The 288,358-nt window shown below is 37.7% G+C and overlaps 1 protein-coding gene and 2 pseudogenes across 2 annotated transcripts; 2 read left to right on the top strand and 1 right to left on the bottom strand.

Moving 5' to 3' along the window:
• The first annotated feature begins 46,591 nt into the window (after positions 1-46,591).
• On the top strand, positions 46,592-283,037 carry ZDHHC15 (zinc finger DHHC-type palmitoyltransferase 15). 2 transcript variants are annotated; one of them, XM_043570663.1, is made up of 12 exons: positions 46,592-46,975; positions 99,322-99,348; positions 159,277-159,371; positions 194,925-195,045; positions 198,278-198,347; positions 200,467-200,499; positions 201,254-201,374; positions 206,167-206,299; positions 208,118-208,244; positions 210,324-210,427; positions 265,978-266,052; positions 278,878-283,037. In XM_043570663.1, the coding sequence occupies exons 1-11, from the start codon at positions 46,840-46,842 to the stop codon at positions 266,022-266,024; spliced, it is 1,014 nt and encodes a 337-aa protein (XP_043426598.1). In that variant the 5' UTR covers positions 46,592-46,839; the 3' UTR covers positions 266,025-266,052; positions 278,878-283,037. The 2 variants fall into 2 exon arrangements, with proteins under 2 accessions (XP_043426598.1, XP_043426599.1); XM_043570664.1 differs by lacking the exon at positions 278,878-283,037 and adding an exon at positions 276,779-276,990.
• On the bottom strand, positions 86,379-86,703 carry LOC122477559 (annotated as a pseudogene).
• LOC122477558 lies at positions 114,875-116,200 on the top strand (annotated as a pseudogene).
• Positions 283,038-288,358: the final 5,321 nt, after the last annotated feature.

The following is a 288,358-nucleotide window of genomic DNA, read 5'->3' as shown; positions in this document are numbered from 1 at the left end:
AATAGAAAAATAAACTGAAACAAAAAAGACAGAATGTTATAGAGAAAAAAATAACGAAATTGAAAACAGAAAAATAGAAAAATCAACAAAACCAGAAGTCATCTCTTTGAAAAGACCGATAAAACTGATAAGCTTCTAGAAAGAATGATGGGAAAAAAAGATAAAAGAAAAAAATCACTAATATCTCAAAAGGAAGAGAGTATGTAACTACAGACCCAACAGTCATTAAAAAGATAATCAAGGAATATTTCAAATAACTTCATGGAAATAAGTTAAAAAACTTAAATGAAGGGTACTTATTCCTTGAAAATCACAAACTACCATAACTCATACAGTTTGAAAGAGATAATTTGAAAATCCCTACAACTCTTAAACAAATTGAATTTTTTAAACAATGTTGTTTTTAAGTTTTTATTAGGTTCCAGTTAGTTAACATACAGTGTAGTATTAGTTTCAGGTGTACAATAAACAGAAAAAAAAAATCTCCAGGCCCACGTGGCTTAACTAGCAAATTCCACCAAATATCTTCAAAATAATTAAGGCTAATTCTACATAATTACTTCTAAAGAATAGTAAAAGAAAAGGAGAGAACAGTTCCCAATTCATTTTATGAGGCCAGAATTCCAAAGCCAGACAGTAAAATAAGTGGAAATTATAGAACAATATATAGAACAATTTATTTTCCCTCAGAAACATAAAGGTAAAAGCTTTCAGCAAAATATTCACAATTTGTATACGGCAACATGTTATAAGAATAATATGCCGTGACTAAGATTTATCCCAGAATTGTAAGACTGGTTCAATATCTGAAAATCAATGCAATCCACCATATATAATCTCTAATACATAGAAAACATATGGTTATATCAGTAAATTCAGAATAACCATATGACAGAATACAACCCATATTTATGATAAAAACTAAAAATCTAATCACAAAAAGTATCTTTCTCAACTTTTAATAAAGGTCATTTACAAAAATCTACAGATATTATCATAAGGGTAAAAGATATAATGCTTTCCCCCCTAAAATTAAGAACAAGGCAAGGATATGTACTCTCAATACATACATTGAACTACATCTTAGCCAATGTAACAATGAAAGGAAAATAAATAAAAGACATGCCTAAGGAAAGAAAAAAATAAAATAGTTTCTATTTTCAGGTGACATAATTATCCATTTATAAAATCCCAAAGACTCTATATATATCTCCTAGAACTAATAAGTGAGCTTAGCAAGATTGCCAGATAAGTCAACAAACAAAAATGAATCATATTTTAATATACTTTCAATGTATAAATGGAAACTGACATTAAAAATTTGAAAGCACTTATGATTGCTCCAATAAAAATGAAATACTTAGGTATAAATCTAACAAACAGTGTGCAAGGTATTTGTGTTGAAAAGTATAAAAAGTTGATGAAGGAGATCAAAAGATACCTTAAAAATGGAGAGACATACTACATTCAGGATTAAAATCCTCAACATCACAAATATGTGAATTCTCTAGAAACTGATCTGTAGTTTCAATGCAATACCAATCAAAGTGGATTTTTTTTGTAGACATAGACTGATACTACAAAAAAAGTTATTTGAAATGGAAAAGGAACAAAAATATCTAAAACTGAAAACAAACAATAAATTTGTAAAAACCACACTACCTGATTTTAATATTAACTATAAAGCAACAGTAATAAAGATGATGCTATTTTGGTGAAGGAATATACATATACCTCAGTGATACAACACACAAGAGTACAGAAATGGACCCACACAAATATGGCAATCTTCTAAAATAGTGAGCCTTCTAAAATTCCTGGCTAAGGTCCTTGCTTGGTCTGGATAGATAGAAAGATAGATAGATAGATGGTAGACAGATAGATAGAGATTCTATTAGGTCTTCTGGACTGGACTCATGAACTTTACTCACAATCAGCATAGCTGAGATGACTCACCCTAGTGCTCTGTTGATCCATAATAGATGCTGTTTTTAATTATAGTTTCATGGCAAAGGAATAGATGAATATTGATTTGTGAAGTTTCCTCCAGGGACAAGGTGGGGGGGGTTGATTTCTTTTAAGATGCTCCCTTAGCTCCTTCCCCTATGTGAACTCCTCTTCCAATATGCTCAGTTTAGAATACCCTCCCTGGGACTTTTTCTTGCTGCAGATGAAGCAGATTTTCCGTTAAGTGAGTCTACAGGACAATTTCTTGCATGCATTCTTTGGGAACAAACACATGGAATTCCTCAGGTGTAACTTCTAGTTCATTCCCTTTGGATTCATTTTCCCTTTCTGTCCATACTGCTGTGCAGGGGTTCAAGGAAAAGATGTATTTCTGAACATTATGAAAGTTATGACATTTAAGGCTCATAACAAAACTATGAGGTGTGTAGTAACATTACCTCCAATTTATAGACAAGGATTTTATGTAGTAACATTATCTCCAATTTATAGACAAGGATTTTAAGGTATAAGGCGGGTAGGTATCAAACCAAAGTCACCCACATTGGAATAATTGAGAGAGAATTCCATCCCAGGCTGTCCACCTCCAAAAACAACTACATTATACGGTGAAATTGAGAAATAATGTGTTTGATGTGGACTCAGTGGGATTGGAGATGACTAGTTCTGTGCATGACAGTCAATTGATAATCAGGAATTTTATGAGCAGGTTGTTAAGCTATTAGTAGCTTGAAATTAATCATATGTCTTCTGGACTGGACTCATAAAAATAAGTTTACATAACATAAAAATACATAAAAATAAGCAAACGCTACATGTAAAAACTTTTATTTCCCTGGAGTGCCAGTTTACTAATTCACCACTGCCTGGATGTGATCTTCAGGAAAGACAAGGACTAGGTAGTCCCATGGAAACTTCGGGAGGCTTACATTTGTAGTCCCATTTCATAGGCTCTGCTTCTGTTGCTTTGGGGGAGATTCAATCCAAGTCTGTTTTGGGAAGGGAAAGCTGACAGATATTCATAAACTAAAACACAATATCCAGCAAAGGAACTCAATGCCTCACATCTTTTGCACACTTGTCAGATATTTTCCTTCCACACATGTTATTAATCCCAACAATGTAGCGATTTCATTGTTACTTTAAAAGGACTATAGTATTTGGGGCGCTTGGGTGGCTCAATCAGTTAAGTGACTGACTTGGTTTTGGCTCACATCATGGTCTCATGTTTCATGGGTTCCAGCCCGGCATCAGGATCTGTGCTGTTAGCGCTCTCTCCCTCTGTCTCTGCCCCTTCCCCCCTCATGCTCTCTCTTTCTGTCAAAATACATAAACATAAAAAATAAAATGTCTACAGTACTTAAAATATTTTAAAATATATAGATAGATTTATATCTGAAATAAAGATGCTTAAAAATTTCTTACATATTTACTAATTGTGGTGCTCTTTTAACTTCCTGCAGATATAGACTTCCCATCTGGTAATATTTCCCTTTATCCTAAAGAATTTCTTTGAGCATTTAGTATAGTCAGACTTGCTGTAGAAAAAAATATCTCTCAATGTTTACATCTGAAAATATTTTTACCTTGCCTATTTTTGAAGTTTTTTTTTTCACATGAAATTCTAAGTCAACAAAATTCTGTTATCAGCAATTTGAATATATATTTCCATTATATACCATGTTCCATGGATTCTGATGCAAAATCAATGTAAACTTATCATTGTTTCCCTATATATAAGGTATCTTTTTTCCTCTGGCTGCTATTTAGAAATTATTTTTCAGGACTTTGACTATAATATATCTCTGTGTTGTTTTCAAAATATCTTAGTGAAATACCTTTTTCATTAGATCCTTTAACATATTTATTAAAATAGTATTTTCAAATTGGTATTATAATTCCATAATCTGGGCCACATTTTGTCTAGGTATATTGACTGTTTACTCTTTTGACCATAAGCCACAATTGTTTGATTCTTCATATATCCAGTATTTTTAAAAGATACATTGGATATGTATGTAAAATACAAGTAGAGAAAGAAATAAAAATATACTTTCACAAAAAAGACATGGCTCCTTCTGTCAAGCCATAGTATGAGGGGCTGGGTCAATCAAATCTGTATTTTAGCTGAACCTGTACCTTTGAAAGCAAGATATGGATATGGAATATTTAAGAAACATTATTAAGCAACTTGACCTAACTGACATTTATAGAGCACTCCCCTACACAATGTAGATTATGCTTATTTTCAAGTGCATATGGATCATTCACCAATATTGACAATATGCTGAGCATAGAATACACTTAATATATATTTAAAAGGATTTTAGGCATACAGTGCTTGTTTTCAGATAATAATAAAATAAAATTAAAATAGCAATAAGGGAAGCCTGGGTGGCTCAGTTGGATAACAGTTTGACTTCAACTCAGATCAGGATTTCATGGTTCATGGGTTCAAGCCCCATGTCAGCTCTGTGCTGAGAGCTCAGAGTCTGGAGCCTGCTTCAGATTCTGTGTCTCCCACTCTCTGCTCCTCCCCCACTTGCACTCTGTCTCTCTCTGTCTCTCAAAAATGAATAAACACTAAAAAAATTATAAATCAATAGCAATGAGATATCTATAAAATTCCCCCAAATTTAGAAACTTAGTAACACACATTGAAATAATATAGGGTCAAGGAAGAAATGCCAAGGGAAATAAGAAAATATTTCAAACTGAACAATAATGAAAACACCACATATCAAAATTTGATGCAACTGTAATAGCTTGTAGAGGAAAACATTATAGCTATCATGCCTATACTGGAAAAGGAGAAATGTTTAAAATTAATGAACTAGACTACCTCCATAAAGAAGGTGGAAAAAAGAACAAGGTAGTAGAATAAAAACTTAAGAGTAGAAATCACTTAAATTGAGAATAAACATCACAAAAAAATCAACAAACTCAGAGAGGTAGAGAAAGTTGTCCTGATCAAGCTGTTTCTTACCTATCACAGCAGCCAACATGAGGGTCTGAAATTTGATCATTTTTAGTTATTTCATCCCAGATGACTTCATACTGGCCCATCAGCCCATCAGCCAGCTTCTGAAACTTCAACACATTTTCAGAGGATAGCTAAGCCACACCAAATTGTCTAATAAAGTAAGACTCAAAAATTTTTCTAGAGTTGGGCTCTAGCTGCATTACTAGAGGAAGGAAAATGTGAAACATGTAACATAAAATGAGTTAGGGAGGATTATGTTATGAATGTAATGGGACTACAAATGAAATGGGACTTCTGCATTACAGGAGGAAGTAGTTCCTACACAGAAACATTAGAGTAACATGCATTGAATTTTTCTCCACGTTTTCTCTTTCTGAATTCTTTCTATTGATGGCTCCAACATCCACGCAGGTACCTTCCTTTGTGGAGGATTAAACTCCACCTCCTCAAAATCCAAACATCAGTCAAGTTCTATAAAACTCCCATCAAGTAAGTAACCCTTTATTTGGCAGAGCACTGTATGATTTTACTGATTTAATCATACTATCCCCTTGTCACTTCCTGATGAACAATGTCCCTATGCTTTCTGCATAAAAAACCCAACCTCCCATAAAATAATTCCAAGCATTCAGGCCACCAACCACAGCTTCGTGCCAAACACTGATCTATCCAAACTACCAACATTCAGGCTACTTATTTTTTAGTTCTCTCTGGAGAACACATGACCATCACCCCATCTTAAACACTATCTTTCACCTCCATTTGCTTGATATTCCTTCTTCATCTTTTATACTTCTCTTTAGATTTAATTTCCTCCAGAAAGCCTTCTTTGAACCCATAAATCCATCAGAAAAGTTGTCCTTGTTATGTGCTCCCACTATACTTTGTTCCACTAAAACAATATGTGAATTTAGGTAGGCTATCTAACTTCTCAATGTCTCATTTTTTGGTAGAGTCCATGGGAATTTCGATAGAGATACTAACATCATCTGTTACATGTTTCACATTTTCCTTTCTAATATTTATGCATTTTACCCCTTTTATTGCTCATTATATTGGTAGGACCTAGGATACAGAAGAGAATAGAGAGAATATTTCTGCCTAATCCTAATTTTAGGGGAAGTGTTCCAATTTTCTCCCTGTTAGGTTTACTATTGGCTGTATGTTTTTTATAAATGAACTTTATTGGGTTGAGAAAATTTCCTTATATTTCTTATATGGGGTTGAGAGTTTTTGTTATGAATGAATATTGAATAATGTCAAATATTTAATATTTATCATTTGAAATAATCATATGGTTTTCCCTTTAAGTTTCTTAATATGGTGAATTATATTGTTTATCTAATGTTAAACTAACCTTGGAATTCTGACATAAATCCCACCTAGTCATGAGGTAATTTCTTTTTTATATATTTCTGGATAGGACTTGCTAATATTTGTTAATGATTTTGGCATCTATATTCATGGGGTGTATTGATAAGCACTTTATATTGGTCATATTTTTAGTATTAGGCTAGTGTTGATCTCATAAAATGAGTTAGGGTGGATTATTCTTGGAAAAAATCATGTAGAATTTTATTTCTTCCTTAAATGTTTGATAGAAATCAGCAGCAAAGGCATCTGGGCTTGTTTTCTTCCTGGGAAACTTACTATTCATTAATTCCTTTCTCTTTAGATATAGGGATTTTTAGATTATTTATTGAGTAAGCCTTGATAGTATGTGCCTTTCAAATAATTTTTCTATTTTGTCTAAGTTGTATAATATATTTAGTATAAAGTTGTTAATAATAATCCCTTACTATCTTTCTCATATCACTATACTATATGGTGATGTCCCATTTTTCATTCCCATTATTGGTAACTTGTGTCTTCATCTTTGTTTTTCTTTATCAGTCTGTTTAGATGTTTATCAATTTTAGTGACCATTAAAATAACCTCTGTTTAGCGTTAAAATGTTTCTTTCAATGTCCCAGTTTTTAACCTGTGAATTAGGGATGACAACGGTAGTACATCATAGGTTTGTGATGAATATAAAATGAGAAAATCCATATAAAGTACTTAGAACAGTTCCTGGAACCATATGTAGCACTTAGTAAATATTATTTAATACTATTAGAACGTGAAGGTTATGGGGTACCTGGGTGGCTCAGTTGGTTGAGTTTCCAACTCTTGATTTAGCTCACTGTTCATGAGATCAAGCCCAACATTGGGCTCTGTGTTGACAGGGTGGAGCCTGCTTGGGATTCTTTCTCTTTCCCTCTCTCTTCCCCTCCCCTTCTCATGTGCTCTCTTTCTCTCTCTCAAAATAAATAAATAAACTTTTTTAAAAAATGAATGTGTAGGTTACTATGTGTTAAAATGTTTTTTGATTCCCTCTCGCCACAAGTTAATGTCCTTGAAATGAGAAAACTGTCTTTCTTATACTTAATGACAGTTTCTAACACAAAGCTTTGTAGAACTAATGAATGAAACAAACCCAAAAATGAGTACTTAATACAGACCTCTTTTGTAGGCCACCCAAAATTCACACACTCTATGAACCAGTCCTCCCAAATCACTGGATATCTGATGACAGCCCCTGCCCTTGTTCTCTACTCCAGCTTTCCCCCTCATGTTGTCTGCAACATATGGGATGATCCCCCCCCAACTTCCCCTGGGTTTTATTGTCTCACTGTCCCTGCAGGCACAACATATCCTTCTTGTTCATAATATACAGAACCCAGAGCACATACAATCCAGACGTCTATAAGACTGACAGAGCAATGGGTGATGGGTGCAGGTGGTGATCCAATAAACAACTGAGTCTAGAATGAAAAAGCAAGCCTCAAGAAAAAAAACAAAAACAAAACTTTACCTAATTTACACTCCTTAGGGACCTTGCCACAGAAGTTCTAACCTGCACAAAAGGAATTATGCTGTAGGCACAGACCAGGAAGTTTATAGACAATAGATACTTTTAAAGAAGTTTTGAAAAGGGAAAGGGATGAGAGAAGTCATCAGAAAAAAACAAAAACAGAGAATAGTGACGTCTTAACTCTTTCATAAATGTTTAAAGTTGGAGGAGCTAAGATGGCAGTATAGTAGAAGAACCCTAGTCTTGTCTTGTCCCTCAAACACAACTAGATAATGATCAAATCATTCTGAATACACCAGAAATCAACCTGAAGGCAGGCAGAACAAACTGCACAACTAAGGGTAGAAAAGGAGCCATATCAAAGAAGTATGAAGTGAAGAGAATGGTTTGGGGGAAGAAACAGATCACAGTTGCTGTGGAGGGAGGGAGCAGTAGTCATGGAAAAGGACACAGAGAGAGGAGCACACAGGGGAACACACAAGGAGAACACTTCCCCAAAGCCACTGGCTGGGAAAACAAGGGCCTGATTTTCCTGAGTTCTTACAACCAGTGGGACTTAAAGTCTGAAATTTTAAAGGTTGGCAGGCTTGGCTGGGATAGAGCCCTGAGGGCACTGCCGGCTCCTGGAGAGAAGGCAGGCAAACATTCCAGGGGCAGACAGCATGGAAACAGTGATGTGAAGAACATCAGGGGCACTCTGGGGATATTGTTCCCTCTTCTGGAGAGCATCCTTGAGGCGTAGCATTCCCAGAGACACCTCTCCAAGGACAAAGGAACTGGCTGGCGCCATTTCCCTCCCCAACCCCTAAGCATAGAATCAGAACCACTTGTAGAAAGCAGTTCAGCCTGGACACTGGCTGCCTAACTTGCTTACACCAAGTCCCACAACCATGCTGTCTGGGGTAACTGCACTTCTCAGTCAAACCTGCCAGCATTGGGAGACACTCCTCCAGAAGACCAGCCCAGGCCCCTGCCCACACCATATATCCCTAAAGCCTGGAGTTTTAAAAGTCACCAGGCATGGCTGGGGGAGAACCCAGAGGGCACTGCACCGCTCCAGGGAAGAAGGCAGACAAACAACCCAGACTCAGTGTGGAAATGGCAATCTGAAAAATGCCTGAGACACACAGTGGAGAGTTATTTGCTGTTCTCAGAGTGCCTTCCTGAGAGCAGTGGGCACAGAGTCCCCTCTCTGGGGACAAAGGGAGGTGGCTGCTGCCATTTCCCTCCCTTGCTTCTCAGCATAAACACAGAACCACCTGCAGTAAACAGCACACTGCCAACACTGGCTGCCTAATGAGCTTACAAGTCCCACACACCTGCACTCTTGCAGTACTGCCTTTCTTGGTTAAGTTTGCCTCAGTCTCAGTGCAGTGGGCCACTTCCCTAGAAGGCCAGCAGAAACACCTGCCCAAACCACATTACCTGACTCGAGAGCTCTTCAGGCCTTCAGTTCTAGTGAAAGTAGTATCAGATCTCATTTAACAAGCAGACCAGAGCACACCTAGTTAAAACAACACGTTCTGGACAAGGACCAAACATTGCCCAATGCAAGAAAGGAGAGCCTCTGTAGATGACGCCTGAAGGACACAGCAACCAAAGTACAACATCTGAGTGCAAACAACACAAACCAGAGACACTCCCTGAAGCACCAGGTCCTGGGTATCCTCTAACCTTTTCCTCATAAGGCTATTACTCTCAGGACAGGAAAGATAACAGGCTTTTCTAACACAGAGAAGAAGACAGAGACTTAGACAAAATGCAGAAAGGGAGCAATTCATCCCAAAAGAAACAACAAGATAAGTTCATGGTCAGAGATGTAAGTGAGACAGATATAAGTTACATGCCTGATGAAGAGTTTAAAGCAATAAGGATACTCGCTGGGCTTGAGAAAAGAATGGAAGACTTTAGGGAGGCCCTTATCACAGAGCTAAAAGAGTTAAAAAGAAACAGTGAGACTGCATTTCTACACACTAATAATGAAGCAGCAGAAAGAGAAATCAAGGAATCAATCCCATTTACAATTGCACCCAAAACCATAACACCTAGAAATAAACCTAACAAAAGAGGTAAAAGATCTGTACTCTGAAAGTTATGAAACACTAATGAAAAAAATTAAGGATGACACAAAGAAATGGAAAAACATTCCATGCTCAGGGACTGGAAGAATAAATATTGTTAAAATGTCTATATTACCTAAAGCAATCTACACATTCAATGCAATCCCTATCAAAATACCACCAGCATTTTTCACAGAGCTAGAACAAACAATCCTAAAATTTCTATGGAACCACAAGACCAAGAATAGCCAAAGAAACCTTGAAAAAGAAAAGCAAAGCTGCAGGTATCACAGTTCTGGACTTCAAGTTATATTACAAAGCTGTAGTGACCAAAGATGTGGAAATGTTGGGGTTTGGAGCAATTGGTCAAGAAAGAATTCTTGAGATGCCTTCAGTGCAAAAAGGTGGTTTCATTAAAGTATGAGGACAGGATCTATGAGCAGAAAGAGCTGCACTGGGGTTGTGAGGGGTGACTGATTATATACTTTCAAGTTGGTAGGGGAATAGGGACAGCAGAAGCCTCTAAGGAATTTTGGAAACAAGGTTTCTAGGACCCTGAGGGCGTTAGCTATTGTTAGGAAAAGGTGATTTATTACTGTTTAGTAAACCCTCAGTCATGAGACCCTTCAGATATGTATCCTTTGGCCATATGCTTGGAGGATGATTGCTAACATATATCTTGGGGACTAGAAATAAAGGAAGTTTCCAAAGGAATTTCTGTACATTTAAAGTATACTCACAAATCCTGGGGGGTCAGGATAATGTTAAGCTAAGATTGCCTTTTGCCCTTAGCAAAGTGTTAACATTCCGTCAGCTGAAGTCGCAGAGGAAGGTCACTCTGCCTGTTTCAAAGACTTGTCAATGAGCTAAAAGTTATATGGAAATTTAATTTTTTCTTTTGCCTTTGTTTTCCACATCAATCAAGACACTATGGTACTGGCATAAAAACAACACATAGATAAATGAAACAGAATAGAAAACCCAGAAATGTACACACAACTATATGGTCAATTAATCTTTGATAAAGCAGGAAAGAATATCCAGTGGGAAATAGACAGTCTCTTCAAAAAATGGTGCTGTGAAAACTGGACAGCAACATGCAAAAGAATGAAACTGGACCACTTTCTTACACCATACACAAAATAAATTCAAAGTCAATGAAAGACCTAAATGTGAGATGGAAACCATTAAAATCTTAGAGGAGAAGACAGGCAGTATCCTCTTGGACTTTAGCTGTACCAACTTTTTACAAAATCTGCATCCTGAGGCATTGGAAACAAAAGAAAAAATAAACTATTGGGACTTCATCAAAATAAAAATCTTCTGCACAGCAAAGGAAACAATGAATAAAACTAAAAGACAACCTACAAAATGGGAGAATATATTTGCCAATGACACATTTGATAAAGGGTTAGTATTCCAAATCTATTAAGAACTTAGAAAACTCAACAACCAAAAACCAAATAATCCAGTTACAAAATGGGCAGAAGACATGAATAGACATTTTTCCAAAGAACACAGAAGGCTAACAGACACATGAAAAGAAGCTCAATATCACTCATCATCAGGGAAATATAAATCAAAACTACAGTGATATATCACCTCACACCAGCCAGAATGGCTAAAATTAACAACACAAGAAACATCAAGTGTTGGTGAGGATGTGGAGAAAAGAGAACCCTCGTGCACTGTTGGTGGGTGGGAATGCAAACTGGTGCAGCCACTCTGGAAAACAACATGGAGGTTCCTCAAAAGAGTTAAAAATAGAACCACTTTATTTTGCAGCAATTATACTAGTAGACATTTACTCAAAGGATACAAAAATATTAATTTGAAGGGATACATTCACCCCAATGTTTACAATAGCATTATCAACCATAGCCAAATTATGGAAAGAGCCTAAATGTCTATTGATTAATGAATAAAGAAGAGGTAGTGTGTGTGTGTGTGTGTGTATAGTGTGTGTATGTATACATACACACATACAAACATACATACAATGGAATATTACTCAGCCATAAAAAAGAATGAAATCTTGCCATTTGCAAGGACGTGGATGGAGCTAGAGAGTATTACGCTAAGCAAAATCAGTCAGAAAGACAAATACCATATGATTTCATTCATATGTGGAATTTAAGAAATGAAACAAAGAAACATGGTGCAGGGGTGGGGGGAGAGGAAAATCCAGAAACAGACTCTTAAGTATAGAGAACAAACTGATGGTTACCAGAAGGGAGATGATGGGGGTGTGGCTTAAATAGGTTATGGGGATTGTGGAGAGCACTTGTGATGAGCCCTGCGTGTTGCATATAAATGTTGAATCAGTAAGTTGTACACCTGAAACTAATATTAGACTGTATGTTAATTAACTGGAATTTAAATAAAAACTTAAAATAATTGTTTAAAAGTGAGGAAAGATAGCTAGGGAGTATCTTTAGGTCACATACTCTATAGTGGTGAGACCAGGAGCGAATTCCCGGTCATGTTCCAGAAATTTTTATTTTCTTAGAACTTTTAACACAAGGAAATATGTCCTTGGAGACTATGCATCTGTTTATATGTGAGTCAGGGAAAGGTTATACAAAGAAAGAGCCTATCTTTAAAATCATAAAGTCAACCAGTAATGGAAACTGACATAAGAGGCAAATTAGGCAGTAACCTTAGGGTCTAACAACCTCTCATCCAATCTCCACTCAAATTTGTGTGGAGATTTAAAGGGAGATAGAGTATACAGTTGATAATTGCTGTTTTGTGGCATGGCCTGTTACATATAAATCATGCTACATATAAATACATATACATCCTGGCTTTACAGGATGTATAAATACATATACAACCAGATTTAACTTGAACATCCTCCCACCTCCAAAAAATATCTCAGCACCCAGGCAGCCAGAGGACATCTGACTTTGGGCTCAGAAAAAAAGATAGCTATCTTTGCCCTCAGGAGTCAGTTTGTGCCTGCCTGTGACTGAGCACTCCACCTGTCACTGAATTCATAAAGCGTCTGCTCTCCATCTTTTGCACTCTAGCTTACACATTATCATGGCACAGCATGAATATTCAGACACAATGGACAGTGTCATCTAGCAAATGGAGCACCTGACTGAAAATGTATAAAGTTTATGAGTTAGGTCTCAAGTTCTACCAAGGAAAGGAAGATTATAGTAAAATGCAGTGTTGTTTCTCCCACACCCATCCTCCCCCATTCCTCTTTCTATTAATAGCACCACCATCCTTTAGCATTGATCATTAAATCACTCTATTACCATCTTATAATCCAATACGCAAGTTATATGGATGATAACTCTATAATGTCTTACATATATTCCATCTTATATTTCCACACCATTATGTCTTATTTGGAATGTTCAAAAGCACCCCACATAGGGGTGCCTGGATAGCTGAGTCAGTTAAGCAGCCAACTCTTGATTTTGGCTCAGGTGATGATCTTGCGGTTCATAGGTTCGAGCCCCACATCAGGCTCTGTACTGACAGCTCAGAGCCTGAATCCTGCTTTGGATTCTGTGTGTGTGTCTCTCTCTGTCCCTCTCCCACTAGTGTTCTCTGTCTCTCTCTCTCAAAATAAATAAATAAACATTTAAAATAAGAGTCTTAATTCCAGGCTTCCTTTCACTTTCCCAGAGATGTTCCCTTGGTCTATTACCATCTCTCAATGACTGCTTTCCAGCCTCCACCCCATACACTACCGTCTCAGTGATTTTTCCAATCACAAATCCACACCACATAGCACTATACCACAAAAATACTACAAACTTTTAGTCATTTTCCATTGACTAAAGAATATACTCAAATATTTTCTGCATATATTGCCTTTTCCCAGCAGACTGGCACTATCTTACCTGATCGATCCCCACATATTCTTTACCCATTCTACCATTTGATTAATGGTTTTTCTCAGGCCCTGTACCTGGAAAGAACTTTTTCCCGCATGAGTTCTTCAGTCCATGCTGAAATCCTTTCTCCTGGATGAGAAATTCACAGGTATCATGAAGTTAGAATTTACATCATTCTCAGGCTCATCTTTCTAAAACACTGGTTTTACTCTTCTTTCATTCCCAGGCCCCAAAACCTGTGCTTCCTCTAGTTTACCTACAAGCTAAGCCTGGAATCCCCTGGGATAAGCATATAAGTATCACCAAGTTCTAACTGCCATCTACTTTTCAAAATCTGATCCCTTCCCCCAAAACCTCATGATCTATCCATTCTAGACTATTTTCTGTGTTCCTAAAATAAGCCCTACATGTTTTCAGATTGGTCCATTCAACCTGGTATATTTGCCCGTCATAATTGTCATTCAACACTATGCTCACACCTTATTACTAACATGAGTCTTCCCTAGGCTAAAATGTGTATCACTTTTCCTTTCTGTCACTAAAGGCTATTTCTTTCTTAGGGTTCTTGTCACTAGCACTCTTTTATGACAGTCAGCTATATGCATATAGATTTCAATATACCAAATAACAGAGATTGCATCATTTTTTCAACTGGGTATCCTACAGATACATACAAATGTTGTAATGCACAAATTAGGGACTCAAGACATGTCTACCTTTATTTCTCAGAGAGAAAACTGGAGATCAGAAATGTTAAGGGGTTTGCTTTAGTACGTACAGCTGTGTAATGGTAGAAATAGGATCTGAATCCAGAACACCAGACTTCCAGTCCAGCACTATGTTCTGTATGTGGATTCTTCTTTAATACCAGAGATTGAGGATCCAGTAATATGAGTAAAAAGACATGAGAAAGGAGAAAACAACCTTTCTGCTAATCTATTTTCCTGGAACCTTGGTCTCACATGCAAATGGAGTGGGGGGTCTAAAAGAAGCCACACCCCTCCTATTGCCCCTAACAGAAAGTTCAGGGCCTTTCCTTTGATCTGTTACTATAGCCTTTGTGGACTAGTTTCCAAGCCTCAAATTTCTCCTCCATGTATCCAACCTTTTTCTTGTTTTCTCAATGATTTTCCACATAATAAGTTAAATCATTCAGTTCTGTACCACAAACATGATTTTTAAAAATTTAGAAACTTCTCACTTACTAAAGAATATACCAAACACCTCTTTGACAAATGTTTATAATTTTTCAGAAAACAGAACATCACGACTCACTTTCTAGCACCCCAAACACTCTAACATTTATGCACATCTGGAAAACGGCTCTTTTTAAACCAGACTTTTCACTAGAAAGAAGTTACCCCAGTCTTTCAGTACAACCTCAAATGCTACACATTTCACACTACTAATCATTAAATCATTTATATCCTGCTAACTTGGTTCTCCACTATATGTTTCAAAACCTTAGAAATTATTCCCGGGTCTTATATGCCATCACACTCTCTTTAGAAAAACATAAAAAAATCAGTATATTTTGTTTAACTTCACAGAATTTCTGTTTTTCTGAATTTTGCATGGGCAATGTCATATTGCTAAGAGCACTATCTCTTACCTCCCCTTGCCTGGGAAATGACTACTCATGTTTTAGGTTTCAGATTAGATGACACCTCCTTCTAGAAGTCTATATGGAAACACAAGTCACATCAGGTGTCTCTCTTATGAGTTTTCAGTAAACTTAGTGCAAATACTCTTCCTTTGCTCTTGATATCCCAGATATCCCTGTGTTGTATATTCCAATTTCCTACAGTTCCCACTAGTGGATAAGTTCCCTGAATGCAAGGTTTCTAATCAGCATTTTCTTGTATGTATCTCAGTGCCTAATACAGTGCCTAGATGGTAGGTTCTTGTAGAATAAGTGAATTATTAGACTAATAAATATGTAAGTGATACAGATATCTTTGTAGACAATATATCTGTATATACTCTTCTTTCCAATATCTTCCAATCATTGGCAGATTCACCCAGAGCAGATCCTTTCTATACTCATGATCATGCACACTGCCTGCACACATCTGCACACTGTCCACACAATACATTAGGTTATCTTCCCCAAGTTTTCCCAGAGTACACTGTCTGAGACTTCTCTGTCAACAGTCATGATATCTCCTTATTATTCATATTTCATATAATCTGGAACACATAGCACTCAAGGTCCTGGACACCTGACAGAAGAATAGTTGTAGGGGTGATGGCATGTGGTGATACAGAAAACAATTGTGACCATTAAGACTAAAACAAACTGAGGGCTGATGGACGGAGGTGGGTGGGAAATGGGCTAGATGGGTGATGGGTATTAAGGAGGGCACTTGTGATGAGCACTGGGTGTTGTATGTAAGTGATGAATCACTGAATTCTACCCCTGAAACCAATATTGCACTGTATGTTAACTAAAGTTGCAATTTAAAAAAGAGGAAAAAAAAGATTTGAACACTAATAAAGCAGCAAGCCTCAACAGAACTTCTAGATAATGTATTATTTTTTGAGATCTTATCATATGAATTCTAGCCCACTTCTTTTTCCCTAAAAATACCAATTTTTATCTTTTAGAAATTGGTCAAATTTAAATATATGTTTCACATTATATGTTTCAGTCTATCTAGATTATTTCTCATAATAGTTTTTGAAAACTATCACCATAATAGGGTTTATATCAAAGAGGGACTTATATAGTGAACCACAGCCATCAAGCACCATAAACATAAGACATCTCAGTCACCAGTGCTTATTCACATACCTTGTCTGTGTTGTCCTATCTGATCACCTCACTCTCCACCTTCAAGAAAACTGTCATTTTCAAAACCAATCCCCAGACTATCAGGTCTATAAAACTTTAGTATTCTTCCTGCCTCATCCATTGCTCCCCACCCCCACCATACACACACACATTTCATTATAAATTAGTACATGCATTAGGAAACCTTAAGAAATTTAAAAACTGTCATTCTAATATCAAGTAGCTCTTTAAAAGCATTAGTAAGCATAAAGTCACACAGAGGGTTTATTATTTAATGCAGATTTTATGCCCACTCTCAAAGCTTTGAATTTCATATTTCTACATGAGGAATTGGCATTTTTAAATTTTATCTTTGACATTTTAATTATTAAGTGTCATGGTGTGGGCCTCCTTGAATTCATCTTATTTGGAATTCTGTTTTCTGAACCTGGATGTTCATTTCCTTCCACAGGTTAGGGAAGTTTTTAGCTATTATTTCTTCAAATTAGTTTTCTGCCCCTTTCTCTCTGTCTTCTGGGACCCCTACAATGTGAATGTTTGTTTGCACGATGCTGTCCAAGACATCCCTTAATCTATCCTCACTTTTAAAAATTCTTTTATCTTTTTGTTGTTCAGCTTGGGTGCTTTCCATTACCCTGACTTTCAGATTGCTAATCCATTCTTTGGAACCAACTAATCTACTGTTGATTCCCTGTAGTGTATTTTTGATTTCAGTTATTGTATTCTTCAACTCCAATTGATTCTCTTTTTATATTTTCTATCTCTTTTTTGAAGTTCTCACTGAATTCATTCACTCTTCTCTCCAGCCTGGTGAGTATCATTGAGACCATTACTTACAACTCTTTATCAGGTAGATTACTTATCTCCATTTTATTTAGTTATTTTAAAGGTTTTGTCTTGTTATTTTGTTTGAAACATATTCCTCTATCTCTTCATTGTGTTTGACTTTATGTTTGTTTCTGTGAATTAAGCAGAACAGCCACTCCTCCTAATCTTGAAGGAAAGATCTTGTGTATGGTCATCCTTTGTGTAGACTTTGTGTACCTGGTGACTGGCTAGCTGGCTGGAGCTGTGGCTGGCATTGGCTGGGGCTTCCAGGGTACTCTGTGATGGGGCCACAGTGATAGGATGGCTGCAGCTGAAGTGGGTGTCAGCCAGGGTAGTACTGGGGTCTCCACATGAGGTCTTCCTGGCAGTATAGCTGAAGTTGAAGTGGGTATGGGCTGGGGCAATCCTAGGGCTCTCTGTATTGACGATGCCCAGGAAGGACAGCTAAAGCTGAAGTAGGTACCATCTGGGGTGTCCTGGAGCAATCCATGTAGGGAGCACCCATGTGGGGAGCTGGATCCAAGGTGGGTATGGGTCTCAGGATGCTCTGCACAGGGGTTGCTCTGGTAGGACAGCTGGAGCCAAAGAATGAATGGTCTAGGGTGCCTCAGGTGCTCTGCTCCAGGGGTTTCTGGCAAGTCATACGGAAATGAAATGGGGTAGGCCTTGAGTGTTTCAGGGTGCTTTGCACCCGTGTCACTTTGCTCAAATTTCATCACCATCTTGAAGCAATCATAGTTTACTGAGTTTGAAATTCTTATTTCTTTCCACCCCATCATCCCTATTCTATCACTGAAGTTAATACTTTCATTATAGCACATGTCATTCACTGGCTCTATATATTAAGATAATCTGCACACGTGTGGGTTCTACTTTTTAACAGATATCTCCTGAAGGGTAGCAACAGTGCCTTTTTTACCCATGCACCCCATCCAGTACCAAGGATACTGCCTTGTACAAAATAAGGACTCAAAACATGTTCAGGGACAAGTAGTTAGAAATGAGAAAATAAGATCTGAGACTCCAGTAATCCTAAATTGCACATGTTTACATTATACTAGAGTTTGGGGTTAAAAGTAGTGTAGGGCAAGAGGAAGCAAAGGGGAGAAAACAATCTTTCTTTCACCTGTGTCCAAAAATCCTCAGCCTCTTTTGCAAATCTGGTTATGGAGCTGTCTACAGGCTGTTTGCTTGAGCAGATCCAAACTACGCCTGGTTTAATCAGTCCCACATAAATAAAGGCGCCATGATGATTCCTCCATCTTTAAATTCTGAATGAAAAAGAAGAGAATGAACAAAAAGGCACTGTGTTTGTTTCACTGATCACATACACCCTCACAATTCAGTCCCCTTATCTAGCTAACCTGAAGATTTACCTTAGGTTAAGAACAAGATTTCTTCTATTCCAAGGAATAGAGTTAAAATATGTACGTGGGAAATGCAGTCCTATGATAACTATTCAATGATGGAGGACTGTGGTCATCTCCTATTGGTGGTAATGTGGGGGTGGGAGAAGGCTTAAAAGCCACTCTGAAGACTGGGAAGTCTAGCAGTATCTTGATGTCTAGCATCTTGAATGATGGTGGGGAAAAGTCAGTGCAAAATGGTCCCTTAGCATCTTTCTGGGATTTCAAGAGGAACATACCGGTGCCTACTTCTCTCCATGCTCCTTTTATATAATACAAATTACCCAAGACATTATAAGGTACACTGACTTCTGTTAGTGAAGGTTTTCCATTTGATGGAAGGATGGCAAAGAACAAAGAGGATAAACCGGGAAGAGGCAAATCAAGAATAAAGAAAGATTGCCTTAATAACTTCTGACCCAGTCTATTCAAAATTTTAAGTTCAAGACAGACTCAACACATTTGTGTGCTAATAGGCAAGTCCATGTGAGTGAGCTTCTCAAGCATGGGGAAAAAAAGCCACTTCTCATTGACTCTATCACTCCACCTGTTTTGTGTTAGAGACAGACCCGGGGCACCTGGGTGGCTCAGTCAGTTAGGCGTATGACTTCATCTCAGGTCATGATCTCACGGTTTGTGAGGTCGAGTCCCACATCAGGCTCTGTGCTGACAGCAGCCTGGAGCTTGCTTCAGATTCCGTGTCTCCCTCTCTCTCTGCCCTCCCCTGCTAATGCTCTGTATCTCTCAAAAATAATAAATAAACATTAAAAAATAAAAAAAAAGAGACAGACCACATGTAAAGGGATAGGGTGGTTAAAACACACCATCTTAAATAAAAGTACATAGATTCTCTAGGCTTTCCTGTATTACCTATCAGGGTATGAAAAGTCCTAGGCAAAATTTCTAGAAATACTACTCTGAAGTAAGAAGAGAATTCATCTCTCAAATAGAAATTTGTAGTTACAGAAAGGGTTTTTCCTTTCTTTCCTCCACCATCTTTATTGTGCACATACCTTATTCCATCCATTATAAAATGTAAATCTACCCCCACATTTTAACATCTATTAAATTAGGATGAATTTTGGGGTGCCTGGGTGGCTCAGTCGGTTAGGCATCTGACTTCATCTCAGGTCATGATTTCATGGTTGCAGAGTTCAAGCCCGCATCAGGCTCTTCGCTGTCAGCACAGAGCCCCGCTTCAGATTCTTGGTCCCCCTCTCTCTCTGCCCCTCCCTCCCCTCAAAAACAAATAAAAATTAAAAAAAATTAGGATGATTCTTTTTTTTTAACATTTATTTATTATTGAAAGACAGACCACAGAGCGTGAGCAGGGGAGGGGTAGAGAGAGAGGGAGACACAGAATTGAAGTAGGCTCCAGGCTCTGAGCTGTCAGCACAGAGCCTGATGCGGGACTTGAACTCGCAAACTGCGAGATCATGACCTGAGCCGAAGTCGATCGCTTGACCAACTGAGCCACCCAGGTGCCCCAAATTAGGATGATTCTTATGTTCAATGGCAAGACCTAGTTTAATTGGCAGAGTCTTTAATTTCCTGTTACTCCATGAGATAATGATGTAATTGATAGCATCTTAGACCGGGTGATAAATGTTACATTTAGCAAGTAACTCCTATCGATTCTAAAGACTATATATTAGATATTTCATCTCTAAATACTGACCTACCTATCCTTTTGGTTCCTACCAGCATTATCTGGATCACATTTTGTCCTCTCTCATCTGCAGTCTTGAAATAACTTTTTGTCTGATTCCTAGCTCTAACTTTATCTTCAATAATACCTACCCAAACCTCTATCTATAGAAAGGGTTTCCTTGTCTCCTAGCATTTCTCTATACAGAAACATTATTACCATACACTGCTCTAAGAACTTTATGTTAACTCAATCATAATAAATTACCATTTATTCCCCATTTTAAAGATGATAAAACTAAGGCTCTGAGGGGTTAAGTAGCATTCCCAAGATGTTATAGCTGCTATGTGGTAGAGCTTGGATTAAAACCCAGGGAGTCTGTCTTCAAACCTTGTTTCTCTAATGACCCAAGACTCAAACTCAAAAATCTAAAACTGAAATCATATTCCCCTACATTCAAATCATGCTCAGTTCTCACCTTGTCCTAGAGGCCTCTCCAGATGTCACAGATTAGAATTAACTCCTCTCTCCCCTCATCCCTTAGTGAACAATCTGTACTCATCATAGACTCCATTCTCACCCTCCTCTCTCACCCTCCTTCCCTCTCTCTCCCTTCTCCTTTATGGTAAACCCTGAAGGATCTCTGTATCTTCCCACAGTAACACTGGGAGCTGAAAACAAATGTGTCCATGGATTTGAAGGCATCTTAAATGGATTTTGGGTGTCTTAGAAATCATCTGATTCTACTTCTTAATAAAGATGAAAAATTTGGAGATAAGACATATTAAGCAATGTTCTCCAAGCCATTCTGATACTTAATTATAAAGACACAACTCCTGGTCTAGAAGGATCTTTTCATAACTCTTGTTGTAGAATTATTTCTAATATATACATCATTCCAGAGTACACTAGTAATTGTGTTACAAGACTGACATGACAGACAGGACTTCAGTTTAGGAAAGAAGGAGAAAAGAGAAGGAAATAGTGAAAACAGAAAAAAAGGAAGTGGGAAAGGCAATCTCACTTGCTATTCACCTGTACCTTAGAATTCGTGACCTCTTTAGGAAATTTTCAGGCAGGGCCAGAAGTTAACAAGTAACAAGGCCGTAAAATCTGTGCTTGAGCACAGATATGCAACCTACAACAAACATAATGACACTATTACAACTAGTCATTTACTCTAATTGCAACATTCCAAAATAATTTGTGAATGAGAGTAAAACAAAGGTCATAGCAGACCTGCCCCATTATACTCTTTTCATTTACAGTTTCAGTTTGGTCGCCTGATACACAGGCCTTTGTTGCCTGCCATTCCTGGCTCCTTGACGCTAGTTGCAAAAGATAGTCCAGTCTCCCCCAACAACCTATGATGGAGGATTGATACACTCAGTGTGTGATCATAGAGGGGAGTAAAACCTTATAGTTGAGAATTATGGTCATCTTCTGGAGACTAAGACATACAGCCTTTTATATGATAGGGGTGGTGCTTTGCATAGCCAGAGTTGGATCCTGACTTGGCATATTTGTTCTGCTTTTACATCTTTGCAGAGCTTTAGCAGGAAGGAAGCAACCCTCTGAGAGATGGCAAGTTGGGGCAGTGTGTGAATTCAGTAGTTCTTGCCCATGACTACCCATAACAAGTGATCCTCAAAATTTCTTAAGGTGTTATTCTTAGTCCATGGTCTTGTAGATATGGTAGAACTTGAGAACGTTTCTTAAGAGTAGATAATAGTATTTTTATATTTCAGATTTACATGAATTATTCTCACAGGGAAAAAGAAGACACCAGGTCCACCATCCTTCACAGCTTCTCTCAATAAGCAGACTTTAATAATGTATTTCTGGTGAAAGTACAACTGGTAACCTTTATCAATTTTTATAAAAAAGGAAAAGCTGAACAATGTGATCTTTGCAACTGGTCTATACCATTTTACCATTTTTATCCCTGGTCAAGTAAGCTTCAGAAATTTCTATCAGAGTGTAATGCTGCCATGTAGACACTAGAGCCAATGTTGCCTAATACATATAGGCTTGGAAAACTAGCTCCAAAGAAATTTTCTAGAATTCTTTCTGCAGCAAAGAAACAGTGGTCATTTCAAATATAAATTAAGGAAATAGGAGGATATTTTTCTATGTTTTTGTACTATCTTCCTCTGTCATCTTTTTTGCTCAGAATGAAGACTTTCCCACCCTAACAGACACATGTACACACAGACACAAACACACATACTCACACACACATACACACACACACAAACTTCAACTAAATTCTGGAGAACCTATCTCTACTAGAACTTCTAAAATCTGATCCTTTTTATCTATTTGCACTAAGCCCTCCCTAGTTCTTTTTCACCTTGTTTTGATAACTTCCTCTTTGGTTCCTGTATCTAGTTTCTCCTCTCAATGCTCCCAAATGTATTTATTTAAAATACAGATTCAGTCTCTTAGTATTTAGCTACACAAAAATTTCCAATCACTCAGGATGCTCCATCTTATATACTGAGGGTTGACAAATGTTTTTTATAAAGGGCTAGAGAGCATATATTTTAGGCTCTGCAAGCCATGTGATCTCTATTGCAACTACTCAACTTTGTTGTTGTAGTATAAAAGCAGCCATAGACAAAACAAACGAATGGGCATGGCTGTGTTCCAATAAAATTTTACTTACAAAAGCAGATAATAGCTGGATTTTATGTGCTGGCTATAGTTTTCTTGACCCTCTATTAACATGTACAGCCTCCCCCTTCAGCAAAATTTGCTCCCTCCTCCTGGCTCCCTGATAACTGCCTGTGGTTATTAAGATAAAACTTCCCTACTCTACATGCTTGTGAAAATGACTCAGAAGGCAGGCCTACTCAATTTATCCCAGTAGTCCCTCAGCCCCACCTACTTTCTGACTCTGAAATATATAAACACAGAGTTGCCTATCAGGATAAGCTAGGAGAAAGACTCACCAAAAGAGTCATCCAAAATACCTAATAGAGGCAGGGAAATTAAGACTATAAAGAAGAGATTTTCTACCAAGTGACTGTGAGGGGACTGATTATAGGACAGGAATATTTTATGATAGGCAAAGAGAATAAAAATGACAATAATAATAGGTAACACAGAAAGCAGAAATGATTGGAAAGAAGTTGTTAAAACAGAAAAAGTTACCAATGTGGTTTTCTCTTTCTATTCACCTGCTTTTGAGGATCTCAGGCATAGTATAACATTCAAGAGTCTGGGCCTTAAAATCAAGGTGCCTAGGTTTTGAATAGGCTCAATCACTTACTTTCTGTTTGAATTGTAGGCATAACTGTGTCATAATTTTTGCATCTTGAAACAGGGAATTATAATAGTACAATCTCTGAGAGTTTTTGACATGATTAAACAAACAGTGTATACAAAGCACTTAAAATGGGACCTAGCACATGGTAAGCAGTCAGTAAAAGTTAACATTATTATGGGAATCTGGCGACAGAGCCAGCATTCACATAACTGTCAGATAGTAATGAGTCTGCAGACTTTGGAATGGCTAGTTCTGCCTCCAGTGACTGTGTTCCAGAAGTTCTGTTCTGACACAAGATAGAGTTTTGTCTACCAAATAGATCTAAAGGTCTGCTGCTCTAAAATTTTATGGAATTAAACTTTTAGCCACAACACAGGAAAAAAGGGTTCTTTCAAACAACTTAGTAACAAAAAATTTTATTCTGTCAGTCAAATCAGTGGCTAATTCCTACCAATTTTATCATAATGTCTAACAAATCTAGACCCAACCCAAATTTTTTTTTGTTCTTACTCTCCTTGTCTCACGTTTATCTATCAGCTAGAATATCTCCTGCTTTCTGTTTTACTCTCTTCAATCTATCCTCTGCTATTTTCAGGGTGATATTTGTACAAATCAGATTCCAATATATATTTTTTTATTGCCAAAATTAAAAATTTTCATTCCTCTTCACTACTTGATGAATAAATCCCAAATTACCCAGTTGGACATTCATGATCCTTTACATTTTGGCTCCCTTCCACTATATTTTAAGTTAATGGGATTCATAAGTCATTAACTGCATGGTTAGTATTTTTATATTGAATTTACTTTAAATTTATTTTTAAAATTAAAGCAAAAATTATTTTTTTTGTACAGGTATATGAATTTTAACACAGGTATATATTCATACAACTACTGCATAATCAGAATGGACAGTTACATCACCCCAAAAAATCTCCTCATGCTAATATTTTCTATTCACACACTCTTCTACCACCATTCTTTATCCCTGGGAACCACTGATCTATTTATTGACACTAATTTTGTCTTTTCAAGAATAACACATAAAAAGAATCATACTCTAGGTGACGTTTTGAGACTGGATTTTTTTTTAACTTAGCATAATGTCTTTGAAAATCATCCAACTTCTGTATATTAATAATTTATTCCTTAGCAGCACTCTGAACAATATCCAAATTATGGAAAGAGCCTAAATGTCCATCAACTGATGAATGGATAAAGAAATTGTGGTTTATATACACAATGGAATACTACGTGGCAATGAGAAAGAATGAAATATGGCCCTTTGAAGCAATGTGGATAGAACTGGAGAGTGTTATGCTAAGTGAAATAAGTCATACAGAAAAAGACAGATACCATATGTTTTCACTCTTATGTGGATCCTGAGAAACTTAACAGAAGTCCATGGGGGAGGGGGAGAAAAAAAAAGAGGTTAGAGAGGGAGAGAGCCAAAGCATAAGAGACTCTTAAAAACTGAGAATAAACTGAAGGTTGATGGGGGGGTGGGAGGGAGGGGAGGGTGGGTGATGGGTATTGAGGTGGGCACCTTTTGGGATGAGCACTGGGTGTTGTATGGAAACCAATTTGACAATAAATTTCATATTAAAAAAATAATTTATTCCTGTTTATTGCTGAGTAGCATTCTGTGGTATGAATATACCACAGTTCAGGGCACCTGGGTGGCTCAGTCAGTTAAGTGTCCGACTTCAGTTCAGGTCATGATCTCATGGTTCATGATTTTCAGCCCCATGCCAGGCTCTGCACTGATAGTGTAGAACATGCATGAGATTCTTTCTCCCTCTCTCTCTGCCCCTCCCCCACTTGTACTTTCTCTCAAAATAAATAAATAAACTTAAAAAAGGAAAAAAAAATGAATATACTACAGTTTGCTTAACCAGTCACCTACTGAAGGGCAACTACATTCTTTTTAGATATTATGAATAAAGCCACATGAACATTGATGTACAATTTTTTGTGTGTGGAGAGGACTTTACATTTCTCTGAGATAAATCCTCAATAATGCAACTGCTGTGTCATGTGGTGATTGTGTGATTAATTTTTTTTTAATTTTTGTTCAACGTTTATTTATTTTTGGGACAGAGAGAGACAGAGCATGAACGGGGGAGGGGCAGAGAGAGAGGGAGACACAGAATCGGAAACAGGCTCCAGGCTCTGAGCCATCAGCCCAGAGCCCCACGCGGGGCTCAAACTCACGGACCACGAGATCGTGACCTGGCTGAAGTCGGACGCTTAACCGACTGCGCCACCCAGGCGCCCCTGTGATTAATTTTTTAACACACTTCCAACTTGTCAAGGAGAAGGAAACTGAAAGGAGTCAAGGGCCAGTTCCCCCACCCAAAAATATGAGGCAAGCTCACTCCACAGGAGGAATAGTAAAGATGCTGTATGAGGTGCTGGCACTGGTATAGATAAGACTGTAACAAAAGAAAAAATTATTGCCTTTTTTCTCAAGTTCATCTATAGTATAAGAAACAGAATGGTGGCCCTTCTTCATGGCCCTGCCACATAAGCTGACTGCCATGGCAAGAGATCTTACTACCCCAGAAAGTGATTTCATTTTGACTTATTAGTATTGGTGGGTGTGGCCAGAAAGATTGCAAAAGAGAGATATTAAGTTCTTCACCTTGCAGGACTATACTGTAGAAAAATACAGTATTGGAAGTAAATACTTCCAAGTCCCCGCGAATAATCTATCAAGCCACTCTACCTGCCTCCATTCTTCCAGGACTGGTGGACCTTCAGAGGAACACAACTGTGAATAATTGTCCTAGATAGTAGGTTTTAAGGGACTATGCTAAATGTAAATCATTGTGTGGTGAGTACTTGAGCCACTTCCAATTATAATTGTTAGAAGAATGGGGTTTAAGAACAAGGCAGCAGTAGAGTATAAATGGTTAAGAGTGTGGGTGATGACACAATGGCTCATATACCTAATATACATATAACTCTTAAGAATTGAGGAAAAAATAATAGAAAAAGAGATCTGACATGTGGTTATCAGAGGTGGAAGGTAGGGAGAGGGGGAATTGGAGGAAGGTAATCAAAAGGTACAAATTTCCAGTTATAAGATAAATAAGTACTAGGAATATACTATACAACATGATGACTATAGTTAACACTACTGAATGATATATAGAAAAGTTGTTTAAATTAGAGTAAATCCAAAGAGTTCTCATTACAAGGAGAAAATTGTTTTTCTTTTTTTCTTTCTTTTCTTTATATTGTAACTGTATGAGATTGTGGATGTCAGCTGAAACTATTGCAATCATTTCACAATATATGTAAATCAAACCTTCATGCTGTATGTCTTAAACTTATACAGTGAGGCATGTCAATTATTTCTCAATAAAACTGGAAAAAAATAAGTGAACAATACCAGCCTCCCAAAAAGACCAAAACCCAAGAGAAAAATGGGGAAAGTATGTGAATAGACAATTCACATAAAAGATCTAAAAATGGCCCTTAAACATATGAAAAGTTTTCAAATTCACTCAAAATTAAAGAAATACAAAGTAAAAATACACAGACACCATTTCTCACATATCAGACTGGCAAGAATATGAGAATGAATTCTGTTGGTGAGACTGAGGGAATAGGCACTGACGGTCAGAAGGCAAACTGCTACAACTCTTCTGGTGGTAAATCTGACAAGTCTAAAAATCTACATATATCCTTATTTTTTAATTTGTTTTATTGATATGTAATTCATATTCTATATAACTCACCTATTTAAAATGTACAATTCAATGTTTTTTTTAGTAAATTCACAACATTGTATAACCATACCACAATCAATTTTAGAACATTTTCATCATCCCAAAAAGAACCCCCATACACATTAGCAGTCACTCCTCATTTCCCCTCCTACCACTCCCCACCCCTAGCCCTAGGCAATCACTAATATCTCCTTCTTGTCTGTAAATAGCAAAGAGGCATATATGAGGATATAAGATTGAACATTCACAGAAATCATGGGGAGAATGCTGAAGTTGCCCAGGTTGTGAAATTGAGGATTCAAGATATATTTACCTAAATTCCCAAGGAAAAGTAAACTCACAGTGATAACTGTATTAAAAGTGAACAACACCATTGATTTAGACCTAGTATAGCACTATCACTACTAAGTCAAACTTACTTTCAAAATCCTGAAGAAGGAGTTTTTGAATAATGTTGAGCCAAGGTATTCACATGATTCCAAGGAAAATTTCATAAGTTCTACACTGAGATGCCCTCTAGTTAATCAAGGAATCAAGCAGTTCCTGGGGTTTCTGGATATTATTGGCTTAATCAGATCCATCCATTTGCCCTGGCAAACTCATCTTACTCTAATTCTCAAAAAAGGCTAGTTGTGGATAAAGGCAGCTACCCAATGTGAGGAAAAAAAACACATGGATACACTACCTTGAAGGATCCCCAAATTTCATGGAGGTCTAATCTACCCATCACAATTTAGAGCAGTAAATACCAGAAAAACTGTCTATGTCAATTGGGGAAGGTAGACTTTATTTTACAGACACTTTTCCTTTTCCTATGACCCTTGAGTCAAAACAGCCCACAAACACCAGAGAGGTGGCAGAGGAATGCTGTCCTGGAAGATTATATGGCCTGTGAATATCCTGATATCAATGTCAGTTGTAGCACAGCAGATGGGTACTGTGCAAAAAAGAGTTAATATAGCAGACCTGAGACTGCTACTCTTAGAAAAAGCCTGCTTATAAGTTTGATCCTTGGCTAGCATCTGGTAACTTAGGTTTTGGAGTATTTCCAGTCAACAATTAGGTGATTAGGGTGGCTCACTGTGCCTAGACTACTTGTGCAAGCAATGTAGTTTAATTCTAAACACCTGCTTTCCTTCTGGGAATCTGGAGTTTTGGTATGTGCTAAAAAGAGAATACTTATGTGATTAGTCCCCAGTAAAAATCTTGGGCACTTAGTCTCTAATGGGTATTTATAGTAGATACTATTTAACATACTTTGCAGGTTTTTTTTTTTTTATGGGAGAAGAGTGCACTATGTGTGACTCCTCATAGGAAGAAAAGAGCATAAGGAAGCCCACACAGGGATTTATCCAGATTCCACCTGTGTTTTTTTCCTTTATGGTCTAGCTGTGTATCCTTAATGTATTATTATAATAAATCTTAACTACAAATAAAACCATATATTGAGTCCTGTGAGCCTTTCTATCAAACTGCCAAACCTGGGGATAGTTTTGAGGATCTCTGACATATGATGCTTATTCACCTAGCCACTCACAGATAACCCCAATCAATGGTCAAAGAGTGTTCTAAGTCTTGAGGGAAGTGGCCTCTCCTTCAGGTGTGTGGTTCTTCTACAGTACACTAAAGGGCCACCGCAACCCATTTGAAACTCTGAATATGTATAGTAAGTGAAAAATTAATTCATGCAACAAATATTTATTAAGTACTAACTATATGCCAGGCACTGTGGTCTCAGACTAAGGACAAGCCTTGAAAGCCCCAAATCATTACTATATCCTATCTTGACCATGAAATTCTTCATGCAGTGTGATTTTATTGGACTTCAACATGGAGCTTTCTCCTTCCTAAGGTTTTAATACTATATTGGATGTAACAGACATTATCATTATGATGGTATGTTTTATCTACTTTCCTGGACTCTCACAACTACTACAATCTAATGAAGATCAGAACAGATATAAATTAATAGAAACTGAATAAACAATAGAAAAGATCAGCAAAAAATAACAAAAATAAGAATTGAATTTTTTTATTTTTTTTTATTTTTTATTTTTTTATGAAATTTATTGACAAATTGGTTTCCATACAACACCCAGTGCTCATCCCAAAAGGTGCCCTCCTCAATACCCATCACCCACCCTCTCCTCCCTCCCACCCCCCATCAACCCTCAGTTTGTTCTCAGTTTTTAACAGTCTCTTATGCTTTGGCTCTCTCCCATTCTAACCTCTTTTTTTTTCCTTCCCTTCCCCCATGGGTTCCTGTTAAGTTTCTCAGGATCCACATAAGAGTGAAACCATATGGTATCTGTCTTTCTCTGTATGGCTTATTTCACTTAGCATCACACTCTCCAGTTCCATCCACGTTGCTACAAAGGCCATATTTCATTTTTTCTCATTGCCACGTAGTACTCCATTGTGTATATAAACCACAATTTCTTTATCCATTCATCAGTTGATGGACATTTAGGCTCTTTCCATAATTTGGCTATTGTTGAGAGTGCTGCTATGAACATTGGGGTACAAGTGGCCCTATGCATCAGTACTCCTGTATCCCTTGGATAAATTCCTAGCAGTGCTATTGCTGGGTCATAGGGTAGGTCTATTTTTAATTTTCTGAGGAACCTCCACACTGCTTTCCAGAGCGGCTGCACCAATTTGCATTCCCACCAACAGTGCAAGAGGGTTCCCGTTTCTCCACATCCTCGCCAGCATCTATAGTCTCCTGATTTGTTCCTTTTGGCCACTCTGACTGGCGTGAGGTGATACCTGAGTGTGGTTTTGATTTGTATTTCCCTGATAAGGAGCGACGCTGAACATCTTTTCATGTGCCTGTTGGCCATCCGGATGTCTTCTTTAGAGAAGTGTCTATTCATGTTTTCTGCCCATTTCTTCACTGGGTTATTTGTTTTTCGGGTGTGGAGTTTGGTGAGCTCTTTATAGATTTTGGAGACTAGCCCTTTGTCCGATATGTCATTTGCGAATATCTTTTCCCATTCCGTTGGTTGCCTTTTAGTTTTGTTGGTTGTGTCCTTTGCTGTGCAGAAGCTTTTTATCTTCATAAGGTCCCAGTAATTCACTTTTGCTTTTAATTCCCTTGCCTTTGGGGATGTGTCGAGTAAGAGATTGCTACGGCTGAGGTCAGAGAGGTCTTTTCCTGCTTTCTCCTCTAAGGTTTTGAGGGTTTCCTGTCTCACATTTAGGTCCTTTATCCATTTTGAGTTTATTTTTGTGAATGGTGGGAGAAAGTGGTCTAGTTTCAACCTTCTGCATGTTGCTGTCCAGTTCTCCCAGCACCATTTGTTAAAGAGGCTGTCTTTTTTCCATTGGATGTTCTTTCCTGCTTTGTCAAAGATGAGTTGGCCATACGTTTGTGGGTCTAGTTCTGGGGTTTCTATTCTATTCCATTGGTCTATGTGTCTGTTTTTGTGCCAATACCATGCTGTCTTGATGATGACAGCTTTGTAGTAGAGGCTAAAGTCTGGGATGGTGATGCCTCCTGCTTTGGTCTTCTTCTTCAAAATTCCTTTGGCTATTCGGGGCCTTTTGTGGTTCCATATGAATTTTAGGATTGCTTGTTCTAGTTTCGAGAAGAATGCTGGTGCAATTTTGATTGGGATTGCATTGAATGTGTAGATAGCTTTGGGTAGTATTGACATTTTGACAATATTTATTTTTCCAATCCATGAGCAGGGAATGTCTTTCCATTTCTTTAAATCTTCTTCAATTTCCTTCATAAGCTTTCTATAGTTTTCAGCATACAGATCCTTTACATCTTTGGTTAGATTTATTCCTAGGTATTTTATGCTTCTTGGTGCAATTGTGAATGGGATCAGTTTCTTTATTTGTCTTTCTGTTGCTTCATTGTTAGTGTATAAGAATGCAACTGATTTCTGTACATTGATTTTGTATCCTGCAACTTTGCTGAATTCCTGTATCAGTTCTAGCAGACTTTTGGTGGAGTCTATCGGATTTTCCATGTATAATATCATGTCATCTGCAAAAAGCAAAAGCTTGACTTCATCTTTGCCAATTTTGATGCCTTTGATTTCCTTTTGTTGTCTGATTGCTGATGCTAGAACTTCCAGCACTATGTTAAACAGTAGCGGTGAGAGTGGGCATCCTTGTCGTGTTCCTGATCTCAGGGAAAAAGCTCTCAGTTTTTCCCCGTTGAGGATGATGTTAGCTGTGGGCTTTTCATAAATGGCTTTTATGATCTTTAAGTATGTTTCTTCTATCCCGACTTTCTCAAGGGTTTTTATTAAGAAAGGGTGCTGGATTTTGTCGAAGGCCTTTTCTGCATCGATTGACAGGATCATATGATTCTTCTCTTTTTTTTTGTTAATGTGATGTATCACGTTGATTGATTTGCGAATGTTGAACCAGCCCTGCATCCCAGGAATGAATCCCACTTGATCATGGTGAATAATTCTTTTTATATGCCGTTGAATTCGATTTGCTAGTATCTTATTGAGAATTTTTGCATCCATATTCATCAGGGATATTGGCCTGTAGTTCTCTTTTTTTACTGGGTCTCTGTCTGGTTTAGGAATCAAAGGAATACTGGCTTCATAGAATGAGTCTGGGAGTTTTCCTTCCCTTTCTATTTCTTGGAATAGCTTGAGAAGGATAGGTATTATCTCTGCTTTAAACGTCTGGTAGAACTCCCCTGGGAAGCCATCTGGTCCTGGACTCTTATTTGTTGGGAGATTTTTGATAACCGATTCAATTTCTTCGCTGGTTATGGGTCTGTTCAAGCTTTCTATTTCCTCCTGATTGAGTTTTGGAAGAGTGTGGGTGTTCAGGAATTTGTCCATTTCTTCCAGGTTGTCCAATTTGTTGGCATATAATTTTTCATAGTATTCCCTGATAATTGTTCGTATCTCTGAGGGATTGGTTGTAATAATTCCATTTTCATTCATGATTTTATCTATTTGGGTCATCTCCCTTTTCTTTTTGAGAAGCCTGGCTAGAGGTTTGTAATTTTGTTTATTTTTTCAAAAAACCAACTCTTGGTTTCGTTGATCTGCTCTACAGTTTTTTTAGACTCTATATTGTTTATTTCTGCTCTGATCTTTATTATTTCTCTTCTTCTGCTGGGTTTAGGCTGCCTTTGCTGTTCTGCTTCTAGTTCCTTTAGGTGTGCTGTTAGATTTTGTATTTGGGATTTTTCTTGTTTCTTGAGATAGGCCTGGATGGCAATGTATTTTCCTCTCAGGACTGCCTTTGCTGCGTCCCAAAGCGTTTGGATTGTTGTATTTCCATTTTCGTTTGTTTCCATATATTTTTTAATTTCTTCTCTAATTGACTGGTTGACCCACTCATTCGTTAATAGGGTGTTCTTTAACCTCCATGCTTTTGGAGGTTTTCCAGACTTTTTTCTGTGGTTGATTTCAAGCTTCATAGCATTGTGGTCTGAAGGAATTGAATTTTTGAAAAGATAAGCAAAACTGACAAATTTGTAGCTACACTAAGAAGAGAGACTTAAATAAAATTGTAAATGAATGATACATTGCAACTGATACCAAGAAATAAGAAGGATCATAAGAGATTACTATGAACAGTTACATGCCAACAAATTGGACCTAGTAGAAATGGACAGATTCCTAGAAAATACAACCTACCAAGACTGAATCACAGAGAAATAGAAAATTTGAGTAAACCAGTAATGAGTAAGGATTTTGAATCAGTAATCAAAAATCTGTCAACAAAGAAAAGTCCAGAGCCAGGTAGCTCCACTGGTAGATTCTATCATACATTTAAAAAGAACAAATGCTAATTGCTTTCAAACTCTTCTCCAAAAATTGAACAGGAGGGAATGCTTCCAACTCATTTTATAAGGCCAGCATTACCCTGAAACCAAGGCCAAAAGAGGACACTAAAAGAAAAGAAAACTACAGGCCAATATTCTTGATGAACATGGATGCAAAAGTCCTTAGCAAAATACTAGCAAACCAAATTCAACAGCATTTAAAAAGCATCATATACTATAACCAAATGAGATTATTGGGATGCAAGGGATGTTTAATGTGTGCAAATAAAAAAAGTGATACACCACATTAACAGAATAAAAAATAAAAACCATATGACCATCTCAATAGACATTTGACAAAATTCAACATGTTTTAATGATAAAAACTTTCAATAAATAAGGTATAGCAAAAATTTCTTAGACATAATAAAGGCCACATGACAAGCCCACACCTAACATCATATTCAATGGTGAAAATCTGAAAGCTTCTCCTTTAAGAAACACAACAATGATGCTCACTTTCACCACTTCTCTGAAAAATAGTAAAGTCCTAACTAGAGCAACTAGGCAAGAAAAGGAAATAAAGACATCCAAAGGAAGAAGTAAAATAGCCATTGTTGGCAGATTACATAGTCTTATGTAGAGAAAATTCTAAAGACTCCACCAAAAACAAAGAACAACGAAATGAATTTAGTAAAGTTGCAGGATACAAATTCAACATACAAAAATCAGTTGCATCTCTCTATGCTAATAATTAACTATCTGAAAGGGAAGTTAAGAAAACAATCTGATTTACAATAGCATCAAAAAGAAAAGATACGTAGAAATAAATTAAACAGAGGAAATGAAAGATCTATATACTAAAAACTGTAGGATATTGTTGAAAGAAATTGGAGGAGACACAAATAATGGTAGGATATCCAGTGGTCATGAGTTGGGAGACTTACTATTGTTAAAATGTGCATAGTATGAACATTTTGGTATAGTATAGATTAAATGCAATCTCTATCAAAATGCAAGTGGCAATTTTCATTAAAATAGAAAAAATTAAAAAAAATCATATGAAACCATAAGAGACTCTAGATAGCCAAAGGTATCTTGAACAAGAAGAACATACTGGAGGCATCACACTTCCTGGTTTCAAATTCTATCAAAAAGCTCTGTAATCAAAACAGTATGGTACTGGCATAAAAATAGATACATAGTCCAGTGTAACAGAATAGAGAGTCCAGAAATAAACCCACACATATATAGTCTACAAATATTTGACAAGGGTGCTAAGAATGCACAATGGGAAAAAGATAGTCTCTTTAATAAATGGCACTGGGAAATCTGGATATCCACATGCAAAAGACTAAATGTGGGCCCTTATCTTACATCTTACACAAAAATCAACTCAAGATGGATTAAAGACATAAATGTACAATCTTAAACTGTTAAACTCCCAGAAGAAAATATAAGGAAAATGGTCCTAGACATTGGTCTTGTAATGAATTTCTGGATATAACACCAAAAGCAAATGCAACAAAGGCAAAAATAAACATGTGGAATCATATCAAACTAAAAAGCTCTTGCAAGCAAAGAAAACAACAAAATGAAGCAGCAACCCACAGAATGGGAGTAAAAATACTCACAAATAATACTTCTGATAAGGGATTAGGGTCCAAAATATGTAAGGAATTTATATAATTAATTCTTTTTTTTTAAATTTTTTTTAACCTTTATTTATTTTTGAGACCGAGAGAGACAGAGCATGAACAGAGCATGAACGGGGGAGGGTCAGAGAGAGAGGGAGACACAGAATCTGAAGAAGGCTCCAGGCTCTGAGCGGTCAGCACAGAGCCCAATGCGGGGCTCGAACTCACGGACCGCGAGATCGTGACCTGAGCCGAAGTGGGCCGCTTCACCGACTGAGCCACCCAGGCGCCCCTATATAATTAATTCAATAGCAAAAAAAAAAAATTAAGAAATGGACAAAGGACCTAAATAGTAATTTTTCCAAGGAAGACATACAAAAGGCCAACAGGTATAAGAAAATGTGCTCAACATCAAGGAAATCAATCATCAAGGAAATTTAAATTAAAACCACATTGGGCTATCACCTCACATATGTTACATTAGCTAATATAAAAAAGAAAAGATAACAAGTGTTTCATTTATCTATCCCCACCAGCAACCACCAGTTTATTCTCTATATTTATGAGACTATTACTCTTTTTGTTACTGTTTGTTCTTTTGGTTTTAGATTCCACGTGTAACTGAAATCATATGGTATTTGTCTTTCTGGCATTCCAATATTGTAATAATAACTTTATATGGTGACACATGGTAACTGCACTTATGATGATGAACATTTCATAATGAATGTAATTATCAAATCACTATGTTGCACACCTGAACTAATAAAATATTATATACCAACCATAGTTCAATTACAAATAATGTTTTTTTCATTTAAAAAAGATAAATGCTGGCAAGAGGGTAGAGAAAAGGGAATGCTTGTGCACTGTTGGTGGGGATGTAAATAGGTAGAGCCATTACAGAAAACAGTATGAAGATTCCTCAAAAAATTAACAGTATAACTACCATGTGATCCATAAATCACACTTTTTTATCATTATTATTTTATTATTTTTCTTTATTATTTTTATTATTTTTATTATTTTTTATTATTTTTATTATTTTATTATTTATTATTATTATTTATTATTTTATTAATATTATCATTATTATTTTATTATTTATTGTCAAATTGGTTTCCATACAACACCCAGTACTCATCCCAACAGGTGCCCTCACCAATCACCCATCAACCATCACCCACTTTCCCCTCACCTACCACCCAACAACCCTCAGTTTATTCTCAGTTTTTTTTTAATATATGAAATTTATTGTCAAATTGGTTTCCATACAACACCCAGTGCTCATCCCAAAAGGTGCCCTCCTCAATACCCATCACCCACCCTCCCCTCCCTCCCACCCCCCATCAACCCTCAGTTTGTTCTCAGTTTTTAACAGTCTCTTATGCTTTGGCTCTCTCCCACTCTAACCTCTTTTTTTTTTTCTTCCCCTCCCCCATGGGTTTCTGTTAAGTTTCTCGGGATCCACATAAGAGTGAAACCATATGGTACTGTCTTTCTCTGTATGGCTTATTTCACTTAGCATCACACTCTCCAGTTCCATCCACGTTGCTTCAAAAGGCCATATTTCATTCTTTCACATTGCCACGTAGTATTCCATTGTGTATATAAACCACAAGTTCTTTATCCACTCATCAGTTGATGGACATTTAGGCTCTTTCCATAATTTGGCTATTGTTGAAAGTGCTGCTATAAACATTGGGGTACAAGTGCCCCTATGCATCAGCTCTCCTGTATCCCTTGGGTAAATACCTAGCAGTGCTGTTGCTGGGTCATAGGGTAGATTTATTTTTAATTTTCTGAGGAACCTCCACACTGTTTTCCAGAGTGGCTGCACCAGTTTGCATTCCCACCGACAGTGCAAGAGGGTTCCCATTTCTCCACATCCTCTCCAGCATCTATAGTCTCTTGATTTGTTCATTTTAGCCACTCTGACTGGTGTGAGGTGGTATCTGAGTGTGGTTTTGATTTGTATTTCCCTCATAAGAAGTGACGTTGAGCATCTTTTCATGTGTTGGTTGGCCATCTGGATGCCTTCTTTAGAGAAGTGTCTATTCATGTTTTCTGTCCATTTCCACACTGGATTATTTGTTTTTCAGGTGTGGAGTTTGGTGAGCTCTTTATAGATTTTGGATACTAGCCCTTTGTCCGGTATGTCATTTGCAAATATCTTTTCCCATTCCGTCGGTTGCCTTTTATTTTTGTTGATTGTTTCCTTTGCAGTGCAGAAGCTTTTTATCTTCATGAGGTCCCAATGTTGATTTTTGCTTTTAATTCTCTTGCCTTTGGAGATGTGTCAAGTAAGAAATTTCTGTGGCTGAGGTCAGAGAGGTTTTTTCCTGATTTCTCCTCTAGGGTTTTGATGGTTTCCTGTCTCACATTCAGGTCCTTTATCTATTTTGAGTTTATTTTTGTGAATGGTGCAAGAAAGTGGTCTAGTTTCAACCTTCTGGATGTTGCTGTCCAGTTCTCCCAGCACCATTTGTGAAAGAGACTGTCTTTTTTTCCATTGTATATTCTTTCCTGCTTTGCCAAAGATTAGTTGGCCATACGTTTGTGGGTCCAGTTCTGGAGTCTCTATTCTATTCCATTGGTCTATGTGTCTGTTTTTGTAGAAATCACACTTTTTATATACATCCAAAGGAAAGGAAACTTGTGCCTCAAAGAGATATCCAGGGATGCCTGGGTGGCTCAGTCAGTTGAGCATCCGACTCTTGATCTTGACATAGGTCATTATCCCAGGTTGTGGGATTAAGTCCCATCTAGGGCTCCGTACTCTCTCCTCTGCCCCTCTCCCATTCTCATGCTCTCTCTCTCTAAAGTAAAAAAAGAGAGATATCTAAACTCGTATGTTCATTGCCACATTACTGACAGTCTTCAACATATGGAAACTACCTGTTATCCATCGATGATTGAATGAATGAATACAAAAATATAATGGAATATTTTTCAACCATGAAAACAAAGAAATCCTGCCATTTGCAACAACATGGCTGTATCTTTAGGACATTAGCAAAGTGAAACAAGCCAGGTACATTAAACAAATACTCTATAATCTCACTTATATGTAGAATAAAAAAGGTGAATTCATAGAAGTAGAGAGTAGAAAGGTGGTTGCCATGGGCTGGGGTTGTGAGGAAGGAATAAGGAGATGCTGGTGAAAGGGTACAAACAATGTTATAAGATGAATAACTTATGGGGATCTACTGTACAACATGACTATAGTTAACAATACTGTATTATATACTTCAAATTTGCTAAAAGTGTAGATCTTAAGTGTTATCACCATAAACACAAACACACAAAATGGTAAATACAATGAGATATCACCTCACACCTGTAAGACTGGCAATCAAGAAGACAAGAGATAAGTTATGGACAGGATGTCAAGAAAAAGGAACATTTAGGGGCGCCTGGGTGGCGCAGTCGGTTAAGCGTCCGACTTCAGCCAGGTCACGATCTCGCGGTCCGTGAGTTCGAGCCCCGCGTCAGGCTCTGGGCTGATGGCTCAGAGCCTGGAGCCTGTTTCCGATTCTGTGTCTCCCTCTCTCTCTGCCCCTCCCCTGTTCATGCTCTGTCTCTCTCTGTCCCAAAAATAAATAAACGTTGAAAAAAAAATTTAAAAAAAAAAAAAAAAAAAAAAAAAGAAAAAGGAACATTTATGTACTGTTGGTAGGATTTTAAACTGGATCAGCCACTAACAACAGTATGGAGGTCCTTCAAAAAATTAAAAAATAGAACTACCATGCACTCCAGCAATCCCACTTTTGGGTATATAACCAAAGGAAATGAAAATAGTTTACCAAAGAGACATATGCACTCTTATGTTTGTTGCAGCATTATTCATAATACCCAAGATATGAAAACAACCTAAGTGCCTGTCAATAAATGAAGAGATAAAGACTGGATTATCCTATGAGAAAAAGAAGTCCTGCCATTTGTAAAAACATGGATGGACCTTGAGGACATTATGTTATATGAGATTAATCAGACAAAAAGAAAAATACTATATCTCATATGTGGAATTCAAAAAACTAAAATTGGGGTGCCTGGGTGGCTCAGTCAGTTAAGCGTCTGACTTCGGGTCAGGTTATGATCTCATGGTTCATGGGTTCTGTGCTGACAGCTCAGAGCTGGAGCCTGTTTTGGTTTCTGTGTCTCCCTCTCTCTCTGTCCCTCCCCCACTAGCACTCTGTCTCTCTGTCTCTCTCTCAAAAATAAACATTAAAAAAACTAAAATTATAAAAGTAAAATGCAGCTAGAAGATAAATAGGTCCTGGAAACCAAACACAGAAGACAGTGATTATAGATGACAAAACTGTATTATAAATATTAAACTTGCTAAGATAATAGATATTAATCAATCCCACCACTAGAAGAAATTATAATTATGTGATAGGATAGAGGTGTTAGCAATGGCAATCATATTGCAATTGGAATGTATCAAATCAATGTTATACACCTTCAGAGTACAGGAAGATGTCAATGGAGTAGGAGGACCCTAGGCTCACCTTGTACCACAAAAACAACTAGATAACTATCAAATCATCCTAAATATCCCAGAAATTATCTTAAAGACTGACAGAACAAACATCACAACTAAAGGGAGAAAAGAGGCCATATCAAAGAAGGTCATTCAGCAAGTGCAGAGACATGCTTTACGGGATGAATAGATCTGGGTGCTGTGGAGGGAAGTGAGCCATGGTCACAGAGAAGGGCAAGAGAGAGAGGAGCACACAGGAGAATGAACAAGGAGAACATTTCCCCAAGGTCATTGGCCTGGAAATTAAGAGAGGCTAAATTTCATGCATTCTACAACCAGCAGGGCTTATAGCCTGGAGTTTTAAAGGTCAGGAGGCTTGGCTGTGACAGAGCCCTGAGAGCACTAGTCTGCTCCTGGAGAGAATGGAAGAAAACACCTGGGGGTAGATGGCAAAGAAATAGCAATTTGAAAAACACCTGGTACACACTGGGGGGAGATTATTTGCTCCTCTTCGAGTGCTTCACAGGGAGGCAGCATTCATGGAGATGGCTCTCTTGGAAGAAAAGAATGGCTGGTGACATTTCTCTCTCTCTCCACTCAGCATAAACACATATCCACATGCAGGAAGCAACCCAGCATCAACACTGACTGCCTAACTTGCTTACACCAAGCCCCACCCTGCTGCGTTCTAGCTGGACTGCCCTTCTCAGCCAGCTTGTCTTAGTCCCAGTGCAACAGGACCCTCCCCCAGAAGATAGTACAAAACCCTACCCACACCTCATCTCTCAACCAGATAGTTCTGCAGAGCCTCAGTTCTTGTGGAAGTGGTGTTGGGTCTCATTTCATGAGCAGACCAGAGCACATCTAGTTAAAACTTGCCACTGTCAGGTCAGGGACCAAACACTGCACACAGAAAGCAAGGAGACCCTCTCCAGACCATTGGCCTGAAGGATAGAGCAGAGAAAACACAATAGCAGAATGAAAGGAGCACACACCAGAGACCCTCCCTAAAGCATAGGCCCTGGACACTATATGACCTCTTCTTCATAGGGCCATTACTTTCAGGAGCAGGAGACATAACTATTTCTATGCTGTCTACTCCCAGGTGTTTGCCTCCATTCTCTCCGGGAGCAGAGTAGTGCTCTCAGCGTTTATCTAACACTGGCAGATACTTAGACAAAATGCCAAGACAGAGGAATTTATTCCAAATGAAAAAACAAGGGGAACCTGGGTGGCTCAGGTGGTTCAGCATCCACCTTTGGCTCAGGTCATTATCTCACAGTTCATGACTATGGGCCTTGCATCGGGCTCTGTGCTGACAGCTCACAGCCTCGAGCCTGCTTTGGATTCTGTGTCTCCCTCTCTCTCTGACCCTCCTCCACTCATTCTCTCTCTCTCTCTCTCTCTCTCTCTCTCTCTCTCAAAAACAAATAAACATTAAAAAATTTTAAAGACAAATGAAAGAATAAGATAAGGCCATGGCAGAGATATAAGTGTAACAGATATAAGTAACATGCCTGAAGGGGAATTTAAAGCAACAATCATAAGGATATTCCCTGGGCTTCAGACAACAATATAAGGCATTAGTGAGACCATCACCATGGGGATAAAAGAAGGAAGAATGCTGCCTTCCCTGCAAGAAATATTAAAGGGGACTCTTTTGGGTGGAAAGACCAAAAGTGACAAAGGCAAGAAAAGATCAGAGAAAATATCCAGAAACAATGACAAAACAAATAATAAAGTGTCAATAAAACATATCTATCAATAATTACTTAGAATGTAAATGGATTCTATAAACACTCCAATTAAAAGACATAGGGTATCAGAGTGGATAAAAAACAAGACTCATCTATATGCTGCCTACAAAAGACTCATTGTAGACCTAGAGACACCTGCAGGTTGACAAGAAGGAGATGGGGAAACATTTATCACACAAATGGATACCAAAAGAAAGCTGGAAGCAATACTTACATAAGACAAACTAGATTTTAAAACAGACTGTAAAAAGAGAAAAAGAGAGGCACTATACACTCATAAAGGGGAGATTCTAAAATTAAGATATAACAATTGTAAATATTTATACAACCAACATGGGAGCCCCCAAATTTATAAAACAATAACAAACATAAAGGAACTCATTGAGTATATAGTAATAAAAAAGAATTATAAAGTAATAATAAAGGAATTTAACACCCCACTTACATCAATGGACAGATAATCTAAAAAGAAAATAAACAAGAAAAAATGGTTTGAATGACACCCTGGATCAAATGGTCTTAACATATATATTCAGGACATTCTAGACTAAAACAGGAGAATGCACATTCTTTCCAAGTACACATGGAACATTCTCCAAAATAGATCACATATTACCTCACAAATCAGGTTTCAACAAATACAAAAAGAATGAAGTCTTATCATGCACCTTATGTGACTACAGCACTATGAAACTGGAAGTCAACCACAAGAAAAAAATTGGCAATACTACAAATACATGGAGGTTAACCAACATGCCACTAAACAATGAATGGGACAACCAGGAAATAAAGAAGAAACAAAAAAAAATACCTGGAAAAATATGAAAATGAAAACACAATGGCCCAAATCTTTGGGATGGAGCAAAAGCAGTCCCTAGAGGGAAGTATATAGCAATATAGGCTTAATTCAGGAAGCAAGAAAAATCTCAAATAAACAACCAAAACAAAGCTTAAAGCCAGCAGAAGGAAGTAAGTAATAAAGATTACAGCAGAAATAAATGATATAAAAAGTCAACAACAACATAACAGATCAATGAATCCAGGAGCTGAATCTTTGAAAAATTAATAAAATTGATAAACCTCCAGCCAAAATGCAAAGAGAAGGGATCCAAATAAACAAAATCACAAATGAGAGAGGAGAAAGAACAATCAACATCACAGAAATACAAACAATTATAAGAGAGAATATTATGAAAAACTACATGCCAACAATTTGGACAACATGGAAAAAATGGACAAATTCCTAGAAACATATAAACTACCAAAACTAAAACAGGAAGAAATAGAAAACTTGAACGGATTGATAACCAGCAAAGAAATTGAATCAGTAATCACAAACTCCCTACAAACAAAAGGCCAAGACCGGATTGTTTCACAGGCAAATTCTACCAAATGTTCAAAGAAGAGTTAATACTTATTCTTCTCAAACTATTCCAAAAAAAATAGAAAAGTAAGGAAAAATTCCAAATTCATTGTATGAGGCCAGCATTACCCTCACTCCAAAACCAGATGGAGACACTACTAAAAAGATAACTACAGGCCAATATACCTGATGAACATGGATGCAAAAACTCTCAATAAAATACTATCAAAGCCAACCCAACAACACATTTAAAAAATCATTCACTACTATCCAGTGGGATTTATTCCTAGGATGAAAGAGTGGTTCAATATTTTCAAATCAACATGATACACCACATTAATAAAAGAAAGGAGAAGAAACATGATTATTTCCATAGATGTATTAAAGGATTTGACAAAGTACAATATCCATTCATGAGGAAAACCCTCAACAAAGTAGGTTAAGAGGGAACACACCTCAACATACTAAAGGCCATTTATGAAAAACCCACAGCTCACATCATACTTAATGGGGAACAACTGAGAGCTTTTCCTTCACAGTCAGGAAGAAGACAGGGATGTCCACTCCTACCACTGTTATATGACAGAGTACTGGAAATCCTAAGCACAGCAATCAGAAAACAAAAAGAAACAAAAGGCATCCAAATAAGCAAGGAAGCAAATTGTCACTCTATGCAGACGACGTGATACTCTATATAGAAAACCTGAAAGATTACATCAACAACTGTTAGAACTCATACATGAATTCAGTAAAGTAGCAGGATACAAAATCAACATACAGAAATCTGCTACATTTCTATATACCAATAATGAAGCAGCAGAAAGAGAAATTACAGAATTGATCCCATTTACAATTGTACAAAAACAATCAGATACCTAGGAATACATCTAACAAAAGAGGTGAAAGACCTACATCCTGAAAACTAGAAAACAGTGATGAAGGAAGTTGAAGATGACACAAAGAAATGGAAAAACATCCCATGCTCATGGATTAGAAGAACAAAAATTGTTAAAATATGTATACTACTCAAAACAATCTACACACTTAATGCAATCCTATCAAAATACCACCAGCATTTTTCACAGAGCTAGAACAAACAATCCAAACAGTGGATAGTCCAAACAAAGGAATCCAATAGTGAAAGCAATTTTGAAAAAGAAAAACAAAACTGGAGGTATTACAATTCCAAATTTCAAGTTATATTATAATACTAATCAAAATGGTATTCTACTGGCACAAAAATAGATACATAGATCAATAGAACAGAATAACAAACCCAGAAATGAACCTACAACATTATGGTCAGCTAATCTTCAACAAAGCAGGAAAGAATATCCAATGGTAAAAAGACAGTCTCTTCAAAGGGTGTTGGAAAACTGGACAGCAACATGCGAAAGAATGAAATTGGACTACTTTCTTATACCATACACAAAAATAAATTAAAAATGGATTAAAGACCTAAATGTGAGACAGGAAACTATAAAAATCCTAGAGGAGAACACAGGCAGTAACTTCTTTGACATTGGCTGTATCAACTTCTTTCTAGATATATCTCCTAAGGCAAGGGAAACAAAAGCAAAAATAAACTATTGGGACTTCATCAAAATAAAAAGCTTCTGTATAGCAAAGAAAACTTCAACCACAAGGACTCAAAACTAAAAGGCAACCTATAGAATGGGGGAATATATTTGTAATGACATATCTGATAAAGGATAAGTATCCAAAATATGTAAAGAACTTATATAACGCCCCCAAAAATGAAAAATCCAATTAAAAATTGGGCAGAATACATGAATAGACATTTTTCCAAAAAAAAAAGACATACAGATGACCAACAGACACATGAAAGATGCTCAACATCACTGATCATCAGGGAAATGCAAATAAAAACTACATGGGATATCACTTCACACTTGTCAGAATCGCTAAAATCAACAACACAAGAAACAGGTGTTGGTGAGTCTATGGAGAAAGGGGAACTCTCTTGCCTTCCTGGTGTGAATGCCAACTGGTACAGCCATTCTGGAAAACAGTATGGAGGTTCCTCAAAAAGTTAAAAATAGAAATACTCTAAGATACAGCAACTGTACTACTAGGTATTTACTCAAAGGGTATAAAAATACAGATTTGAAGGGACACATGCACCCTCATGTTTATAAAAGCATTATCAACAATAACCAAATTATGGAAAGATCCCAAGTGTCCATTGATAGATGAGTAAAGAAGTGGCATATATATACTATGGAATATTACTCAGACATAAAAAGAACGAAATCTTGCCACTTGCAATGATATGAATGGAACTAGAGGGTGTTATGCAAAGGAAAATAAGTCCATCAGAAAATGACAAATACCCTACAATTTCACTCATATGTGGAATTTAACAAACAAACAAGCAAAGAAAAAAGGGAGAGTGAGGCAAACCAAGAAACAGACTTAACTATAGAGAACAAACTGACGGTTACCCATTGGACAAGGAAATTGATTAAATAGGTGATGGGGACTAAGGAGTGCACTTGTGATGAGCACCAGGTGTTACATGGAAGTGTTGAATCACTATATTCTATACTTAAAACTAATATCACATTGTATGTTAACTAACTGGATTTTAAACAAAAACTTTAAAAATGTACACCTTAAATTTACACAATGTTGTATGTAAAATATATCTCAATAAAAATATTTGTCAAAAATGGTAACTATGTGAGATAATAGAAGTGTTAATTAGCTTGATTGCCATAATCATTTCATAATGTATATACCTATCAAATGATCACATTATATACCTTAAATATATACAATTTTTATCTGCCAATGATATCTCAGTAATGCTGGAAAAAAATTAAGTATCTTTGTCTGAAACTTAGGACTCAAATAATTAATTGGGCTACTAAAATAAATGTTGCAAGTGAAATAAGTCTGTGTTTCATTGCATCATTAATTAGTAATATCAACCATGAAGTTAACTTAATCTAAAAAGAACAAAAGCTGTTAACGCTTCAGGAATTGCTGCATACATAACTATGAATAAAGAACAAAGCACAACTCTGTTGAAATCCTTGTTTCCAATACAGAATTTGAATAAAACGTGAGTCATAGCAAAATCACAAGTTTCTCCATGTCATAGACATTTAGGAATCATTAAACAGTGAGTTTCAAAACCATAAATGTCAGTATCTTACTATACTTCCATTATTGTACTTGTGTCATTGAACACCTATTCCCCTGACGAGAACATGAGCTTCATGGGGACAGGCTTCCTGTTTCAGTGTTCTTTTTATACCAAAGTTGACCTAACACAAAGCAATCATTCCAAAAACATTTGTTGAATTAAATTACCTCCTAATTGGTCCGCTTCCAGGCCACTCTCCTCTCCCAAATCCTGCTAGTTCTTTTAGAAAAATCTCTGATAATGTCATTCCATTGTCTCAAAACCTTTAATGACTATTCATAGTAATCTGTTTTACAGGATTACGTCCACACACCCTGATGGGGCATATAAAGACCTTCACACTGTTCCCTCAGCCTATATTCCCAGTCTCAGTCCCTGCCTCTCCTCTTCACACCATATTAGTTGTTCCTTGAACACTTTTGGATTTTTATTACTCTATGCCTTTGCCGACTCTGTTTCCTCTGTCTGAAAGATCCGTCCCCTCTCCTCTGCCTAGCAAACATTTATTAAAGCTCAGTTTAAACATTAATACCTTTGTATCTTTCCCTGACCCCTCACAGAATTAACGTCTCCTTCTTTGTTTTTCTGTACCAATATGTTTATTTATTCCGAAAATGGACGAAGGGGTAAGGGAAGAAGAGAAGGAAGGAGGGAGCGTTCTGTGAACGGACTTACCTAAGCAGTGATTGCAGCACTACGCGTTAAGCACATTGTTGAAGCAGCAGTGGGAGGATGGGGTTGGATAACCTTTAAGTCTTAAGATGCTGTGGCTGGTATCTTTCGCACCGCGTGTATGTGTTGACGGGGGAAACAAAGAGAGACAGAAAAACATAAAGATCAGAAAGGAGATGAGGGGAGGACGCAGTGCAGTAAGAGCACATGGGCAGACCCAAATTTCTTCCGCTTTATTGTTTTGCAGAGGTCTAGGTCTGCATCTAGAGCTGTATATAGCTAGGGGGTGGAAAAAGAGGAAAGGGGAGGGACTGCATTTCCTCAGAACTTGCCTAGCCTCGAATGCTCGACTGCCAGGCGGATCACCTTCCGCTCCAGGGTTGTCAGTTCCTCCTTGCCATGACTCATGCCTATTGTGCCAGGCAGGGAGCACTCTGCCCTGCAGCCTTACAGGTGGTATCGACCGGCTCGGGGAGACAGTTCCCGCCAGGCTACGCAGTGGAGCGCCGCACAGCGCGCCTTCCTTCCTCCTAGCTGCCAGCCCAGCAGTTCCAACCCAGCGCCAGCAGGCCTGCTTGGTCGATCTTCGATCCAAAGATGAGGCGCGGCTGGAAGATGGCTCTGTCCTGGGGGCTGCAGTGCTGCCGCCGAGTACTTTCCTGGGTGCCTGTGCTTGTTATCGTCCTCGTTGTGCTTTGGTCCTACTATGCCTATGTCTTTGAACTCTGCCTGGGTAAGTGGAGCTGGGCACCTAAGGTGGGGAAATTATACTTCAGCTTGTCTGTCGTACCCTTCACACTGGTGTCCCCTTCCCCTGTGTTCTTATCCCTCACACTGCGGGATTTTTTTGTTTGTTTGTTTAGGGGAGCGTGCTGTTTGTTTTTAGCTCTCTGGAGACCTCCTCGTCTTCAACCTCTAGCTTCCCACAATATTTCTTGCACCTTCCCACGAGGGTCCTACCATGTCGCCATCGCTTCTTACCTGGGGTTTCTTACGTTATTCCCTAGCCTTACTCACAAGAATGTACTGGCTCTTTCCACTAGAGCCCCCTTTTCTCATACAGGACAACTGCTTGTGCCTGGTGTTCTCATTCCGGGGGGCTCCTACCCTACAGAATTGAGGAAACAACACACCCCATCTCGGTAAACTGCTTACACTATGAATCCTACCAATATATAAAACTAGGAGCCCCACATTTTCACATTCCTTTCTACTAGGAATCCCAAAATATTTCCTGTACTCTCTTATAAGCTCTCTTTTTTCCAACACTGGAATTCATCCTTTTTCTGTGATCCTCTCACACTGGCTGAAGCACCTCACATCTTCTCCCACTTAGGGCCCCACCATATGCCTTGTTTTATTCCACTGGGTGTCCCGTTTTCACACAGTGAAATGGGCCCTTTATTCTCTTTCCCTATGGGCTTTACCGTTTTATCATCTTCTCCAATAGAATGGGAGTCCTAAAATATATCTTGCCCTGTCCCCTCATTTAGAGACCCTGATTTTATCACACTGGGGTTCCCCTTATTCTTCTGCTTTCCTCCTTTGAGGAGCATTCACTACTTTCCATTAGGGTTCCCATATTATTTTCTGACCCTTCATACTAGGCACCCTGCTTTTGTCACAATATGGTCATGCCTTGTCCACTCTCTTCTCACAGTAGTGTCCTTTTTACGCTCCCACAAGGTTTTCCACAAACCCCTTCAAAGGGCCACTACTTTCCTTTTGTTTTAAAGTTTATTTATTTATTCTGATAGAGATAGGGAGTGGGGGAGGGGTTGAGAGAGAGGGAGAGAGAGAATCCCAAGCAGGCTCTGCACTGTCAATGCAGAGCCCCACGTGGGGCTCCAACTCACAAACTGTGGGATCATGACCTGAGCTGAAATCCGGAGTTCAAGGCTTAACCAACTGAGCCACTCAGGCACCCCCCAAGGGCTGCTACTTTTCTAATGATAATCCTGCCTTGTTATATTTTTTGAAACCTACTCCCCACCTGCTGCAGTCCTCTTTCATTGATAGCCCTACATTTTGTCATCCTTTTTCTCTAGGGTTTTATTATTATTATTATTATTATTATTATTATTATTATTTTATCTTACTTCCGTGTAGGGTTCCTTGTCCCCTGTCTTCTCAACCTAGGAAAACACTATCCTTTCCCACTGGGATTTGTAATATTTCCTTCTCAGTCCAATGAGAGCCTCATTTCTTGTCCCGTCTCATTAGACCACCCCTTTTGTAAATCTAGAGAGTCCTTTTGTACCGTATCCTGTCACATTAGGGAGCATTTCATTCCCTTTTTAGCTATCAAATGGTCCCCACAGCATATTTTATGCTTTCAAGCTCAGAATTACATATTTCCAGACACAAACCCCAACATCCTAACCTGTATGTTCCCAAATTGTATTACCCAAGTCACCTATCCTTATCCCTAATGATTTTATAGTGTTCTTATCAATTCACAATGGAGTTTTCATATTATATTCTGTCTCCTCACAACAGAGCTTCTGTTTTTCTTACAGTGAGATCTCCCCTTGCCTCTGTCCTCTCACATTGAAGAATTTCCTTCTCTTCTCAAAGGAGATTCACTAATAGTTATTGTCACTTCAGTATGAGAAATCCCACTTCTAGAACCTTTAAACTTATGTCCTGCAATCCCTAATCATTCAGTGTGAGGATCCAGCATACTTCTAATCCCTTCACACTAGGACTCTTATTTGTCCCATTGATCATCCACTCACTGCCAAGTCCTTTCAAGATTCCTTTATTTATACCAGATTCTTAAAGATGGGGTGCTGATTTGTTCAACCCCAGGACCTGACCCTACTTACAACTTCCTTCCTTACATACCTGACAAAGCAATAGTGTACTCCAGGTAGATGGGGATTAAGTAGGGAGCCAAGAGATAACTCTGTTTCCCAATATAGAACTTTCTTCTAATTAACTGTGCATGAGAGTTTGAATTTTTCACTTCTTCTTCTTAGATTTATTATGGAAAATGTAGAGAGATGTTAAGAATAAATTCAATTAGTTGCCTTTATAAATGCAAGTTTAGGCTGTTTTTCATTTTATCTCAACCTTTCTCTCAACAATAAACCTCAGCTTGATGAAGTAGTATTAAGTGGGCTGTGCAATGATTGGGAAGTTTTTCTATTCTCAGACTATTTGCCATTTTGCTTTCTTGAATGATTGACTGAAGGGTTAAAAGTTCAACTCCAGAGGCACCTGGGTAGCTCAGTCACTTGAGCCTCCAACGCTTGATTTTGGCTCAGGTCATGATCTCACAGTTCATGTGATTGAGTCCTATGTTGGGCTCTGTGCTGACAGTGTGGAGCCTGCCTGGGATTCTCTCTCTCTCTGCCCCTCCCCTGCTCACAGGATCATGTTCTGTCTCTCTCAAAATAAATATATAAACTTAAAAAAAGTGCAGCTCTGTTATTATACTATGGACTTTGCTCCTAAGATCAATGCCTAGTTGTTGTAAATAAATATTGTTAAATATATTTTGGAATTTTGCAGTACTGACTTACATGAGCTTTGCCAAGCAATCATTTTAAAAATTAATAATGATAATGGCTAACATTTACATAGTGCTTAATCTGTTTTAGGCAATATTCTAAGTACTGTAGATATATTAACTGTCTATATTAAATCAGTTAATCCTCACAATAACCATACAAAGGAGGTACCCTTATTGTCCCCATTTTACAGATGTGCAAACTGAGGCAAAGACCAAGTTACAATTAGTGAAAATAATCAAAGGTAACTTAGAGCTTATTTACTTTGTTTAATTTAGCATATTTGCAGAGCACTTGTTATATGCACTGTTTTAAAAGACACACATACACACAAATTAATCCTCATAAAAACCTTATAAGGTACATACTCATTATGCCCATTTTAAAGACAAGAAAACTGAGGAACAGACATATTAAGAAAGTTGTCTAAGATCATAGAGCTAGGAAATGACCACACTTGGATGGCAACCCAGGCAGTATGGTTCTACAGTCCATGCTTCAACCACCACGATGTCTTAACTCTCTGCCTTCTCTCAACTAATACAGAGGTCAAAACATGTGACTAATAGGCCAAATGCACCCTGCAGATGTATTTTATTTGGCCTGCACAGTGTTTTCTTAACATTTTGTATCAGTTACCATTATTTAAAAACCAGGAGAGTAAGGTAGCCTTGACTTCCAATTCTGGCTCCACCTTCATTCTATCATCTTCATTTTACAATCTCCTGAAAACTTTGTTTCAGAGAGGGTAAATCAAATCTTCCTAAAGTCAAATGTTTAGTAAATAATGAATTGGATGCCAAAGATGCCTGAAACCAAAGAAAACAACCTAATTACCAGATTTGAATTTCAATATGACTCAAAAAGTAATATTAAGGACCTAACTTCTTTCTAGAAATAGAACCTGATGTCTTTATTGTAATTTCAGGTTAGAACTGAAGCCAAAAGTGGTATTTTGTCTTGTAATTTTGTCTAACAAGCTTGAATTCTGCCACTTACTAACTAGGAGACCTGAGGCAGGTTACCTAATCTTTCTCAACCACAGTTGCCTCACATGGCACCTTGCTTATAGGGTTGTTTATTCATACCACAGATACTTGCTTAGCACCTACTATATGCCATTTATAGCATTGTTGTTGTGAGATTTAAATAATATGATGTATCCAGACAACAAGCTTTGGGGTACCTGGGTGGCTCAGTCAGTTAAGTGTCTGACTTCAGCTCAGGTCATGATCTCATGGTCTGTGAGTTTGAGCCCTGTGTTGGACTCTGTGCTGACAGCTTGGAGCCTAGAGCCTGCTTCAGATTCTGTGTCTCCATCTCTCTCTGCCTGACCCCCCCCCCTTGTGCTCTGTCTCTCTATCACAAATAAATAAAATGTAAAAAAAAAAAATTAAATGATATGATGTATCCTGTATGTCTTCATTGAAAAAATGTTCATTTATATCTTCTGCCCATTTTTAACTGGATTATTTGTTTTTTGGGTGTTGAGTTTTATAAGGTCCTTATATATTTTGGATACTAACCCTTTATCAGATATGTCATTTGCAAATATCCCATTCCAAAGGTTGCATTTTAGTTTTGTTGATTCTTTCCTTTGCTGTGCAGAAGCTTTTTATCTTGATGAAGAATAAACTATTGGGACTTCAATAGTTTATTTGTGCTTTTGTTTCCGTTGCCTCAGGAGATATATCTAGTAAGAAGTTGCTATGGCCAATGTCAAAGAGGTTGCCGCCTGTGTCCTCCTCTAGGATTTTGATGGTTTCCTGTCTCACATGTAGGATTTGATCCATTTTGAATTCATTTTGTGTATGCCATAAGAAAATGGTCCAGTTTTATTCTTCTGCATATTGCTGTCCAGTTTTCCCAGCACCCTTTGTTGAGGAGACCGTCTTTTTTTCCATTGGATATTCTTTCCCGCTTTGTCAAAGATGAGTTGGCCATATAGTTGTGGGTCCATGGGTTTTCTATTCTGTTCCATTGATCTATGTGTCTATTTTTATGCCAGTACCATATTGTCTTGATCACTACAGCTTTGTAATATAACTTGAAGTCTGGAATTGTGATGCCTTCTGTTTTGCTTTTCTTTTTCAAGATTGCTTTGGCTATTGGGGTCTTTTGTGGTTCCATACAAATTTCAGGATTGTTTGTTCTAGCTCTGTGAAAAATGCTAGCAGGCACATGAAAAGACGTTCAATGTTACTCATCATTAGGGAGATACAAAGCAAAACTACAATAAGATATCACCTCACACCTGTCAGTATGGCTAAAATTAAGCAACACAGGAAACCACAGGTTTTGGCAAGGATGCTGAGAAAGAGGAACCCTCTTACCCTGTTGGTGGGAATGCCAACTGGTGCAGCCAGTTGGAAAATAGTATGGAAATTCCTCAAAAAGTTAAAAATAGAACTAGCCTACGATCTAGTAATTGCACTACTAGGTATTTACCCAAAGGATACACAAATGCACCCTGATGTTTATAGCAGCATTATCAACAATAGCCAAACTATGGAAAGAGTCCAAATATCTATCGACTAATGAGTGGATAAAGAAGAAGTGGTATATATATGTTCAATGGAATATAATTCAACCATCAAAAAGAATGAAATCTTGCCATGTGCAGACATGGGTGGAGCTAGAGAGTATTATGCTAAGTTAAATATGTCAGAAAAAGACACATACTATATGATTTCATTCATATATGGAATTTAAGAAACAAAACAAATGAACATGGGGGAAAAGAGAGAGAGGCAAACCAAGAAACAGACTTTTAACTGTGGAGAATAAACTGAGGAGTGGTGGGTAGGGGAATGGGTTAAATGGGTGATGAGTGCTAAGGAGGGCACTAGTGTTGGGCACTGGGTATTGTATGTAAGTGGTGGATAACTATATTTTATATACATATTACATTGTATGTTAACTAACTGGACTTTAAATAAAAACTTGAAAAAAATAATATGCACATAAAGCATGTATTCCAGTTGATAGCACATTATAAGGGCTCATTAAATAGTAATCTGTTATTACTATTATGAATGAGGATATAAGGGATTCTGCTTGGCTCAGGAAAATAAGCTTAGACTTTTAGACAGTGAGAAAAGTAACAGGATCCATTTTGTAGGTAAAATTCATATAACATAAAATTAACCATCTTAAAGTGTACATTTAGTACATTCACAATGTTGCACAACCATCACTAATATCTAGTTCCAAAACATTTTCATCACCACAAAAGGATACTTCACAGGCATTAAACAGTCACTCCCCCTTCTCTCCTCCCCCTAGTCCCTACCAACCACTAATCTGTGTTCTGTCTTTATGGATTTACCTATTCTGAATGTTTCACATATATGGAATCATACAATATGTGGCCTTTTGTGTCTCGTTTCTTGCAGTTACCCGAATGTTTTTGAGACTCAACCACGTTGTAGTATGTAACAGTACCTCATTACTTTTACTGGTTGAATAATAATGCAATTGTGTATATATGCCATAGTTTATCCATTCATCTGTTGATGGACATTTGGGTTATTTCTACCTTTTGTCCATTCTAAATAGTGCTGCTATAAACATTTGTGTACAAGATTTATTTGAATACTTGTTTTCCATTCTGTTGAGTAAATACCAGAGAGAAGGGTGGAAATTGCTGGGATGTGTGTTAAATCTATATTTAATTTTTGAGGAAGCCTCCAAATTATTTTCCACAATTTTGCATTCTTACAAGTAATAAAGGAGGATTCTGATTTCTCCTCATCCTTACCTCATTCTCTCTTTTTATATATAACCATAATTGTGGGTATAAAGTGGTATCTCATGATATTGATTTGCATTTCTCTGATAATCAGTGATGATGAGAATATTTTCCTATGCTTGTTGGACATCTGTGTATCTTTTTAAAATAAATGGCTATTTAAGTTCTTTGCCCATTTTTAAATTAGGTTTTCTTTTGTTACTGAATTGTAAGATTTCTTTGTAAATTCAAAATACTCTGTCCTTTTCAGATTAATGATCTGCACATATTTTCTCTCATTCCATGAGTTCTCTTCTCATTTTCTTTTTTTAAAATTTTTATTTAATTATATTTTTAATTTATATCCAAGTTAGTTAGCATATAGTGCAGCAATGAGTTCAGGAGTAGATTCCTTAATGCCCCTTACCCATTTAGCCCATAACCCCTCCCACAACCCCTCCAGTAAACCTCTGTTTGTTCTCCATATTTAAGAGTCTCATAGGGTTTGTCCGCTACCCTGTTTTTATATAATTTTTGCTTCCCTTCCCTTATGTTCACCTGTTTTGTATCTTAAAGTCCTCATATGAGTTAAGTCATATGACATTTGTCTTTCTCTGACTGACTAATTTCGCTTAGCATAATACCCTCTAGTTCAACCCACATACTAGCGAATGGCAAGATTTCATTCTTTTTGATTGCCGAGTAATACTCCATTGTATATGTATACCACATTTCTTTATCCATTCATCAGTTTATGGACATTTGGGCTCTTTCCATACTTTGGCTATTGTCAGTATCACTGCTATAAACATTGGGGTGCATGTGCCCCTTTGAAACAGCACACTTGGATAAATACCTAGGAGTACAATTATGGGGTCATAGGGTAGTTCTATTCTTAACTTTTTGAGGAACCTCCATGCTGTTTTCCAGAGGGGCTGCACCAGTATGTATTCCCACCAGCAATGTAAAAGCGATCCTCTTTCTCTGCATCCTTGCCAACATCTATTGTTGCCTGAATTGTTAATGTTAGCCAATTGACAGGTGTGAGGTGGTATCTCATTGTGGTTTTGATATGTATTTTCCTGATGATGAGTGATGTTGAGCATTTTTTCATGTGTCTGTTCGCCATCTGGATATCTTCTTTGGAGAAGTGTCTATTCATGTCTTTTGCCCATTTCTTCACTGGATTCTTTGTTTCTTGGGTGTTGAGTTTGATAAGTTCTTTATACATTTTGAATACTAACCCTTCATTTGATATGTCATTTCCAAATATCTTCTCTCATTCCATTGGTTGCCTTTCAGTTTTGCTGATTGCTTCCTTCACTGTGCAGAAGATTTTTATGTTAACGAGGTCCCAGTCATTCATTTTTGCTTTTGTTTCCCTTGCCCCTGGAGATGTGTTGAGTAAGAAGTTGTGGCAACCGAGGTCAAAGAGGTTTTTTCCTGCTTTCTCCTCGAGAGTTTGATGGTTTCCCATCTTACATTTAGGTCGTTCATCCATTTTGAGTTTATTTTTGTGTAAAGTGGCCAGGTTCATTTTTCATTTTCGCTGTCCAGATTTCGCAGCACCACTTACTGAAGAGACTGTCTTTATTCCATTGAATAGTCTTTCCTGCTTTGTCAAAGATTAGTTGGCCATATGTTTGTGGGTCCATTTCTGGGTTCTGTATTGTATTGCATTGATCCGAATGTCTGTTCTTGTGCCAGTACCATACTGTCTGGATGATTACAGCTTTGTAGTATAGCTTGAAGTCTGGAACTGTGATGCTTCCTGCTTTGATTTTCTTTTTCAAGATTGCTTTGGCTATTCGGGGTCTTTTCTGGTTCCATACAAATTTTAGGATTGTTTGTTCTAGCTCTGTGAAGAATGCTGGTATTACTTTGATAGAGATTGCATTGAATATGTAGATTGCTTTGGGTAGTATCGAATTTTAACAATATTTGCTCTTCCTATCCAGGAGCATGGAATCTTTTTCCATTTTTTGGTGTCTTCAATTTCTTTCATAAGCTTTCTATAGTTGTCAGTGTATAGATTTTTCACCTCTTTGGTTAGATTTATTCCTAGGTATTTTACGGTTTTTTGTGCAACTGTAAATGGGATCCATTCCTTGATTTCTTTTTCTGTTGCTTCATTGTTGGTGTATAGGAATGAAACCGATTTCTGTGCACTGATTTTATATCCTGTCACTTTGCTGGATTCATAAATCAGTTATAGCAGATTTTTGGTGGAATCTTTTGGGTGTTCCATATAGAGTATCATGTCATCTGCGAAGAGTGAAAGTTTGACCTCCTCCTGGCCAATTTGGATGCCTTTTATTTCCTTGTGTTGTCTGATTGCTGAGGCTAAGACTTCCAATATTATGTTGAATAACAGTGACAAAAGTGGACACCCCTGTCTTGTTCCTGACCTTAGGGGGAAAGCTCTCAGTTTTTCCCCATTGAGGAGGATATTAGCATTGGGTCATTCATATATGGCTTTTATGATCTCGAGATATGATCCTTCTATCCCTACTTACTTAAGGGTATTTATCAAGAAAGGGTGCTGTATTTTGTCAAATGCTTTCTCTGCATCTGTTGAGAGGATTGTGTGGTTCCTGTCCTTTCTTTTATTGATGTGGTAATCACATTGATAGTTTTGTAGATACTGAACCAGCCCTGCATCCAGGTATAAGTCCCACTTAGTTTTGGTGAATATATTTTTTTTTAATGTATTGGATCCTGTTGGCTAATATCTTGTTGACGATTTTTGCATCCATGTTCATCAGGGAAATTGGTCTATAGTTCTCCTTTTTAGTGGGGTCTTTGCCTGGTTTTGGAATCAAGGTAATGCTGGCTTCATAGAAAGAGTTTGGAAGTTTTCCTTCCATTTCTATTTTTTGGAACAGCTTCAAGATAATAGGTGTTAACTCTTCCTTAAATGTTTGGTAGAATTCCCCAGGAAAGCCATCTGGCCCTGGACTCTTGTGTTTTGGGAGATTTTTGATTACTAATTCGATTTCTTTACTGGATATGGGTCTGTTCAAATTTTGTATTTCTTCCTGTTTCAGTTTTTGTAGTGTATATGTTTCTTGGAATTTGTCCATTTCCTCCAGATTGTCAATTTTATTGGCATATAATTGCTCATAATATTCTCTTATTAATGTGTTTTTTTTTCTGCTGTGTTGGTTTTGATCTCTCCTCTTTTATTCTTGATTTTATTTATTTGGGTCATTTCCTTTTTCTTATTGATCAAACTGGCTAGTGGTTTATCCATTTTGTTAATTCTTTCAAAGATCCGGCTTCTGTTTTTTTTTATCTGTTCTATTGGGTTTTTTTGTTTGTTTGTTTGTTTGATTGTTTTGGTTTGGTTTGGTTTGGATAGCATTGATTTCTGCTCTAATCTTTATTATTTCTGTCTTCCGCTGATTTTGGGTTTTATTTGCTGTTCTATTTCCAGCTCTTTAAGGTTTAAGGTTAGGTTGTGTATCTGAGACCTTTCTTCCTTCTTTAGCAAGGCCAGGATTGTTATATACTTTCCTCTTATGACCGTGTTTGCTGCCTCCCAGAGGTTTTGGGTTGGTGTGTCATCATTTTCATTGGTTTCCATGTACTTTTTAATTTCTTCTTTAACTTCTTGGTTAGCCCATTCATTCCTTATATCCTGTTAGTAGGATGTTCTTTAGTCTCCAAGTATTTGTGACCTTTCCAAATTTTTTCTTGTGGTTGATTTCAAGTTTCATACCATTCTGTTCTGAAAATATTCACAGTATGATCTCAAACTTTTTGTACTTGTTGAGGGCTTATTTGTGTCCCAGTATGTAATCTATTCTGGAGAATGTTCCATGTGTGCTGGAGAATAATTTATATTCCACTGCTTTAGGCTGAAATATTCTGAACATATCTGTTAAGTCCATCTGGTCCAGTGTGTCATTCAAAGCCATTGTTTCCTTGTTGATTTTCTGTTTGGATGATCTGTACATTGCTGTAAGTCCCCTACTATTATGGTATTATTATCAATTAGTTTCTTTGTGATTGATTTATATATTCCGGTGCTTTCACTTTTGGAGCCTAAATGTTTACAATTGTTAGGTCTTCTTGGTGGATAGACCCCTTAATTATGATATAATGCCCTTCTTCATCTCTTGTTACAGTCTTTATTTTAAAGTCTAGATTGTCTGATATAAGTATGGTTACTCCGGTTTTCTTTTGGCGACCATTAGCATGATAGATGGTTCTCCATCCCCTTATTTTCAATCTGAAGGTGTCTTTAGGTCTAAAGTGGGTCTCTTGTAAGCAGCATATACATGGATTTTGTTTTCTTATCCATTCTGTTACCCTATGTCTTTTGATTGGAGCATTTAGTCCATGACGTTTAGAGTGAGTACTGAATGATATGAATTTATTGCTGCTATGTTTCTTGTAGAGTTGGAGTTTCTGGTGGTGTTCTCTGGTCCTTTCTAGTCTTTGTTGCTTTTGATCTCTTTTTTTCCCTTGCCTTCCCCCACCTCCCCGAGAGTCCCCCTTAAAATTTCTTGCAAGGCTGGTGTAGTAGTCATGAAATCCTTTAATTCTTCTTTGTCTGGGAAACTTTTAATCTCTCCTTCTATTTTGAATGACAGCCTTGGTGGACAAATTTTTCTGATTCAGCACATTGAGTATATCCTGCCATTCCTTTCTGGTATGCCAAGTTTCTGTCAATAGGTCTGCTGTGAACCTGATCTGTCTCCCCTTATAGGTTAAAGACTTTTTTCCCTTGCTGCTTTCATGATTCTTTCCTTGCCTGAGTATTTTGTGAATTTTACTATGATATGCCTTGTTGATGGTCGGTTTTTGTTGAATCTACTGGGAGTCCTCTGTGCCTCCTGGATTTGGATGTCTGTGTCTTTCCGTAGATTAGGAATGTTTTCTGCTATGATTTTCTCACATAACTCTTCTACCCCTATTTCTCTCTATCTTCTGGGACCCCTATGATTTGGATGTTATTACTTTCTCATGAATCACTGAGTTCTCTAATTATTACATCATTCACTTTTGCCTTAGTCTCCCTCATTTTTTCTCCTTCATTATTCTTCCCTAAATTTCTCCTCTATATTGCTGTTTTGCTGCTCTGCCTCACCCATCCTTGCCATTGTGGCATCCATTCGAGATTGCAGCTCAGTTAAAACACTTTTTATTTTATCCTGACTAGCTTTTACGTTTATCTCCGCAGAGATGGATTCTAATCTATTTTCGACCCCAGCTAGTATTTTTATTATCGCGATTCTAAATTCTGTAGCGCACACCGCCTCGCCGCCCTTCCTACCCTCTTCCCTGGGCCTCTCGTCTGCGCTTGGCTCCGGAGACTCCGTTCTGCTAGTCTTCTGGAGGTTTTCTGGGTTATTTAGGCAGGTGTAGGTGGAATCTAAGTGATCAGCAGGACGCGCGGTGAGCCCAGCGTCCTCCTACGCCGCCATCTTCCCAGGATCTTTCGTGATTCGAAATTCTGGTTCAGACATTTTGCTTGTATATGTGTTGATTCAGTCCCTGGTTCTCATTTCTTCCTGCTCTTTCTTTTGTGGTGAATTCTTTCGTTTTGTCATTTTGAAGGAAAAACAGGAATTAATAAGGTAAAAAAATTAAAATAAACTAAAAACAACACACAGACACACACACAGACACACACACACGCACAAAACTCAAATAAGTGGTGCTACATCCTAAGTGTGTTTTGGTCTCATTATTGAAAGGAGCTTGATAGATTAGTGGAAAAGTGGGGGAGGGGAAGGAAAACAAGAAAAAACAAGGAAACATTTGAAAATTTGAGAAAATGAATACAATGAAATAGAATAAAATGAAATGATGGAAGTTAAATAGAATGTGAGATATACAAAAAAGTAAAAAATATAGCAGAAGAAATAGGGGCGCCTGGGTGGCGCAGTCGGTTAAGCGTCCGACTTCAGCCAGGTCACGATCTCACGATCCGTGAGTTCGAGCCCCGCGTCAGGCTCTGGGCTGATGGCTTGGAGCCTGGAGCCTGTTTCCGATTCTGTGTCTCCCTCTCTCTCTGCCCCTCCCCCGTTCATGCTCTGTCTCTCTCTGTCCCAAAAATAAATAAACGTTGAAAAAAAATAAAAAAAAATATAGCAGAAGAAATAAAAATATTTGAATAATAAATTGAAAGTAAAAATAATTTTTTCTTTCTGTATTAAAGAGAAAGAAAAGAAACAAAAAACAAAACAAAAATTGAATGGATGGACCAGCAAACAGACTGAAATACGCTTGAAATTACATCGTTTCCCCTAGAAGTCAAACTATGAAGCACTTTACAATCCATAAAGTAAGCAGGCAGAGATATTTGTGGTGTTCCTGAAGAGCAAGATTGGCCCAGTTGGGCAGGGCTTAGTGCAACTGCTCCATTCTCCACTAGATGGCTCTGCGTAGCTTACTGGGGTGGATAGTTGTGGCACTTGTAGGTGTGTGTGCACATGCACGGGAAGGTGAAAATGGCATCACCCAGCTACCCAGTCTCTAGTGTCAGACTTCTGTGCTCTCCCCAACAAGCAGTCTTGCACCCGTCCCTTTCTGGCTTCCATTCACTCCTCGCTTTTACACTGTGATCAAGCTGTTCAGGTTGCCAGGCAGCGCCTCCCTCCTGAGTTTTATCTCATATGCGGCTGTGTTTTCAAACCCCTCACTTCTGAGGGACTGCAGCTTTGACCCACTCAGATCCTCTGGGGGAGAGTCTCACCGAGCAATGGCCAGGTGCTGGCCACACCTAGGAACATTTGCGGGATGTGCTGCTGCCAATGCCCAGAGACTGCGGCTGGGTACCAGCCTGCCCCAGAAAAAATTCACACGATTGTATAGCAGCAACATTTCAGGGATTATGGAAAATCACAACACACATCTGGCACTAGATTTCACCCTTAATGACATTGTTCCAGCACTGGCAAATGTGGTTGTTCTCTGGGGTCTGCTGGAACCTGGTGGCCACACAGCCTCTAACAAATGTCCTTCTAGCGGTGGAACCGCTTCTCTCTGTGTGACCTGAGGACATCCCAGACCCCACTCTGCTCCTGGGGATTCGCCCTTCCCAACAGAACATTGCCAAGTATTGAGCTGTGGAGTTTCAGACTCTGTGCTATGCCTGCTTATAGAGTATTAATGGATGTTTATAGAGTATTAATGGAAGTTAAACCCTCTCCTTTCTCCCTTTTTAGTTCAGTCCCTTAGGCTATTTCCACTTTTCCACATTCTCTCCAGCTGCTTTTGGGGGGGGGGTGCTTTCCCCATACTCTCCACCCGGCTCTGTCCTCTCTCCACAAGCAAAAACAGCTCCCTGCCCTCCATGGCTTCTCTCTCCCCCAGTTCACCTCTCCAGACCACATACCTGATGAGTTCTGTGGTTCAGGTTTTGCAGATTGTTGTGTTAATCCTCTAATCAGTTTTCTAGGTGTGCAGGATGGTTTACTGTTGATCTGGCTGTATTTCATGGATGCAAGACACAAAAAAGACTTCCATGCTGTTTTGCCTTCTGGCTTCTCCCCTCATTTTCTTGATAGTATCATTTGATGCACAAAGTTTTTAAGTTTGATAAAGTTCAATTTATTCATATTTTATTTTGTTGCCTGTGCTTTTGATGTCATTTTTAAGAATCCATTGTTAAATTCAAGGTCATAAATATTTACCCCTGTGTTTTCTTCTATAACTTTGTACCTTTATCTCTTACAGTTAGGTCTTTTATTTATTTTGAGTTAATTTTTTGTATATGGTGTGAGTTAGGAGTCCAACTTCATTCTTTAACATGTGGTTGTGCAGTGATCCCAGCACCATTAGAAGTGACTACTCTTTTCCCCATTGAATACTCTTGACATTATTGTAAATTAAACTGACCAGAGATGCATGCATTTATTTCTGGACTCTTAATTATGTTCCATTTTACCATTCATCTGTCCTCTGCGAGTACCACACTGTGTTGATTATTGTACCTTTGTCATAAACTTTGAAATCAAGAAGTGTTAGTTTTTCAACTTTATTATTTTCTTTTTAAAAACTGTTTTGGCTAGAATCTTTTGCAATTCTTCATGAATTTTAGGATCATCTTTTCCAATTCTACAAAATGGTCATTCGAGTTTTGATAAGGATTTCACTGAGTTTGTATATTGTTGTTTAGAGAATTACCATCTTAACAATATCAAGTTTTCTAACCCATGAACATGGAATGTCTTTTCATTTATTTAGTTTTTAATTACTTTCAGCAGTGTTTTGGAGTTTTAAGTGTGTAAGTCTTGAGCCACTTTGGTTAAATATATTCTAAGTATTTCAAAAATTGTGGTGCTATTATAAATGGAATTTTTTTTAAATTTCCTTTGCTGATTGTGCACTGCTAGTGGATAGAAACAAAATTGATATGAGGTGTTGATCTTGTATGCTGTAATTTTGCTGAGTTTATTTATTAGCTCTAAGAGACTTTTTGTGGATTCTTTAGAATTATTTATACAGTGAGACACATCATCTGCAAATAAAGACAATTTTATTCCTTCTTTCCAATTTGGATGCTTTTTTTTTCTTTTTCTTGCCTAATTGCACTGCCTAGAACTTTCAGTACAACATTGAATAGAAATGGTAAAACAGCCATCATGTCTTTGTTTCTTATCTGAAGTAAAAGGTTTTTAGCTTTTTGTCATTCAGAATACTGGTAGCTGTGAGTTTTCCATAAATCTCTTTATCACACTGAGGAACTTCCCTTCAATTCCTAGTTTCTTTTTTTTTTTAATTTTAATTCAAGTACAGTTAACATACAGTGTTGGGGCGCCTGGGTGGCTCAGTTGGTTAAGTGTCTGACTTCAGCTCAGGTCATGATCTCATGGTTCATCAATTCCAGCCACATCTCGGGCTCTTTGCTGACAGTCTGGAGCCTTTGGATTCTGTCTCCCTCTCTCTGCCCCTCCTCCACTTGTACTCTGTCTCTCTCTCTCAAAAATAAACATTATTTTTTTTAAATACAGTGTTATATTAGTTTCAGGTGTACAGTATAGTGATTCAACAATTCTAAACTTTACTCAGTGCTCATCATGATGAGTGTACTCTTTAATCCTCATCACCTATTATTTCACCTGTCCCATCACCAACCTCCCCTCTGGTAACCATCAGTTTGTTCTGTATAGTTAAGTGTTTGGGGCACCTGGGTGGCTCAGTTGGCTAAGTGTCTCACTTTGGCTCAGGTCATTTATCATGGTTTGTGAGTTTGAGTTCCACGTTGGGCTCTGTGCAGACACCTTGGAGCCTGGAGCCTGCTTCGGATTCTGTGTCTCCCTCTCTCTACCCCTCCCCAGCTCATGCTCTGTCTCTCTCAAAAATAAATAAACATTAAAATTTTTTTTCAAAAAGTGTGTTTCTTGGTTTGTCTCTCTCTCTCTCTTTTCCTTTGCTTATTTGCTTTGTTTTTAAATTCTACATATGAGTGAAATGATATGGTATTTGTCTATCTATGACTTATTTTGCTTTGCATTATACTCTCTACCTCCATCCATTTTGTGGCAGATGGCAAGATTTAATTCTTATTTATGGCTGAAAAATATTCTATTATATATGTTTGTGTGTATACATATATATGTAATCTCACATCACATCTTCTTTATCCGTTCGTCTATCAATTAACACTTGGGCTGCTTCCATAATTTGGCTATTATAAGTAATGCTGCAGTAAACATAGGAGTGAAAGTCTCCCTTTGAATTAGTTTTTTTTTCATTTTGGGGATAAATAACAAGCAGTGCTATTACTGGATCATAGGATAGATCTGTTATCACTTTTTGAAGAACCTCCATACTGGATAAAGACCTAAATGTGAGACCTGAAACCATAAAAATCATAGAAGAGAACAGTCAGTAATTTCTCTGACATCAGCCATAGCAAAAATTGTTTAGATCTGTTTCCTGAGGCAAGGGAAATAAAAGCAAAAATTAACGATTGGGACTTCATCAAAATAAAACCTTCTGCATAGTGAAGAAAACAATCAACAAAACTGAAAGGCAACCTACTGAATGGGAGAAGGTATTTGCAAATGACATATCCGATAAAGGGGTTTCTATCCAAAATATATACAGAACTGATACAACTCAACAGCTAAAAGCAAATAATTCAAATAAAAATGGGCAGAAGACATGAACAGACATTTCTCCAAACAAGACATCTAGATGGCAAACAGACACCTGAAAAGATGAACAACATCATTCATCATCAGGGAAATACAAATCAAAACCACAATGTGATATTACCTTACACCTGTCAGAATGGCTAAAACAAAAAACACAAGAAACAACAAGTGTTGAACAGGATGTGGAGAAAAAGGAAACATCATGCACTATTCCTAGTTTCTTGAGCATTTAAAAAAATTTTTTTATGTTTTTTACTTTTGAGAGAAAGAGAGAAAAAGTATTAGCAGGGGAAGGGCAGAGAGAGAGGGAGACACAGAATCCGAAGCAGGCTCCAGGCTCTGACCTGTCAGGCCAGGCTCTGACCTGTCAGCACAGAGCCCGATGTGGGGCTCAAACTCACAAACCTTGAGATCATGACCTGAGCTGAAGTTGGACGCTTAACCAACTGAGCCACCCGGGCACCTCAAGCATTTTTTATTCATGAAAGTTTGTGGTATATTGTCAAATGATTTTCCAGCATCAATTAAGATTATTGTATATTTTTTACTTTGTTATATTAATGTAGTATATTATATGATTGATTTAAATATTATGAAGCAGGCTTACATTTCTTGGATACATGTCACTTGATCATGATGTATAATCCTCTAATATGCTGCTGAATTTGGTTGGCTAGTAATTGTTTCAGTAGTCTTACATCTATAATCATGAGTTATTTGTATGTCATTTTCTTTTCTTGTGATGTCTTTATCACCACAAGTATGAGGATAATGCTCTTGTCATAGAATAAGTAAGGCAATGTTCTCTCCTCTTCAATTTTATGTAGGAGTTTGAAAAGGATTGGTGTTTATTCTTCTTTAAATATGTGGTATAAATGGAATAGAATAGAGAACCCAGAAATGGACCCACAAATATATTGCCAACTAATCTTTCACAAAGCAGGAAAGAATATCCAATGGAAAAAGATAGTCTCTTCAGCAAATAGTGTTGGGAAAACTGGGCAGAGACATGAAGAAGAATGAAACTGGACCACTTTCTTACACCGTACGCACAAAAAAATTTCAAAATGGATGAAAGACCTAAAGAAAAGAGAGGAAGCCATCAAAATCCTATGGGAGAACACAAGCAGCAACCTCTTTGACCCCAGCTGCAAATTCTTACTTGACATGTTTCCGAAGGCAAGCAAAATAAAAGCAAAAATGAACTTAATGGAACCTCATCAAGAAAAAAAGCTTTTGCACAGCAAAGGAAACAATCAACAAAAGTAAAAGGCAACTAATGGAATGGGAGAAGATATTTGCAAGTGACACATCAGATAAAGGGTTACTATCCAAAATCTATAAAGAACTTACCAAATTCAACATCTGAAAAACATATAATCCAGTGAAGAAATGAGCAGAAGACAGGAATTCACACTTTTCCAAAGAAGACATCCAGATGGCAAACAGACAAATGAAAAGATGCTCAACATCACTCATCATCAGGGAAATACAAATCAAAACCACATCGAGATACCACCTCACACTGGTCAGAGTGCCTAAAATTAACAACTCAGGAAACTCTAGATGTTGACAAGGATGTGGAGAAAAGGGGAATGCTCTTGCACTGTTGGTGGGAATGCAAACTGGTGCAGCCACTCTGGAAAGCAGTGTGGAGGTTCATCAAAAAGTTAAAAATAGGATTACCCTACAACCCAGCAATAGCACTACTAGGAAATTATCCAAAGTGCTGATTAGTAGGGGCACATGTACTCCAATGTTTATAGCAGTGCTATCAACAATAGCCACATTAATTGAAAGAGCCCAACTGATGTGGTATATATATACATCAACCGATGAATGGATAAAGAAGTTGTGGTATATATATATATATATATATATATATATATATATATACACACACATACATGCACACACACACATACACACAAGGGAATACTACTTGGTGATAAAAAAGAATGCAATCTTGTCATTTCCAACAACGTGGATGGAACTGGAAGGTATTATGCTAATTGAAATAACTCAGAGAAAGATATCGTATGATTTTACTCATATGTGGAATTTGAGAAACTTAACAGAAGACCAGGGGAAGGGAAGAAAACATAAGCTACATACAGAGAGGGAGGCAAATCATAGGAGACTCTTAAATACAGAGAACAAATTTAGGGTTGATGGGGGTAGGGAAAATGGGTGATGGGCACTGAGGAGGGCACTTGTTGGGATGAGCAGTGGGTGTTGTATGTAAGTAATGAATCATGGGAATCTACTTCTGAAACTGAGACTACTGTGTAAGCTAACTGGACAAAAACTAAAATAGATAGATAGATAAATAGATAGATAATGTGCAATTCACCAGTGAAGCTATATGATCTCGGAATTTCTTTGTTGGAAGGTTTTTGATTACTAATTCAATCTTTTTACTTGTTAAAAGTCTGCTTAGATTTTCTTTTACTTCCTGAGTCAATTTTGGTGGTTTCTGTGTTCTTAAATTTTTCCATTTCATCTAGGTTATCCAATTTGTTGGCATGTAATTTTCCTACTATTCTGTTATAATCCATTCTATTAGGCAAATTCTTTCTTACTATCATCACATTCATCTCTGATATTAGTAACTTTAGTCATCTCTCTTCTTGTTCTGGCTAAAGGTTTGTCAATTTTGTCGATTTTTTTTAAAGGACCCAGCTTTCACTTTCATTGGTTCTATTGTTTTTGTGTTCTCTATTTTGTGTTTCTCAAGTCTATTCTTTTTTATATATACGTAATTTATTGTCAAATTGGTTTCCATACAACACCCAGTGGTCATCCCAACAGGTGCCGCCCTCAATGCCCATCACCCACTCTTCCCTCTCCCCCACTCCCCATCAATCCTCAGTTTGTTCTCAGTTTTCAAGTGTCTCTTATGGTTTGCCTCCTTCCCTCTCTGTAATTTCTTTTTCCTCCTTCCCCTCCCCCATGGTCTTCTGTTGAGTGTCTCAGGATCCACATAAGAGTGAAAACATATGGTATCTGTCTTTCTCTGTCTGACTTATTTCACATAGCATAACACTCTCCATTTCCATCCAGGTTGCTACAAATGGCCAGATTTCTTTTTCATTGCCAAGTACTAGTCCATTGTATTATAAACCACAATTTCTATATCCATTCATCAGTTGATGGACATTCAGGCTCCTTCCATAATTTGGCTATTGTTAAAAGTGCTGCTATTTGGGGCACCTGGGTGGCGCAGTCGGTTAAGCGTCCGACTTCAGCTCAGGTCATGATCTCGCAGTCCGTGAGTTCGAGCCCCGCGTCAGGCTCTGGGCTGATGGCTCAGAGCCTGGAGCCTGTTTCCGATTCTGTGTTTCCCTCTCTCTCTGGCCCTCCCCCGTTCATGCTCTGTCTCTCTCTGTCCCAAAAATAAATAAACGTTGAAAAAAAAAGTGCTGCTATAAACATTGGGGCACAAGTGCCCCTATGCATCAGCACTCCTATATCCTTTGGGGAGATTACTAGCTGTGCTATTGTTGGGTCATAGGGTAGTTCTATTTTTAATTTTTTGAGGAACCTCCACACTGTTTTCCAGAGCAGCTGCACCAATTTGCATTCCCACCAACAGTACAAGAGGGTTCCTGTTTCTCCACATCCTCTCCAGCATCTATAGTCTCCTGATTTGTTCATTTCAGCCAGTCTATCTGGCATGAGGTGATATGTCAGTGTGGTTTTGATTTGTATTTCCCTGATAAGGAGTGATGTTGAGCATCTTTTCATGTGCCTATTGGCCATCTGGATGCCTTTTTACAGAAGTGTCTATTCATGTCTTCTGCCCATTTCTTCACTGGATTATGTGTTTTTTGGGTGTGGAGTTTGGTGAGTTCTTTATAAGTTTTGGATACTAGCCCTTTGTCCGATATGTCATTTGCAAATATCTTTTCCCATTCCGTTGGTTGTCTTTTAGTTTCGTTGACTGTTTCCTTTGCAATGCAGAAGCTTTTTATCTTCATGAGGTCCCAGTAGTTCATTTTTGCCTTTAATTTCCTTGCATTTGGGGATGTGTCAAGTAAGAAATTGCTGGGGCTGAGGCCAGAGAATTTTTTTCCTGCTTTCTCCTCTAGGATTTTGATGGTTTCTTGTCTCACATTCTGGTCCTTTATCCATTTTGAGGTTATTTTTGTGAATGGTGTCAGAAAGTGGTCTAGTTTCATTGTTCTGCATGTTGCTGTCCAGTTCTCCCAGCAACATTTGTTAAAGAGACCTTCTTGGGGCGCCTGGGTGGCGCAGTCGGTTAAGCGTCCGACTTCAGCCAGGTCACGATCTCACAGTCCGTGAGTTCGAGCCCCGCGTCAGGCTCTGGGCTGATGGCTCGGAGCCTGGAGCCTGTTTCCAATTCTGTGTCTCCCTCTCTCTCTGCCCCTCCCCCGTTCATGCTCTGTCTCTCTCTGTCCCCAAAATAAATAAAAAATGTTGAAAAAAAAATTTTTTTTAAAAAGAGACCTTCTTTATTCCATGGATTTCTTTCATGCTTTGTCAATGATTAGTTGCCCGTACTTTTGTGGGTCCAATTCTGGAGTCTCTATTCTATTCCATTGGTCTGTGTGTCTGTTTTTGTGCCAATACCATGCTGTCTTGATGATTTCAGCTTTGTAGTAGAGGCTAAGGTCTGGGATTGTGATGCCTCCCACTTTAGTCTTCTTCAATATTACTTTGCCTATTCGGGGTCTTTTGTGGTTCCATATGAATTTTAGGATTGCTTGTTCTAACTTCGAGAAGAATGCTGGTGCAATTTTGATTGGGATTGCATTGAATGTGTAGATAGCTTTGGGTAATACTGATATTTTAACAATATGTATTCTTCCAATCCATGAGCACGGAATGTTTTTTTATTTCTTGGTATCTTCTTCAATTTCCTTCATAAGCTTTCTATAGTTTTCAGCATACAGATCCTTTACATCTTTCCTTAGGCTTATTCCTAGGTGTTTTATGGTTCTTGGTGCAATTGTGAATGGGATGAGTTTCTTTATTTGTCTTTCAGTTGCTTCATTATTGGTGTATAAAAATGCACCTGATTTCTGTACATTAATTTTCTATCCGATGACTTTTGCTGAATTCATGTATCAGTTCTAGCAGACTTTTGGTTGAGTCTATTGGATTTTCTATGTATAATATCATGTCATCTGCAAAAAGTGAAAGCTTATCTTCATCTTTGCCAATTTTGATGCCTTTGATTTCCTTTTGTTGTCTGATTGCTGATGCTAGCACTTCCAAAACTATGTTAAAGAACAGCGGTGAGAATGGGCATCCCTGTCGTGTTCCCTGATCTCAGGGAGAAAGCTCTCAGTTTTTCCCCCATTGAGGATGATATTAGCTGTGGGCTTTTCAGAAATGGCTTTGATGATGTTTGAGTATGTTCCTTCTATCCCGACTTTCTCTAGGGTTTTTATTAAGAAAGGATGCTGAATTTTGTCAAATGCTTTTTCTGCTTCCATTGGCAGGATCTTAGGGTTCTTTTCTTTTATTAAGGTAATGTATCAGATTGATTTGTGAATGTTGAACCATCACTGCAACCCAGGAATGAATCCCACTGGATCATGGTGAATAATTCTTTTTATATGCTGTTCAATTCGATTTGCTAGTATCTTCTTGAGAATTTTTGCATCCATATTCATCAGGGATATTGGCCTGTAGTTCTCTTTATTTGCTGGGTCTCTGTCTGATTTGGGAATCAAAGGAATGCTGGCTTCATACAATGAGCCTGGAAGTTTTCCTTCCCTTTCTGTTTGTTGGAACAGTTTGAGAATGTTTTAAATGTCTGCTTTAAATGTCTGCTAGAATTCCCCAGGGAAGCCATCTGGCCCTGGACTTCTAATTGTTGGGAGATTTTTGATAACTGATTCAATTTTCTCTGGTTATGGGTGTGTTCAAGTTTTCTATTTCTTCCTGTTTGAGTTTTGGAAATGGGTGGGTGCTTAGGAAATTTTTCCATTTCTTCCAGGTTGTCAATTTTTTTGGCATATTATTTTCCATAGTATTCCCTGATAATTGCTTGTATCTCTGAGGGATTGGTTGTAACGATTCCATTTGCCTTCATGATTTTGTGTATTTGGGTCCTCTCCATTTTCTTTTTGAGAAGCCTGGATAGAGGTTTATCAATTTTGTTTATTTTTTCAAAAACCAACTCTTGGTTTGATTGATCTGCTCTACTGGTTTTTTTACATTCTATATTGTTTATTTCTGTTCTGATCTTTATTATTTCTCTTCTTCTGCTGAGTTTGGGGTATCTTTATGTTCTGCTTCTATTTCTTTTAGGTGTGGTGTTAGATTTTGTATTTGGGATTTTTCTCATTTCTTGAGATAGGCCTGGATTGCGATGTATTTTCCTCTCAGGACTGCCTTTGCTGCACCCCAAAGTGTTTGGATTGTTGTATTTTTATCTTCATTTGTTTCCATATTTTTTAAAATTTTTTCTCTAATTGCCGGGTTGACCCATCCATTCTTTAGTAGGGTGTTCTTTAACCTCCATGCTTTTGGAGGTTTTCCAGACTTTTTCCTGTGGTTGATTTCAAGTTTCATAGCATTGTGGTCTGAAAGTGTGCATGGTATGATCTCAATTCTTTTCTACTTATGAAGGGCTGTTTTGTGACCCAGTATATGATCTATCTTGGAGAATGTTCCATGTGTACTCCAGAAGAAAGTATATTCTGTTGCTTTGGGATACAGAGTTCTAAATATATCAGTCAAGTCCATGTGATCCAATGTATCATTCAGGGCCCTTGTTTCTTTATTGATCTTGTGTCTAGATGATCTATCCATTGTTGTAAGTGGAGTATTAAAGTCCCCTGCAATTACCACAGTCATATCAATAAGTTTGCTTGTGTTTGTGATTATTTTATATATTTGGGGGCTCCCGTATTCGGCACATAAACATTTATAATTGTTAGCTATTCCAAATGGATAGACCCTCTAATTATTATATAATGCCCTTCTTTGTCTCTTGTTCCAGCCTTTAACTTAATGTCTAGTTTGTCTGATATAAGTATGTGTACTCCAGCTTTCTTTTGACTTCCAGTAGCATGATAGATAGTTCTCCATCTCCTCACTTTCAGTGTGAAGGTATCCTTCAGGTCTATAATGATTCTGTTGTAGACAGCAAATAGATGTTTTTTTTTTTTATCAATTCTGATACCCTATGTCTTCATGTTGGATCATTCAGTGTTATTATATAAAGATATGGGTTTAGAGTCATTGTGGTATCTGTAGATTTCATGCTTGTAGTGGTGTCCCTGGTACCTGTGGTCCTTGCTACATATCACTCACAGAGTCCCCCTTAGGATCTCTTTAGGGCTTGTTTAGTGGTCATAAGTTCCTTCAGTTTTTGTTTGCTTGGGAAAACCTTTATCCTTCCTATTCTGAATGACAGACTTGCTGGGTAAATGATTCTTGTCTGCAGATTTTTTCTGTTCATCACATTGAAGATTTCCTGTCATTCCTTTCTGGCCTGCCAAGTTTCAGTAGATAGGTCTGCTACTACCCTTATGTGTCTACCTTTGTATGTTAAGGGCCATTTATCCCTAGCTGCTTTCAGAATTCTCTCTTTATCCTTGTATTTTGCCAGTTTCACTATGATATGTCATGCAGAAGATTGATTCAAGTTACGTCTGAAGGCAGTTCTCCGTGCCTTTTGAATTTCAGTGTCTGTTTCCTTCCCCAGATCAGGGAAGTTCTCAGCTATTATTTGTTCAAGTACACCTTCAGCCCCTTTCTCTCTCTCTTCCTTTTCTGGAATTCCTATGATATGGATATTATTCCGTTTGATTGCATCACTTTAGCTCTCTAGTTCTTCCCTTGAACTCCTGGATTTTTTTATCTCTCTTTTTCTCAGCTTCCTCTCTTTCCATAATTTTATCTTCTATTTCACCTATTCTCCCCTCTGCCTCTTCAATCCACATTGTGGCCCCATCATTTTATTTCACACCTCATTTATAGCATTTTTAAATTTCTCATGACTATTTCTTAGACCCTTGATCTCAGTAGCAATAGATTCTCTGTTGTCCTCTATACTTTTTTCAAGCCCAGCAATTAATTTTGTGGCTATTATTCTAAATTCTTGTTCCATTATATTGCTTAAATCGGTTTTGATAAATTCGTTAGCTATTGCTTCTTACTGGTATTTCTTTTGAGGAGAATTCCTCCGTTTTATCCTTTTTCTAGTTTTCTGTCCCTTATGCATTTTAAAAGCTTGTTGTGTGCTCTGCACCTGCAAGCACTGCTGTATTAAAAGAGGGTCATACACTGTCCAGGGCCAGGCCCTTCAGGAGGTTTTTTTTTTTATATTGTTACTTGCTGTCTGTTGTTATGACTTTGTTTATTTTATTACCCTACTCGTAGTGGTACTTTGGACCCTCCACCAGGTGTGCTTTGATTTGTTCCTTGGAGTAACCCTGTAAAGGAAAACAGATAGACAAACAGGAGACAAAAACATGCAAACACACAAACAAAAACAAAAAACTAAAGACTGAAAACAAAAAAAAAACCCCAAAACACTGACTACATGTAAAGAAGAGGGTGGAGGTAGTGCTGATGGAAAAACACATATAAAGAGAGAAATGACAGGAAGGGGGGGGGGAGAGAAAGTAAACATTGATTAGGCAGACAGACTAAAATACTTAATCCAGAGAGAGAGAAAGGAAAATAAAAAGGAGGCGGGGAAAATGAAATGAAGATAAAGTTACCCAGACAGAGAAACTATATGGCTTGATTATCCCAGAGAGAGAAAGGTGTGGATTAAGGCAATGGATTAAATATGCCCGTTTAGACAGTCCAATAACCAGAGCAACCAGCCTAGGGGAGGGAAGAGATAAGGAGTAGATATGGGTCAGGGGGAGAATATATCTCTAGATCCAGAATTGACCTAGAGTTAACTCAGGCAATGCTGCATCACTTGTCAGTAGTAGCTGTCCCCAGGGTCTGTGCCACTCTGTGGATACGCAGTTACCCAGTGCAAAGGGGCATGTTTTGGTGTAATCTGGACCCACCTCCACTATGGGCTCTGGGAGTGATCCCTGAGGCCCCTCCTTGGTGTGGGTGGGAGGGAATGGTGATTCCCCAGTCTCTACTCCACAAAGCCAGAACCAGTGGACTCAGTTTGAGTCGTCCTCATTGTTCCATGGGCACAGACGGGGAAGTCCTTCTCTCTTCGCCCACTCCCCTGACCCTGCACTTGGGTAGGATTCAAAGTCCTGCTCCATGTGCTCTGGCACTGGGGAAGTGCCTCTCAGTGCGGCAATATGTGGTCCTGGCTGGCTTTGTCTGTGCCGCTGCACTTCAAGGAGGACATCTTTCTCCTACTGTGGACTGAGAGCCACAGCCATTGCTGCCATGAGCCCCGGGGTGACAGACACTGACAGGCTTTGTCTTTTTTCACAGCACTCCAAGTACATGGCCACCTTTTCCTCCCACAGACTGTACCCTTGGCACAGTCACTACACCTGGGGATGGTGGTTGCAGGCAGTTTCTGTACTATCACGCAGCCCTCCAGGGAGGGAACCACTTTTCCAACTGTGGACTGAGCCCCTGACCTACCACTCTACTTAGGACCCTGGCTCCCTTCCTCTCCAGGTGCGTGAAGAGGGAGCCGGCTCCAGTCTGAAGAAAGCCCACACAGTTAGAGATCGGATCCCTCTCAGTCTCAGTCCCAGGTCTTTCTCCTGTCCACATATGGTCCTACAAATCCCTAGTCACTCTTTCTCTTCCCTTCATCTCTCGGCAGAAGGGGGGTCCTCCCCTCCATGCCCACGTGGCCTTTTTTTATCTCCCCCAGTTCGCCATCACCCACCTTTTTTTTTTCAGGTTTCCCATTTTCTTCCCAGTAGATTCAGTCTCTTTTCCTCCAAGGCTCTGGTGTTGAAAGTCCTTTGGCTTCTATACTTCGTTGATAGACGTGGGAAGTATGGATTCCCCCTACTTCCCCCACCATGTTGGCCCCTCCCCAAGTCTATTCCTTATTATATCTTTCCTTCTGCTATCTTTTAATTTAGTTTGTTCTTCTGTTTTAGTTCCTTAATGTGTAAAGTAAGTTCATTGATTTGAGATTATTTCCTTTAATAACGTAAGCATTTAAAGCCATCAATTTCCCTGAGTACTGCTTTCACTGTATCCTATAGGATTTGGTATGTGTGTTTATGTATTCATTCATCTCAAAGCATATTCTATTTTTGCTTGTAATTTATTCTTTGATCGATTGATTAAAAATGTATCTTTTTAGCAAACATAAACTTAAAAAAATTTTTGATGTTTTTATTTTATTTTTGAAAGAGAGAAAGAGTGCAAGCAGGGGAGGGGCAGAGAAAAAGGGAGGCACAGAATCTGAAGCAGGGTTCAGGCTCCAAGATTTCAGCCTGAGTCCTCCACGGGGCTCAAACTCACTAACTGCGAGATCATGATCTGAGCCAAAGACCAATGCTTAACCTATTGAGCCACCCAGGTGCCCTGTAAACATAAACTTATTGAATCATAATCTTGTACACCTGAAATTAATGCAACATTGTGGGTCAATTATACTAAAAAAATTTTAAGAGTACCTGAAGTAAAATAACAAAATATTAAGACCTTCATAAAGATTAGTTATAAATTCAGAAAAGGAGTGTATTGTTTAATATCCCCATATTTTAAATTTTATAGTTTTTTATTGTTATTCATTTCTTGTTTAATTCCATTGTGTCAGAAAAGATACTTTGTATGATTTCAATCTTTTAAATTTATTGGGATTTGTTTTGTGCTCTAACATATGGTTTATACTGGATAATGTTCCATGTACATTTGAGAAGAATGTGTATTCTGTTGTTGGGTTCTACATATATCTGTTAGACTAATTGGTTTATAATGTTGTTCAAGTCCTCTGTTTTCTTATTGATCTTCTGTCTAGTTTCTCTGTTGGTTATTGAAGTCTCAAGCTAATATTTTTTTATATGAAATTTATTGACAAATTGGTTTCCATACAGCACCCAGTGCTCATCCCAAAAGGTGCCCTCCTAATACCCACCACCCACCCTCCCCTCTCTCCCACCCCCCATCAACCCTCAGTTTGTTCTCAGTTTTTAACAGTCTCTTATGCTTTGGCTCTCTTCCACTCTAACCTCTTTTTTTTTTTTCCTTCCCCTCCCCCATGGGTTCCTGTTAAGTTTCTCAGGATCCACATAAGAGTGAAACCATATGGTATCTGTCTTTCTCTGTATGGCTTATTTCACTTAGCATCCATCACACTCTCCAGTTCCATCCACGTTGCTACAAAAGGCCATATTACATTTTTTCTCATTGCCACGTAGTATTCCATTGTGTATATAAACCACAATTTCTTTATCCATTCATCAGTTGATGGACATTTAGGCTCTTTCCATAATTTGGCTATTGTTGAGAGTGCTGCTATGAACATTGGGGTACAAGTGGCCCTATGCATCAGTACTCCTGTATCCCTTGGATAAATTCCTAGCAGTGCTATTGCTGGGTCATAGGGTAGGTCTATTTTTAATTTTCTGAGGAACCTCCACACTGCTTTCCAGAGCGGCTGCACCAATTTGCATTCCCACCAACAGTGCAAGAGGGTTCCTGTTTCTCCTCATCCTCTCCAGCATCTATAGTCTCCTGATTTGTTCCTTTTGGCCACTCTGACTGGCGTGAGGTGATACCTGAGTGTGGTTTTGATTTGTATTTCCCTGGTAAGGAGCGACGCTGAACATCTTTTCATGTGCCTGTTGGCCATCTGGATGTCTTCTTTAGAGAAGTGTCTATTCATGTTTTCTGCCCATTTCTTCACTGGGCTATTTGTTTTTCGGGTGTGGAGTTTGGTGAGCTCTTTATAGATTTTAGATACTAGCCCTTTGTCTGATATGTCATTTGCGAATATCTTTTCCCATTCCGTTGGTTGCCTTTTAGTTTTGTTGGTTGTTTCCTTTGCTGTGCAGAAGCTTTTTATCTTCATAATGTCCCAGTAATTCACTTTTGACAAGCTAATGTTTTAATACTGTCTACTTTTCAATTCTGTTAATGTTAGCTTCTTATATTTGGAGGCTGTGTTTGTGTGTGTGTGTGTGTGTGTGTGTGTATAAATATTTATTTCTTGAGAGAGAGGAGGAGAAAGGGAGAGTAGGAAAGAGAGAGAGAGAAAGACAGAAAGAGAGAGAGGGAGAGGGAGAGGGAGAGGGAGAGGGGGAGAGAGAGAGAGAGAGAGAGAGAGAGAGAGAGAGAGAGAGATACAAAGCAGGCTCCTTGCTGTCAGCATGAGCCTGATGTGGGGCTCAAACTCACAAACTGTGAGATCATGACCTGAGCTGAAACCACAAGCCGGATGTTTAACTGACTGAACCACCCAGACACCCTAGTTGTGTATATGTTTATAATTGCTACACCATCTGGATGGATTATTCCTTTTATCAATATATAATATCATTCATTGCTTTTTATCAATATATTATTGATTATTCCTTTTATCAATATATAATATCATTTATTGTATTATTTTTTTAAGTCTTTACTCAAATTCCAGTTAGTTAATATATACTCTAAGGTTAGTTTCAGGTGTACAGTATGGTGAATCAACACTTCCATACAACACTTGATACTCATTACAACAAGTGCACTCCTTAATCCCAATCACCTATATGACCCATCCCCCACCCCCACTTCTCTCTGGTAACCATCAGTTTCTCCTCTATAGTTAAGAGCCTGGGGGTGCCTGGGTAGCTCAGTCAGTTGAGCACCTGACTCTTGATTTCAGCTCAGGTCATGATCCCAGAGTCGTGGAATCAAGCCCCCCATGTTGGGCTCCATGCTGAGTGTGGAGCCTGCTTAAGGTACTCTCTCCACCTTCTCCTCTGCCCAACTCTCTGTCTCTCTCTAAAATGAAGAAAAAGTCTATTTCTTGGTTTTCCCTGGCCTTTTTCTCCTTTGGTCGTATGGTTTTGTCTTTCTCTGACTTATTTCACTTAGCATAATACTCTAGCTCCTTCCACATTATTGATAATTGCATGATTTTATTCTATTTTATGGCTGAGTAATATTCCATTGTACATATGCAACACATCTTTTTTTTTCCACTCATGAGTTGCTGGACACTTGGGCTCTTTCTATAATTTAGCTATTGTAGATAAGGCTGCTATAAAGATTGGGGTGCATATATCACCTTGAATTAGTATTTTTGTATTATTTGGGTCAACACCTAGTAGTGCAATTGCTGGATCTTGGGGTAACTCTATTTTTAACTATTTGAGGAACCTCCATTCTGTTTTCTACTCTGGCTGCAGCAGTTTGCAATCCCATAAACAGTGCAAGAGGTTTCCCCTTACTCCATATCCTGGCCAACACCTGTTATTTCTTGTGTTGTTTATTTTAGCCATCCTGATAGGTGTGAGGTGATATCTCATTATGTTTTTTGTAATGTTTATTTATTTTTGAGAGACAGAGTGTGAGTTGGCGTGGGGAGCAGGGGGAGAGACAGGGAGACACAGAATCCGAAGGAGATTCCAGGCTCTAAACTGTTAGAACAGAGCCTGATGCGAGGCTCAAACCCACGAACCATGAGATCATGACCTGAGACAGATTTGGACACTTCACTGATGGAGATACCCAGGTGCCCCTCTCATTGTGGTTTTGACTTGCATTTTCCTGATGATCAGTGATGTTGAACATTTTTTATGTGTCTATTGACCATCTGGATGTCTTCTTTGGAAAGTGTCTATTCATGTTTTCTTCCCATTTTCTAATTGGATTATTCATTTTTTGTTTACTTTTATGAGTTCTTTATAGATTTTGGATACTAACCCTTTACAAGATATGTCATTTGTAAATGTCTTCTCCCATTCTAGCCTTTTAGTTTTATTGATTGTTTTCTTCTCCGTGCAGAAACTTTTTTATCTTGATGAAGCCCCAATAGTTTGTGCTTTTGTTTCCCTTACCTTGTGAAACATATCTAGAAAGAAGTTGCTATTTCCAATGTCAAAGAGGTTATTACCTGTGTTTTCTGCTAGCATTTTTATGGTTTCAGGTCTTACATTTAGATCTTTGATATATTTTGAATTTATTTTGGTATACAGTATGAGAAAGTAGTCCAGTTGAATTATTTTGCATGTTGCTGTCCAGTTTTTACACACCCTCCCTTTGTTGAAGACACTTTTACCCATTTGATGTCCATTGCTGTTTGGTCAAAGGCTACCCGACCATCTAGATGTGGGTTCATTTCTGAGTTTTTTATTCTATGTGTCTGTTTTTGTGCCAGTACCATACGGTATTGATCACTACACGTTTGTAATATAACTTAATGTCCAGAATTGTGATCCTCCCACGTTGCTTTCCTTTTTCAAGGTTACTTTGGCTATTCAGTGTCTTTTCTGGTTCCATACAAATTTTAGGTTTGCTTGTTCTAGTCCTGTGAAAAATGCTGATGGTTTTTTTGATAGGGATTGCATTGAATATGTATATTGCTTTGGGTTATATGGACATTTTAATATTTTTTCTTCCAATCTATGAGAATGGAATGTTTTTCCATTTCTTTGTGTCTTCTTCAATTTCTTTCATCAATGTTTTACAGTTCTCCGAGTATAGCTCTTTCACTTCTTTGGTTATGGTTATTCTTAGGTATCTTATTGGTTTTGGTGAAATTGTAAATGGGATTGATTCCAGAATTTCCCTTTCTGCTGATTCATTATTGATGTATAGTAATGCAAGATTTTTGTATATTGATTTTATATCCATTGATTGATTTGCTAATATTGAACTACACTTGTAGCCCAGGAATAAATCTCAATTTAATTTACTGTTGGATTCTATTTACTAGTTTGTTTTGTTTTGTTTCTTGAGAGAGAGAGAGAGAGCACAAGAGGGGAGAGGGACAGAAAGGCAGAGAGAGAGAGAGAGAGAGAGAAACAGACACAGAGAGAGAGAGACAGAGAGAGAAAATCTTAAGCAGGCTCCACACTCAGTGTGGAACCCAACATGGGGCTCAGTCCCATGAACCTGGGATCATGACCTGTGCCAAAATCAAGAGTTATACATTCAACTGACTAAGCCACTCAGGCACCCCTATTTGCTAGTGTTTTGTTGAGAAGTTTTGCATCCATGTTCATGTTGGATATTGGTATAAAGTTCACTTTTCTGTAGGAATCTTTATCTGGTTTTGGTATCAGGGTAATGCTGACCTCATGGGATGTATTTGGAAGTATTACTTACTTTCTATTTTTGAAATAGTTTGAGAAATATAGGTACTAACTCTTCTTTGCCCGTGAAGCCATCTAGTCTTAGCATTTGTTTTTGTAAGGAGTTTTCTGATTACTGATTCAATTTATTTCTTGGTTATCAGTCTGTTCAAGTTTTCTATTTCTTCCTGTTCCAGTTTGGTAGTTTATATGTTTCTAGGAGTATATCTATTTCTTCCGAGTTGTCCTAATTTGTTGGCATATGGTTTTTCATAATATTCTCTTATAATTATTTGCATTACTGTGGTGTTGTTTCTTTCTCCTCTCTTATTGTGATTTTATTTATTTGGGTCTTTTCTTCTTTTTGATAAGTCTGACTAGATGGTTAAGAGTTTTATAATTTTTTTTCAAAGAACCAGCTTCTAGTTTCATTGGTTTGCTATTTGTTTTTTTAGATTTCATATCACTTATTTCTGCTCTAATCTTTATTATTTCCCTTCTTCTCCTGGATTTGGGCTTCATTTGTTGTTCTCCTTTATTAGCATGGTTAGGTTGTTGATTTGAGATTTTTCTTGCTTCTTGAGGTAGGCCTGTATTGCTAGCTACTACCCTCTTAGGACCACTTTTATCTATGCCAGAGGTTTTGGTCATTCTGTTTTCATTTTCATTTGTTTTCATGAATTTTTAAATTTGTCTTTGATTTTCTGGTTGACCCATTCATTGTTTAGTAGCCTGTTGTTTGGGGCGCCTGGGTGGCTCAGTCGGTTAAGCGTTGGACTTTGGCTCAGGTCATGATCTCGTGGTCCGTGGGTTCAAGCCCCGCGTCGGGCTCTGTGCTGACAGCTCAGAGCCTGGAGCCTGGTTCAGATTCTGTGTCTCCCTCTTTCTCTGACCCTCCCCTGTTCATGCTCTCTCTCTCTCTGTCTCAAAAATAAATAAATATTAAAAAAAAATAGTAGCCTGTTGTTTTATCTCCATGTATTTGTGGTCTTTCCATATATATTGCATGGTTGACTTCTAGTTTCATAGCATTGTGGTCAGGAAAGGTGCATAATAGAGGGGTGAGGAAGATGGCAGCGTAGGAGGGCGCTGGGCTCACCTTGTCCTGCTGATCACTTAGATTCCACCCACACCTACCTAAATAACCCAGAAAACCATGAGAAACTAGCAGAACGGACTCTCTGGATCCAAGAATAGACAAAAGGCCCACGGAAGAAGGTAGAATGGGTGGAGAGGCTCTGTGAGCTACACGGACTGGTGGGAGGGAGTCAGGACGGTGGAGGGGCATCCTGCCAGCAAGGGAGAACCCCTGAAGTCTGGCTTGCAAAAACAGAGGGGCCAGATTCTGTGAGTTCTGACAGCCAGCGGAACTTAACATATGGAATGTTATAAGTCAACAGCTCTGCTTGGAGAGTGAGAGGGTGAGAGGACACCAGGAGGGAAAGTTGTTGAGCCCTGGAAGACAGACCTCAGCTCGGCGGGGAAAAAAGATGTTGGCAAGTGCCATCTCCCTCTCCCATCCCCCAGCCGTAATCCCAAAGGGAACCAGTTCCTATCACCAAACTTGCTTGCACTGCGCAAACACCCAATGCTGTGCTTCTGTGGATCCATCCCTCTGACGGGTATGCCTCCCTCTCGGTGCTGCAGGGCCCCTCCCACAGGGGACCACTGATGGCAAAGCAAGCTAAGCCTGCCCCTCCTGCCCCTGTGCACTTTGCAGATCCACCACGGCTAATACACCACATCCCATCAAAGCAGCACCACAAGCCTGGCAGTGTGCAAGTAGCCCAGACGGGCCACACCACTCCACAGTGAGTCCTGCCCCTGGAAGAGGGGAAGATAAGATACACACCAGTCTGACTGTGGCCCCAGTGGTGGGCTGGGGACAGACATAGAGTATGACTGCAGCCCCGCCCACCAACACGTTACTCCAGACAGCACAGGGGAAGTGCCCTGCAGTTTGGCGCCACTCCAGGGACTACCCAAAATGACGAAATGGAAGAACCCTCCTCAAAAGAAACTCCAGGAAGTAGTAACAGTTAACGAATTAATCAAAAACGATTTAAGCAATATACTGGAACAAGAATTTAGAATAATAGTCATAAAATTAATCGCTGGGCTTGAAAAAAGTACAGAGGACAGCAGAGAATCTATTGCTACAGAGATCAAGGGACTAAGAAATAGTCATGAGGAACTAAAAAATGCTATAAATGAGGTGCAAAATAAAATGGAGGCAACCACAGCTTGGATTGAAGAGGCAGAGGAGAGAATAGGTGAATTAGAAGATAAAATTATGGAAAAAGAGGAAGCTGAGAAAAAGAGAGAGAAAAATCCAGGAGAATTAGGGGAGAATTAGAGAACTAAGAGATGCAATCAAATGGAATAATATCCGTATACTAGGAATTCAGGAAGAGGAAGAGAGAGAAAGGCGCTGGAGGTGTACTTGAACAAATCATAGCTGAGAACTTCCCTGATCTGGGGAAGGAAAAAGGCATTGAAATCCAAGAGGCACAGAGAACTCCCTTCAGAAGTAACTTGATTGATCATCTACACGACATATCATAGTGAAACTGGCAAAATACAAGGATAAAGAGAAAGTTGTGAAAGAAGCTTGGGATAAACATGCTCTAACTTTTAAAGGGAGACCCATAAAACTAGTGGCAGACCTATCTACTGAAACTTGGCAGGCCAGAAAGGAATGGCAGGAAATCTTCAATGTGATGAACAGAAAAAAATATGCAGCCGAGAATCCTTTATCCAGCAAGTCTGTCATTCATAATAGAAGAAGAGATAAAGGTCTTCCCAAACAAACAAAAACTGAAGGAATTCATCACCACTAAACCAGCCCTACAAGAGATCCTAAGGGGGACTCTGTAAGTGAAACGTTGCAAGGACCACAAAGTACCAGAGACATCACTACAAGCATGAAACCTACAGACATCACAATGACTCTAAACCCATATCTTTCAATAATAACACTGAATGTAAATGGACTAAATACTCCAACTGAAACACATAGGGTATCAGAATGGAAAAAAACAAAACAAGGCCCATCTATTTGCTGTCTACAAGAGACTCATTTTAGACCTGAGGACACCTTCAGATTGAAAGTGAGGGGATGGAGAACTATCTATCATGCTACTGGAAGTCAAAAGAAAGCTAGAGTAGCCATACTTATATCAGACAAACTAGATTTAAAAGGCTGTAATGAGATGAAGAAGCGCATTATATAATATTTACAAGGTCTATCCATTAGGAAGAGCTAACAATTATAAATGTCTATGTGCCAAATACGGGAGCCCCCAAATATATAAAACAATCACAAACACAAGCAAACTTATTGATAAGAATGTGGTAATTGCAGGGGACTTTAATACTCCACTTACAACAATGGATAGATCATCTAGACACAGGATCAATAAAGAAACAAGGGCCCTGAATGATACATTGGATCAGATGGACTTGACTGATATACTTAGAACTCTGCATCCCACAGCCACAGAATATACCTTTCTTCTGAGTGCACATGGAACATTCTCCAAGATAGATCACATACTGGGTCACAAAACAGCCCTTCATAAGTATACAAGAATTGAGATCATACCATGCACACTTTCAGACCACAATGCTATGAAACTTGAAATCAACCACAGGAAAAAGTCTGGAAAACCTCCAAAAGCATGGAGGTTAAAGAATACCCTACTAAAGAATGAATGTGTCAACCAGATAATTAGAGAAGAAATTAAAAAATATATGGAAAAAATTAAGATGAAAATACAACAATCCAAACGCTTTGGGATGCAGCAAAGGCAGTCCTGAGAGGAAAATACATTGCAATCCAGGCCTATCTCAAGAAACAAAAATTCCAAATACAAAATCTAACAGCACACCTAAAGGAAATAGAAGAACACCAAAGACACCCCAAACTCAGTCAAAGAAGAGAAATAATAAAGATCAGAGCAGAAATAAACAATATAGAATCTAAAAAAACTGTAGAGCAGATCAATGGCACCATGAATTGGTTTTCTGGAAAAATAAGCAAAATTGATAAACCTCTAGCCAGGCTTCTCAAAAAGAAAAGGGAGATGACCCAAATAGATAAAATCATGAAGGAAAAATGTAACTATTACAACCAATCCCTCAGAAATACAAGCAATTATCAGGGAATACTATGAAAAATTATGTGCCAACAAAATGGGCAAACTAGAAGAAATGGACAAATTCCTAAGCACCCACACACTTCCAAAACTCAAACAGGAAGAAATAGAAAACTTGAACACACCCATAACCAGAAAAAATTGAATCAGTTATCAAATATCTCAAAACAAATGAGTCCAGGACCAGATGGCTTCCCTGGGGAAATCTACCAGACATTTAAAGCAGAGATAATACCTATCCTTCTCAAGCTGTTCCAAAAAATAGAAAGGGAAGGAAAACTTCCAGACTCATTGTATGAAGGCAGCATTACTTTGATTCCCAAACCAGACAGAGACCCAGCAAAAAACAAAAACAAAAACAAAACAAAACAAAACAAAACAAAAAAAACTACAGGCCAATATCCCTGATGAATATGGATGCAGAAATTCCCAACAAGAAAGTAGCAAATCGAATTCAACAGCATATAAAAAGAATTATTCACCATGATCAAGTGGGATTCATTCCTGGGCTGCAGGGCTGGTTCAACATTCGCAAATCAATCAATGTGATACATCACATTAATAAAAGGAAAGATAAGAACCATAAGATCCTGCCAATGGAGGCAGAAAAAGCATTTGACAAAATTCAGCATCCTTTCTTAATAAAAACCCTCGAGAAAGTCGGGATAGAAGGAACATACTTAAACATCATAAAAGCCATTTATGAAAAGCCCACAGCTAACATCATCCTCAATGGGAAAAACTGAGAGTTTTCTCCCTGAGATCAGGAACACGACAGGGATGTCCACTCTCACTGCTGTTTAACATAGTGTTGGAAGTGCTAGCATCAGCAATCAGACAACAAAAGGAAATCAAAGGCATCAAAATTGGCAAAGATGAAGTCAAGCTTTCACTTTTTGCAGATGACATGATATTCTACATGGAAAACCCAATAGACTCCACCAAAAGTCTGCTAGAACTGATACATGAATTCAGCAAAGTCGCAGGATACAAAATCAATGTACAGAAATCAGTTGCATTCTTATACACTAATAATGAAGCAACAGAAAGACAAATAAAGAAACTGATCCCATTCACAATTGCACCAAGAAGCATAAAATACCTAGGAATAAACCTAAGCCAAGATTTAAAAAATCTGTATGCTGAAAACTATAGAAAACTTATGAAGGAAATTGAAGAAGATATAAAGAAATGGAAAAACATTGCGTGCCCATGGATTGGAAAAATACATATTGTTAAAATGTCAATACTACCCAAAGCTATCTACACATTCAATGCAATCCCAATCAAAATTGCACCAGCATTCTTCTCGAAGCTAGAACAAGCAATCCTAAAATTTGTATGGAACCACAAAAGACCCCAAATAGGCAAAGTAATATTGAAGAAGACTAAAGTGGGAGGCATCATAATCCCAGACTTTAGCCTCTACTACAAAGCTGTCATCATCAAGACAGCATGGTATTGGCACAAAAACAGACACATAGACCATTGTAATAGAATAGAAATCCAGCATTAGACCCACAAAAAAAAGTATGGCCAACTAATCTTTGACAAAGCAGGAAAGAATATCCAATGGAAAAAAGACAGTCTCTTTAACAAATGGTGCTGGGAGAACTGGACAGCAACATCCTGAAGGATGAAACCAGACCACTTTCTGACACCATTCACAAAAATAAACTCAAAATGGATAAAGGACCTGAATGTGAGACAGGAAACCATCAAAACCCTAGAGGAGAAAGCAGGAAAAAACCTCTCTGACCTCAGCCACAGCAATTTCTTACTTGGCACATCTCCAAAGGGAAGGGAATTAAAATGAACTATTGGGACCTCATGAAGATAAAAAGCTTCTGCACAGCAAAGGAAACAATCAACAAAACTAAAAGGCAACCAACGGAATGGGAAAAGATATTTGCAAATGACATATCAGACAAAGGGCTAGTATCCAAAATCTATAAAGAGCTCACCAAACTCCACACCTGAAAAACAAATAATCCTGTGTGGAAATGGACAGAAAACATGAATAGATACTTTTCTAAAGAAGACATCCAGATGGCCAACCAACACATGAAAAGATGCTCAACGTCACTTCTCATGAGGGAAATACAAATCAAAACCACACTCAGATACCACCTCACGCCAGTCAGAGTGGCTCAAATGAACAAATCAGGAGACTATAGATGCTGGAGAGGATGTAGAGAAACTGGAACCCTCTTGCACTGTTGGTGGGAATGCAAACTAGTGCAGCCACTCTGGAAAACAGTGTGGAGGTTCCTCAAAGAATTAAAAATAGATCTACCCCATGACTCAGCAATAGCACTACTAGGAATTTACCCAAGGTATACAGGAGTGGTGATGCATAGGGGCACTTGTGCCCCAATGTTTATAGCTGCACTTTCAACAATAGCCAAATTATAGAAGAAGCCTAAATGTCCATCAAGTGATGAATGGATAAAGAAATTGTGGTTTATATACACAATGGAGTACTACGTGGCAATGAGAAAGAATGAAATATGGCCCTTTGTAGCAACGTGGATGGAACTGGAGAGTGTGATGCTAAGTGAAATAAGCCATACAGAGAAAGACAGATACCATATATTTTCACTCTTATGTGGATCCTGAGAAACTTAACAGAAACCCATGGGGGAGGGGAAGGAAAAAAAAAAAGAGGTTAGAGTGGGAGAGAGCCAAAGCATAAGAGACTGGTAACAACTGAGAACAAACTGAGGTTGATGAAGGGGTGGGAGGGAGGGAAGGGTAGGTGATGGGCATTGAAGAGGGCATCTTTTGGGATGAGCACTGGGTGTTGTATGGAAACCAATTTGACAATAAATTTCATATATTAAATAAAATTAAAAAAAGAAATTGTGGTTTATGGACACAATGGAATAGTACATGGCAATGAGAAAGAATGAAACATGGCCCTTTGTAGCAACGTGGAAGGGACTGGAGAGTGTTATGCTAAGTGAAATAAGCCATACAGAGAAAGACAGATACCATATATTTTCACTCTTATGTGGATCCTGAGAAACTTAACAGAAGACCATGGGGGAGGGGAAGGAAAAAAAAGGTTAGAGAGGGAGGGAACCAAAACATGAGTCTCTTAAAAACTGAGAACAGACTGAGGGTTGATGGAGGGTGGGAGGGAGGGGAGTGTGGGTGAGGGGTATTGAGGATGGCACTTGTTGGGATGAACACTGGGTGTTGTATGGAAACCAATTTGAGAATAAATGTCATATTAAAAAAAGGTGTTTTATATAATTTCAATCTTTGTATTTGTTGAGGTCTTATTTGTGACCTCATGTAATCTACGTTGGAGAATATCCCATGTAACCTTTAAAAAATGTGTATTCTGCTGTTTTAAAATGGAATGTTGTTAATATTTCTTTTAAGTCCATCTGGTCCAGTGTGTCATTCAAAGCCATTGTTGCACTGTTTATTTTATGTAGGCGGGGAGGAGGCTTCTACTTGCCTGTGATGATCGTTCCCCAGGACCATGAAGACTGAGTCCCCAAGCGGGAACATCTTGGAGATGTAGTGGTCTTTGTTGACTGGATTGGATTTCTTGCCCTTGCCTCTCTTGGGGACCTCATTCTACATTTCCTTCACATTCCATGTTGCAGTGCCTGTCATTGGGCTTCACATGGCCCAGGAGCTTCTTGTTGTACCAATTGATGAGTCCTTGGGTGTTAATTTACTGCATGTGCACTGAATGTTAAATTCTTCCTCCTCCCACTTCTGCAGTTCCTCTAGGGTCATGTGACTCTTGAGTTTTTTGAGGAGGCTCATGTTGGAAGAGGCTGCACTCCCAAATCAGTGCCTTCTCCTCCGTGTTGGTTCTGCCCTCACCTTCATTATCTCTTGTTTCAGTCTTGGTTTAAAATCTAGTTTTTCTGATGTAAGTATTGCTACTTCAGCTTTCTTTTGATGTCCATTTGCATGATAAATGTTTCTCCATCCCCTCATTTTCAATCTGCAGGTGATTTTAAGTCTAAAATTAGTGTCTTGTAAGCAACATATAGATAGGTCTTGTTTTTTATCCACTCTGACAGCATGTCTTTTGATTAGAGCATTCAAAGCAATTATTGATATGTATTTATTACTATTTCATTACTTGTTTTGTCATTGTTTCTGGAGATTTTCTCTGATCCTTACATGTCTGTGTCACTTTTGGTCTCTCCTTTGCCCTCAAATAGTCCCCTTTAATATCTCTTGCAGGGATGGTTTAGTGGTCATGATGTCCTTTAGTTTTTGTTTGTCTGGGAAACTCTATCATCTCTTTCTATTCTGGTTGGTAGTCTTGCTGGAAAGAGTATGCTTGGCTGAAGATTTTTCCCATTTGGCAGTTTGAATATATCGTGCCACTCCCTTTTGGCTTGCAAGGTTTTGTTGAAAAATCTCCAGGTATCTTTATGGGTCTTCTTTTTGAAGTTGAGGACACTTTTAATTGCTACTTTTAAGATGTTTTCTTTATCACTGTATTTTGCAAATTTAATTACAATATGTCTCGATGTTGGCCTACTTTTGTTGATTTTAATGGGAATTCTCTGTGCCTCCTTGATCTGGATATGTTTCCTTCCTAAGATTAGGAAAGTTTTCAACTATTATTTCCCCAAATAAATTTTCTGCCCACTTTTCTCTTTCTTATTCTGGGACTCCTATAATAAGAATTTTATTACATTTGATGGAGTCACTGAGTTTCCTAAATCTATTCTCATGTCGCATAACTATTTTTCTCTTTTGTTCAGCTTCATTATTTTCCATTACTTGGTCTTCTTGTCAATAACTTGTTCTTCTGCTTCTTCCAGGCTGCTGTTCATTACATCGAGCTTGTTTCCAATCTTGTTTATTACATTCTTCATTTCTGATTGATTCTTTTTTAACTCTTATCTCCACGGTAAGAGTCTCACTGATGTCTTCTATTGTTGTCTGAAGCCCTGTAAGTATCCTTATGATTGTTGCTTTAAATTCTCCATCAGGCATGTTACTTATATCTGTTTCACTTACATCTCTGGCCATGACCTTGTCTTGTTCTTTCATTTGGGATAAATTCCTTTGTGTTGGCATTTTGTCTAAATCCCTGCCTTCTTCTCTGTGTTACAAAAACTAGTTATATCTCCTGCTCCTGAAAGTAATGGCTTTATGAAGAAGAGGTAATATAGTTTCCAGGGCCTCGTGCTTCAGGGAGTATCTGTGGTGTGTGCTGTTTGCACTCTGCTGTTATGCTTTCTCTGCTCTATCCTTCAGGACAGTGGTCTGAAGAGGTTTTCCTTGCTTTCTGTGTGCAGTGTTTGGTCCCTGACCTGAATATGAGAAATTTTAACGAGATGCGCTCTGATATGCTTCTGAAATGAGACCTGACACCACTTCTGTGAGGAATGTGGTCCTGCATACCTCTATGGTTGGGAGATTTGGGTTTTGTGGTGTGATTTGGGTTTTGTGCTGTCTTATGGGGGAGGCACCTGTCACACTGGGACTGACGGAAGCTTTACTAAGATGGGCAGTCCAGGCAGAGTGCAGGGAGCAGAGGCTTTGATGTAAGCAAGTTAGGCAGCCAGTGTTGGTGCTGTGCTGCTTCCCATTGGTGTCTCTGTGTTTTGCTGAAGAATGGGGTAGGGAAATGGTGCTGGTCAACTCTTTTATCCCCAGAGAGATGTATCCATGAATGCTACCTCTCAAGGATGCCCTCAAAGAAGAGCGAATAACCTTCCCCTGTGTGTCCCAGTCATTCTTGACATCTCTGTTTCCACGCTATCTGCCTTTTCTCCAAGAGTGGCACGGTATCCTCTTCATTCTATTACAGCTAAGCCTGCTGACCTATAAAACACCAGGCTTTGGGGCACCTGGCTTGGTCAGTTGGTTAAGTGTCTGACTTTGGCTCAGGTCATGATCTCCTGGTTCATGAGTCCCCACTTTGGGATCTATGCTGACAGCTCAGAGCCCGGACCCTGCTTCAGATTCTGTGTGTCCCTCTCTTTCTGTCCCTGCTTGCACTCTATCTCTCTCGCTCAAAGTAAATAAATAAACATTTTTAAATTAAAAAAAAATAAATAAAACTCCAGACTTTAATCCCTTCAGGTTACAAGAACTCACAAAATTCAGCCCCTCTTTTTCCAAGGCAATGGCTTTTATGGAAATCTCCTTGTGCATTCCGCTAGGTTCTCCTCACTTTCTCTCTCTCTCTGTTGCTGTCTCTCTCTTCTGTGAAGCCAGAGTTCCCTCCCCGCTGCAGCATCTGGAGTCCATTTCTCCTCTGCATCACTTATTCATACTCCCTATGTTCTTCAACATGGCCTCTTCTATCCCTTTAGTTGTGTAGTTCTTTCAGTCTTAAGGTCAATTTCTGGGGTATTTAGGATTATTTTATAGTTACCTCGTTTTGTTCATGAGATGAGACAAGCCTAAGGTCCTCCTACTCCACTGAAATCTTCCTCTGTCCTCCAGCTTTTGTACCCATTTTAAATTTAAAATCTATTTTTCTGATATTAGTATAGCTAACCTAGCTCTTTTTTGGTTGTTATTTACATTGATATCTCTGAAAAATTCTTCCCAATTGGCTGTACCATTTTGCATTCCCACCAGCAATGAATGAGATTTCCTGTTTTTCCACATCCTTCTTTGCATTTGGTATTGTCAGTATTTTACTTTTCTCATTCTAATATATGTGTAGTGATGGCTTATTGTTTTACTTCATTCTTATTTTTGTTTATTTTTTATTCTTATTTTTAATTGATTTTTTCCTGCTGTACCCATTTTAATTTCCTGTAATTTCATTTTCTGTATTTTTTAAATTTTTTAATACTGCTTACCCTCAATATTACAATTGACATGTTAACTTTATAGTAATTAAGTTCAAATAATTAATTTTAATCAATGCCAACTATGTATAATACTGTATAAAAGTCTACTCCTTTTCAACTCCATTCCCCTCTTTATGTTGGTAACTTTCCCAAATTACATCTACATAAAGTGTATGACTCTTAACATAGATTTCTCATTATTATCTTATGGATTTATCTTTTAAATCCTATACTATATAAAAGAAGTATAAACCAAAAATTCAATACTAATGACTTTTTTTTGCAAGTTCAGATGGAGAGTTTATAAAAGTTGATTTTACACACAAGTCAGTGACGTATACAGAGTAATTTATTTACTTACCATTTAATTTATTTACTTACCATTTAATTAAGCTATAAATCATTTTTTTAATTTTTTAAAATATTTTTTCCAATATATGAAATTTGTTGTCAAATTGGTTTCCATACAACACCCACTGCTCATCGCAAAAGGTGCCCTCCTCAATACCCATCACCCACCATCCCCTCCCTCCCACCCCCCATCAACACTCAGTTTTTTCTCAGTTTTTAAGAGTCTCTTATGCTTTGGCTCTCTCCCACTCTAACCTCTTCTTTTTTCCTTCCCCTCCCCCATGGGTTTCTGTTAAGTTTCTCAGGATCCACATAAGAGTGAAAACATATGGTATCTGTCTTTCTCTGTATGGCTTATTTCACTTAGCATAACACTCGTCAGTTCCATCCACGTTGCTACAAAGGGCCATATTTCGTTCTTTCTCATTGCCATGTAGTACTCCATTGTGTATATAAACCACAATTTCTTTATCCATTCATCACTTGATGGACATTTAGGCTCTTTCCATAATTTGGCTATTGTTGAGAGTGCTGCTATAAACCTTGGGGTACAAGTGCCCCTATGCATCAGTACTCCTGTATCCCTTGGGTAAATTCCTAGCAGTGCTATTGCTGGGTCATAGGGTAGGTCTATTTTAATTTTTTGAGGAACCTCCACACTGTTTTCCAGAGTGGCTGCACCAATTTGCACTCCCACCAACAGTGCAAGAGTGTCCCAGTTTCTCCACATCCTCTCCAGCATCTATAGTCTCCTGATTTGTTCATTTTGGCCACTCTGACTGGCGTGAGGTGATATCTGAGTGTGGTTTTGATTTGTATTTCCCTGATGAGGAGCGACGTTGAGCATCTTTTCATGTGCCTGTTGGCCATCCGGATGTCTTCTTTAGAGAAGTGTCTATTCATGTTTTCTGCCCATTTCCACACAGGATTATTTGTTTTTCAGGTGTGGAGTTTGGTGAGCTCTTTATAGATTTTGGATACTACCCCTTTGTCCGATATGGCATTTGCAACTATCTTTTGCCATTCCGTTGGTTGTCTTTTAGTTTTGTTGATTGTTTCCTTTGCTGTGCAGAAGATTTTTATCTTCATAAGGTCCCAGTAGTTCATTTTTGCTTTTAATTCCCTTGCCTTTGGGGATGTGTCAAGTAAGAAAATGCTGCGGCTGAGAGGTCTTTTCCTGCTTTCTCCTCTAGGGTTTTGATGGTTTCCTGTCTCACATCCAGGTCCTTTATCCATTTTGAGTTTGTTTTTTCTCAATGGTGTGAGAAAGTTGTCTAGTTTCAATCCTCTGCATGTTGCTGTCCAGTTCTCCCAGCACTATTTGGTAAAGAGACTGTCTTTTTCCATTGGATATTCTTTCCTGCTTTGTCAACGATTAGTTGGCCATACGTTTGTGGGTCTAGTTATGGGGTTTCTATTCTATTCCATTGGTCCATGTGTCTGTTTTTGTGCCAATACCATGCTGTCTGGATGATGACAGTTTTGTAGTAAAGGCTAAAGTCTAGGATTGTGATGCCTCGTGCTTTGGTCTTCTTCAAAATTACTTTGGTTATTCGGGGCCTTTTGTGGTTCCATGTGAATTTTAGGATTGCTTTTTCTAGCTTCAAGAAGAATGCTGGTGCAATTTTGATTGGGATTGCATTGAATGTTTAGATAGCTTTGGGTAGTATTGACATTTGACAATATTTATTCTTCCCATCCATGAGCATGGAATGTTTTTCCATTTCTTTATATCTTCTTCAATTTCCTTCATAAGCTTTATATAGTTTTCAGCATACAGACCTTTTACATCTTTGGTTAGATTTATTCCTAGGTATTTCATGCTTCTTGGTACAATTGTGAATGGGACCAGTTTCTTTATTTGTCTTTCTGTTGCTTCATTGTTAGTGTATAAGAATGCAACTGATTTCTGTGCATTGATTTTGTATCCTGCAACTTTGCTGAATTCCTGTATCAGTTCTAGCAGACTTTTGGTGGAGTCTATCGGATTTTTCATGTATAATATCATGTCATCTGCAAAAAGTGAAAGCTTGACTTCATCTTTGCCAATTTGGATGCGTTTGGTTTCCTTTTGTTGTGTGATTGCTGATGCTAGCACTTCCAACCTATGTTAAACAACAGCGGTGAGAGTGGACATCCCTGTCGTGTTCCTGATCTCAGGGGGAAAGCTCTTAGTTTTTCCCCATTGAGGATGATGTTAGCTGTGGGCTTTTCATAAATGGCTTTTATGATCGTTAAGTATGTTCCTTCTTCACTGACTTTCTCGAGGGTTTTTATTAAGAAAGTTTGCTGGATTTTGTCAAAGGCCTTTTCTGCATCGATTGACAGGATCATATGGTTCTTTTCTTTTCTGTTATTAATGTGATGTATCACGTTGATTGATTTGCGAATGTTGAACCAGCCCTGCATCCCAGGAATGAATCCCACTTGAGCATGGTGAATAATTCTTTTTATATGCCGTTGAATTCGATTTGCTAGTATCTTATTGAGAATTTCTGCATCCATATTCATCAGGGATATTGGCCTGTAGTTCTCTTTTTTTACTGAGTCTCTGTCTGGTTTAGGAATCAAAGGAATACTGGCTTCATAGAATGAGTCTGGAAGTTTTCCTTCCCTTTCTATTTCTTGGAATAGCTTGAGAAGGATAGGTATTATCTCTGCTTTAAACGTCTGGTAGAACTCCCCTGGGAAGCCATCTGGTCCTGGACTCTTGTTTGTTGGGAGATTTTTGATGACTGATTCAATTTCTTAGCTGGTTATGGGTCTGTTCAAGCTTTCTATTTCCTCCTGATTGAGTTTTGGAAGCGTGTGGGTGTTTAGGAATTTGTCCATTTCTTCCAGGTTGTCAAGTTTGTTGGCATATACTTTTTTTTTTAATTTTTTTTTCAACGTTTATTTATTTTTGGGACAGAGAGAGAGCATGAACGGGGGAGGGGCAGAGAGAGAGGGAGACACAGAATCGGAAACAGGCTCCAGGCTCTGAGCCATCAGCCCAGAGCCTGACGCGGGGCTCGAACTCACGGACCACGAGATCGTGACCTGGCTGAAGTCGGATGCTTAACCCACTACGCCACCCAGGCGCCCCTGGCATATAATTTTTCATAGTATTCCTTGATAATTGCTTTTATCTCTGAGGGATTGGTTGTAATAATTCCATTTTCATTCATGATTTTATCTATTTGGGTCATCTCCCTTTTCTTTTTGAGATGCCTGGCTAGAGGTTTATCAATTTTGTTTATTTTTTCAAAAAACCAACTCTTGGTTTCGTTGATCTGGTCTACATTTTTTTTAGATCCTATATTGTTTATTTCTGCTCTGATCTTTATTATTTCTCTTCTTCTGCTGGGTTTAGGCTGCCTTTGCTGTTCTGCTTCTAGTTCCTTTAGGTGTGCTGTTAGATTTTGTATTGGGGATTTTTCTTGTTTCTTGAGATAGGCCTGGATGGCAATGTATTTTCCTCTCAGGACTGCCTTCGCTGCGTCCCAAAGCGTTTGGATTGTTGTATTTTCTTTTTCGTTTGTTTCCATATATTTTTTAATTTCTTCTCTAATTGCCTGGTTGACCCACTCATTCGTTAGTAGGGTCTTCTTTAACCTCCATGCTTTTGGAGGTTTTCCAGACTTTTTCTGTGGTTGATTTCAAGCTTCATAGCATTGTGGTCTGAAAGTATGCATGGTATGATTTCAATTCTTGTATACTTACGCAGGGCTGTTTTGTGACCCAGAATGTGATCTATCTTGGAGAATGTTCCATATGCACTTGAGAAGAAAGTATATTCTGTTGCTTTGGGATGCAGAGTTCTAAATGTGTGTGTCAAGGCCAGCTGATCCAATGTATCACTCAGGGCCCTTGTTTCTTTTTTGACCGTGTGTCTAGATGATCTATCCATTTCTGTAAGTGGAGTGTTAAAGTCCCCTGAAATTACCACATTCTTATCAATAAGGTTGCTTATGTTTGTGAGTAATTGTTTTATATATTTGGGGACTCCCATATTCGGCGCATAGACATTCATAATTGTTAGCTCTTCCTGATGGATAGACCCTGTGATTATTATATAATGCCCGTCTTCATCTCTTTTTAAAGCCTTTAATTTAAAGTCTAGTTTGTCTGATATAAGGGTGGCTAGTCCAGCTTTCTTTTAACTTCCAGTGGCATGATAAATAGTTCTCCATCCCCTCACTCTCATTCTGAAGGTGTCCTCAGGTCTAAAATGAGCCTCTTGTAGACAGTAAATAAATGGGTCTTGTTTTTTTATCCATTCTGATACCCTATGTCTTTTGGTTGGCACATTTAATCCATTTACATTCAGTGTTATTATAGAAAGATACGGGTTTAGACTCATTGTGATGTCTGTATGTTTTATGCTTGTAGCGATGTCTCTGGTACTTTGTCTCACAGGATCCCCCTTAGGATCTCTTGTAGGACTGGTTTGGTGGTGACAAATTCCTTCAGTTTTTGTTTGGGAAGACCTTTATCTCTCCTTCTATTCTAAATGACAGACTTGCTGGGTAAAGGATTCTCAGCTGCATATTTTTCCTGTTCATCACATTGAAGATATCCTGCCATTCCTTTCTGCCTGCCAAGTTTCAGAAGAGACATCAGTCACAAGTCTTATAGGTCTCCCTTTATATGTTAGAGCACGTTTATCTCTAGCTGCTTTCAGAATTTTCTCTTTATCCTTGTATTTTGCCAGTTTGACTATGATATGTTGTGCAGAAAATTGATTCAAGTTACGTCTGAAGGGAGTTTTCTGTGCCTCTTGGATATCAATGCCTTTTTCCTTCCCCAGATCAGGGAAGTTCTCAGCTATTATTTCTTCAAGTACACCTTCAGCACCTTTCCCTCTCTCTTCCTCCTCTGGAATACCAATTATGCGTAGATTATTTCTCTTTAGTGCATCACTTAGTTCTCTAATTTTCCCCTCATACTCCTGGATTTTTTTTATCTTTTTCTCAGCTTCTTCTTTTTCCATAACTTTATCTTCTAGTTCACCTATTCTCTCCTCTGCCTCTTCAATCCGAGCCGTGGTCGTTTCCATTTTATTTTGCACCTCATTTATCACGTTTTTTAGGTCCTCCGGACTGTTCCTTAGTCACTTGATCTCTGTAGCAAGAGATTCTCTGCTGTCCTCTATACTGTTTTCAAGCCCAGCGATTAATTTTATGACTATTATTCTAAATTCACTTTATGTTATATTGTTTAAATCCTTTTTGATCAGTTCGTTAGCTGTTGTTATTTCCTGGAGATTCTTTTGAGGGGAATTCTTCTGTTTGGTCATTTTGGATAGTTCCTGGAGTGGTTGGAACTGCAGGGCGCTTCCCCTGAGCTCTCTTGGATAACTCGCGTTGGTGGGTGGGGCTGCAGTCAGACCTTTTGTCTGCTCCCCGCCCACCGCTGGGGCCACAGACAGACTGGTGTGTGCCTTCTCTTCCCCTCTCCTAGGGGCAGGATTCACTGTGGGGTGGCATGGTCCGTCTGGGCTACTTGCTCACTGCCAGGCTTATGGTGCTGGGGATCTGGCGTATTAGCTGGGGTGGATAGGCAAGGTGCATGGGGGCAGGCTCAGCTCGCTTCTCCTTCAGTGATCCGCTTCAGGAGGGGCCCTTCGGGAGGGAGTCAGACCCGCCGTCAGAGGTGGGATCCACAGAAGCACAGCGTTGGGTGTTTACAAGGTGCCAGCAATTTCCCTGGTAGGAACTGATTCCCTTTGGGATTTTGGCTGGAGGATGAGCAAGGGAGATGTCGCTGGTGAGCCCCTTTGTTTCCCGCCAAACTGAGCTCTGTCATCCCAGGGCTCAGCAACTCTCCCTCCCATTGTCCTCCAGCCTTCCCACTCTCCGAACAGAGCTGTTAACTTATAGCCTTCCAGATGTTAAGTCCCTCTCGCTGTCAGAACACACTCCGTCTGGCCCCTCTGCTTTTGCAAGCCAGACTCGGGGTCTCTGCTTGGCCGGCGGGCCGCCCCTCTGCCCCGGCTCCCTCCCGCCAGTCTGTGTCATGCGCACTGCCTTGCTGCCCTTCCTACCCTCTTCCATGGGCCTTTTGTCTGCGCTTGGCTCTGGAGACTCTGTTCTGCTAGTCTTTTGGTGGTTTTCTGGGTTATTTAGCCTGGTGTAGGTGGAATCTAAGTGATCATCAGGACGTGGTGAGCCCAGCGTCCTCCTACACCGCCATCTTCCCCCTACTAATGACTTTTATATTTACCTATGTAGTCACCTTTACCAATATTCTTGATTTCTTTCAATGGCTTGAATTATAGTTAGTGTCTTTTAGTTACTTCCTGGGGAGTACGCTGTCATTTCTTGGAGGATAGTTCTACCAGTGGTGAACTCCCTCATTTTTTGTTTATCTATGAATATTATTTTATCCTTCATTTTTTGAAGGATAGTGTTACTAGTTATATAATTCTTAATTGACAGATCTTTCCCTTTCAACACTTTGTTTATTTATTTTTTATGTTTATTCATTTTTGAAAGACAGAGAGAGACAGAGCCCAAGCAGGTGTGGGGTGGAGAGAGAGGGGCACACAGAATCTGAAACAGGCTCCAGGTTCTGAGCTGTCAGCATAGAGCCCAACACGGGGCTTGAACTCACGAGCCACGAGACCATGACCTGAGCCAAAGTCGTATGCTCAACTGACTGAACCACCCAAGCGCCCCTCCTTTGGACACTTTAAATATGGCATCTCACTGCCTTCTGGCCTCCATGGTTTCCAAAGAGAAATAAAATGTATTTATTTATTTATTTATTTATTTATTTATCTTATTATTTTTTGTATGTGAAATTGCTTATGTTTTCCTGTTTTCAAAATGTTTGTCTTTGGTTTTGTCAGTTTGATTATGTGTCTGGTTGTGGATATCCTTTAATTTCTCCAATGTGGAGTTTGTTGAGATTCTTACATGTTTAGATTTATGTCTTTTACCAAATTTGAGGAGTTTTCCAGTCATTATTTCTTCAAATATTCTTTTGCTCCCCCTTTCTCTAAAACTCCCATTATGAAGATAGTAAATTTGATGGTGTCCTACAAGTCTTAGAGACTTTGTTCATTTTTCTTTCATTTCTTTTTCATTTTGCTCTTCAGATTGGATAATTTAAATCAACCTGTCGTCATGTTCACTGATTCTTTCTCCTGCTGCTTAAATCTGATGTTGGGTCCCTCTAGTAAAATTTTAATTTTATGATTGTTGTTTTCATCTCCAGTATCTTATTTGGTTCCTTTCTTTAATTTTTATCTCTTCGTTTATACAGATACTCTATTTTTATTCTTCTGATCTCTTTTAGTTCTTTATACATGGTTTTTCTCTTTGAGCATATTTAAGATAGTGAATTTATTTATTTATTTATTTATTTTTTAACATTTATTTATTTTTGAGACAGAGAGAGACAGAGCATGAATGGGGGAGGGGCAGAGAGAGAGAGGGAGACACAGAATCGGAAGCAGGCTCCAGGCTCTGAGCCATCAGCCCAGAGCCTGATGCAGGGCTCGAACTCACGGACCGCGAGATCGCGACCTGAGCCAAAGTCGGACGCTCAACCGACTGAGCCACCCAGGCGCCCCTAAGATAGTGAATTTAAAGTCTTTGTCTAGCAAGTCAATGCCTAGCCTTCCTGGACAGTTTCTATTAATTCCTTTTCCCTATTAATAAGCTATACTATTTTGTTTTTTTGCATGCCCTATAAATTTTGTTGTTGAAAATATACATTTAGAATATCATAAAATAGAAATCTAGAAATTAGATTCTCTATCTCCCTAGGGTTTGTTTTTGCTGCCTGTTGTTAGTTCGTTTTGTTTGCTTCTGTAGTGATTTTTTTATATAAAAGAATGTAATCTTTTTTACATGTGATCTTTGAAGTCTCTGTTTCCTAAATTTGTTGTCAGTTGGTTATATAAATTTTTCATGAGTGCCCTGGATTCAAAAATGGAAAAGAAGAAAAAATATACTCTTATCAATCTTTCTTACCCAGGATTTTTTAACTGGAAAGGAAGGAAAAAGAGTAACCATCTGTAGGCAGGTGTATTACGAAAATAGCACATTATCTGGTCAGATTTTTTAGCACAAAGTAGAACAGTTTTAACGTTCATTCAAATGATTATTGAAAGGATAGAAATTTAAGACTCAACAAAAATAGATGTAGAAATGAAGAGAAAGAGAAGTATGACTGATGAATGACCTGAGGAAATAGCCCTACAATACAAGTCTCATTCTCTGTTTGGATTTTTCCCCCATTTTTCTGACCATAAGTGTTTATCATTGTATATGAAAACCATCTTAATTCAATACCTTCTCAAGATTGAAAACCATGCTTTATAGTTTCACTTTGCCTTGACATCTAGTATAATTGCACACAGATATTGGTGGTGACTAAAAAGCGGTAGGCCTCACATTCTTCAAATGACATTCTGGCAAAAATTATGTATATATTACATAAAACAGCAAATAGTGACTGGGGGAAGTAGGCACAAAAGCCTTGAAGCCTGGAATCTAGTCCCAGCTCTACCATTAACTTGCTCTGATACCTGGGCAAATCATTGATACTACTCTAGTCCATTTTTCCCAGTGTAAAATGAAACCAATAAACCAGAGAATTGCTAAAGTTTCTTTCTGTTCTGATATTCTATGAAATCATAGTTCAAATATAATAAGAAGAAGTAATTTTGTTATGTACTTCCCTTGTGCTAGATACTATGCTAAACAGAAGTTACATTCATTAACTCATTTAAATCTTGAGTAACCTTGTGAGGTAGGTAATGTTAGGGAAGTTAGGGAACGTGCCTGAAGTCACAAAATAGTGCAACTGGGTATTTAACCCAGGCAGTCTGATTTCATAGCTGGCATGTAACCTCCACACTAAATTAACTCTAAATACACAAGGGATGCTTGGTATTTAAAGATGTTCTCCAGTGAATAGTCTGAGAAAATGAATAATCAATCATCTTCTAATTGATTGGCTTTTTAGCTCTTACTACCATGTTATAGCTCAAGAGTTTCCATTTGGTGGGACGTAAAAAATTTATATTACATCTGTATTTGTTGAATGAGTAGAAATTCCTACTTACTCAGGTTTAAGATGAAGAAAGATAGTAAAGGATGGGATTTGATCATCCTTATCGTCCCTCATCTTAGCAGGTTGATTGTTTCCTAATGTATTAATTCCATTGAATAAACTGCTCAAAAATAGTGGTATGGACAAATGGATTAGAAAAATTATATTTTTAGATATCACTAATTTTGACCTTTCCCTTTCTTTTTTACAGTGACTGTTTTGAGCCCAGCAGAAAAAGGTAAGATAGCATTTTAAATTGCATTGGTCAGAATTGTATCTCTCTAAGAGTGAATTACATAAAAGCCTAGAAATTGGGAAACTTTCCCAGGAATACTGAATTGAGTGGAAAGTTTGGGATGGCAGTTTTCAGGAAGCATACACAGAGCATACCCAGAGATATAGCAGAACATATTTTTAGTGGCCCCTATGGCTGTAGGACAGAAATTGGAAGTTATCAGGATTTATGATAGAGAGGACCTAGGCTCTTTCTTGCTTCATCACGGTTGTCCTAGGTACTTTGCCTTCCTGTGCAATTCATTCCTCCTTCAAGGTATGGAGTAAGGGCACCACAGGATAGGTTCTTCACCATCGGAGGTCCAATATATTTACTATATTCTTCTCCACTCTTCACCCCCATCCAGTCTGATCTACAATTTATACTACCACAGTAAAGAGATTGAGGAATTTTCCATTAAAAAATGTATAAGCTAAGTATGAGCCTTAACAAACATTTAGCTTTACATTATTTTCTCAGGCTTTACCATAAGTATTTAGCCACTTTATATAGGCACTTGTAATTCTCACTTCATGGGATTAGCTGTTATAATTCATTAATTACATAATATTTGTATTATACTTTTTAAAAATAAAGTTTACTTATTTATTTTTAGAGAAAGAGAGAGAGAGTTTGAGTGGAGGAGGGGGGCAGAGGGGGAGAGAGAGAGAGTCCTATTCATGTTCCACACTCAGCACAGAACTTGACATGGGGCCTGATCTCACAAACTGTGAGATCATGACCTAAGTCAAAATCAAGAGTTGGAGGCTTAACCAACTGAGCCACCCAGGCACCCCTATATTACACTTTTTATTCATTTTTAATGATTTTTTTACCTTAATTCAAGTATATTAACATAGTGTTATATTACTTTCAGATGTACAATATAATGATTCACAATTCTGTGCATTATTCAGTGCTCATCATGATAAGTTTACTGTTTAATCCCCATCACCTATTTCACTCACCTCCGAACTAACTACCCTCTGGTAACCACCAGTTTGTTTTGTATAGTTAAGAGCCTGTTCCTTGGTTTGTCTCTCTTCATCTTTTTTTTTCCTATGCTCATTTGTTTTGTTTTTAAATTCCACATATGAGTGAAATCATATGGTATTTATCTTTCTCTGATCAACTTATTTCACATAGCATTATACATTCTACCTCTATTCCTTTGTTGCAAATGGCAAGATTTCATTTTTTTTCTCTGGCTGAGTGCTATTCAATTGTATATATATACCACATCTTCTTTATCCATTCATCTGTCACAAACACTATGGCTGCTTTCAGTTTTGGCTATTGTAAATAATGCTGCAAGAAAAATATGAATGCATGTATCCCTCTCAATTAGTGTTTTTGTGTTTTTTGGGTAAGTACCCAGTAGTGTGATTACTGCATCATAGAGTAGTTCTGTTTTTAAATTTTTTAGGAAATTCCACAGTATTTTCTGCAACGGCTGAACCAGTTTACATTCCCACCAACAGTGTAAGAGTTCCCTTTTCTCCACACCCTCACCAACACTTGTTGTTTCTTGTGTTTTTGGTGTTAGCCATTCTGATAGGTGTGAGTTTTGATTTGCATTTCCTTGATGATAAGTGATGATGAGCATCTTCCCATGTGTCTTTGACCATTGTATGTCTTCATTAGAGAAATGTCTGTTTATGACTTCTGCCCATTTTTTAATTGGATTATTTGTTTTAAGCGTGTTGAGTTGTATAAGTTCTTTATGTATTTTGGATACTAACCCATTATGGGGTATGCCATTTGCAAATATCTTCTCCTATTCTGTAGATTGCCTTTTAGCTTTGTTGATTGTTTCCTTCACTATGCAGAAACATTTTATTTTGGTGTAGTCCCAATACTTTATTTTTGCTTTTATTTCCTTTATATTAGGAGACATATCTAGAAAGATGTTGCTATGGCTGATGTCAAGGATATTGCTGCCTGTGCTCTCTTCTAGGATTTTTATGCTATTAGGTCTCACATCTATGTCTTTAATCCATTTTGAGTTTATTTTTGTTTATGGTGTAAGAAAGTGGTCCAGTTTCATTCTGTTTCACATAGCTAACCAATTTTCCTAACACCATTTGTTGAAGAGATGGTCTTTTTCCCATAAGATATTGTTTCCTGCTTTGTCGAAGATTAATTGACCATATAATTGTGGGTTTAACTCCTGGGTTTTCTATTAGGTTCCATTGATGTATGTGTCTATTTTTGTGCCAGTACCATACTGTTCTAATCACTATAGCTTTGTAGTATAATCTCAAGTCTGGAATTGTGATACCTCCAGTTTTGTTTTTCTTTTTCAAAATTGCTTTTGCTATTTGGGTTCTTTTGTGACTCCATAGAAATTTTAGGATTCTTTTTTCTAGCTCTGTGAAAATTGCTGTTGGTATTTTGAAAGGGATTCCATTAAATGTGGAGTTTGCTTGGGATAGTATAGAAATTTTAACAGTATTTGTTTTTCCAATCCCTGAACATGTAATGTCTTGCCATTTCTTTATGTCCTCTTCAATTTCTTTCATCAGTGTTTTCTAATTTTCAGAGTGTAGTTTATTTTCACCTCTTTGGTTACATTTATTCCTAAGTATCTTCTTAGTTGGGGGCAATCTTAATTGGCATTGTCTTCTTAATTTCTGTTTCTGCTGCTTCATTATTGCTCCGTAGAAATGTAAAAGGTTTCTGTACACTGATTTTGCATTCTGTAACTTTACTGAATTCAGTTTTTGGTGGTGTTTGGGGGGTTTCTATATAGAGTATCATGCCATCTACAAATAGGGAAAGTTTTACTTCTTCCTTGCCAGTTTAGATGTCTTTTAATTTTTTGTTGTTGTTGTCTAATTGCTGTGGCTAGTACATCCAGTACTATGTTGAATACAAGTGGTGAGAGTGCATACCCTTGTCTTGTTCATGACCTTAAGGGAAAACCTCTGTTTTTATCCATTGAGGATGGTATGAGCTTTGGGTTTGTCATATATGACCTATGTGATGTTGAGATATGTTCCATCTAAACCCACTTTGAGTGTGTTTATCATGAATGGATGTGGTACTTCATCAAATTCTTTTTCTGCATCTATTGAAATGATCATATGGTCTTATCCTTTATCTTATTGATGTGATATGTCACATTTATTGATTTGTGAATATTCAATCATCTTGCATCCCAGGAATAAATCCCACTTGATCATAGAGAATGATATTTTTTAATGTATTGATGAGTTGAGTTTGCTAATATTAATATTTTGTTGAGAATTTTTGCACCTGTATCCATCAGGGATATTGGCCTGTTCTCTTTTTAGTGGTGTCTTTATCTGGTTTTGGTATCAGGATAATTCTGGCCTCATAGAATTCATCAAATGAATTTTGAAGTTTTCCTTCCTTTTCTACTTTTTGGAATAGTTTAAGAATAGGTATTAATTCTTCTTTTATTTTTTAAAAAGTTTTTATTTAAATTCCAGTTAGTTAATGTATCATGTAACACTAGTTTCGGGTTTACAATGTAGTGATTCAGCACTTTTATACCACACATGATGCTCATCACAACTGCACTCCTTAATCCTTATCACTTATGTAACCCATCCCCACCCAACTCCCTTCTGTAAACCATCAGTTTGCTGTCTATAGTTAAGTCTGTTTCTTTTTTTGCCTCTCTCTCTCTTTTTTAGTTTTACTCATTTGTTTTATTTCTTAAATTCCACATATGAGTGAAATCCTATGGTATTTGTCTTTCTCTAATTTCACATAATACTCTTTAGCTCCATTCATGTCATTGCAGATGGCAATATTTCATTCTTTTTCATGGATGAGTAATATTACATTGTATGTATATACCACGTTTTCTTTATCCATTCATCAGATAGTGGATACTTGGGCTGTTTCCATAATTTGGCTATTGTAAATAATGCTGCTACAAATATTGGGGTGCATGTATCCCTTTGAATTAGTATTTTTGTATTTGTTTCATCCTGTCTTATTGACTGAGGAGACCAATGCACTAAAAGGCTGAGTTTTGCTCAAGGTCACACAGGTAGTAAATAATAACGCCAGGATTTTAACCCTGGTAGTTTGGCACCAGCATCCTTACTCTTTTTTTTTAAGTTTTTATTTAAATTTCACCTAGTTCACATAGAGTGTAGTATTAGTTTCAGATGTACAATATAGTGATTCAACACTTCCATACCATACCAGTGATCATCACAGCAAGTGCACTCCTTAATTCCCATCACGTGTGTAACCTGTACTATAGAGTCTGTTTCTTGCTTTGCCTCTCCCTCTCTGTTTTTCTTTTTACCTATGCTTGTTTGTTTTGTTTCTTAAGTTCCACATGAGTGAAATCATAAGGTGTTTGTCTTTTTCTGACTGACTTATTTTGTTTAGCATAATACACTCTAGCTCCATCCACATTGTTACAAATGGCAAGATTTCATTCTTTTCGATGGCTGATAATGTTCTAGTGTGTGTGTGTGTGTGTGTGTGTGTGTGTGTGTGTGTACACAGCACACCACATCTTCTGTATCCATTCGTCAGTCGATGGATATTTGGGCTCTTTCCATAGCTTGCCTATTGTTGATAATGCTGCTATAAACACTAGGGTGCATGTGTCCCTTTGAAGCAGTATTTTTATATCCTTTGGGTAAATACCTAGTAGTGCAATTGCTGGATCATAGGGTACTTCTACTTTTAACTTTTTGAGGATCCTCCATACTGTTTTCCAGAGTGAATTCCACATCTTTTTTAACCATTCACCAGCCACTGGGCACTTTGACTGTTTCAATAATGTGGCTATTGTTGATAATGCTGCTATAAATATCAGGGTGCATGTAAGCCTTTGAATTAGTACTTTTGTATTCTTTGATTAAATATCTAGTAGTGCAACTGCTGGTTTGTAGAGTAGTTCCAATTTTAACCTTTTGAGGAAACTCCATTCTGTTTTCTAGAGTGGCTGTACCAGTTTGCATTTTCACCAACAGGGCAAGAGGGTTCCCCTTACTCTACATCCTGGCTAACACCTGTTATTTGTTGTGTTGTTGATTTCAGCCATTCTGACATATGTGAGGTGATATCTCATATTAGTTTTGATTTGCATTACCCTGATAGTCAGTTGTGTAGAGCATCTTTCCATATGTCTATTGGCCCTCTAGATGTCTTCCTTGAAAAAATATGTATTCATGTCTTCTTCCCATTTTCTAATTGGATTATTCATTTTTGGGGTGTTGAGTTTTATAAGTTCTTTATAGATTTTGGATACTAACCCCTTGTCATGTATGCCATTTGCAACTATATTTTCCCATTCCATAGGTTGCCTGTTAGTTTTGCTGATTGTCTCCATTTTGCAGAAGATTTTTATTTTGTTGTAGTCCCAATAGTTTACTTTTGCTTTGGTTTCCCTTGCCTCAGAACACATATCTAGAATGAAATTGCTATGGCCAATGTCAAACAGGTTACAGCCTGTGTTCTCCTCTAGGCTTCATATGGTTTCAGATCTCACATTTAGGTCTTTAATCCATTTTGAATTATTTTTGTGTTTGGTATAAGAAAGTGTTCCAATTTCATTCTTTTGTATATTGCTGTCTAATTTCCCCAACACCCCTTGTTAAAGAGACTGTCTTTTTCACATTGGATATCCTTTCCTGATTTGTTGAAGATTAATTGGCCATTCATTTCTGGGTTGTCTATTTTGTTGCATTGATGTATGTGTTTATTTTTGTGCCAGTACCATACTGTTTTAATCACTGCAGCTTTGTAACATAAGACCAGACTTCTGATGCCTCCAGCTTTGCTTTTCCTTTTCAAGTTTGCTTTAGCTATTTGTTGTCTTTTTTGATTCCATACAAATTTCAAGATTATTTGTTCTAGGTCTGTGAAAAAAATGCTGGTGGGTTTTGATAGGCATTGCATTAAATGTGTAGATTACTTTGGATAGTATAGATATTTTAACAATGTTTGTTTTTCCAATTCATCCTCATAGAATATCTTTCCATATCTTTGTATCCTCTTCAATTTCTTTCATCTGTGTTTTGTAGTTTTCTGAGTATAGGTCTTTTATCTCTTTGATTAGGTTTATTCCTAGTTATCTTCTTATTTTGGATGAAATTGTAGTTGGGATTGTTATCTTAATTTCTCTTTCTGTTGCTTCCTTATTGGTGTATAGAAATGTAATGGATTTCTCAATGTTGATTTTATATTCTGTGATTACTGAACTCGTGTATCAGGTCTAGCAGTTTTGGGTGGAGTCTTTTGGGTTTTCTACATAGAGTATCATATCATTTACAAATAGTGAAAGTTTTACTTCTTTCTTATCAATTTGGTTGCCTTTTATTTCATTTTGTTTTCTAATTGTTATGGCTAAGCCTTCCAGTACTGTTAAATAACAGTGTGAGAGTGGACATCCCTGCCTTTTTCCTGACTGTAGAGAAAAATCTCTTAGTTTTTCCTCATTGTGCATGATACAAGCTGTAGGTTTTTCTTATATCGCCTTTATGATGTTGAAGGATATTTTTTCTAAACCCACTTTGTTGAAAGTTTTTATCATGAATGGATGTTGTACTTTATCAACTGCATTACCTTGATACCAAAATCAGCTAAGGACTCCACTAAAAAGGAGTACTAGAGGCCAATATTCCTGTTGAACATGAATGCATAATTCTTCAGTGAAATACTAGCAAACCGAATCCAACAATATATTTTTTAAAATGATTCACCACAATCAAGTGGGATTTATTCCTGTGTTGCAAGTGTGGTTCACCATTCGCAAATCAATCGATATGATATACTACATTAATAAAAAGAATGAGAATCATATGATCATTTCAATAGAAGCAGAAAAATCATTTGACAAAGTACAACATCCATTCATATTATCACTCATTTAAGAGAGGTGTTGGCTATAGAGGCAACAGAGCAGAGTGGTGGGAAGACAATAGAACATAGTAGCTAAAAGTCTGGGTTCTGGAACTATCCTCTCTAAATTCCAATCCTAGGACCAGCACTTCCTACTAAATTTTACAACCTTCTGTTGCCCACTTTATTTTCATGTGGAATAAAATACTACCTATTTCATAGAGTTATTGTGAGAATTTAATGAGATAATGCATGCAAAAGCACTTAGAACAGTGGTAAAAAAAAAAAAGCCATACTTTTCTCAGCAGATATTTGCTACTATTGTTATAGCCTAAGAGCAAGTCTTGAGTTGCCTCTTATTCTCATGTATGGTTCTTTAAGTCAGAGATCATTCATATATATATATATATATATATATATATATATATAATGAACATTTTCTTTTTTCAAATTTTTATTTAAATTCTAGTTAGTTAACATATAGTGTAATATTGGTTTTAGGAGTAGAATTTAGTGTTTCATCAGTTACATATAACATTCAGTGCTCAACACAACAAGTGCCCTCCTTAATACCCATCACCCATTTAGCCCATCCCCTTCCCACCTCCCCTCCATCAAACCTCAACCCTTGTTCTCTATAGTTAAGAGTCTTGTATGGTTTTATTTTTTCTCTTTCCCCCCCCTTCCTCTACATTCATCTGTTTTGTTTCTTAAATTCCACACACAAGTGAAATCTATGGTATTTGTCTTTATCTGACTGATGTTATTTTGCTTTGCATTATAACCTCTAGCTGCATCTATGTTGTTGCTGCAAATGGTAAGATTTCATTCTTTTTTTGTGGCGCTATATATATATATATATATATATATATATATCACCTCTTTATCCATTCATCAGTCGATGGATATTTGGGCTGTTTCTATAATTTAGCTATTGTAGATAATGCTGCTATAAACATCTGGGTACATGTCTCCCTTTGAGCTAATATTTTGGTATCCTCTGTGTAAATACCTAGTAGTACATTTGCTGGATCATAGGGTAGTTCTATTTTTAACTTTTTTGAGGAACCTCTATACTGTTTTCCAGAGTGGCTGTACCAGTTTGCATTCCACCAACAGTTTAAGAGGGATCCCCTTTATCTGCTTCTTCACCAACATCTGTTGATTCCTGTGTTGTTAATTTTAGCCAGTAAAGATAGTTTTCCATAATATGCTTTGAAGACATGTTGGAAGAGGGATTAATTTATGCTCTGTCATAATAATAATAATAATTCAAACTATCATTTATCATTCACTTACCATGTTAAGTATTATATATACATTAAGTCCTTTAGTACTTGCAGCAATACAGTGATGTAGACACTCTTAAATCCATTTTATTGTGTAATAAACTAAAATTTAGAAAATTTAAATTATCCCAGGTCATCCAGCTAGTAATTGAGAGTATTCAAACCCATCACTATCTGAATTCAAAGTTCAGACTCTTGCATTTGTCTTTTAGTTTTCCATCTACAACTTCCTTATTTGCTTAGTTGAGCTCCTTAATGAGAAACATGATGCTCAATTGCTCTTTTATTTAGTGTCCAAAGTACCATATCTTCATTTTTTGTGTGTTATCAGTGAACTCAACCACACCAGTGTAGGGTGTCATTTGAGTGTAAGCTCAACTCAGCCCAGAGCCTTCCTAGTATCATTAATCCAGTTACCAGTATTTGAGCTCTTTAGATTATGTCACCACAATGTATGATTCTTTTTCGTTTATACCTTTTTGACCAATCCTCCCTCACACTTCCCCTCTGGTAACCGTCAACTTGTTTTCTATAGTTGAGTCTGTTCCTTGGTTTGTCTCTATTTCTTCTTTTCAGATATTTGTTCCTGCTTTGTTGAAGATTAATTGACCATATAATGTGGGTTTATTTCTGGGCTTTCTATTCTATTCATCTATGTGTCTATTTTTGTGCCAGTACCATACTGTTTTGATTGCTACAGCTTTGTAATATAACTTGAAGTATGGAATTGTGATACCTCCAGTTTTGTTTTCCTTTTTCAAGATTACTTTGTCTATTTGGGGTCTTCTGTTGTCACAGTGTATGATTTTTGTTTATTTCAGGTTTTTATTTAAATTCCAGTTAACATACAGTGTAATATGTATGTGCAATATAGTGATTCACCACTTACAAAACAACAAGCATCCTTCTTAATATCTATCACCCATTTAACCCATATCCTTGCCCTCCTCCCCTCCAGCAACCCTGTTTTTTCTCTATAGTTAATAAACTATTTTATGGTTTGCCTCTCTCTTTTTTCCCCATGCTCATCTGTTTTGTTTCCTTTTAAAAAAATCTTTAATGTTTATTTATTTTTGAGAGATAGAGACAGAGTGTGAGAGGGGGATAGGCAGAGAGAGGGAGACACAGAATCTGAAGCAGGTTCCAGGCTTTAAGCTATCAGCACAGAGCCTGACCCAGGGCTCAAATTCATGAACTACAAGATCATGTCCTGAGCCAAAGTCGGATGCCTAACCAACTGAGCCACCCAGGTGCCCTCATCTGTTTTGTTTCTTAAGTTCCACATATGAGTGAAATAATAAGGTATTTGTATTTCTATGATTTTTTTCACTTAACATAATATGCTCTAGCTCCATCCACATAGTTGCAAATGGCAAGATACCATTCTTTTTGATGGCTAAATTTAGATTTGACTGTAGCCAGAAGAAAGTTAGACTTGGAAAGAACTTCTAAACTCTAGGTCAGGTTACAAGGAGACACCATGAAATTTATTTTTCAGAAAGTATTAGACACTCAAGTATCTGGCATGAATCAGTGAGCCTTGCCTAGACTCTGGCCAAGAGGCCTAATGAATATCTATGGTCCCTTCTAACCCTGTGAATCTGTTTCAATTTATACTGCACTATTAAAGTAGAATACAATACAGCATATGACTACCAGTAGGAACATTATTTGGCATTGGCAAAGAAAATATTACTGGCAAATAAATGAACACCTCAAATCACATAGCCTTTTGTTCAGCCTCCACATCTTAAGAAAACCATATTCAAACATACAGCAAAACTGTTTCCATTTCTTGTCTAGTTAATGGTTCCTTTACTGGATTGAAGAGCTCCCTCCAAAATTTATGACCATCCAAAACCAATAAATGTGATTTTATTTAAAAATATGATCCTTGCAGATTTAATCTAAATCAAGATGAGACCATACAGCATTAGGATTGGCCCTACGACTGGTGTCCTTATAAGAAAAGGAATATTTATATACAAAGATACAGAGAGGATAGCCATGTCAAGACAAAGGCAGAAATTGGAGGTATGTTGTCACAATCCAGAGAACACCAACTATTGCGAAGAATCACCAGAAGTTAGGATGAGGCAAGGAATGATTCTCCCCTGGAATCTTCAGAGGGAATATGACCTTGTTCTAGTCTCCAGAACTATGAGAGAATAAATTTATTTAAGCCACCCAGTTTGTGATAATTTTTCATGACATAGCCAGGGAATTAATACAGTTTCTGATAAATTCCAATCTCCAATTCAATAAGAGCATTGTAACAGTAGCAAATAAGCACAGACTTTGGTGTTAGATGTACCCAGGATCAAATCTTGACTTTGCCATTCAATATATAATATATGACCTTTGGGAACTTAACCTCACTAAGTTTCACTTTCTTCATCTGTAAAATTGTTCTAAAAGTAACTGTCTTCTTCTTTTTTGAGAGAGAGAGAGAGAGAGAGAATCCAAGGAGGGGCAAAGAGAGGGAGAGAGAGAGAGAGAGAGAGAGAGAGAGAAGCAGGGATCACCCAAAACAGGGCTAGTGTTCACCCAAAGCAGGACTCGAGATCACCTAAAGTGGGGCTGATGCTCACCCAAAGCGGGGCTAGAGGTCTCCCAAAGTGGGGCTTGTGCTCACCCCATGTGGGACTCAAACTCACAAACTGTGAGCTCATGACCTGAGCCAAAGTCAGGTGCTTAATGACTGAGCCACCCAGGCTCCCAAAAGTAATTGTCTTACATGGTGTGTAGAGCACTAAAATCAGATGATGTATATAAGTCTCTTGGCATAGTGCCTGATATAATTACAAAATAAATAGTAGTAGATACTATTATTGTTATTGTTATTAACATTGGGAAGGACCTAAAAGATCTTTCTTCTAAGAAGCATAATATATTTTAGGACGATAATTCCTACCTTTATAAATATATTGTAAGAAGCCCTGCACTCATATTTTGTAAGTAGAACAACTGAGATCAAAAGAAGTAACGTATGTTGACCTAATCAGATTGTTTCTAGTGTACAGAAAGAACTAAAGCCCAGATCAATGACAGTCCAGAATATTATTTACTATAAAATCCTTGATTATGCAGGACTAATTATTTTTTAAGACATGAGTCCATATCTTTTTCAATAGATCATACTAGAAACAAGGCCCATAATAATAATTTTGCTTTAATAAGACTGTGTGTCATAGATGATCTTTTCAGCATCATAGTATCTGTATTTTGAAAATCTTGATGTGAGGATCTGAGATGTGCTCGATGTTAGAAATTTAGTAGGATTCAAGGATAGGTGAGGATAGGGAATGAATTTAGGAATGAGATCAGGCACAATCTGTCAGAAAATCCACATATAATCAAGAGTAACATATTTACTATAGTTGCTTATCTTGGAAAATATCCATTAATTGTTTTAAGCAAAAATTTCACTCATCCTTTGAGAATTCATTTGCATAGTAGCTTGCATACTAAATTCTCTGGTTTTCCCTTTTAAAGTTAAAGATACTTGTAGTTATTTACTTTTTTAGACATAGATGTAATTCCTAAATACTTGAACTTCTGTGGGCTGAATTTTGTCCTCCTGACATTTATATGTTGAAATCCCAACCCCCACTATCTCAGACTGTGAATGTATTTAGAGATAGGTTTTTTAAAGAGGTAATTAACTTCAAATGAAGTCAGTAGGGTGAGCCCTAATTATTATGACTGGTGTCCTTATAAAAAGAGGATATTAGGACACAGACACACAATTCTAAAGACCATGTGAGGACACAAGAAGATGGCCATCTACAAAGCAAGAAAAAACGTCTCAGAAGAAACCAACCCTGTCAATCCTTTAATGTTGGACTTCTAGCCTCCAAAATTGTGAGAAAGTAAATTTCTGTTGTTTAAGCCATTCAGTCTGTAGACTTTGTTATCATGGCCCTAACAAGTTAATATAAGAAATTATTTAGGTTTCCATTTGAAAGCCCAGAGCATGGAAGTATGTGCTTTGTGTCTACTTCTTAATTATATGAATTTTGATTTATTGGTCATATATTAGACACCAGGAAAGTAAGAGGGCACTGAGAAGGAAATGCTTGGGCCACAGTATGATCTTTTATCCTTACTTTCATACTGCATAGGAAATCCTCAATTAGGTTTTGGGCAGTTATTTTAGTGCTCTTAACAATAGCCTATTTTATACTCATTGTTGTAAAATTACTATATAATGTGGGTTTTGGGACCAAATGAAGCTCTCTTTAGAGGCTAACCCCCTTCTAAAAGAATGTTATGTTAATTTCAGTATAATTATAACTTTAGTTATTATATTAAGAATGATTAATAATATAACTAGCATTAATAATTTTGTTACAAAAATGCTTACTGAATATTTAAACAATACAAAAATATATAAAATAAAAAATTTAAGTCCTCCTCATACTGCCTCCTACCTATCACTACTTATCCATAACTACCATATTTACTTTGATTTGTATCATTGATCTTTTTCTCTGTTTTTACATACAAACATATGAGTACAGATGTGTATATTTGTATAGACTTGTATTTTTTTAACTGGATTATACTGTGCATATTATTCTATGACCTACTTTTCTCAATAATATAAATTCCTTTCCATGTTAACATATAACAATGTATTTCATTTTTTAATCTCAGGATATGAAATAGTATACATATACTATGATTTATTTAATGTTTCCCCAGTGATAAAGTTAAAAAATAAAATTTTATTGTTTTTCTTGATTATGAGTAATAGAACCTCACAAAATGTAAACAATATAGAAATGTATAAAGTAGAAAGTATGAGTTCTTTGTAATTATTGTAGAGGTTAAGGTAAAGGCAAGATTCAGTGGTGTATCATCTCAAATCTAAAGACACATACAGAGGTGCCTGGGTATCTGAGTTGGTTAAGCTTCTGACTCTTGGTTTCAGCTCAGGGCACGATCTCATGGTTCATGAGTTCAAGCACTGCATTGGACTCTATGCTGACAGTGAGGAGCCTCCTTGGTATCCTCTTCCTCTCTCTGCCCATCCCCTGCTTGCTCTCTCTCTCCCTCTCTCTCTCTCTCTCTCTTTTAAATAAACTTACAAAAGGAAAGACACAAACAAACTTAAGTGAGGAAATAGAAAAACATTTACCATTCAATTGGAAGTGAAAAACAACCAGGATAGCAATACTTGCATCATGCAAAATAGACTTTAAAACAAAGACTATAACAAAATACAAAGAAGAGTATTACATAATGATAAAGGCGACAGTCCAGTAAGAGGATATAACAATTATAAATATTTACACATTCAACATTGGAGCACCTAAATACATAAAGAAAATATTAACATACATAAGGAGAGAAATTGATGGCAATATAATCGTAGGAGACTTTAACACCACACTTACATCGATAGATTGATCATTCAAGCAGAAAATCAATACAGAAACGAGTTCTTGAATAACACATTAGATCAGATGGATATAACAGATATATACAGAACATTCCGTCCAAAAACAACAGAATATACATTATTTCAAGTGCACATGGAACATTTTCCAGCATAGATCACATGTTAGGCCAAAAAACAGGTCTCAATAAATTTAAGAAAATTGAAATCACACCATACACCTTTTCCAACCACCATAGTATATAACTAGAAATCAATCACAGGGAAAAAACTCGAAAACACCCACAAATACATGAAGGCTAACCAAAATGGCACTAAGCAACCAATGGATTTATGAAGAAATCAAAGAAAATGACACAAAAATATGGAAACAGATAAAAATGAAAACACAATAGTCCAAAATCTTTGGGACACAGTGAAAACAATTATAAAGAGTAAAATGTATAGTAATACAGGCCTATCTCATGAAACAAGAAAAAGCTGAAATAAACAACCTAACCATATACCTAAAGGAAGTAGTAAAAGGAGAACACGCAAAGCCCAAAGCTAGTAAAATGAAGGAAATAAAGATTAGAGCAGAAATAAATGAAATAGAGAAAAAAAAACAATAGAAAAGATTAACAAAATCAAGAGCTGGTTCTTTGAAAAGATAAACCAAATTAGTAAACCCTTATCCAGACTCACCAGTTGTTACAAAGGATTACAAGAGAATACTATGAAAGATTATATGCCAACAAATTGGACAATCTAGAAGAAATGAATAAAATCCTAAAAACATACAATCTTCCAAAACTAAATTATAAAGAAACAAAATCTCAGCAGATCAATTACTAGTAAAAAAAAATTGAATTGGTAATCAAAAAACTACCCAAAATTAAAAGTACAGGATCAGATGGATTCACAGGTAAATTCTACCAAACATTTAAAGAAGAATTAATATCTATTCTCCTCAAACTTTTCCAAAAAATAGAAGAGGAAGAAAAGTTTGTAAATACATTCTATGAGATCAGCATTACCCTGATACCAAAAGCAGACAGATACCACAAACAGAGAAAACTGTAGGCTAATATGCTTGATAAACAGAGATGTAAAAATCCTCAACAAAGTATTATCAAACTGTATTCAACAATACATTAACAGATCATTCACTACAATCAAGTGGGATTTATTCTGGGGATGTAAGAATGGTACAATATTTGCAAATCAATCAATGTGATATACTACATCAACAAAACAAAGGATATAAATCATATGATCTCAATAGATGCAGAAAAAGCATTTGACAAAAATCAAACATCTGTTCATGATAAAAAGTCTCAACAAAGTGAATCTAGAGGGAACATACCTCAACACTGTAAAGGCTATGTATGAAATACCCACAGCTATCATACTCAATGGTGAAAAATTGAGTGCTTTTTCTCTAAAAGCAGGAACAAGACAAAGATGTCCAGTCTTGCAACTTTTATTCAACACAGTACTGGAAGTCCTAGCCACAGCAATCTGGCAAGAAAAAGAAATAAGAAGCATCCATATTGGTAAGGGAGAAGTTAAATGGTCACTATTTACAGCTGACATAATACAATATATAGAAAACCCAAAAAAACTCCACCAAAAACTACCAGAAATAATAAATGAACTCAGTGAAGTTGCAGGACAAAAAGTTAATACCAAGAAATCGATAGCATGTTTATTCACTAATAACAAAGTAGCAGAGAAATAAAGAAAATAATTCCATTTACAATTGCACACACACACACACACACACACACACACACAAATAACAAGAAAAAAATTTAACCAAGGAGGTGAAAGACTTGTACTCTGAAAACTATAAAGCATTGATGACTTTTTTAGTATTATCTGCTTGTGGAACAACCTCCTGCTCCTCCCTCTGCCACCCTGAGTCACTGCCTGGGCAGCTCCAGCCAGTTGGCTCCCCATTCTCGCCACCGATATTTGGAGTTCTTACTTCAACATGGCAGAAATTGACAACTTGCCTAGGGTAATTAAAAGACGAGTGAATGGTCTCAAAACCTTCAAGTTAAACGTGCACAGATAGAAACCAAATTCCATGAGGAAGTTCATGATCTTGAAAGATAGTATGCTGTTCTCTATCAGCCTCTATTTGATAACTGATTTGAGATCATTAATGCAATTTATGAACCTATAGAAGAAGAATTTGAATGGAAACCATATGAGGAGGATGAAATTTCTGAGGAGCTGAAAGAAAAAGCCAAGATTAAAGATGAGGAAAAGGTTGAAGAAAAAGAAGACCCCAAGGGAATTCCTGAATTCTGGTTGATTGTTTTTAAGAATGTTGACTTGCTCAGTGATATGGCTCAGGGGCATGGTGAACCTGTTCTAAAGCACTTGAAAGATAGTAAAGTGAAGTTCTCAGATTCTGACCAGCAGATGAGTTTTGTCTTAGAATTTCACTTTGAACCCAATGAATATTTCGAAAATAAAGTGTTGACAAGATATAGAGGATGAGGTCAGAAGCGGATGATTCTGATCCCTTTTTTTTTTTGATAGACCAGAAATTATGGGTTATACAGGATGCCAGATTGGAATAAAAGGAAAGAATATCATTTTGAAAACCATTGAGAAGCAGCAGAAACACAGGGACGTGGGATAGTTTGTATTGTGGCCAAAACAGTTTCCAATGACTCTTTCTTTAATTTTTTTTTGCCCGTCTTGAAGTTCCAAAGAGTGGAGATCTGGATGTTGCTGCTGAAGCTATCCTTGCTGCAGACTGAAATTGGTCACTTTTTACATGAGCATATAATCCCAAGATCAGTGTTATACATTACTAAAGAAGCTCTTGAAGTTGATGATGATGATGATTTTGATGAAGAAGCAGATGAGGAAGGGGAAGAAGGAGATAAGGAAAATTATCCAGACTATTACTTGAAAAAAAAATATCAAAACCCAGCAGAGTGCAGGCAGCAGTAAAGCAGGATATATGTGGCCTTAAGGATAACCTGCACTGTAATAGCCTAAACACAACTATTATTTACTTACAGCCTTATGGTTTTGTATTTTCTTGGAAGATCCAGTAATTTTTTAAAGGAAAGGAACTAAAAATTTTAAAGACCAATTTGTTCTACTTAACATTTTAACTATAGTTTTTCTGTCAGATCTATTGATTGCACAATCTTTCACGCATGTTCATTCATTAGTATATGATTTGATTCTTCTGGAGTAATTTTTATCACATAACAAAGATTTTAGATTACGTACGGCTATAAAAGTTACAGAACTGGTAAAAGAAAGAGTTTTATTTATTGTTTTGCTAATGATTTCCCCTGAAGAACCAAAGTATTTTTTTTCAGCGGTAGTTGAATTGGGTTTAAGTTTGCTTGCACTAGGTGGGCCTTTCATTACTTTGTTATACAAAGTATTTGCCTAAGACAAATCATTACTTAAAAAACAAAAACAAAATTTGTCAAGACAAATATATGGTTAAGAATCTCAATTAAGACCACAACTTATAACTTAGATTATAAATGGATTTTTGTATTTTAAGTGAAATAGTAAGAAACCTAGTAAGGAAATGATAATAAAGAAACCTAACTTGGGGTGCCTGGGTGGCTCAGTCGTTTGAGCATCTGACTTCAGCTCAGGTCATGATCTCAGAGTTTGTGAGTCTGAGCCCCGTGTCGGCTCTGTGCTGTCAGCTCAGAGCCTGCAGCCTGCTCTGGATTTTGTGTCTCCTTCTCTCTCTGCCCCTCCACCATTCACGCTCTCTCTCTCTCTCTCTCTCTCTCTCTCTCTCTCTCTCTCAAAAATAAACATTAGAAAAAAAGAAAAACTCATAGTTTGGTTATTGGTTACTACTGGGAGTTGAAGAAAGCCTATTTTCAGAGGTTAAGCCTCATTTTTTATTTAAATCTAAGTTAACATATATTGTAATAATGGTGTCAAGAGTAGAATTTAGTGATTTGTCACTTACGTATAACACCCAGTGCTCATCCCAACAAGTGCCCTCCTTAATACCCATCCCCCATTTAGACCATCCCCTGACTCAACAATCCTCCAACAGCCCTCAGTTTGTTTTCTGCATTTAAGAGTCTTTTATGGTTTGCCACCCACTCTGTTTTGATCTTATTTTTACTTCCCTTCCCCTATGTTCATCTGTTTTCTTTCTTAAATTCCCCATATAAGTGAACTCATATGATACTTATCTTTCTGTGACTGACTTTATTTCATTTAGCATAATACATTCTAGTTCCATCCACATTGTTGCAAGTGGCAAAATTTAATTCTTTTTTATTGCTGAGTAATATTCCATTGTGTATATATGCCACATATTCTTCATCCATTCATCAGTTAATGTACATTTAGGCTCTTTCCATAAATAGGCTACCGTTGATACTGCTATTATAAACATTGGGGTGCATGTGCCCCTTCGAATCAGCATTTTTTTAATCTTTGGATAAATACCTAGTAGTGTAATTGTTGGGCCCTAGGGTAGCTCTATATGTAATTTTTTGAGGAACCTCCATAATGTTTTCCAGAGTGACTGAACCAGTTTGTATTCCCACTAGCAGTGCAAAAGGGCTCCTCTTCCTCTGCATCTTTGCCAATATCTGTTGTTTCCTGACTTAACTTTAGCCATTCTGACAAATGTGAGGTGGTATCTCATTGGGGTTTTGATTTGTATTTCCCTGATGATAAGTGATGTTGAGCATCTTTTCATGTGTCTGTTGGCTAACTGGATGTCTTCTTTGGAAAAGTGTCCATTCATGCCTTCTGCCCATTTCTTCACTGGATTATTTGTTTTGGGGTTTTATGTTTGATAAAATATTTATAGATTTTAGATACTAACCCTTTATCAGATATGTCATTTGCAAATATCTTCTCCCATTCAATCAATTGCCTTTGATTTTGTTGATTCTTTCCTTCACCTTGCAGAAGCTGTTTTTTCGTGATGAGGTCCAAATAGTACACTTTTGCTTTTGTTTCCCTTGCCCCTGGAGACATGTCCAGTAAGAAGTTCTATAGCCGAGGTCAAAAAGGTTGTTGCCTGTTTTCTCCTCTAGGATTTTGATGGTTTTCAGTCTCAAATTTAGGTCTTTCATCCATTTTAAGTTTGATTTTTGTGTATGGTGTAAAAAGTGGTTCAGGTCCATTATTCTGCATGTTGCTGTCCAGTTTTACCAACACCATTTGCTAAGGAGACTATCTTTTTTGCCATTGGATATTCTTTCCTGTTTTGTCAAAGATTAATTGGCCATATATTTGTAAGTCCATTTCTGGGTTCTCTCTTCTTTTCCCTTGATCTATGTATCTCTTTTTTTGCAAGAGCCATACTGTCTTGATGATTACAGCTTTGTAATACAGCTTGAAGTCCAGAATTATGTTGCCTCCAGCATTGGTTTTCTTTTTATTTTTCTTTTTCATTTATTTTAATTTAATTTTCTTTAATTTACATCCACATTAGTTAGCATATAGTGCAACAATGATTTCAGGAATAGATTCCTTAATGCCCCTTACACATTTATCCCATCCCCCCTCCCACAAACCTTCTAGTAACTCTCTGTTCTCCATTTTTAAGACTTTCTTATCTTTTGTTCCGCTCCCTGTTTTTATATTATTTTTTCTTCCCTTCCCTTGTGTTCATCAGCTCTGTGTCTTAAAGTCCTCAAATGAGTGAAGTCATATGATATTTGTCTTTCTCTGACTAATTTCACTTAGCATAATACCCTCTAGTTCCATCCACATAGTTGCAAATGACAAGATTTCATTCTTTTTGATTGCTGAGTAATACTCCATTGAATAAACATATACCACATTCTCTTTACCATTCATCCAACAATGAACATTGGGTCCTTTCCATACTTTGGCTATTGTTGATAGTGCTGCTATAAACATTGGGGTGCATGTGTCCCTTCGAAATAGCATACCTGTATCATTTGGATAAGTACCTAGTAGTGTCATAGTTGGGTCATAGGGTAGTTCTATTTTTAATTTTTTGAGGAACCTCCATACTGTTTTCCAGAGTGTCTGTCCAGCCTGCATTCCCACCAGCAGTGCAAAAGACATCCTCTCTCCGCATCCTCACCTACATCTGTTCTTGCCTGAGTTGTTAATGTTAATCACTGTAACAGGTGTGAGGTGGTATCTCTTTGTGGTTTTGGTTTGTATTTCCCTGATGATGAGTGATGGTGAGCATTTTTTCATGTTCGCCATCTGGATGTCTTCTTTGGAGAAGTGTCGATTCATGTCTTTTGCCCATTTCTTTATTGGATTATTTGTTTTTTGGGTGTTGAGTTTGATAAGTTCCTTATAGATTTTGGATACTAACCCTTTCTCTGATATGTCATTTGCAAATATCTTCTCCCATTCTGTCAGTTGCCTTTTAGTTTTGCTGATTGTTTCCTTCACTGTGCAGAAGCTTTTTATTTTGATGAGGTCCCAATACTTCATTTTTGCTTTTGTTTCCCTTGCCTCTGGAGATGTGTTGAGTAAGTACTTTCTGTGGAGGAGATAAAACTGTTTTTTTGTCTGGTTTCTCCTCAAGGATTTTAGTGGCTTCCTCTCTTACATTTAGGTCTTTCACCAATTTTGAATTTATTTTTGTGTATGGTCTAAGATAGGGGTCCAGGTTTAGTCTTCTGCATGTCGCTGTCCAGTTTTCCCAGCATCACTTGCTGAAGAGACTGTCTTTACCGCATTGAATATCCTTTTCTGATTTGTCAAAGATTAGTAGGCCATATGTTTGTGGGTCCATTTCTGGGTTCTCTATTCTGTTCTATTGACTGAGTGTCTGTTTTTGTGCCAGTAACATACTGTCTTAATGATTACGGCTTTGTAGTATAGCTTGAAGTCTGGGATTGTGATGCCTCCTGCTTTGGTTTTCTTTTCCAAGATTTCTTCGGCTATTCGGGGTCTTTTCTGGTTCCATACAAATTTTAGGATTATTTGTTCTCACTCTGTGAAGAATGCTGGTGTTACTTTGAAAGGGATTGCACTGAATATGGAGATTGCGGGGGGTTCCGAAGATGGCGGCTTAGGAGGACGCTGGGCTCACTGCGCATCCTACTGATCACTTAGATTCCACCTACACCTGCCTAACTAACCCAGAAAACCACCAGAATACTAGCAGAATGGAGTCTCTGGAGCCAAGCGCAGACGAGAGGCCCACGGAAGAGGGTAGGAAGGGCGGCGAGGCGGTGCGCACTCCACTGACTGGCGGGAGGGAGCCGGGGCAGAGGGGCAGTCCGCCGGCCAAGCAGAGGCCCCGCGTCTGGCTGGCAAAAGCCAAGGGGCCGGATGGAGTGTGTCCCCACAGCAAGCGGGACTTGACATCTGGAGGTTATAAGCTAACAGCTCTGCTCAGAGAACGGGAGGGCTGGAGGACAACGGGAGGGACTGTTGTTGAGCCCCAGACGACAGAGCTCAGTTTGGCGGGGAACAAAGGCGCTCGCCAGTGCCATCTCCCTCGCCCATCCCCCAGCCGAAATCCAAAAGGGAACCAGTTCCTGCCAGGGAACTTGCTCCACCCAAACACCCAACACGGTGTTTCTGCGGAGCCAACCCTCTGGCAGCGGGTCTGACTCTCTTCCGCTGCCACAGGGCCCCTCCTGAAGTGGATCACCTAAGGAGAAGCAAGCTAAGCCTGCCCCTCCTGCCCCCGTGCACCTTGCCTACCCACCCCAGCTAATACGCCAGATCCCCAGCACCACAAGCTGGCAGTGTGCAAGTAGCCCAGACGGTCCACGCCACCCCACAGTGAATCCCGCCCGTAGGAGAAGGGAAGAGAAGGCACACACCAGTCTGACTGTGACCCCAGCGGTGGGCTGGAGGCATACATCAGGTCTGACTGCGGCCCCGCCCACCAACTCCAGGTATACAGCACAGCACAGGGGATGTGCCCTGCAGGTCCGAACCACTCCAGGGACTATCCAAAATGACCAAACGGAAGAATTCCACTCAAAGAATCTCCAGGAAATAACAAAAGCTAATGAACTGATAAAAAAGGATTTAAATAACATAACAGAAACTGAATTTAGCATAATATTCATAAAATTAATCGCTGGGCTTGAAAACAGTATACAGGACAGCAGAGAATCTCTTGCTACAGAGATCAAGGGACTAAGGAACAGTCTGGAGGAGCTGAAAAACGCTTTAAACGAAATGAAAAACAAAATGGAAACAATGACGGCTCGGATTGAAGAGGCAGAGGAGAGAATAGATGAACTAGAAGATAAAGTTATGGAAACAGAAGAAGCTGAGAAAAAGAGAGATAAAAAAATCCAGGAGTATGAGGGGAAAATTAGAGAACTAAGTGACACACTAAAAAGAAATAATCTACGCATAATTGGTATCCCAGAGGAGGAAGAGAGAGGAAAGGTGCTGAAGGTGTCCTTGAAGAAATAATAGCTGAGAACTTCCCTGATCTGGGGAAGGAAAAAGGCATTGAAATCCAAGAGGCACAGAGAACTCCCTTCAGACATAACTTGAATCGATCTGCACGACGTATCATAGTGAAACTGGCAAAATACAAGGATAAAGAGAAAATTCTGAAAGCAGCAAGGGTTAAAAGTGCCCTAACTTATAAAGGGAGACATATAAGACTCGTGACTGATCTCTCTTTTGAAACTTGGCAGGCCAGAAAGGATTGGCACGAGATCTTCAATGTATTGAACAAAAAAAATATGCAGCGGAGAATCCTTTATCCAGCAAGTCTATCATTTAGAATAGAAGGAGAGATAAAGGTCTTCCCAAACAAACAAAAACTGAAGGAATTTGTCACCACTAAACCAGCCCTACAAGAGATCCTAAGGGGGATCCTGTGAGACAAAGTACCAGAGATATCGCTACAAGCATAAAACATACAGACATCACAATGACTCTAAACCCGTATCTTTCTATAATAACACTGAATGTAAATGGACTAAAAGCACCAACCAAAGACATAGGGTATCAGAATGGATAAAAAGCAACCCATCTATTAGCTGTCTACAAGAGACACATTTTAGATCTGAGGACACCTTTAGATTGAGAGTGAGGGGATAGAGAACTATTTATTATGTTACTGGAAGCAAAAAGAAAGCTAGAGTAGCCATACTTATATCAGACAAACTAGACATTGAATTAAAGGCTGTAACAAGAGATGAAGAAGGGCATTATATAATAACTACAGGGACTATCCATCAGGAAGAGGTAACAATTATAAATGTCTATGTGCCGAATACCAGAGCCCCCAAATATATAAAACAATTACTCATAAACATAAGCAACCTTATCGATAAGAATGTGGCAATTGCAGGGGACTTTAACACTCCACTTAGAGAAATGGATAGATCATCTAGACACACGGTCAATAAAGAAATAAGGGCCTTGAATGACACATTGATTCAGATGGACTTGACAGATATATTTAGAACTCTGCATTGCAAAGCAACAGAATATACTTTCTTCTAAAGTGCACATGGAACATTCTCCAAGATAATTCATATACTGGGTCACAAAACAGCCCTTCATAAGTATACAAGAATTGAAATTATACCATGCATACTTTCAGACCTCAATGCTCTGAAGCTTGAAATCAACCACAGGAAAAAGGCTGGAAAACCTCCAAAAGCATGGAGGTTAAAGAACACCCTACTAACGAATGAGTGGGTTAACCAGGCAATTAGGGAAGAAATTAAAAAATATATGGAAACAAACGAAAATGAAAATACAACAATCCAAATGCTTTGGGATGCAGCGAAGGCAGTCCTGAGAGGAAAATACATTGCCATCCAGGCCTATCTCAAGAAGCAAGAAAAATCCCAAATACAAAATCTAACAGCACACCTAAAGGAAATAGAAGCAGTACAGCAAAGACAGCCTAAACCCAGGAGAAGAAGAGAAATAATAAAGATCAGAGCAGAAATAAATAATATAGAATCTAAAAAAAGTGTAGAGCAGATCATCGAAACCAAGAGTTGGTTTTTTGAAAAACTAAACAAAATTGACAAACCTCTAGCCAAGCATCTCAAAAAGAAAAGGGAGATGACCCAAATAGATAAAAACATGAATGAAAATGGGATTATTACAACCAATCCCTCAGAAATACAAACAATTATCAGGGAATACTATGAAAAATTATATGCCAACAAATTGGACAACCTGAAAGAAATGGGCAAATTCCTAAACACCCACACTCTTCCAAAACTCAATCAGGAGGAAATAGAAAGCTTGAACAGACCCATAACCAGCGAAGAAATTGAATCGGTTATCAAAAATCTCCCAACAAATAAGAGTACAAGTGGCCCTATGCATCAGTGCTCCTGTATCCCTTGGATAAATTCCTAGCAGTGCTATTGCTGGGTCATAGGGTAGGTCTATTTTTAATTTTCTGAGGAAGCTCCACACTGCTTTCCAGAGCGGCTGCACCAATTTGCATTCCCACCAACAGTGCAAGAGGGTTCCCGTTTCTCCACATCCTCGCCAGCATCTATAGTCTCCTGATTTGTTCATTTTGGCCACTCTGACTGGCGTGAGGTGATACCTGAGTGTGGTTTTGATTTGTATTTCCCTGATAAGGAGCGACGCTGAACATCTTTTCATGTGCCTGTTGGCCATCCGGATGTCTTCTTTAGAGAAGTGTCTATTCATGTTTTCTGCCCATTTCTTCACTGGGTTATTTGTTTTTCGGGTGTGGAGTTTGGTGAGCTCTTTATAGATTTTGGAGACTAGCCCTTTGTCCGATATGTCATTTGCAAATATCTTTTCCCATTCCGTTGGTTGCCTTTTCGTTTTGTTGGTTTTGTTGGTTGTTTCCTTTGCTGTGCAGAAGCTTTTATCTTCATAAGATCCCAGTAATTCACTTTTGCTGTTTATTCCCTTGCCTTTGGGGACGTGTCGAGTAAGAGATTGCTACGGCTGAGGTCAGAGAGGTCTTTTCCTGCTTTCTCCTCTAAGGTTTTGATGGTTTCCTGTCTCACATTTAGGTCCTTTATCCATTTTGAGTTTATTTTTGTGAATGGTGTGAGAAAGTGGTCTAGTTTCAACCTTCTGCATGTTGCTGTCCAGTTCTCCCAGCACCATTTGTTAAAGAGACTGTCTTTTTTCCATTGGATGTTCTTTCCTGCTTTGTCAAAGATGAGTTGGCCATACGTTTGTGGGTCTAGTTCTGGGGTTTCTATTCTATTCCATTGGTCTATGTGTCTGTTTTGGTGCCAATACCATGCTGTCTTGATGATGACAGCTTTGTAGTAGAGGCTAAAGTCTGGGATTGTGATGCCTCCTGCTTTGGTCTTCTTCTTCAAAATTACTTTGGCTATTCGGGGCCTTTTGTGGTTCCATATGAATTTTAAGATTGCTTGTTCTAGTTTCAAGAAGAATGCTGGTGCAATTTTGATTGGGATTGCATGGAATGTGTAGATAGCTTTGGGTAGTATTGACATTTTGACAATATTTATTCTTCCAATCCATGAGCAGGGAATGTCTTTCCATTTCTTTAAATCTTCTTCAATTTCCTTCATAAGCTTTCTATAATTTTCAGCATACAGATCCTTTACATCTTTGGTTAGATTTATTCCTAGGTATTTTATGCTTCTTGGTGCAATTGTGAATGGGATCAGTTTCTTTATTTGTCTTTCTGTTGCTTCATTGTTTGTGTATAAGAATGCAACTGATTTCTGTACATTGATTTTGTATCCTTCAACTTTGCTGAATTCCTGTATCAGTTCTAGCAGACTTTTGGTGGAGTCTATCGGATTTTCCATGTATAATATCATGTCATCTGCAGAAAGCGAAAGCTTGACTTCATCTTTGCCAATTTTGATGCCTTTGATTTCCTTTTGTTGTCTGATTGCTGATGCTAGAACTTCCAGCACTATGTTAAACAGCAGCGGTGAGAGTGGGCATCCTTGTCGTGTTCCTGATCTCAGGGAAAAAGCTCTCAGTTTTTCCCCATTGAGGATGATGTTAGCTGTGGGCTTTTCATAAATGGCTTTGATGATCTTTAAGTATGTTCCTTCTATCCCGACTTTCTCAAGGGTTTTTATTAAGAAAGGGTGCTGGATTTTGTCGAAGGCCTTTTCTGCATCGATTGACAGGATCATATGGTTCTTCGCTTTTTTTTGTTAATATGATGTATCACGTTGATTGATTTGCGAATGTTGAACCAGCCCTGCATCCCAGGAATGAATCCCACTTGAGCATGGTGAATAATTCTTTTTATGTGCCGTTGAATTCGATTTGCTAGTATCTTGTTGAGAATTTTTGCATCCATATTCATCAGGGATATTGGCCTGTAGTTCTCTTTTTTTCCTGGGTCTCTGTCTGCTTTAGGAATCAAAGTAATACTGGCTTCATACAATGAATCTGGAAGTTTTCCTTCCCTTTCTATTTCTTGGAATAGCTTGGGAAGGATAGGTATTATCTCTGCTTTAAACGTCAGGTAGAATTCCCCTGGGAAGCCATCTGGTCCTGGACTCTTATTTGTTGGGAGATTTTTGATAACCGATTCAATTTCTTCGCTGGTTATGGGTCTGTTCAAGCTTTCTATGTCCTCCTGATTGAGTTTTGGAAGAGTGTGGGTGTTCAGGAATTTGTCCATTTCTTCCAGGTTGTCCAATTTGTTGGCATATAATTGTTCATAGTATTCCCTGATAATTGTTTGTATCTCTGAGGGATTGGTTGTAATAATTCCATTTTCATTCATGATTTTATCTATTTGGGTCATCTCCCTTTCCTTTTTGAGAAGCCTGGCTAGAGGTTTGTCAATTTTGTTTATTTTTTCAAAAAACCAACTCTTGGTTTCGTTGATCTGCTCTACACTTTTTTTAGATTCTATATTGTTTATTTCTGCTCTGATCTTTATTATTTCTCTTCTTCTCCTGGGTTTAGGCTGCCTTTGCTGTTCTTCTTCTAGTTCCTTTAGGTGTGCTGTTAGATTTTGTATTTGGGATTTTTCTTGTTTCTTGAGATAGGCCTGGATTGCAATGTATTTTCCTCTCAGGACTGCCTTTGCTGCGTCCCAAAGCGTTTGGATTGTTGTATTTCCATTTTCGTTTGTTTCCATATATTTTTTAATTTCTTCTCTAATTGCCTGGTTGACCCACTCATTCGTTAGTAGGGTGTTCTTTAACCTCCATGCTTTTGGAGGTTTTCCAGACTTTTTTCTGTGGTTGATTTCAAGCTTCATAGCATTGTGGTCTGAAAGTAAGCATGGTATAATTTCAATTCTTGTAAACTTATGAAGGGCTCTTTTGTGACCCAGTATATGATCTATCTTGGAGAATGTTCCATGTGCACTCGAGAAGAAAGTATATTCTGTTGCTTTGGGATGCAGAGTTCTAAATATATATGTCAAGTCCATCTGATCCGATGTCTCATTCAGGGCCCTTGTTTCTTTATTGACCGTGTGTCTAGATGATCTATCCATTTCTGTAAGTGGGGTGTTAAAGTCCCCTGCAATTACCACATTCTTATCGATAAGGTTGCTTATGTTTATGAGTAATTGTTTTATATATTTGGGGGCTCCGGTATTCGGCGCATAGACATTTATAATTGTTAGCTCTTCCTGATGGATAGACCCTGTAACTATTATATAATGTCCTTCTTCATCTCTTGTTACAGCCTTTAATTTAAAGTCTAGTTTGTCTGATATAAGTATGGCTACTCCAGCTTTCTTTTGGCTTCCAGTAGCATGATAAATAGTTTCCATCCCGTCACTCTCAATCTAAAGGTGTCCTCAGGTCTAAAATGAGTCTCTTGTAGACACAAATAGATGGGTCTTGTTTTTTTATCCATTCTGATACCCTATGTCTTTTGGTTGGCGCATTTAATCCATTTACATTCAGTGTTATTATAGAAAGATACGTGTTTAGAGTCATTGTGATGTCTTTATGTTTTATGCTTGTAGTGATGTCTCTGGGACTTTGTCTCACAGGGTCCCCCTTAGGATCTCTTGTAGGGCTGGTTTAGTGGTGACAAATTCCTTCAGTTTTTGTTTGTTTGGGAAGACCTTTATCTCTCCTTCTATTCTAAATGACAGACTTGCTGGATAAAGGATTCTTGGCTGCATATTTTTTCTGTCTAGCACACTGAAAATCTCATGCCAATTCTTTCTGGCCTGCCAAGTTTCAAAAGAGAGATCAGTCACGAGTCTTATAGGTCTCCCTTTATATGTGAGGGCACGTTTATCCCTTGCTGCTTTCAGAATTTTCTCTTTATCCTTGTATTTTGCCAGTTTCACTATGATATGTCGTGCAGAAGATCGATTCAAGTTACGTCTGAAGGGAGTTCTCTGTGCCTCTTGGATTTCAATGCCTTTTTCCTTCCCCGGTTCAGGGAAGTTCTCAGCTATGATTTCTTCAAGTACCCCTTCAGCACCTTTCCCTCTGTCTTCCTCCTCTGGGATACCAATTATGTGTATATTATTTCTTTTTAGTGTATCACTTAATTCTCTAATTTTCCCCTCATACTCCTGGATTTTTTTATCTCTCTTTTTCTCAGCTTCCTCTTTTTCCATAACTTTATCTTCTAGTTCACCTATTCTCTCCTCTGCCTCTTCAAGCCGAGCTGTGGTGGTTTCCATTTTGTTATGCATTTCGTTTAAAGCGTTTTTCAGCTCCTCGTGACTGTTCCTTAGTCCCTTGATCTCTGTAGCAAGAGATTCTCTGCTGTCCTGTATACTGTTTTCAAGCCCAGCGATTAATTTTATGACTATTATTCTAAATTCACTTTCTGTTATATTATTTAAATCCTTTTTGATCAGCTCATTAGCTGTTGTTATTTCCTGGAGATTCTTCTGAGGGGAATTCTTCCGCTTGGTCATTTTGGATAGTCCCTGGCGTGGTGAGGACCTGCAGGGCACTTCCCCTGTGCTGTGGTGTATAACTGGAGTTGGTGGGCGTGGCCACAGTCAGACCTGGTGTGTGCCCCCAGCCCACCGCTGGGGCCACAGTCAGACTGGTGTGTGCCTTCTCTTCCCCTCTCCTAGGGGCGGGATTCACTGTGGGGTGGCGTGGCCCATCTGGGCTACTTGCACACTGCCAGGCTTGTGATGCTGGGGATCTGTCGTATTAGCTGGGGTGGGTAGGCAAGGTGCACGGTGGCAGGAGGGGCAGGCTTAGCTCGCTTCTCCTTAGGTGATCCACTTCATGAGGGGCCCTGTGGCAACGGGAGCGAGTCAGATCCGCTGCCGGAGGTTTGGCTCCGCAGAAGCACAGAGTTGGGTGTTTGCGGGGAGCGAGTAAGTTGCCCAGCAGGAACTGGTTCTCTTTGGGATTTTGGCTGGGGGATGGGCGGGGGAGATGGCGCTGGCGAGCGCCTTTGTTCCCCACCAAACTGAGCTCTGTCGTCAGGGGGCTCAGCAGCTCTCCCTCCCTTTGTCCTCCAGCCTTCCCGCTTTCCGAGCAGAGCTGTTAACTTATGACCTCCCAGACGCTAAGTCGCGCTTGTTGTGGGAACACAGTCCGTCAGGCCCCTTCGCTTTTGCCAGCCAGACTCGGGGGCTCTGCTTGGCCAGCGAGCCGCCCCTCCGCCCCGGCTCCCTCCTGCCAGTCCATGGAGCGCGCACCGCCTCGCTGCCCTTCCTACCCTCTTCCGTGGGCCTCTCATCTGCGTTTGGCTCGGCGACTCCGTTCTGCTAATCCTCTGGCAGTTTTCTGTGTTATTTAGGCAGGTGTAGGAGGAATCTACGTGATCAGCAGGACGTGCGGTGAGCCCAGCGTCCTCCTAAGCCGCCATCTTGCCGCCCCCTCTCGATTCCTTAATTTTTATCAAGGTATTTATAAATTATTATTTCAGGAAAAAAATTCAAGTGGCTTTCTCATTTCAGGAGGTATTTCCATAATGAGATGTTGACATTGGAACACAGTGACTAAATTCAGAAAATCCGCATGCTAAGTGGATTTTTCTTTGGCAGTTAGTTGGTCGTGTTCCTTATGGTTGATTTCTGCTTCTCCCGAAAACTTTTGCACATTGTAGAAGGAAAAAACACTTGAAAGGTGTTTGGCTTTCATGTGGTAATCACAGCTCCAGCAGTTTCTGATGCCACATGACTGTGATCACTACCAGATAAGCAAAAAACTCTACAGTGCCTATGTGCTTAAAAAAGATGTTTTCCTGTTTCATTCCAATGTCAATGAGTATTGGCAGTTCAGGTATATTGTTCACAAGCTCTTTTATTATTCTGGTAACATAGAATCTCACTAAGAGCATCACACTTAATTAATTAATTATAAAGAAATATTTTCTCATCTTTAAGGCAGAAAAGGAATGGACTTCCACACATTTGGAACCATAGCTTAGGAACATTATATATATAGGGAGAAACATAAAATTGAGAATCATGGATCCCATCCATAATTCAGTAATACTCACTGGAGGATGAAAAATGTGGCAGAGATGTGGAAATTTCCTGCCAGGGATGTTGGAGAACTTACTCTCCAATATGGTAGGTTGAACAACCAAATGACCCCTAAGGTCCTGTTTTCCATGATTCATCTGTCTCAGAATCACTTGGGGGGAGTTGCTAGATTCTTGCACTCCATCTGAAACTTCTCATTCAGAATCTTTGATGTAGAGCTTAGGAATCTGCATTCTAATAACCTCCCAAAGTGATTTTGATGCACACTGGAATTTTGGAACTACTGTTCCAAAGAAAAGAGATTTTGATGGGAATAAGGAAGCCTGGATTCTGGTTGCATTGCTTTCATAATTTTGCTAGGTAACCCTAATCAAGTCACATACTCTCTGTGCCTCAGTTATTTCTCTATAAAATGAGGAAGTTAAACTAGAAGATCTCTATGTTCTTTAAGATTTTTTTTCTTTTTTTATATTGCAGTACAATTAACATACGATGCTGTGTTATCTTCAGGTGTTTGTTCTCTAAGATTCTTATAAAATCTATAGCATAGTCCATAGTCTACCAATCCAGTGATTGTCTTTGACTTAGTCATTTCACCTTTTGATCCCTCATTTTCCACTCATCTTAAAAAAACTATTCATAACTCGTGTGGAACATTGGGATACGGGCATGGGAGTCACCTATTCTCAATTTTATGATTAAACCAGTTGTTAACGGGTAGTATGAGCTGGAACAATTTAAAATCTCAATCATTGGAATAAAAACTAAATACCCTTAAAATACTACTAAGTATAAGAATTTAGTTTTCAATATTCAAGAGGACCAAATTGCAAATATTTATTACCTTTGAAGTGCACAATGAGAAGGTAAAAATTAAGGGTTTTTTTCTCCTGATTTGTTTGCAACCCAAAGTTCCATAATCCATTCCATACTCTAGGACAGGAGTTAGCATATGTCCCTTATAACTTAGAGAGACATGGAATCTTTCCTGTATAAAATCAAAGAAACAAAAAGATAGCAAAAGATAACACATAAACAATTTTAAAGTATTGTCTAAGATCAAAAGTTCCAATAACACTTCACAAACGCTAGGGTCTGGAGGAAGAGGTGATAAGAATGTAAACTAAGATAAAAAATTTTTGAGGGGGTAGGAGTTAAGATGGCAGAGGACTAAGGGGACCCTATAATTGCCTTGTCCCTTGAACAGCTAAATATCAAATCATTTTGAGCACCCAAGAAATTGACCTGAGGACTGAGAGAGCAAAACTGCACAACTAGAGTTAGAAAAACAGCCACATTGTGCAAGGTAGGAGCTGCAGAGAGTTGATTTGGAGGAGAAAAGAACTGCCAGTGCTGTGAAGGGGAGGGAGCCCTGATCATGGAGAGCGAGAGAGATTGAAAGAGTGAAAGACCATACAGGGGATTGCACAAGAAAGTCTCTTCCCCAAAACTATTTACCACAAGGTTTTTTATAAGTACTGGAGTGTAGTCTCAAGTTTTGGTGGTCCATGCCATCACCAGTGTCATGCCTGATGGGCTTTGGGGTGCTCCAATGGGGAAGGAAGGCAGAGACCCAGGAGCAGGCAGCATGGTCTGAGGATTCCCCTGGGTTACACAGGGAGAAAGTTTTCCTGCTCAGAGTGCATTTGGGATTGGCGGCACAGCCTCTCCAGGGACAAAAGAACTGGCAGCGCCAGTATTCCCTGTTGCCTTACATAGGAAAAAAGACACCAGCCAAGGGCAGCAAACCTTGGTGCCAACTTTTTGCTGCACTTTACTCTAAATTCCAAACTACTGTATGATTGAACATCTGATTTCTGGAACAAACTGACACCAGCCACAGTTGAGCAAGACCCTCGCTCAGATCAGTGGTGGTCTAGCCATACAGATCTCTAAGTATTGAACCCCAGTGACATGCCTGAGATAAAACATCAGAGTACTGTACCACCTGGCAGGCAGACAGCTCAGATGCAAGCAGGGTGAAGCCAGGGATCTGGCAGAAGCCAGAACAAGAGAGAGGTGATTGTTTGCTCTTCTGTATGGGCTTAATGAAGAGTGGATGGTGCAAACTCCCTGCTCTGGGGATGAGAGAGCAGGGTGGTACCATCCCCCCCTTGTCTCCCATCAGCCCTGACCAAGTTCAGTAAGCAACACAGCACTACCCAGTGGAGGCCAGAGCTGCTTAAACCGAGCTCCACCCCCTGCACCCTGCATCTCCACTAGGGCAAGTCTGCCTAAGAATCAGTGCAGCAGGCCCCACCACCAGAAGAACAGCACAAACACCTCGTGTACACAAAATCTACTGATCATAGAGTGCTACAAAGCTTCACCTCTAGTGGAAATAGGATACAGCTTCTTTTTTTTTTTGAACCCTTATTAATATAGCCATTACTCTCAGGAGCAGGAATGCAACAGGATTTCCTTACAGTCACGCACACACACACACACACACACACACACACACACACAAGCAGTGACCTAGACAGAATGACAAGACAGAGGAATTAACTCCAAAAGAAGGAACAGAAAGAGGTCATAGCCAGGGTTTTAATCAATACAGACACAAGTAAGATGTCAAAACCAGGACTTAAAACACTAATCATAAGGATATTAGCTGGGCTTGAGAAAAGCATAGAACACACTAGAGAATCTCTTACCATAGAGAGATGAAAGAACTAAAAACTAGTCAGGCTGAAATAAAAAATGCTAAAACCAAGATTTAAAACCAAATAGATGCAATGACAATGAGCAAGGACAGAGCAGAGGAATGAATCAGTGATAGAGAAGATAAAATTATGGAAAATAATGACACTGAAAAAAAAAGAGGGAAAGGAAGTTCTTAGATCACGAATGTAGACTTAGAAATTCAGTGACTTCTTAAAGCATTATAGCATTCATATCATAGGAGTCCCAGAAGAAGAGAGGGAAAAGGGAGCAGAAGGTTTATTTGAACAAATTATAACTCAAAACTTTCCTAATCTGGGGAAGGAAACAGACATCAAAATTCAAGAATCTATTAAACATAACAAAAGTCAGCCATCACCAAGACACATCATAGTCAAATTCACAAAATACAGACAAAGAAAGAATCCTGAAAGCAGTAAGAGAAAGAAAGCCCTTAACCTACAAGGGAAGAGAGATATGGATCAAAGCAGATCTGTCCACAGAAATTTGGTAAGCCAAAGGCAGTGCCGTGACATATTCAATGTGCTGAAAGGGAAAAACATTCAGCCAAGAATACTTTATCCAGCAAGGCTGTCATTCAGAATAGAAGGAGAGATAAAGAATTTCTCAGACAGGGGCGCCTGGGTGGCTCAGTCGGTTGAGCGTCCGACTTCGGCTCAGGTCATGATCTCACAGCTCGTGAGTTCGAGCCCCGTTTCAGGCTCTGTGCTGACAGCTCAGAGCCTGGAGCCTGCTTCTTCTTCTGTGTCTCCCTCTCTCTCTGCCCCTAACCCACTCACATTCTGTCTCTGTTTCTGTCAAAAATAAATAAACATTAAAAAAAATTAAAAAAAATTTCTCAGACAAATAAAAACTAAAAGAGGTCATGACCAATAAGCCAGCCCTGCAAGAAATATTAAAGGGGACTCTGAGAGGAGGAAAATTACCAAAAGCAAATAAAGACTAAAAAGGAACAGAAAACATCACCAGAAACACCAACTTTACAGGTAACACAAGGGCACTAAGTTCATAGCTATCAATAATCACTTTGAATGTAAGTAGACTAAATGCTCCAATCAAAAGACATAGGGTATCAGAATGAATAAAAAAAGACCCATTTATATGCTGCCTTAAAGAGACTATTTGATACCTAAAGGCATCTGCAGATTGAAAGTGAGGGGATGGAGAACCATCTATCATGCTAATGGACACCAAAAGAAAGCCAGAGTAGCCATACTTATATCAGACAAACTAGATTTTAAACCAAAGACTGTAATAAGACATGAAGAAAAGCACTATATTATAATTAAGGGTTAGATCAAGAAGATCTAACAATTTTAGGCATTTATGCCCCCAAATTGGAAGGACCCAAATGTATGAATCAATTAATAACAAACATAAAGAAACTCATTGATAATAACAGAATAACAGTAGAGGACTTTAACACCCCACTTACAGCAATAGACAGATCATCAAAGCAGAAAATCAAGAGGAAACATTGGCTTTCAATGACACACTGAACCAGATTGACTTAACAGATATATTCAGAACTTTTCATCCTAAAGAAGCAGAATACACATTCCTCTCAAGTGCCAATGGAACATTCTCCAGGCTAGATCATATACTGGGTCACAAATCAGTCCTCAACAAATACAAAATGATTAAGATAATATCGTGCATATTTCAGACCATAACACTATAAAACTTGTTGAAATCAACAAGAAAAAAAATTGGAAAGACCACAAATACATGTAGGTTAAAGAACAACCTACTAAAGAATTAATAGATACTTAAAAATACATGAAAACAAATTAAAATGAAAACATGACAGTCCAAAACCTTTGGGATACAGCAAAGATCTTCCTAAGAGGGAAGTATATCATAATACAGGTTTCCCACAAGAAGAAAGAAAAACATCAAATACACAACCTAACCTTACACCTAAAGGAGCTAGAAAAGGGACAGCAAATAAAATCTAAAGCCAGCAGAAGTGAAATAATATAGATTAGAGCATAAATAAATGATATAGAAAAAACACAGTAGAACAGATGAATGAAACTAAGAGCTGGTTTTTTGAAAGAATTAATAAAATTGACACACTCCTAGCCAGGCTTCTTGCAAAGAAAAGAGAAAGGACCCAAGTAAATAAAATCATGAATGATAGAGGGGAGATCACAACCCACCCCAGAAATTCTAGCAATTATAAAAGAATGCTAGGAAAAATTATATGCCAACAAAATGGGCAGTCTGGAAAAAATGGACAAATTCCTAGAAACAAATTACCAAAACTAAAACAGGAAAAAATAGAAAATTTGAACAGATTCATAACTGGCAAAGAAATTGAATCAGCAATCAAAAATCTCCCAACATTGTTGTTTTTTTCCTATCTATTCAGCCACTCTATGTCTTTTGATATCCATTTACATTGAAAATTGTTATTGATATGTGAAGACACACTTTTACCATGATTAGTTGTTTTCTGACTGTTTTGCAGTTTCTTTTTTCCTCTCCTACTCACATGAGGGGATAATAGGATCAGAGAGTACATATATATCATATATAAGAACTTTTGATGTAGAAACCCCACAGGAAAGGAGAGCCACTTCTTCCTTATGCACTTTCTCCAGTTCATCTGGAGGATCAAGACGAGGCCAGGCATGCTAGTTACAGTTCAATCTGATGCCAAGACCTTTGGGATCCCCACAGTACTGCCTAATGGGGTTGAATTCTATCTCTGAAGTAGCTGCCACGTCTTTATTGATGACCTCCATTCCAGTTCAGATACATGGGGAATGATTAAGTCTAAAAATCACATGAACCCATTTAAAATCTAATAACATACCATGTGATATTGAGGTGTTTCTTCAGAGATGCAGCTTCTCACCTGGGATGTGGCTCATTGTCTGATCAGACTCAATTGAGGTTGATGGTGATCATGTTTTGAGGAGACATAATGCCAAAATATGAAGTATTTGCTATGTTCGTTCAAGAGTGACTTTGTTTGATACTCAGGGTCTAAGGAAGACCACAGTTTGCTCCATCCCACTTAAGTCCTATCTCACTAAAGTGTATGGAGAATATGCACAGCTTATAGACAGAAATGTGTTATTCATCATGAACAATGTCTTTATGAGTCAACAAGTGAGTCATTGAGATCATTGTCAATGTTTCAGATGGTGGTTTCCATCTTCACAAAATCTTCCAACATCAACTTAACCACCAACTATTTAGCTGGGATTCTTTCCCTTATTTTATTTATACAGGTAAACTTAATTTTGCCTCCCTAACTAATCAATGTCTGTTTTTGAAAAAAAAATCTCCCAAGAAAACCAAGTCAAGGGCCAGATGGTTTCACAGAGGAATTTTAAAGAGGAGTTAATACTTATTCTTCTCAAACTATTACAAAAAAATAGAAATGGAAGGAAAACTTCCAAATTCATTCAACGAGGCCAGTATTACCTTCATTCCAAAACCAAAGGCCCCACTAGACAGAGAATTACAGGCCAGTAACCCTGATAAACATAGATACAAAAACATTCTCAACAGTATACTAGCAAATTGAATCCAACAGTACATTAAAAGAAGTTTCACCACAATCAAGTGGGATTTATTCCTGGGCTGCAGGGGTGGTTCAACATTCACATATCAATCAACATGTACACCACACTAATAAAATAAAGGATAAGAAATATATGATCCTCTCAACAGACACAGAAAAACCACTTGACAAAATATAGCATCCATTCTTGATAGAAACCCTCAACAAAGTAGAGATAGAGGAAACATGCTTCAATATCATAAAGGCCATATACTAAATCCCACAACTATAATCATGCTCAATGGAGGAAATTTTTAGATTTTCCTCTATGGTTAAGAACGTTACAGGGATTTCCTTTCTCATCATTACTATTTAACATAGTACTGGAAGTCTTAGCCTCACTGATCAGACAACAAATATAAATAAAAGACATCTAAATAAGCAAGGAAGAAGTCCAAATTTCACTATTTGCAGATGACATGGTACTTTAGAAAACCTGAAATACTCCACCAAAAATTGATAGAACTAATGCATGAATTCAGCAAAGTTGCAGAATATGAAATCAATGTACTGAAATCTGTTGCATTCCTGTACATCAAAAATGAAGCAGCAGAAAGAGATATCAAGGAATTTATCCCATTTACAATTGCACGAAAAACCCTAAGATACCTAGGACTAAGACTTACCAAAGAAATAAAAAACTATACTCTGAAAACTATAGAACACTTATGAAACAAGTTGAAGAGGACACGAAAAATGGTAAAAATTCCATGCTCTTGGATTGGAAGAAGAAACATTGTTAAAATGTCAAAACTAAAACAGGAAAAAATAGAAAAGCAATCTACACATTTAACGAAATTCCTATCAAAATAACACCAAAGCAATCTACACATTTAATGAAATCCCTATCAAAATAACACAATTCTTCACAGAGCTTGAACAAACAATCCAAAAATTGCTATGGAACCATTAAAGACTCGGAATAGCCAAAGCAATCTTGAAAAAGAAAAGCAAAGCTGGAGGCACCACAATTCCATACTTAAAGTTACATTACAAAGTTGTAGTGATCAGGACAGTATGGTACTGGCATAAAAATAGACGCATAGACCAACGGAAAAGATTAGAAAACCCAGAAATGGACCCACAACTGTATGGTCACTAGTCTTGGTCAAAGCAGGAAAGAATATCCAATGGGAAAAAGCCTCTTCAACAGATGATGTTGGGAAAAGTGGAATCAATATGAAGAATGAAACTGAAACACTTTCTTATACCATACACAAAAATGAATTCAAAATGGATGAATGACCTAAATGTAAGACCAAAATCCTTAAAATCCTAAAGAACAACACAGGCAGCCACCTTATTGACCTTGGCCATGGCAACTTCTTACTAGACAAGTTGCCAGAAGCAAGGGAAACGAAAGCAAAAATGAACTATTGGCACCTCATCAACATAAAAAGCTTCTGAGGTGAAGGAACCAATCAACAAAACTAACAGGCAACCTACAGAATGAGAGAGGGTATTTTCAAATGACATATCTAATAAAAAGCTAGTGTCCAAAATCTATAAAGAACTTATAAAACGGAACACCTAAAAAATAAATAATCCAGTTAAGAAATGGGCAGAAGACATGAACACTTTTCCAAGGAAGACATACAGATGGCTACGAGACACATGTAAAGATGCTCAACATCACTCATCATCAGGGAAATACAAGTCAAAACCACGATGAGATACCACCTCACACCTATCAGAATGGCTAAAATTAACAACACGGGAAACAACAGATGTTGAAAAGGATGTTGAGAAAGGGGAATCCTCTTACACTGTTGCTGGGAATGCAAATTGGTGTGGCCACGGTGGAAAGCAGCATGGAGGTTTCTTAAAAAGTTAAAAACAGAACTACCCTGTGATCCAGCAATTGCACTACTATTTACCCAAAAGACACAAAAAATACAGATTTGAGGGAGAACATGCACCCCAATGTTTATAGCAGCATTATCAATAATAGCCAAATTATGGAAAGAGCTCAAGTGTACATTGACTGATGAATGGATAAAGAAGATGTGGTGTCTGTGTGTGTGTGTGTGTGTGTAAATATTACTCAGACATAAAAAATAATGAAATCTTGCATTTTGCAACAATGTGGATGGAGCTAGTGTATTCTGCTAAGTGAAATAAGTCAGAGAAAGACAAATATCGTATGACTATTCATATGTGGAATGTTTTTTGTCAAATCCTTTCTCTGCATCTATTGAGAGGATCATATGGTTCTTGTCCTTTCTTTTATTGATGTGATGCATCAAGTTAATTGCTTTGTGGTTATTGAACCAGACCTGCATCCCAGGTATAAATCCCACTTGGTCGTGGTGAATAATTTTTAATGTATTGTTGGAGCCGGTTGGCTAGTATATTGTTGAGGATTTTTGCATCCATGTTCATCATTGTCTATGATGAGCTATAGTTCTCCATATATAGTTCTCTATAGTTCTCCTTTTTAGTGGGGTCTCTGTCTAGTTTTGGGGTAAAGGTAATGCTGCCTTCATAGAAAGAGTTTGGAAATTTTTCGTCCATTTCTATTTTTTGGAACAGCTTCAAGAGAATAGGTGTTAACTCTTCCTTAAAGGTTTGGTAGAACTCCCCTTGGAAAGCCATCTGAACTCTTGTTTTTTGGCAGAGTTTTGATTAATAATTTGATTTCCTTACTGGTTATGGGTTTGTTCATATTTTCTATTCTTCCTGTTCACTGTTGGTAGTGTATATGTTTCTAGGAATTCGTCCATTTCTTCCAGATTACCCATTATATTGGCATATAATTGCTCATAATATTCTCTCATTATTGTTTTTTTTTCTTCTGTGTTGGTTTTGATCTCTCCTCTTTCATTCTTTATTTTATTTATTTGGGTCCTTTCCTTTTTCTTCTTGATCAAACTGGCTAGTGGTTTATCAATTTTATTAATTCTTTCAAAGAACCAGCTTCTGGTTTCATTGATCTGTTCTACTGTTTTTTTGTTTCCTTGTTTTGTTTTGTGTTTTTGGGGGGATTCAATAGCATTAATTTCTACTCTAATCTTCATTATTTCCTGTCTTCTGCTGGTTTGGGGTTTTATTTGCTGTTCTTTTTCCAGCTCCTTAAGGCGTAAGGTTAGGATGTGTATCTGAGATCTTTCTTACTTCTTTAGGAAGGCCTGGATTGCTATATACTTTCCTCTTATGACCGTGTTTGCTGCCTCCCAGAGGTTTTGGGTTGTGGTGTTATCATTTTCATTGACTTCCATATACCTTTTAATTTCCTCTTTAACTGCTTGGTTAGCCCATTCATTCTTTAGTAGGATGTTCTTCAGTCACAAAGTATTTGTTACCTTTCCAAATTTTTTCTTGTGTTGATTTCGAGTTTCATAGCGTTGTGGTCTGAACATATGCACGGTATGATCTCGATCTTTTTGTACTTACTTAGGGCTGATTTGTGTCCCAGTACATCGTCCATTCTGGAGAACGTTCCATGTGCACTGGAGAAGAATGTATATTCTGCTGCTTTAGGATGAAATGTTCTGAATATATCTGTTAAGTCCATCTGGTCCAGTGTGTCATTCAAAGCCATTGTTTCCTTGTTGATGTTTTGATTCGATGATCTGTCCATTGCTGTGAGCGGGGTGTTGAAGTCTCCAACTATTATGGTATTACTATCAATGAGTTTCTTTATGTTTGTGATTGATTGATTTATATATTTGGGTGCTTCCATATTTGGCTCATAAATGTTTACAATTGTTAGGTCTTCTTGTTCTATAGACCCCTTGATTATGATAGAATGCCCTTCTGCATCTCTTGATACAGTCTTTATTTTAAAGTCTAAATTGTCTGATGTAAGTATGGCTACTCTGGCTGTCTTTTGTTGACCATTAGCATGATAGATGGTTCTCCATCCCCGTATTTTCTTTTTTTTTTTCAACGTTTTTTTATTATTTATTTTTGGGACAGAGAGAGACAGAGCATGAACGGGGGAGGGGCAGAGAGAGAGGGAGACACAGAATCGGAAACAGGCTCCAGGCTCTGAGCCATCAGCCCAGAGCCTGACGTGGGGCTCGAACTCACCGACCGCGAGATCGTGACCTGGCTGAAGTCGGACGCTTAACCGACTGCGCCACCCAGGCGCCCCAGCCATCCCCGTATTTTCAATCAGAAGGTGTCTTTAGGTCTAAAGTGGGTCTCTTGTAAACAGCATATAGATGGATCTTGTTTTCTTATCCATTCTGTTACCCTATGTCTTTTGATTGGAGCATTGAGTCCATTGACCTTTATAGCAAGGACTGAAAGGTATGAATTTATTACCATTATGATGCTTGTAGAGTTGGAGTTTCTGGTGGTGTTCTCTGGTCCTTTCTAATCTTTGTGGCTTTCGGTATTTATTTATTTATTTATTATTTATTTATGTATTTATATTTTTACCTTCCTCTCCTCAGAGTCCCCCTTAAAATTTCTTCCAGGGCTGGTTTAGTGGTCACCAAACTCCTTTAATTTTTGCTTGTCTGGGAAACTTTTTATCTCTCCTTCTATTTTGAATGACAGCCTTGCTGGATAAAGAATTCTTGGCTGCATATTTTTCTGATTCAGCACACTGAATATATACCGCCACTCCTTTCTGGCCTGCCAAGTTTCTGTGGATAGGTCTGCTGCAAACCTGATCTGTCTTCCCTTGTGGGTTAGGTTCTTCTTTTCCCTTGCTGTTTTCATGATTCTTTCTTTGCCTGAGTATTTTGTGAATTTGACTATGATATGCCTTGTTGATGGTCGGTTTTTGTTGAATATATTGGGGGTCCTCTGTGCTTCCTGGATTTTGATGTGTGTGTCTTTCCCCATGTTAGGAAAGTTTTCTGCTATGATTTGCTCATATAACCCTTCTACCCCTATTTCTCTCTCTTCCTCCTCTGGGACCCCTATGATTCTGATGTTGTTCCTTTTTAATGAGTCACTGATGTCTCTAATTCTTAAATCGTACTCTTTTGCCTTAATCTCCCTCTTTTTTCGGCTTCATTATTCTCTATAAGTTGGTCCTGCATATCGCTGAATCTCTGTTCTGCCTCATCCATCCTTTCCATTGCTGCATCCATCCGTGATTGCAGCTCAGTTATAGCATTTTTAATTTCAATCTGGCCATTTTTTAGTTCTTTTATCTCTGTAATCTATTTTCAACTCCAGCTAGTATTCTTATTATTGTGATTCAAAATTCTGGTTCAGATATCTTGATTGTATCTGTGTTGGTTGAATCCCTGGCTGTCATTTCTTCATGCTCTTTCTTTTGGGGTGAATTCTTAAGTTTTGTCATTTTGAAGGGAGAAAAGGAATTAATGGGGTAGAAAAATTGAAATAAAAAACTTCAAATTAAAAATATATTAAAATTAAAAATTAAAAAAACACACACAAACAGAAATCGAATAGATGATGCTAGACCCTAGGTGTGTTTTGGTATGGGTGTTGAAAGTGGTTTGACAGATTACAGAAAGAAAAAGGGGGGGGGGGGAGAAAATCATTTGAGAATTTGAAAAAATGAATACACTGAAGTAGATTAAAATGAGATGATGGGGGTAAAATAGAATTTGAAAAAATATACATAAAAGTAAAGAATATAGTAGAAAAAACTAAAGAAAAATATATATTTTTTATATATGAAATTTATTGACAAATTGGTTTCCATACAACATCCAGTGCTCATCCCAAAAGGTGCCCTCCTCAATACCCATCACCCACCCTCCCCTCCCTCCCACCCCCCATCAACCCTCAGTTTGTTGTCAGTTTTTAAGAGTCTCTTATGCTTTGGCTCTCTCCCACTCTAACCTCTTCTTTTTTTTTTCCTTCCCCTCCCCCATGGGTTCTTGTTAAGTTTCTCAGGATCCACATAAGAGTGAAACCATATGGTATCTGTCTTTCTCTGTATGGCTTATTTCACTTAGCATCACACTCTCCAGTTCCATCCACGTTGCTACAAAAGGCCATATTTCATTTTTTCTCATTGCCACATAGTATTCCATTGTGTATATAAACCACAATTTCTTTATCCATTCATCAGTTGATGGACATTTAGGCTCTTTCCATAATTTGGCTATTGTTGAGAGTGCTGCTATGAACATTGGGGTACAAGTGCCCTTGAGAAAGTCGGGATAGAAGGAACATACTTAAAGATCATAAAAGCCATTTATGAAAAGCCCACAGCTAACATCATCCTCAATGGGGAAAAACTGAGAGCTTTTTCCCTGAGATCAGGAACACGACAGGGATGCCCACTCTCACCGCTGTTGTTTAACATAGTGCTGGAAGTTCTAGCATCAGCAATCAGACAACAAAAGGAAATCAAAGGCATCAAAATTGGCAAAGATGAAGTCAAGCTTTCGCTTTCTGCAGATGACATGATATTATACATGGAAAATCCGATAGACTCCACCAAAAGTCTGCTAGAACTGATACAGGAATTCAGCAAAGTTGCAGGATACAAAATCAATGTAAAGAAAAATATTTTTAATAAAAATTAAAAATAAATATGAATTTTTTTCTGTATTCAAGAAGAGAAAAATGAAAAAGAGAAAAAAGATTTTAAAAAAGGAAATTGTTTGAAAATCTGAAAAAGTGAATACACTGTAGTAGACTAAAATAAAATGATGGAAGTAAAATAGAATTTGGAAAAATTTACATAAAAGCAAAAAATATAGTAATATTTTAAATAAAAATATTTTTAATAGAAATTGAAAGTAAAATTAATTTTTTCTCTTTCTGTATTCAAGAAAAAGAAGTGTAAAAGAGAAAAAGAAAAAAGAAAAGAAATAAAATTGAATAGATGAACCTGCTAACAGATTGAAGTAGGATTGAAATTACTTTGTTTACCTCTAGAAGTCAGTCTATGTAGCACTTTATAGTCCATAAACTAAGCGGCCGGTGAGACTTGTGTTCTTGAAGAGCGAAGTTGTCCCAGTTGGGCGGCTCTCAGTGTAACAGCTCCACTCTCCACTAGATGGCGCTGCTAGCCTACTGGGGTGGATTGTTGTGTTGCTCATAGGTGCGTATGCACATGCGCAGGAGCAGTGAAAATGATGCCACCAAACTACCTAGTCTGTTCTCCCAGATCAGCAATCATGCACCCGTCCTCTGTCTTCAGCTTTTGTCCACTCCCCGCTTTTTCACTCTCCATGACCAGGCCCCAGGCAGTATGAGTTTTGTGTCAGATGTGGCTGTTTTCCCCGGCCCCTTACTTCTAAAGGAGTGTGGCTTTGACCCATTCTGCCCCTCTGCAGGAGGGTCTCACCAAGCAATGGCTGAATGTCGGCTCCACCCCGGAACGCTTGCTGGACACTGCTGCTGCCGGTGCCCCAAGACTATGGCCAGGTGCCAGCCCGCCCCAGGAAAAGTTTGCAAGACAGTGTAGCAGCAGCGTTTCAGGGATTATGGAAAATCACCACACATATCTGGCACCAGGCTTCACCCTTAATGACCTTGTTCCAGCACCAGCAAATGTGGCTGTTTTCTGGGGTCTGCTGGGACCAGGTGGCTTCAACAGTCTCTACCAAATGTCCTTCCAGCAGTGGAACCGCTTTTCCCCGTGTGGCCTGAGAACCTCCCAGACCCTACCCTGTTCCTGGGGATTTGCCCTTCCCACCAGAGCTTCACCAGGTATTGAGCTGCAGAGTTGCAGCCTTTGCACTCCCCTTGTTTATGGTCTTAATGGAATTTAAAGCCTCTCCTTTCTCCTTTCTCCCTTTTTAGTTTAGTCCCTGCAGCTATTTCCAATTTTCCACTTTCTCTCCAGCTGCTTTTGGGGAGGGGTGCTTTTCCCGTATCCTCCCCCCCATCCCATCTCTGTCCTCTCTCTGTCCACAAAAGCTGTTCCCTACCCTCTGCAGCTTCTCACTACCCAAATTCACCTCTCTGCGCCGTGTACCTGCTGAATTCTATGGTTCAGGTTGTGCAGATTGTTTTGTCAATCCTCCAATCAGTTTTCTAGTTGTGTAGGAGGGTTTAATGTTGGTCTGGCTGTATTTCATGGACACAAGACACACAAAAAACTTCCATGCTGTTCCACCATCTTGGCTCCTCCCTCCTCTGCCCATTTTTAAATTGGATTGTCTTTTCAAAAAATTTTCTGGTATTGAGATGTTTAAGTTCTTTATATATTTTAGATATTAGCCCTTTATCATATATATCATTTGCAAATATCTTCTCCCATTTAGTAGGTTGCCTTTTTGTTTTGTTAATGGTTTCCTTCACTGTACAAAAGCTTTTTTATTTTGATGTAGTCCCAATAGTATATTTTTGCTTTTATTTCCCTTGCCTCAGGAAACATACCTAGAAACATGTTGGCATAGTTAGATGCCAGAAAAATTACTGCCTGTGTTCTCTTCTAGGAATTTTATAGTTTCAGGTCTCACATTTAGGACTTTAATCCATTTTGAGTTTACTCTTGTTCATGGCGTAAGAAAGTATCTAGTTTCATTCTTTTGCATGTAGCTACCCGGTTTTCCCAGCACCATTTATTTTTTAATACTTATTTATTTTTGAGAGAGAGAGAGAGAGAGAGAAACTTAAGCGGAGGAGGGTCAGAGAGAGAGAGAGAGAGAGAGAGAGAGAGAGAGAATCCCAAGCAAGGATTCTCTGCTGTCAGTGCAGAGCCTGGTATGGGGCTTGATATCATGAACCATAAGATCATGACCTGAGCGAAAATCAAGTTGGATGCTTAACCAATTGAGCCACCCAGGTGCCCCTCCCAGCAACATTTAATGAAAAGACTGTCCTCTCCTCATTGCATATTCTTGCTGTCTTTGTCATAGATTAATTGACCATATAATTGTGGGTTTGTTTCTAGCATCTCTATTCAGTTCCAGTGATCTATATGTCTATTTTTGTGCCAATACCATACTGTTTTGAATATTACAGCTGTGTAGTATATCTTAAATACTGGAGTACTTGACATCTGGAATTGGGGTACTTCCAGATTTGTTCTTCTTTCTCAAGATTGCTTTTGGCATTTGGGGTCTTGTGTGGTTCCATACAAATTTTAGGATTATTTGTTCTAGTTCTGTGAAAAATGCTATTGGTATTTTGATAAAGATTCCATTGAATTTGTAAATTGCTTTGGGTAGTATAGAAATTTTAACAATATTAATTCTTCCAATCCATGAGCATGAAATATTTTTCCAATTGTTTGTATCATCTTCAATTTTTCATCAATGTTTTTTAAAATAAAATTAAATGTAAATTTTATCAAGGATTCAAATTACATGTTTCAAAATTCTAGAGTGGAGTAGAACCATTTTAGAACTGGAGAGATGGCACAGGTGAACACTGATATCCCTTGTAATGCCAACTTTATTAAGAAAACAATTCGTCTGCAAACCATATCTCCTTTATATAACAAAATTAAATAGTATCTGCTCCTTCACTTTGGCAATAGCTATTACCTAAAGGAATGAAAAAAAAATGGTTTTGCTACTTAAGTTCATTAAAAATGGGATCCTATCCTTAAAATTTTTTTAAGTTTAGAAAAAGCTATGATCAGATGAGTTCTGGGTACAAAAAAATCAGCAAAGAATGTCTAACCAAAGCAACCAAAAGCATTTTGAAAATAAAGAGGAAAAAACGTAAGGTGTTTTCATGGCATTTTCTTTCCTACAAATTATTGCAATTGGTTAAGGATTTGCAGAAGTTAATCTCAGGAAAGGAAAGGATAGTATACACATAACAAAACGTGTTTATATCCCAAATCTTAATACTAAATTTTCAAAAAGGAAGCTCTATCTCCTCTAAACAAACTCAATGTAATTTTATTAAGAGCAGAAACTCTAAGCTGTCCTCTAATTATAAGCCATTTAGTCCATCCTCACTGACAAATATTTTAAGGTCATCAGAAAAAAATTAACAGTAATTAGCCTGAAGTATTTTATTTTTTTTTTCAACGTTTTATTTATTTTTGGGACAGAGAGAGACAGAGCATGAACGGGGGAGGGGCAGAGAGAGAGGGAGACACAGAATCGGAAACAGGCTCCAGGCTCTGAGCCATCAGCCCAGAGCCCGACGCGGGGCTCGAACTCACGGACTGCGAGATCGTGACCTGGCTGAAGTCGGACGCTTAACCGACTGCGCCACCCAGGCGCCCCAGCCTGAAGTATTTTAAATGTAGCTCCATAGTCTCAAATTTAGGATGTTCTTCAGTCTCCAAGTATCAAAACAGATGAACATATGGGAAGAGGAAAAAAAAAAAGAAAGGGGGAGGCAAACTATAAGAGACTCTTAGCATTAGAGAACAAACTGACAGTCGGTGGAAGGAGGTGGGTGATGAATGGGCTAAGTGAGTGATGGGTATTAGGAGGTCATTTGTTATGATGAGTACTATGTGTTATATGTAAGTAATGAATCACTAAGTTCTACTCCTGAAACCACTATTACACTATATGTTACCTTAAATTTGGAGGAAGAACATTTAAGTTTTTATTTAAATTCTGGTTAGTTAATATGCAATGTAATAGTAGTTTCAGGTGTACAACATGATGATTCAACACTTCCACACAGCACCTTGTGCTTATCACAACATCCGCACTCCTTAATCCCCATCCCCTGTTTCATCCATCCTCCACCCACCTCCCCTCTGATAGCCATCATGTTCTCCATAGTTAACAATCTTTTTCTTTATTTGCATCTCTCTCTCTCTTTTCTCCCTTTGTGTATTTGTTTCGTTTCTTAAATTCCACATATGAGTGAAATCATAGGGTATTTGCCTTTGACTGATTTATTTCGTTTAGCATAGTATTCTACAGCTCCATCCATGTTGTTGCAAATGGCAAGATTTCATTCTTTTTTATTGCTAATATTCTATTATATATACACCTTCTTTATCCATTCATTAATTGATGGACACTTCAGCTGATGCTGTAATTTGGTCATTGTAAATAATGCTGCTATAAACATATGGTACATGTGTCCCTGTAAATTAGTGTTTTTGTATTTTGGGGGTAATGTGATTGTTGGATCATAGGATACTTATATTTTTAACTTTTTGAGGGACCTCCATACTATTTTCCACAGTAGCTGCAAGAGTTGACATTCACACCAACTGTACAACTGGGTTCTCCTTTCTCCACATCATTGTCAATGCTAGTTGTTTCTCATGTTGTTAATTTTAGCCATTCTGACATGTGTGAGGTGATATTTCATTGTAGTTTTGATTTGTATTTCCCTGATGATCAGTGATATTTGACCATCTTTCATATATCTGTTGGCCATCTGGATTTCTTCTTTGAAAAAAATGTCCATTCATGTTTTCTGCCCATTTTCTAATTGGATTATTCATTTTTGGGGTGTTGAGTTTTATAATATCTTTATATATTTTGGATACTAATCCTTTATCAGATATATCATTTGCAAATACCTTAATCCATTCCATAGGGTACCGTTTAGTTTTGTTTTTTCCTTTACTGTGGAGAAGCTTTTTATTTTTATAAAGTCCTGTAGTTTATTTTTGCTTTTATTTCCCTTGCCTCAGGAGATATATCTAGAAAGAAATTGCTATGGCTGATGTCAAAGAGGTTATTACCTGCTTCTAGGATTTTTATGATTTTATGTCTACATTTAGGTCTTTCCTCCATTTTGAATTTATTTTTGTGTATGGTGTAAGAAAGTGACCCAGTTTTATTCTTTTGCATGATGCAAGCAATATTATACTGCAGTATCATACCACAGTATTCCCAGCACCATTTGTTGAAGAAACTGTCATTTGCCCATTAATTTTAATTCCTGCTTTGTCAAAGATTAATTGGCCATATATTTGTGGTTTCATTTATGAGTCTCCTCTTCTTTTCCATTGATCTATGTGTCTTTTTTGTACCAGTATCATAATGTTTTGATCACTACAGCTTTATAATATAACTTTAAATCCAGAATTTTGATGCCTCCAGGGTTGTTTGTCTTTTTCAAGATTACTTTGGTATTTGGGGTCTTTTGTGGTTCTGCACAAATTTTGGGTTTGTTCGTTCTTGCTCTGTGAAAAATGTTGGTGGTATTTTGATAGAGATTGCATTAAATGTGTTGATTGCTTTGGGTAGCATAGACATTTTAACAATATTTGTTCTTCCAATCCATGAGCATGGAATGTCTTGCCATTTCTTTGTGTTCTCTTCAATTTCATTTGTCAGTGTTTCCTAGTTTTCAGAGTACAGGTCTTTCACCTCTTTTGTTATGTGTATTCCTAGGTATCTTTTCTGTGTGTGTGCAGTTGTAAATGGGATTGACTCCTTAATTTATGTCTCTGCTGCTTCATTATTGCTGTATAGAAATGCATCAGATTTCTATATGTTGATTTTGTATCCTGAGACTTTACTAAAATCATGTATCAGTTCTAGCAGTTTATTGGTGGAGTCTTCTGGGCTTTCTGTATAAAGTATCATGTTATCTGTAAATAGCGAAAGTTTGACTTCTTCCTTGATAATTTGTATGTCTTTTATTTCTTTTTGTTGTATGAATGCTGTGGCTAGTAATTTAGGTACTATGTTAAATGACAGTGGTGAGAGTGGACATCCCTATCTTGTCCCTGAATTAGAGGAATAGTTCTCAGTTTTTCCCCATTGAGTATGATATGAGCTATGAGTTTTTCATGGATGGCCTTTATTATATTGAGGAATGTTCCCTGTAAGCCTATTTTTTTTATCATGAATGGATGTTGTACTTTGTCAAATGCTTTTCAGCATCTATTGAAATGATCATATAATTTTTATCATTTCTTTTATTAATGTGGTGTAAAACATTGATTGTAAATATTGTACACCCTTGCTTCCTGTTAATAAATGCCACTTGATTGGAGTAATTTTTAAATTTCTTGTTCTATTTAGTTTGCTAGTATTTTGTTGACAAATTTTGCATGTATGTTCATCGGAGATATTGGCCTGTAGTTCTCTTCTTTTGTAGTATCTTTTTATGGTTTCGGTATCAGGATAATGCTGGCCTCATGGTATGAATGTGGAACATTTCCTTCCTCGTCTATTTTTTTGAAATGGTTTGAGAAGAATAGGTATAACTCTTCTTTAAATGTTTGGTAGATTTCATCTGTGAAGCTCTCTGTTCATGGAATTCTGTTTGTCAGGAGGTTTTTACTTACTTATTCAGTTTTTTTCCTGGTTATTGGTCTGTTCAAGATTTCTATTTCTTCTTTCAGTTCTGGTGGTTTATATGTTCCTAGGAATTTATCCATTTCTTCCAAGTTGTCCATTTGTTCAAATAGTGTTTCTATTTCTGGGGTATTGGTTGTACTTTCCTGTCCCTCATTTGTGATTTTATTTATTTGATTACTTTCCCCTTTTTTGGATAAGTCTAGCTATAGGTTTATCAATTTTACGAATTTTTTTCAGTGAACCAGATCCTGCTCTCATCGATCTGTTCTATTGTTTTTTAGATCATTTATTTCTGCTCTAATCTTTATTATTTCCATCTTTCTGCTGGCTTTAGGCTTTGTTGTTCTTTTTCTAGCTTCTTTAGATGAAAGGTTAGGCTGTTTACTTAAGACTATTCTTGCTTTTTGAATTCAGCCTGTTTTGCTATATACATCCCTCTTAGCACCACTTTTGCTCAATCCTAAATGTTTTGGACCATTGTATTTTTATTTGCATTTGTTTCCATGATTTTTTTTATTTCTTCTTTGATTTCCTGGTTGATTGATTCATTATTTAGTAGGATATTGTTTAACTTCTATGTTTTAATGTTTTTTCCGCATTTTTCTTGGGATTGACTTCTAGTTTCATAGTGTTGTGGTCAGAAAAGCTACATGATGTGACTTCAATCTTTCTGTATTTATTGAGGCCTGATATGTGACCTAATGTGTGATCTGTTCTGAGGAATGTCCCAGGCGCCCTTGAAAAGAATGTATATTCAACTGTTTTAGAATAGAATGTTCTGAATATAACTGTTAAGTACCTGGTCCACTGTGCCATTGAAAACCATTGTTTTCTTGTTGAATTTCTGCATAGATGATCTATTGATGTAACTGGGATGTTAAGCCACCTACTAGTTTTGCATCGTTATCAATTAGTTCCTTTATGTTTGTTATTGTTTCATGTATTTGGGTCCTTCCTTATAGGTGCATAAATATTTGTAATTGTTAGATCTTCTTTTTGTATTGTATCCTTTATTATGGTATAGTGCCCTTATTTGTCTGTTTTTTTCCAGTCTGTTTTTACACGAATGTGGAATAATTTGTTTTTTTTTTAATATGAAATTTATTGTCAAATTGGTTTCCATACAACAACCAGTGCTCATCCCAACAGGTGCCCTCCTCAATGCCCATCACCCACTTCTCCCTCCCTCCCACCCCCCATCAACACTCAGTTTATTCTGTTTTTAAGAGTCTCTTATGGTTTGCCTCCCTCCCTAACTCTGGCTTTCTTTTGACAACCATTTGCATGATAAATGTTTCTCCATCCCCTCACTTTCAATCTGCAGGTGTCTTTAGGTCTATAATGAGTCTCTTATAGACAGCATATAGATGGGCCTTCTTTTTTTATCCATTCTGACACCCTATGTATTTTTATTCAGCATTTAGTCCATTTACAAAGTAATTATTGGTAGGCATGTATTTATTATCACTTTATTCATGCTTTGTCATTGTTTCTGGTGATTTCTCTGATCTTTTCTTATCTTTGTCACTTTTGGTTTCTCCTTTGCCCTCAAAGAGTCCCCTTCATATTTCTTGCAGGGCTAGTTTAGTGGTCACAGATTCCTTTAGTTTTTGTTTCTCTGGGAGACTCTATCTCTGCTTCTATCTGAATGATAGCCATGCTATATAGAGTATTCTTGGTTGCGGATTTTTCTGCTTCAGCATTTTGAACATATCATGCCACTGCCTTCTGTCTTACCAAGTTTCTGTTAAGATGTCTCCAGCTAGCCTTATGGATTTTTTTCTTGTCAGCTAAGGACTTCTTTTGTCTTGCCACTTTAAGATTTTTTCTTTATCACTATGTTTTGCAAATTTAATTATTATATGTCTTGGGGTTGGCCTGCTTTCATTGATTTTGATGAGAGTTCTCTCTGCCTCCTAGATCTGGATATCTGTTTCTTTCCCCAGACTAGGGATATTTTCAGCTATTATTTCCTCAAATAAATTTTCTGCCCCCTTTTCTCTCTTCTTCTTCTGGGACTCATATACAAATGTTATTATGTTTGATGGAGTCACTGAGTTCCCTAAGTCTATCTCATGTTGCATACATCTTCTTTCTTTCTTTTGTTCAGCTTCATTATTTTCATTATTTTCTTCTATGTTACTAATTAATCCCTTTGCTTCTTCCAGCCTGCTTTTCATTGCATCAAGCCTGTTTCCAATCTCATTTATTGTACTTTTCATCTTTGATTGATTCTTTTAACTGTTATCTCTGTGGTACAGGTCTCATAGACGTCTTCTTTTCTCAAGCCCAGTGAGTATTCTTATGGTTGTTCCTTTAAATTCTCCATCAGTCACATGATATTATACATGGAAAATCCGATAGACTCCACCAAAAGTCTGCTAGAACTGATACAGGAATTCAGCAAAGTTGCAGGATACAAAATCAATGTACAGAAATCAGTTGCATTCTTATACACTAACAATGAAGCAACAGAAAGACAAATAAAGAAACTGATCCCATTCACAATTGCACCAAGAAGCATAAAATACCTAGGAATAAATCTAACCAAAGATGTAAAAGATCTGTATGCTGAAAACTATAGAAAGCTTATGAAGGTAATTGAAGAAGATATAAAGAAATGGAAAGACATTCCGTGCTCATGGATTGGAAGAATAAATATTGTCAAAATGTCAATACTACCCAAAGCTATCTACACATTCAATGCAATCCCAATCTACATTGCACCAGCATTCTTCTCGAAGCTAGAACAAGCAATTCTAAAATTCATATGGAACCACAAAAGGCCCCGAATAGCCAAAGTAATTTTGAAGAAGAAGACCAAAGTAGGAGGCATCACAATCCCAGACTTTAGCCTCTACTACAAAGCTGTCATCATCAAGACAGCATGGTATTGGCACAAAAACAGACACATAGACCAATGGAATAGAATAGAAACCCCAGAACTAGACCCACAAACGTATGGCCAACTCATCTTTGACAAAGCAGCAAAGAACATCCAATGGAAAAAAGACAGTCTCTTTAACAAATGGTGCTGGGAGAACTGGACAGCAACATGCAGAAGATTGAAACTAAACCACTTTCTCACACCATTCACAAAAATAAACTCAAAATGGATAAAGGACCTGAGGGTGAGACAGGAAACCATCAAAACCCTAGAGGAGAAAGCAGGAAAAGACCTCTCTGACCTCAGCTGTAGCAATCTCTTGCTCGACACATCCCCAAAGGCAACGGAATTAAAAGCAGAAATGAACTAGTGGGACCTCATGAAGATAAAAAGCTTCTGCACAGCAAAGGAAACAACCAACAAAACCAGAAGGCAACCAACAGAATGGGAAAAGATATTTGCAAATGACATATCAGACAAAGGGCTAGTATCCAAAATCTATAAAGAACTCACCAAACTCCACACCCGAAAAACAAAGAACCCAGTGAAGAAATGGGCAGAAAACATGAATAGACACTTCTCTAAAGAAGACATCTGGATGGCCAACAGGCACATGAAAAGATGCTCAACTTCTCTCCTCATCAGGGAAATACAAATCAAAACCACACCGAGATATCACCTCACGCCAGTCAGAGTGGCGAAAATGAACAAATCAGGAGACTATAGATGCTGGAGAGGATGTGGAGAAACGGGAACCCTCTTGCACTGTTGGTGGGAATGCAAACTGGTGCAGCCACTCTGGAAAACAGTGTGGAGGTTCCTCAGAAAATTAAAAATAGACCTACCCTATGACTCAGCAATAGCACTGCTAGGAATTTACCCAAGGGATACAGGAGTAATGATGCATAGGGGCAATTGTACCCCAATGTTTATAGCAGCACTCTGAACAATAGCCAAATTGTGGAAAGAGCCTAAATGTCCATCAACTGATGAAGGGATAAAGAAATTGTGGTTTATATACACAATGGAGTACTACAGGGCAATGAGAAAGAACGAAATATGGCCCTTTGTAGCAACGTGGATGGAACTGGAGAGTGTGATGCTAAGTGAAATAAGCCATACAGAGAAAGACAGATACCATATGGTTTCACTCTTATGTGAATCCTGAGAAACTTAACAGAAACCCATGGGGGAAGGGAAGAAAAAAAAAAAGAGGTTAGAGTGGGAGAGAGTCAAAGCATAAGAGACTCTTAAAAACTGAGAACAAACTGAGGGTTGATGGGGGGTGGGAGGGCAGGGAGGGTGGGTGATGGGTATTGAGGAGGGTACCTTTTGGGATGAACAGTGGGTGTTGTATGGAAACCAATTTGACAATAAATTTCATATATTGAAAAAATAAATAAATAAATAAATTCCCCATCAGTCATATTACTTATATCTGTTTTATTTAGATCTCTGGCCATGGCCTTATCTTGTTCTTTCATTTAGGAGAAATTCTTCTGTCTTGGCAGTCTGTCTATGTCTCTGCCTTTTTCTGTGTGTTAGAAAAGCCAGTTATGTCTCCTGCTCCTGAAAGCAATGGCCTTATGAAGAATAGGTCATGTAATGCCAAGGGCCTGTTGCTTCAAGGAATGTCTTTGGTGTGTGCTGCTTGTACTCTGCTGTTGTGTTTTGTCTGCACTTCCTTCAGGCCAGTCTGCAGAGGCTCCCCTTGCCCAGGTGTGTGCAGTGTTTGGTCTCTGGTCTGAATGTGGTGAGTCTTAACTAGATGTGCTCCGGTCTGCTTATGAAATGAAATCTGACAACTCTTCCACCAGAACTGAGGTCCTTCAGAACTTTCTGGCAAGGACATGTGGTGTGGGCAGGAATTTGCGCTGGTTTTCTTGGAGAAAGCCCTGCCATGCCTGAGGCAAGCATGACTGCAAAGGGCAGTCCCACAAGAGTGCAGCAGTATGGGGCTTGGTGTAAGCACATTAGGCAGCCAGTGTCAGTTCTGTACTGCCTCTTGCAGGTGGCATTGTGTTTATGCTGAAGGGAAGAGGAGGCATAGAGCGCCATTCAAGACTTTTGTTCCTGGAGAGGTGTCTCTGAATGCTGCATCTCAGGGATGTTCTCCGAGTAGAGTAAATAATCTCCCCACTGTGTGCCCACTGTTTTTCAGATTGCTGTTTCCCTGCTGTCCACCCCCAGCTTCTGCCTTCTGTCCAAGAGCCGTACAGTGTCCTCCAGGCTCAATCCCATCCAAGACTGCTGACCTTTAAAACTCCAAGGTTTAAGCCCTGCTGGTTTCAAGAACTCATGAAATTAGGCCCACGTCATTTTCCAAGCCAATGGTTTTTGGGGAAACCTTTTGAATCCCCCTATGTGCTCAAAGCTCTCTATCACCCTTCTCTGTGACCACATTTCCCTCCCCTCCACAGCACCCATGATCCTTTTCTCCCCTAAACCATGTCTCTCCACTTCCTACCTTCTTTGATATGGCTTCTTCTCACCCTTTAGCTGTGGAGCTTGTTCTGTCAGTCTTCAGGTCTATTTCTGGTATCTTTATGATAATTTGATAATTATCTAGTTGTATTCCTGAGATGAGATGAGCTTAGAGTCCACCTACTGCATTGCTATCTTCCCTCTCTCTTCCCCAAGTGAATTTTTATTGTAAAGATGAATAGGCCTCTAGTTCGTGGTGTGATACATATGGAACTTAGAAATCCTCTCTGCCATGCCCTGAAACTGCCAGGGAGTTGACAGAGTATAACAGACCCTTGTATGTACCTTAGTTGAATCTGTGCAATGAGTGTTGGAGCAGGTGATGTCCAAGATCCCTTCTAACCACAGTCTTGTTCACTGTACAACCCCAGCACTTGATCGTAGGACCTGGAGAGCCACAATCCACTGAGTGGCCATGTGGAAGCTTCTAGTGTCCAGCCATGAAGCAAGTGTGGAAGAGTTCATGGACAGGGCAATAGCAGGAAAGATACAGTGGTCAGGTGGCGGGGGGAGGTCTGTGGATTCAGTGTGAGCAGGATCCCCATTCTCCCTTCTCTTAATTGCCCCCCTCATAGCTCCACCCTGCAATACCCTGGCATGAGCATCACCTGAATGGCTCTGTGGAACCTATGGTTCCCCCACAATGGAAAAAAAGCTTTTTTTTTTTCATTTTTTTTTTAATGTCAGCTTGACAGTGTCTACCAAAGGGCCTATGTTTGGGCAAGGTTTTTTCATTACATTGTTTTTAATAGCAAGAAAAAAGGAAACAACTAATATTTTTCATAAGAAACAGTTTGGTCAAATTGTGGTACACTGATGCAATGAAAACCAATGCAACATTTTAAATTTATTTATTTTATTTTATTAATTAATTTATTTTTTTAAAATTTTTTTTTCTTTCAGCGTTTATTTTTTTATTTTTGGGACAGAGAGAGACATAGCATGAACGGGGAGGGGCAGAGAGAGAGGGAGACACAGAATCGGAAACAGGCTCCAGGCTCTGAGCCATCAGCCCAGAGCCCAACGCGGGGCTCGAACTCACGGACCGCGAGATCGTGACCTGGCTGAAGTCTGAAGTTGGACGCTTAACCGACTGCACCACCCAGGCGCCCCTAATTTATTTATTTTTGAGAGAGAGAAGGTGTGAGTGGAGGAGGGGCAGAGGAAGGGGTGAGAGAGACAATCCCAAGCAGGGCCCACACTGTCAGTGCAGAGCCCGATGCCAGGCTTAAACCCATGAACCGTGAGATCATGACCTGAGCCACCCCGGTGCCCCCCCCCTGCAACATTTGTTTGTAGGAGAATGAGGAAGCTCACTCTTTCCAAGTTATAGTAAGTAGAATTATTTCCAACTTAGAGAAAATGAAAAAGAAATCAGTGCAAAACTGTGCAAAACAGTGCAAATACTTCTATTTGTGTGGGGGGAAAAACCACCCTGTTTCAGTACTTCCATATGTTTAAAATCTAAAAGGGTACAGGATGAAGTCATGAAATTGTGACATTTGTTGCTTTCAGGAGGGAAACTTGGTGGCTGAGAGACAGGGACAGAGGGGAGATTTTTCCTGTGTACCACTTTATACCTTCAAATTTTGAATGTTGTGAATGTATTGCTTTTCAAAAGACATACAATAAAAATTTTTAAATATTATAAAAATTCCATATGCATGTTGTCTTCATAGATTTATATAAACATATGAAAATCAGAAGATCTGGAATGATACATGCCAAATAATAAATGGGTATTATGCCTTAGGATGGGGAAGTAGAAGGTAGATGTATGTGTACAGTGAACTTTTATGTTTTACTTTAAATTGCTTGAATTTGAAAGTGAGATTTCTTAATGACACAAATTAAGCACATAAAAAGGGTATTGAACACAAGACAAGGAACACTGGGCTCAGAGTACAGCTTTTTCAATTTAGTCATAAATGTGTGAGAGGCTTACCCATATTAACTTGGTCTTGAGGCATCATTCCCTTGAGTCTTTCTTGAGTCCTTGCAATGCAAGGCTCACAATGAAACAGTAAACTGGCCATCAGTTTTATAATGAATGACCTTTGTGAAGAATACTGAAATTTCTGATATCAGAACTATCCAGGAGGCAACGAGTATAAAAAATTAAGCAGTGGGAAGCCACTTTTACAGCTGTCACAAAGATACAACTGATATTTCAAAACTATATAATCTGAAGACACTGTCATGTTTTATTAGTTTAACAAAGTTGAAAGTGCTGTTTACATAATGACTTTAACAATGTTGATGTTGTAAGTGAAAGTTCACTGTGATTTTTATACTAAGTTTATTGGTATTTTTATGTAAAATTAGGACTGCAGATTATTCCCCCACCAGTCTTAGTCCAAGGATGTGACCCTAACCAGATGCAATTATGCAGTCATGTGGAACCTTCCTTTCTAGTGCTGAAAAAGAAAATGTCTCTAATTATTGGCTTCAATAAATATGAATCCATACTACTTCTTTAAAAAGTGTGTATTCTTTGAGGCTACTGAAAAGAATTTGTGATTTACAGTCAGTAACCCTGTGTTTAAGATCTGAATACATTATATAATAGCTGTGTCACTTTGCATAACCAACCACTTCTGATAGTTAATCAACTGTCCCTATCCTACTTCCTATCTCACAAAGTTATTGAAACAATAAAATGAGATAATATGAAATGGCGTTGTAAACTGTAGTGTTGTGCAAATAATATCATTATCATCTTTTAGCACCTACAGTGGCAGAGATAATGATAAGTGGTGATGGTAACTTCCCTCACATTGTTATAAAGAAAATTTCCCCTTTAGTTTTAGAATCACATGGTAACTTTTAAAACATGAAACTTCCAGAAAGTGTCATTAAAAATTTGGCACTACAAAAGGAATTTTGAAGAAGAAGACCAAAGCAGGAGGCATCACAATCCCAGACTTTAGCCTCTACTACAAAGCTGTCATCATCAAGACAGCATGGTATTGGCACAAAAACAGACACATAGACCAATGGAATAGAATAGAAACCCCAGAACTAGACCCACAAACGTATGGCCAACTCATCTTTGACAAAGCAGGAAAGAACATCCAATGGAAAAAAGACAGCCTCTTTAACAAATGATGCTGGGAGAACTGGACAGCAACATGCAGAAGGTTGAAACTAGACCACTTTCTCCCACCATTGACAAAAATAAACTCAAAATGGATAAAGGACCTAAATGTGAGACAGGAAACCATCAAAACCTTAGAGGAGAAAGCAGGAAAAGACCTCTCTGACCTCAGCCGTAGCAATCTCTTACTCGACACATCCCCAAAGGCAAGGGAATTAAAAGCAAAAGTGAATTACTGGGACCTTATGAAGATAAAAAGCTTCTGCACAGCAAAGGAAACAACCAACAAAACTAAAAGGCAACCAACGGAATGGGAAAAGATATTCGCAAATGACATATCGGACAAAGGGCTAGTATCCAAAATCTATAAAGAGCTCACCAAACTCCACACCCAAAAAACAAATAACCCAGTGAAGAAATGGGCAGAAAACATGAATAGACACTTCTCTAAAGAAGACATCCGGATGGCCAACAGGCACATGAAAAGATATTCAGCGTCACTCCTTATCAGGGAAATACAAATCAAAACCACACTCAGGTATCACCTCACGCCAGTCAGAGCGGCCAAAATGAACAAATCAGGAGACTATAGATGCTGGAGAGGATGTGGAGAAACGGGAACCCTCTTGCACTGTTGGTGGGAATGCAAATTGGTGCAGCCGCTCTGGAAAGCAGTGTGGAGCTTCCTCAGAAAATTAAAAATAGACCTACCCTATGACCCAGCAATAGCACTGCTAGGAATTTATCCAAGGGATACAGGAGCACTGATGCATAGGGCCACTTGTACCCCAATGTTCATAGCAGCACTCTCAACAATAGCCAAATTATGGAAAGAGCCTAAATGTCCATCAACTGATGAATGGATAAAGAAATTGTGGTTTATATACACAGTGGAACATTATGTGGCAATGAGAAAAAAAATGAAATATGGCCTTTTGTAGCAACGTGGATGGAACTGGAGAGTGTGATGCTAAGTGAAATAAGCCATACAGAGAAAGACAGATACCATATGGTTTCACTCTTATGTGGATCCTGAGAAACTTAACAGGAACCCATGGGGGAGGGGAAGGAAAAAAAAAAAAAAGAGGTTAGAATGGGAGAGAGCCAAAGCATAAGAGACTGTTAAAAACTGAGAACAAACTGAGGGTTGATGGGGGGTGGGAGGGAGGAGAGGGTGGGTGATGGGTATTGAGGAGGGCACCTTTTGGGATGAGCACTGGGTGTTGTATGGAAACCAATTTGTCAATAAATTTCAGAAAAAAAAAATAAATAAAGATTAAAAAAATTAAAAAAAAATACAAAATCTTTCTATGTTGTTTTTCAACATTTTCTGGCTATTATATTTAAAAAAATTAATATTGTTTTTCTCTTACAATGAGGGAAAAGTCTTTTTCCAGTACAACTTGGTTGAATTCTGGTCATGCATTTAATTTCACCAGGTCTCATTTGTTAAATGGCTGTATTATTACTTGTCCGCTTCTACTACCATGGTAAATGTCAAATGAAATGATAGATGACAAAAAAAAAATTTGGACTAAAAAAGTATATCCACATGATCCATATTATTTAGTATTTTAGTCCTTCTGTTGAATGCATTGGGTCATGAATTAACTATGCATTTGAACCTCCTGGACAGGATAGCTTGACATTTGTGTGGGGTCAGTAATTTGGAGTTGAATATGACAGTCATCAACCTTTTAATGTTTTTGTTATGATACTATAGGATATTTTTAATTTCTTGCAATGAAGAAGTGGGTAGAAAGAATTTAAAGCAAAACAAGCAAAACCAATAACTGGAAGCATTCAGTCAATATCCCATTACTATTTTCACTGCTGCTATTATTATTACCTCTCCCACCATCACCACCACCACCAATAATAAGAAAAACAGCAACAGTAAAACTCTTGTCATGCCAACGCTTTCCAAATACTTTAAATAGATTTTTATGTACAAATGTAGTATTTTTGTATTTGTAGGCCTTTTGTGTATTATTTACTTAGATATATTTTTAAATTCAATAAAACCGAATATTCCTATGTAAAAAAAAAAATTTGGCACTACATCTTGTTTCTGTCACTTTATGGGAAAAAGTTAAGAATTAAAATTTTATAAGAGTACTAGAAAATACTTGGTAATAGGAAAACAAAACACATTTGTTGTTTAGTTTTATGTCTTTCAGAACTCTTAGGAATGGACAAAAAATAGTGTAAACACTGATTTTTTCTCTTAAATTTCAGTTATCTACCTCATATTCTACCATGCCATCTTTGTGTTCTTTACCTGGACCTACTGGAAGTCTATATTTACACTTCCACAACAGCCAAACCAGAAGGTAAGAATACTGGTTACTCCATAAAGACTAAAGACAGAGGAAAGTAGAAATGTCAAAAACAAAACAAAACAAATAAAAACAAAAAGAGATTTTGGGGCGCCTGGGTGTCTCAGTCGGTTAAGCGTCCGACTTTGCCTCAGGTCATGATCTCGCGGTCCGTGGGTTCAGGCCCCGCGTCGGGCTCTGTGCTGACAAGCTCAGAGCCTGAAGCCTGTTTCGAATTCTCTGTATCCCTCTTTCTCTGACCCTCCACTGTTCATGCTCTCTCTCTCTCTCTGTCTCAAAAATAAATAAACGTTAAAAAAAAAGAGATTTTTTAAAAAAGCAAATAATTTTCCATTACAAAAGAGATTCAGGGTAATATTTAAAAAGGACTCTTAGTGATTAAGGTAAATGATAGTCTATTGAAGGATAGTCTATTGCAAGATCACTGACCATAGATACCTTGAAGACTAAGAAACCATTATCTGAACTGGTGATAAAATTAAAAAGCAAGAACAACTTGGATACTGAGGACTCATCTATTTCAATTTTGTAAAACTGTATAATATTAGAACCCAGTGATATTCTGGAAGACAACTCCTAGAAAAAAATTACAATAGTTAAATTATTATTGTCAAACTGTACTCCCTTGAACCAAAGTGTTTCATGCAGTATTTGAGAAGGTTAATCAAAGAGTTTATAACTGTATCAGACATTTATGCTGTGACTACTATAAAACAAGTTAGGTTGTAAAGTAGAAAAAAAGGAATGATGAAAGATATTTAAACAGCTTCCAAACATTAGGAAAAATACTGATATAAATTTCTCCACTTATGGAACCAAAATGGTATACAAGAAAAATGAAATTAAATACAAATGAAAACAGTAATAGAAGAATTGAGAAACATAAGAGATATAGGATATATAGAAAATAAATGGCAGCAGTCCTTCCTTATGAGTAATTATTTGAAATATAAATGGATTAAACCATCTAACTAAAAGGCAAAAATTGACAAATAAATAAACATTATCATCTATTTTTAAAATTTTATCCTTTTTAAATTTTTAATTCCAGTATAGTTAACATACAGTGTAATATTAGTTTCAGATGCACAAAATTTAGTGAGTCAGCACTTACATACAACACATGGTGCTCATCAGGAAAAGTGCACTCCTTAATCCCCATCACCTATTTAACCAATCCCCCCACCTACCTCCCCTCTGGTGACCATGAGTTTGTTCTCTATTAAGAACTTTTTCTTGTTTGTCTCTCTCATTTTTTTCCTTTGTTCATTTGCTTAGTTTCTTAAATTTCACATATGAGTGAAATCATATGACATTTGTCTTTCTCTGACTGACTTATTTTACTTAACATTATATTCTCTAGCTCCATTCATGTTGTTGCAACAACATATTGCAACATATTATATGCAACAACATATAACATATGCAACATATAACTTATATAACATATATATGTTGCAATATAACTGAATAATATTCCAGTATATATATATTATGTTAATAATACACATACCACATCTTATTTATCCATTCATCTGTCAGTGGACACTTGGGCTGATGCCATATTTGGCAATTATAGAAAAAAATGCAATAAACATAGGGGTGTATATAATCTCTTGAATTTGAGTTTTTGTATTCTTTGGGTATATACCCAGTAGCATGATGACTGGATCTAGGATAGGTCTAGTTTTATTTTTTTAATGTTTATTTATTTATTTTGAGAGAGAGAGAGAGAGAGAGAGAGAGAGAGAATGCACACAAGTGGGGGAAGAGCAGAGAGAAAGGGAGAGAGAGAATCCCAAGCAGGCTCCACCCTCAACACAGAGCCGACACAGGGCTCGATCTCATGACCATATCATGACCTGAGCCAAAATCAAGATAAAAAATTCAGCCACTCAGGCAGCCCTGATATTGTCATTTTAAATTTTAACTATTCTAGAGGCACTTGGTTGGCTCAGTCAGTTAAGCAACTGACTTTGGTTCAGGTCATGATCTCACAGCTCATGGGTTGGAGCCCCATGTCAGGCTCTGTGCTGACAGTTCAGAGCCTGGAGCCTGCTTCAGATTATGTGTCTCCTTCTCTCTCTCTCTGCCCCTCACCAACTTATTCTCTCTCTCTCTCTCTCTCTCTCTCTCTCTCTCTCTCAAAAATAAACATTAAAAAAATTAAAAATAAATAAATTTTAACTATTCTAGTTATTAATATAAAATTTTAAACAATTCTTTTTAATTTTGATAATTAAAAGTAACACTTGGAGAAACCCTTTAATTTGGGGGCTGTCCTTGAGAATATAACTTTTGTGTGGCATACTGAACCTGCTTGAAAGACAAAATTGTTACTGCTAATATGTGATGAAAACTTTGTGGTTATTCAATAAGTTAGTTTGGGTTTGGAATAAGATGTAATGCCTGGATGCCCTATTTCTGGCACTAACCAAGCCTTTTTGAGGATTAGAATGCAATGAGCTAGTAAACACATTTTAGGTGGACAATTGGTGGTAGATTGGAATGTATTTGGTATTAGAGAAATTAATATCATGGCTATCAAATAGGCCCCCAAAACTCATCTTTTCTTTTTAGCAATTAAAAATGTTGAAAATGTGGTCTTAAATGTTAGACATTTGCAGTTCTTATCTGAATCTTATCATCATCCCACCCAGTTTAGGCCTACAAAATTCCCAACCACTCAGCCTTTCTAGTTACCTATAAGCTTTCTAAATAGTGTGAAGGAGACAATTTTTGTCCAGCTAAAATTCACATAATATAAAATTCCATTGTTTCAAATGTTTATATATTTTGAAAGAGTTTGTGTGTGTGTGAGCTGGGGGAGGGACAGAGAGACAATCCCAAGCAGTCTCTGTGCTGACAGAGTGAGCTGACATGGGGCTCTATCCCATGACCTTGAGATCATGACCTGAGCTGAAATCAAGTCAGACACTTAACTGACTGAGCCACCCCAGCATTCCTAAAATTCCATTTTAAAGTGTACATTTCATAATGTATAATTAAGTGGTATTTAGTATATTCACAGTGTTGTTCAGCCATCACCACTATCTAGTTCCAGACTATTTTCATCACTTCAAAAGGAAACCCCATATGCATTAGACAATAGTTCCCTCTTTCCCCCATCCCCAGATCCTGGCAACCATTAATCTACTTTCTATCTCATTAGATTTCCTTCCTTTCTGGATATTGCATATAAATGATATCAAACAATATGTAGTCTTTGGTGTCTGGTGTCTTTCTGTTAGCATGTTTCCAAGGTTCATTCATGCTGTGGCATGTATTAGAATGCACTCTTGTTATGCCTGAACAATATTCCATTTATGGACATACCACATTTGGTTTATCCATTCATCTTCTTAAAAATTTTTTTTAGCGTTTGTTCCTTTTTGAGAGACAGAGAGAGACAGTGTGAGTGGGGGAGAGGCAGAGAGAGAGGGAGACACAGAATCCAAAACAGGCTCCAGTCTCTGAGCTGTCAGTACAGAACCTGACGTGGGGCTCAGACTCACGACTCAAGATCATGACCTGAGCCAGTCAGACGCCCAACTGACTGAGCCACCCAGGCGGCCCTATCCATTCATCTTTTGATGGATATCTTGGGTCTTTCCATCTTTTGGCTATAGTGAATAGTGCTCTATGAACGATTGTGTATAGCTCTTTGTTTGAACATCTGTTTTCAATTCGAGTATATACCTAGGAATAGTATTGCTAGGTCACATGATAATTTTATGTTTAACTGTATGAGAAACTGAAAAACTGTTTTCCACACCAGCTGTACCATTTTACATTCCCAGTATCAATGTATGAGGATTCAGAGTTTCCCACATCCACATTAACATTCATTCTTTTCTCTTTTCTTTTCTTTTTCTCTCTCACTCTCTTTCTCTCTCTCTCCCTCTTTCTCTCTCTCCCTCTCTCTCTCTCCCTCTCTCTCTCTCTCTCTCTCCCCCCCTCTCTCTCTCTCTCCCTCTCTCTCTCCCTCTCCCTCTCCCTCTCCCTCTCTCTCTTTCTTTCCATATGTATGTATATTTTGGACTTCTTGGTGGGTGTGAAGTAGTATCTCACTGTAGTCTTTATTTATATTTCTCTATGACTAATGATGTCAATCATCTTTCCATGTGCTTGTTGGCTATTCATATATATTCTTCATTTATTAGTTAGGTTGTTTGTCTTTTTGTTCTTGAGTTGTAAGAATCTTTATATATTTTGGATACTTGACATTTATCAGGTATGTAATTTGTTAATATTTTCCCCTGTTCCATAGGTTGTCTCTTCACTCTGTTGGTAGTGTTTTGATGCCCAGAAGCTTTAAATTTTGAAGTAATCCAATTTATCTACTTTTACTTCTGTTGTCTCTGCTTTTGATGTCATATCCAAAAGATGATTGCCAGATCCAATGTCATGAAATTTATTCCCTATGTTTTCTTCTAAGGGTTTTGTGGTTTTAGCTTTTTATGTGTAGATACTTAATCCATTTGAGCTAATTTTTGTATATCGTTTAAGTTAAGGATCCAGCTTCATTATGTTGCATGTGCATGTACAGTTTTCCTAGGACCATTTGTTGAAAAGACCATCTTTTCCCATTGAATGGTCTTGACACTCTTTTCAAAAATCATCTTACCACATATGTGAGGGTTTGTTTGTGGGCTCCTACTTCTACTCCATTAGTCTTTGTGTCTGTACCACACTGTTTTGAATCTTGTATCTTTGTAGTAAGTTTAGAAATAAATAAGTGAGACAAGCAAGTTTGTTCTTTTTCAGGATTATTTTGGCTATTTGGGGTTCCTTGAGATTTCATATGAATTTTAAGATGGAATTTTCTATTTATACAGAAAAGTATCATTGGAATTTTGATAGAGATTGCATCAAATTTGCAGACTACTTTGGGTGGTAACAATATTCTTAACGATATTAACTTTTCTGATCCATAAACATGAGATGTCTTTCCATTTATTTGTATCTATTTTTAGCAACAGTTTTTAGTTTTCAGTGTACAAGATTTTCACCTCATTGATGAAGTTTATTCCTAAGTATTTTATTCTTTTTCATAATATTGTAAATGTAGTTGTTTTCTTAATTTTTATGATTATTCATTGCTAACATATGGAAATACAGCTGATTGTTGTGTGTTGATTTTGTATCCTACAATTTCGCTGGCTTTAACATATTACTTCTAACAGGTTTTGGTGGAGGAATCTTTAGGGTTTCTACATATAAGATCATACTATCTATGAACAGAGGTAATTTTACTCTTTTCTATCCAATTTGGATGCCTTTGATTTTTTTTTCTTGCCTCCTTGCACTGGTTAGAGAAAGTGTTCCTCTCTTCTCTCTCTGTTATTTTTTTAAGATTCTGAGAAGGGCTTATGTTATTTCTTCTTCTAATTGAATTTATCTGTGAAATCATCTGGTCCTGAGATTTTCATTATTGATTGCTTTTTGATTATTAAATCTCTTAACTTATTTTAGGTATATTCATTGGGTTTTTTCTTCTTGATTCAGTTTTGGTACTTTTTGTATTTCTAGGAATTTTTCTGTTTTACCTAGGTTTCTAGTTTCTTGGCACACAATTCTTATACTGTTTTCGTATAATTATTTCTGTTTCTGTAAGGTCTGTAGTAATGTAACACTTTCATTTCTGACATTAGTAATTTCTCTCTCTCTCTCTCTCTCTCTCTCTTCCATTTAGCTAAAAATTGCTTAAATTTGTCGATCTTTTCAAAGTCACAATTTTGATGTTATTGCCTTATTGATTATTTCTGTTTTCTATTCCTCATTTGTTTTTATCCCTGCTCCAATGCTATTTACCACTGCAAATCTTGGGGTTAGATTGCTCTTCATTTCTGTTTTTTTAAATGTTTTATTTATTTTGAGAGAGAGAGAGACAGGGACAGAGACAGTGCAAGCGGGGGAGGGGCAGAGAGAGAGTGAGACACAGAATCCAAAGCAAGCTCCAGGCTCTGGGCTGTCAACACAGAACGTGACGCAGGGCTGGAACTCAACGAACTGCGAGATCATGATATGAGCTGAAGTTGGATGCTAAAAGTGCTGAGCCACCCAGGTGCCCCGCTCTTCATTTTCTGATTCCTTAAGATGTAAAGAATATTGAATTGATATTATTCCTTTTATTATATAGTTATTTATAGCTAAAAATTTTCCTCTGAACACTGCTTTATTGCATCCTATAATTTTTGGCATGTTGTTTTCTCATTTTCATTTATCTCAAAGTATTTTTTAAATGTCTCTGGTGATTTTTTATTAATTCATTAGTTGTTTAAGAGTGTGTTGTTCAATTCCACAAATTTGTGGATTTAAAGTTTTACTTCAGTTATTGATTTCTTTCATTCCACTGAAGTCAGAGATTGTGTGATTACAGTTTTTTTTTAATTTATTTAGATTGTTTTGCGTCCTAATCTATGGTCTATACTGGAGGGTGTCCTGTGTGCTTATAGGAAGAATGTGTATTCTACTATCTTTGGGTGGAGTGTTATATATACGTGCGTTGCATCTAGTTGGTTTACAGTGTTATGAAATCCTCCATTCTTTATTGTTCTTCTGTCTAGATGTTCTATCTATTATTGAAAATGGGTGTTTGAAATCTTCAGTTATTATTGTAGAACTGTGTAATTTTCCTTCAATTCTATCAGTTTTACTTCTTATATCTGGGGGCTCTTTCTATGTTTATAACTGCTGCATGTTCTTAATGTATTGACTATCTTATCAATATGTAATGTCTATCTCTTTCTTTTTTTAATGGATTAAATATTTTATTTTATTCACTTTATTTTTTCCAGCTTTATTAAGGTATTATTGGCAAATAAAAATTGTATATATTTAAAGTGTGAAATGTGATGCTTTGATATACATATAAATTGTGAAATGATTATCACATGAACTAACATATCTGTCACCTCACATAGTTACCATTTTTGTTATGATGCAACCCTTGAGATTATTCTCTTAGTATTTTAATTATACAATACATTATTAATACATTACTATTAACTATAGTCACCATGCTGTTCATTAGGTCTCCATAACCTATTCATTTTATAGCTAAAATTTTGTACACTTTTGCCAACATTTTCCCTAACTCCCACTTCTCAGTTCCTGTAACCATCATTCTGCTCTATTACTATGAATTTGACTTTTTTTAAAAAAGATTCCACACATAAGTGAGATCATACGGTTCTTGTGTTTCTGTGTCTGGCTTATTTCACTTAGCATAATATCCTCTAGGTACATCCATGTTGTTGCAAATGGTAGGAATTCTTTAGTTTTAAAGACTGAGTAATATTCATTTATACATATATTCCATATTTTCTCTATCCACTCATCTGTTGATGAACACATAGGTTGTTTCTATATCTTTATGACTGTAAATAATGCTGCAATAAATATGGGAGTATGTATGTTTCTTCAGCATACAACCTGTTTTCATATCCTTTGGATGTACACCTAAAAGTGGGATTTCTGGATCAGATAGTAGTCCTATTGCAAATGTCTGAGGAGTTCCATACTGTTTTCCATAATGGTGGTAGCAATTTATATTCCCACCGACAGTGAAAAAGGATTCCCTTTCCTCTACATCGTCACCAACACTTGTTTATGCTTTGACATTTTTTTTTGATAATAGCCATCCTGACAGTTGTGAGGTAATATCTCATTGTGGTTTTGATTTACATTTTTCTGATGATTAACAAAGTTGAGCACCTTTTCAAATACCTGTGTGCCATTTGTATGTTCTTTTGACCATTCTTAATATGGTTATTGTTATTATTCTTGCTATTGAGTTGTATGGGTTACATATATATTGTATAAAAGCTGCTTATCAGATAGTTTGCAAAGATTTTCTCTCATTCCAAAGGCTGCTTTATCATTGTATTGATTGTTTCCTTTGCTATGCAGAAACTTTATAGTTTGAGGTAGCCCCGCTTATTTGTTTGTTTGTTTGTTTTTGCCTTTGTTATGTGTGACTTTGGGACCAAATCCAAATTATTATGCCATAGCCAGTGTCAAAGAGTTTTCCTCTTTTTTAAGGATTATTATGGATTCAGGTATTTTGTTTAAGTAATTAGTTCATTTTACTTATTTTTCTTTTTTTTTTTTTAAGTTTATTTAGAGAGTACATGAGCAAGCACAAGCAGGGGAGAGAGAGAGAGAGGGGGAGACACAGAATCCGAAACAGGCTCCAGGCTCTGAGCTGTCAGCACAGAGACTGATGCGGGGCTCAAACCTATGTACAAACTGTGAGATCATGACCTCAGCCAAAGATGAATGCTCAACTGACTGATCCACCCATGCACCCATCATTAATTCATCTTACATGAGTTTTTGTAAGATAAAGATCCATTTTCTTTTTTTTTGTGTTTGAATATCCATTTTTTCCAGCACATTTATTAAAGAGATTATCATTTTCCCATTGTGTATTTTTGGCAACATGGCTAAAGATTAGTTGACTGTATTTTGACCTCTTGATTCTGTTCTAGTGGTCTATGTGTCTCTTTTTATGCCAGTATGATACTGTTTTGATTACTATACATTTATAATATAATTTGAAATCAGGAAGTGTGATGTCTCTAGCTTTGTTTTTGTTGCTCAAAGTTGCTTTAATTAATTAGGACCTTTTGTGGTTCCAAGAGGATTTTAGGATTATTTTATACATTTCTATAAAAGGATACTATTGGAATCTGTAGATAGCTTTGGGTGTGTGGATATTTTAACACTATAAATTTTTTCAATTCATAAACATAGGAAATCTTTCCACTTATTTGTGTCTTCCTCATTTTGTTTCATCATTGTTTTATAGTTTTTCTCCTACATTTCCTTCAACTCTTTGGTTAAATTTATTCCTAAGTATTTTATTCTATTTTTTTCTAGCATCACTTATTTTATCTTATACTTTGTTTTATTTTTTTATTTTTTAAGATAACTTATTGTCAAATTGGTTTCCATACAACATGCAGTGCTCATCCCAACAAATGGTTTCCTCCCTGCCCATCAAGCACTTTCCCATCTCCCCCACCCATCTACCCTTCATTTGTTCTCAGTCCTTAAGAGTCTCTTATGGTTTGCCTCCCTCCCTCTCTGTAACTTTTTTTTCCCACCCCTTCCCCCATGGTCTTCTGTTAAGTTTCTCAAATTCAACTATGAGGGAAAACATATGGCATCTGTCTTTCTCTGCCTGGCTTATTTCACTTAGCATAATACTTTCCATTTCCATCCACATTGCTGCAAAAGGCCATATTTCATTCTTTCTCATTACCAAGTAGTATTCCATTGTATATATAAACCATATCTTTTTTTCCAATATATGAAATTTATTGTCAAATTGGTTTCCATACAACACCCAGTGCTCATCCCAAAAGGTGCCCTCCTCAATATCCATCACCCACCCCCCATCAACCCTCAGTTTGTTCTCAGTTTTTAAGAGTCTCTTATGCTTTGGCTCTCTCCCACTCTAACCTCTTTTTTTTTTCCTTCCCCTCCCCCATGGGTTTCTGTTAAGTTTCTCAGGGTCCACATAAGAGTGAAACCATATGGTATCTGTCTTTCTCTGTATGGCTTATTTCACTTAGCATCACACTCTCCAGTTCCATCCACGTTGCTACAAAGGACCATATTTTGTTCTTTCTCATTGCCCTGTAGTACTCCATTGTGTATATAAACCACAATTTCTTTATCCATTCATCAGTTGATGGACATTTAGGCTCTTTCCACAATTTGGCTATTGTTGAGAGTGCTGCTACAAACATTGGGGTACAAGTGCCCCTATGCATCAGTACTCCTGTATCGCTTGGGTAAATTCCTAGCAGTGTTATTGCTGGGTCATAGGGTAGGTCTATTTTTAATTTTCTGAGGAACCTCCACACTGTTTTCCAGAGTGGCTGCACCAGTTTGCATTCCCACCAACAGTGCAAGAGGGTTCCCGTTTCTCCACATCCTCTCCAGCATCTATAGTCTCCTGATTTATTCATTTTAGCCACCCTGACTGGCGTGAGGTGATATCTCAGTGTCGTTTTGATTTGTATTTCCCTGATGAGGAGTGACGTTGAGCATCTTTTCATGTGCCTGTTGGCCATCCGGATGTCTTCTTTAGAGAAATTCTATTCATGTCTTTTGCCCCTTTCTTCACTGTATTATGTGTTTTTTGGGTGTGGAGTTTGGTGAGTTCTTTATAAGTTTTGGATACTAGCCCTTTGTCCGATATGTCATTTGCAAATATCTTTTCCCATTCCGTTGGTTGCCTTTTAGTTTTGTTGATTGTTTCTTTTGCAGTGCAGAAGCTTTTTATCTTCATGAGGTCCCAATAGTTCATTTTTGCTTTTAATTCCCTTGCCCTTGGAGATGTGTCAAGTAAGAAATTGCTTCAGCTGAGGTCAGAGAGGTTTTTTCCTGCTTTCTCCTCTAGGGTTTTGTTGGTTTCCTGTCTCACATTCAGGTCCTTCATCCATTTTGAGCATATTTTTGTGTATGGTGTCAGAAAGTGGTCTAGTTTCATTCTTCTGCATGTTGCTGTCCAGTTCTCCCAGCACCATTTGTTAAAGAGACTGTCATTTTTCCATTGGATACTCTTTCCTGCTTTGTCAAAGATTAGTTGACCATACTTTTGTGGGTCCAATTCTGGAGTCTATATTCTATTCCATTGGTCTATGTGTCTGTTTTTGTGCCAATACCATGCTGTCTTAATGATTACAGCTTTGTAGTAGACGCTAAAGTCTGGGATTGTGATGCCTTCCGCTTTGGTTTTCTTCTTCAATATTACTTTGGCTATGTGGGGTCTTTTGTGGTTCCATATGAATTTTAGGATTGCTTGTTCTAGCTTCGAGAAGAATGCTGGTGCAATTTTGATTGGGATTGCATTGTGTGTGTAGATATCTTCAGGTAGTATTGACATTTTAACAATATGTATTCTTCCAATCCGTGAGCACGGAATGTTTTTCCATTTCTTTATATCTTCTTCAATTTCCTTCATAAGCTTTCTATAGTTTTCAGCATACAGATCTTTTACATCTTTGGTTAGATTTATCCCCAGGTATTTTATGCTTCTTGGTGCAATTGTGAATGGGATCAGTTTCTTTATTTGTCTTTCTGTTGCTTCATTATGGGTGTATAAAACTGCAACCTATTTCTGTACATTGACTTTGTACCCTGCGACTTTGCTGAATTCATGTATCAGTTCTAGCAGACTTTTGATGGAGTCTGTTGGGTTTTCCACGTAGAGTATCATGTCATCTGCAAAAAGTGAAAGTTGGACTTCATTGTTGCTAGTTTGATTCTTTGGTTTCCTTTTGTTGTCTGATTGCTGATGCTGGGACTTCCAATACTATGTTAAACAACAGTGGTGAGAGTGGACATCCCTGTCATGTTCCTGATCTCAGGGGGAAAGCTCTCGGTTTTTTCCCATTGAGGATGATATTAGCTGTGGGCTTTTCAGAAATGACTTTCATGATGTTTAAGTATGTTCCTTCTATCCCAACTTTCCTGAGGGTTTTCATCAAGAAAGGATGCTGTATTTTGTCAAATACTTTTTCTGCATCAATTGACAGGCCCATATGGTTCTTATCGTTTATTTTATTAATGTGATGTATCACATTGATTGATTTGCTAATGTTGAACCAGCCCTTCAGCTCAGGAATGAGTCCCACTTGATCATGGTGAATAATTCTTTTTATATGCTGTTGAATTCGATTTGCTAGTATCTTGTTGGGAATTTCTGCATCCATATTCATCAGGGATATTGGCCTGTAGTTCTCTTTTTTTTGCTGGGTCTCTGTCTGGTATGGGGATCAAAGTAATGCTGGCTTCATAGAATGAGTCCAGAAGTTTCCCTTCCATTTCTATTTTTTGGAACAGCTTGCAAAGGATAGGTATTAACTCAGCTTTAAACGTCTGGTAAAATTCCCCTGGGAAGCCTTCTGGTCCAGGACTCTTATTTGTTGGGAGATTTTTGATGACTGATTCAATTTCTTCACTAGTTAAGGGTCTCTTCAAATTTTCTATTTTTTCCTGTTTGAGTTTTGGTAGTGTGTGGGTGTTCAGGAATTTGTTCATTTCTTCCATATTGTCCAGTTTGTTGGCATATAATTTTTCAAAATATTCCCTGATGATTGCTTGTGTTTCTGAGGGACTGGTTGTAATAAATCCATTTTCATTCGTGATTTTTTCTATTTAGGTCCTCTCTCTTTTCTTTTTGAGAATCCTGGCTAGAGATTTATCAATTTTGCTCATTTTTTTTCAAAAAACCAACTCTTGGTTTCATTGATGTGTTCTGTTTTTTTGGATTCTGTATTGTTTATTTCTTCTCTGATCTCTATTATTTCTCTTCTTCTGCTGGTTTTGGGGTGTCTTTGCTGTTCTGCTTCTATTTCCTTTAGGTGTGCTATTAGAGTTTGTATTTGGGATTTTTCTTGTTTCTTGAGATAGGCCTGGATTGCAATGTATTTTCCTCTCAGGACTGCCTTTGCTGCATCCCAAAGGGCTTGGATGGTTGTATTTTCATTTTTATTTGTTTCTATATATCATATAATTTCTTCTCTAATTGCCTCGTTGACCCATTCATTCCTCAGTAGGATGTTCTTTAACCTCCATGCTTTTGAAGGTTTTCCAGACTTTTTCCTGTTGTTGATTTCATGTTTCATAGCATTGTGATCTGAAAGTGTGCATGGTATGATCCCAATTCTTTTATATTTACTGAGGGCTATTTTGTGACCCAGTATGTGGTCTATCTTGGAGAATGTTCCATGTACAGTTGAGAAAAAAGTATATTCTGCTGCTTTGGGATGTAGAGTTCTAAATATATCTGTCAGTCCATGTGGTGCAATGTATCTTTCAGGGCCATTATTTCTTTACTGAGTCTGTGTCTAAATTATCTGTCCATTTCTGTAACTGGAGTATCAAAGTCCCCTGCAATTACCACATTCTTGTCAATAAGGTTGCTTATGTTTGTGATTAATATTTTTAAATATTTGGGTGCCCTAGAATTCGGTGCATGGACATTTATAATTGTTAGCTCTTCCAGATGGATAAACCCTGTAATTATTTTATAATGCTCTTCTTCATCTCTTTTTATAGCCTTTAATTTAAAGTCTAGTTTGTCTGATAAGTATGGCTACTCCAGCTTTCTTTTGACTTCCAGTAGCATGATAGAGCGTTCTCCATCCCCTCACTTTCAAGCTGAAGGTGTCCTTAGGTCTAAAATGAGTCTCTTGCAGACAGCAAATAGTTGGGTCTTATTTTTTTTCATCCATTATGATACCCTATGTCTTTTAGTTGGAGCATTTAGTCCATTTACATTCAGTGTTATTATTGAAAGATATGGGTTTAGAGTCATTGTGATGTCTGTAGGTTTCATGCTTGTTAGTGATGTCTCTGGTATTTTGTGGTCCTTGCAACATTTTAGTCACAGAATCCCCCTTAGGATCTCTTGTAGGGCTGGTTTAGTGGTGATGAATTCCTTCAGTTTTTGTTTGGGAAAACTCTCTCCTATTCTGAATGACAGGCTTGCTGGATAAAGGATTCTTGGCTGCATATTTTTCCTGTTCATCACATTGAATATTTCCTGCCATTCCTTTCTGGCCTGCCAAGTTTCAGTAGATAGGTCTGCTATTACCCTTATGTGTCTTCTTTGTATGTTGAGGCCTGCTTATCCCTAGCTGCTTTCAGAATTCTCTATTTATCCTTGTATTTTGCCAGTTTCACTATATGTCATGCAGAAGATCAATTCAAGTTACGTCTGAAAGGAGTTCTCTGTGCCTCTTGGCTTTTGATGTCTATTTCCTTCCCCAGATTGGGGAAGTTCTCAGCTATGATTTGTTCAAGTAAACCTTCAGCTCCTTTCTCTTTCTCTTTGTCTTCTGAAATTTCTATGATATGGATATTGTTCCATTTGATTGCATCACTTAGTTCTCTAATTCTCCCCTCGTGATCCTGGATTTTTAATCTGTTTCTCAGCTTCCTCTTTTTCCGTAATTTTATCTTCTAATTCACATTTTCTCCCCTCCACCTCTTTAATATGTGCTGTGGCAGTCTCTATTTTATTTTGCACTTCATTTGTAGCATTTTTTTAATTCATCATGACTATTTTTTAGTTCCTTGATCTCTGCAGTAACAGATAGTTTACAGTCTTCTATGCCTATGCCTTTTTCAAGCCCAGCAATTAATCTTATGACTATTATTCTAAATTCTTGTTGAGTTATATTGCTCATATCAGTTTTGATCAATTATTTAGCTGTCACTTCTTCCTGGAATTTCTTTTGAGGGTAATTCTACCATTTCATCATTTTGGCTCGTTTTCTGTCCCTTATGAGTTTTAAAAGTTTGTTATGTGCTCTGCCCCTGCAAGCACTGCTATATTAAAGGGGGGTCATTCACTGTCCAGGGCCTGACCCTTCAGGAGGTGTTTTTTGGAGAGTGTTACTTGCTCTTTGTTGTTGTGACTTTGGTTATTTTATTTATCTACTTGTAGTGATGTTTTGGACCTTCTACGAGGTGTGCCTTGATTTGTTCCTTGATGTAGCCCTAAAAAGGAAAACAGACAAACAAACATAAAACAAAGACATGCAAACACACATACAAATAAAACAAACAAACGGACAAAACACACATGCAAACACACAAACAAACAAAAAAAATTCCAAAATAAAAAAAAAAAAAACAGAAACACCAGCTACAAGCAAAGAACAGGGTGGAGGCGGTTCTGATGGAAGAGCACATACAAAGAGAAATGACAGGGGCGGGAACAAAGAGAAAGAGAGACTAAATAGCTTAATCCAGAGAGAGAGAGAGAGAGAGAGAGAGAGAGAGATAGAGAGGAAAATAAAGAAGGAGGTGGGGAAGGAAAAAAATGAAGAAAAAATGACCCAGACTGAGAAGCTCTGTGTCTCGATTATTCCAGAGAGAGAGAAAGAAAAGTAGAGGAGATGTAGAACACATATCAAGGAAATGGAGTAAATATGTCTGCTTAAACAAACCAACAACCAGAGTAACCAGCCTAGAGGAGGGAAGAGATAGGAAGGGAGAATATATTTAAATAACAAGAATTGTCCTGGAGTTAAACCAGGCTATGCAGCATCACTGGTCTGGATGATGGAGCCATCTGGTTGCACAGCATCTATCTGGCTCCAGCAGAAAGGCAGTTACCCAGCATGGAGGGGTGTGGTTTGGTGTAGGCTTATCCCACCTCCACTATGGGCCCCAGGACTGATCCCTAAGGCCCTGCCTTGGTGGTGGTGGCGGGGGGAATGGCGATCCCCCAGTCTCTTCTCCACGACCTAGTGGACTCCTTGTGAGTCATCCTCATTGTGTCACAGGCGTAGATGGGGGAAGTCCTTCTTGCTCCAGCAAATCCCCTGGCCCGGTACTTGTCTAGAATTCAAAGTCCCTCTCCGTGGACTCTGGAACTGGGGGAGCGCCTCTCTGTGCCGCTCAATATGTGGTCCAGGCTGGCTTTGTCTGTGCTGCTGCACTTCAGGAAGGACTGCCTTTTCCTGCTGCAAACTATGCTGCTGACCTCGCTGCTGAGCCCAGGGTTGGTGAATGCAGGCAGGCTTTGTCTTTTGCCACAGCACTCCAGGGAGGGGGCTGCTTTCTCCTACTGTGGACTGCACCCTCGACCTAGCCACTGAGTCCGGGGGTGGCGGATGCAGGCAGGCTTTGTTCTATCATGCAGCCCTCCAGGGAGTGGACTGCTTTCTCCTACTGCGACTGCACCCCTGTTCTACCACTGAACCCAGGGCTGGCTCCCCTCCTCCCCAGGTGTGTGAACAGGAAGCCGGCCCCAGTCCGAAGAAAGCCCCGCAGTTAGAGATAGGATCCCTCTCAGTTCCAGACTGGGATTTTTCTCTTCTCCATATACAGTCCTACACTTCCCCAGCCGCTCTTTATCTTCCCTTTGTCTCTCTGCAGAAGGGTATCCCTGCCCTCCATGCCTATGGGGCCAGTTTTATCTCCCCCAGTTCGCTATCACCCACCTATGGTTTCTCAAGTTGTCTTGTGTTCTTCCCGGTAGATTCAGTCTCTTTTCCTCCCTGACTCCCTGACTCTTGGGGTTCAAATCACTTCTTTGTTTCATTACTTCTTTGTTTGAGAGACGTGGGAAGTACGGATGCCCCTACTTCTCCTCCATGTTGGCCCCTCCTCCCAGTATTTTATTCTTTTTGATGATACTGTAATGCAATTATTTTCTTAACTTCTTTTATTGGATAGTTTGTTTTTACAGTATAGAAATGCAACTGATTTGGGGATTTTTTGTTTTGTTTTGTTTTTTACCTTGCAACATTAGTGAATTTATTAGTTTTTGTGGGCTTTTTGGGGTTTTGTATATGTAAGATCCTATCATCTACTAATAGAAAACTTAAAATCTTCCTTTCTGATTTGTATGCCTTTATTTCTTTCCTTTCCTAATTGTTCTAGTTATCACTTCCAGTAATATGTTGAATAGAAGTGGCAAGAGTGGGAATCCTTTTCTTGTTCCTGATCTTAGAGGGCAAGCTTTCAGATTTTCGCAATTGAGTATGACATTAGCTGTGGGTTTCTCATCTGTGGCCTTATGTTGAGGTATATTTGATCTAAACCTAATTTGTTGAGAGTTTTTAATCATGAAATGATGTTGAAATCTGTCAAATGCTTTTTGTGCATCTATTGAGATGATTATATGACTTTTGTCCTTCATTTTGTAAATATGTTGTATCACATTTTTTGATTTACATATGTTAAGCCATCCTTGTATCCTAAATATAAATCCCACTTGGCCATAATGAGTGATCTTTTTAATATGCTGTTGAATTTGGTTTACTAATATCTTAAGGATTTGGCATCAATGTTTACCAAGGATATTGGCCTGTGATCTTCTTTTCTTGTAATGGCCTTGTTTGGCATTGTCATCATGATAATGCCGTCCTTGTAAAATGAGTTTTGAAGTGTACTGTTCTCGCCAGTATTTTGGAAGAATTTGAGAAGAACTGGTGTTAATTCTTCAAATATTTGGTAGAATTCACCAACGACGCTATCTGGCCCCGGACGTTTCTTCATTTGGAGATTTTTGATTACTGATTCAAAGTCCTTACTTGTTAATGATCCATTAGTATTTTCTGTTTCTTCATGTTTCAGTCTTTGTGGGTTGTATGTGTCTGGAAATATCCGTTTCTTCTAGGTTATCCCATTTATTAAATGTTCACAGTAGTCGCTTATAATCTCTTGTATTTCTGTGTTATGAGTCGTAATGCCTTCTCTTTCATTTTTTATTTTGTTTATTTGAGTCTTCTCTTGTTTTCTTTGCCTAACTAAAGGTTTGTCAATTTTGTTTATCTTTTCAAAAATCAGCTCTTAGTTTCTTTGACACTTTCTGTGTTTTTTTTTCTAGTCATTATTTCATTTATTTCTGCTCTCATATTTTTTAGTTCATTCTTCTATTAACTTTGGGCTTCATTTCTTCTTTTTCTACTTATTTGAGATAAAAACAGATTATTTGAGATATTTCTTTTTTCCCATTGTAGGTATTTATTGTTACAAATTTCTCACTTAAACTGCTTTTGCTGCATATCATAAGTTTTGCTATGTTGTGCTTCTATTTTAATTTTTTTCAATATATATTTTTATTTCTCTCTTTATTTCCTCTTGACCTATAGGTTATTCAGGAAGGTGTTGTTTAGTTTCCAAAAAAATGTGAACTTTACAGTTTTCCTCCTGTTATTGATTTCTAGTTTTATGTAGTCATGACCAGAAAATACCCTTAATATGATTTCCATCCTTAAATTTAAATAACAATTCTTAAATTTGTTAAGATTTGTTAAGTTTTTTTTTGTCAAACTTATGATATATTCTGGGGAATGTTCTGTGTGTGACTAAGAATGTTTTGTACATATTTGTTGGGTCCATTTGGTTTATAGTGTTATTCAAATTTGCTTTTCCTTATTGATTTTCTGTCTGGATGATCTATAAATTGATAAAAGATGGATATTAAAATCCCCTAATTTTTAAAATTTTTCTAATGTTTATTTTTGAGAGGAAGAAAAAGTGAGTGAGAGAGGGGGAGAGAGAGAGGGAGACAAGGAATCCGAAGCAGGCTCCAGGCTCTGAGCTGTCGACACAGAACCCAACACTGGGCTCAAACTCACAGACTGTGAGATCATGACCTGAGCTGAAGTCTGAGGCTTAACTGACTGAGCCACCCAGGGGCTCCTAAAGTCCCCTATTTTTTATTGTATTGCTGCCTATTTCTTCCTTCAGTTCTGTCAGTCTTTGCTTTATATATTTAGATGCTTCAATGTTGGGAACATAAATATTTAAAATGTTATATTAGCTCTTTATCATTATATAATGACGTTCTTTGTCTCCTGTTATAGTTTTTTACTTAAAGTCTCTTTTGTCTGCTATAGTATAGCTAACCTTGCTTGCTTTTGATTTTCATTTGCATGGAGTATGCATGGAATACTGTTCCTTTGCTTTCACCCTATAAATCTGATTGTGATTGTCTTATACAAAGCATGTAGTTGTGTTTGTCTGTCTGTTTGTTTGTTTGTTTGTTTGTTTTTAAATCCAGTCAGCCATTCTATGTCTCTTGATTGGATAATTTAACCTATTCACATTTAAAGTAATGATCCATAGGTAAGGATGTACTATATCATTTTGCTAATTGTTTTCTGGCTGTTCTGTAGTTCCTTTGTTTCTTCCTCCTTGCTGTTTTCTTTTGTGATTTGATAATTTTCTGTGGTGATGTGTTTTTATTTCTTTCTCTTTCTCTTTTGTTTATCTGCTAGAGTTTTTAAATTTTTGGTTACCATGGAACATACATAAAACATTTATAATATTCTATTTAAAGCTAGTTATTTTACTTAACATAACACTGTCCAGTTCCATCCACGTTGCTACAAGAGGCCATATTTCATTCTTTCTCATTGCCACATAGTATTCCATTGTGTATATAAACCACAATTTCTTTATCCATTCATCAGTTGATGGATATTTAGGCTCTTTCCATAATTTGGCTAACAGAAGACCATGGGGGAGGGGAAGAAAAAAAAAAGAGGTTAGAGAGGGAGGCAGCCAAAACATAAGAGACTCTTAAAAACTGAGAACAAACTGAGGGTTGATGGGGGGTGGAAGGGAGGAGAGGGTGGGTGATGGGTATTGAAGAGGGCACCTGTTGGAATGAGCACTGGGTGTTGTATGGAAACCAATTTGACAATAAATTTCATATTTAAAAAAAAAGAACTACATGAAACAAACATGGTATAAGTAAATAAATAATAAAGCTAGTTAAAATGTGACTTTGGTTGCATCCAGAAATGTCACCCTATTTCTTCACCCCAACATTTTATGTTTTTGATTTCACAATTTATATCTTTTTGTAGTATATTTACTAAAATTTATTTTAGCTATAGTTATTTTTAATGCTTTGTCTTTTAACATTTATCCTAGAATTAAAAGTAATTTATTCACTAGTATTACAGTATTACAGTATTTTGAAATGGGTATATAGTAACCATTACCAGTGAATTTTGTTTACTTTCATATGTGTCCATGTTACTAATTAGAATCTTTCCATTTCAGCTTGAAAAACTCCCTTCAACATTTTTTATATGGCAGTTCTGGTGATGAACTCTCTTAAATTTTATTTGGTGGGAAAATCTTTATTTCTTCTTTATTTCTAAAGGATGGCTTTGCTAAGTAAAGCAATCTAGGTTGGTAGTTTTTTCTTTTCCTACCAGCATTTTAAATAGGTCATCCTACAGTGTCCTGATGTGCAAGGTTTCTGTTAAGAAATCCACTGATAGATTTATAGGGGTTCCCATGTAAATAACCAGTGTATTTTTTCTTGCTGCTTTCAGAATTCTCTTTGTCTTTGATTCTTAAAAGTTTGATTATAATGTGTCTTGGCAAAGTCTTCTTTTGGGTGAAGATGTTTGGGGACTTTCAACCTTCATGTATCTGGATGTTCATATGTCTCCCCAAATTTGGAAAATTTTCAGCCATTATTTCTTTAAATAAACTTCCTGTCCCTTTCTTCTCCTTTTATTTCCATAATGCATATATTCTTATACCTGATAGCCATACAGGTTCCATGAGCTGTCTTCACTCTTTCATTTGTTTTTCTTTTTGTTACCCTAACTGGGTAATTTCAAAAGACCTGTCTTTGAATTTACAGATTCTTTATTCTGCCTGATTCTTTAAGAATGGTGTCAATACTCCCTATATTGGTTTTCATTTTATTAATTGTATTCTTCAGCTCCAGAATTTCTGTTTGGTTCTTTTTTATGATTTATCTTTGTTTAACTTCCTGTTTTGTTTATATATTGTTTCCCTGATTTTGTTATGCCATCTAACTGTGTTCTCTTGTAATTTGCTGAACTTCCTCAAAACAATTAATTTGAGGGGTTTTTTATAAATAAATCTCCATTTCTTTGCAGTTGGTTACTGGAATATTGTGTTCCTTGGATGATGTCATTTTTCCCTGAGTTTTTGGATTTCTTGCAGCATTATACTGATGTATGTGTATTTGATGGAACAGTCATCTCTTCTAGACTTTATGGACTGGTTTCAGTGAAGAAAGACCATCACTTGTGGGTGGATGCAACAGTGTTGGATGGGTGATGTGAGGCAGTTGAAGCTCCAGGTGAGGTGCAGTGGCATAGTCTCTGTGCAGCTCTTATCACCTGTCATCAGAATCAACAAACACTAAAGGGGCCGTTGGTGACCAAGGCTGCAGGTATCTTCAGTGGCAGTGAGGGCTGTTGGGGTCTTCAGTGGTGAAGGCTGCTTAAGTCCTCCTGATCTATTTTTCTCCCATGGTGGAAATCATGGCTAAGAGAATCCTTCCAGGCCATGAGTCCATCCTGTGAGCACACTTACAGTGGCTGTATCAATAGTGTTTTATGCATGGGTACCATTGGAGTAGCCATGGAGCCAGAGTCTAGAGTAGAGGCATCCATGAAGCCACTGGGGTGGCTCTTTGGTCTGGGGTCATGGTGATATTAGTGTCTTGGGTACAGGTACCCCCACTGCAGTGTTGGTAATGGTGTGTGAGGTATAGGTGCTTGTGGAGCAGCTGTGGAGCTGGGGTCCAGAGCATAGGCTTGTACAGAGCTACAGAGGCTCTGGGTCTGAGGCATAGGCACTCCTGCTGTGGAAATGATTCCATCATCCTCTGTGAAAGCATTCACTATTCTGCGAGCAGTTGTGTGTGGTATATGGATGAGCCTGCTATGATAGTGGCTTGGGTGTCCTAGTTTTGTACACTTGTGGAGCAGCTATGGACATGGGTTCTAGAGGGCTTGTGCACCCACTGCAGCAGTTCTACAGTTTCCATAATGTGAGCACTTCAAGAGTGGCCATGGAACCAAGGTCCAGAACACAGATGTGCATGAAATGATAGTGTTTCAGAGCTTGGGATATGTGATACCCTTTCATGTCAGTGGCTCTGGTTTTGGAGGTACTGGTGTATGCAGGATGGCCATGGAGCCAGGATCTGTGGCATGGGAATGCATTCAGTGGCTGTGAATCTGGGGTCTGATGTGCAGATGCACATGAAGTGGCCATGGCTCTGGGATCTAGGGCAAGCACAGACTTAGGGGAAGTGGCAGACCTGGTACTAGGGTGGCACAGTAGTAGTTTCATTTCATAGGGAGGTCTCAACAGTTTCTCATTCTCTGGGGAGTCTATTGTGGTGATAGCTTTTGGTTACCTCAGTGGCAAAATCTGCGAGTATCATCTGCAGAGCAGGCTGCTGGGATCCACCCAACAAACACTATCGACTCCTCTTCTGTAAAAGTTGTTGGAATTCATGGCTATTCATGGCAGTTTTTGAGGTCCTCAGAGGCAAAAGTTGCCAGGATCCATTATAGAGCAGGCCACTGGGAACTGCATTGGCACCTGCCACATGGCTGATACTGATAGTCTTTGCCCATTTTCTTTGTTCCTAATCCTTTCCAGATGTCTCAGCATGCTGATCTCCCCAGCAATACTTTCTGTGTGATTATTCTCCATTTTTTCATTCCACTGTGTTGTTGCATGTTCTTAATTAGATTCTTAAGCCCTCCCAGGGCTGTCTTCATCCAAACATACTGTCTTCATCCAAACATACTCCAGTAGGATGCTGGTCTCTCCTACTCTGCTATCTTTCTGACATCACTAATATGGTCTTTATCTTCTTTGTATCTTGTAACAGTTTTGGCTTAAAGCCTCTTTCATGTGATATTGGTATGCCTACCCTTGATCTCTTTTGATTGCTATTTGCTTAGAATACCTTTTTCCATCATTTCACTTTCAGCCTATTTACATCTTTGGTTCTGAAGTGACTTGTTTATAGATATCATAAAAATAGATCATAATGGGACTTCCAGGGAAGATGGCAGAGTAAGAGGACCCTAGGCTCACCTCTTCCCACAAATACAACTAGAAAACACTCATATCAGTGTAAATACCCTGGAAAATGACCTGAGGACTGGTAGAATAAACTCCACAATTAAATGTAGATAAGATGTCACATCAAAGAGGATAGGAAGGGCAAAGACGTGGTCAGGAACTAAAGGGTCTCCTGGGACTGTCTGCAGGAGGGGGGGATGGCATGAGCACGAAAAGGGGAGATAAACAACCCACCACACTGGTAAGCCTGCATGGGGAATACAAAACCCAATAGAATTTGCCTTTGAAAATCAGAGGAGCTGAGTTTCATGAGCTTTTATAACCAGTGGGATGTAAAACCTGAAATTTAAAAAAATCAGTAGGCTCAGCTCTGAGAGAGCTTGTGGGCAAGAGGAAACGGAATCCCTATCCTTAAAAAGACAGCACAACAAACAGCCTGTGGAGATACAGCATAGAAGCAGCAGTTTGGAAGGTGCCTGGGGCATATGGGAGGGAGTTATTTACTAATCTCAGGGCATATCCTGGAGAGACAGAAATAATAGGGAAACTACTCCAAGAACAAAGGAACTGGAAGATGCCATTTACCTCCATCACTCTAGAGGAGAAAAACACAGCCACCTAATAGACTCACTACATAACTTGCCAGCACCGCCATCTCGACCCCCCTTGCAGTACTTCTGCCACTCCAGTGCTATAGACAGTCTGCATCAGTCTGTCACTGCAGGGCCCCTCCCACAGAGGACCAGGGACACACAAAGCTCGTTAGCACCACCACCCCACCAATCACCCCCACACTATGTTGGGCAGATGTGCACTTTCCAATACACTCTTCACCAGAGCCCATACAGGGTGGTACCATAGGCCTGGCAGTATGCAAGCAGACCCTACAGTGGCCAGCAACACACCAACGTGACTCCTGCCCTTGAGAAAGAGAAAGATAACCACACACACCAGTCAGACTGAGGCCCTGGCAGAGGTCTGGAGGCAGACAACTGGTCTGACTTCAAGACTTTCCACCAGTGAAAGTTTCTCATAGGACAAGATGGGAAAAGCACCCAACAATTAGGTGCTACTGCACCACTGATCTGACTCTACTCAAGTCCAAGGCACCCCCAGACTTCCCATTAACACCACATGGAGGAAACACTTCTGCCAATAGGCAAAGAGAGCAATTGGTGATAATTGGACTGAAGGAAAAAGTAGGTCAGCCACAACAGCAGGGTGTATGTATTACACATACAAGACATGCCTGAAGGGCCAGGTTCTGAACAGGGGACACTGCACAGCAGAGCACTACAGGACCTCTTCTTCATAAGGCCATTACTTTCAAGTTCAGGAGACATAGCTGTCTTTCCTAACACACAAAAACAGACACAAAGTGTAAGACAAAATGAGGAGACAGAGGAATATGTCCCAAATGAAATAACAGGACAAAATTACAGAAAGAGACCAAGGTGAAACAGAGATAAGTAATATGCCTAATAGAGAATTTAAAGGAATGATCATAAAGATACTCACTGGAGTTGAGAAAAGAGTAGAAGACATCAGTGAGACCCTTATGAAATATATAGGAAACATATTTAAAAAACAATCAGGCATGAAGAACACAATGCATTAAATTAAAAATACATTCGATGGAATAAATATTAAACTAGATGAAGTAGAAGAACAAATTAGTGACCTGAAGGACAGAGTAATGCAAAGTAATGAAGCTGAGTAGGTGAGAAGAAGAATGTGCAAAACAAAAATAGACATAGGGAATTCAGTGACACTACTAAGTGTAATAATATTCAATGTATACAGATCCCAGAAGAAGAGAGAGAAAAGGGGCATAAAATTTATTTGAAGAAATAATAGATGAAAATTACCTGAATCTGGAGAAGAAAACAGAAATCCAGATCCAGGAGGCAGAGAGATCCCACAATAAAATCAACTCAAGGAGTTCCACACCAAGACACATAGTAACTAAGATGGCAATAAGTAGTAATAAAGAGAATTTTAGAAGCAGCAAGAGAAAAGAAGATAGTTACATACAAGGGAAATCCCATAAGGCAATCAGCTGATTTTTTCAGCAGAAAATTGCAGGCCAGAGGGAGGGGCATGATATATTCAAGGTGTTGAATGGGAAAAATGTGAAGCCAAGAGTACTCTATACAGTAAGGCTATCATTCAAAATAGAGGGAGAAATCAAGAGTTTCCCAGACAAACAAAAGTTAAGAATTCATGAATACTAAATCAGCCCTACAAGAATTGTTAAAGGTGAATCTTTGAGTGGAAAGGAAAGACCACAAGCAAGAGTAAAGTAGGAAGCACAAAAGCAGTAAAAATAAGTTTATGTGTAAAAATAAGTACAGGGACTCACAAAATAAAAGGATGTAAAGTATGACACCATATACCTAAAAAATGAGGAGGAAAGAAGTTAATGATGGGTTCAAATTTAAGCAACCATCAAATTAGTATAAACTGCCATATACAGAATATCTTATATACAATTTGAATGGTAACCAAAAAATCAAAACCAGTAATACATACGCAAACAAATAAAGAGAAAATAATCCAGGTATATCACTAAAATAAAAGCCAACTAATCATGAGAAAGAAGAGCAAGAGAAGAAAGGAATGGAGAAAAACTACAAAAACAATAAAACAAGTAACAAAATGACAACAAATACATACCTATTAATAATAACTTTGAATTTAAATGTATTAAATGATCCAACAAAAGACATATGGTGATGAAATGGATAAAAAGGACGATTCATCTATATCCTGCCTACAAGACATTCATTTCAAATCTAAAGGCACATGCAGATAGAAAGTGAGGGGATGGAGAAGCATTTCATGCAAATGGATGTAAAAAGAAAGCTGAGGTAGCAATACTTGTATCAGAAAAACAGTCTTTACATCCAAATGGCTAACAGACATATGAAAAGATGCACAACATAACTCATCATCAGGGAAATACAAATCAAAACTACATTGAGATACCAACTCACACCAGTCAGAGTGGCTAAAATTAAAAACTCAGAAAACAACACATGTTGGTGAGGATGTGGAGAAAGGGGAACTCTCATTGCTGGTGTGAATACAAACTGGTGCAGCACTCTGGAAAACTGTGTGGAAGTTTCTCAAAAAATTAAAGATAGAATTAACCAATGACTGAGCAGTAACACCAATAGGAATTAATCCAAAGGATATAGGAGTGCTAATTCATATAGGGCACATTTATCCCATGTTTATAGAAGCACTACCAACAATAGGCAAATTATGGAAAGAGTCCAAATGTCCATCAACTAATGAATGGATAAAGAAAATGTGGTTTATATATACAATGGAGTATTAGTCAGCAATCAAAAAGAATGAAATCTTGCCATTTGCAACTACATGGATGGAATTGGAGGGTATTATGCTAAGTGAAATAAGCCAGACACAGATATCATATGTTTTCACTCACATGTGGAAGATGAGAAACTTAACAGAAGACCATGAGGAAAGGGAAAGAAAAAAAATACATATATAGTTACAAACAAAGAAGTAGGCAAACCATAGAAGACTTTTAAATACAGAGAACAAACTGAGGGTGGGGGACCGGGGGGGGGGGTGGGGGAATGGATGATGGGCATTGAGGAGGGCACTGGGATGAACACGGGTGTTTTATGTAGGTGATGAGTCACGGAAATCTACTCCCGAAGCCAAGAGCACACCGTATGTACACTGTATTTTAGTTAACTTGGCAATAAGTTATATTAAAAAAAAGAGAGATTCTAAAAAACAGAAAGGAAAAAAGGTCTTTAAAATAGACTGTAACAAGAAACAAAGAAGGACACTATATAATCATTGAGGGGAAAATCCAACAAGAAGATACAACAATTTTAAATATTTATGCACCCAACATTGGGGCATTAATTCAATAATTAAAGTAGCTAATAACAAACATAAAATATGTAATAGATAGTAAAAAAAATAATAGCAGGGGACTTTAACCCCCCACGGAAATTGATGGACAAATCATCCAAGCAGAAAATCAACAAAGAATCAGTGGCTTTGAATGACACACTGGACCAGATGGATTTAACAGATATATTCAGAACCATCAATCCTAGAGCAATAAAATACACATTATTTTCAAGTGCACATGGAACATGCTCCAGAATAAGTCACATATTAGGCCACAAAACAAGTCTCAACAAATTCAAAAAGACTGAAGTCATACTACCCAACATTTCTGACCACAATGCTAATGAAACTGAAAATCAAAGACAGGGAAAAAAATCTGGAAACACCAGAAATACATGGAGGTTAAATAACATGCAACTAAGGGGGGAGGAGCCAAGATGGCAGAACAGCATTGAAGCTTTGTGTGTATCTCGCGTCCATGAAATACAGTCAGACCAACACTAAACCCTCCTACACAACTACAAAACTGATTAGAGGATTAACACAACAATCTGCACAACCTGAACCACAGAATTCAGCAGGTACATGGCGCGGAGAGCTGTACTTGGGGAGCGAGATGCCACAAAAGGTAGCAAACCACTTTTGTGGACAGAGAGAGGACAGAGACTGGGGAAGGGGGGAAGAATGCAGGAAAAGCACCCCTACCCAAAAGCAGCTGGAGAGAAAGTGGAAAATTGGAAACAGCCACAGGGACTAAACTAAAAAGGGAGAAAGCAGAAAGGAGAGGGTTTAAATTCCATTAAGATTGTAAACAAGGGGAGCGTAAAGGCTGCAACTCTGCAGCTTGATACCTGGTGAAGCTCTGATGGGAAGGGCGAATCCCCAGGAACAGAGTGGGGTCTGGGAGTTTCTCGGGCCACATGGAGAAAACCAGTTCCACTGCTGGAAGGACATTTGGTAGAGACTGTTGAAGCCACCTGGTCCCAGCAGACCCCAGAAAATGGCCACATTTGCTGGTGCTGTGGCAAGGTCGTTAAGGGTGAAGCCTGGTGCCAGATGTGTGTTGTGATTTTCCATAATCCCTGAGATGCTGCTGCTACACTGTCTCGCGAACATTTTCTGGGACAGGCTGGAACCTGGCTGCAGTTTCGGGGCATCGGCAACAACAGGGTCCAGCAGGCATACTTGGGTGCAGCCGATATTCGGCCATTGCTCATTTGACCATTGATGGGTGAGACCCTCCCACAGAGGGGTGGAACGGGTCAAAGCCACAGTCCTTCGGAGGTGGGGGGCTGGGGAAAGCAGCCGCATCTGAGACAAAACTTGGGGAGAGGTACTGCCTGGGGCCTGGTCACAGACAGTGAAAAAGTAGGGAGTGGGCGAGAGCTGAGGACAGAGGATGGGTATACAATCGCTGGTCCAGTAGAACAGACTGGGTAGGTGGGTGGTGCCATTTTCACCACTCCTGTGCATATGCATACGCACCTAGGAGCACCACAACAATCCACCCCAGTAGGCTAGCAGCACCAACTAGTGGAGAGCAAGGCTGTTACACTGAGCCCCGCCCAGCTGAGCCATCTTCACACTTCAAGAACACAAGTCTCACCGCCTGCTTAATTTATGGACTATAAAGAGCTACATAGGCTGACTTCTAGGGGAAAACGAAGCAATTTCAGTCCTACTTCAATCTGTTAGGTTTGTCTATTCAATTCTCTTTTTTTGTATTTTTTCTTTTTCTCTTTTACAATTATTTTTCATGAATACAGAAAGAGAAAAAATTCATTTTTATTTTCAATTTTTATTAAAAGTATATTTCTTTAATTTTTATCACTATATTTTTTACTTTTGTGTAAATTTTTTTCAAATTCTACTTTACTTCCATCATTTTATTTTAGTCTACTTCAGTATGTACACCTTTTCAAATTTTCACACAATTTCCTTTTTTTCTTTCCTTTTTCTTTCTCTTTTATGTTTCTTTTCTTGAATGTAGAAAGAGAAAAGCTTCATTTTTATTTTCAATTTCTATTAAAAATATTTTTATTTAAATTTTATTACTATATTTTTTGCTTTTATGTAAATTTTTTCAAATTCTATTTTACTTCCATCATTTTATTTTAGTCTACTTCAGTATGTACACCTTTTCAAATTTTCACACAATTTCCTTTTTTTCTTAACTTTTTCTTTCTCTTTTATGTTTCTTTTCTTGAATGTAGAAAGAGAAAAGCTTCATTTTTATTTTCAATTTCTATTAAAAATATTTTTATTTAAATTTTATTACTATATTTTTTGCTTTTATGTAATTTTTTTCAAATTCTATTTTACTTCCATCATTTTATTTTAGTCTACTACAGTGTATTCACTTTTTCAGATTTTCAAACGATTTCCTTTTTTTATCTTTTCTCTTTTGCATTTCTTTTATTTTTTCCTAAATACAGAAAATGAAAAAATTCATATTTATTTTTAAATTTATTAAAAATATTTTTCTTTAATTTTTTTCTTTTCTACTATATTCTTTACTTTTGTATATATTTTTTGCAAATTCTATTTTACCACCATCATCTCATTTTAGTCTTCTTCAGTGTATTCATTTTTTCAAATTCTCAAACAATTTCCTTTTTTTTCTCACCCCCATTTTTTTCTCTAATCTGTCAAACCACTTTCAACACCCAGACCAAAACACACCTAGAATCTCGCATCATTTATTCGATTTGTGTGTGTGTGTGTTGAATTTTTAATTGTAATATTTTTTTAATTGTATTTTTTTAATTTCGTATTTTCTACCTCATTAATCCCTTTTCTCCCTTCAAAATGACAAAATGAAGGAATTCACCCCAAAAGAAAGAGCACAAAGAAAAGACAGCCAGGGAATTAACCAACACAGATACAAGCAAGATGTCTGAGCCAGAATTTAGAATCACGACAATAAGAACACTGGCTGGAGCCAAAAATAGATTAGAATCCCTTTCTGCAGAAATAAAAGAACGAAAAAATAGCCAGAATGAAATTAAAAATGCTATAACTGAGCTGCAATCACTGATGGATGCAGCAGAGGCAAGGATGGATGAGGCAGAACAGAGAATCAGCAATATAGATGACAAACAAAATAAGGAAGCAGAAAAAAGAGGCAGATTAAAGCAAAAGAGCACGATTTAAGAATTAGACAAATCAGTGACTCATTAAAAAGGAACATCAGAATCACAGGGGTCCCAGAAAAGGAAGAGAGAGAAATAGGGGTAGAAGGGTTATGTGAGCAAATCATAGCAGAAAACCTTCCTAACCTGGGGAAAGACACACACATCAAAATCCAGGAAGCACAGAGGACCTCCATTAGATTCAACAAAAACCGACCATCAACAAGACATATCATAGTCAAATTCACAAAATCCTCAGGCAAGGAGAGAATCCTGAAAGCAGCAAGGGAAAAAAGTCCCTAACCTACAAGGGAGGACAAATCAGGTTTGCAGCAGACCTATGCACAGAAACTTGGAAGGCCAGAAGGGAGTTGCAGGATATATTCAGTGTGCTGAATCAGAAAAATATGCAGCCAAGAATTCTTTATCCAGCAAGGCTGTCATTAAAAATAGGACAGATAAAAACTTCCATAGACAACCAAAAATTAAAGCAGTTTGGTGACCACTACACCAGCCCTGCAAGAAATTTTAAAGGGGACTTTCTGAGGGGAGAAAATATATATCAAAAGCAACAAAAGATTATAAAGGACCAGAGAACACCACCAGAAACTCCAACTCTACAAGCATCATAATGGCAATAAATTCATATCTTTCAGTACTCACTCTAAACGTCAGTGGACTCAATGCTCCAATCAAAAGACATAGGGTAACAGAATGGATAAGAAAACAAGATCCATCTATATGCTGTTTACAAGAGACCCACTTTAGACCTAAAGACACCTTCTGGTTGAAAATGCGGGGATGGAGAACCATCTATCAACAAAAGAAAGCCAGAGTAGCCATACTTACATCAGACAATTTAGACTTTAAAATAAAGACTGTATCAAGAGATGCAGAAGGGCATTCTATCATAATCAAGGGGTCTATAGAACAAGAAGACCTAACAATTGTAAACATTTATGCACCAAATGTGGCAGCACCCAAATATATAAATCAATTAATCACAAACAAAGAAACTCATCGATAGTAATACCATAACAGTTGGAGACTTCAACACCCCGCTCACAGCAATGGACAGATCATCGAATCAAAACATCAACAAGGAAACAATGGCTTTGAATGACACACTGGACCAGATGGACTTAACAGATGTATTCAGAACATTTCATCCTAAAGCAGCAGAATATACATTCTTCTCCAGTGCACATGGAACGTTCTCCAGAATGGACGATGTACTGGGACACAAATCAGCCCTAAGTACGTACAAAAAGATCGAGATCATACCGTGCATATGTTCAGACCACAACGCTTTGAAACTCGAAATCAACACAAGAAAAAATTTGGAAAGGTAACAAATACTTGGGGACTGAAGAACATCCTACTGAAGAATGAATGGGCTAACCAAGCAGTTAACGAGGAAATTAAAAAGTATATGGAAGTCAATGAAAATGATAACACCACAACCCAAAACCTCTGGGACACAGCAAAGGCGGTCATAAGAGGAAAGCATATAGCAATCCAGGCCTTCCTAAAGAAGGAAGAAAGATCTCAGATACACAACCTAACCTTACGCCTTAAGGAGCTGCAAAAAGAACAGCAAATAAAACCCAAAACCAGCAGAAGACAGGAAATAATAAAGATTAGAGCAGAAATTAATGCTATTGAAAGCAAAAAAACAGTAGAACAGATCAATGAAACAGAAGCTGGTTCTTTGAAAGAATTAACACAATTGTTAAACTACTAGCCTGTATGATCAAGAAGAAAAAGGAAAGGACCCAAATAAATAAAATCAAAAATGAAAGAGGAGAGATCACAACCAACACAGCAGAAATAAAAACAATAATGAGAGAATATTATGAGCAATTATATGCCAATAAAATGGGCAATCTGGAAGAAATGGACAAATTCCTAGAAATGTATACACTACCAACACTGAAACAGGAAGACATAGAAAATTTGAACAGACCCATAACCAGTAAGGAAATCAAATTAGCAATCAAAAATCTGCCAAGAAACAAGAGTCCAGGGCCAGATGGCTTTCCAGGGGAATTCTACCAAACATTTAAGGAAGAGTTAACACCTATTCTCTTGTAACTGTTCCAAAAAATAGAAATGGAAGGAAAACTTCCAAACTCTTTCTATGAAGCCAGCATTACCTTTACCCAAAAACCAGACAGAGACCCCATTAAAAAGGAGAACTATAGACCAATTTCCCTGATGAACATGGATGCAAAAATCCTCAACAAGATATTAGCCAACTGGCTCCAAGAATACATTAAAAAAAAATTATTCACCACGACCAAGTGGGATTTATACCTGGGATGCAGGGCTGGTTCAATATCTGCAAAACAATTAACGTGATTCACCACATCAATAAAAGAAAGGACAAGAACCATATGATCCTCTCAATAGATGCAGAGAAAGCATTTGACAAAATACAGCCTCCTTTCTTGATAAAAACCTTCAAGAAAGTAGGGATAGAAGGAGCATACCTAGAGGTCATAAAAGCCATATATGAACGACCCAATGCTAATATCCTCCTCAATGGGGAAAAACTGAGAGCTTTCCCCCTAAGGTCAGGAACAAGACAGGGATGTCCACTCTCGCCACCGTTTTTCAACATAATATTGAAAGTCTTAGCCTCAGGAATCAGAGAACACAAAGAAATAAAAGGCATCCAAATTGGCTAGGAGGAAGTCAAACTTTCACTCCTTGTGGATGACATTATACTCTATATGGAACACCTAAAAGATTCCACCAAAAAACTGCTAGAATTGATTCATGAATTCAGCAAAGTGGCAGGATATAAAGTCAATGCACAGAAATCTGTTGCATTCCTATACACCAATAATGAAGAACAGAATGAAATCAAATAATCCCATTTATGATTGCACCAAAATCCATAAAATACCGAGGAACAAGCCTAACCAAAGAGGTGAAATACCTATACACTGAAATCTATAGAAAGCTCATGAAAGAAATTGAAGAAGACACAAATATAAAATGGAAAAACATTCGTGCTTATGGATTTGAAGAACAAATATTGTTAGAATATCCATACTACCCAAAGCAATCTACACATTCATTGCAATTCCTATCAAAATAACGCCAGGATTCTTCACCAAACTAGAACCAACCATCCTAAAATTTGTATGGAACCAGAAAAGACCCTGAATAGCCAAAGCAAACTTGAAAAAGCAAACCAAATCAGGAGGCATCATAATCCCAGACTTGAAGCCCTACTACAAAGCCGTAATCATCATGCCAGTATAGTACTGGCACAAAAACAGACACTTAGATCAATGGAACAGAATACAAAACCCAGAAATTGACCCACAAACGTATGGGCAACTAATCTTTGACAAAGCAGGAAAGAATAGCCAATGGAATAAAGACAGTCTCTTCAACAAGTGGTCCTGGGAAAACTGGACAGCAACATGCAGAACAATGAACCTGGACGACTTTCTTACACCATACACAAAAATAAACTCAAAATGGGTGGAAGCCCTCAATGGAAGACAGGAAGCCATCAAAATCCTCGAGGAGAAAGCAGGCAAAAACCTCTTTGATCTTGCCCGCAGCAACTTCTTTCTCAACACGACTCCAGAGGCAAGGGAAACAAATACAAAAATGAACTACTGGGACCTCATCAAAATAAAAAGCTTCTGCACAGCGAAGGAAACAGTCAGCAAAACTAAAAGGCAACCAGGAGAATGGGAGAAGAGATTTGCAAACGACATATCAGGTAAAGGGTTAGTATCCAAAATCTATAACTTATCAAACTCAACACCCAAAAACCAAATAATCCAGTGAAGAAATGGGCAAAAGACATGAATAGACACTTCTCCAAGGAAGACATCCAGATGGTCAACCAACACATGCTAAAATGCTCAACATCACTCATAATCAGGGAAATACAAATCAAAACCACAATGAGATACCACCTCACACCTGTCAGAATGGCTAACATGAACAACTCAGGCAACAAGAGATGTTGGCGAGGATGTGGAGAAAGAGGATCTCTTTTGCATTGTTGGTGGGAATGCAAGCTGGTGCAGCCACTCTGGAAAACAGTATGGAGGTTCCTCAAAAAACTAAAAAGAGAACTACCCTATGAGCCAGCAATTGCATTACTAGGCATTTATCCACAGGATACAGGTGTGCTGATTCGAAGGGACCCATGCACCCAATGTTATAACAACACTGTCAACAGTAGCCAAACTGTCATGAGTTTCAGCCTACATAGGGCTCTGTACTGACAGCAGAGCCTGCTAGGGATTCTCTCTCTCCTCCTGTCTCTCTTCCCCTCCCCTGCTCTCTTTGTCTCTCTCTGTCTAAGATAAATGAACTTAAAAAAAAATAAAAAATATAAAATGACAATATCAAGTATTTTTAAGTGATTTAAGAAAATGTACTTGTAGGGCACCTGGGGGGCTCAGTTGGCTTAAGCGTCTGACTCTTGATTTCGGCTCAGGTCCTCATCTCATGGTTCATGAGATTGAGCCCCACATCGGACCCTTCACTGACAGTGCAGGGAGGCTGCTTGGGATTCTCTCTCTCCGTCTCTCTCTTCCCCTCCCCCCCTCAAAAATAAATTAATAAAATAAATTAGACTCTAAACATAACTTTTAATTACTTATTATCCAGTGTTTTTACAACAATCTTATGAAGTAGATATCATTTCTTCTATTTTACAGATGAAGAAACTTGGGTTGAGGGTGTCTGATTTTCCAATGTGATTTTTTACCTATTAAGTGGAAGAGATGAGGTTTAAACCCTAAAAATCTGATCACAGATCCTTCTCTTTTTTACCTCTGCCTATCTTTTGGCCCAGACAGAAAAAAAGCTTTCAAGTTTGTGTTACTTTGGAAAATCATTGACATATCTTTTGCAAGATTAGCAAACTATGGTGCCCACATTGGCAATAAGCCTCATATCAGACCAAAAATTTCTGAAATAGTGAGAATACCCAAATTTCTACTCATTTGCAAGATCATAATATACAGTGTCACAAGCAGTCTCAGCCAGCTTCTCTAAGAGTGTCATCTATGAAAAATACCTACAACTTTTTTTCAAAATTTTGTTTAAATTCCAGTTAATTAACATACAGTGCAATATTGGTTTCAGGAGTAGAATTCAGTGATTCATCACTTACATACAACACCCAGTGCTCATCACAAGTGCCCTTCATAATACCCATCACCCATCTAGCCCATCTCCCACCAACCTCCCTCCATCAATCCTCAGTTTTTTCCTATGTTTTCTTAAAATTCATGATTTGCTTCCCTCTCTCCTCCCCATATGATTGGCTGTTCTGTTTTTTTTTTAATTCCACATATGAATGAAACCATATGGTATTTGCCTTTCTCTGACTATATATATATCCCACATCTTCTTTATCCATTCATCAGTCAGTGGATATTTGGGCTCTCTCCATAGCTTGGTTATTATTGATAATGCTGCTATAAACATTGGGGCGCATGTAACCCTTCAAATCAGTAGTTTTGTATCCTTTGGTTAAATACCTAGTAGTGCAATTGCACTATTCTATTTTTAACTTTTTGAGGAACATCCATACTGTTCTGCAGAGTGGCTGCACTAGTTTGCGTTCCCACCAAAAGTGCAAGACAGTTCCCCTTTCTCCTCATCCTCACCAATACCTATTATTTCTTGTGTTGTTAATTTTAGCCATTCTGACAGGTGTGAAAAAAAAAACCTAAAACTTAATAACAATCATAGTTAATCATCAACAGGGTCCTGACAGCAAGATGTTACATATCTGTATATAACATCATATTATGGTATAATGGGGTGGAAAGGGCATAAATCTTAGAATCAAGTGAACTGGGTTTAGAGCTCAGCTTTGCTACATGCTGCTTAAATGAGTATAACCATGGACAAAGTACTTAACCTCACTAAGTTTTCTTTTCTTTATTTATAAAACAATACCACCTATCACATAGACTTATGAAGACTGAGATAAAAGTCAGATAAAATAATTCAGATATTTATCCTGAGAAAGTTATAAGCCAAATTGGTATCTGGACTTCAAGGATAGGTAACAAATATTTTCATCTGAATAACTATTATTGTTTTAATCTTTTATTCGAATCTTGGAGAATAAAGTCTCACTTTTCACTTCTGCTTCTAGTTCCACTTGTCGTATTCAGACAAAGAACGCTATGAAAATGAAGAAAGACCTGAGGTCCAGAAGCAGATGCTCATCGATATGGCCAAAAAGCTACCAGTTTACACAAGAACTGGGAGTGGAGGTCAGTTCATTGAAAGTCACCTAGAGAAGCAGATCAGCAAGGATCTCAAAAAGGCTAAGTCATATATATCCACAGGCCCACCTGTATACCTAGCATTTGGAGTCCACCACTAACATTTGCTATGTTACTTTATCACCTATCTTTCCACAAATCCATCCCTCTATCCATCTCCCATCAAGCCATCTTATTTTTTGATACATTTCAAAGTAAGTATCAGATATCAATACACACCTACCTATATATTTTATCATTCTTTTTTGGGTGAAATTTGCATATAAAGACATGCATAAATCTTAAGTGTGCCATTCGGTGTTTTGACAAATGTACACATCAATGTAACCAAAACCTCTATAAACATTACCACACCCCATAAACTTCTTTTATACTCCTACCCAGTAGGAGTACTGGGTACCCAACAACCACTATTCTGCTAGTTTTCCACCATAGATTAGTTTTACCTGCTCTAGAATTTTACATAAATGGAATCATACAATATGTACTGTTGTGTCTGGCTTATTTTATATAGCATAATATTTTTGACATTCATTCACATTGATTTTTATTTTATTCTTTTATTGCTGAGTAGTATTTCATTGTATGAATATATCATAGTTTGTTTATCCATTCACCAATTGATGCACATTTGGTGTTTCAGTGCTTAATTATCATGAATATTCTTGCACAAGTATTTGTGCAGAGATATGTCATCTTTCTTGGGTAAATATCCACTATGGGGTTTTACTCTTCATTTTCATCTGTGTGACTAGAAGAGTACTAGCTGAACCAATTCTCCACCTTTCAAAATTTGAAAATGAAGCCTCTTTTGACAAGATATCCTAATGTTTCTGAAGGATGTGGGAATTATACTGTTAGACATCTGTGTTTATCTATTTATCATTTATTTATTCAACAATCATTTATTAAGGTCCTATGTGGCAATTGGGGGAATTTTAATATGGTCTGGGTAAGGACTTATTAATTTTGTTAGAGTATTGATGTCATGGTTCTCATGATTTTTTTAAATTCTTCATGCACACTGAAATATAGTGAAAAGTAGACAGGAAATTATTTGTATAATTTATCACAGTAGTAAACAGAATGATGTGATAGAACAGAGGTTGGTTACAAACTGAAGGCCTGTGGGATGAATTGGACCTGAGATACATTTTGTTGATCTCTAATGTATCTTTTAAAACTTTGCACTTGTTTATATTATCTTATAATTATTTGGTTTCCTGTGTTTTCTCCTTCCTTGATTGTTAGCCAGTTAAAGGCAAGGAGCTTCATCTCATACTGAATTTTGTATTGGTAGTACCTTTTTCAGCGTCGGGCACTATTCACAGATAAATAAATATTTGTTTAATTGAAAAAAAAACTTTGCACTTGTTTTTAATTTTTAACAATTGTAATTTTCCACATGAAAGTTCATATTTCTGGCTTATCTTGAAAACTCAGACATCTGGCAATTTTCAATTACATTTTCACATGGCAAAAATTAGCTAAAGCTGAGTAGTAGCAACTCTTTTTAAACAGGGCATGAATTCTCAGGTTCTCTCACAGTCTTCAACTGGCTGCTCCACTCACTACCAACTATTCTCTGGACCCTTGAATCATTTGTTTGCTGCCCTAATGACATAAAGAAATTTTCTCTGAGGAATATCATTTTATTTGAGACCTGAATAATAAAAAAGTAACTAGCAGGAAATAAAGAACAGAGGGACTAACATCCAGGCAGAAGGTACTGCAAGTACAAAAGGCCCTTAGATAGGAGCAAGCTTACAGTATTAGAAGAACAAACATATAGCCAGTGTGACCAGGGTATAGCAGGTGGAGAGTGATACCAGTTAAAATTGAAGAGCCAAGCAGAGGCCAGATGATTCAGGCCATGGAAAGGAATGTGGATTTTATTCCAAGGGTGTTTGAAGGGTGTTTTAAGTTTATTTATTTACTTATTTATTTATTTATTCATTTTGAGAGAGAGAGAGAGAGAGAGACCACAAGTGGGCGAGGGGCAGAGAGAGAGGGAGAGAAATAGAACCCCAAGCAGGGTCCACACTGTCAGCACAGAGCCTGATGTGGGGCTCAAACTCACAAACTGTGAGATCATGACCTGAGCTGAAGTCAGATGCTTAACCAACTGAGCCACCCAGGCACCCCAAGTACAATGAAGGTTTCAAGTGAAGAGTGATATAATCTGATTCACATTTTAACAGATTATTTGGCTATTCTATAAAGAATGAATTGTGGGGAACAGAAATGAAAGCAGAGTAAATAATTAGGCAGCTATTGCGATCATCTGAATGAGAGATAATGGCGGCTTAAACTGGGCAATGGCATTGACTGTTCAGTTCAATGCTAAATGAATTAAACATGCATGACCCTCTCCCTTCTTCATTGCCTCAATTATACCCATGCTTTTGTCACCCCTCCATTGCTAGAAATAAACACAAACTGCTAAATTAGCACTCACTTATGCTGAATTAGTTATGTGTGCTTAATGTACACTTCAGATGGAATTATTATATTAGCTCAAATTATTCATGATTTTAATTGTTACACTTAATAATAATTACATTAAACACAGTCATACTGTATCAATGAACAGAGAAAAAATGAGTAGAAAAGGAAAATGCCTTTCATCTAAGGGAAATAAAGGAAGGAAGGAAGGAAGGAAGGAAGGAAGGAAGGAAGGAAGGAAGGAAAAAGGGAAAGAGAAATGTGTTTTTTATATCAGACTTACAGAGTGAAGAGGGCCCTGAATGAACTAAAGAGTCAGAAAACTGTAGTGGTCACAATTCTGCCACTCACTTGCTATGTGCAAGTAAGTCACTTGATTGGTTCAAGTCTTTACTTCATTTATCTGTGAAATGGTCAATTGAATTAATTGTTTTCAGATAGGAAAGTTGGAGTAAGCAATCTAAATGATTTTCCCAAGATCACTCAAGCAGTTGACAGTAAGGTTTGTTTCATAATACCGAATCTTATTATCATATATACAGATATGAAAACATTTCCCTTCACCTTCATCCCCCAAAAGGTACCTTCAAGATTGATCTAACAGGAGAAAAAATACATACCACAATTCTCTTCTGTAATCTGCCTTTTTCTTGGTAACTTGAAATGAGTTTGACTACCCACAATCAGTGTATAACAAGCCATTCAGATAGGCTAGTAAGATATGTGGTGTCATATTGAGCCCTAACCAATGCTAACCACCTGATTTTTCCTATAGCTGTTAGATTCTGTGACCGGTGCCATTTAATCAAGCCAGATCGCTGCCACCACTGCTCTGTCTGTGCCATGTAAGTGACATCCATATTTCCCCTGGGCTGAGCTTGGCCAGTGATGATGGTTGCTTAGACAACAAAATGACTGATGCTAACATGGGACCATGCCTAGATAAGAACATTTCCTTTCAATCATAATGAGCACATGCCAAGCACCCTCTTGGGATGATGATGATTCAAATTATTCCAAAGATAGGAAAAATATATAAAACCCCATTTTAAAAATAAATGTTTTATTTTAGAAACAGTTTTAGATTTACAGAATTATTGTGATTTTAGTTCTCATATGTCCTACATCCATTTTCCCCTATTATCAACATCATACATTAATGTGATACATTTGTTACAATTAATGAACCAACATCAATACATTATTTTTTAAATTTTTTAATGTTTATTTATTTTTGAGAGAGAGAGAGGAGGGCAGAGAGAGAGGGAGACACAGAATCCGAGGCAGGCTCCAAGCTCCGAACTGTCAGCACAGAGCCTGACTTGGGACTTGAACTTGTGAACCATGAGATCATGACCTGAGCTGAAGTTGGACACCCAACCAACTGAGCCACCCACGTGATGCATCAATACATTATTTCTAATTTAAGCCCATATTCTATTTACATTTCCACAGTTTTTCTCTAATGTTCCTCTTCTGTTCTAGGATCCCATCTGGGATACCACATTACATTTAGTTGGCATGTCTTCTCAAGGTCTTTTAGCTCTGACAGTTTCTCAGACTTTACTTGTTTTCAATAACCATGATAGTTTCTAGGATTTTAGGATTAATGATCGGGTATTTTGTAGAATATCCTTCAGGTGAGATTTGTCTGATATTTTTCTCATGGTTAGACTTGGGTACTGTGTTTTGGGTAGGAAGACCATAGAGGTAAAGTACCATTATCATTGTATTGTATCAAGGGCACACACTATGAACATGACTTATGACTGCAATATTAATCTTGTTCATTTGTCTGAGACAGTGTTTGTCAGTTTTCTCTAATGTAAGTTTACTCTTCCTCCCCGCCCCCTTCCTTTACTCTTTGGAAGGACGTCACTATATATAGCCCACACTAAAGAACAGAGGAATTATGCCCCCCTCCTTAAAGGCAGAGTATATACATAAATTATTTGGAATTCTTCCAAATAATGTGAAGAAATCTCTGCATGGGAGATTTGTCTCTTCTCCCTTATATGTTTATTTATGATTCATATAAGTTTTTAGGCATGAATAATCACTTTATATTTTGGGTTGTACCTCAGTTCTACTTTATTTTCTTACTCTAATTGCTCCAACTTTATAAAATCACATTTTTATGTTAATAAATATAATATTCATGTCCTTCTTCTTGGGTGTATGTTCCACCCACATTTCTCTTGCCCTTGATTCAAACAGGTGTGTCAAAATTTCAGCAATAGCCAATGTAAAACAAATAAATCATCAGAGTAGTAATTAGTAAAATTTCATTGTGCATACAACAAAAAGACGATTTACAAACCAGGAGCACTCAAACCAAAACATAAAATGAGACTTTGGGTACATCGTTATAAAACAGCTTATATAGTGGAAAACAAGGCCTGTTTAATCTTCACAGTGATTAGTTAAAATATTAGAATTTTCTTAAATGAAAGAGACTTGGTAAATCGTTACTTTATATCGACCTTAGAAAACAGCTTAAGTATTGCTGATGATTTCCAGAGACATAAGCAAGAAATGACCCAGGTCAAGTCAGTCTTACAAAATAAGCTAAATTAAGGTTTGTTTGTATGACTAAACTAGTTTTGTCTGCTCAGGAAAGTTTCAAGGATGGTCTCCATTTGTTTTTGTTTTTTATTTTAACAGACTGTAGCCATATGTATTCTTCTGTACTTTTATTAATCTGTATATTGAGAAAAATGAGGGGAGATACCTTAGACTTCTAGGCATGTAACTTGCTTCCAGCATAATTCTATAAACTGTTCCGATTGGCTTATCCTAGAAATAATTGATGTCCAAATAGTTTGGGAATAATGTATATTGGAAATCTAGGAATGAGTGTACTGGTACCATGTAAAAATACTAGTGAGATCTTGAGTTAAATTATGAGGTGTTACTTCATTTCTATAGGTCCACTTATCACACTGTACTTTGTTTCTTTTGTAGGTGTGTATTAAAAATGGACCATCATTGCCCTTGGTATGTCCTTTTGATTCATTTCTTTCTGCTGTAAGCAAGTAAGAGTTGCTTAAAATGCATAGTTTCCTAAGCGTAGTTGTAACATGCTTATTTCTACAACCATAAATCACTGGGCTTTGTATTTGCATGGTGGGGGAGGGGAGGCATGACATTTTAAAGCAAAAAGAAATATACCACCAAAGGTATGGTGGTGAATTCATGGGCTCACAAAGCTCACAGTCTTTTGTCCATTAGCTTTAGTAATTGGGTGTAGTAATGAAATTGAGCACAAAAAGTTCCCTTCTTTGACATTATACAATTCAGTTCTGTTTTTAGCTATCTTGAAGTTTGAAATATTCTAGATTGTTAACTTCAGTAATTCTTCTCCAAATTTTGTATGTCTGACCTACAGAACCAGTCTGAACTGTCCAACTGAAAAGAGAACATGCCTCACTGTACTAAGTGTAGCTGCTGAGATTGTAATAGGTTTTCAGCATCCAAGATTCAAGTTTTCTTGTGTGTGTCAGGAACCAGTCTGGAACTATTAAGTAGGCCAGGTGTCTCGGTGCTTGTAAATGAAAGGAGAAACAAGTGAAACATGAACTTGTTTTTCCAGTCTGTTCCTATTAAGGCACTTCTATTTATGTTGAGTTTCTACACAACACATAATGAAGCAGCAGGAGTTATGTATTTCCATTGCTTAGTTCACTTATGTATCAGTGTGTTCTCAATGGATCCTGATTTCAAATTAGTTTTTCTTTTTTTCTTTTTTTAGGGTTAATAATTGCATTGGATTTTCCAACTACAAATTCTTTCTTCAGTTTTTAGCTTATTCTGTTCTCTACTGCCTGTACATTGCTACAACAGTCTTCAACTATTTCATCAAATACTGGAGAGTAAGTTAAATAATCATGACAGGTCACCCCTAGAAAAAACACATACCTACTCCAATCTGTGACATTTTTTCAACTTTTCTTTTTACATTTTGAAATAGCTAATACTAAGGTAACCAGAAGGAAAGGCACCAAAAACAAGTTTCCCATGTTGAATATTCTGAGATTTAGGAGTTTGTTATTTAAGGATTCCACTTACATATTTCTGTCATACATGAGAAGCTTGTTAAGACCTTTAGGAACATAACCTCTTGACTCTCAGTCATGCATTACAATTTACTTATCTAGTCAAATTATAAAAATCCACTTATTACCAATTATAGATTTTTAAAATGTTGAAACTAATTTTGAATCTCTAGTTTCCAAAGAAAAGGCTAACAAAGTACTCCCTCATCATTGAAAAATACTTTCTCACTTCCTGTTCAAAGGAGAGTTGCAAAATTCCTGCAGAACAGACAGATTCATTGACTCCTCTTCACATGTGACCAAAATGAAAAGGAGAGTCTTATTTGAACTTTGTATTATTTGAACTTTGTATGACAAACACTGGGTTGAGAATTGGGAAAACTGAGTTCTAATACTGGCTCTGTTACCTGTTTCACTGGCTCATTTCCAAGATCAAATGAAATGTATGTTGGAAGTACTTTAACTTTCAAAATATGATTCCAATAATTATAGTGAAATCTAAAAAACATTTCATATTTCTTCTACTTAAAGATTTCAACCATAACCTATCTATTTTCAAAAGAATTAAAGGCAGATTTTTAATTTACATATGTGTATGGGGTCTGGCAGCAATGTAGTGATTTTTTTTTTATTTCATGCCAATGGACTCCAAAAGATATCCCTTCCCCACAACTCTAGTACAGCAGTGAAGATATCATAACCTCCCATGATGAGGGCTGTCCAAACTAAACCTAAATGGCAAAAGACAGATTTGGACAAAGCTACTAGTTATTACTTTAGGAATTGCACAAGCGCATAAACAGGAATATCTCACCTCAGGTGAATAGGTAAAGCAGCGGGAAAGAATGTGAATCTTGTGACCAAAATATAGTTCATAATAAACTGGAGAACAAAGGAGAAACACAAGGCAGTGGAGAACTTAAATACCTGAGAATATTTAAATTATTAATTAAGGCTTTGATCCCTGCTAGTGTAGAAAATATAGTGTAGAAAATTATAGTGATATGTGCTTTCCATTCTCCCTTCAACTTGCTTAGTCAATACAGATATTTAATAACTATAAGAATCAGGAATTATATAATGGATATCAAAATCTTCAACTCAGAGATACAAAAGTATAAGCAAAAATGAAATTTTCTCATAAATTTTCCCCAAATACAAAATATTTCACTATCTTGGCGGTTCTGGCTCCTTTCCACAGCACAGGATCTCTTCTCTATTGCTCAGGTTTTCATGACCTGTTTGGCATCCCATTTACACACTGAGCTGCTACTCTGAATGTAAAGAAAATCTGTATCCAATTCAGCAGGGAAAGTGTCAGCCTTGGTCTTCACTACAGACCTTACTTGGTCCTTAACACAATAGGCTACTATTTAAGAATTCATAACAAATTAAACAATGTTGCATTTTATATATTTTGCCTTAACCCTCCAAGTCAATCAATAATCAAATACCACAATGCTCTCCAGGTGCTGTGTGGTTTTTTTACTCTTGAAAGATAATATTTGGATATGAATTACCAGAAATATGTCAGTATTCACAATCACAAGATGAACATAGCCTTGTCCTTCTCCTAGTCCCTCATTTTTTTCTCTATAGTAGACTAGCTCATGCCTGACAGATGGGATGTAAGAAAACTTGTCTTGGCTTCTCCTAATAATGAGAAGTGAATTGACAATAGAGAGAAACGCTTCTTTGCAGTCTCTCCAGCCATAAAGCACTTTGGTGTGGTTTAGAGATGGCTTTCTCAGTTTAAATTGAGTCTTACCTTAAAATGAAAAGTAAACACTGCCATATATTTTAAAAACCATGTATCAAGGAGACTAGCAGTTCTAAGAACAGCAACCCCCATTTGTATACTTTGCCATTTTCAAAACACTTTAATATCTATTATCTCATCTTATCCTCACCACAACCTTGTAAAGTACACCAAACAAGAATTGTTAGTCTCATTTAAAAATGATAAAACTGAAGCTTATTGTTCTTAAGTGACTTGCTCAGGATCACCCAGCTTGTAAGTTTCAAAGTCAGGACTAGAAGCTGTCTCACGCTAAGCCCAATGATTTTAAACACTGTACCATAAAGGGGCACCTGGGTGGCGCAGTCGGTTGAGCGTCCGACTTCAGCCAGGTCACGATCTCGCGGTCCCGGAGTTCGAGCCCCGCGTCAGGCTGTGGGCTGATGGCTCGGAGCCTGGAGCCTGTTTCCGATTCTGTGTCTCCCTCTCTCTCTGCCCCTCCCCTGTTCATGCTCTGTCTCTCTCTGTCCCAAAAATAAAAATTAAAAAGGTTGAAAAAAATTAAAAAAAAAATAAACACTGTACCATATACTATTGCCCATTATGGTCCTGCTATGGAAAAGCTATAGCTCCTTTGAAATAAAGAATTCAGAAGACCATCAGAGCATATTTTTCCTATATATATTAACTTAAAGTGTAGCTACTTTATATGAAATTGATATTTGCCTTATGAAAAAAGTAGTAATATACACTTTCCACAATGGGCCATGAATCTCCTCACAGAGACTATGAATTATTTTAGAACCAAGATAGTAGTATTATTCTACCAATATTCCCCTGAACTGTTCTGGTGGTTACTGCTTTGAGTAATTTAGCTTGGTTATCTCCTGAGAAGGTAATTTTGAACATAGGACCATCAGCCTCTTCTAACGACAACAACAACAACAACAAAAAGGACTTTATCAAGGAATATCCTTTGGCAGAAAAAAGACAATTCTGCAAAAGTAATTAGGAGAGGAAAATACCTCCAGCTCAGCCAACCAGGGTGTGAACTGACTCTATCAATCCCTCTTGCATAGACATTTCCTATTGCCCATTTAAACATGAAAGATGAGAAGTAAAATAAATGTAAGATTTAAAAACTTTAACAAATATACTCAAAAAGCAGAGATTATGAAAGCAAAAACCCGGCTAGGCCAAAACCACTACAAAACAACATATAAAATATTTTCCATAAATTTAAAACAAAACAAACACAGGGGTACCTGGGTAGCTCAGTCTGTTAAACATCTGTATCTTGGTTTCAGATCAGGTCATGATCTCATGTTTTGTGGGTTTGAGCCCCACTTCTGGCTTCACGCTGATAGTGCAGAGCCTGCTTTGGATTCTCTCTCCATCCCTCTCTCTCCCTCTCTGTCTCTCTCTCTGTCTTTCAAAAGAAAGAAAGAAGGAAAGAAAGAAAGAAAGAAAGAAAGAAAGAAAGAAAGAAAGAAAGAACGAAAGAATGAAAGAAAGAAAGAAAGAAAGAAAGAAAGAAAGAAAGAAAGAAAAAACTTAAAAACAAAAAACAAACACAAACCAATCAAATTCAGTTTGCATGCTTGGGTCAAGATTTTGTGGAAGAAACATTTCAGAAAGGAGCTTCAGATAAAATTGCCTGAAGGTTTAAGTCCTTGAGGTATCCATTTCCTGGGGTGCTTTGCCCACATGCAAATTTCACTCAGACCACTGCTCAGCTTAAAAAACCTGACTGACTGACTTCCCCTTATCTTCATCCTTCACATATATGCACTCTGAAAGATCCTTAACATTTCCTTACATCAAAATGAATAAAAATCTTCTTTATGAGAAGAAAAAAAATCTATGCTATGTCAATTTGCCAAGTGTTTTCAAGTCTTAATTTTTCCTTCCAAACTGAAGTAGAACCAGATCCTAATGTTACGGTCCACTTCAATCAAGTATCACCTTTAACTTTATTACTCAAGAGCATTTGGGAAATACTTTATTGCAATTCATCATGCCAAAACAATGATCACAAGTTCTCTCAACTGCTCACTCCAAAATTGAAAATGTTTTCTAAGGTTCTCTTCAAAAGACAAAATTTATACACCGTGCATGCTATAAAACTTTAGAAAATTTATTCTGGTCTAGGACTGCATGTAAAAAAAGAAAATAAGATGTCACAGATAAACTATAAAAGTCATTAGCTACCTACTTTTACAATTGCCTGTCAAATCCTCTTTGATTTTAATGTCTAAAGAGCTATTTCACAGGATGTGATATACCAGCATATTCTATTTCAGCTATAAAAAAGAACAACACAAAATTTACAGTAGTTTTAAATCAGGTTATAACTTATAAGTAGAATATTTTAAAATTCTACCTATATGTCTTAACTTGTTTTCAACATACATATGTTGTGACATTTTCAACACACATATATTCAAGGAAACATGACATATAAAGTATTTCAGAATAACCCATCTTGAGACAAGAGGATTACCTCAAGATCATCTCTGACCAAATGATTCATAATTTGCAAACTAAATGTAGTACAAACTTTAAGATTGCATGCCAATTATGACCTGAGTATATCCTTTTTTTACACTGCTCTAATTGCTGCATTATATACTCTATTTTACACTGAACTTAATCAAGGATCCATTTTAGGCTATAATTTATAGGCTGGAAGCATATCTATAATGTGGTATGGTCATCAACAGAAAGAACTCATAAAAATTTTATAAAATCTATTTTTTAATTGCAGCTAGACACTTTATACATATGATAAAAGTGCTAACATATATAAAAACTAGTTAAACCTGAAATGTTTAATCCTTTGTTTCTATTTCCTTATTATTTCTTTTCTAGGGGGAATTGCCCAGTGTTCGCTCAAAGTTCCATGTTCTTTTTCTCCTCTTTGTGGCCTGCATGTTTTTTGTCAGCCTTGTGATTCTCTTTGGTTACCATTGTTGGCTTGTCAGCAGAAACAAAACCACATTAGGTAAGACTGGATATTAAGACTAGGGAAAAAAACACATTAATGTATATCATAGTAGCCTGTAGATTATTTGCAAGGAAAAGAAAAAGTTCCAGTGAGGCATTTTAGTTTTAGTGACGTTCCTTTGCCTCTAAACTGAGACAGACGTAAACATGTTTTACCAAACTGGAGAGCCATAGTGAATGAAGCTTGCAAACTAAAGAAAGCATTATTAAATGAAACCTCACAGAAAAACAAAATTGACCATTGCTCTTTATAATTGATACTGGGTTATAGCTCCCCAAATTTATGACTTGCAAAATTTCTAAAAGGTGTTCACCTGAGGAAGTGAAGAAAAAAAAAAAAAAACAACAGTACAGAAAGGAACACCAGAAGGGGGAGGTGAAGGTTAATAAAGATAGAAGAATCTAAATTATTGAGTGCATCCAAAGACAGAGTCTTGAGACGCACCTGGGTGGCTCAGTCGGTTGAAAGTCCGACTTTGGCTCAGGTCATGATCTCGCTGTCTGTGAGTTCAAGCCCCACATCTGGCTCTGTGCTGCCAGCTCAGCACCTGGAGTCTGCTTCCAGTTCTGTGTCTCCCTCTCCCTCTGCCCCTCCCCCGCTCATGCCCTGTCTCTCTATCGCTGTCAAAAATAAATAAACATTTTTAAAAATTTAAAAAAAGAGTCTTGAGAAAAAATTCAAACCAACAAATCATTAGATATCTACAATCATCAAGGAGCTGTGGAGGACTGGGAATGAGATAAATACACTGAACAAGTGAGTTTCTAGAAAATTAGTGCAAGAAATGAACATTTTTTCTGTTACTCTATTCTTTCATCTGTTATTTGGAGAATTGTGTTTCTGATGGATTCCAGTGCAACAATTTTGTTTCATCTATAGTGAAACAAATATTTACATTGTATACAAATTAATGCATGAGGAATAAGGAGAAAGTATCCAAATGTTGAATGTTTAGCTAAGATATATTTGAGGAAAGTTTAGTACAAAAGCCATTTTACATTTGGAACCCATTTACCAATAATGCTAACAGCTAAGAAAGTATTTACACTCCTTTTCTAAACCAAATATCTAGCACTTACTTGCTAGGGTGGTATGTCAGTTCATTTGGCTTAGACATAACTGCAAAGTAGGAAAGTACTAAAAGCTTCAGGATAACAAAAGAACAAATGGGAAATGGCTAGATGCAGCCAGTCCAACAGTGAAAGTGTTTGCTTAATGGAATAAATGTGTGTCTAAAACTAATGTGTACTAACATGGTCCAATTCCTCAGTCTTTGAGGTGATTATAGTTCACCCACTGACATTTTTTCTTGAGTAAAACTCAGTTTCTTACATTGCAGGTTTCAGTGTAAACATCATTTCTGAAATGTTTCCAAATCAAATCAATGTCATTACCATCTCTTCATGCATCATTACTTTAGTCCCAGTTCTAAAGAGGGAGACCATTTGGCTGATGTTGCCATTTAGATTCAAATAAAGTACTGTTAAATTTGTCCTTTCACTCCTTACATCCAGCAGCACAAAATATGTAGTACTGCCATCGCTGATTAATTATTTCTACCATTATGTGTTTCTTCTGCCTTTTTTTCAAAGAGTACCAATTATTTGTATTTAATAACAAAATTACTTTTATTACGTGATTAAAGTGGTTTTTACTAAGTAATTTAGCAATAACTAAGCATGAGAGGCCTATATTACCACAACAAAAAGATAGTGTAGAATCAAGTAACATTCATGGTGTACTATAAAATCATGTTCATCCTGACATTTGTTCCTTTATTGCTTTCTTCCTCTTCAACTTCCTATCTTGCCCTAGAGGCCTTCTGTACTCCAGTGTTTACAAGTGGCCCAGAGAAAAATGGGTTCAACCTTGGCTTCATCAAAAATATCCAGCAGGTGTTTGGAGATAACAAGAAGTTCTGGTTAATACCTATTGGGTCCAGGTAAGTAATTATTACCACTAAAAGATGCTGAGGCTGAACCATGCCTTGAAGTAACAAATTCAATTTTAATTGTGGTATGCAATCAGTCATAAGTCCAATGAAAAATCTATTCCCCAAGTTTTTTATTCCTAGATTAGTAAAGAGAAATTAGGAAGTGAGGGTATGATAAATAGACATTCTCATGTTTTGAAGTAGTGTAAACTGATACCACTCCTTTATAAATGAATTTGGTGATATATATCAAAAATCACAAGAATCCCCATGTCCATTGTCAAGTAATTCCACTTCTAAAAATCTATCCTAAAAACAAACTAGGCCCAAAAATGTTCATCACAGCATTATTTCCAGCCAATAATTAGTAAACATCTAAACTAAAAATGCAACAATATGCTGTATATATCCCCAGTGACTGGAATTTTATGTAGTCAAAAGTATGACTATGTTAAGACTATGACACAATTAAGAGAAATGCTCACTATGTTTTAAGTGAAAAATGTAGAATACAACTGATTTTTATTCTGAATAAAAATATGTACAGATATACACATAAGAAAAACATAGGGGACCTATAACCTAAAAATACTATAAGTGGATAAATGGAAAGGGCAGTAATCTAATATTTTTCTTGTCTCCATTTTCATATTTTGGGGTGAAATGTCTGTATTACTTTTATGAAGGTAATTAAAATGAAAAGCAGAAACAAAGATTGATATAGAAATTGTGGGTAATTCTTAGAACTGAAGCAGGAATGAAAGGAAAGCAGTGAATGGAAGACAAGCTTGTGTCCCCTGAGTGACTTTGTGAACCACATTGAACTAACACCAAGTGAACTGTCTCTGTAGCAAAGCTTATTTATACTGTCTTGAAGCTCTCTTTAGATCCATTCCTCAGAGAGGGATACATCTGTCTGTTCACTTATTTGAGGAAACTTTGTTGGAACAGGGTGATAATTAAGGAAAATTTTCTTTTTCCCTTTACTCATTGCTCTGATACTTCCTCTGTACTAGTCATTGTTTTACAGGCTCATTTATTTAAGATCTGTGGTATATCCTACTATACTGGCTATAAAGCACAAGACAAAACTATGTTGGTGGGTAAGGTTGATTAATAATTGTCACCAGCAATTATTTTCACTCCACTAACACACATACCCACACAAATACACACACCCTATCACTACATCAAAGGGAGGTCTAAAATGAGTCTTTCCTGGAATAAAAAATCAAAAGCCAAAATCAAAGCCAATTCACTTATAATCAGTATACTTACATCCTCTGCAGAGAGCTATCAATAGAATCTATCAACTTTCAGTTAACCACAATTAAGAACAGGAGAAAAGGCATAAGTAATATAAAATGAGTAATCCAAGAGTCACTCAGATATAAATTTGCAACACATTGAGATATATATATAATCAAATGTTCAAACTGTAGCCCACTATATTCAGGACCAACTTAGTTCCTTCCAATGCATCCCAACTGTTAGTGGCCAGAGATTAACCAAGGAGATGGCCCTAGGTTGCCATAGATATCTACAAGTGGATCCCACATGCAGGTAATTGCCCCCAGAATCTGCACTCTTAGAGATGCCACACTCTGGCTGTTTCCCACAGTTCCTAATAACCTTTCTACCATACAAGCCAAATAACAGGGCATTCAGACATGACTATTTATCAGCAGTTCACAGCAGCTGATCTCCACTATATCAGTGGTTCTGAATCTGCTAATTTTTGTTGAAAATTTAGAACCCAAGCAATAAGATAATGAGATATAAATTGGGATAATCATATGAAGCTTGCTATATGTTCATTTTGCCATAACTGGGCATTGTGGGAAACAAGTTAAACAGCTACTTACTAACCAAAATAGTTGACACTGATGCAGACAAACAAGATATAGAAATTGAGAGCAATACAGCAACTAAATGATGCTATTGTAAAACCCTATGCCACCATGGCTTTAGCCAATAAGATAAATGGTTTAAATCTTTCTAAGAACACCCTCCTATTTCTAGGAGGGCTATAACATTCATGAAAAGTCTATGTCAGCTGCAAGAGCTCACTCTTCCTTTCCCCAATAGCCCTGGTGATGGACACTCCTTCCCTATGAGATCTATGAATGAGTCACAGAACCCACTGCTAGCAAATGAAGAGCCCTGGGAAGAAAATGAGGATGAAAACCGAGGTAAGTAGGCTCAGAAGGAAGTCTTTTCTCCACCTAGCAGACCAAACACCAATAAAACCATGTTAACGCAACCAATGTAGTGTAGTCAGAAAATAGTGTCCAAAAAGATTATATAAGCATGTCAACCGCACAAGTGACCTTTGGATAGAGAAGGAAAAGTATGGCCAGATTTGTTTAGCACATGTAGATGGCTTAGGTTGGATTAGATGCAAGCCTGGAAGCTTTCTTACCAGGTTTGTGATACCATGATTTATAACCAATGAGATAAGTCAAGAAACATAATAAACAGCGCTGTGTATATTTGTAAGCAATCCTGCCAGTTGGCCACTCATGGTGATTTGCTTGAGTTAATTTAACCAGTGGGTGTCAGCTCACCTTTCTCTACCATAATTTGTTCATACTGGTTAAATTTTCTTTAAAATCTCATTCCCATTCTCCTTTAGACTGGTTTACATACACAAAGAAAAAAAGGTGTATACGTGGGCAAGCCTACACATGCATGTAGTCTACTTTTATAAAAGGCAGAGCAGCAAAGGAAAAATGAGGAAGTAGAACTTTGTCCTTCCACCTTTCTCCCACCATATTTTTTGGGTCATAATGAGATTTGTGTGTGTGTGTAAAGCTGATAGTTAAATTCTCATGTCACATACCCCTACCATCACCTGTTCTTTGTCTCCTCGTGATGTTATGCTTACTACTGTGCCTGCAGTATCTGTTTATGTTGCCAATACCAGGCATCAGAGAGTAATATTTACCGGCTAGTCCCAATAATTCAATAGCTGAGAAAAATTTTGAGTTAAAAGTATAATACTTGTCATAAATTGGGGTGAATGATGCTGATGAGGACATGGAAAGGCAATGAGATGAGGAGCAGAGATGGGAAACATGCCTTTCTAAAAGTTTATAGTTAGAATATCTAGTCCCAGGGTCTCTACCTGGAAGTCTGGTTTTATTTATTAATTTGTTCAATATATGAAGTTTATTGTCAAATTGGTTTCCATACACCACCCAGTGCTCATCCCAAAAGGTGCCCTCCTCAATACCCATCACCCACCCGCCCCTCCCTCCCACCCCCCATCAACCTTCAGTTTGTTCTCAGTTTTTAAGAGTCTCTTATGTTTTTCCTCTCTTCCACTCTAAACTCTTTTTTTTTCCTTTCCCTCCCCCATGGGTTTCTCTTAAGTTTCTCAGGATCCACATAAGACTGAAAACATATGGTATCTGTCTTTCTCTGTATGGCTTATTTCACTTAGCATAACACTCTCCAGTTCCATCCATGTTGCTACAAAGGGCCATATTTCATTCTTTCTCATTGCCACATAGTACTGCATTGTGTGTATAAACCACAATTTCTTTATCCATTCATCGGTTGATGGACATTTAGGTTCTTTCCACAATTTGGCTATTGTTGAGAGTACTGCTATAAACCTTGGGGTAAAAGTGCCCCTATGCATCAGTACTCCTGTATCCCTTGGGTAAATTCCTAGCAGTGCTATTGCTGGATCATAGGGTAGGTCTATTTTTAATTTTGGGGGAACATCCACACCGTTTTCCAGAGTGGCTGCACCAATTTGCATTCCCACCAACAGCGCAAGAGGGTTCCTGTTTCTCCACATCCTCTCCAGCATCTATAGTCTCCTGATTTGTTCATTTTTGCCACTCTGATTGGAGTGAGGTGATATCTGAATGTGGTTTTGATTTGTATTTCTCTGATGAGGAGAGACGTTGAGCATCTTTTCATGTGCCTGTTGGCCATCCAGATGTCTTCTTTAGAAAAGTGTCGATTCATGTTTTCTGCCCAATTCTTCACTGGGTTATTTGTTTTTCGGGTGTGGAGTTTGGTGAGCTCTTTATAGATTTTAGATACTAGCCCTTTGTCTGATATGTCATTTGCAAATATCTTTTCCCATTCCGTTGGTTGCCTTTTAGTTATGTTGGTTGTGTCCTTTGCTGTGCAGAAGCTTTTTATCTTCATAAGGTCCCAGTAGTACATTTTTGCTTTTAATTCCCTTGCCTTTGGGGATGTGTCGAGTAAGAGATGGCTACGGCTGAGGTCAGATAGGTCTTTTTCTCCTTTCTCCTCTAGGGTTTTGATGGTTTCCTGTCTCACCTTCAGGTCCTTTATCCATTTAGAGTTCATGTTTGTGAATGGTGTGAGAAAGTGGTCTAGTTTCAATCTTCTGCATGTTGCTGTCCAGTTCTCCCAACACCATTTGTGAAAGAGACTGTCTTTTTTCGATTGGATGTTCTTTGCTTCTTTGTCAAAGATGAGTTGGCCATACGTTTGTGGGTCTAGTTCTGGGGTTTCTATTCTATTCCATTGGTTTATGTGTCTGTTTTCATGCCAATCCCATGCTGTCTTGATGATGACAGCTTTGTAGTAGAGGCTAAAGTCTGGGATTGTGATGCCTCCTGCTTTGGTCTTCTTCTTCAAAATTCCTTTGGCTATTCGGGGCCTTTTGTGGTTCCATATGAATTTTAGGATTGCTTGTTCTAGTTTCGAGAAGAATGCTGGTGCAATTTTGATTGGGATTGCATTGAATGTGTAGATAGCTTTGGGTAGTATTGACATTTTGACAATATTTGCTCTTCCAATCCATGAGCAAGGAATGTTTTTCCATTTCTTTCTATCTTCTTCCATTTCCTTCATAAGCTTTCTCTAGTTTTCTGCACACAGATGTTTTACATCTTTGGTTAGATTTATTCCTAAGTATTTTATGCTTCTTGGTGCAACTGTGAATGGGACCAGTTTCTTTATTTGTCTTTCTGTTGCTTCATTGTTAGTGTATAAGAATGCAACTGATGTCTGTACATTGATTTTGTATCCTGCAACTTTGCTGAATTCATGTATCAGTTCTAGCAGACTTTTGGTGGAGTCTATCGGATTTTCCATGTAAAATATCATGTCATCTGCAAAAAGCGAAAGCTTGACTTCATCTTTGCCAATTTTGATGCCTTTGATTTCCTTTTGTTGTCTGATTGCTGATGCTAGCACTTCCAACACTATGTTCAACAACAGCGGTGAGAGTGGGCATCCCTGTCGTGTTCCTGATCTCAGGGAAAAAGCTCTCAGTTTTTCCCCATTGAGGATGATGTTAGCTGTGGACTTTTCATAAATGGCTTGATGCTGTTTAAGTATGTTCCTTCTATCCCAACTTTCTTAAGGGTTTTTATTAAGAAAGTTTGCTGGATTTTGTCAAAGGCCTTTTCTGCATCGATTGACAGGATCATATGGTTCTTATCTTTTCTTTTATTAATGTGATGTATCACGTTGATTCATTTGTGAATGTTGAACCATCCCTGCATCCCAGGAATGAATCCCACTTGATCATGGTGAATAATTCTTTTTATATGCTGTTGAATTCGATTTGCTAGTATCTTATTGAGAATTTTTGCATCCATATTCATCAGGGATATTGGCCTGTAGTTCTCTTTTTTTTACTGGGTCTCTGTCTGGTTTAGGAATCAAAGTTATACTGGCTACATAGAATGAGTCTGGAAGTTTTCCTTCCCTTTCTATTTCTTGGAATAGCTTGAGAAGGATAGGTATTATCTCTGCTTTAAACGTCTGGTAGAACTCCCCTGGGAAGCCATCTGGTCCTGGACTCTTGTTTATTGGGAGATTTTTGATGACTGATTCAATTTCTTCACTGGTTATGGGTCTGTTCAAGCTTTCTATTTCCTCCTGATTGAGTTTTGGAAGGGTTTGGGTGTTTAGGAATTTGTCCATTTCTTCCAGGTTGTCCAGTTTGTTGGCATATAATTTTTCATAGTATTCCCTGATGATTGTTTGTATCTCTGAGGGATTGGTTGTAATAATTCCATTTTCCTTCATGATTTTATCTATTTGGGTCCTCTCCCTTTTCTTTTTGAGAAGCCTGGCTAGAGGTTTATCAATTTTGTGTATTTTTTCAAAAAACCAACTCTTGGTTTCCTTGATCTGCTCTACCGTTTTTTTTTAGATTCTATATTGTTTATTTCTGCTCTGATCTTTATTATTTCTCTTCTTCTGCTGGATTTAGGCTGTCTTTGCTGTCCTGCTTCCATTTCATTTAGGTGTGATGTTAGATTTTGTATTTGGGACTTTTCTTGTTTCTTGTGATTGGCCTGGATTGCAATGTATTTTCCTCTCAGGACTGCCTTTGCTGCCTCCCAAAGCGTTTGGATTGCTGTATTTTCATTTTCATTTGTTTCCATATATTTTTTAATTTCTTGTCTAATTGCCTGGTTGACCCATTCATTCTTTAGTAGGGTGTTCTTTAACCTCCATGCTTTTGGAGGTTTTCCAGACTTTTTCCTGTGGTTGATTTCAAGCTTCATGGCATTGTGGTCTGAAAGTATGCATGGTATGATTTCAATTCTTGTATACTTATGAAGGGCTGTTTTGTGACCCAGTATGTGATCTATCTTGGAGAATGTTCCATGTGCACTCGAGAAAAAAGTATATTCTGTTGCTTTGGGATGCAGAGTTGTAAATATATGTGTCAAGTCCATGTGATCCAATGTGTCATTCAGGGCCCTTGTTTCTTTATTGACCATGTGTCTAGATGATCTATCCCTTGTTTTAAGTGGAGTATTAAAGTATATATAAGTCTGTCTGATATAAGTATGGCTACTCCAGCTTTCTTCTGACTTCCAGTGGCATGATAAATAGTTCCCCATCCCCTCACTCTAAATCTGAAGGTGTCCTCAGGTCTAAAATGAGTCTCTTGTAGACAGCAAATAGATGGGTCTTGTTTTTTTTCCATTCTGATACCCTATGTCTTTTGGTTGGTGCATTCAATCCATTTACATTCAGTGTTATTATAGAAAGATATGGGTTGAGTCATTTTGATGTCCGTAGGTTTCATGCTTGTAGCGATGTCCCTGGTACTTTGTCTCACAGGATCCCCCTTAGGATCTCTTGTAGGGCTGGTTTAGTGGTGATGAATTCCTTCAGTTTTTGTTTGTTTGGGAAGACCTTTATCTCTCCTTCCATTCTAAATGACAGACTTGCTGGATAAAGGATTCTCGGCTGCATATTTTTCCTGTTCATCACATTGAAGATCTCCTGCCATTCCTTTCTGGCTTGCCAAGTGTCAGTAGAGATCAGTCATGAGTCTTATAGGTCTCCCTTTATATGTTAGAGCACGTTTATCTCTAGCTGCTTTCAGAATTTTCTCTTCATCCTTGTATTTTGCCAGTTCCACTATGATATGTCATGCAGAAGATTGATTCAAGTTACGTCTGAAGGGAGTTCTCTATGCCTCTTGGATTTCAATGCCTTTTTCCTTACCCAGATCAGGAAAATTCTCAGCTATGATTTCTTCAAGTACACCTTCAGCACCTTTCCCTCTCTCTTCTTCCTCTGCCATATCAATTATGCGTAGGTTATTTCTCTTTAGTGCATCACTTAGTTCTCTATTTTTCCCCTCATACTCCTGTATTTTTTTGTCTCTCTTTTTCTCAGCATCCTCTTTTTCCATAATTTTATCTTCTAGTTCACCTATTCCCTCCTCTACCTCTTCATCCGAGCCCTAGTTGTCTCCATTTTATTTTGCAGTTCATTGATAGCATTTTTTAGCTCCTCCTGACTGTTCCTTAGTCCCTTGATCTCTGTAGCAAGAGATTCTATGCTGTCCTTTATACTGTTTTCAAGCCCAGCGATTAATTTTATGACTATTATTCTAAATTCACTTTCTGTTATACTGTTTAAATCATTTTTGGTCAGTTCGTTAGCTGTTGTTATTTCCTGGACGTTTTTCTGAGGGGAATTCTTCTGTTTCGTCATTTTGGATAGTCCCTGGAGTGGTGTGGGACTGGGGGGCACTTCCCCTGTGCTGTCTTGAATAACTTGCATTGGTGGGCGGGGCCGCAGTCAGACCTGATGTCTGCCCCCAGCCCACCGCTGGCGCCATAGTCAGACTGGTGTGTGCCTTCTCTTCCCCTCTCCTAGGGGCGGGATTCACTGTGGGGTGGCGTGGCCTGTCTGGGCTACTTGCACACTGCTAGGCTGGTGCTAGGGATCTGGTGTATTAGCTGGGGTGGATCGGCAAGGTGCACAGGGGCAGGAGGGTCAGGCTCAGCTCGCTTTTCCTTCAGAGATCTGCTTCAGGAGGGGCCCTCCGGTAGCAGGAGGGAGTCAGACCCACTGGAGAGATGGATCTGGAGAAGCACAGTGTTGGGTGTTTGCACGCTGCAAGCAAGTTCCCCGGCAGGAACTGGTTCCCTTTGGGATTTTTGCTGGGGAATGGGAGAGGGAGATGGCGCTGGCGAGTGCCTTTGTTCCCCACCAAGCTGAGCTCTGTCATCCCGGGCTCAAGAACTCTCCCTCCCGTTGTCCTCCAGCCCTCCCATTCTCCCAGCAGAGCTGTTAGCTTATAACCTTCCAGATGTCAAGTCCCTCTTACTGTCGGAACACACTCCGTCTGGCCTCCACTTTTGCAAGCCAGACTTGGGGGCTCTGCTTGGCTGGCGGGCCACCCCTCTGCCCCGGCTTCCTCCCGCCAGTCCGTGTAGCGCGCACCACCTTGCCGCCCTTCCTACCCTCTTCTGTGGGCCTCTTGTCTGCACTTGGCTCAGGAGACTCCGTTCTGCTAGTCTTCTGGCAGTATTCTGGGTTATTTAGGCAGGTGTAGGTGGAATCTAAGTGATCAGCAGGACGCGCGGTGAGCCCAGCGTCCTCCTACGCTGCCATCTTCCCAGGATCCCTTGAAGTCTGGATTTAGAGTAAGGCAGTTTACTGAGACTAAGGAAGATAAAATGTTCCAAAATTCAGTTACAAAGGAAAAGAACTCTTCCCAGCAGAAAGAAATTATAACAAAACCAAATCCCTTATCTATTCCTGCTGACTTTTTATTGAAAAATTGACTGTATTTTGACCTACCTTCCTTCAGCTATCACTCTTTCTTTTTTTATTCTTTTTCAAGTTTTTATTTAAATTCCAGTTAACATACAGTGTAATATTAGTTTCAGGTATAAAATTTAGTGATTCAACACTTACAAGAAATACAAGGTGCTCACCACAACATGTGCCCTCTGTAAACACCATGACCTATTTAACCCATCCCTTGCCCTCCTCCCTTCTGATAGCCATCAGTTTGTTCTCCATATTGAGGTTCAGCCTTTTGGTTTTATTCTCTTTTTTTCCACCTATGTTTGTTTAGTTGCTTAAATTCCACATATGAGTGCAACCATATGGTATTTGTCTTTCTCTGACTGACTTATTTCATTTAGCATAACACTCTCTCACTCTATGTATGTTCTTGCAAATGGCAAGATTTCTATCTTTTATATGGCTGAGTAATAGTCCATTGTATATACCACATCTTCTTTATCCATTCTTCAGTCGATGGACATTGGGGCTCTTTCCTAATTTGGCTCTTGCAGATAATGCTGCTATAAACATTGGGGTGCATATATTCCTTCGAATTAGTAATTTTGTATCCTTTGGGTAAATACCTAGTAGTGCAATTGCTGGATCTTAGGGTAGTTCTATTTTAACTTTTTGAAGAACCTCCATAACAGTTTTCCAGAGTGGCTGAACCAGTTTGCATTCCTACCAACAGTATAAGTCCACTGAACCAGCCCTGCAAGAAATTTTAAAGGGGACTTTCTGAGGGGAGAAAATATATATCAAAAGCAACAAAAGATTATAAAGGACCAGAGAACACCACCAGAAACTCCAACTCTACAAGCATCATAATGGCAATAAATTCATATCTTTCAGTACTCACTCTAAACGTCAGTGGACTCAATGCTCCAATCAAAAGACATAGGGTAACAGAATGGATAAGAAAACAAGATCCATCTATATGCTGTTTACAAGAGACCCACTTTAGACCTAAAGACACCTTCTGGTTGAAAATGCGGGGATGGAGAACCATCTATCAACAAAAGAAAGCCAGAGTAGCCATACTTACATCAGACAATTTAGACTTTAAAATAAAGACTGTATCAAGAGATGCAGAAGGGCATTCTATCATAATCAAGGGGTCTATAGAACAAGAAGACCTAACAATTGTAAACATTTATGCACCAAATGTGGCAGCACCCAAATATATAAATCAATTAATCACAAACAAAGAAACTCATCGATAGTAATACCATAACAGTTGGAGACTTCAACACCCCGCTCACAGCAATGGACAGATCATCGAATCAAAACATCAACAAGGAAACAATGGCTTTGAATGACACACTGGACCAGATGGACTTAACAGATATATTCAGAACATTTCATCCTAAAGCAGCAGAATATACATTCTTCTCCAGTGCACATGGAACGTTCTCCAGAATGGACGATGTACTGGGACACAAATCAGCCCTAAGTACGTACAAAAAGATCGAGATCATACCGTGCATATGTTCAGACCACAACGCTATGAAACTCGAAATCAACACAAGAAAAAATTTGGAAAGGTAACAAATACTTGGGGACTGAAGAACATCCTACTGAAGAATGAATGGGCTAACCAAGCAGTTAACGAGGAAATTAAAAAGTATATGGAAGTCAATGAAAATGATAACACCACAACCCAAAACCTCTGGGACACAGCAAAGGCGGTCATAAGAGGAAAGCATATAGCAATCCAGGCCTTCCTAAAGAAGGAAGAAAGATCTCAGATACACAACCTAACCTTACGCCTTAAGGAGCTGCAAAAAGAACAGCAAATAAAACCCCAAACCAGCCGAAGACAGGAAATAATAAAGATTAGAGCAGAAATTAATGCTATTGAAACCAAAAAAAAAAACAGTAGAACAGATCAATGAAACCAGAAGCTGGTTCTTTGAAAGAATTAACACAATTGTTAAACCACTAGCCTGTATGATCAAGAAGAAAAAGGAAAGGACCCAAATAAATAAAATCAAAAATGAAAGAGGAGAGATCACAACCAACACAGCAGAAATAAAAACAATAATGAGAGAATATTATGAGCAATTATATGCCAATAAAATGGGCAATCTGGAAGAAATGGACAAATTCCTAGAAATGTATACACTACCAACACTGAAACAGGAAGACATAGAAAATTTGAACAGACCCATAACCAGTAAGGAAATCAAATTAGCAATCAAAAATCTGCCAAGAAACAAGAGTCCAGGGCCAGATGGCTTTCCAGGGGAATTCTACCAAACATTTAAGGAAGAGTTAACACCTATTCTCTTGTAACTGTTCCAAAAAATAGAAATGGAAGGAAAACTTCCAAACTCTTTCTATGAAGCCAGCATTACCTTTACCCCAAAACCAGACAGAGACCCCACTAAAAAGGAGAACTATAGACCAATTTCCCTGATGAACATGGATGCAAAAATCCTCAACAAGATATTAGCCAACTGGCTCCAAGAATACATTAAAAAAAAAATTATTCACCACGACCAAGTGGGATTTATACCTGGGATGCAGGGCTGGTTCAATATCCACAAAACAATTAACGTGATTCATCACATCAATAAAAGAAAGGACAAGAACCATATGATCCTCTCAATAGATGCAGAGAAAGCTTTGGGATGAGCACTGGGTGTTGTATGGAAACCAATTTGTCAATAAATTTCAGAAAAAAAAAAAGAATTATATTACAAGGTACTGTAAAATAGGTTTTTTTAAGGATCTTGAGTATAAGAAAAACTGGAAGTGTAAACTATAGAGGAAACATTTATAAATGGAAGATCAGCAAATAAAAGTTGAGCAAGATAAAAAAAAAAAAAGATGCAGAGAAAGCATTTGACAAAATACAGCCTCCTTTCTTGATAAAAACCTTCAAGAAAGTAGGGATAGAAGGAGCATACCTAGAGGTCATAAAAGCCATATATGAACGACCCAATGCTAATATCCTCCTCAATGGGGAAAAACTGAGAGCTTTCCCCCTAAGATTAGGAAGAAGACAGGGATGTCCACTCTCGCCACTGTTATTCAACATAGTATTGGAAGTCTTAGCCTCTGCAATCAGACAACACAAAAAAATAAAAGGCATCCAAATTGGCCAGGAGGAGGTCAAACTTTCACTCTTCGCAGATGACATGATACTCTATATGGAAAACCCAAAAGATTCCACCAAAAACTGCTAGAATTGATTCATAAATTCAGAAAAGTTGCAGGATATAAAATCAATGCACAGAAATTGGTTGCATTCCTATACACCAACAATGAAGCAACAGAAACAGAAATCAAGGAATCGATCCCATTTACAGTTGCACAAAAAACCATAAAATACGTAGGAATAAGCCTAACCAAAGAGGTGAAAAATATATACACTGAAAACTATAGAAAGCTCATGAAAGAAATTGAAGAAGACAAAAAAAATGGAAAAAGATTCCATGTTCCTTGATAGGAAGAACAAATATTGTTAAAATGTTGATACCACCAAAAGCCATCTACATATTTAATGCAATCCCTATCAAAGTAACACCAGCATTCTTCACAGAGCTAGAACAAATAATCCTAAAATTTGTATGGAACTAGAAAAGACCTCAAATAGCCAAAGCAATCTTGAAAAAGCCAACCAAAGCAGGAGACATCACAATCCCAGACTTCAAGCTATACTACAAAGCTGTAATCATCAAGACAGTATGGTACTGGCACAAGAAAAGACATTCAGATCAATGGAACAGAATACGGAACCCAGAAATTGAACCACAAATGTATGGCCAACTAATCTTTGACAAAGTAGGAAAGAATATCCAAAACCATAAAGACAGTCTCTTCAGCAAGTGGTGCTGTTAAAACTAGACAGCAACATGCAGAAGAATGAACCTGGACCACTTTCTTACACCACACACAAAAATAAACTCAAAATGGATAAAAGATCTTAATGTAAGACAGGAAGACATCAAAATCCTCAAGGAGAAAGCAGGCAAAAACCTCTTTGATCTTGCCCGCAGCAACTTCTTACTCTACACGTCTCCGGAGGCAAGGGAAACAAAAGCAAATTGAACTACTGGGACCTCATCAAAATAAAAAGCTTCTGCACAGCGAAGGAAACAATCAGCAAAACTAAAAGGCAACCGACAGAATGGGAGAAGATATTTGCAAATGACATATCAAATAAAGGGTTAGTATCCATAATCTATAAAGAACTTCTCAAACTCAACACCCAAAAAACAAATAATCCAGTGAAGAAATGAGTGAAAAACATGAATAGACACTTCTCCAAGGAAGACATCCCGATGGCCAACCGACACATGAAAAAATGCTCACCATCACTCATCATCAGGGAAATACAAATCAAAACCACAATGAGATACCACCTCACACCTGTCAGAATGGCTAACATGAACAACTCAGGCACCAACAGATGTTGGCGAGGATGTGGAGAAAGAGGATCTCTTTTGCATTGTTGACAGGAATGCAAACTGGTGCAGCCACTCTGGAAAACAGTATGGAGGTTCCTCAAAAAACTAAAAATAGAACTATCCTACGACCCAGCAATTGCACTTCTAGGCATTTATCCATGGGATACAGGTGTCCTGTTTCGAAGGGACACATGCACCCCCATGTTTATAGCAGCACTATCAACAATAGCCAAAGTATGGAAAGAGCCCAAATGTCCCTTGATGGATGAATGGATAAAGAAGATGTGGTATATGTGTACAATGGAGTATTACTCGGCAATCAAAAAGAATGAAATCTTGCCATTTGCAGCTACATGGATGGAACTGGGGGGTATTATGCTAAGTGAAATTAGTCAGTCAGAGAAAGGCAAAAATCATGTGACTTAACTCATATGAGGACTTTAATAGACAAAAGAGATGAACATAAGGGAAGGGAAACAAAAATAATATAAAAACGGGGAGGGGGACAAAACAGAAGAGACTCATAGATACGGAGAACAAACAGGATTACTGGAGGGGTTGTGGGATGGGGGATGGGCTAAATGGCTAAGGGGCATTAAGGAATCTACTCCTGAAATCATTGTTGCACTATATGCTAACTAATTTGGATGTAAATTTTTAAAAATAAAAAAAAACTTTTTAAATAGAATTACCCTATAAGCTAGCAATTCCACTACTAGGTATCTGCCCAAGAGAAATGAAAACATATATCTACACAAAGACTTAAATATGGATTCTTACAGAAACATTTTCATAATTAACCAAAATATAGAAACAATCCATATATCCATATACTGATGGTTAGACACAATATGGGCTATCTATACAATAAAATATTACTTAGCAATAAAACTGAATGGTATACTGATATGTTCAAGATAGATGAATCTCAAAAAACATGCTGAGTGAAAGAAGCCAGTAATAAAAGACCACATATTGTATGATCCCTTTGAAAAGAAATACATAAATTTATAGAAACAGAAAATAGATTCAGTGAGTGCCTAGGGAAAGGAATCAGAAGAAAGGGTTAAGGTATTTGTCTTTCTCTGTATGACTTATTTCACTTAGCATAACACTCTCCACTTCCATATGTTTTTACTCTTATGTGGATCCTGAGAATCTTAACAGAAGTCTATGGGGGAGGGGAAGAAAAAAAAGAGGTTAGAGAGGGAGAGACTCTTAAAAACTGAGAAAAAACTGAGGGTTGATGGGGGGTGGGAGAGAGGGGAGGGTGGGTGATAGGTAGTGAGGAGGGCACCTTTTGGGATGAGCACTGGGTGTTGTATGGAAACCAATTTGACAATAAATTTCATATTTAAAAAAATAATAAATAAATTGGTGAAAATAATGTCAACTTTGAATGTTTAAAAAAATGAAAAGACAATAAAAAGAAAGGTTTAAGGGAGGTAAGGTTTTTGGGGAGGTAATGAAAATGTTCTAAAATTGGATATGGTAATGGTTACATAACTCTGTTAAGTATATTAAAACCCATTCACTTTTACACACTAAACAAGTGAACTTGAAAGTGCAAAAAAAAAAAAAAAAGGTTCCATTCTCCAACATTATCCTCGCCAACACCTGTTGTTTCTTGTGCTGTTGATTTTACCATTCTGACCGGTGTGAGGGTATATCTCATTGTGGTTTTGATTTATATTTCCCTGATGGTGAGTGATGTTGACCATCTTTTCCTGTGTCTGTTGGACATCTGGATGTCTTTGGAAAAGTATCTATTCCTGTCTTCTGCCCATTTCTTAACTGGATTATTTGGTTTTGGGGGTTTTATATGCTCTTTATATATTTTGGAATACCAAACTTTATCAGATATGTCCTTTGTAAATATCTTCTCCCATTCTATAGGGTGCTTTTAGTTTTGTGGATTGTACACTTCTCTGTGCAAAAGCTTTTTATTTTGATGAAGTCCCAACAGCTTAATTTTGCTTTTCTTTCCCTTGCCTCAGCAGACATATCTAGAAAGAAGTTGCTTTAGCTGATGTCACACATTACTGCCTATGTTTTCCTCTAAGATTTCAACGGTTTCCTGTCTCAAATTTAGGTCTTTCATCCATTTTGAATTTAGTTTTGTGTATGGTGTAAGAAAGTGATCCAGTTTCATTCTTTTTCATGTTGCTGTCCACTTTTCCCAACACCCTTTGTTGAAGATACTATTTTCCATTTGGATATTCCTTCCTCCTTTTTCAAAGATTAATGACCGTATGGTTATGGATTCGTCTCTGGGTTTTCTATTCTGTTCCATCAATCTATGTGTCTATTCTTTGCTCAAGTACAATATTGTTTTGATCACTACAGCTTTATAATAAAACTTGAAGTCCAGAATTCTGATGCCTCCAGCTTTGCTTTACTTTTTCAAGGTTGCTTTGGCTATTTGTAGTCTTTTTTTATTCTATACAAATTTTAAGATTGTTTGTTTCAGCTCTGTGAAAAATGTTGTTAATATTTTGATAGGTATTGCATTAAATGTATAGATTGCTTTGGGCAGTTATAGACATTTTAACAATAATTGTTCTTCTAATCCATGAGCAAGGAATTTTTTTCCATTTCTTTGTGTCATCTTCAGTTTCTTTCATCAGTGTTTTATACGTTTCAGAGTACAGATCTTTCATCTCTTTTGTTAGGTTTATTTTTAAGTGTCATATAGTTTTGGGTGCAATTGTAAATGGGATTGATTCCTTGATTTCTCTCCCTGCTACTTCATTATTGTCTATAGAAATGCAAAAGATTTCTGTATGTTGATTTTATATCCTGCAACTTGGCAGATCTGTATCAGTTCTAGCAATTTTGGGGTGATTCTTTTGGGTTTTCTATACAGACTGTATGTCATCTGCAAATAGTGAAAGTCTTACTTCTTTCTTGCCAATTTAATTATTTTTAGTGTCTGTTTGCTGAGATTAGGACTTCCAGTACTATGTTGAATAACAATGGTGAGAGTGGACATCCCTGTCTTGTTCCTGACAAAAGAGGAAAAGCTCTGAGTTTTTCCCCATTGAGGATGATATTAGCTGTGGGATTTTCATATATAGCCTTTACTATGTTCAGGTATATTACCTCTAAACCTGCTTTGTTGAGGGTTTTTAACATGAATTAATATTGTACTTTGTGAAGTGCTTTTTCTGTATCTATTAAAATGATCATATGTTTCTTATACTTTCTTTTATTAATGTAGTGTGTAATGTTGATTGGTTTGCAAATAATGAGCCACCCTTGCAGCCCAGGAGTAAATCCCACTTAATTGTGGTGAATGATTCTTTTAATGTACTGTCGGATTCTATTTTCTAGTATTTTATTAAGAAGTTTTGCATCCATGTTCATCAGGGATATTGGCCTGTAGTTCTCTTTTTTAATCAATATTTTCTGGGTTTGGTATCAGGGTAATGCTGGCCTCATAGAATGAATTTGGAAGTTTTCCTTCCAATTCTATCATTTGAAATAGTTTGAGAAGAATAGATACTAACTTTTCCTTAAATGTTTGGTAGAATTCACCTGTGAAGCTATCTGGCTGTGAACTTCTGTTTGTTGGGAGATTTTTATATACTGATTCAATGTACTTGATGGTTGTGTCTGCTCAAGTTTTTTTTATTTCTTCCTGTTTTACTTTAGATGGTTTATATGTTTCTAGGAATTTATCGACTTCCTCCAGATTATCCAATTTGTTCGCATATAATTTTCCGTAGTATTCTCATAATTATTTGTATTTCTGTGGTATTGGTTGTTATTTCTCCTCTCCTCTCTCTCATTTGTGATTTTATTTATTTGTGTTCTTTTACTATTCTATTGGATAGGTCTGGCTAGGGGGGTAATCAATTTTATTAATTGTTTCCTAGAACCAGCTCTGGGCTTCATTGATCTGTTCTATTGCTTTTTCATTTTCTATATCATTTATTTCTGCTCTAATCTTTACTATTCCCCTTCTTATGCTGGCTTTAGGCTTCATTTGTTTTTCTAGCTCCTTTAGATGTAAGGTCAGGTTGTTAATTTGATATTTTTCTTGCTTCTTGAAGTAGGCTTGTATTGCCTACCATACCATACCTTATATGTTCCTTCTGAGGAGTGCTTTCCACTGCATCCCAAAGGTTTGGACCATTACATTTTCATTTTCATTTGTTTCCATGTATTTTTTATTTCCCCTTTGCTTTTCTTGTTGACCCATTCATTGTTTCCTAGCATGTTGTTTAACCTCCATATATTTGTGGTATTTCCAGGTCTTTTCTTGTGGTTAACTTCAAGTTTCATAGTGTTATGGTCAGAAAATATGCATGGTATGATCTCAATCCTTTTGTACTTGTTGAAGCCTAATAAGTGATCTATTCTGGAAAATGTCATATGTACACTTGAGAAGAATGTGTATTCTGTTGTTTAAGATGGAATGTTCTGAATATATCTGTTAAGTCCATCAGATCCAGTGTGCCATTCATAGCCATTGTTTCCTGGTTTCTTTTCTGTACAGATGCTCTGTCCATTAATGTAAGTGGGGTGTTAACGTCCCCTACTATTATTGTATTATTATGAATTAGTTCCTTTATGTTTGTTATTAACTGTTTTATACATTTGAGTGTTTTCATGTTAGGTGTATAGATATTTACAATTGTTGTATACTCTTGTTGAACTGTCCCAGTTATTATTATATAGTGCCCTTCGTCATCACTTGTTGTAGTCTTTTTTTAAAAATCTGGTTTGTTCAATATGAATATTGTTACTCCAACTTTCTTTTGATGTTCATTTCCATGATAAATGTTTCTCCATTCCCTCATTTTCAATATGCAAGTGTCCTTAGGTCTAAAATGAGTCTCTTGTAGGTAGCTTATAGGTGGGTTCGTTTTTTCATCCATCCTGACATCCTATTTTTGATTAAGGTTTTTAGTCCATTTATAATCAGAGTAAGTATTGATAGGTAGGTATTTACTGCCATGTTATTACTTGTTTTTTTATTGTTTCTGAAGATTTTCTCTGTCCCTTCCCTATCTTTGTCACTTCTGGTCTTTCCTTTCCACTCAAAGAGTACCCTTTAATATTTCTTGCAGGGCTGGTTTAGTGATCATGAACTCCTTTAGTTTTTGTTTTTCTGGGAAAGTCTTTATTTCTCCTCTATTCTGAATGATAGGATTGCTGGATAGAGTATTCTTGGCTGCAGATTTCCCCCATTCATCATTTTGAATATATCCTACCACTCCCGTCTTGGCTTGCCACCTTTCTGTTGAGAAATATCCAGCTAGCCTTATGGGTCTTCCCTTGTAAGTAAATGACTTATTTTGTTTTGCTGCTTTTAAGTTTTTTTTATTTATCAGTGTATTTTACAAGTTTAATTATTATATGTGTTGTTGTTGGCCTGCTTTAGGTGATTTTGACAGGAGTTCTCTGTGCCTCCTCAATTTCAATGTCTGTTTCCTTCCCCAGATTAGGGAGGTTTTCATCTATAATTTCTTCAAATAAAATTTTCTGAACCCTTTTCTCTCTCTTCTCTCTTCTTTCTCTATCTTTTCTTCTTCTTTCTTTCTCTTCTTCTGAGACTCCTATAATATGAATGTTTTTACATTTGGTAGAGTCACTGAGTTCATGAAGTCTATCCTTGTGTTGCATAAGTCTTCTTTCTCCCTTTTGTTCAGCTTCGTTATTTTCCTTTATCTTCTTTATCACTTATTCATTCCTCTGCTACTTCCATCCTTATGTTCATTGCATCAAGTCTGATTCTAATCTCAGTTACTGCATTTTTCATATTTTACTGTTTTTTAACTGTTTTATCTCTGCATTATGGAGCTCCCTGAATCTTCAATTCTTTTCTCAAGCCCAGTGTGTATCCTTATGATTGTTGCTTTAAATTCTCCATCAGGCATGTTATTTTTCTGTTTTTCTTAGATCTCTGGTAGTGACCTTATCTTATTCTTTCATTTGGGATGAATTCCTCTGTCTTTGCATTTTGTCTAAGGCTCTGTCTTCTTCTGTTGTTAGAAGAGCCCAATACGTTTCCTGCTCTTGAGAGTAATTGCTTTATAAAGAAAAGGTCATAGAGTGTCCAGGGCCTGGCACTTCAGGGAGTGTCTGCTGTGTGCTGTGTACACTCTGCTTCTGGGTTTTGGCTATTCTGTCCTTCAAGCCAGTCTTCTACAGAGTCTCTTCTTGCTGGAAGTGGTCACAATTTGGTACTTGGCCAGAATGTGGTGAGTTTTAACTAGGTGTACACTGGTCTGCTTGTGAAATGAGACCTGATACTACTTACACTAGAACTGAAGCCCTGTAGAACTCTGTAGTTAAGAGATGTGCTGGGGGGGGGGCATTGTTCTAAGACTGGAGCAGACTAGATTGAGTGGGGCAGTACTTTCAGAGCACAGGGTGTGGACTTAGAATAAGCAGATTAAGCAACCACTATTGGTGCTCTGCTGTTTACCACATGTGGCTCTGTGTTTAGGCTGAGGGGCAAGGGGGGAAATGGTACCAGCCAGCCTCTTTGTCCCCAGATAGGAGTCTTCATGCCCCACTGCTCTCAGGAAAGCACACTGTCTGCCTCTGGGTTGTTTGCCTGCCTTCCCTCCAGGAGCAGCTCAGTGCCCTCTGGGCTCTCTCCCAGCAAGACTGGTGACTTTTAAAAGTCCAGGCTTTAGGGATAGGGATGTGGTGTGAGCAGGGGTCTCCCACTGGTCTTCTAGGAAAGTTTCTCACTATGCTGGAACTGAGGCAGATTTGACCCACAAGGGCAGTCATGCCAGAGTGCAGGGTGTGGGAATTGGTATAACCAGGTTAGGCAGCCAGTGTCAGGGTTGAGCTGCTTACTTCAGGTGGCTCTGCACTTATGCCAAGGGATGGGAGAGGGAAATGCATCCACAGGCTCCTTTGTCCCTGGAGAGGCATCTCTGTGAATGCTACCTCTAAAGAATGCACTTCAAGAAGAGCAAACAATTCTCCTCTGTGTGCCACAGGTATTCTTCAGATAACTATTTCCATACCATCTGCCTCTAGGTTGTTTGCCTACCTTCTCTCCAGGAGCAGTGTAGGGCCCTCAAGGCTCTATTCTAGCTAAGCCCACCAACCTGAAAAAAAAAACCTTTAAAAGACAAACTCTAGTTTGTCGTTAAGCCCCAGTGGTTACAAGAACTCATGAAACTCAACCCCTCTCATTTTCCCAGACAACGACTTTGTGAACGTGTTATGCACTACTCTGTGTGTTCCTCTCTCTCTGCTCTTTCTCTGTGGCCATCAGTCTCTCCCCTCTGCAGCACCTGCAGAGAAATGTGTTTCTCCCTCAAAACACATTTCTGCACTTCCTACCTTCTTTTTTTTTTATTTTTAAAAAAAATTTTTTTTCAACGTTTATTTATTTTTTTGGGGACAGAGAGAGACAGAGCATGAACGGGGGAGGGGCAGAGAGAGAGGGAGACAGAATCGGAAACAGGCTCCAGGCTCCGAGCCATCAGCCCAGAGCCTGATGCGGGGCTCGAACTCACGGACCACGAGATCGTGACCTGGCTGAAGTCGGACGCTTAACCGACTGCGCCACCCAGGCGCCCCCCTACCTTCTTTGATGTGACTTCTCTCCATTAAGTTGTGCAGTTTGTTCTGTCAGTCTTCAGGTTGATTTATGGGGTATTTAGAATGATTTGATAGCTATCCAGTTATGTTCCTGGGATAAGACAACCCTAGGGTCCTCTTACTATGCTGCCATCTTAGCTCCAACTATCACTCTTTTTGAACAGACTTTTAGTTACAGCAGTTACAAGTAGTAAGAACTTGGTGCACCTGGATGGCCCAGTTGGTTAAGTATCCAATTCTTGATTTCAGCTCAGGTCGTGATCTCACAGTTGTGAGACTGAGCCCATGTCAGGCTCTGTGCTGGGCGTAGAGTCTGCTTAAGATTCTCTCTCTCCCTCTCCCTCTGCCCCCCCTCAAAAAAAAGTAGTAAGAACTTTTAGTTTTGTTTAAAAAAAGCAAGCTCTAATAAAAATCAGAGATGGATAGGGGCCAATATGGCAGAGCAACATGGAAGCTTTTTGCTTCTCTCATCCCTGAAGTGAAGCTAGATCCACACCAAACCATCTAGCACACCTAGAAAATTGATCTCAGTATTAACACAACAATCTGCACAACTCGAACCACAGAACTCACCAAGTACATGGCGTGGAGAGGTAAACTGGAGGAGAGAGAAGCCATGGAGGGTAGGGAGCTTTTTTTGCTTGTGGAGAGAGGATGGAATCAGGGGGAAGAGTACAGGAAAAGCACTCCCTGAAAAGCAGCTGGAGAGAAAGAGAAAGAGTGGAAACACCCATAAGGGACTTAACAAGAGAAGGAGAGAGTTTAAATACCATTAAGACTGTAAACAGGGGAGCATAGAATCTGAAATTCCACATCTCGATACCTGGTGGAGCTCTGGTGGGAAGGGCAAGTCCGCAGGAGCAGAAAGTGAGATCTGAGTGGTCCTTGAGCCACACAGGGAAAGGAGGTTCCACTGCTGAGAGGACATTTGGTAGAGGCTGTGCAGCCTCCCCACAGGCAAAGGTCCCAGAGGACCCCTGAAAACAGCCACATTTGCTGGTATTGGAACAAGGACAGTAAGGGGCTGTGAAACCTGTCACCAGATGTGTGCTGTGATTTACCATAATCCCTGAAACACTGCTGCTACACGATTGCGCTTTTTCTGGGGCAGGCTGGTACCTGGCCACAGTCTCTGGGCATCTGCAGCAGCACAGTCACGTGAATGTTCCTGGGGGTGGACTGGAACCCAGCCATTGTTCGGTGAGACCCTCCCCCAGAGGATCTGAGTGGGTCAAAGCTGCAGGGCCCTCAAAAGTGAGGGGTTTGGAAACATAGCCCCATCTGAGATAAAACTCTGGAGGGAGGTGCCACGTGGCAGGCTAACAGCTTGGTTACAGACAGTGTAGAAGCGGGCAGTGGACAGAAGCAGGAGACAAAGGAGGGGTGCTTGGTTGCCAGTGGGTGAGAGCACAGAGTTTTGATACTAGAGACTGGGTAGCTAGGGGACGCCATCTTCACTGCTCCCAAGCATGTGCATACATGCATACATGCACCACAAATATCCAACCCATTAAGCTAAGCAGCACCATCTAGTGGAGAATGGAGCCATTGCACCAAGCTCCATCCACTGCACCAGCCCCACTCTAGAGGAAAACCACAAGCTTCTCCACCTGCTTGGTTTACAGACTATAAAGTCCTTCATAGTTTGACTTTTAGGGGAAACTGGATGTCATTTAAATCGTATTTCAGTCTGTTCACTGGTCCATCTATTCATTTTTTTTCTCTTTCTGTATTCAGGAGTAAGAAAAGAAAAGAGAAAAAAAATGAATTATTTTTATTTTCCCTTTTTATAAAAGAGATATTTCTTTAATGTTTCCTACTATATTTTTACTTTTATTGTGAAATTTTTTGTTCTAGTTTATGTTCATCATTTAATTTTATTATACTTTATTATATTCATTTTTTTAATTTTCAAACTTTTCCTTTTTTTCTTTTCTTTCCCTTTTTTCTCTGTTATATCAAGTTTCTTTCAGCAACCAGATCAAAAAACACCCAGGATCTAGCAACCTTTATTTGATTTTTTGTGTTGTTTTTAATTTTTATTTATTTATTTTTAATTTTTTAAAAATTTTTCTTCCTCCAAAATGAAAAAATGAAGGAATTCACCTCAAAAGAAAAAACTGGAAGAAATGACAGCCAGGGACTTAATCAACAGATACAAGCAAGATGTCTGAACCAGAATTTAGAAGCATGATAATAAGAATACTAGCTGGGGTTGAAAAAAGCATAGAATCCCTTTCTGCAGAGATAAAAAAAGTAAACTCTAGTCAGGATGAAATTTAAAATGCTATAACTGAGATGCAAACTCAAATGGATACCATGGAGGCAAGGATTGATGAAGCAGAGAAGCAAATCAGTGATATAGAGGACAAACTTATGGAGAATAATGAAGCGGAAAAAAGAAGATGGAAACTAAGGCAAAAGAGAATGATATAACAATTATAGAACTTAGTAACTCATTAGAAAGTAACAACATCCAAATCATAGGGGTTCCAGAAGATAAAGAGAGAGAAAAACGGGTAGAAGAGTTATGTGAGAAAATCATAGCAGAAAACTTTCCTAACTGGAGAAAGACACAGACATCAAACCCCAGGAAGCAGAGGACTCCCATTAGATTCAACAAAAATCCACCAGGCATATCATGGTCAAATTCACAAAATACACAGACAAGGGGAGAATCATGAAGGCACCAAGGGGAAAAAAAAGTCCTTCAACTACAAGGGAAGATAGATCAGGTTCACAGCAGCCCTATCCACAGAAACTTGGCATGCCAGGAAGGAGTGGCAGGATATATTCAATGTCATGAATCAGAAAAATATGCAGCCAAGAATTCTTTATCAAGCAAGGCTGTCACACAAACTAGAAAGAGAGATAAAAAATTTCCCAGACAAACAAAACTAAAGGAGTTCATGATCACCATTTCCCAGACAAACAAAAGCTAAAGGAGTCCATGACCACTAAACCAGCCCTGCAAGAAATGTTAAGGGGGATCCTTTGAGGGAAGAAAAAGTGAAACAAACCAATAAAGACCAAAAGCAACAAAGACTAGAAAGGTCCAGAGACATCACTACAAGCATGAAACCTACAATAACACAATGCCACTAAATCCATATCTTTCAATAATAATGCTGAATGTAAATGGACTAAATACTCCAATCAAAAGATACAACTATCAGAATGGATAAAAAACCAAATCCATCTATTTATTTGCTGCCTATAAAAACCCATATTAGACTTGAGGACACCTTCAGGTTGAAAGTTAGGGGATGGAGAACCATTTATCATGCTAATGGTTGCCAAAAGAAAGCTGGAGTAGCCATACTTATATCAGACAATCTAGATTTTAACATAAAGACTGTAACAGAGATGAAGAAGAGCATCATATCATCATTAAGGGCTCTATCCACCAAGAAGATCTAACAATTGTAAGTATTTATGCCCCCACTGTGAAAGAACCCAAATATATAAATCAATTAATTGTAAACATACAGAAACTCATTGATAACAATACCATAATAGCAAGAGACTTCAACACCCCACTTACAACAATGGAAAGATCATCTAATCAGAAAATCAACAAGGAAACAATGGCTTTGAATGACACACTGGACCAAATAGATTTAACAGGTATATTCAGAACATTTCATTCTAAAGGAGCAGAATACACATTCTTCTCAAGTGCACATGGAACATTCTCCAAAATAGATCACATACTAGGACACAAATAAGCCCTCAACAAGTACAAAAACGTCGAGATCCTACCGTGCATGTTTTCAGACCACAACACTATGAAACTCGAAATCAACCACAAGAAAAAATTTGGAAAGACAACAGACACTTGGAGACTAAAGAACATCGTACTAAAGAATAAATGAGCTAAACAAGAAGCTAAAGAGGAAATTAAAAAGTGCATGGAAACCAATGAAAATGATAACACCACAGCCCAAAACCTCTGGGACACAGCAAAAGTGGTCATGCGAGGGAAGTATATAGCAATCCAGGCCTTCCTAAAGAAGGAAGAAAGGTCTCAGATACACAACCTAACCTTATGCCTTAAAGAGCTGGAAAAGGAACAGCAAAGAAAACCCAAAACCAGCCGAAGACAGGAAATAATAAAGATTAGAGCAGAAATTGATGCTATTGAAATGAAAACAACAGTAGATTAGATCAATGAAACCAGGAGCTGCTTCTTTGAAGAATTAACAAAATTGAAAAACCCCTATGCAGGTTGGTCAAAAAGAGAAAGGAAAGGACCCAAATAAAAAAAATTAAGAATGAAAGAGGAGAGATCATAACCAACACAGCAGAAATACAAACAATAATAAGATAATATTATCAGCAATTATACCAAATAAATTTGGCAATCTGGAAGAAATGGACAAATTCCTAGAAACATATAACCTACCAAAACTGAAACAAGAATAAATGGAAAATTTGAACAGAAATGTAACCAGTAAGGAAATCGAATTAGTAATCCAAAATCTCCCAAAAAACAAGAGTCCAGGGCTGGATGGCTTCTGAGGAGAATTCTACCAAACATTTAAAGAAGACTTAACACCTTTTTTTGACGCTGTTCCAAAAAATAGAAATGGAAGGAAAACTTCTAAACTCTTTCTATGAAATCAGCATTACCTTGACCCCCAAACCAGAAAAAGACTCCACTAAAAAGGAGAACTGTAGACCAATTTCCTGATGAACATGGATGCAAAAATGCTCAACAAGATACTAGCCAACCAAATCCAACAATACATTAAAAAAATTATTCACCACGACCAAACAGGATTTATACCTGGGATGCAGGGTTGGTTAAATATCCACCAAACAATTAACATGATTCATCACATCAATAAAAGAAAGGACAAGAACCATATGATCCTCTCAATAGATGCAGAGAAAGCATTTGACAAAATACAACCTCCTTTCTTGATAAAAACCTTCAAGAAAGTAGGGATAGAAGGAGCATATCTCAAGATTATAAAAGCCATACATGAACTACCCAACGCTACTATCATCCTCAGTGGGGAAAAACTGAGAGCTTTCCCCCTAAGGTCAGGAACAAGACAGGGATGTCCACTCTCGCCACTGTTTTTCAACATAATATTGGAAGTCTTAGCCTCAACAATCAGAGAACACAAAGAAATAAAAGGCATCCAAATTGGCTAGGAGGAAGTCAAACTTTCACTCTTCGCAGATAACATGATACTCTATATGGAGCACCCAAAAGATTCCACCAAAAAACTCCTAGAACTGATCGATGAATTCAGCAAAGTGGCAGGATATAAAATCAATGCACAGAAATCGTTCGCATTCCTATACACCAATAATGAAGAACAGAAAGAAATCAAGAAATCGATCCCATGTATGATTACACCAAAATCCATAAAATACCTAGGAATAAGCCTAACCAAAGAGGTGAAATATTTATACACTGAAAACTATAGAAAGCTCATGAAAGAAATTGAAGAAGACACAAAAATAAAATGGAAAACCATTCCATGCTTATGGATTGGAAGAACAAATATTGTTAGAATGTCGATACTACCCAAAGCAATCTACACATTCATTGCAATTCCTATCAAAATAATGCCAAGATTCTTCACAGAGCTAGAACCAACCATCCTAAAATTTGTATGGAACTAGGAAAAACCCTGAATAGCCAAAGCAATGCTGAAAAAGAAAACCAAAGCTGGAGGCATCACAATCCCAGACTTCAAGCTATATTACAAAGCTATACTCATCAAGCCAGTATGGTACTGGCACAAAAACAGGCACTCAGATCAATGGAACAGAATGGAGAACCCAGAAATGGACCCACAAACATACGGCAAACTAATATTTGAGAAGGCGGGAAAGAATATCCAATGGAATAAAGACAGTCTCTTCAGCAAATGGTGTTGAGAAAACTGGATATGGACATGCAGAAAAATGAACCTGGACCACTTTCTTATATGATACACAAAAATAAACTCAAAAAAGATGAAAGACCTAAACGTAATACAAGAAGCCATCAAAATCCTAGAGGAGAAACCAAACAAACAAACAAACAAACTCTTTGACCTCAGTCACAGCAACTTCTTACTCAACACGTCTCTGGATGCAAGGGAAACAAAAGCAAAAATGAAATATTGGGGCCTCATCAAGATAAAAAGCTTCTGCACAGCGAAGCAAGCCATCAGCAAAACTAAAAGGCAACCAACAGAATGCAAGAAGATATTTGCAAATGACATATCACTAAAGGGTTAGTAGCCAAAATCTATAAAGAACTTATCACACTCAACTCCCAAAAAAACAAATAATCCAGTGAAGAAATGGGCTAAAGAGATGAATAGACACTTCACCAAAGAAGACATCCAGATGGGTAATAGACACATGAAAAAAAATGCTCAACATCACTCATCATCAAGGAAATACAAACTAAAACCACAATGAGATACCACGTCACACCAGGCAGAATGTCTAAAATTAACAACTCAGGCAGCAACAGATGTTGGCGAGGATGTGGAGAAAGAGGATCTCTTTTGCATTGTTGACAGGAATGCAAACTGGTGCAGCCACTCTGGAAAAAAGTATGGAGGTTCCTCAGAACGTTAAAAATGAAACTGCCGTACAACCTAGGAACTGCACTACTAGGTATTTATCCAAGGGATACAGGTATGCTGTTTCGAAGGGACACATGCACCCCAATGTTTATAGCAGTACTATCAACAATAGCCAAATTATGCAACGAGCCCAAATGTCCATCGACAGATGAATGGATAAAGAAATGTGGTGTATATACACAATGGATTATTACTCACCAATCAAAAAGAATGAAATCTTGCCATTTGTACATGGATGGAACTAGAGTGTATTATGCTAAGTGAAATAAGTCAGTCAGAGAATGACAAGTATAATATGACTTCATTCATATGTGGAATTCAAAATACAAAACAAATGAACATAAGGTAAGGGAAGCAAAAATAATATAAAAACAGGTAAGGGGACAAAACATAAGAGACTTAAAAACAAAACCAACAGGGTTGCTGGGGGGTTGTGGGTGGGGAGATGGACATTAAGGAAGATACTTGTTGGGATGAGCACTGGGTGTTATAGATAGGGGATGAATCAGTGGAATCTCCTCCTGAAATCATTATTGCACTATATGCTAACTAACTTGGATGTAAATAATTAATTAATTATTATTTTTAAAAATAAATATAAAAAATCAGAGTCATATAGGGTCTAATTAACCTGGTTTGAAATATCTCCATAATGGAAAAACAATTCATATCTGAGTCTTGTACTGGCAAGCAGAGTACTTTAACTATAATGTAGCACTACATTATACAAAGGATTTTATTTTTAAGTCAAACACTTTTATTGACATCTCACCACCTACTAAATAAAATCTAAGATATTTAGGGTATATTATCTAAGCCAGATTTTCCTCCTTGACATTATTTCCCATCTCTATGGGACTCCAGCTGCTCTCTTTTCAACACTTCCACCTCCTCTTAGGATTTTTTTCTCCATCACTTTTCACATCCATCATCACACCTATCCACCTAGAATATTCTTCCTCCATCAAAGGTATGGCAGTAGGAGATTCTATTCAAGAAGAACATTACTGGGGCGCCTGGGTGGCGCAGTCGGTTGGGCGTCCGACTTCAGCCAGGTCACGGTCTCGCGGTCCGTGAGTTCGAGCCCCACGTCAGGCTCTGGGCTGATGGCTCGGAGCCTGGAGCCTGTTTCGATTCTGTGTCTCCCTCTCTCTCTGCCCCTCCCCCGTTCATGCTCTGTCTCTCTCTGTCCCAAAAATAAATAAACGTTGAAAAAAAATTTAAAAAAAAATAACATTACTGCCTTTGATTTCCTTTTGTTGTGTGATTGCTGATGCTAGACTTCCAACACGATGTTAAACAACAGCGGTGAGAGTGGACATCCCTGTCGTGTTCCTGATCTCAGGGGAAAACTGTTTTTCCCCATTGAGGATGATATTAGCTGTGGGATTTGCATAAATGGCTTTGATGATGTTTAAGTATGTTCCTTCTATCCCAACTTTCTCAAGGGTTTTTATTAAGAAAGGATGGTGAATTTTGTCAAATGCTTTTTCTGCATCCATTGACAGGATCATATGGTTCTTATCTTTTCTTTTATTAATGTGACGTATCACGTTGATTGATTTGCAAATGTTGAACCAGCCCTGCATCCCAGGAATGAATCCCACTTGATCATGGTGAATAATTCTTTTTCTATGCTGTTGAATTCGGTTTGCCAGTATCTTGTTGAGAATTATGCATCAATATTCATCAGATATATTGTCCTGTAGTTCTCTTTTTTGCTGGGTCTCTGTCTGGTTTGGGAATCAAAGTAATGCTGGCTTCATACAATGAGTCTGGAAGTTTTCCTTCCCTTTCTATTTTCTGGAACAGCTTGAGAAGGATATGCTAAAAACTATAGAAAGCTTATGAAGGAAATTGAAGAAGATACCAAGAATGGAAAAACATTGCATGCTCATGGATTGGAAGAATACATATTGTTAAAATGTCAATACTACCCAAAGCTATCTACACATACAATGCAATCCCAATCAAAATTCCACCATCATGCTTCTCGAAGCTGGAACAAGCAATCTTAAAATTTACATGGAACCACAAAAGACCCTGAGGAGCCAAAGTAATATTGAAGAAGATCAAAGTGGGAGACATCACAATCCCATAAGTTAGCCTCTACTACAAAGCTATAATCATCAAGACAGCATGGTACTGGCACAGAAACAGACAAGTAGACCAATGGAATAGAATAGAGACCCCAGAATTGGACCCCCAAAAGTATGGCCAACTAATCTTTAACAAAGCAGGAAAGAATATCCAATGGAAAAAAATACAGTCTCTTTCACAAATGGTGCTGAGAACTGGACAGCAACATGCAGAACAATGAAACTAGACCACTTTCTTACATCATTCACAAAAATAAACTCAAGATTGATGAAGGACCTGAATGTGAGACAGGAAACCATCAAAACCCTAGAGGAGAAAGTAGGGAGAAACCTCTCTGACCTCAGCCGCAGCAATTTCTTACTTGACACACCTCCAAAGGCAAGGGAATTAAAAGCAAAAATGAACTATTGGGACCTCATGAAGATAAAAAGCTTATGCACTGCAAAGGAAACAATCAACAAAACTAAAAGGCAACCGACAGAATGGGAAAAGATATTTGCAAATGACATATCAGACAAAGAGCTAGTATCCAAAATCTATAAAGAACTCACCAAACTCCACACCCAAAAAACACATAATCCAGTGAAGAAATGGGCAAAAGACATGAATAGACACTTTTCTAAAGAAAACATCCAGATGGCCAACAGGCACATGAAAAGATGCTCAACATCACTCCTCATGAGGGAAATACAAATCAAAACCACACTCAGATACCACCTCACGCCAGTCAGAGTGGCTCAAATGAACAAATCAGGAGACTGTAGATACTGGAGAGGATGTGGAGAAACAGGAACGCTCTTGCACTGTTGGTGGGAATGCAAACTGGTGCAGCTGCTCTGGAAAACAGTGTGGAGGTTCCTCAAAATATTAAGAATAGAACTACCCTATGACCCAGCAATAGCACTGCTAGGAATTTACCCAAGGGATACAGGAGTGCTGATGCATAGGGGCACTTGTACACCAATGTTTATAGCAGCACTCTCAACAATAGCTAAATTATGGAAAGAGCCTAAATGTCCACCACCTGACGAATGGATAAAAAAATTGTGGTTTACATACACAATGGAATACTACGTGGCAATGAGAAAGAATGAAATATGGCCTTTTGCAGCAATGTGGATGGAAATGGAGGGTATTATGCTAAGTGAAATAAGCCAGGCAGAGACAGATACCCTATGTTTTCACTCATATATGGAAGTTGAGAAACTTAACAGAAGACCATGCGGGAGGGTAAGGAAAAAAAAAGTTAGAGGGAGAGAGCCAAACTATAAGACACTTTTAAAAACTGAGAATAAACTGAGGGTTGATGGGGGTGTGGGAGGGAGGGGAGGATGGGTGATGAGCATTGAGGGGCCACCTGTTGGGATGAGCACTGGGTATTGTATGGAAACCAATTTGACAATAAATTTCATATTAAAAACATAAAATAAATAAAAATAAAAAATTAAATAAAAATTAAAAATTTATATTGAGAGATTGCACAACCCTCTTTTTTTTTTTTAATTTTTTTTTCAACGTTTATTTATTTTGGGGACAGAGAGAGACAGAGCATGAACGGGGGAGGGGCAGAGAGAGAGGGAGACACAGAATCGGAAACAGGCTCCAGGCTCCGAGCCATCAGCCCAGAGCCGGACGCGGGGCTCGAACTCACGGACCGCGAGATCGTGACCTGGCTGAAGTCGGACGCTTAACCGACTGCGCCACCCAGGCGCCCCAACCCTCTTTTATTACCCTTTCCAGTCAATATCTCAAATTTTACTATTATAAAACTGTACTTTTCTCTAACAAAATTTCTCATGCTACACTATTTGTCCAGTTGACTTGTGTTACCCTCAGTTGCCCCCATTTTCTGTACACACCTTATCATATGCAAGTAGTCCTTTTGCTTTTAAAACCTTAGATTACTGGGCAAGGTGCTATAAGTTAAAATTACATGTGAACTTAATTTTTTTTAGGAATAATATCAGGGTTTGATTTCTAACCCAAAATATATTTTTGTTTACTATAAATGATATACATTATATAATACAAAACATTCTAAGATGTATGTAAATTAATAAACTACAGCAACCATAAACTGTTAAGTAAAAATGTTATATCACAGTCTGAAACTATATAAAGTCTTTATCTTCTTTAAAATCCATGCCTCGGGGCACCTGGTTGCTCAGTTGCCTAAGCATGGACTTCGGCTCAGGTCATGATCTCATGGATCATGAATTTGAGCCCCACATTGTGCTTTGTGCTGACAGCTCAGAGCCTAGAGCCTGCTTCAGATTCTGTGTCTCCCTCTCTGTCTGCCCCTCCCCTACTCTCGCTCTCTCTCTCTCTCTCAAAAATAAGGAAACATTAAAAAAATAAATAAGATCCATGCCTTATTTTAATACAGCATTATACTATGAAAAGAAATACTTTTATGAAGTCAGTTTTTTTAATTGAGGTAAAATTAGTATATTACATTATACAACTTTAAGATGTATAGCATCATAATTCAACATCTGTGTACACTGCAAAATGATTACCACCCAAAGCATAGTTACCACTGTTCATATAATTTACCCCCTTCACCTATTTCACTCACCCTCCAACCCCCTTTCCATCTGGTAACCATCAATCTGTTCTCTGTATTTATGACTTTGTTTTTGTGTTGTTTTATTTGTTTTGTTTTGTTTTGTTTTAGATTCCACATATGAAGGAAATCATATGGTATGTCCCTTTCTCTATATGACTTAATTTACTTAGCATAACACCCTTAAGGTTCATCCACGTTGTCACAAATGGTGAAATTTCATTCTTATTTATATGGATGAATACTATTTCAGTGTGTGAGTGTGTGTGTGTGTGTGTGTGTGTGTGTGTACCACATTCTCTTTATCCATTCATCCATCATTGGACACTTAGGTAGTTTCCATATTTTTGTTTTGTTTTTTAAGTAATCTCTATACACAACATGGGACTTGAACTTATGACCCCAAGATCAAGATTTGCATGCATTACTGACTGAGCCAGCCAGGCACCTCATCCACATCTTATCTATTGAAAATAATGCTACAGTGAACATAGGGGCGCATATATATTTTTGAATTACTCTTTTTATATTCCTCAGATAAATACCCAGAAATGGAGTAGCTAGATCATATGATAGAAATACTCTTAATTTTTTGAGTAATCACCATACTGATTTCCACAGTGGCTATACCAATTTATATTCCCACCAATACTGTACAAGAGTTCCCTTTTCTCCACATCCTCTCCAGCACTTGATATTTTTTATCTTTTTGATAATTCCCATTCTAAGAAGTATGAGGTGATGGATGTGTCATTGTGGTTTTGATTGGTATTTCCCTAATAATTTGTGATGTTGAACATCTTTATATGCGCCTGTTGTCCACCTGTATGTCTTCTTTTGAAAAGTGTTTATTCAGATTCTTTGTCCATTTTTGATCAGTTGAGTTGTATGAGTTCTTTATGTATTTTAATTTTAACCCCTTTTTGGGTATATGATTTACAAATCTCTTCTCCCATTCAGTAGATTGCCTTTTTGTTTTGATGATGATTCTTTAGCTGTGCAGAAGCTTTTTTGTTTGATGTAGTCCCATTTGATTATTTTTGATTTTGTTTCCCTTGCCTTTGTCATCAATCCCCAAACACACCAATAAGACTGATGTCAAAGACTTTGCCACCTATGTATTCTCCTAGGAATTTAATGTTTTCAGGTCTTATGTTCAAATCTTAAATCCATTTTGAATTAATTTTTGTGTATGGAGAAAGGTATTGGTCTAATTTCATTTCTTTGTGTGTGGCTGTCTAGTTTTCCCAACACCACTTACTGAAGAGACTATTCTCTCTCCATTTTATGTTCTTGGTTCCTTTGTCATAAATTAATTATCCATATGTGTCTAGGTCTGAGCTCTCAATTTTCTTCCACTGATCTGTGTATCTATTTTTATGCCAATGCCATACTGTTTTGGTTACTATAGCTTTCTAGTACAGTTTGAAAACAGGGAGCATGATACCTCCACCTTTGTTCTTTCTCAAGATTACCTTGGCTATTCAAGATCTTTTGTAATTTCATACAAATTTAATTTTTTTTCTATTTCTGTGAAAAAATGCAGTTGTAATTTTGATAGGGGTTGCATTGAATCTGTAGATTGCTTTGGGTAATATGGACATTTTAACAATATTAGTTCTTCTAATCCATAAGCATGGAATATCTTTCCATACTTTTCTGCCTTCAATTTCTTTTATTAGTGTCTGATAGTTTTCAGTGTACAGACCTTTCACCTTCTTGGTTAAATTTATTTCTAGGTATTTTATTCTTTATGATGCAAGTATAAATGGAATTGAAAGAATTGTATATGCTGCTCTTTTAGGACATATATCTGAATATATCTGTTAAGTCCATTGGGTCCAGTGTGTCATTCAAAGCCATTGTTTCCTGTTTTATTTTCTGTATAGATGATCTGTCCATTGATGTAAGTGGGGTGTTATAATCCCCTTCTATTCTTGTACTATTAATTCATTCTTTTATGTTTGTTACTAACTACTTTATACATTTGAGTGCTCTCATTTTGGGTCCATAAATATTTACAATTATTACATATTCTTATTGGGTTGTCCCCTTTATTATGATATACTGCCCTTCTTCATCTCTTGATACAGTCTTTGGTTTTAAAATATGATATAACTTTGGTTTAAAGTCTTATATCAGCTTGTCTAATATAAGTATTGCTACTCTGGCTTTCTTTTGACGTCCCTTTGTGTGATAAATGTTTCTCTATCCCCTCAGTTTAAATCTGCATGTGTCTTTAGGTCTAAAATGAGTCTCTTGTAGGCAGCATATAGATAGGTCTTATTTTTTTATCTATTCTGACACCCTATGTCTTTTGATTGGAGCACTTAGTTCATTTACATTTAATTATTGCTAGATATGTATTTAGTGCCATTTTATTACCTGGTTTTTTTTTTTTCGTTATTTCTGGACATGTTTTCTGTTCTTTTCTTTGTCACTTTTGGTCTTTCCTTTCCCCTCAAATAGTCCCTTTTATTATTTCCTGCAGGGCTGGTTTAGTGGTTATAAACTCCTTTAGCTTTTGTTTGTCTGAGACACTCTTTATCTTCTATTCTGAATGATGGGCTTACTGGATATTTTTTGCATTCAGTACTTTGAATATATCATGCCACTCCCTTCTGGCTTTCCAAGTTATTTTTTAGAACTTTCCAGCTAACTTTAACATTCTTCCCTTAAAAGTTAAAGACTTTTTTTTTTCTTGCTGCTTTTAAGATTTTTCTTTATCACTATATTTTGCAAATTTAATTATGATATGTCTTGGTGTTGGCCTGCTTTTGTTGATTTTGTTGGAAATTTTCTGTGACTCTTGGATGTCGATGCCTGTTTCCTTCCCCCAGATTAGGGAAGTTTTCAGCTATAATTTCCTCAAATAAATTTTCTGCCCTCTTTACTCTCTCTTCCTCTGGGATTCCTATATGAATATTTTCATATGTGAAGGAGTCAGTGAATTCCCTAAGTCTATTCTCATGTTGCATAAGTCTTCTTTCTTTTGTTCACCTTCATCAGTTTCCAGTGTTTTATTTTCTGTATCACTAATTCATTCTTTTGCTTCTTGCAACCTGCTGTTGACTGCATCAAGCCTGCTTCCAACCTAATTTATTACATTCTGCATTTCTGATTGATTCTTTTTTAACTCTTTTACCTCTGAGAATCTTCCTGATGTCTTCCTATCAAGGATCTTCCTGATGTCTTCCATTCTTTTCTCAATCTCAGTGAGTATCCTTATGATCATTGCTTTAGGTTCTCCATAAGGCATGTTACTTTTATCTGTTTTGCTTACATCTCTGGCCATGGCCTTCTTCTTTCATTTGGGGTGAATTCCTCCATCTTGGCATTTTGTCTAAGTCTCTGCCTTTGTCTGTGTTAAAAAAACTGAGAGTAATGGCTTTATGAGGAAGTCACATAGTGTTTGGGACCTGGGGATTCAGGAAGCATCTTTGGTGTGTGCTGTCTGCACTCTGCTGTTGTGTTTTGGCTGCTTTATCCTATAGGCCAATTGTCTGCCGAGACTGTCTTTGCCTATGGTCAGTAGTGTTTGGTCCTTGAGTAGAATGTTGCAAAGTTTAAGTATATGTACTCTGATCTGCATGCTAAATGAGACATAATACTACTTCCTCTAGAACTTCAGAATTCTCTGTTGGGAGACATGGTGTGGGCAGGGGTTTCTGCTGGTGTTCTGGGAAAGGGGCCCACCATGCTGGGACTGAGGCAAGCTTGACTGAGAAGGGCAGCCTTGCCAGAACACAGGTATGTGGGACTTGCTGTAAGCAAGTTAGGCAGCCACTGTCAGTGCTGTGCGTTTCCCACAGGTGGTTCTGTGTTTATGCTGAGGGGCCAGGGAGGGAAATCAGGCCAGGTAGCTCCCTTGTCCCTTGAGAGGCATCTCTGTGAATGCTGCCTGTTAGGAAAGCTCTAAGAACAGTGAATATTCTCCCCCATGTGTGTCCCAGGTGTTTTTCAGATCACTGTTTCCATGCTCTCTGCCTCTGGGTTTTTGCCTGCATTCTCTCCAAGAGCAGTACAGTTCCCTCTGGGCTCTATCCCACCCAAACCCGCTGACCTTTAAAACTCTAGGCTTTAAACCCCACAAGTTACAAGAACTTATGAAAATCAGCCCCTCTTGTTTTCCCAGCCAATGATTTTGAGGAAATATTCTCCTTGTGTGTTTTCCTGTGTGCTCTACTCTCTCTTGATCTTCTCTGCAACCACATATCCCTCCCCTCTGGAACACCTGAGATCCATTTCTCCCCTGAACCATGTCTCCACATCTCCATCCTTCTTCGATGTGGCTTCTTCTCTACCTTTAGTTGTGAAGTTTGCTCTGTCAGTCTTCAGGTTGATTTCTGGAGTATTTAGAATGATTTGATAGTTATCTAGCTGTGTTTGAGGGACAAGACAAGCCTAGGGTCCACCTACTCCACTGCCATCTTCTACCCAACTCCTTATTTTATTTTCATTTTTTAATGTTTATTTATTTTAAGAGGGAGCGACAGAGAGAGAGAGAGAGAGAGAGAGAGAGAGAGAGAGAAAGCGTGAGTGGGGGAGGGACAGAGAGAGAGAGAGAGACAGAGAATCCCAAGCAGGCTCCACACTGTCAGTGCAGAGCCTGACACGGGACTTAAACTCACAAACTGCCAGATAATGACCTGAGCTGAAATCGAGAGTCAGTCAGTCAACCAAGTGAGCCACCCAGGCGCCCCCCCCCAACTCCCTATTTTAATAATTTCAATACAGTATATCTCAGGAAGGATATCAAGAAAAAATCTCTGTAATACAGAAAGAAAATTTTGCTTTAATTTGCTAATTCAATCTTCTGGTGTTCATGATATCCAGAGCTTGGAAAAATTAGTTTCCTTATCAAATGCTGGGTACTTATCCAGAAAAAAATATTAAATTAAACTCTAGCATATTATGTGTTTTATATAGAGCCCAATTTCATACTGTTTTGTTTGGATAAAACTGTTTTTGTATGAAACAATTAGTAACTGCTCAAGTAGAAGAGTTTTCTGATTTATTTTCAATCTTGTAGTTTCTGCTTCCATAACAAATAATCCATTAGGGGAAAAAAACAAGAATAAATAAGCTAGTATTTGCTGAGAACATATTAATGTTATGACATTGGAATCATAAGATGCATTGTGCATTATTGTCTGTAAACTCAAGTATTTTGCATTTATTTGGGGAGATAAGACACATATATGAAAAGTTGCCTACAAGGCACAATATAAGGCATGTTGTTGACTAAATAAGTAGAACCTTGAAGTTTATGCTACAAGAATTCAAAGGAGAGAATTATTCCTATGCCTAGTCAAAAGGCATTACAGAGAAGGTAGGATTTGGGACTTAAAGATTATATAGGATTTGAATTGGTGACAAGGAATAGAGACAGAAAGTGCATGGAAAGTCATAGGTTATAATACATGAGACCCCAAGCTAAGTGAGGGGGACTTAAAAAAAGTAGCCTACCTCCAGCAAAGAGTTTGAATGGTGGAGGAATGGATGGAAACTCTTTAAAGTCAGAGACCTAGTTACCTTGATTTCTCTATTCTCTGCAAACCTTGCAAAATAGGGTTGCATATAGAAGATGATTGTGAGATTAGTCAACAAGTATATTGGTGCCAGATTGGGTAGGACCTTAGATACAAGACTAAGATATTTATTGTATGGGTGATGGGGAACAAGTGATGGTTTTTGTGCAGAGGCATGATGTAAGGAAAATGTTGTTTTAGGAAGATGATAAACTGATATTCCTATCAAAGCATACTTCCATCGTATGTCAGAGATTGCTCTAATTTCTAGACCTTCTGAGAGAATTGGTAAGAGCCCTTCTTTTTCATCAGAATTCAAATTTTCCAAGTACATCCTGAATATAGAAGCTCTGATTCTCATACAAGAGGCCTTTCACATTAATAACTGTGTTGTTTAGAGGTATCTATGGGTGACATTCTGTGCAATCACCTGCCAGTTTGAGACAGCCATTGAATCTTGCTTAAAGAAAAAAAATTACTTTATCACATAGTTCTTTGGGCCTAACCAGACATTTGTGATCATGCATGAGGAACTTTAAGATACTACCATAGTACTTAGGCAAGGCCCTAAGTTAAATTCATGCTTTCTACCTCAAAGAATATACCCCTTCAGGGTACCCAATTGCTTTATTTATTCCCATGCAGAGTGTCAATAGGAAGGGCCAACTGTGGAAGGGCCAACTGTGGAAGGGTCCAAAGCTTTACCAGCTTTCTATATAGGAATTGAAAATACATAGTCCTATACTAACATTTTACCAACTTGATCTTCCAATGAGTTATACTTATGAAAGGCTACTTTCTATCATTTCTACATACAGGATTTAGTACCATTCTAGGGAAGAATGTCTGGTTGGTTGACCAAGAATATTTAGGAAAAGGACAGGGTAGAGGGAGTAACTAACATTTGTTAAATGTATTTTAACAGATAAGACCCATACCTGAAAAACTGCTTAACAAAACACAATACAGGATATAATGTTGACCAAATGGGTACAACGATAAAGTTCTATAGCAATTCAAAGAGTGATTCCTGCAGGCTAGACTGGTCAGAAAAGTCTTTACAGAGGAAGTGGAATTTGGGCCTTGAAGATTAGATAGAATTTGGATTGGTGGCAAGGAATGAAGAGGCAGAAGGTACAGGTAAGTCACAAGTAGTGCATGAGACCACAAGCTATGCAATGAAGATAGTAACCTTCAAAGATTTTGGGTGGTAAAGGACTGGATAGGAATTCTATGATTTCAGAGACCTTGTAACATTTATTTCATTATTCTCTGAAGCCCTAGCAAAAGAAGGTTGCATATAGATGGTTGTTCGGTTCTAACGGTACAATTATCATTTGTTTAATGGCTATTTGATGCAAAGTTATTTATAGGCATTGTCACATATAAGAGTCATAGTCATTTTATGAGTTGTAAATATTAAATAACCCCATTTTATAGATGAGGAAACTCAAGAGAAGTATAGAGAAACCCAAAGTCACATAGGTAATAAATGACAGAATCTGGCTCCAAAGTCCAAACCCTTAACCACTGTACCACCCAGTGTCTCTCCTTTGCTATTTACTTTTAAGTTTATAAACCTTTTTAAGGTCCATTTAAAAAAATTATCTCAGGAATTATCAGAAAGAGAATGATGAAAAAACAAGGGTAAAGCTGTGGCATGAGAATCATCTCCAAGCTTTGCCACTGGATTCAATGCATGAGTTTTGGAAAGTCCATTCTCTCCTCTGGACCTCACTTTCAACTGCAAGATCCCCAAGCTATCCTCAGCTCTAAGGTGTGATGTTCTATAATCCTTTCTGGTACTGAGGAGTCAGAAGTCAAACTGAATAACCACAAGATATCTTTAACCAAATGGCTCTTTTTTCTTTTTTGGAAGAAATATATCCATGCAGCTACTGTAAGCTCACATTATAAATATGATTTCCATATTCTGGGCAAAATTTCTTTAATCAAGTATTCCCTCTAAGTACACCCAGTTGCTACCTCTTATCACATACACCTACCATTTTGACCACCAGCCTATAAACAAACTATTATCACACTCATCATTTGCCTTTACTTGAGAGTAGAAATTCTAAGTCTCATCCCTGAAAGTATCAAACATAACACACTAGGTTAGGGAGGGGCTACCCTATAGATAGGCAAACATTTCCCAACGATTTGTTCCTCACCCTTCTAGATAAGAAGGGAGTGACCATACCCACACGTCCTGAAAAACTTAACTCATGCAGTAATATCATGGATGTTCATCTTACTAATTTACTTGCAAAGTCCAACCTTGAGCTCTAAATTGGTATATTTCCCTGAAATATTGAAGTTCTTCAATCAATCAGTTCAATTCAGAAAGCATTTCTTGAAGGTACACCTCAAACAAGGTACTGTGGAAGGATACAAAGATATATAAAAGTGACCTCTGCCCCCAAGGAATTTGCACTTGTAAGGAAGGATAGGAAAAGGACACAAGTCTAACACAATACTTATAATGTGCACATTGCCATAAAAGTGATGATAGCAATTGTATACCTAATGTAGGCTTAGCCCCTTGCTAAGTACTATGTGGTACACATGGCAAGTGTATGATTGTTGGTGATGCTTAAACACTGAGAATATCTATAAAGGGGAAAGCAAATGGGCTGTAGTGGTAAAGGTTTTGAGGAAGAGGCAGAACTTAAGCTAGATGTTATTTGGATGGGTAACATCTAGATAGATGCTAGAAAAAAGGAAACAGCATTCCAGGTAAGAAGTATAACATGAATGTGGTAAAAACATGGAGAAAGCCATACAATCCTAAGTATAAGGTGGACATTGTGGGTTGTGGGAGGTAATCTTAGGTAAGATATGGCCAGATGATAAAGGGCATTGTAGACTTGATACAGTAAGACATCACTATGGGGTGCCTGGGTGGCTCAGTTGGTTAAGTGTCTGACTTCAGCTCATGTCATGATCTCACAGTTTGTGAGTTCAAGCCCTGTGTCAGACTCTGTGCTGACAGCTCAGAACCTGGAGCCTGTTTCGGATTCTGTGTCTCCCTTTCTCTTCCCCTCCCCTGCTTGCACTCTGTCTCTGTCTCTCTCAAAAATAAATAAAAACATCAAAAATGTATTTCTTTTTATATTAAATATAATTTATTACCAAGTAGGTTTCCATACAACCCCCAGTGCTCATCCCAACAGGTGCCCTCCTCAATGCCCATCACCCACTTTCCCCTCTCCCCTACCCTACAGGAAAAATTAAAAAAAAAGAAATCACTATTAATTTTATGGTATTAAGTGATATTGATATAATTAAAGATAAATTTTATAAAGATTAGTTACTAGTATGCAGGATGAATTGAAATTCAGAGAGACAAAAAGCAGAAAGAGTGATAGTTGGGCATGTGTCACAATGGTTTCATGAGTGACGCTAACACTAGAAATGAAGAGGAAGGATCAAAGGCAAGAGACATTTTAATAACTGGAAATAGTCCCAGTGACTGGAGAGATCTGGGCATCATTCATATAGAGATGGCAGCTAAACCTATGAGAGGTGTAGGAGATCATCAAGGGGGAAAGAAAGTAAAGCTAGGGAAAGGAAATAAATGTGAAATCTGGAATCACCTAAGTAATGTTGAGATGCATATATGATGAGGACAAGGAAATGAATGGAGAAAGAAAATGATAATTTAAAGGACAGAGCCTTGGAGGATACTCATAATTTGGGTAGGAGTATCACAAAAATACGGTGAATGAAAAATATTGCCCTATTTTACAGATGAAAAAGCTGAGGCTGAGGAGGTAAAGTGACTTATGTAAGGCCATGAAGAGGTTGCAACTCAAAGTTCTTCCAGATTCCACATTGTGTCCATTTCCCTACACTTCGCAAACTCTGGGAACTAATGACTAGAAAGAAGTGTACACATACTGTTATGGTCACTTCCCATGGTATGCAGGGTTTATGTGGGAATGTAGGATTTTAAAGGAAAAGAGGAGATCTAGAATAAGAAAGGGAGAGGATGAATGCTGAGCACTAAGACTAAAATTACATCATTCTGTTTAAGTAAACATCTATTGAATAAATGATGAAATCACTACAACACAGGTGGCAAGAGCAGAAGGGAGTGGGGCAAGCAGTATAGGCGCAGTTGGTAGAAGAAAAATCAACTTCCTAAATTCTTCATTTCTTTTCTATTATGTATAGCATGATTTTTTGAAGTATATGCATATTTTTCAATTTAGTCCTCATGATGACTCTACCTTTGCCACCTTAACTTGATCTCCTCCAGGAGTAATAACATGAAGTTGATAATCCAGTTTTTCAGCTCGGGGTTCAATGTCTGCAAACCTGATCAAATAATTGCTGGGAGGAACTGTTGGTGCCAAATAATTGTGTGTATTATAGTGGTAAAAAAGCAAAAGCAAACCCATTTAGCAGAATACTAAAAGCCAATTTCTTAAAAATGTGCACCACCAAACCATACCTACAAAATTCTGAGACACCCAACCATCAGCAAGGAGCAGCAAGGCAAATAGTGCATTGTATCCCCAGAATTGCATTTCACACTTTATCAGTCACCTTCTTAGTAGAAATGTATAGGTGAGATGAGATGTATGTTTAAGCCCTTACTGCCTCTTTTTCTCTTAGAGCTATCTGATAAACATGAATTATTTTCTATATATCCTTCACTGAAGATTTAGGTCAATACAGATTCTTTCTGTTCAGACTTAAGGGCAAGAACACCCTAAGCCTGAGATTCCAGATAAGACAGAATGTTGTGCCCACTATGGAGCCATGATTCCAAAGACAGACATTCTCAAAGCCACTTTTACTTTTCTACTTTTCATGGAACGAAGCAATCTTGGCTCTGGAATCTGTCTGGTTAGCGTAGGAACATGAGAGTTTTCCAACCTGCTGTGGCAAAGGTAGCCCATCTTGGTGGGCATCTATACTCTGTGATCCATACCTCACATTTATGCAAGTACTCTGAATGGCACATTGATTTCATAAAGGAGAATACACTAATCAAAACTATAAGGGACAACCACTACCAACTTTGTATGTATGTATGTATGTATGTATGTATGTATGTATATATGTATGTATTTTAAGTTTTTAATTAAATTCCAGTTAACATACAGGGTAATGTTAGTTTCAGGTGTACAATATAGTGATTCAACAGTTCCATACAACACCCTGTGCTGTTAACAATATTTAACCCATCCAACCCCCACTTATTTAACCCATTCTCCCACCAACCTCCATTTTGGTAACCATCAGTTTCTTCTCTATACTTAAGCGTTTCTTTCTTGGTTTGCCTCTTTCTCTCTCTCTCTCTCTCTCTCTCTCTCTCTCTCTCTCTCTCTTCCTTTGCTCATTTCTTTGGTTTCTTAAGTTCCTCATATGAGTGAAATCATACGGTATTTTTCTTTCTCTGACAAACTTATTTTGCTTACCATCATACTCTTTAGCTCAATCCATGTCATTGCAAATGGCAAGATTTCATTCTTTTTCATGCCTAATATTTGTAGATAGATAGATAGATACATACATACATACATACACACACACAGATACATACATATAAGAATATGTGTATATATGGATAGAGAGATATCTATATAAAGAGATAGATATGCACACCCCACATCATCTTCCTCCATCCATCTGTTGATGGATACTTGGGCTATTTCCATAATTTAGCTATTGTATATAATGATACTATAAACTTCGGAGTTCATGTATCCCTTTGAATTCCTGTTTTTATATTCACTGGGTAAATACCTAGGAGTGCACTTCTGGATCACAGAGTCATTCTATTTTTAAATTTTTGAGGAACCTCCATACTGCTTTCCAGAGTGGCTGCACCAGTTTGCATTCCCACCAATAGTGCAAGAGGGTTCCCCTTTCTCCACATCTTCACCAACACTCCCTTTCTTGTATTGTTGATTTTAGCCATTCTGACAGGTGTGAGGTGGTATTTCATTGTAGTTTTGATTTGCATTTCTCTGATGATCAGTGATATTGACCATCTTTTCATGTACCTGTTGGCCATGTGGATGTCTTCCTCAGAAAAATATCTATTCATGTCTTCTGCCCACTTTTTAATTGGATTATTTGTTTTTTGGATGTTGAGTTTTATAAGTTATTTATATATTTTGGGTACTAACCCTTTATCAGATATGTCATTTGCAAATATCTTCTCATTCCATAGGTTGCCTTTTAGTTTTGTTGACTGTTTCCTTCACTGTGCAGAAGTGTTTTTTTTTTTTTATGAAGTCCTAATAGTTTATTTTTACTTTTGTTTCTCTTGCCTCAAGGGACATATCCAGAAAGAAGTTGCTACAGCCAATATCAAAGGCATTACTACCTGTGTTCTCTTATAGAATTTTTATGGTTTCAGGTCTCAAATTTAGGTCCTTCATCCATTTTGAATTTATTTTTGTGTTTGGTGTAAGAAAGTGATCCAGTTTCATTCTTTTCCATGTTGCAGTCCAGTTTTCCCAACACCCTTTGTTGAAGACACTCTTTTCCCATTAAATATTCTTTCCTGCTTTCTCAAAGATTAATTAACCATACAGTTGGGGGTTCATTTCTGGGATTTCTATTCTGTTCCATTGGTATATATGCCTATTTTTGTGACAGTACCATACTGTTTGGATCACTACAGCTTTGTGGGAGTGTTTTGTTTTGTTTTTGTTTTTGTTTTGTTTTGTTTTCTTTTTGGGTCACCTTTGCAATATAACTTCAAGCCTGGAATTATTATGCCTCCAGGTTTGCTTTTTGTTTTCAAGGTTGCTTTGGCTATTTGGGATCTTTGCAGTTCCATAAAAATTTTAGGATTGTTTGCTGTGAAATTTGTTGGTGGAATTTTGATAGGAATTTTATTAAATGTGTAGTTTACTTTGGGTAATATCAACATTTTGACAATATTTTTCTTCCAATCCATGAGCATGGAATGTTTTTCCATTTTTTTTTGTGTCATCTTCAATTTCTTTCATCAGTGTTTTATAGTCTTCAGAGTACACATCTTTCACCTCTTTGGTTACGTTTATTCCTAGGTATCATATAGTTTGGGGCTCAACTGTACATGGGATTGATTCCTTGATTTCTCTTTTATTATTGGTGTATAGAAAAGCAACATATTTGGCACAAAAACAGACACATAGACCAATGGAATAGAATAGAAACCCCAGAACTAGACCCACAAACGTATGGCCAACTCATCTTTGACAAAGCAGGAAAGAACATTCAATGGAAAAAAGACAGCCTCTTCAACAAATGGTGCTGGGAGAACTGGACAGCAACATGCAGAAGGTTGAAACTAGACCACTTTCTCCCACCATTCACAAAAATAAACTCAAAATGGATAAAGGACCTAAATGTGAGACAGGAAACCATCAAAACCTTAGAAGAGAAAGCAGGAAAAGACCTCTCTGACCTCAGCCGTAGCAATCTCTTACTCGACACATCCCCAAAGGCAAGGGAATTAAAAGCAAAAGTGAATTACTGGGACCTTATGAAGATAAAAAGCTTCTGCACAGCAAAGGAAACAACAACAAAACGAAAAGGCAACCAACGGAATGGGAAAAGATATTCGCAAATGACATATCGGACAAAGGGCTAGTATCCAAAATCTATAAAGAGCTCACCAAACTCCACACCCGAAAAACAAATAACCCAGTGAAGAAATGGGCAGAAAACATGAATAGACACTTCTCCAAAGAAGACATCCGGATGGCCAACAGGCACATGAAAAGATGTTCAGCGTCGCTCCTTATCAGGGAAATACAAATGAAAACCACACTCAGGTATCACCTCACGCCAGTCAGAGCGGCCAAAATGAACAAATCAGGAGACTATAGATGCTGGAGAGGATGTGGAGAAACGGGAACCCTCTTGCACTGTTGGTGGGAATGCAAAGTGGTGCAGCCGCTCGGGAAAGCAGTATGGAGGTTCCTCAGAAAATTAAAAATAGACCTACCCTATGACCCAGCAATAGCACTGCTAGGAATTTATCCAAGGGATACAGGAGTACTGATGCATAGGGCCACTTGTACCCCAATGTTCATAGCAGCACTCTCAACAATAGCCAAATTATGGAAAGAGCCTAAATGTCCATCAACTGATGAATGGATAAAGAAATTGTGGTTTATATACACAATGGAGTACTACGTGGCAATGAGAAAAAATGAAATATGGCCTTTTGTAGCAACGTGGATGGAACTGGAGAGTGTGATGCTAAGTGAAATAAGCCATACAGAGAAAGACAGATACCATATGGTTTCACTCTTATGTGGATCCTGAGAAACTTAACAGGAACCCATGGGGGAGGGGAAGGAAAAAAAAAAGAGGTTAGAATGGGAGAGAGCCAAAGCATAAGAGACTGTTAAAAACTGAGAACAAACTGAGGGTTGATGGGGGGTGGGAGGGAGGAGAGGGTGGGTGATGGGTATTGAGGAGGGCACCTTTTGGGATGAGCACTGGGTGTTGTATGGAAACCAATTTGTCAATAAATTTCATATATTAAAAAAATAAATAAATAAATAAAATAAAAATAAAAAAACTAAAAAAAAAGAAAAGCAACATATTTCTGTATGTTGATTTTGCATCCTGTGACTTTGCTAAATTCGCGTATGAATCTGAGCAGTTTTTTTTTTTGAGGAGTCTTTCAGGTTTTCTATATATAGTATCATGTCATCTGCAAATAGTGAAAATTTTACTTCTTCCTTCCCTATTTAGATGCATAGTATTCCTTTCGTTGTCTAATTGCTGTGGTGATGACTTACAGTACTATATTAAAAACTAATGGTGAGAGTGGACATCCCTGTCTTGTTCCTAACCATATACATAAAGTTCTCAGTTTTTTCCCATTGAGTTTGATGTTGGATGTGGGGTATTTGTATATGGCCTTAATCATATTGAGGTATGTTCCCTCTAAATCTATTTTGTGGAGGGTTTTTATCATGAATGGATGTTGTATTTTGTCAAATGCATTTTCTGCATCTATTCAATGATCATATGGTTCTTATCCTTTATTTTGTTAATGTGGTGTATCACGTTGATTGATTTGAGAATATTGAACCACCCTTGCATCCCAGGAACAAATCCCACTTGACCATGGTGAATAATTTTTTAAAATGTTGTTGGATTTGGTTTGCTAGTATTTAATTGAGAATTTTTGCATCTGTATTCATCAGGGATACTGGCATGTAGTTCTTTTTTTTTTAGTAGTGTCTCAATCTGGTTTTGATATCAGGATAATGTGGGCCTTATAGAATGAATTTGGAAGTTTTCCTTCCTATTCTATTTTTTAAAACAGTTTGAGAAAAATAGGTATTAACTCTTCTTTAAATATTTGGTAAAATTTGCATATGAAGCCATCTGGTCCTCCACTTTGATTTGTTTCCAGGTTTTTTTTTTTTTTTTTTGCATTTTTTGTGGGTTTTTTTGTTTGTTTTTGTTTGTTTTTTGTTACTGATTCAAGTTCTTTGCTGTTTATTGGTCTGTTCAAGTTTTCTATTTCTTTCTATTTACATTTTGGTAGTTTGTATGTTTCTATAAATGTATCTATTTCTTCCAGGTAGTGCAGATTGTTGACCTAAATTTTTTCATAATGTCCTGTTGTAATTATTTGGATTTCTGTAATATTAGTTGTCTTCATCCTCTCTCATTTGTGATTTTATTTATTTGGGTCTTTTTTTCTTTTTGATAAGTCTGGCTAGGTGTTTATCAATTTTATTGACTTTTTCAAAGAACCAGCTCCTGGTATTATCGACCTATTCTATTGTTTTCTTAGTTGCTATATGATTTATTTCTGCTCTAATCTTTATTATTTCCTTCCTCTTGCTGCCTTTAGCCTTCTTTTGTTGTTCTTTTTCTAGCTCCTTTAGGTGTATGGTTAGGTTTTGATGTGAGATTTTTCTTGCTTCTTGACGTAGGCATACTTCCCTCTTATACCTGCTTTTGCAGTCACAAAGGTTTTGGGCCATGGTGTTTTATTTTCTTTTGTTTCCATGTATTTTTTAATTTCTTCTTTGATTTCCTGGTTTACCCATTAATTGCTAAGTAGCATGCTGTTTAACCTACATGTATTTGTGGTCTTTATTGATCCTTTCTTATGGTTGACTTCTACTTTCATAGTATTGTGGTCAATAAAGTTACATGAAGTTGCATGGTATGACTTCAATATTTTTTTATTTGTTGAGGCCTGCTTTATGACCTAGTATGTGATCTAGTCTGGAGAATTTCCTATGTGTGCTTGAAAAGAATGTGTATGGCTGATGGGTATTGGGTAGGGCACCTTTTGGGATGAGCACTGGGTGTTGTATGGAAACCATTTTGACAATAAATTTCATATATTGAAAAAAAAAAGAAAAGAATGTGTATGCTGTTGTTTCAGGATGGAACGTTCCGAATATACCTGTTAAGTCCATCAGGTCCAGTGTGTCATTCAAAGCCATTGTTTCCTGGTTTATTTTCTGTACAGATGTTCTGTCCATTAATGTAAGTGGGGTGTTAAAGTCCTCTACTCATATTGTATTATTATGAATTAGTTCCTTTATGTTTTTTATTAACCGTTTTATATATTTGGGCGTTTTCATGTTGGGTGCATAAATACTTACAATTTTTGGATCATCTTTTTGGATTGTCCTGTTTATGATTATATAGTGCCCTTCTTCATTTCTTGTTACAGTCTTTGTTTTAATGTCTAGTTTGTCTCATATAAGTATTTCTTCTCCAGCTTTCTTTTTTTTAATGTTTATTTTTGAGAGAGAGAGATAGAGCACAAGAAGGGGAGGGGCATAGAGAGGGAGACACAGAAAGTGAAGCAGACTCCAGGCTCTGAGCTGTCAGCCCAGAGCCCAATGTGGGGCTTGAATGCACAAGTCATGAGATCATGACCAGAGCCAAAGTTGGACACTCAACCAACTGAGCCACCCAGGCACCCCTCCAGCTTTTTTTTTTTTTGACAGAAATTTGTGTGATAAATTTTTCTCCATCTTCTCACTTTCCATCTGCAGGTGTCTTTAGGTCTAAAATGAGTTTCTTGTAGGCAGCATATAGATAGGTCTTGTATTTTATCCATTCTGACAACCTATGTCCTTTGATTGGAGTGTTTAGTCCATTTACATTCATAGTAATTTTGATATATATGTATTTAGTGCAGTTTATTACTTGTTTTATCATTGTGTCTAGAGAGTATCTCTGATCCTTTCTTGTCTTTGTCACTTTTGGTCTTTTCTTTCCACTCATAGAACCCCTTTAATATTTCTTGCAGGTATGGTTTAGTGGTCATGAACTCCTTTAGTGTTTGTTTTTCTGGGACACTCTTTTTTTCTCCTTCTATTCTGAATTATAGCCTTGCTGAATAGAGTATTCTTGGCAGCAGATTTCTCCCATTCAGCATTGCGAATGTGTTATGACAGTCCCTTTTGACTTGCAAAGTTTCTGTTGAGAAATCTCCAGTTAGCCTTATGGGTTTTCTCTGGTAAGTTAAGGACTTTGTTGCTATTAAGATTTTTTTTTATCACTGTATTTTGCAAATTTTTTTTGTGATGAGTTTTATTTTATTTTATTTTATTTTTTAAGTTAAAAAAAACTTTATTTTTTTTTCTTTTTTTTAAAATTATTTTTTTTATTTTTTTTGATGAAATTTATTGACAAATTGGTTTCCATACAACACCCAGTGCTCATCCCAAAAGGTGCCCTCCTCAATACCCATCACCCACCCTCTCCTCCCTCCCACCCCCCATCAACCCTCAGTTTGTTCTCAGTTTTTAACAGTCTCTTATGCTTTGGCTCTCTCCCATTCTAACCTCTTTTTTTTTCCTTCCCCTCCCCCATGGGTTCCTGTTAAGTTTCTCAGGATCCACATAAGAGTGAAACCATATGGTATCTGTCTTTCTCTGTATGGCTTATTTCACTTAGCATCACACTCTCCAGTTCCATCCACGTTGCTACAAAAGGCCATATTTCATTTTTTCTCATTGCCATGTAATATTCCATTGTGTATATAAACCACAGTTTCTTTATCCATTCATCAGTTGATGGACATTTAGGCTCTTTCCATAATTTGGCTATTGTTGAGAGTGCTGCTATGAACATTGGGGTACAAGTGGCCCTATGCATCAGTACTCCTGTATCCCTTGGATAAATTCCTAGCAGTGCTATTGCTGGGTCATAGGGTAGGTCTATTTTTAATTTTCTGAGGAACCTCCACACTGCTTTCCAGAGCGGCTGCACCAATTTGCATTCCCACCAACAGTGCAAGAGGGTTCCCGTTTCTCCACATCCTCTCCAGCATCTATAGTCTCCTGATTTGTTCATTTTGGCCACTCTGACTGGCATGAGGTGATACCTGAGTGTGGTTTTGATTTGTATTTCCCTGATAGGGAGCGACGCTGAACATCTTTTCATGTGCCTGTTGGCCATCCGGATGTCTTCTTTAGAGAAGTGTCTATTCATGTTTTCTGCCCATTTCTTCACTGGGTTATTTGTTTTTCGGGTGTGGAGTTTGGTGAGCTCTTTATAGATTTTGGATACTAGCCCTTTGTCCGATATGTCATTTGCAAATATCTTTTCCCATTCCGTTGGTTGCCTTTTAGTTTTGTTGTTGTTTCCTTTGCTGTGCAGAAGCTTTTTATCTTCATAAGGTCCCAGTAATTCACTTTTGCTTTTAATTCCCTTGCCTTTGGGGATGTGTCGAGTAAGAGATTGCTACGGCTGAGGTCAGAGAGGTCTTTTCCTGCTTTCTCCTCTAAGGTTTTGATGGTTTCCTGTCTCACATTTAGGTCCTTTATCCATTTTGAGTTTATTTTTGTGAATGGTGTGAGAAAGTGGTCTAGTTTCAACCTTCTGCATGTTGCTGTCCAGTTCTCCCAGCACCATTTGTTAAAGAGGCTGTCTTTTTTCCATTGGATGTTCTTTCCTGCTTTGTCAAAGATGAGTTGGCCATACGTTTGTGGGTCTAGTTCTGGGGTTTCTATTCTATTCCATTGGTCTATGTGTCTGTTTTGGTGCCAATACCATGCTGTCTTGATGATGACAGCTTTGTAGTAGAGGCTAAAGTCTGGGATTGTGATGCCTCCTGCTTTGGTCTTCTTCTTCAAAATTCCTTTGGCTATTCGGGGCCTTTTGTGGTTCCATATGAATTTTAGGATTGCTTGTTCTAGTTTCGAGAAGAATGCTGGTGCAATTTTGATTGGGATTGCATTGAATGTGTAGATAGCTTTGGGTAGTATTGACATTTTGACAATATTTATTTTTCCAATCCATGAGCAGGGAATGTCTTTCCATTTCTTTAAATCTTCTTCAATTTCCTTCATAAGCTTTCTATAGTTTTCAGCATACAGATCCTTTACATCTTTGGTTAGATTTATTCCTAGGTATTTTATGCTTCTTGGTGCAATTGTGAATGGGATCAGTTTCTTTATTTGTCTTTCTGTTGCTTCATTGTTAGTGTATAAGAATGCAACTGATTTCTGTACATTGATTTTGTATCCTGCAACTTTGCTGAATTCGTGTATCAGTTCTAGCAGACTTTTGGTGGAGTCTATCGGATTTTCCATGTATAATATCATGTCATCTGCAAAAAGCGAAAGCTTGACTTCCTCTTTGCCAATTTTGATGCCTTTGATTTCCTTTTGTTGTCTGATTGCTGATGCTAGAACTTCCAGCACTATGTTAAACAGCAGCGGTGAGAGTGGGCATCCTTGTCGTGTTCCTGATCTCAGGGAAAAAGCTCTCAGTTTTTCCCCGTTGAGGATGATGTTAGCTGTGGGCTTTTCATAAATGGCTTTTATGATCTTTAAGTATGTTCCTTCTATCCCGACTTTCTCAAGGGTTTTTATTAAGAAAGGGTGCTGGATTTTGTCAAAAGCCTTTTCTGCATCGATTGACAGGATCATATGGTTCTTCTCTTTTTTTTGTTAATGTGATGTATCACGTTGATTGATTTGCGAATGTTGAACCAGCCCTGCATCCCAGGAATGAATCCCACTTGATCATGGTGAATAATTCTTTTTATATGCCGTTGAATTCGATTTGCTAGTATCTTATTGAGAATTTTTGCATCCATATTCATCAGGGATATTGGCCTGTAGTTCTCTTTTTTTACTGGGTCTCTGTCTGGTTTAGGAATCAAAGTAATACTGGCTTCATAGAATGAGTCTGGAAGTTTTCCTTCCCTTTCTATTTCTTGGAATAGCTTGAGAAGGATAGGTATTATCTCTGCTTTAAACGTCTGGTAGAACTCCCCTGGGAAGCCATCTGGTCCTGGACTCTTATTTGTTGGGAGATTTTTGATAACCGATTCAATTTCTTCGCTGGTTATGGGTCTGTTCAAGCTTTCTATTTCCTCCTGATTGAGTTTTGGAAGAGTGTGGGTGTTCAGGAATTTGTCCATTTCTTCCAGGTTGTCCAATTTGTTGGCATATAATTTTTCATAGTATTCCCTGATAATTGTTTGTATCTCTGAGGGATTGGTTGTAATAATTCCATTTTCATTCATGATTTTATCTATTTGGGTCATCTCCCTTTTCTTTTTGAGAAGCCTGGCTAGAGGTTTGTCAATTTTGTTTATTTTTTCAAAAAACCAACTCTTGGTTTCGTTGATCTGCTCTACAGTTTTTTTAGATTCTATATTGTTTATTTCTGCTCTGATCTTTATTATTTCTCTTCTTCTGCTGGGTTTAGGCTGCCTTTGCTGTTCTGCTTCTAGTTCCTTTAGGTGTGCTGTTAGATTTTGTATTTGGGATTTTTCTTGTTTCTTGAGATAGGCCTGGATTGCAATGTATTTTCCTCTCAGGACTGCCTTTGCTGCGTCCCAAAGCGTTTGGATTGTTGTATTTTCATTTTTGTTTGTTTCCATATATTTTTTAATTTCTTCTCTAATTGCCTGGTTGACCCACTCATTCGTTAGTAGGGTGTTCTTTAACCTCCATGCTTTTGGAGGTTTTCCAGACTTTTTTCTGTGGTTGATTTCAAGCTTCATAGCATTGTGGTCTGAAAGTAAGCATGGTATAATTTCAATTCTTGTAAACTTATGAAGGGCTGTTTTGTGACCCAGTATATGATCTATCTTGGAGAATGTTCCATGTGCACTCGAGAAGAAAGTATATTCTGTTGCTTTGGGATGCAGAGTTCTAAATATATCTGTCAAGTCCATCTGATCCAATGTGTCATTCAGGGCCCTTGTTTCTTTATTGACCGTGTGTCTAGATGATCTATCCATTTCTGTAAGTGGGGTGTTAAAGTCCCCTGCAATTACCACATTCTTATCAATAAGGTTGCTTATGTTTATGAGTAATTGTTTTATATATTTGGGGGCTCCGGTATTCGGCGCATAGACATTTATAATTGTTAGCTCTTCCTGATGGGTAGACCCTGTAACTATTATATAATGTCCTTCTTCATCTCTTGTTACAGCCTTTAATTTAAAGTCTAGTTTGTCTGATATAAGTATGGCTACTCCAGCTTTCTTTTGGCTTCCAGGTGCATGATAAATAGTTCTCCATCCCCTCACTCTCAATCTAAAGGTGTCCTCAGGTCTAAAATGAGTCTCTTGTAGACAGCAAATAGATGGGTCTTGTTTTTTTATCCATTCTGATACCCTATGTCTTTTGGTTGGCGCATTTAATCCATTTACATTCAGTGTTATTATAGAAAGATACGGGTTTAGAGTCATTGTGATGTCTGTATGTTTTATGCTTGTAGTGATGTCTCTGGGACTTTGTCTCACAGGGTCCCCCTTAGGATCTCTTGTAGGGCTGGTTTAGTGGTGACAAATTCCTTCAGTTTTTATTTGTTTGGGAAGAAATTTATCTCTCCTTCTATTCTAAATGACAGACTTGCTGGATAAAGGATACTCGGCTGCATATATTTTCTGTCTAGCACCCTGAAAATCTCGTGCCAATTCTTTCTGGCCTGCCAAGTTTCAAAAGAGATATCAGTCACGAGTCTTGTAGGTCTCCCTTTATATGTGAGGGCACGTTTACCCCTTGCTGCTTTCAGAATTTTCTCTTTATCCTTGTATTTTGCCAGTTTCACTATGATATGTCGTGCAGAAGATCGATTCAAGTTATGTCTGAAGGGAGTTCTCTGTGCCTCTTGGATTTCAATGCCTTTTTCCTTCCCCAGTTCAGGGAAGTTCTCAGCTATGATTTCTTCAAGTACCCCTTCAGCACCTTTCCCTCTCTCTTCCTCCTCTGGGATACCAATTATGCGTATATTATTTCTTTTTAGTGTATCACTTAGTTCTCTAATTTTCCCCTCATACTCCTGGATTTTTTTATCTCTCTTTTTCTCAGCTTCCTCTTTTTCCATAACTTTATCTTCTAGTTCACCTATTCTCTCCTCTGCCTCTTCAAGCCGAGCTGTGGTGGTTTCCATTTTGTTATGCATTTCGTTTAAAGCGTTTTTCAGCTCCTCGTGACTGTTCCTTAGTCCCTTGATCTCTGTAGCAAGAGATTCTCTGCTGTCCTGTATACTGTTTTCAATCCCAGAGATTAATTTTATGACTATTATTCTAAATTCACTTTCTGTTATATTATTTAAGTCCTTTTTGATCAGCTCATTAGCTGTTGTTATTTCCTGGAGATTCTTCTGAGGGGAATTCTTCCGCTTGGTCATTTTGGATAGTCCCTGGCATGGTGAGGACCTGCAGGGCCCTTCCCCTGTGGTGTGGTGTATAACTGGAGTTGGTGGGCGGGGCCGCAGTCAGACCTGATGTCTGCCCCCAGCCCACCGCTGGGGCCACAGTCAGACTGGTGTGTGCCTTCTCTTCCCCTCTCCTAGGGGCGGGATTCACTGTGGGGTGGTGTGGCTCGTCTGGGCTACTTGCACCCTGCCAGGCTTGTGATGCTGGGGATCTGGCGTATTAGCTGGGGTGGGTAGGCAAGGTGCACGGGGGCAGGAGGGGCAGGCTTATATCGCTTCTCCTTAGGTGATCCACTTCAGGAGGGGCCCTGTGGCAGCAGGAGGGAGTCAGATCCGCTGCCGGAGGTTTGGCTCCGCAGAAGCACAGAGTTGGGTGTTTGCGGGGAGCGAGCAAGTTCCCTGGCAGGAACTGGTTCTCTTTGGGATTTTGGCTGGGGGATGGGCGGGGGAGATGGCGCTGGCGAGCGCCTTTGTTCCCCACCAAACTGAGCTCTGTTGTCAGGGGGCTCAGCAGCTCTCCCTCCCTTTGTCCTCCAGCCTTCCCGCTTTCCGAGCAGAGCTGTTAACTTATGACCTCCCAGACGCTACGTCGCGCTTGTTGTGGGAACACAGTCCGTCAGGCCCCTCCGCTTTTGCTAGCCAGACTCGGGGGCTCTGCTTGGCCGGCGAGCCGCCCCTCCGCCCCGGCTCCCTCCTGCCAGTCCGTGGAGCGCGCACCGCCTCGCCGCCCTTCCTACCCTCTTCCGTGGGCCTCTCGTCTGCGTTTGGTTCCACCGACTCCGTTCTGCTAATCCTCTGGCAGTTTTCTGGGTTATTTAGGCAGGTGTAGATGGAATCTAAGTGATCAGCAGGACGTGCGGGTTATTTAGGCAGGTGTTGATGGAATCTAAGTGATCAGCAGCAGCCTCCTCCTAAGCCGCCATCTTGCCTCTCTTTGTGTGTATTTTGCAAAATTTATTATGATATGTCATGGTGTTGACTTGTTATTGTTGATTTGTATGGGTGTTCTCTGTGCCTCCTATATCTCAATGTCTGTTTCTTTCCCCAAATGGGGCAAATTTTCAGCTATTATTAAAAATAAATTTACTGCCTTCTTTTCTCTCCTTCTTCTCGGACTCCTATGATATCAGTGTTTTTACATTTGATGGAGTCACTGAGTTCTCTAAGTCTATTCTTATGGTGCATAAGTCTTTTTCCTTTTGTGCAGCTTCATTATTTTCCATTTTTTGTCTTCTAGGTCACTGAGTAACCCTCTGCTTCTTGTAGGCCGCTCTCTATTGCATTAAGCCTGTTTCCGATCTTATTTATTGCATTCTTCATTTCTGATTGTTTTTTAATTCTTTTATCTCTGTGGTAATGGATTCCCTAATGTCTTCATCCTTTTCTCAAGCCCAGTGAGTATTCTTATGATCATTGCTTTAAATTCTCCAGCAGGCATGTTACCTATATCTGTTTCACTTAGATCTCTGGCTGTGGCCTTATCTTCTTCTTTCATTTATGATAGATTCCCCTGTCCTTCTATTTTGTCTCAGTCTCTGCCTATATGTGTGTGTAGAAAAGCCAGTTATTTCTCCTTGTCCTGAATATAATGGCTTTATGATGAGGAGGTCATGTAGTGCCCATTGCCTGATGCTCAGGAAGTGTCTCTGGTGTGTGCTTCATGCACTCTACTGTTGTGTTTTGGCTGCTCTATCCTTCAGGCCAGTCGTCTGTGGAGGCTCTCCTTTCCTGCAGTGGGCAATATTTGGTCCCTGTCCTAAATGAGGCGAATTTTAACTAGATGTGCTCTGGTCTGCTTGTGAAATGAGATCTGACACCACTTCCACCAAAACTGAGGCCCTGCAGAACTCTGGTCTGGAGATATATTCTGGGTTGGGGTTTGTGGTGGTCTTCTGGGGGAGGGGCCAGCTGTGCTGGGATTGAGGCAAACGTGACTGAGAAGTGCAGTCCCACCAGTGTGCAGGGGTATGGGGCTTGGTGTAAGCAAGTTGGCAGCCAACGTCAGCACTGCTCTGTTTCCTGCAGGTGGCTCTGTACTTATGCTGAGGGGTGGGGGAGATAAATGATGCCAGCCAGCTCCTTTGTTCCTGGACAGGCATCTCTGTGAATGCTGCCTCTCAGAGATGTGCTCTTAGAAGATTGAATAATATTACCCCTGTATGCCCCATTCTTCAGATCTTTGTTTCCATAGTATCTACCCCTGGGTTGTTTGCCTGCCTTCTCTCCAAAAGCAACACAGTACCCTCCGGGCTTTGCCTAGGCCAAGCTGCTGATCTTTAAACCACGAAGGTTTAAGCTCTGCTGTTTGCAAGAACTCATGAAATTCAGCCCCTCTCCTTTTCCAAGTCAATGGTTTTGGGGAAACATTCTCTTTGTGCATATCCCTGTGTGCTTTTCTCCCTCTCACCCTTCTCCACAACCATGGTTCCCTCTTCTCTGCAGCAACTATGATCTGTTTCTCCCCTGAACCATGTCTTCCCATTTTCTACCTTCTTCCATGTGTCCCCTTCTCTCCCTTTAGTTGTGTAGTTGTTCTGTCAGTCTTCAATTCTATTTCTGGTGTATTTAGGATGATTTGCTAGTTATCTAGTTGTGTTCATGGGACAAGACATGCCTAGGGTCCTCCTATTCTGCTGCCATTTTCCTTTCTCCCTTTCAACACTTTTAAATCTCAAACTGCCAGGTACATTATTATGCAAGAAGTATAAATAAAGTGATTATCTGTACATTAAGCAAGCTGATTCGGAGTGTACTCTACTCCCCCAAAATGCTCGGGTTAGGAAAAAAAACCCAAATATTTGTACCATAAATGACATTGCTTGTTAATTCCAAAGCCTCTTATTTTCTAGATACCCCATTCCTTTTTAGAAACACAGCAACACTGAAAGTACTTTAATAGTTATTTCAATTATGTACAGTGTAAAAACACGAGATAGGGTAATTTTGTGAGTAGCAAGACTCAAAGCATCCCATTAAAGCTGGATGATGTTGAGTTGCCATCACAGCTATCTAAGTCAAATACCTGCCAGTATTATAGATCAGATAATGCTTATAAATAAAATAATCTTATTTTATTGTACATCAGCCTGACTACTTTTAGAATGTGAATATCTCAACTGGTTACAAATGCTGTGGTATAACACACCAGTCCTTAAAGATCGGTAGATGTCTGCTGTCTCCGGGGATTAAACAAAAGGAAATATACTGGTGAATGAATACTCACCCATACAAGAGAAAGGGTCATTTGATCACCTTCACTTTTCAATCTTACAGATTATCCAGAAGTTTCATCATCTCTTGCTGTGGAAACAGAAACATAGAAGTTTACATATTTCCTGCATCTCTCAGGTCAGTATTCTGAAGGAGGCACATAGAGTGTTACTTGGACTGCTAAGAGGCAGTCTTGCAAGCAGTACTAGAAAAGAAATAAGTTCTTGCTCTGGTGAACAAGATGTTAAAAGCTTCACTCTTGTATTATTCACATTAAGTAGAAGTTCTATATATAATTTATAAAGCTCGACTAATAACCCTTATAAAGTGTCTCCCTTTCTGTAGACATTACATAGAATTCATGTGCATAGCACTCTATCTCCACAAATTTTTTTAAGTTGAAGTAAATACCCATTTATTTACAACTTAAAATTAACAAATGCTAACATATTTTTTAATTTGGGCTCAAATTTTTGTAGATTAAAAAAATTGTTGCAACATTTTTACAGAAAAAGCACTGATTCTAAATATTTCCTTCAAAATGAAAAGACAAACTTGTAGAAATATTTGCAAAACATATAACACACAAAATTTAACAACCTTAACTTACAAAAATCTTGCAAATAAGAAAGGAAGAAAATACAACCATTAGAAAATGGATAAACAATGCAATCATCAAATAAAAGTTAAAATGAAGAATAAACATAAAAATTGTCCAGCTTTACTAGAAATATAAATTAAATACCACAAAATATCAATTTTTGTCTACTAAAGCAGCCACTTTTAATTATTATAGTACCCAGTATTCGTAAAGACATGTTGAAACAAGTACTTTTATGTGCTGCTGATGTAAGTATAAAGTCATATGTCATTTTTATGGCAATTTAACAACATACATAAAAACCATAATATTTTCATACAATTATATCTCATAATAAATTTTTATGAATGTATTTTAATGAAATTATCAGTGATCTGCACAACTATTCATTATGATATCATAATATCAGAAAATTGGAAACAAAATGAAATATCTACCAATAGAGGACTAGTGAAATAAATTGCTACATTATTATGATGAAATAGTTTGTACCATTAAAAGTAATTTTAAAGAATAATAGAGTTATGTTAAAAAGTTGTATGAGTGCAGTTTAATTTTAACAGTATATTTGTTTTGTTTTGTTTTGTTTTTATTTTTTGAATATCAAATTTATTGTCAAATTAGTTTCCATACAACACCCAGTGCTCATCCCAAAAGGTGCCCTCCTCAATACCCATCACCCACCCTCCCCTCCCTCCTACCCCCCATCTACCCTCAGTTGTTCTCAGTTTTTAAGAGTCTCTTATGCTTTGGCTCTCTCCCTCTATAACCTCTTTTTTCTTCCTTCCACTCCCCCCTGGACTTCTGTTAAGTTTCCCAGGATCCACATAAGAGTGAAAACATATGGTATCTGTCTTTCTCTGTATGACTTATTTCACTTGGCATCACACTCTCCAGTTCCATCCACGTTGCTACAAAAGGCCATATTTCATTCTTTCTCATTGCCACATAGTATTCCATTGTGTATATAAACCACAATTTTTTTATCCATTCGTCAGTGGATGGACATTTAGGCTCTTTCCATAATTTGGCTATTGTTGAGAGTGCTGCTATAAACATTGCAGTACAATTGCCCCTATGCATCAGCACTCCTGTATCCCTTGGTTAAATTCCTAGCAGTGCTATTGCTGGGTCATAGGGTAGATCTATTTTATATTTTTTGAGGAACTTCCACACTGTTTTCCAGAGTGGCTGCACCAGTTTGCATTCCCACCAACAGTGCAAGAGGGTTCCCGTTTCTCCACATCCTCTCCAGCATCTAGAGTCTCCTGATTTGTTCATTTTAGCTACTCTGACTGGCGTGAGATGATATCTGAGTGTGGTTTTGATTTGTATTTCCCTGATGAGGAGCGACGTTGAGCATCTTTTCATGTGCCTGTTGGCCATCTGGATGTCTTCTTTAGAGAAGTGTCTATTCATGTTTTTTGCCCATTTCTTCACTGGGTTCTTTGTTTTTCGGGTGTGGAGTTTGGTGAGTTCTTTATAGATTGTGGATACTGGCCCTTTGCCTGATATGTCATTTGGAAATGTCTTTTCCCTTTCTGTCGGTTGTCTTTTAGTTTTGTTGATTGTTTCCTTTGCTGTGCAGAAGTTTTTATCTTCATGAGGTCCTAATAGTTCATTTTTGCTTTTAATTCCCTTGCCATTGGAGATATGTCAAGTAAGAAATGCTGTGGCTGAGGTCAGAGAGATTTCTCCCTACTTTCTCCTCTAGGATTTTGATGGTTTCCTGTCTCACATTCAGGTCCTTTATCCATTTTGAGTTCATTTTTGTGAATGGTGTGAGAAAGTGGTCTAGTTTCAACCTTCTGCATGTTGCTGTCTAGTTCTCCCAGCACCATTTGTTAAAGAGACTGTCTTTTTTCCATTGGATACTCTTTCCTGCTTTGTCAAAGATTAGTTGGCCATACTTTTGTGGGTCTAATTCTGGGATTCCTATTCCATTCATTGGTCTATGTGTCTGTTTTTGTGCCAATACCATGCTGTCTTGATGATTACAGCTTTGTAGTAGAGGCTAAAGTCTGGGATTGTGATGCCTCCTGCTTTGGTCTTCTTCTTCAAAATTACTTTGGCTATTCGGGGCCTTTTGTGGTTCCATATGAATTTTAGGATTGCTTGTTCTAGCTTCGAGAAGAATGCTGGTGTAATTTTGATTGGGATTGCATTGAATGTGTAGATAGCTTTGGGTAGTATTGACATTTTGACAATATGTATTCTTCCAATCCATGAGCAGGGAATGTCTTTCCATTTCTTTATATATTCTTCAATTACCTTCATAAGCCTTCTATAGTTTTCAGCATACAGATCTTTTACGTCTTTAGTTAGGTTTATTCCTAGGTATTTTATGCTTCTTAGTGCAATTGTGAATGGGATCAGTATCCTTATTTGTCTTTCTGTTGCTCCATTATTAGTGTATAAGAATGCAACTGATTTCTGTACATTGATTTTGTATCATGCGACTTTGCTGAATTCATGTATCAGTTCTAGCAGACTTTTGGTGGAGTCTATCGAATTTTCCATGTATAATATCATGTCATCTGCAAAAAGCGAAAGCTTGACTTCCTCTTTGCCAATTTTGATGCCTTTGATTTCCTTTTGTTGTCTGATTGCTGATGCTAGCACTTCCAACACTGTTAAACAACGGCGGTGAGAGTGGGCATCCCTGTCATGTTCCTGATCTCAGGGGGAAAGCTCTCAGTTTTTCCCCATTGAGGATGATGTTAGCTGTGGGCTTTTCATAAATGTCTTTGATGATGTTTAAGTAGGTTCCTTCTATCCAGACTTTCTCAAGGGTTTTTATTAAGAATGGATGCTGAATTTTGTCAAATGCTTTTTCTGCATCGATTGACAGGATCATATGGTTCTTTTCTTTTATTAATGTGATGTATCACATTGATTGATTTGCAAATGTTGAACCAGCCCTGCATCCCAGGAATGAATCCCACTTGATCATGGTGAATAATGCGTTCTATATGCTGTTGAATTCGATTTGCTAGTATCTTATTGAGAATTTTTGCATCCATATTCATCAGGGATATTGGCCTGTAGTTCTCTTTTTTTCCTGGGTCTCTGTCTGCTTTAGGAATCAAAGTAATGATAGCTTCATGCAATGAGTCTGGAAGTTTTCCCTCCAATTCTATTTTTTGGAACAGCTTGAGAAGGATAGGTATTATCTCTGCTCTAAATGTCTGGTAGAATTCCCGTGGGAAGCCATCTGGTCCTGGATCTTATTTTTTGGGAGATTTTTGATAACTGATTCAATTTCTTCGCTGGTTATGGGTCTGTTCAAGCTTTCTATTTCTTCCTGTGGGAGTTTTGGAAGTGTGTGGGTGTTAGGAATTAAGAAATAGGGTGTCCATTTCTTCCAGGTTGTCCAGTTTGTTGGCATATAATTTTTCATAGTATTCCCTGATAATTGCTTGTATCTCTGAGGGATTGGTTGTAATAATTCCATTTTCATTCATGATTTTACCTATTTGGGCCATCTTCCTTTTCTTTTTGAGACGCCTGGCAAGAGGTTTATCAATTGTGTTTATTTTTTTCAAAAAACCATCTCTTGGTTTCATTGATCTACTGTACAGTTTTTTAGATTCTATATTGTTTATTTCTGCTCTGATCTTTATTATTTCTCTTCTTCTGCTGGGTTTGGGGTGTTTTTGCTGTTCTGCTTCTATTTCCTTTAGGTGTGCTGTTAGATCTTATATTTGAGATTTTTCTTGTTTCTTGAGATAGGCCTGGATTGCAATGTATTTTCCTCTCAGGACTGCCTTCGCTGCATCCCAAAGCATTTGGATTGTTGTATTTTCATTTTTGTTTGTTTCCATATATTTTTTAATTTCTTCTCTAATTGCCTGGTTGACCCATCAGTATTTAGTAGGATGTTCTTTAACCTCCATGCTTTTGGAGGTTTTCCAGACTTTTTCCTGTGGTTGATTTCAAGCTTCATAGCATTGTGGTCTGAAAGTATGCATGGTATGATTTCAATTCTTGTATACTTATGAAGGGCTGTTTTGTGACCCAGTATGTGATCTATCTTGGAGAATGTTCCATGTGTACTCGAGAAGAAAGTATATTCTGTTGCTTTGGGATGCAGAGTTCTAAATATATGTGTCAAGTCCATCTGATCCAATGTATCATTCAGGGCCCTTGTTTCTTTATTGATCCTGTGTCTCAATGATCTATCCATTGTTGTAAGTGGAGTATTAAAGTCCCCTGCAATGACCACATTCTTATCAATAAGGTTGCTTATGTTTGTGAGTAATTGTTTTATGTATTTGGGGGCTCCTGTACTCAGCACATAGACATTTATAATTGTTAGCTCTTCCTGATGGATAGACCCTGTGATTATTATATAATGCCCTTCTTCATCTCTTGTTTCAGACTTTCATTTAAAGTCTAGTTTGTCTGATATAAGTATGACTACTCCAGCTTTCTTTTGAGTTCCAGTAGCATGATAAATAGTTCTCCATCCCCTCACTCTCCATCTGAAGGTGTTCTCAGGTCAAAAATGAGTCTCTTGTAGACAGCAAATAGATGGGTCTTATTTCTTTATCCATTCTGATACCCTATGTCTTTTGGTTGGCACATTTAGTCCATTTACATTCAGTGTTATTATAGAAAGATATGGGTTTAGAGTCATTGTGATGTCCATAGGTTTCATGCTTGTAGCGATGTCTCTGGTACTTTGTCTCACAGGATCCCCCTTAGGATCTCTTGTAGGGCTGGTTTAGTGGTGACGAATTCCTTCAGTTTTTGTTTGGGAAGAAATTTATCTCTCCTTCTATTCTGAATGACAGACTTGCTGGATAAAGGATTCTTGGCTGCATATTTTTTCTGTTTATCACATTGAAGATCTCCTGCCATTCCTTTCTGGCCTGCCAAGTTTCAGTAGAGAGATCGGTCACGAGTCTTACAAGTCTCCCTTTATATGTTAGAGAACATTTATCTCTAGCTGCTTTCAGAATTTTCTCTTCATCCTTGTATTTTGCCAGTTTGACTATGATATGTCGTGCAGAAGATTGATTCAAGTTACGTCTGAAGGGAGTTCTCTGTGCCTCTTGGATTTCAATGCCTTTTTCCTTCCCCAGATCAGGGAAGTTCTTAGCTATTATTTCTTCAAGTATACCTTCAGCACCTTTCCCTTTGTCTTCGTCTTGTGGAATCCCAATTATGTGTATATTATTATGTTTAATTGTGTTACTTAGTTCTCTAATTCTCCCCTCATTCTCCTGTATTTTTGTATCTCTCTTTCTCAGATTCCTCTTTTTCCATAATTTTATCTTCTAGTTCACCTATTCTCTCCTCTGCCTCTTCAATCTGAGCTGTGGTCGCCCCCATTTATTTTGTAGCTCATTTATAGCATTTTTTAGCTACTCCTGATTGTTTCATAGTCTCTTGATCTCTGTACTAATAGATTCTCTGCTGTCCTCTATACTTTTTTCAAGCCCAGCAATTAATTTTATGACTATTATTTTAAATTCATTTTCTTTTATATTGCTTAAATCATTTTTGATCAGTTCATTAGCTGTCGCTACTTCCTGAAGTTTCTTTTGAGGAGAATTCTTCCGTTTTGTCATTTCGGATAGTCCCTGGAGTGGTGCGGAACTGCAGGGCTCTTCCTCTGTGCTGTCTGGAGTAACTTGCGTTGGTGGGCAGGCCACAGTCAGACCTGATGTCTGCCCCCAGCCCACCGCTGGGGCCACAGTCAGACTGGTGTGTACCTTATTTTCCCCTCTCCCAGGGGCAGGACTCACTGTGGAGTGGTGTGGCCCCTGTCTGGCCTTCTTGCACACTGCCAGGCTTGTGATGCTGCTTCACTGGGATCTGGCGTATTAGCTGGGGTGGATCCGCAAGTTGCACAGGGACAGGAGGAGCAGACTTAGCTCGCTTTACCTTCAGTGGTCCGCTTTGTGAGGGTCCCTGCACCATGGAGAGGGAGGCAGACCCATCGAAGGAATGGATCCACAGAATCAGAGCATTGGGTGTTTGCGCAGTGCAAGCAAGTTGGCTGATGGGAACTGGTTCCCTTTGGGATTTTGGCTGGGGGATGGGCGAGGGAGATGGTGCTGGAGAGCACCTTTGTTTCCCGCCAAGCTGAGCTCTGTCCTCCGGGGCTCAACAACTCTCCCTCCCATTGTCCTCTAGCCCTCCCGCTCTTGGAGCAGAGCTGTTGACTTATACCATTCCAGATGTTAAGTCCCACTGGCTCTCAGAACACACTCCATCTGGCGTCTCCACTTTTGGAAGCCAGACTCGAGGGCTCTGCCTTGCCGGGTGGGCTGGCTGCCCCTCCACCACTCCAGCTCCCTCCCGCGAGTCTGTGTACTGTGCACTGCCTCTCTGCCCTTCCTACCCTCTTCCGTGGGCCTCTTGTCTATGCTTGCTCCAGAGAGTCCATTCTGCTAGTCTTCTGGCAGTTTTCTGGGGTATGTAGGCAGATGTGAGTGGAATCTAAGTGGTCAGCAGGACGTGGTGAGCCAGTGTCCTCCTACGCCACCATCTTCTTCTGTCAAATACCAAAAGTACATTTTTTATCATCTTTGTTGAGATATAATTCACAATACCATATAATTTGACCACTTTAAATGTACAATTCAGTGGTTTTTAGGATATTCATAGAGTTGCACAACCATCACCTCAATTAATTTAGAATATATAGAAACCCCATACCCTGTAGCAGTCACTCCCCATCCCTTCACTCCTTCTAAGTAACCACTAATCTACCTTTCAGTCTCTATAGATTTCATGATTTCATGGAATTATATATGTGGCCTTTGGTGAAAAAATATTTACAAATCAAATATCTGATAAGAGACTTGTATGCAGGATCTATAAAGAACATTTACAATTCTATAATATAAATAAAAATAAATTTAAAAAAAATGATAAAGGATCTGAGTAGACATTTCTCCATAAGTAAATAATCATATGAAATAAGCACATGAAAAGATGCTTAACATCACTAGCCATTAGAGGAATGCAAATCAAAACCACAATACAGCACTTAATATCCACTAGGATCCAAAAGACACATAATATTGTTGACATTTATGTGGAAAAATCACAACCCTCATACACTGCTGGTTGGAACATAAAACAGGTCAATCACTTCGGAAAACAGTTTGACAATTCTTCAAAATCTTAAACATAAAAATACCATATGGCCCAGAAATTCCAGTCCTTGTATAAAAACAAAGAGAAATGAAAGCATAGTCCACACAAAAACTTCTACATGAATGTTCACAGCAGCTATTCATAATGGCCAAGAAGTGAAAACAACCCTAGTGTCTATCTGCTGATAAATAGGTAATAAAATGTGGTATATCCATGCAATGGAATACTATTTGGCAACCAAAAGAATAGATGCTATAACATGGATGAACCTTGAAAACATTATAAAATTACATTTTAAATTTTAATTTAAAACTTTTCAGTATTAAAGTGTATCTATGTATGTAGAAAAACACTGAAAGAAAATATAACATAAGTAAAAATTAAAATTTTAGATTGTTACTCCTTTCTCTATCTTGCTTTGACTGGATAGAGCTTCAACTTTTCTGTTGCCAATATATTTTTTGAAGTATAGTTCAAGTACAGTATTATACTATTTCAGGTGTATGATACAATTGTATATATTACTCAGTGCTCATTAAGATAAGTTGTGCTCATTAAGACAACCTTCCCTCTGGCAACCACTTATTTGTTCTTTGTCTTTAAGAGTCTGGGTTTTTTTGTTCATCTTCTTTGTTCATTTTGTTGTTTCTTAAATTCCACATATGGTGAAATCATATGGTATTTGTCTTTCCTGTCTGACTTATTTCACTTAGCATCATACCCTCTAGGCCCAACCAAGTTGTTGCAAATGGTATTTCTTGCCAATATTCTTATCTCCCTATCTGCATTGCCTCAGCCAGAAAAAAAAAAATCCAGATTCAATCTGTCTGCCTTCTCAATTCCTATAGTCAGGCTGCTGAGAACTACAAAAATAACAAAACCGATTATAAATATTGATTGCAACTTATTACAAATAACACAACTGAAATTATTTGTGGTCTCCAGCCTAAGCTTGCTTGAAAAATCGTCACTACTTACCTACTTACCAGTAGTTCTTTCCTTTATTAACCACAACTTCATTCAGTCTCTCATATCAATGCTATCCCGTATCATAATGAAAGTCCTAACACATGCAATAAGGCTAGAAAAAGATATAAGGCCACTCTGGAAAAGAAAAATAAAACTATCCTGATTTACAGATGACATGATTGTCTACATAGATAATTCAAAGAATCTACAAAAACTCTGAGAACTAAATAAGTGAGTTTAGCAAGTTTACAACACACAAGATCAACACAAACACCTGTTGTGTTTCTATATACTAGCAATGCACAATTGGGAAACCAAAATTAAAAACACAATACCACTTACAATAACTCCAAAACTTAAAGAGCTAGATGTCAATCTAACAAATAATATACAAGATCTGTATGCTGAAACCTACAAAATACTGATGAAAAAAACCAAAGAAGTCCTAAATAAATGAAGAGACATACTATGATCATGGGTCAGAATACTCAGTATAGTTAAGATTTCAGTGGTCCCCAAATTTGTAGACAGGTTTAATGCAATCCCAATTAAAAATGTAGCAGAATTTTTGTAAGTATAGACAAGCTGATTCTAAAATTTACATGGAAAAGTAAGGGAACTACTATAGCCAAAAATTTTCTGAAAAAGAAAATCAAAGTCAGAAGACAAAAATCTGTCCAATTTTAAGATATACTATAATTCTACAGTAGTCAAGATGATGTGGTATTGGCAAAAGGATAGACCCATAAACCAATGGAACAAAATAAAAAGTAAAATTCTGAGATAGACCCACATAAAGGTGATCTATTGGTTTTTACACAAAGATGTAACCATAATTCACTGGAGAAAATACAGTTTTTCAATAAATGGTGCTAGAACATCTGGACATCACTACGACATGTATGCTTCACAACATATAAAAAATTAACTCAAAAATAGATCCTATACCTAATGTCAGATGTAAGACTATAAAACTCTTAGAACATAGGAGAAAATCTTTGTCACTTTGAGTTAGGCAAAGTTCTTATATATGACATCAAAAGTAAAACACATAAAATAAAAATGTACAAATTATACTTGAACAAAATTTTAAATGTTTTCTCAAAAGAACACTGTTAAGAGAATAAAAAGATAAGCCACTGGCTGGGAGAAAGTATTTGCAAAACATGCATCTGATAAAGGACTTATATCCAGAATATCTAAAGTGCTCTAACAGCTCAAAGATAAAAAAAAAAAAAAACGTAATAAAAATGGGCAAAAGGTTTGAATGGATGCTTCACCAAAAAAGTGGAAATGAGTACAAGAAAAGATGCTCAATATCACTAGCCATGAGGAAAATGCAGATTAAAAGTATGAGGAGATTCCTTTACACTCATTCTGGAATGGGTAAAACAATTTTTTTTAATGGTGATAATTCTAAGTATTGACAAGAATGCAGAACAATTGGAATTCTCATATATTTCTGGTGGGAATGCACAATATCTCAGGCACTCTGGAAAACAGTTTGGCAGTTTGTTATAAAGTTTCTTATAAATTTAAATATACTTTTACCATATGACCCAGTAATCCCACTCTTGAATATTTCCTCTAGAATAATAAAACCTGTGTTCACTCAAAATTTGTATATGAATATAACAGCTGTATTCTATCTTAGATGGTGGTTACAAGATTCTACACATGTATAAAAGCTCACAGTACACCAAACCAAAGTTCATTTTACTTTATTTAAATTTAAAAATTAAAAAAATAAAGCAAAAAAACAAACTTCTGTTATACTTCTCTCAACTTCCTGTACCTTCTTTCCTTTCCCACTACCACCAAAGGTCTGCTTCTTAAAATAATATCTTCCAAACTTGGCTATTTTTTTTTCCTGACCATCACATTAATATACTCATTCCTTAGGAAATCTATCCATTCTCTGGCTAAAGAGTGTGTGTATATTATATATATCTATAGATAGATAGATAGCGTCTCCCACACAAGATTGTAAGCTGCTTGAGGGCAAGGACTATGTATTGTTCACATTTTAGTGCCAGTCCTTAAGACAGTGCCTGGCACATAGTGTTGTGAAAATCAAGGTTAAAAAATATCTATATATCTATAGATATATAAAGATATATGCATATATACACACTGTATGTACACACTCACAAACACATAATTACTATGTTTCTCACCCAGGATTCTTTCCTGAACTCCAGACCTGAATAACCAAGTGCTTTTCAACTTCACCCACCCAAAAACCTATTTCCTGTTTTGTTCCCACTCCATCTCCTACCCACATCCAATTAATCACCAAGGTATGTTGACTGTGTTTCCTAAATATTTCTGGAAGCTGTGCATTTTCCTCTATCCTGATTACCATGACCCCAGATCATGTGTCCACCTGTGTTGCTGCAGTAGCCTCTTAATTTGTTTCCCCACCTCCAGTCTTGCCCCTCATCCAATCCATTCTCCATATTGCAACTGGAATGATGTAAAAACTTTGTGTAATGACTCTTTCATTGGCCTCAGCACAGTGTGAACTCCTTAACACAGTTTACAAACCCTTCCATGATCTGGCCACTGTTCATCTCTCAAGGTTCCTTCCATAATTTTCAACTCCAAACATTCCATTATTGGAATGCTTTCTCAGCAGCCTCCCCCCTTCCCCACTCCAGTCTCCTCATCTGCCTATATAATATTTATTTTTTCAGGTTTCAGCTTCCACACCATTTACTCAGGGTATGTCACTGACCTACATAGCTAAGTTCTATGTCCCTTCTGGATGCTACCATAATAACACTATGAGAACACTTTTATTCTGTGTTGTAATAATCTACTTACTTGTCTGTCTTCCACACTAGATTGTAAGCTCCTTGAGGGCAAGGACTATGTCTTGTTCACATTTTAGTGCCAGTCCCTAAAACAGTCCCTGGCACATATTAAGTATTCAATAAATATCTGTAGAATGAATGATAAGGAGGGAGAATGAAAAACAGGCTCTGAGATTATAGGTCCTTGTTTTTCTTTATTTTCTATATTTTCCAATTATTCTATGATGAATAGGAATTGCTTTTATATTAAAAACTCATTACAATTAATTTTATGGGTGCCTGGGTAGCTTAGTCAGTTAAGCTTCCAGCTTTGGCTTAGGTCAGGATCTCACGGTTCGTGAGTTCCAGCCCCGCCTGGGGCTCTGTGCTGACAGCTTGGAGCCTGGAGCCTGCTTCAGGTTCTGTGTTCCCTTCTCTCTCTGCTCCTCCCCCGAAAACACTCTGTCTCTCAAAAATAAACATTAAAAAAAGTTTATTAAGCATATTTACAACAAAAAGAGAAAAAACTATGAAGAAAATTAAAATCACCTATAATTCCACCACCTAAAGATAAGTCATGTAAACATTTTGTTGTATCTCTTGCAGTATTTTCTACGAATGAATTTTTTAAACATTGAGATCATACTGTGAGTTTTGAATTCTTCGTTTTTCATTAATGTCAAAAGTAACTTCCCATTATATCAAGTTATTATTTATTTAATCAATTTTATGCTTTCCAACATTAAGATTTTATGATTTTTCACTATTATGAATAAAGCCATCAATATTTCATTGAACGTTAATCTTTTTTCTCATTTATAATCATTTTCTTAGAATAGAATCTTAGAAGCAAAACTACTGGTATGAACTTAATTTTAAAACTCTTAAAATATATGGCTTGTTTTCCAGAAATCTTATACTAATAATAGCTACTTCAGGAACCTTATACTAACAATAGTTACTTCAGTGCCTACTATATGCCAGACTTTGTTAGGTAGATTTTATTGTGTTGATTTTACAGATGAAGAAACTAAGGTCCATTTATGTTATTTGTCCAGAGTCACAGAGATAACGAGTTTCAAAGCTAGAGTTCAGATTCAGAATTGTCCACTTTCAAAGCTTATTTTCATGTGAATTTCAAAAAAAAACACATTTTTGTGTCATCAGTTATATATTTACTTGAGAAAATGTGGAAAATACAAGTAGAAAGTAATGAAAATAAAAATAAATTACCCATGAACCCACCACTTTGAACAATCTAGTATATTTTCTCAGTCTTTTTTTCCAGGTACAACTTTTGGGTTAAAAATAATTATTACATTATTATATGATTTTTCATCCTGCTCTTTTCACTTAACATTTTTCGGTGCTGACCCATATGTTTCATAAACATAATTTTAATGATTGCATATTCTCAATGGATATTACCATGTAGATATTTACAGTTGTTCAGCTCACCTGTGAATTTCTTTTTTTCATCCCCAGGACCCTCCATCTCCCATGAGGCTTACAGAATTCAATGTTGGGAACCATTTTAATCTTCAAAATAAGTCACCATTGTGGATTGAAAGCTTCACAATTTAAAAGCATTCCATCAAATATTTGCTGTGCAGATAGATGTTTCAGGACTTTACAAGCTATTTAATTTACTAACTGAACCCATTGATCTGGTAGCAATTAATTCAAGACAGTCTTCCTCTCTTTCTTCATTTCCCCTCCCCAATCTGTAAAAACCTGAATGTAACATATATACCTTCCCAGAGACTCTTGTTATTTCTCTTGTCGGGTAAAGAGGAATTCAAAAGACTTCCATGGAGTCTTTCACTCCCCTGGAAAGACTGTTAATTATCTTTATAGGGTCTTTGTGGTATTGAGGGGAATCAGATATGTTTGCTGCTTGTGTGCCTGTGCATTTATAAGCATGCATATGTGCAGCATATTTACACAAAATTCTGCTGTGTGTTATGAAAATCAAGGTTAAAAAATCCAAGGTTTTTATTCAACTCTGCGTTTTTCCCTAAATAGCAATTTAAATATTTGCTGGGCTGTGAAAACCATCCGTATATCACGCATGTAAAATTCAAGAGGCAGATTCAACACCCCATAATCAAGGTCCTTAATTGGGAATTGAACAATGCAAAGCCTGTTCTCTGTCATAAATGTGTAATGTTCCTGAAAGCACCACAACTAATAGAGAAGATCAGATCTCCACTTTATTAAATAAACATAAGTGTTTTAAAGACTTTTAATGTCAGGCTTTGGTAAAATTCTCCAGTTACTTTTATTATTTTCTCTGATACCTAGCTTTTTTTGCCTATATTAATTGTTCTTATGATGAAAGAAAAACCATAACCCTAAGTTATGGACCATAGGTTTTGTTAGGGGCTTAAAGATAATTTTCAGGTTTAATTACAAAACTGTTCATAAGGTAAGGCTTCAAAGTTGAAATTAGCCTAAGGATTAGCACTAAAGATCTTTGTTTTCACAGCAGGGGTTAGTGTACAGACAATGATAACCCATAGTAATATGCCAATACTTTCTTTTCCTTTTTTTTCCTTTTTTTTTCCTTGTTGTAGCTTCAGTGGTAGCTCAGCCATTAAGATAGCTTACATTCATTTTCCCATTTATTTATAATCAACCTTTCTTTTAGTCCTAGTGCCCAAATCAATGAGTATGAACACTAATGCTGCTTCTTTATAATAATACCTAAGAACATTGATGGTTTTCATTTCTCAGCCAGTGTTCTTGTGCCCAGCTACTGACAACAGAAGTCCCAACTCTTGCAGAGATTAGTGGGAATTAGAGGCATCTTACAGATACCAAGGAGTTAAGCTCCTATAAGTACATTAGGTTTACTAAATTATGCCCCCTAAAACCTTTTTGAGTAAAAGAAAATTTGCCTACTACAAACCATTTGATGTTCAAACTCCAGTGGAGGTGAGAAGGTGAGCAATTTAGCTACTTAAAGAAAAAAAAACTTGTTCATTTAGATCCTCTAGGTAATTTTGGTCGAGGTAAGACTTTTAGCATAAATTAAATGGATTGTGGCCAGCATTTCATTTGAAAGAATACTATACATGACAAAATCTATTAGGGCCAGGGAATGTTTCTCAAACTCAGATGCTAAGAAGCAACCTAGAAGACTATACACACTAGGTTTCACAATGACCTCATGTATGGGAAGCTTTTCCCCCCTTTCTTTCTTCCTCCAAAACACTCTCTTGTTTAGGTTTTTCTTGAAAGTTTATTTGGCCATTCACATGGTCTTATGATGGACAAACCTTGCCTTTTATTGATATAGTAATGCACCTTTCTCTAAAGATAGTCCATTATTTACTCCACAGTCAGTGGGCTTCGAAGAGGTCTCTCTCTTTCCCATCATCTTCTGCCAAGGTTTAGGCAGGGTAGCTTCTATGATTCAAAGTCAGGAAAGAATCGACCATTTCTTTGATGCATAGAGTGTATCAGAGTTTGGCACTGATAGAAATCAGGTCATAAAAGATAGTATCAAGAAATTATAGGGAAGTACTGGAAGGAAGAGTAAAGCTCAGGAGAGCTATAATGCAAAGCTGACTTAAACCATCTTCAAAGGGCCAAATAAATAAGAGTTTTAAGTAGGGGGGCTTGGAGAAATAAATCCTATTCCTATCTCAGCACCTTTATTCCACTAGCTTATAGACTCTAATAATACCCCTATCCATAGATCATTGAGTATTGCCTACCGTACATATGCACTCCCCCTCATTGATTGACTATTGATTGACAGAGAGATCAACCTAATAATTAGTATATCTTGATCTGGCTCTGTTGCTTGTTTTCCTTGAGGCCCTGTCAAATAACCTCTGTGGGATCTCATTCCCCAATTTTTTGGTACCCATATTCCACATTTGCAAAATTAAGATACTCATTATTAGGATCCTAAAACTGCTAAAGGTGCTATGTAACTCCCTAGTGCTCTTATATAAGTCTTTCATTGAAGGACTGGGATGAAAACTTGAACCATAACTAACCTAACCAGTGTGCTCCATTCTTTCTTCCATGCTCTCATTGCTGACTTGTTCTTGCAGAGTTTAGAATACTTTATTAAAGTTCTTCAATTCATTCTAACAATGTCCTTGGAATAGAAATTATTTTACCCATGGCACATCTAGGAAAATTAAGGCCAAAAAAAAAATGAAGTGGCCTCCAAAAGCACATAGCTGTCTGGGACAGAACTCAGTTATCATGTCCAGTGAATGTTAGACTCACTTGGCTTCCCAGTACTGCAATTACCATGGAACAGCTTAGAACACTGAGATAAATTAGGGCAGGATCACATTTCAGAAAATTTCCACTTTGTCCAACATCTAAAAGTATGCAATTAAATAACTCTTATTTTCTATGTGATATAAATGTTATATATGTCTCTTTCCCACATTGGTCCCATGTAACTCACATATTTCACACTATGTGACATCAGCCAGTGCCATTATCTCCTCTGGCACCCATAGAGCCCAATCTCAGGGCTGTCTTTGCCAGAGAAAAGAATGTGCTTCCCCATGTTTATGCCAAATTGCACAAAGTGTAGACATTGAGGTTAATGGAGATTTAAGCACAATCCCAAGCAGGTATGTTTTAAGAATATTGAATGTACATTATTGTGACATGCACCTGAAATGTAACATGGTCTAAATTCATAGGAATGTAACAGTCATGCAAAGCTTATCCCTTTTACCTCTCATCACACATATATATCTACTACATACATGTGTGCACACATATACGCACACTACATGCTTCCCTCAAAGTAGGCTGCTTGGTCATCAGGTGCAAATACTTTAAAGGAATGATTCTTTGTCCTCTCCTTTTAGAAAAAAGTCCAACAGCCACTTCAAGTGAAGAACACTCCATTTATACATTCTAAAACTTCTACTTCCAGAGTAGCTATGATATTCAGTTGGTGCAAAAGACAAGATTGTTAAACCCTTTCACAAGTCCTATGTTCTTAGAAAATTTATGAGTTCCATGTAATCAGTAGGAAATGGTTTATGAGGCATGGTACATCTGCATTTCTTTAACCTTTGCTGTAATGTACCATATTAAGTTGTAGTCTTTTGCATGCAGGTTTTATGTAATATAATAATGAATGGGTGACTCCTAAGAGCATGCAACCAACAACTATTTGCTTTCCCAAAAGGGCTAGGACTGTGTCCTGCAGTGTTTAAAACTATTACATTTGTTCTTTGTAGCAGAGTGGTATGTGGCCATCAGCAGAATGAGTTAAGATGGACAATGAGTGCAATATATCAGGAAACAGATTTTTTGTAGGGAATGACAGTAAAGGCAAAAAAAAAAAAAAAAGGTAAGATGTATTCAAGGAATAATTGCTGTCACCCTGCTGGATAAATCAGCAAAGAGACACAGCATGAAAGCTGGTACTTAGTCTTGGTAATATATGAAATATATTGGAGAGCCAGAAAAAGAAAGGCACTGGGGCTCTAACAGTTAAGCTCAACTTGCCAATTTGCTACAAATCCTTTTTTTCCACTAATCTGCTCAAAGTTATTGTATACAGTATTCTCTAAATCACGTGTCTTGCTACAGAAATATCCACAAATACTAAGTTTTATCTTCCTATGTCCTTTATTAAAAGCATATGCATAAAATTGTTGTTTCTTTTGTATATTATAGTTTTGTTAAACAACGTTGGCAAAGCTTAAAATTCCAGACAACTTTGATGGAAATTTCTATACATATGATTTCATGGGGCTGTAGTAGAGTTTATTCACTCCCAGGTTTATTGGTATGTGTGTTATGTAGACTCTTCTGTAACATATCTACTGAAGAGCCCCCAACCCTGTGCTCAGTATTTCTTATGCACCTACATGGATGTGAGTTAGGAAATTACCAGCAATGGTTTTTAGGTAGAAAGCTGACTAGTCTAATGGCACTTCATCATGTTTGGTCTCTGCTCAGCCTCACATCTTTTGTCTTTCCCTCTGTTGTCATGATAAGTAAAAAGAAAAAGAACTTTTCTTATGTGACTAAGGATGATATGAATTCTGGTTTATTTTTTCTTACACTGAAAATTATGTTTATTATTCTCCAGATGCATGTCACCTGAAAAAAAGAATGCAATGATCCTGAGAAAAGAACACAGTGGCACACTTGCTCCTAAATTATACATTACCCTCAGAGAAATATTTCAAGATACCCTCATTAAGTAAGCCCCAAATAAAGTTTCCCTCAGTATGTGCACCATTTACAAAAAAAGACCTTTTCAGACAGAATGAAGAAAAGCCTCTCAGCCTAAAAGAAGGTATAAATCATTGGAAATGCAAAGTGTTTAAAGTTGTTTAGAACAGTCATTGCTGACCTCAACTAAATAATAATGGAGAACTTGAATTGGGAGAAGCCCAGCCCATAGAGGTCAGGCTTAACATAAAACCAGAAAAAAAGTCTTTTATTACAGTTAAGCTTATAAAAGTACATAATTTATCTTAGGTAAAAACCTCAAACATCTCACCTGAAAAATCCCATTTCATTTATTCCAATATACCAGCTACAAACAGCTTGAATTTGCATCACAGTGTAAAAAAACTCAAATACTACAAAGAAAATACAATTAATTTCTTTCTAGGTTAAAAAAAAGGCATAAAAGAGGAGACCTTTATACAAGTATCTTATTTGAATAAAGGTTACTAAGAAAATTAAAGGCATATATTTTCAAAAGGAAATTTTATAGGTATAAAGATATGCAATAATAGTTTATACAGTAATGTGTAAATATATTTATACACACTTTCTTAATGTTAGAAGTTTTCTTTTTTAATTTTTATTTAAATTCTGGTTAGTTAACATACAGTGCAATATTGATTTCAGGAGTAGAATTCAGTGATTGATCACTTATATACAACACCCAGTGCTCATAACAAGTGCCCTTCTTAATACCCATAAGCCATCTAGCTCATCCCCCACCCGCCTCCATCCATCAACCCCCAGTTTGTTCTCTCTCATTAAGAATCTGTTATAGTTTGTTTCCCATTCTCTCTTTTTTTTAACCCTTCCCATATGTTCATCTGATAAAATTTTCAAATTTTCTCACCATATGCAGGAACATTAAAAACTAGTCAATTTCACTTTGAGTGTTTCAATGTTTAGACTTCCAACTTTATGGGGTGGAGAATTTATGATAGTAAAAATCACAATTTAAGCAGTTTAAGTATGTTTATGGCTTGGAAAGAAACTTTAACTGAAATATTTAAATCAATTTTGCAAATTAGGATAGTATCAGACCCAGATCCTGATAATATTGGCATATTCTAAAATAAATATGACTGTGGCATAGAAGAATTTCAATAAAAATAAAATGCAATTCACTGTACAGGGGAAGCAAAAGTTTTGCCATTGGAACTTTAAAGAATGTAGGTTAACAGTCAAAAATTGTCATTATCTTACCAATTCACTGTCATGCCATACATAAATTACCCTGGACAATTAGAAAGCACTTATTAAAGTAATGTGGTTCAGGGAAACGCAACACAAATACAAATCCTAAGTTGCCTCTTAAGAGTGGTTAAGAGTGGCAAAGCTACTGGATGCTGAGAGTTGAGGTTCTGTGAGGTGTAAAAACTCAAAGGGGAATAGTAGGAAAAATAGGTGAAGATGAGATAGGAAACAATATTTAACCCTTTTCCACTTGATTATCACTGCCCCCAAACTCTGAAGCCTTCTATTTTCTACCTACACATTTTCAATTTATTAAAATTGTAATTTAGTTGAGTGTAAAATTAATTTACCTCTTCTATGTTTATCATATTAGCTGACTGTCCCAGAGACAACTTCAGATTTGCATTTATATCACTGCCTCTGTATGATTATCTTAACAGAACCACCTGGAACATCTACTTCTAAACACTATTTTTTTTTATAATTTTTTTTCAACGTTTATTTTTGGGACAGAGAGAGACAGAGCATGAACGGGGGAGGGGCAGAGAGAGAGGGAGACACAGTATCGGAAACAGGCTCCAGGCTCTGAGCCATCAGCCCAGAGCCCGACGCGGGGCTCGAACTCACGGACCGCGAGATCGTGACCTGGCTGAAGTCGGACGCTTAACCGACTGCGCCACCCAGGCACCCCACTAAACACTATTTTTAAATGTATTCATATGTCAGGAACTTATCGAGTCTCCTACTTTTTATTCACCTGAAAGTTTTGGACAATCTCAAAACAGCCAAATTCATCAAAATCAACTTTGCCTCCATATGACTTGTTTTCAAAGAATGTGGATGATACAATCCTAGTTGAAAAATAAAACAATATATTTTTATGAAGTCTTTCTATTTTACCCAATCTACCTTTTAAAACTGCCTCTTCATTATAATGCTCACTGCCATGAGATAACATCTTTGTCTTGTAAATTATTTTTGAGTATAGTTGACACACAATGTTACATTAATTTGAGGTGTTCAACATAGTGATTTGACTTCTCTATACATTATGCTATGTTCACAAGTGTAGCTACAATCTGTTACCATACAACCCTATTACAATATCACTGACTATATTTTCTATGTTGTGCCTTTTATGCCCATGACTTATTCATTCCATAACTAGAAGACTGTATCTCCCTCTCCCCTTCACCAATTTCATGTACCCCCATCTCACTTAACTCTGGCAACCATCAGTTCTCTGTAGGTCTGATTTTGCTTTTTGTTTGTTTCTCATTTGGTTTTTTTAGATTCCACATATGAGTGAAATCTTGTGGTATTTGTCTTTTTCAGTCTGAATTATTTCGTTTAGCAAAATAACATCTATGTACATCCATGTTGTCACAAAGGACAAAAATCCTTTTTTATGGTTAATATTCCATTATATATATCACATCTCCCTTATCCATTCATCTATCAATGGAAATTTAGGTTGCTTTCATATCCTGGGTATTGCAAATGCTCCTGCAATAAACAAGAATGGACATATATTTCCAAGTTAGTGTTTTAATTTTCTTTGGGTAAAAACCAACCTGGAAGTTATTTGATCAACATATTTATATTTTTATTTTTTTGAGGAACCTCCATACTGTTTTCAACAGTAGCTGCAGCAATTTATATTTCCACTAATAGTGCATGAAGGTTCCTTATCCTCCACATTATTGCCAACATTCATTACTTCTTGTGTTTTTGATTTTAGCCATTCTGATAGGTGTGAGGTGATATCTCATTGTGGTTTTGGTTTACATTTCCCTAATGATTAGTAATGATGAGAATCTTTTCATGTGTCTGTGGCCATTTGTATGTCTGCTTTGGAAGAATGTCTATTCAGATCCTCATCCCATTTTTCAATTGGATTGTTTGTTGAGTTTATATATATATATATATGACATTCATCTCTTATCAGATTTATAGATGTCTTCTCCCATTCAGTAAGTTGCCTTTTTGTTTTGTTGATGGTTTCCTTAACAAAACCTTTTTTAAAATGTTTATTAGGGCACCTGGTTGGCTCAGTTGGTTAAGCGTCCAACTTCAGCTCAGGTCATGATCTCCCGGTCCGTGCACTCCAGCCCCATGTCAGGCTCTGCGCTGACAGATCAGAGCCTGGAACCTGCTTCAGATTCTGTGTCTCCCTCTCTCTCTTCCCCTCCCACACTCACACTCTGTCTCTCTTGCTCTCAAAAATAAACATAATTTTTTTAAAAATGTTTATTTGGATAGAGAGCATAGTGAGTGAGGGAGAGAGAGAGAGAGAGAAAATTCCAAGCAGGCTCTGCACTGTCAACACAGAGCCTGACATGGGGCTTGACCTCATAAATCATGAGATCATGACCTGAGCTGAAATAAAGAGTTGGACACTTAACCAACCAAGCCACCCAGGCACTCCTGTTCAAAAACTTTTTATTTTGATGTAGTTTTAAAAGTTTAGATTTGGTTTTATATACCTTGTCTTAGGAAACATGTCTAGAAAAATGATGCTACAGGCCATGTCAGAGAAATTACTGCCTGTGTTCTCTTTTATGCGTTTTATGGTATCAGGTCTCACATTGAGGTCTTTAATCCACTTGGAGTTTATTTTGTGTATAATGTTAGAAAATAGCCCAGTTTCATTCTTGCCTGTATCTGTCTAGTTTTCCCAACATCATTTATTAAAGAGACTATTTTTTCCCATTGTATATTCTAGCCTCCCTTGTCATAGAGTAATTGACCATATAACTGTGGGTTTATTTCTCTGTTCTAGCCCTTTGATCTATGTGTTTATTTTTGTGCCAGTGCCATATTATTTTGATTACTACAGATTTATAGTATATGTTGAAATTTGGGATTGTGATACCTTCAGCTTTCTTTTTTCTCAAGATTGCTTTGACCATTCAGAGTCTTTTGTGGTTTAATACAAATTTTGGGATTATTTGTTCTAGTTCTGTGAAAAATCCTGCTGGTATTTTGGTAAGAATTGCAGTGAATTTATAGATTTATTTGGGTAATATGGACGTTTTAACATTTTCCTTCTAATACATGAGCATGGAATATCTTTCCATTGGTTTATGCCATCTTCAATTTTTTTCTTCCATGTTTTATAGTTTTCATAGTACAGGTCTTTTACCTCCTTGGTTAAGTTTATTTCTAAATATTTTAATCTTTTTGGCGCAATTGTTAATGCAATCATTTTCTTTGTTTCTTTGCTACTTTATTGTTAATGCATAGAAACACTACTGATTTCTGGGTGTTGATATTGTATACTGCAATTTTACTGAATTTATTAGTTACTTCTAATGGTTTTTTGGTGAAGTATTTAGGGATTTCTAGGTATAGAATCAGGTCATCTGCAAATAGTGACAGCTTAAATTATTCCTCACCAATATGGATGCCTCTTATTACTTTTTCTTGTCTGATTTTTATGGCTAGGACTTCCAGTACTATATTGAATAAAAGCAGCAAGAGTGGAGAGCCTTGTCTTCCTGATCTTAGAGAAAAAGCTCTCATTTTTTCATTATTA

This window comes from Prionailurus bengalensis, chromosome X, assembly GCF_016509475.1.
Source record: "Prionailurus bengalensis isolate Pbe53 chromosome X, Fcat_Pben_1.1_paternal_pri, whole genome shotgun sequence".
NCBI lineage: Eukaryota > Metazoa > Chordata > Mammalia > Carnivora > Felidae > Prionailurus > Prionailurus bengalensis.
The sequence above is the reverse complement of the archived record's forward strand: the minus strand, read 5'-3'. Positions and strand labels throughout refer to the sequence as shown.

Bases quoted from the DNA above. Each gene is read 5' to 3' on its own strand.
- ZDHHC15 (XM_043570663.1), top strand. From the start codon at position 46,840: ATGAGGCGCGGCTGGAAGATGGCTCTGTCCTGGGGGCTGCAGTGCTGC. The intron at 195,046-198,277 runs GTCAGTTCATTG...TTTTTCCTATAG, and splicing joins CACAAGAACTGGGAGTGGAG to CTGTTAGATTCTGTGACCGG. The intron at 210,428-265,977 runs GTAAGTAGGCTC...TCAATCTTACAG, and splicing joins AAATGAGGATGAAAACCGAG to ATTATCCAGAAGTTTCATCA.